The 245425-nt window shown below is 40.2% G+C and overlaps 11 protein-coding genes across 17 annotated transcripts; 9 read left to right on the top strand and 2 right to left on the bottom strand.

Annotated features, from left to right (window-relative positions):
- Positions 1 to 51274: 51274 nt before the first annotated feature.
- zgc:174904 (uncharacterized protein LOC564690 homolog) lies at positions 51275 to 64501 on the top strand. The gene is made up of 6 exons (XM_017708519.2): positions 51275 to 51469; positions 57944 to 58069; positions 58517 to 58702; positions 61371 to 61534; positions 62871 to 62986; positions 63441 to 64501. Exons 1-6 carry the CDS (start codon positions 51367 to 51369, stop codon positions 63604 to 63606), a joined length of 861 nt encoding a protein of 286 aa, XP_017564008.1. The 5' UTR covers positions 51275 to 51366; the 3' UTR covers positions 63607 to 64501.
- Positions 64502 to 69386: 4885 nt separating this feature from the next.
- On the top strand, positions 69387 to 82466 carry gnb3b (guanine nucleotide binding protein (G protein), beta polypeptide 3b). Of its 2 annotated transcripts, none has more exons than XM_017708521.2 (9): positions 69387 to 69472; positions 70933 to 71047; positions 71946 to 72091; positions 73889 to 73952; positions 75129 to 75285; positions 75474 to 75540; positions 78250 to 78451; positions 79260 to 79476; positions 81398 to 82466. In XM_017708521.2, the coding sequence occupies exons 2-9, from the start codon at positions 70991 to 70993 to the stop codon at positions 81502 to 81504; spliced, it is 1017 nt and encodes a 338-aa protein (XP_017564010.1). In that variant the 5' UTR covers positions 69387 to 69472; positions 70933 to 70990; the 3' UTR covers positions 81505 to 82466. The 2 variants fall into 2 exon arrangements, with proteins under 2 accessions (XP_017564010.1, XP_017564009.1); XM_017708520.2 differs by lacking the exon at positions 69387 to 69472 and adding an exon at positions 69479 to 69625.
- Positions 82467 to 84505: 2039 nt separating this feature from the next.
- tpi1a (triosephosphate isomerase 1a) lies at positions 84506 to 94877 on the top strand. Its single transcript, XM_017708522.2, has 7 exons — positions 84506 to 84696; positions 85969 to 86092; positions 86205 to 86289; positions 87588 to 87720; positions 89231 to 89316; positions 92187 to 92274; positions 93664 to 94877. Exons 1-7 carry the CDS (start codon positions 84585 to 84587, stop codon positions 93780 to 93782), a joined length of 747 nt encoding a protein of 248 aa, XP_017564011.1. The 5' UTR covers positions 84506 to 84584; the 3' UTR covers positions 93783 to 94877.
- Positions 94878 to 96077: 1200 nt separating this feature from the next.
- eno2 (enolase 2) lies at positions 96078 to 112404 on the bottom strand. Its single transcript, XM_017708523.2, has 12 exons — positions 112246 to 112404; positions 109593 to 109678; positions 109241 to 109336; positions 109066 to 109124; positions 106791 to 106860; positions 105312 to 105445; positions 104509 to 104731; positions 103727 to 103924; positions 102400 to 102601; positions 101387 to 101495; positions 100214 to 100272; positions 96078 to 98524 (listed from the first exon to the last, which is right to left on the bottom strand). The coding sequence occupies exons 2-12, from the start codon at positions 109675 to 109677 to the stop codon at positions 98455 to 98457; spliced, it is 1305 nt and encodes a 434-aa protein (XP_017564012.1). The 5' UTR covers position 109678; positions 112246 to 112404; the 3' UTR covers positions 96078 to 98454.
- A 13703-nt stretch (positions 112405 to 126107) lies between these two features.
- Positions 126108 to 139246, top strand: LOC108433756 (cell division control protein 42 homolog). Its single transcript, XM_017708524.2, has 6 exons — positions 126108 to 126207; positions 127739 to 127843; positions 132056 to 132128; positions 133946 to 134055; positions 134819 to 135016; positions 137618 to 139246. The coding sequence occupies exons 2-6, from the start codon at positions 127739 to 127741 to the stop codon at positions 137705 to 137707; spliced, it is 576 nt and encodes a 191-aa protein (XP_017564013.1). The 5' UTR covers positions 126108 to 126207; the 3' UTR covers positions 137708 to 139246.
- A 13148-nt stretch (positions 139247 to 152394) lies between these two features.
- Positions 152395 to 174351, top strand: chd4a (chromodomain helicase DNA binding protein 4a). Of its 4 annotated transcripts, none has more exons than XM_017708526.2 (41): positions 152395 to 152616; positions 153096 to 153247; positions 155286 to 155401; positions 155606 to 155851; positions 156027 to 156145; positions 157739 to 158007; positions 158666 to 158790; positions 159045 to 159177; positions 159551 to 159720; positions 161074 to 161310; positions 161505 to 161708; positions 162139 to 162350; positions 162707 to 162838; positions 163861 to 163960; positions 164448 to 164639; positions 165677 to 165877; positions 166068 to 166205; positions 166513 to 166634; positions 166739 to 166912; positions 167289 to 167430; positions 167558 to 167689; positions 167781 to 167898; positions 168010 to 168134; positions 168291 to 168383; positions 168702 to 168840; positions 169044 to 169213; positions 169303 to 169480; positions 169894 to 169980; positions 170083 to 170174; positions 170286 to 170419; positions 170514 to 170658; positions 170776 to 170935; positions 171269 to 171381; positions 171464 to 171695; positions 171865 to 171924; positions 172018 to 172173; positions 172255 to 172363; positions 172462 to 172594; positions 172707 to 172902; positions 173447 to 173610; positions 174058 to 174351. In XM_017708526.2, exons 2-41 carry the CDS (start codon positions 153184 to 153186, stop codon positions 174070 to 174072), a joined length of 5847 nt encoding a protein of 1948 aa, XP_017564015.1. In that variant the 5' UTR covers positions 152395 to 152616; positions 153096 to 153183; the 3' UTR covers positions 174073 to 174351. The 4 variants fall into 4 exon arrangements, with proteins under 4 accessions (XP_017564015.1, XP_017564016.1, XP_017564018.1 ...); XM_017708527.2 differs by having other exon boundaries at positions 153093 to 153247; XM_017708529.2 differs by lacking the exons at positions 152395 to 152616; positions 153096 to 153247 and adding an exon at positions 153926 to 154019 and having other exon boundaries at positions 171521 to 171695.
- Positions 174352 to 174667: 316 nt separating this feature from the next.
- On the top strand, positions 174668 to 204990 carry pbxip1a (pre-B-cell leukemia homeobox interacting protein 1a). The gene is made up of 11 exons (XM_017708531.2): positions 174668 to 175127; positions 184789 to 184875; positions 187378 to 187462; positions 187597 to 187670; positions 189810 to 190728; positions 190830 to 191057; positions 193220 to 193243; positions 193900 to 193928; positions 194101 to 194163; positions 195418 to 195580; positions 202296 to 204990. The coding sequence occupies exons 1-11, from the start codon at positions 174930 to 174932 to the stop codon at positions 203243 to 203245; spliced, it is 2820 nt and encodes a 939-aa protein (XP_017564020.2). The 5' UTR covers positions 174668 to 174929; the 3' UTR covers positions 203246 to 204990.
- A 374-nt stretch (positions 204991 to 205364) lies between these two features.
- On the top strand, positions 205365 to 207533 carry s100a11 (S100 calcium binding protein A11). The gene is made up of 3 exons (XM_017708532.2): positions 205365 to 205601; positions 206591 to 206748; positions 207258 to 207533. Exons 1-3 carry the CDS (start codon positions 205559 to 205561, stop codon positions 207390 to 207392), a joined length of 336 nt encoding a protein of 111 aa, XP_017564021.1. The 5' UTR covers positions 205365 to 205558; the 3' UTR covers positions 207393 to 207533.
- A 4392-nt stretch (positions 207534 to 211925) lies between these two features.
- On the top strand, positions 211926 to 220030 carry s100u (S100 calcium binding protein U). Of its 2 annotated transcripts, XM_037541362.1 has the most exons (4): positions 211926 to 212253; positions 217703 to 217784; positions 218025 to 218157; positions 219103 to 220030. In XM_037541362.1, exons 3-4 carry the CDS (start codon positions 218038 to 218040, stop codon positions 219439 to 219441), a joined length of 459 nt encoding a protein of 152 aa, XP_037397259.1. In that variant the 5' UTR covers positions 211926 to 212253; positions 217703 to 217784; positions 218025 to 218037; the 3' UTR covers positions 219442 to 220030. The 2 variants fall into 2 exon arrangements, with proteins under 2 accessions (XP_037397259.1, XP_017564022.1); XM_017708533.2 differs by lacking the exon at positions 217703 to 217784 and having other exon boundaries at positions 211927 to 212253.
- A 3420-nt stretch (positions 220031 to 223450) lies between these two features.
- Positions 223451 to 229645, top strand: s100s (S100 calcium binding protein S). Of its 2 annotated transcripts, XM_017708536.2 has the most exons (4): positions 223451 to 224223; positions 226257 to 226312; positions 226679 to 226832; positions 228412 to 229645. In XM_017708536.2, the coding sequence occupies exons 2-4, from the start codon at positions 226290 to 226292 to the stop codon at positions 228613 to 228615; spliced, it is 381 nt and encodes a 126-aa protein (XP_017564025.1). In that variant the 5' UTR covers positions 223451 to 224223; positions 226257 to 226289; the 3' UTR covers positions 228616 to 229645. The 2 variants fall into 2 exon arrangements, with proteins under 2 accessions (XP_017564025.1, XP_017564026.1); XM_017708537.2 differs by lacking the exon at positions 226257 to 226312.
- A 12972-nt stretch (positions 229646 to 242617) lies between these two features.
- On the bottom strand, positions 242618 to 242938 carry LOC108433708 (period clock protein-like). Its single transcript, XM_017708445.1, has one exon. It carries the CDS (start codon positions 242936 to 242938, stop codon positions 242618 to 242620), a length of 321 nt encoding a protein of 106 aa, XP_017563934.1.
- Between the last annotated feature and the right edge of the window lie 2487 nt (positions 242939 to 245425).

The following is a 245425-nucleotide window of genomic DNA, read 5'->3' as shown; positions in this document are numbered from 1 at the left end:
ACAGTGTTGTGTTTCGAATGTTTTGAGAGTAGACAAATATGTTACCTTTCAACGCTTTTTTTCCTGGTTTTTTTTTCTCTTTTTAATGAAACACCCTTAAATAGTATGTAATTCTTATTATTCTGTTAAATGTGCCTGTTAAGGTAACCCTAGTTTTTTGTTTTTTTACTCAAGGTCCACAGCGGGGTTATATACCAAAAACAGACATTGTTCATTTTTATAAGACCATTTTCCAACTTCTCTTTGTCCCTCAAAATGAAACATACCACACAGAAAGTTGTTACTCTGCCTTTAAAAATGATGTATGTAAATGGGTTCTGTCACTCAACTTCAGCTCGACTGGGCAGGGAATGTAATCTGAATATGTGTATACACCGACAGGCCACTTCATTACAACACCTTGTATCTACACTCATTGTCCATGCAAGTACAAACTTGTCCATCTGTTTCTCTGCATAATTTATTGCCCCCTTTACCCTGTTCTTCAGTGGTCAGGACACCCACAAGACCACCACAGAGCAGGTATTATTTGGGTGGTGGATCATTCTCAGCTCTGCAGTGACACTGACATGATCAACACAAACTGTGGTGCAATTGATGAGCTACTGTCTCTGACTTTACATCTACAAGGTGGACCAAAAAAGGTAGTTATGTCTAATAGAGTGCACAGTGAGTGTATACAGTGTTAAAAAACTGCTGTGTGCAGTCCACTCATACACAGCACACACTAACACACCTCTACCATGGTATTAATAATGTCAACAAATGTTTCCGCTTTCAGTGTGACATGAGTTAACAACTCACCATGAAACTCAACAGCAAAAGGACAGCACTTATACAATCGCTTATAACACTGTACCTATGTGAGCAGATACAAAAACAAAAAGAATAACTTTTTTTTTTGCTAAATTGAGAGTAGTGATTTTACTGAATCAAGAAGAAAGAAAACATCAGCCACTTAGATTCAAGAGAAAGTCTCGCATAAATGAAGCATTATACTGTGGAAGATGTGATGACATCCATCCATCCATCCATCCATTTTCTAAGCCGCTTCTCCGTCAGGGTCGCGGGGGGTGCTGGAGCCTATCCCAGCAGTCTTCAGGCGAAAGGCAGGATACACCCTGGACAGGTTGCCAGTCCATCGCAGGGCAGACAGACAGACACAGACAGTAGATGTGATGACAGTAGTAGATAATTCATTCCCATCCTTGGAAGACATAACCAACAAAAATTCTTGACTGAGTTCTCTTTGAATGCCTTTAGAGCACTTGCAAATGCCAGATTTACCCACTCATGGGGGTCAAAAAACCAACCGACATCACAATGTTCTTTCCACGTGTTGCATGCAATAAGACATTTTCACCAGGGAGGCCTCCAAATACCCAAATCTTACATGCAGCTTTAAAAAGAATGTGAAAGATAAAGTAGTCACACACAACATAAGCGAGCTTGACTTAGTTTTCCATGAAAGCACAACTTTACCTTGAACTACCAGAAAAGAAAATATGTTGATGCTGATTTTGAAGCAGCAGAGCATTGAGTAAATGGCAGCTTTTATTTTATGCTGCCATTCTGTCAAATTGAGGAAGAATGAGCTAACATTACACTTATGAAAATCACTAAAGCTCCTTATGCTACATTCTTAAAGTTAGTCCCTAATTCCTATCAGTTCCTATTAATTAGAAGTATCTGTCAGCTATTCCAAAAAGCTCTTCGGCAGCTCGTCCTGTCACAGCTGGCGAGCTAGCTTAAAGTCGTCATGTAAACATTTTAAAAGTTTCACATTTTCCCCAACCTCTCCTAGTTACTGAAGAAATTATCGTGCTTACTGTATAAAGATCTGAAGATTCACAGCTGAATAATAAACACGAAGTATAAGGGGATAATAAATGAGTGTTTTGAGGGAGTGAGGCAAAGAGAAAGGTGGAAATGAGGTGGTAAATATTATTGAACCATGATCTTGTTAAATTTGAGCAACAAATATGCTTTCAAGCCAGCTTAATGATATCACTGAGACACACATATACCTATCAATCAAGCTTTCCAAGCCAGACACATTGCATTAACACATTAATGCGGAACACTATGGCATGAACTGATATGAGAAAACATCGCTTCCTTCTTGCGAACCAACTGTAAAACCCATTCACATGCATGTTTATTGGTGTGGTGATCATTTCCTGTGTGTTATGTGGTGGGTATTTATCTGTATTGGCACAGACAGAGCTTCTGCTCATGTTTTAGAGCAGCTGAACTGTGGAAATGAGAGTGTGGTTTGGAAGGCCTCATTCTCACTTTCACATGCACTGTAGAAATCAAAAGCAACTTCTGTGCTAGTGCATATTGATTTTGATTAGTGACCAATTAACGTACATCAAAATAAAGCATCTATTCTGGACGTATCTACCGTGGAAGTGTTGTTCATACGTTTAAACACCAACTGAGAATGGAAATTAGATGAACATTAGCCAATTGGTTAAAACTGAGACAGTCTGACATGTGAAATTATGATGCTAATTACTTTTTTCATGTGGTCTTTTTGTGTACCTGCGTGCACCTCTGTGTGTCTGTGTCTGATCTTTTCACCTAGAAAATAATTTAATAAAAGCATTAACATTAAACAAGTCTTGCTGGACCTCCACCTGATTCTCTCAGTTGTAGAAACATGATTACGTGTGCTCCTAGGGAGTGGCATTTCAATCCCAGAAGGATTACACATTAACATAGCATAACAGAGCTACATTTACAGTAAAAGGTGGGGCTCACTGTCTTGAGTCATTTTAAAACAGCTGTAGTGCCATCACCTGACTCCCGTTCATTACTACACACTTGGCTTTAAAGGGGAACGCCACTGATTTTTCAAAATATCTGCATAATTAAAGTGTAAATAAAGTCATTCTGAGTGGTGTGGTGTGGTGTGAAACCCTGTGGTAGTGGCAGTGATAGAAGCTAGACGTCTAAAGTATCTAAGAAAGCTATTGAAGTGGTTCTGAATATGCTGCCTGATGCTTAAGAATTCTTTTTATATTTATTGTGGGATAGAATTTTGAAGCATATTTTAATGTAGGGTGGACGGGTACATCCAAGAAGTTGTAAAGAAAATAGTACCGGAAATAGATTTTACCATTAGAGGTTGTAGATTCACTGCTCATTTTGGATAGTAAATAAAAATGGCCATATTTGTGCTGTAGACATTGTGACCCCTGGTTCCTATCACTGTCACTGTTAAGAAATCAGAATTTACATCTTAAACATTGAGTTTAGCCATTTGAAATGTTGAAAGTTTTGAAGTTTTGACATTTTGAAAAATCCTTTAAACAATTTTCAACTATTGCTAATAATAAAACTATCTTAAGATATGTGACTTCATGATTGCTCTCCAAAGTTGTATTTAATTAATGATATGGTATTAATGATTACCATAACTCAAGCACAGATAAAAGCTAGAAAATCTCAACTATGGTGTCTTGACTGCGTATGCGTTTCAGGCCTCGAAGTGATTGACAGTTCTGTAGCCATGGTGATGTAAACAACCCAACAACAGTAGAGTTAAGCTTAAGCCTAAACCTGGCAGGAACAGGCTTTGAATCTTTCCACAATATGAGACTACAGAGGTGATGTTGGAGGAAAACTCAAGACACAAACTGCAAAATCTCCACAAAACAAGCAATACTGTTATTCCTGCAGTGCCCTACAGCTAACAGTGTATTGAACTGACACCTCCTACACAAGTTTTAGACATGGTCTCTAAGTTTGCAATGGAGCTATGAGGCTAATGTAACTAATAACTAAAGAGGTCATCCACAATCTCTTAGCCTTGTAGCTCCACAGCAAAACTAAAGAAGCTCCAGACAATAAACATGCATTGGCATTCGGGGTAATTTTTTGGGGAAACTTTTGTAAATTCAAGTTTGTGGTGAGCGTTTACTGAGGTGGGCGTTACAGAAACCTTGGCAAATGTTCAGAGCGCTGTAGTGAAACTGCACTTTTGTTTTAGTGTTGGTGTTAGCTGAGGCTTGATCATCTGGGCAAAGAGTTCTCTGACGATAGGCAAACACGATAGGCAAAGAAATACCAAGCTGCCCAGCACTTGCAGAACTTAACAGTGAAAACATAACGAGTCTGCAGGCAGCATTCTTCTCTGCCTATCACTGTTGTTCCTTTTCAGTGACTCTCTGGTGAACATCTCGAGTTTATTGTGATTGCAGAGAACGGAAAACTGACAAGTTATAGAAAAGCAAGCAAAAGCAACTAAAAGTCAGCACACCTTGAAGCTCTTAGTAAATGAATCAAAAAGATGTGAGACCTAGCCAAACATGCAGTAAAGAGTGAAACATGGTTATGTACTAATAGGTTTCATTAGTGGCTTCTTCCCAGCCTCTTCAAATCAGTTGATGAGAACACTGTGTATCCTGTTGCTCTCAGCCAAACAAAAACATGCACATTTATTCAGCCATGCAGATACTGATAACCATGTCTTGCTCATGTGTTTCATACATCTTTTGTTTGGCCCTGTTCTAGAGGGAAAAGAACAACTGTGTACGTAAATACAAATGTCAAGGCCATCATTTTGCATTATATCACTTACATGTGTATTCACACAGATTAACATTACCAACACAGGGTCATAGATAACAGCATTAACATCAGTTGCAATTTACAGCCGAGGAGATATGTGGCAAATTACTGTTAATGCTTTTCATCACAGAATTTGTCATACGCGTTGCATAGATATGGATAAAGAATATATTGTTATGGGTATTTTGTCTTTAAATTGTTTATGGTTACAGGATGACATCCAGGACTTACATTAAAGTCAAAACTACTAGCAATCCTTAACATGCTTGCTCTATTTCAGTTTATTTCTGCTTTTTTTAGTGAGCTCACCTTTTTTACCTGGAGTCTCTGAAGTATCCTGAGCTTAAATGAATGTTGTTCTGCTTAAAAAATAATTTTTCAGATGAAAATGGCAAAGACTCATTTTAACTAGATATATAAATATATGTTTTTTCAGATTCATTTAGCACATTCATTTTATTTATAGACTACTAATATCTTGGCACTGGTACACAATACCTGTGTGAATCAATGTGGACTGTTTCATTTAGAAATCAGTTGAAGGGGAACTCACTTTTCAGCAGCCCATGACACCAAGCTGGTATCTTACAAGGATTAGTGTGGACATCAGCTGGGTTGACTGGAACACATGAACATCCATCCATCCATCCATCCATCCATCCATCATCTTCCGCTTCTCCGGGGTTCGGGTTGCGGGGGCAGCATCCTGAGCAATGAAGCCCAGACCTCCCTTTCCCCAGCCACTTCACTAGCTCCCTGGGAGGGATTCCGAGGCGCTCCCAGGCCAGCTGGGCGATATAGTCACGCCAGCGTGTCCTGGGTCTTCCCCGGGGTCTCCTCCCCGGTGGACTTGCCTGTGACACCTCCCAAGGGAGGCGTCCAGGAGGCATCCTAACAAGATGCCCGAACCACCTCAGCTGGCTCCTCTCGACGTGAAGAAGCAGCGGCTCTACTCCGAGTCCCTCCCGGATGACCGAACTTCTCACCCTATCTCTAAGGGAGAGTCCAGCCACCCTGCGGAGGAAACTCATTTCAGCCGCTTGTATTCGCGATCTCGTTCTTTCGGTCATTACCCAAAGCTCATGACCATAGGTGAGGGTGGGAACGTAGATCGACCGGTAAATCGAGAGCCTTGCCTTATGGCTCAGCTCTTTCTTTACCACAACAGACCGGTAAAGAGCCCGCATCACTGCTGACCCAGCACCAATCCGCCTGTCAATCTCCCGCTCCCTTGTACCATCACTCGTGAACAAGACCCCGAGATACTTAAACTCCTCCACTTGAGGCAAGAGCTCATCCCCGACCCAGAGAGGGCTCTCCACCCTTTCCCGCGTGAGAACCATGGCCTCAGATTTGGAGGTACTGATCCTCATCCCGGCCGCTTCACACTCGGCTGCAAACCGATCCAGTGAAAGCTGAAGTTCACGGCCTGATGTCCCCAGTAGGACCACATCATCTGCAAACAGCAGCGATGTGACCCTGAGGTCACCAAACCGGACACCCTCCATCCCCTGACTGCGCCTAGAAATTCTATCCATAAAAATTATGAATAGAATCGGTGACAAAGGGCAGCCCTGACGGAGTCCAACTCTCACTGGGAAAAAGTCTGACTTACTGCCGGCCATGCGAACCAAACTCCTGCTTTGTTTGTACAGGGCCTAAATGGCTCATAGCAAAGAGCCATGTACCCCGTACTCCCGAAGCACCTCCCACAGAATACCCCGGGGAACACAGTCGAATGCCTTCTCCAAATCCACAAAGCACATGTGGACTGGTTGGGCAAACTCCCATGAACCCTCGAGAATCCTGGAGAGGGTAAAGAGTTGGTCCAGTGTTCCACGACCAGGGCGGAACTCGCACTGCTCCTCCTGAATCCGAGGTTCGACTATAAGCCGGACTCTCTTCTCCAGTACCCTTGCATAGACCTTACTAGGGAGGCTGAGGAGTGTGATTCCCCTGTAGTTGGAACACACCCTCCGGTCCCCCTTTTTAAAAAGAGGCACCACCACCCCAGTCTGCCAATCAAGTGGCACCACCCCCGATGTCCACGCAATGTTGAAAAGGCGTGTCAGCCAAGACAGCCCCACAACATCCAGAGCCTTGAGGAACTCGGGACGGATCTCATCCACCCCTGGAGCCTTGCCACCAAGGAGCTTCTTACTTACCTTAGCGACTTCGGCCTCAGTAATGGACAAGCCTATTCCCGTGTCCCCAGACTCTGCCTCCTCACTGGAGAACGTGTTGGTGGGATTGAGAAGGTCCTCAATGTATTCCTTCCACCGCCCAATGACGTCTTCAGTCGAAGTCAGCAGCACACCATCTCCACTATATACAGTGCTAGTGGCACACTGCTTTCCCCTTCTGAGTCGCCTGACGGTTTGCCAGAATCTTTTCGGAGCCGACTTAAAGTCACTTTCCAAGGCCTCACCGAACTCTTCCCACACCCGGGTTTTTGCCTTGGCAACGACTGAAGCCGCAGATCGCTTGGCCTGTCGATACCTGCCAGCTGCCTCTGGTGTCCTACATGCCAACCATGTCCGGTAGGACTCCTTCTTCAGCTTGACGGCATCTCTCACCTGGGGTGTCCACCACCGGGTTCGAGGATTACCGCCCCGACAGGCACCAACTACCTTGCGACCACAGCTACAGTCAGCCGCTTCAACAATGGAGGAGCGGAACATGGCCCATTCTGAGTCAATGTCCCCCACCTCCCCCGATATCTGGTCAAAGTTCTGACGGAGGTGTGAGTTGAAGATCAATCTGACAGGTTCTTCTGCTAGACGTTCCCAGCAAACCCTCACTATGCGTTTGGGCTTGCCTGGTCTGACCGGCATCTTCCCCCACCACCTGATCCAACTCACCACCAGGTGGTGATCAGTTGACAGCTCAGCTCCTCTCTTTACCCGAGTGTCCAGTACACATGGCCGCAAGTCCGCTGACACGACTACAAAGTCAATCATTGAACTGCGGCCTAGGGTGTCCTGGTGCCATGTGCACTTATGGACATCCTTGTGTTCAAACATGGTTTTCGTTATGGACAAACTGTGGTTTGCACAGAAGTCCAAAAACTGTACACCACTCGGGTTCAGATCAGAGAGGCCATTCCTCCCAATCACACCCCTCCAGGTCTTACTGTCGTTGCCCACGTGAGCGTTGAAGTCCCCCAGTAGGACAATCGAGTCTCCAGGAGGAGCACTTTCAAGCACCCCTTCCAAGGACTCTATGAAGGCTGGGTATTCTGAACTGCTGTTCGGTGCATAAGCACAGACAACAGTCAGGACCCGTTCCCCAACCCGAAGGCGTAGGGAAGCTACCCTCTCATCCACCGGGGAAAACCCCAACATACAGGCGCCGAGTCGAGGGGCTATGAGAAAGCCCACACCTGCCCGCCGCCTCTCACCATGGGCAACTCCAGAAAAGAAAAAAGTCCAGCCCCTCTCAAGGAGATTGGACCCAGAGCCCAAGCTGTGTGTTGAGGTGAGCCCGACTATATCTAGCCGGTATCTCTCGACCTCGCGCACCAACTCAGGCTCCTTCCCCGCCAGTGAGGTAACGTTCCAAGTTCCAAAAGCCAGTTTCAGCAACCGAGGATCAGAACGCCAAGGCCCACGCCTTCGGACACTGCCCGATCCACAATGCACCGCACCCCTACTACTGCCCCTCCCATCGGTGGTGGGTTGATGGGAGGGGGGACTCATGTAGCTCCTTCGGGCTGGGCCCGGCCGGGCACCATGAGTGAATGCCCGGCCACCAGACGCTCGCTGGCGAGCCCCTCCCCCAGGCCTGGCTCCAGGGTGGGGCCCCGGTAACCCTGATCCGGGCAGGGTACACAAGTCCTGCTTTGTTGTCCTCATAGGGGTGGTTATGGATCACACTTTGTCTGGCCTGTCACCTAGGACCAGTTTGCCATGGGAGACCCTACCAGGAGCTTTTGCTCCAGACAACATAGCTCCTAGGGTCCTTCAAGCACACAAACCTCTCCACCACGATAAGGTGGTGATCCATGGAGAGGAACACACATGAACAAAAGTTCCCAAATATAGAGTACTGTGTACTTAATTTCCATTCAAAATTAAGTACAAGTTTTTCATTTTCTGAGAATCAGGGAAACAGAAAACATATATTTAACAGAAAATTACACAGAAGCATTAACAAAAGTTTTTACAAAAGTGTTTTTTAGTGTTTTTAGTGTGTGCCTTTATTACAGCTTCCATTCTTTTTAGAAGATTTCTACTTTCAAAGAAATCTAAAAGGATATTTTTCACACCTATAAGTTCAGTCTTAGAAGTTGGTTGCGTTTTCTGCTTCTCACAATCCAAGTAATCCTAAATCAGTAATGTTTAGGACTGGACTCTGGGGAGGTCATTCCATTGTTCTGTGAACACCAGCAGGTTCTTTGTTTTATTTGCATGTTCTTTGTCTGTTTCTTTTTCTCAGTAATGATCAGATGCAAGAGTGGAGCTTGGTTTTCTCCTGTCTGTGAAAGATGAAAAGCTTCAAAAATAATGCTTATCTTGGTGGTTACTTTTTTTTCTTCTTAATTTCCTTCCCAGGCCACAGCGCTTCAGACTTCAGTGTAACATTGCCAGCACAGGCTTGAAGATGACATCATATCATTAACATCAGCTGCTATTTTAATCTGCCATTGATCTCAATGCTTTTTCTGCTTTCCTCACTGAATTTGTCATTTTATTGCTTAATGATGGGGACAAAGAATCATGTAATGATGATAGTAATCATGGTTGAAATTGGTTAGATGTGACTTTTACATTCATGCTGTTTGTTTTCTGAATATTTCACAAGCAATTTTTAATGTTTTTCTACTTCGTTATATATTGATTTCTATTTTTTTGTAGTGGGTTTTGCACTGCTTATAGAATAGGATGCTCTGGAGTAGCCACACATACAAAGCATCAACTAAAAGGTATTAAGTCCCCTGCTTTGGGCTGTGGATCAGTAGAGTTCCATCCCAGAGTAGAGACTGTTACTGCAGCAAAGAGGGGGCAAAACCCTATCATTTCAGAAGAAACATTGGATGAGCAGGTGCCTACAAATGTTTGGGCGTTCAGTGTGCCAGCAAATATTTTTCTTATATATTTTGAAATGTAGTTTTGCTTCATTTGCTACAGCTAGTAACCAGAAGTAAATACATTTATTAGAAATACCTCTAAAAGCCACAAGACGTGTAAAGTACATTACAAATAATACATTTTAATTAAGCATTTTGTATACTTGAGACCATTTTTAAGAACATTCTGGCCTTATGTACAATGAAATAGGCCTAAACGGTTACTAAGCCAAGTTAAAGAACTTCATTTATATATCTATGTAGTCTAGTAGTCCATATAGGCTCATCAGCAATCAGCACCAATTTGATTTGATAATTTAGTTAAGATGTTTTCTTAAACTATTATTATTCATCAGTCTTTAAACAATAGTTTTTTCTTTGCCTCTGACATGAACATGGCTTGTCATTCTCCACTTTGAGTGGGTTTAGACTTAGCAGAAGCTTTCACTTTACAGTTTTGTACGTCATTCAGTTTTGTGGTCAGTCCTAATGTGAGCTAAAAGCACCTTTTCCACCCAGATCTCATCCCATGAGTAATCTCATTCAAGAGTACCTGCTTTAGGCATTTCAGTAGGCCTCTTCAATTTTGTACACTTAAAGAAATACAAACTAAAACTCAAAGCAAACCATGTAGCATTCGTAAGTTGTGCTTTGAAAAGGTCATTCTCATGTCAGACTTCAATCCTCACAGGCCGCAGCACTGCAGACTTGAGCATTATGTCGCATTAAACACCCTTGTTTCAGTTTATCAGCTACTAGCAAGGGCTTCTTGAATTCAGAATGTTAGATGAGGCAAAACCCTAATCTCTTTAGAGCTATGGCTCACAAGCCGTCCAACTCATATTAAAAGTATATTTACAGTTTGGAAACCAACTTCAGAAATGCTAAACATTTCTTTGGAGGACAGCCAGTTCCCAAGTGCAAATTAGCATTCCTTTTCAGATCAGCACAGGAAACATGTAGAGAAGCCTGCACGCAGATTCAGAATGCAGCAGATAATTGTGCTGTAATGATGGAAGGTGAAAGGCTAAACTTCACCTCTTTTTTTCCACAGAGGCTTCTCAGGTTATAGTGGGACTGGGACTTTAGACCATGTTTTGTTCAGCCTTTATAATACTTACAAAATGTGTAGAAATACTTTAAATCTAAATAGTTTAAATACATCAGAGATCACCTGTTTTTGGCTTTTTGTGTAAAATATCCTGAACCCCTGCTGGGTTACAGTGAGTAAGGTTGCATAGTCCACTTAGAAAAGTGATTACCATTCAACACTGAAGTGAAGTGCAGCAGCCACTGTCCAACACTGCACCCTTATGGAGAAACTACTGCACTACTTCAAAGATTCAGTCAGACTATGCAGTTGTGGTGAACTTCAGTGGGTGCTCAACACCTAACTGCACAAAGTCATACACATTTAAAAATATGGTTCTTCTATGGTTCTATAATGAAGGCAATGACTGTATTTAGAACCATTATTTCTACATAGAATAATTTCATGCAACTTTTTTGCATAGTACATCTCCAATTCCAATGAACTTGGGACGTTGTATAAAACAAATAAAAACAGAATACGATGATTTCAAATCATTTTCAACCTATATTCAATTGAATACACTACAAAGACAAGATATTTAATGTTCAAACGGATAAACTTTGTTGTTTTTTGCAAATATTCACTCATTTTGAATTTGATGCCTGCAACACGTTCCAAAGAAGTTGGGACAGGGGCAACAAAAGACTGGGAAAGTTGAGGAATGCTCAAAAAACACCTGTTTGGAACATTCCGCAGGTGAGTGTAATGATTCGGTATACAGGAGCATCCCTGAAAGGCTCTGTCATTCACAAGCAATGATGGGGCGAGGTTCACCACTTTGTGAACAACTTCCTGAGCAAATAGTCCAACAGTTTAAGAACAACGTTTCTCAATGTGCAATTGCAAGGAATTTAGGGATTACATTTACATTTACATTTATGGCATTTGGCAGACGCTCTTACCCAGAGCGACTTACAATCTCATCATTTTACACAGGTAGGCGAAGGTGGTGTTAGGAGTCTTGCCCAAGGACTCTTATTGGTGTAGTGTAGGGTGTTTACTCAGGTGCGGATTTAACCCTAGTCTACAGCGTAGAAGGCAGAGGTGTTACACACTAACCAACCACAACCACCAACCCACAAACTAACCAAGATGATTATCATCATCTACAGACCATAATATCATCAAAAGATTCAGAGAATCTGGAGAAATCTCTGCAAGTAAGCAGCAAGGCAGAAAACCAATATTGAATGCCCGTGACCTTCAATCCCTCAGGCGGCACTGCATTAAAAACTGACATCATTCTGTAACGGATATTACCACATGGGCTCAGGAACACTTCAGAAAACCATTGTCAGTGAACAAGTTTGTCGCTCCATCTACAAGTGTGAGTTAAAACTCTGCCATGCAAAGCGAAAGTCATATATCAACAACACCCAGAAACACCGCCGGCTTCTCTGGGCCCGAGCTCATCTGAGATGGACTGGAAAAGTGGAAAAGTGTCCAGTGGTCTGACGAGTTCACATTTCAAATTGTTTTTGGAAATCATGGACATCATGTCCTCCGGGCCAAAGAGGAAAAGGACTGTCCGGATTGTTATCAGCACAAAGTTCAAAAGCCAGCATCTCTGATGGTGTGGGGGTGTGTTAGTGCCCATGGCACATCTGTGAAGGCACCATTAATGCTGAATGGTACATACAGGTTTTGGAGCAACATATGCTGCCATCCAAGCAACGTCTTTTTCAGGGACGTCCTGCTTATTTCAGCAAGACAATGCCAAGCCACATTCTGCACGTGTTACAACAGCGTGGCTTCATAGTAAAAGAGTGCGGGTACTAGAATGGCCTGCCTGCAGTCCAGATCTGTCTGCCATTGAAAACCTTTGGCGCATTATGAAGCTCAAAATACGACAATGGAGACCCCGGACTGTTGAGCAACTGAAGTTGTACATCAATCAAGAATGGGAAAGAATTCCACCTACAAAGCTTCAACAATTAGTGTCCTCAGTTCCCGAACGCTTATTGAGTGTTGCTAAAAGGAAAGGTGATGTAACACAGTGGTAAACATGCCCCTGTCCCAACTTCTTTGGAACGTGTTGCAGGCATCAAATTCAAAATGAGTGAATATTTGCAAAAAACAATAAAGTTTATCTGTTTGAACATTAAATATCTTGTCTTGTGTATTCAATTGGATATAGGTTGAAAAGGATTTGTAAATCATCGTATTCCGTTTTTATTTCTGTTTTACACAACATCCCAATTTCATTGGAATTGGGGTTGTAAAATGGTTCCTCAGATTCATGAAAGGCTGCCAGTCACCCTACAAAGCCTGAAATAATTTAATTACTATTTAATAAGTCAGACGTCAGGATTTAACATCATAGTGATAAAAATATGACACAACTTTAGTAGATAATTCACTTAAAACCTCTGGAAGACACATTTTTCACCAGGTTTTGACTGAGTTGTCTTTGAATTCTCTCTCAGCATGCTTGCAAATGTCAGATTCATTCACTTATGGGAGTGACGTTGTGTGTAATTACACATTGCCACCAAAGATGTCTCATCTCCAGATCTTACATAGTGCAGCTTCGCAATGCAACTAAACTGGAAAACCCATTCATGTAATCAGCACAAGCAGAGGTGGGCAATCTCACAAAAATATATCACAACACTTCAAGATGTTTTATCAATACACAATATGCCACAATATTTATGATTATTATTATTTTATCTTTATTTATATTTATAATGGAAGTAGTGCCACATTTTTAAGAAATGCTGTAAAAAACTGAACATAATGATTTGTATTAAACAATTTACATACTACACTGCTCTAAATCCTTTAAATAGCACTAATTGTGCTCTGTGAACTTTGAGGAATGTCTTGACTGTGAGTGAACAATCAAAAGTGATCAAATACTAAGACTGGCTTAAAGCCAGTACGTCCTAGAAGGAAACAAACTAACCCCTGTATGAAAAACAACAGCAGAGCTAAAGAGTTGTTATCCTCATGTGCAGTGTGTTTCTTAATGTATTTATTTTTTTGCACTAAAAGCAGCTGGAAAATTTGTGGTGGGAGTACAGCAGATTATGGGTACTTCCTCTGCATTTAGAACAGCAAACCACATGGGTTTTCAATCACATTACTTAATATGCATAGGCTAACATGCAGCACATAGTGTTTAAGACCAAAAGCTTACATGAAATGAAAAATGTTAGTATATTTGAATAATAATGTTAATTAAAGCTGTATTATCTGTGTCATTTTTAAAATCGCAAATCTGCCCTGTATATATACATATACTGAAGTGGATTCAGCATAGTGTTTCTTTTGTAGGCTTTTTAGTGACATCTAGTGGTGATTGCATGTAGCTGGACAGAAGAGGATGTGAGCTAATAGAGATCGTTCAGAAAAAACAGGAAGTAGTATTCAGGAGCACATTTTCCTTCATGGACTCAGAGTGAGCATCTCAGTGTGACAATCCTCTTAATCCTTTGCCTTGAAATCCACAAAAAGGCTTCATCTGTAAGTCTCTCACTGTTTGCAGTAATATTAATAGTTTTATGTTAATATTTCTTGAGTTGAGTGCAGAATTTGTTACTGGTTACTTTACTGTCAGATACATGTAGATGTATTAGTGATGAATGGTTAAAGCATTGGTAAAGCATTAAATGATAATTCTGATGTATTTTCATCTTTCATTACTTATACCAAAATACCTATCTTTAAATACTTAAGTTCAAATTGTTTTCTCAGTAATTGCGCCTTTACAAATGTACAAGAGATATTGGTACTTAAACAGGTACTTATCAGTTGTATTTTGTGTTCTTTTTGCAGTTTTACAAATTACATATTTTCCTACATTAAATCCTGCCAAACACAACAACTCGTCTGTTCCTTGGAGGATGCAGTTCTGGAGAATATATTGTTAAGCTAGCTGTATAGCTGAAAATAAGTTGCCTGCAACATCTTTTAGCGAGGGCAGCATATATACTGTATATAGTTTTTTTTTGTCAAATTGAAAGAAGTTGCATGACTGACTAAGAAGGATCAAAAGCAAGCTAAAACAGGGTGTTAATGCACTACTGTGTATTGTGAGTTGTTACCCTGTAAAGACTGAAATAATCATTTTGAGATGTTGGGTTGGATTTTCAGACCATGTCATACATCTTTACATCAATGTCACACACAGGCTCAAAAAGAAGGTCCAGCTTGATGTTTAGGTCTGTTTATACTGATGACGATATGATGGCAATGGTAGAAGTTCTTCGACATGAAGACACGTCCATCACCAAGTTTTGACTGAGTGACTCTGCATGTTGCATGCAATTAAACATTTCCACCAAAGAGGTCTCCATATCCCCAAGTATTACATAGTGCAGCTTTAAAAGAATAGAAAAATGTTGATTGCAGAAAAAACACCCAGGTGTTTGATTTTTTGGTGGATTGTCTGTTGATGTTTTCAATAAAGTAATCAAAGGCAACAACTGTGTTTTTCAGTTCAGGTGTGACTTAGATATTATGCAACACTTTTCAGTAACGGTTCCTAACACAATATTCAGCATATTTCTAAATTTTGGCAGGTACATGCATTGATTACATAGATCAGAGCAGCTTAAGCTGCCTAATAGGGGACGTCTGTAAGCCACTAATATTAAGCCACGACATTACTCACTATTGTTTTCTCACTTATGAACTTTCACACACCCAGGAAGACCCTCTAACATCAGTCAGAAAGAAGGCAGTGTGTCCCTAAACCTTTCATGGGCAGCATACATTATGCTAAAATACATGTAGTGACAGGTAGAAAGGCAGAAGTATAACATTAAATTGTATTTTCTCAGGGAGCTTGAGCTGATATTTAACTTACTTGTATGCAAAACCTCAGGTACCCATTTTGTTGAATTTCTAAGTAAAAGATAAACGCACACATTTTGCACAGTTTTGCTGAGTTTAACATAATCTTTGTGCAAGCCACATTTTATGTTTTATTCTTCTTTGATATGTTATATTCAGCAAATAAACAGTAATTGTGCACTTAAAAGAACAGCATGTGTTCTCTGTCGAGGATGTGTGAAATTATTTTCACTTAGTTGCTCAAGCTTTCTCATATGACTTGATGTCATACATTTTGCTCAGAATCACATGAATTACTAGAAATGCAGACTCATGAAGAAATAAAGAGGAAAACATGTGAATGTCTTGCAATTCTTCCCTGGCATGTGACATGTAATGTACATGGACTATTACTGCTACAAGAACAGCAGGGCTCTTAAGCTCCAGTCCTGGAGGGCCAATGTCCAGCATGGTTTGGTGATTTACCTGTTGCAGGTATATTACAGAGTGTAGCAGTATTCCAAATGATAGGCTGCATCTGCCCTGATGAAAACTCAAGAGAAATTATGGCATGTTTGAAAGACTGGTGAAACATATAGAAAGATATACAGTGAACTTCTTTTTTAGTTGTCTGTTTAACAGGATGGAACTTGAATGTCACATGTGAAATGTTCCAGCTTTCAATAAGTTGGGCAGTTTTTAGCTTGCAAGTGTCAAGGTCAACAAGTAACACATAATAATATGCTGAGGTTCCAGGGAACACAGAGAATATAAATAAACAAAAACATGGTTTGAAAAACACTGATCAGATCTATCTGAGAACTGTGTGGATGTGGCTAATAAATTGCTTGATTGACAGCTCTCTGTCCCATACTCCTAGTCTGCTTTTCCCTCATACAGAACTAAAACCATTAGCGGTAACTGGACAAATAAAGTCATAGATAAACATACATGCAGATGGATGTACTGACAAACAAATAGATGGACTGAGTAACGTGTGAACGAAGAAACGGATGTACAATCTTCAAGTATGGATAAACGAATGAACGGCCAACAGGCAGTCACAGACCACAGGTGAACACAGCCATTGGCTCTTGAGTCACTGAATGCTGTTGTGTTATTGGCTTCTTACAGAAACATCTGCATGAATTAGGATGCACTTCATATAAATGGCATGTAAATGAGTTACTGGAACCCTGGTGCTCTGAAGCTGATACATCATTTACACTTAAACCTTCAGTTTAGTTCAGTTCTGAACAGCACAACTAGCAAAGAGACACACTGTATTTCCCCATTAAACTAAACTACTCACCAAGCCAAGATGAGGGATACTCTTAGTCTATTTTCAAGGTTTTTCAACACTGGACAAGAGAAGTGACTTTATACCTTGTGTCAGGTTTTGCGGTTTATGGAACAAGGTCAAATCAAGCTTAATTTTAACTGTTTTATCTTTAGGTGAACAATGATGGAGACAGAGCTTTCTATTACCATGAGGGTGATCTTTATTGTTGGGATGCTTAAATTCTTGTGTGCCAATGTTTCTATTCAATCTGTCAACAAACCTGAATCTAGGAGAGAGAAACGTTTTAGTCTGCAGATTCTAATTATATCCTACACCAACTTTTTCAAGTCATTTAATTTCAACATTTTAATGTTGTCTATACAAAATTACTGCCAGTAAAACATAGCACAACAGCATTGCCTGGCATTCAGTTGCAACAATAGCAACGTAATGTTTCTGGTTTTGCTTTATTTTTAGCTTTATTCAGCTGTAGCAACAGACACAAATGGTCCCCAAATGTCTCAAAGACATATAATGGGAAATAAAACAACAGTTTAGCAAGGAACCCCAAAAGAATGTTTAGCCATAATCTCAAAATACAGTGGTAAAGTGAAAAAAGAGGTGGATTACAAAATGCACAGCCTTTCAAAAGGAAACAAACTTGAACAAAATTGAAGTTTTCCTTGCAAGCTTACCACCATTCATCAATATGAGGTTTAATACGGCAGAATGGGTGAAGTGATATAAAGGTCTCATAGCTTTGAGGAGAACCAAATTTTTTGTGTGGAAAGTATGGTTTAGTTTTGCAAAACCAAAACAATAGAACATTATTTAGTTTTGTTTAACCAAAATGATTTTTTTCACAAAATATTCCTTTGTAACCCCACTATGTCAATACTCAGTAGCATCCCCTTTGGCAGATATCACAACACTTTATAACACTTTTTATAGCCAGCTATGAGTCTTTCTGTTTGTTTTAGGAACTTTCACCTATGCTTCTTGGCAGAATGCCTCTAGTTCTTTGATATTCTTATCATATGTTATTATTATTGAGGTATGTTTTGGATCATTGATCATAGCAGAAGGCAGCCTCTGTTCAGCTTTGCTTTACTGATATTTGCTTCCAGAATTTGCTGATATTTAATGGAATCCACTCTTCCCATGAAATGTTTCCTGTGCCACTGGCTGCCACAGTCTCAAGCAGAGGTCAGAACAAACCACTAAGTTCCAAGTAACAAGTAAGTCTCAAGTCTCGACACTCAAGTCCCGAGTCAAGTCCCAAATCGAGATAGTTGAGTTTAGTGCAGGTGAGTCTCAAGTCGAGTCCCAAATCAGTAGGCTTTATCTCCGAGTCCTAAGCAAGTTAGAATAGAATAGAATAGAATTCAACTTTATTGTCATTGCGTATGTCACAGGTACAAAGCAACGAAATGCAGTTTGCATCCATCCAGAAGTGCTTAGCAGCAATATAAATATGTATCTTACAATGTACAGTAAGTGTAGTATATACAGGTTAAAAAAATATGAGGGGGTATGAACATGAAGGGGGTTATACAGGTTATAAACAAGAATGTACAGGTTCTAAATATGAGGGGTGTAAGTACTATGAACAGGTTATAAATATGAGGGGGTATAAAGTACTATGAACAGGTTATAAATATGAGGGGGTATAAAGTACTATGAACAGGTTATAAATATGAAGGGGGATAAGTATGTACTTATGAACAGGTAGAGTATTTACACAGTATATACAATAATGAGCAGTATATACAGCAGATGTAAGAACCTAAGTGGTGTTGAGTGGTGTGCAAGTCTGTGTGTACAGTCCGGTAAGTGGTGTTGAGTGGTGTGCAAGTCTGTGTGTACAGTCCATTGTTATTTAGATGTCAGGAGGCAGAGTTCAGGAGTGTGACAGCTGTTGGGAAGAAGCTATTCTGGTACCTGGTGGTCTTAGTCCGGAGGCTCCTGTAGCGCCTCCCAGAGGGCAGGGGGGTGAAGAGTCTGTGTGCTGGGTGACTGGGATCTTTGATGATTTTCCCAGCCCTCTTCAGACACCGCTTCCTGTAGATGTCCTCTATGGCAGGAAGTGGTGCACCGATGATGCGCTGGGCAGTTTTCACCACCCTTTGCAGCGCCTTCCGGTCTGAGGCAGAGCAGCACCCGTACCATACTGTGATGCAGTTGGTCAGGATGCTCTCAATGGTGCAGCGATAGAAGTTCACCAGGATGTCTGAGGACAGGTGGTTCATCCTCAGCCTCCTCAGAAAGAAGAGGCGCTGGTGAGCCTACTTTACCAGCTTGGAGCAGCTGGTCGTCCAGGTGAGATCCTTGGAAATGTGGACACCAAGGAACTTGAAGCTGTTCACACTCTCCACTGCCGTCCCCTTGATGTGGATGGGTGGATGTGGTTCAGCATTCCTTCTGAAGTCCACAATGAGCTCCTTAGTTTTCTCAGCGTTGAACAGAAGGTTGTTAGTGTCGCACCACTCAGCCAGACGATCCACCTCCTCCCTATAGGCTGTCTCATCGTTGTTTTTGATGAGGCCAAGCACCGTGATGTCATCTGCAAACTTAATGATGGTATTGGAACCATCGACAGGCTTGCAGTCATGGGTGAAGAGGGAGTAGAGGAAGGGACTCATCACACAGCCTTGTGGTACACCGGTGTTTATGGTGATGGTGGCTGAGCAGTGGTTGTCCCACCGGACATGTTGGGGTCGGTTGGTCAGGAAGTCCAGTAACCAGTTGCACATGAGGGAACTAATACCCAAGTCTGTGAGTTTTGTGATGAGTTTTGAGGGGATGACTGTGTTGAATGCTGAACTGAAGTCTACGAACAGCATCCTGACGGAGGTATTTTTATTGTCCAGGTGTGAGAGGACAGAGTGCAGTGCTATGGAGACTGCATCTTCTGTGCTCCTGTTCTGGCGGTATGCAAATTGGTGGGCGTCCAGGGAGGGGGGGAGACAGGATTTGAGCTGTGCTAGGACCAGCTGCTCAAAGCGGCTGTACATCATTCAGCTAATTTTGCCAACATTGTCTTTATTGATTTTAACAAAATGTCATGTTTACCACAACATTATGAACATATTAAACACCCCCCCCAAAAAAATTAATTAATTAAAAAAATAAAAAATAAAAATAAAAAAAATAAAGTAAGAGTAAATAAATAAATAAAAAAATATTAAAACGTAATTCACCTACATATGCGTGTACATACATATACATACACATACCGCATGCCCATACACATACATGCACATATACATACATACACATACACATATACATGAAATTTAAAACAATTGTAGATAAGTTGAGGGTATTGTAAGAGTATTAAAGTTATCAAATCATTGTTTACTTGTATTACTTCTGAGCATTGGATGGGGAAAAACCAATGGTGTTATATATTTTAAGTTGCAGAGGGTTACTTATATTTTATGTTCTTACAACATTTGAGTTAAATCAGTATTCTCTAGATATTTGACGAATGGACCCCAAATACTATAAAAGGACGAGTATTTACCTTTGATAGCGTAAGAAATTTTTTTTAAGGGCAGAGTTGTAGATAATTCACCTAACCATTTATCTATACCTGGCACACTTGTTCTTTTCCATGATACAGCAATAACTCTTTTAGCTAATAATATACCGATTTCTAGAAACTGTTGATGTCTTTTCCTGATTTTGTAATTCATTGGATATATACCCAATAGGAAGAGCTTTGGGTCCCATGGTATCTGTATACGCAGGATGTCCTGGATACAGTCCCTCACTGCTTCCCAGTATCGTCTTACATAGACACACTGCCACAGACAGTGAAAGAGTGTCCCTTTTTCTTTACCACACTTGATACACACATCCGGTATAGCACTATTGAATGTATTGAGCCTTTCTGGAGTTATATATGTACGTAGCAGCCAATTATATTGTATTAATTTAAGACGCGAGTTTATTGTTTGTGAGTGAGCTCTATTGCATGCTTTCTCCCAATCCTCAACGGAGATGTCCTCTTGTAGGTCCCTTCTCCATGCCTCCAATCTCTCTATCGATGATTCTGAGGATTCACCCATTAAAAGGTTATATATGTTGGAAATGACACCCCTCCCCAAACAATTCTTAACCATTAATTTTTCTATTTTGGACAAAACAGGAATAGAAAGTGACTGATTTTGTTGTGTTTTAATAAAGTTTCTCACTTGTAAATATTTGTAAAAATGGGTACGTGATATACTATATTTATCGGCTATTTCTTCAAATGACATAAGCAATTCACTGTCGGTATTATATAAATCTGCTATTGCTTCTATTCCTTTTTTAGCCCAGATTTTAAACCCCCCATCATACCTCCCTGATGGAAATGATTCATTGCCCCATATCGGACTAAACAAAGAGAGAGAATCACTTTCTCCCAAATATTTTTTTATTTGATGCCATACAACAATCATATTTCTAAGTATGGGATTCTTAGTGCTTTTTTTAAGATTTTTGCCAGAAGCCGAGTAAAGGTAAATGGGAAGGCGTAGGCCCAAATGATGGCTTTCCATCTCTCTCCACAAGGGAGCATCTTTTTCTGTAAAGTAGAACATCAATCCCCTTAGCTGTGCTGCCCAATAGTACCAGAGGATATTGGGACACCTAAGCCCCCCTCTATCATAGGGTAAGTACATCAATGACATGCGCAACCTGGAACGTCTGTTGTTCCATAGAAAACGCGTAAAAAGGGACTTTAAATACGAAAAGAAGTTATTTGGTGGTGGTAATGGCAAATTTTGAAACAAATACAACAGTTTAGGCAGTATATTCATTTTAATAACATTAATTTTCCCTATTAGTGACATTGGTATTGATATCCATCTGTCTAGTGAATTTGAAGTTTCCTGTAACAAAGGTTTGTAGTTAGTTTCTACAATATTCTCAAGATTTGGTACAATTTTAATGCCTAAATATGTAAAACAGTCCACATTATTGAATTGGAGGGTCACCTCAGGTGGATTTTTTCTTTCTGCATGATTTAATAGCATTATAGAAGTTTTAGATTTATTTATTTTATAACCCGAGATCTTCCCGAATGTGTTAATCAAATCCAACAAGGCAGGGATAGACTTCCCCAAATCCCTAAGAAAAAGAATGACATCATCTGCATATAATGCTAGGCGGTGTTCCTGATCTCCTATATTTATTCCAGAAATGTTGATATGATTCCTTACTGCAATTGCAAATGGTTCTATTGCCATGATAAACAATAGTGGAGACAGAGGATCCCCCTGTCTACACCCCCGCTTCACCTGAATAGCTTTTGAAACAATTGCATTAGTCAGTATTTCTGCATATGGTTCTGTATAGAGCAAATTTATCCATTTGCAAAAATTTTCACCCAGCCCAAAACGTTCAAGAATTTCAAATAAGTAGGGCCACTCCACGCGGTCAAAGGCTTTTTCAGCGTCCAGTGAAAGCAAAGCTGTATCTGGTGCATCCTTTTGGTAATAAAGTATGTTTAACACTCTTCTGACATTGTGGAAGCCCTGTCTGCCCCGAACAAACCCGTTCTGATCCTTTCCTATTATCACTGGTATTGTTTGCTCAATCCTTCTAGCTAAAATCTTGCATAACACCTTTGCATCTGCATTCAGAAGGCTAATTGGCCTCAAATTCTCACATTTATTATTTGGTTTACCAGGTTTTGGCAACAAGGTAATCAAAGCTCCTCTTAGAGAGGGTGGAAGAATTCCCTCAATAAATGATTCCTTAAACATTTCTAAAAGAGGAGTCTGCAATCTTTTCTTAAACTTTTTATAGATTTCAATAGGTAGACCCTCTGGTCCTGGTGTTTTTCCTACACTTATACTATCAATTGCTGAGGATATTTCCTCCAAGGTTATATCTTGCTCTAAATCCATTTTAAGTACTTCTGGTATTGAGGGTAAATGCATTTTGTCTAGAAATTCTCTTAGTTTTGGATTGTCATGAGGAGTTTCTGACCTATAGAGTTCTTCATAAAATATCCTGAATGTTTCATTTATTTCCACTGGGTCTACAATTTCCTCTCCTTGTTTATTTTGTAAAGAAGTAATACTCCTTCCATTCTGTAACTGTTTAATACGCCAAGCAAGTACCTTTCCTGCTTTTTCCCCCTGATCATAAAAAGTTTGTTTGAGTCGTAATAGGCTTGTCATTGCTTTGGATGCCGATAATTCATTATACTGTGCTCTCAACAGTAGTAAATTTTGATGCACTTCAGGGGAACCTGATTGGTAATAATACTGTTCTAACTGTTTTATTTTTGCTTCCAGTGTTTTCGCCCTCTGATATGTCTGGTTAGCTTTCGTACTTGTGATACTAATTATCTGACCCCTAATAAATGCTTTAAAGGCTTCCCATCTTATACTAGCAGATGTTTCTGTTGTGTTTGTTTCAAAATATAATTTTATTTGCTCATCCAGGTAGGAGACAAAGCCAGGTTCTTCCAGCCATTTTCGTTTGAATTGCCATCTTGAGGTATGCCGCATCAATTTAATCTCTTGATATACTAAAAAATTGGGGGCGTGATCTGAAATTAAAATTGCTTAATAAGAGCATTCTTTAATTTTGTACTTTAAATTTGTTGACACTAGAAAGAAATCAATCCGTGAATAGGACTTGTGAGTGCTAGAGTAACAGGAAAATTTTACATCTTTGGGGTTGATTTCTCTCCAAATATCTATTAGATTTAATTCTTTCATAAAATGGTGTATTACCCCCCTACTTTGTGCGTGTGATTGGTCTACACCTGAGCTCTTGTCTCTCACTGGGTCTAAGGTACAGTTAAAGTCACCTGCTATTATATAACTTCCAGAGAACGTAGATAAGGTCAGAAACAGATTCTGAAAAAAAATGGGATCATCTACATTTGGGGCATAAATATTTACCAAAACTAATTCCTCCCTAAGTAGAGTTCCATGGGCGATAATATATCGCCCCAAATTGTCTTTAATGAGCTTATTCACCTGCAGTGGGATAGATTCATGAATCAATATCATGACCCCTCTTGCCTGGGAGTTAAAAGGGGCAGAAAAAATATTTCCTTTCCATCTTCTTTTTATTTTCAACTCATCTTTGTGCATCAGATGTGTTTCTTGAAGAAAGACTATATTAGATTGCATTAATTTAATTCTGTTCATTACTTGTTTAATCTTCTTCAGTTTTTGTAACCCTCTGCAATTCCATGACGTAATTTTAATTTTTATTTAGATAGGTAGAGACCAATTTCCCATCTTTTAGATCTTTTATAATCACACGGGTGAGAAAGAAAAAGATTAGATTGATAACATGATTTTTACACCAACTTATTTCTTGTAAGGAAAGAAAAATTAAATAAAGAACAAATAACAACCCGAAACCAACAATCGCCTCCCACTCAGGCTCCATACTCTGAGTGTTCCCCTTTTAAATCTTAGGGTTCCCCAAATAGCTAACTGGTCCTCTCTAAGATGAGGATCAGTGAAACTGCTTTTCAAATAGTTCTAAATCTAACATCTGCTACCTCATGTGTACGAACCTTTTTTTTTTTTTCAAAAACCACGTCACCTGACTGTAAACTGTGTCTTTCCCCATATAAAAGTGAAGAACATATACAGGTTGTTTACCTTTTACCTAATACTTAACTTGAAATTATGCTGTATGTTCATTGTTTAAAACAAAACTGCACATGGAAATTGGGAGACTTATTTTTAGATGTCCTTTTTTGAAGAAGAAAACATGTCAATTTCGTCAATAACAACATAAGCTTAACTATGTTTGAAAACAGTCCAGAATACGCAACTATTCCAAGGATGACATCTGACCCAAATCTTTCTTGCTCTTGAAACCTATGAGCCCTCTTTGGATCAGCTCACTAATAGTCGTTAATTTCACTCACCCATGCACATTTACTTCCAAGTTCACCTCAACTTTTCATCTCTATTTGAGCTGTCTGATGAACTCTTCTGCTTCTCCAGGACTGTTGAAGATATGTGGTCGTCCCTCGTATGTCACCAGTAGTCTTGCAGGAGGAATCATTCCAAACCGTAGCCCCAGTGACCGAAGCCGTCGCCGCACCTCGTCAAATTCCTTTCGCCTCCTGTGCACTCCAGCCGCCATGTCTTGGTAGAATCGCACCAGTTGGTTCTTATAGAGGACTTGCTCTTTCATCTTGGCTGCTCTCATCACTGTTTCTTTATCTTTATAATTCAGAAACTTCATTATCATTGTTCTTGAGGAGTTAGTGGTCTCCATTCTTGGCCCGATTCTGTGAGCCCTCTCTACTGTGAATTTTGTACTTGAGGGCGTCAACCCTAAAACCTCTGGTATCCAGCTCTCTAGAAAGCCACATGCATCAGAGCCCTCTGCTCCCTCAGGTAAACCAACCAGCCTTAAGTTGGATCTTCTCGCTCTTGCTTCCAAGTCCAATACTTTTTCCTCCAGGCTTCTGTTTTTACCTTGCAGTGATTGCACTTTACTCTGCAGTGTGGTGACATTATCTTCGTTTGCTGAAATCCTCACCTCTGCCTGTGTGACCCGTTCTGTGCAGTCCGTAACATCTTTCCTCACGTTTTCGATGGCCGCTAGAATGCTATCAAACCTGATGGAAAACTCCGACTTCATCTTGTCGATAGCTGCCAGTATAGTTTCAGAAGTTGCTTGCGAGCCATCTGTAACCGCAGGCTTATCCGGCCCCGGTGCTGTGTCTTCGGCTGCCTTGCTAGCGTTAGCCGTATGCTCGGTCTCCATAGCCTCGACGCTAGCCGCAGAGTTAGGCTTATTGGTCGGCATTGCAAAGTTCGACAACTTCGGTTGCAGAGTTTGTTTGCGGCTTAGGCTTGGTTTTTTTTGTGTCGTTGGCATTACCTTCTGTTTTCTGATAGATTGTGATGAACAACCGACGCAAAAAAACAGGTTTTTAGAAAGGATTTAGTTGACGAGGTAGCAGAGCAGATTAACGCACGTCCTCTCAGCAAGCCGCCATAACCGGAACCCTCATTCAGCTAATTTAAGGCCATAACACTGAAAAAGGTACCAGTAATACAGTTGTTTAATAGCAGCATGTTAGCAGTGTGTAGCTCTGTATTAATTTTACATTTTTGTAACATTTTTCAACATCCATGGTACACAGATAACCACACTTTTAAAAAGGATGGTTCTTCAAGGGTTAGAAAATAGTTTTTAAAAACACCTAAAGTATCCTTTGCATGACTAAAGTGCTGTTTGCATCTTATGAATGTACTTTAGAAGGGTTTATACAGAACCTTTTTGAAAAGGGTTCTATATAGCACCTAAACGTTTCTTCTGTTGTTACAATGTCATGCAATAGGAGAACCCTTTTCAAAAAGGTTCTATAAATAGAATTGAGAACCATTTGTCACTGTGTTTTGCACACTGAAATTAGACCTCTGCATTTAACCCATCCATGCAGTGAAACACCCACATACATGCACACTAGCAAACACACACACTAGGGGGCAGTGAGCACACTTGGCCGGAGCAGTGGGCAGCCCTATCTACGGCACCCAGGGAGCAATTGGGGGTTAGGTGCCTTGCTCAAGGGCACTTCAGTCATGGACTGTCAGCCAAGGGTATTGTACCGGCAACCTTCCGGTCACAGGGCCAGTTCCCTAACCTCCAACCCCCAGTCTATCTACAGATCTATCTACAGAACATTCTCCATCAGTCTAAAGAACCATTTTATGATGCAATAGACTTTTTAATGTTCTAATGTTCAAAGTGTTATTGGTTTGTTTTTAGAACTATTTTCTTTACCAAAAGACCTTTAAAGAACCATTCTTTGTAAGAGCAACAAACATACTGGTGTACACAAAGAGTAGTGCACTACACATGAAAATAATTTAAAAGTACTACTTTATTTTAAAAACTTTATATTTGAAGATAATTTTTGATGACTTTTGGGAACATTGGGCGCATAGGATTAAAATATATATAGCCCAGCATCAAAACTAGCTATGCCAACAGTGTTTGAATTTAATTTAAATGACCGAGCTGAACAAAGTTGACAGAAAAGACAGCAAAACCATGGTGAAAGTACAAAGCTGCAGTTGAGTTGGCAGCAGCTTCTGAGTAGAATTTTCCATTCTACCTTAAATAGTATGCAGTTATGTTTCTGCTGCAATGACAAATTCCAATACAAAGCTGGTGAAGCAGAAGTCAACTTCAGCCATGTGGTGAATATTGCGCTTGTTTTACCTGCAGAAGCTATTAAACAGTCAAATAGAGAAAGCTGTGTTTCTTTTGCTCTTTTGTTTTGCTATCATGAGGAAAATGGTCAGTTATCCTGGTGAGTTTCTCTAGTAAAAGCGGAGTTTACATGCTGAGGGCGCATTGATGCTTTTGATGCGTTGCTTGTTTCCGGCTCACGGAGACAAAGATGAACTCTAAACGCTTCACTTGTCTTCCAAAATAAACACAGTGACAGACATCTGACAATGCTGCTGTTTATTCAGTTTACAATATAAATCTGTTCATATGAAAAGTAACTGACTGTGTAGCTGCCTGCTCTCAGACTCTCTCCACATTTCTTCCACTTTGGGTCTCAAGTCTTTCCATGTCTTAATGTTGAAGTCCGAGTCATTGATGTTCAAGTCAAGTCGCAAGTCTTTCTCAATTTACTCGAGCCAAGACTCAAGTCATCAAATTTGTGACTCCAGTCGCACTCGAGTCCACCCCTCTGGTCATGCTTAACAATTGACAAGGGGTTTTTTCATCAAATGCTGTTCCTTTGTTACTCCAAACATACCTTTGGTGATTGTGACCAAAGGTACAGTATCTCACAAAAGTGAGTACACTCCCCACATTTCTGCAAATATTTTATTATATATTTTCATGGGACAACACTATACAAATGAAACTTGGATATAACTTAAAGTAGTCAGTGTACAGCTGGAATAGCAGTATAGATTTACTGTCCTCTGAGGATAACTCAACACACAGCCATTCATATCTAAATAACTGGCAACACAAGTCAGTACACCTCACAGTGAACATGTCCAAATTGTACTCAAAGTGTCAATATTTCGTGTGACCACCATTATTATCTAGCAGTACCTAGGTTGCTACTGGAATCCTCTTCCATGAACATCACGGAGCTGGTGGATGTTAGACACCTTGCGCTCCTCCTCCTTCCGCTTGAAGATGCCCCACAAGTGCTCAATTGAGATTAGGTCTGGAGACATACTTGGCCAGTCCATCATCTTTACCTTCAGTAAGGCTGTTGTCATCTTGGAGGTGTGTTTGGGGTCATTATCGAGTTGGAAAACTGCCATGTGGCGCAGTTTCCAAAGGGAGGGGATCATGCTCTGCTTCAGAATGTCACAGTACATGTTGGAATTCATGTTTTCCTCAATGAACCATTCAAAAATTTGCGACGGTTTCCAATGGTCTACCAGATTTTGGCCAGGATGGAGCCATTAAAACTGGTCATATCTCATGTCTTATTAACTAATACTTCTACCAGAGTTATGATTAATAGTCATATTTTTGACATCTACAACTCTATCCATCTACAACTGTCTATCTGTCTGTCTATCTATCTACAACGCTCTGCCTAGCTGTCTTTCTATCTGCAACTCTCTGCCTATCTGTCTGTCTACAACTATCTGCCTATCTTTCTGTCTATCTATCTACAACTCTCTGTCTATCTACAACTGTCTGCCTATCTGATCTATCTACAACTCTCTGCCTATCTTTCTGTCTATCTACAACTCTCTGCCTAATTGTCTATCTACAACTCTCTGCCTATCTGTTATATCTACAGCTCTCTGCCTATCTTTCTGTCTATCTATCTACAACTCTCTGTCTATCTACAACTGTCTGCCTATCTGTTCTATCTACAACTCTCTGCCTATCTTTCTGACTATCTACAACTCTCTGTCTATCTACAACTCTCTGCCTATCTGTTATATCTACAGCTCTCTGCCTATCTGTCTGTCTGTCTATCTACAACTCTCTGCCTATCTATCTACAACTCTCTGCCTATCTTTCTGTCTATCTATCTACGCGTCTCTGCCTAGCTGTCTTTCTATGTGCAACTCTCTGCCTATCTGTCTATCTACAACTCTCTGTCTATTTGTCTGTCTACAACTCTCTGCCTATCTGTTCAATCTACAACTCTCTGCCTATCTTTCTGTCTATCTATCTACAACTCTCTACCTATCTGTCTGTCTACAACTCTCTGCCTATCTGTTCTATCTACAACTCTCTGCCTGTCTTTCTGTCTATCTATCTATCTATCTATCTATCTATCTATCTATCTATCTATCTATCTATCTATCTATCTATCTATCTATCTATCTATCTATCTACAACTCTCTGCCTATCTGTTATATCTACAGCTCTCTGCCTATCTTTCTGTCTATCTATCTACAACTCTCTGTCTATCTACAACTCTCTGCCTATCTGTCTGTCTGTCTATCTACAACTCTCTGCCTATCTTTTTATCTATCTACAACTCTCTGCCTATCTGTCTATCTACAACTCTCTGCCTATCTGTCTATCTACAACTCTCTGCCTGTCTTTCTGTCTATCTATCTATCTACAACTCTCTGCCTATCTGTCTATCTACAACTCTCTGCCTGTCTTTCTGTCTATCTATCTATCTACAACTCTCTGCCTATCTGTTCTATCTACAACTCTCTGCCTGTCTTTCTGTCTATCTATCTATCTATCTATCTATCTATCTATCTATCTATCTATCTATCTATCTATCTATCTATCTATCTATCTACAACTCTCTGCCTATCTGTTATATCTACAGCTCTCTGCCTATCTTTCTGTCTATCTATCTACAACTCTCTGTCTATCTACAACTCTCTGCCTATCTGTCTGTCTGTCTATCTACAACTCTCTGCCTATCTTTTTATCTATCTACAACTCTCTGCCTATCTGTCTATCTACAACTCTCTGCCTATCTGTCTATCTACAACTCTCTGCCTGTCTTTCTGTCTATCTATCTATCTACAACTCTCTACCTATCTGTTTATCTATCTACAACTATCTGCCTATCTGTCTATCTATCTACAACTCTCTGCCTATCTGTCTATCTACAACTCTCTGCCTATCTGTCTATCTACAACTCTCTGCCTATCTTTCTGTCTATCTATCTACAACTCTCTGCATAGCTGTCTGCCTATCTACAACTCTCTGCCTATCTGCCTGTTTGTCTATCTATCTATCTACAACTCCCTGCCTATCTGTCTGTCTATTTATCTACAACTCTCTGCCTCTCTGCCTGTCTGTCTATCTATGTATCTACAACTCCCCGCCTATCTATCTGTCTATTTATCTACAACTCTCTGCCTGTCTTTCTGTCTATCTATCTACAACTGCCTGCCTATCTGTCTGTCTATCTATCTACAACTCCCTGCCTATCTGTCTGTCTATCTATCTACAACTCCCTGCCTATCTGTCTGTGTGTTTATCTACAACTCCCTGCCTATCTGTCTGTCTATTTATCTACAACTCTCTGCCTATCTCCCTGTCTGGCTATCTATCTACAACTCCCTGCCTATCTGTCTGTCTATTTATCTACAACTCTCTGTCTCTCTGCCTGTCTGTCTATCTATCTACAACTCTCTGCCTATCTGCCTGTCTGTCTATCTATCTATCTACAACTGCCTGCCTATCTGTCTGTCTATGTATCTACAACTCCCTGCCTATCTGTCTGTCTATCTATCTACAACTTCCTGCCTATCTGTTTATTTACAACTCTCTGCCTATCTGCCTGTCTGGCTATCTATCTATCTACAGCTGCCTGCCTATCTGTCTGTCTATGTATCTACAACTCCCTGCCTATCTGTCTGTCTATCTATCTACAACTCCCTGCCTATCTGTCTGTCTATCTATCTACAACTCCCTGCCTATCTGTTTATTTACAACTCTCTGCCTTTCTGCCTGTCTGGCTATCTATCTACCCATGCCATGCCATGCAAGTTACCATGCCATGGGCACTAACACACCCCCACACCATCAGAGATGCTGGCTTTTGAACTTTCCGCTGAAAACAATCCGGACAGTCCTTTTCCTCTTTGGCCCAGAGGACACGACGTCCATGATTTCCAAAAACAATTTGAATTGTGGACTTGTCAGACCACAGGACACTTTTCCACTTTGCATCAGTCCATCTCAGATCTCAGCTCGGGCCCAGAGAAGCGTTTCTGGGTGTTGTTGATATATGGCTTTCGCTTTGCATGGCAGAGTTTTAACTTGCACTTGTAGATGGAGCAACGAACTGTGTTCACTGACTGTGGTTTTCTGAAGTGTTCCTGAGCCCATGTGGTAATATCCGTTACAGAATGATGTCGGTTTTTAATGCAGTGCCGCCTGAGGGATCAAAGGTCACAGGCATTCAATGCTGGTTTTCTGCCTTGCTGCTTACTTGCAGAGATTTCTCCAGATTCTCTGAATATTTTGATGATATTGTAGACTGTAGATGATGAAATCCCTAAATTCCTTGCAATTGCACATTGAGAAACATTGTTCTCAACAGTGTTGTTCACAAAGTGGTGAACCTCGCCCCATCCTTGCTTGTGAATGACTGAGCCTTTCAGAGATGCTCCCTTTATACCCAATCATGACACTCGCCTGTTTCCAATTAACCTGTTCACCTGTGGAATGTTCCAAAAAGGTGTTTTTTGAGCATTCCTCAACTTTCCCAGTCTTTTGTTTCCCTTGTCCCAACTTCTTTGGAACGTGTTGCAGGAATCAAATTCAAAATGAGTGAATATTTGCAAATAAAAAAAAGCAATAAAGTTTATCCGTTTGAACATTAAATATCTTTTCTTTGTAGTGTATTCAATTGAATATATTGAAAATGATTTGCAAATCATTGTATTCTGTTTTTATTTATGTTTTACACAACGTCCCAACTTCATTGGAATTGGGGTTGTATCTACAACTCGCTGTCTATCCGTCTATCTTTTTCTAAATCAGTAAAATAGCAAATGAAGTTTAAGAATAAAAATCATATCATAAAATAAGAACATTATATATAGTTATTATATATTATGTATAGTCTGAGCACTGACAGGCTGACCTCCCACTTCTTCAACCTCTGCAGCAATGCAGGCAGCACTTATGCGTCTACTTTTTGAAGCCAACCTGTGGCTATGACGCTGAGCATGTGGACTCAACTTCTTTGGTCAACTCTGGTGAGGTCTGTTCAGACTGGAAAATCACTGTATAACCTTGTCCACCATGCTATAGCTCAGTTTCAGGGTGTTAGCAATCTTCTTATAGCTTAGGCTCTTTGTGGAGAGCAACAATTCTATTTCTTACATCCTCAGAGAGTTCTTTGCCATGAAGTGCCATGTTGATTATCCAGTGGCCAGCATGAGCGAATTTGACCTAAATCACCAAATTTAACAGCCCTGCTCCCCATTCACACCTGGAACCTTGTAACTCTAACGAGGCACATGACACCAGGGAGGGACAACGACACAATTGGGCACAATTTGGACTTGTTCACTGTGAGGTGAACTCACTTGTGTTGCCAGCTATTTAGACATTAATGGCTGTGTGTTCAGTCATTTTCAGAGGACAGTACATCTCTATACTGCTGTACAAGCTGTACACTGACTAAGCTGCAGAAGTGTGTGTGTGTGTGTGTGTGTGTGTGTGTGTGTGTGTGTGTGTGTGTGTGTGTGTGTGTGTGTGTGTTTTGCTTGCTGTTTTGAATTGTAAAGCATCTGTGAGGTTGAGAAAGGCACTATAAATGTTCATTATATATTCTGCTACACTCATAGTGATGATTTTAGGCTAGCAAGTGCAGCTTTGATTAGCTGTACACACAGAGCTTACCATATGAGCATGACTGACAGGGATGCAATGTCACCTCCTGTTCAACTCTCTGGAGAAACCATGTAGCAACTCTGCACAGCTAAAAAAAAAGACACTAATGCGTTTACTGCTCGCTGCTGATACATACAGAAAAAACACTGCATGTTGTAGGTTACAGCAGCTGGACCAAGAATGAAATAATTAGACTAATCAAATCTGGTGATACCACACTTTATGTACTCTCCAGAATTCTGACTGCCACTAATCCACACCTGTTGCCAATCTCTGTTCATCAACTCAACTCCCCTATAAATATTCACTCTCTCTTTCCGCTCATCCCTGGGTCACTACAATCCTGAGCCTTTTCTCTATAACATTTTGACTTTGTGGGTTTTTTTTTTATATATCTTGGCTAGCCCCTTTTGCCTCTGAGTTTTGGACTTCGTCTTGGATTTTTCTGTCTTGGTTCTGTTTCGTCTTTTTGGCCTCTGACCCTCTGCTCTGCTCCGTTGCTGTTATTAGACTGTTTTTTTGTACCTTTGTCTGTCACTTTAAAGCCTGCTCATGGAGCCTACCAACCAGCCGAGTCCAGCATTTTTACACTAGTGTAGTGATAAGTAAGATTAAATTAATTCTTTGAAATGAGCTAAAAACATTCACAGAAAGAAGCTCTAATGCTTAAAAAGCTCAAAGCGTTCACTGGGTTTATTCACTACTATAAACTTAAACATTAGGTTAGGGAACCTGGGACCAGAAGGTCGCCGGTTCAATCCCCAGACCTGACAGTATATGGCTGAGGTGTCCTTGGGCAAGACCCCTACCCACAACTGCTCCCCAGGCACTGCAGATATGGCTGCCCACCCCTCCGGGCAAGTGTGCTCACTGCCCCTAGTGTGTGTGTGCTCATTAGTGTGTATGTGGTGTTTCACTTCACAGATGGATTAAATGCAGAGGTCAAATTTCCTCATTGTGGGACTAATAAGGGTCACTTAAGGGTCGCTTAGCTTACCTAGAACACAATTGCATTCGTTAAATTAATTAACAGATGCTATAGACGTGAAAGTTAATACAGAACTGTTGTTCTAAAATTTCATGTATTGCTCTTGACACATACATATATATACAGTAAAATGATTAAAACTGCTGTGAAAAACAGCCTTTTCTCATTCTGAGTTAAATAGGTTTGAAACATTATTAGAAGCAAATTAAATTAAAGCAAAATGACTGATTTAATTATATGAAAAATATCATTCCAGGGACAAAAGTTATTTTTTCACCACTGATATTATGATTATAATTAGCCCTAATAAACAGTAAAAATGCTTTTATTCACACATATCTTGTGTTAAAATAGTAACAGAAAGCACACAAACTAGATACTCCTCTGTGTGCTGTGCGCTGCTGACCTTGAACATATTTGTGAACACATCTGAACATGTAAGGCAGTAAAAGATACTTCTACACTTCCTTCAAGAACCAGGTAGATGGAGGTACTTTAGAAGTACAGAATTTTAGACAAACATTGGATTCGGACACAACTGTTGCCTTCCTGTCTTCAGATACTGCCTTTGTTGTCTGACTATTCAAGTCACTCTGTATTTCTGTTTTTTCTAGTTTATTAGGAAAATTGATCAAAAGAAATCATATTCTGGATATTTCAAGATTGAAAAAGTAGTCAAGCTCATACCTAGTAAGATCACAAATACTTTTGTTGATGTGACAGAAAATACGACTCAGTTCCTTATTCCTTTATACACTGAGGGTAAACAACAAGGCAACTATTGCTGTGTCATCAGGAATCTATTACAGGACTGGTTCCTTATTATTCCTGAAAACTAGAATTAGAGACCCGCTGTTCTGTTTGACACAAAATTCTAATTCCCTTGGTAACCTCAAACTGAATGTCTTTTTTTTTTCACTATATTAGGCCTATAGCCAAATGTTTGAGTACACTCTCTTCATAATTGGTGCTGTTTTATATTGCAGAAGATTGGTCATTACTTAAAAATGAAGGTATACAACATGTACAAAAGAAACCTAGTGTTAATGCATTCTTTAAAAGAATGTGTCTTTAGATCTTACACTGCTCAAATTAACCTCCATTTGCCTTCAAGGGAAATTCCACCAATTTTTCAAAACGTCTTCATAATGAACTGGTTTGAATAAACAAAGTCATTCATAGTGGTTTGGTGTGAAATGTGCCACTCTGGGGAAAAAAAAAACTTACCAAGTCAGGTTTGTTCGCAGTGATGGTGATAGGAAGCCAAGACAACATCCTGGTAAGCGTTTAATGAATAGAGAAGCTCCCTCACAGAAAGTTATTACACAGATGGTTATGGTTATGAGTACACTACCTGATGCCTGAGAAGCAGAAAACCAACATCTGAAAAGCAAGTATTCTGAAAAGAGTGTAAGCTGTAATAAAGGCTAAGACACAGTATAAATACTGAAAAATGATATTTGTGGTGGTGGAGAGGCGGAGCCGCCATCAAGCCCTGAGCACATGACTAGGACAGAGCAAGAGAGAGAGGCAGTGTAGGGCAAAATAGACTTTTTTTCAGGGTTTGATTCGGATACGATTACCAACCGTGTCATCAGTGAAACTTCATCAACATACTGCCTCCTCTGTACTTACAGTGGATGTCCATGTGTCCATGTGTCCATGTTTTTTGGCTCAAGCCAGTCTCTTAGACTTGACGTAACACTTTTAAGTACATCCACCATTTCATTTTCTTGACTGTATAACATCCTTAATTTCTTTGAAACATTCTTGAACATCCTTAACTTCTCATCTTTCACCTCTCTTCACCTCCTCTGTTAGTTCACCTCTTCCTTTCTTGTATTTTTGGCAAAGTAGCACTTTTGTAGCACATTTCGATGTACACTGAATTTAAGCCACAAATATACTTTTGTGGAATTTTTATATCAATATGGCTGGTTAGCGAACTACCTGGCAAGCTAACGTTACTGGGTGATGCTCCGAATCCCACTAGGCTTGACTGGGTGTAGGGAATATGTTTGTTTTAATATGAACCATTCAGTGAATTGCATTAGTTGTGGAAACATATGTAACCTCTATAAACCTGTTACCCTAAAGCCCTTTTCAAGGAGGATTAGTTTCACCAGAGGAAGTTTGATAAGTATGTGATTTGAGTGATCAATTTGTACAGGATAAAGGATCTCTGTAATTTCCCCAAATGACCCCAAAAAGCCTGGATCGAAACATCATTGCGCAAATGTTTATATCAGCATTATGGGACAGGTGCCACACTTCCGAACAATAAAAACACGGTGTGCAGCTAAATGACATATAGACTAGCGTTAGGCTAGTAAAGTGGGTTCCTTTAACCCTTGTGTGGTGTTGATGTTTTTGTTATTCAGTTGTCTGGTGGACCTACTGCATTATTGTTGTTTTTTTTTTTTTAAATGAATACAGCCATAACAATTTACGTAAAAATACCAGGTGTTTAAATTATCACAAGTGGCTAGTATAGGGTTCTCCTTTAGCAGCTGTAGTCAATCAGCAGCCTGTCCATGTTGTCCACCTTCACACACACACACACACACACACACACTAACAAGAGGCCATGTAGGCCATGGAGGAGAACAGAGTGAAGGACACAGCACCTCTAAACTTTTATTCTCTGTGGGTTCACCCCAACACCACATGTGTAATATAAATGTGCGGGGGGTGTACAGTGTGAAGTTGGTGAAAAAGTATTATTTTATATGTTCTTCACAGAAAATGAGCAAAGGCCTAGGAATCTGAAGTTGAAATAATAATCAATCCTTTTTTGTTTCGGTAAATATTGAAAAGGGGTCCCAACACCACACAAGGGTGGATTCAGACGAGAAGTTTGTATCTGCTGACGTCTCCAGCTTACTTAGCAGATGGATTGTAATCCTAAATTGGGATAAATCACAGGTCAGACTGGACAGTACAATATTAAGATGTTAATAAAATAAAAAATAAATAAAAAAATGAAAATGTCATTATTTCTAAAGCACATGATGTACTCCTTAAACTTGCTCTGTCACAGTTTGACCTCTGACCTCGCTATGATGGCCTTGATCGATCTGAAACATGTTTTTTTTATGTAAACGTGAACAGATAGAAAAATTAAGCTTGTGAAGTGATGATTGTATTTGAGTCATTAACAGGACTTGTGACCTCAGCATATGCTCCTTTAATTAGACTAATGTTTTAAATAAGGCTGAACCCTAAAAGAATTATAAAAGCTCAGGTTATTCCAGTAGAACACTGGTTCCCAATCCAGGACTTGACTACCACTGCCTGCACATTTAATATTTCGGCTGTAACACACCCACTTCAACTCACAAAGTGCTAATTATGTAGTAAATTTGCATTTCTGTTTAACACGGTTTCAAGTCAGTCTCCTGTAAACTATCTGGAAACATAACCTGGCTGCGCACCATATTCTCTGACCATGGAGACAGGTTGCATTTGTCCATTTAAAAGACTTTTTGCATCATCTGTCCACTGTGCAAATCTCTTTCCATGGCTTAAAAAATTTATATTAGTTTTCAAGAATTAAGTAAATTGCTGCCAAAAACATTTTAATTGGCTAGTATAGTGGATTAATTTAACTTACCAAATGCCACCCAAAAAGACAGAGGTGCTTTCAAGTTCATTTTCCTCGTACTGTAATTTGGCCGGGTGGCACGATGGCATGGTGGCTAGCGCTGTCGCCTCACAACAAGACAGGTCTGGGTTTGAGTCCCCGGCCGCGTGACCAGGGTCCACTCTGTGTGGAGTTTGCATGTTCTCCCCGTGTCTGCGTGGGTTTCCTCTGGGTTCTCCGGTTTCCCCCCACAGTCCAAAAACATGCAGTCAGGCCAATTGGACATGCTACATTGCCCCTAGGTGTGAGTGTGTGAGTGATTGTGTATGTCTGTCTATCTGTCTACCCTGCGATGGACTGTTGACCTGTCCAGGATGTATCCTGCCTTCCGCCTGGTGTCCGCTGGGATGGGCTCCAGCAACCCTGAGGGAGAAGCGGCTTAGAACGTGTGTGTGTGTGTGTAATTTGGCCATCACCACAAATAATTTCAGTGTGCAATCTTTAAAAGTGTTTTCTAGGGCAAAGGTCTCCATCAGCATTACACACCATGTAGAATCTGCATATCAGGCTATAGAAAACAGCTTAAATTTCATCATTTTGAATCACTGTCTACTCACAACACTAAAATTAAATGGGACATCCAGTGCAACATACAGGGGATACTAAAAAAGATCAGAAAGGAGTGGGAAAGACAGATACACAGTAATTTAATAAAATAATAAATAGGTTTCAGCATTAGCATAGCATTAGCATAAAGTAATTTCTTTTATTTCTCTGTGTACTTGAATACAGCTGAAATGACAATAAAGCCTGACTTGATAACAGTATACCATCTGGCACAGTGTGCACTGTCTAAAGTAAGTTATTAAACAAACACGTCAACTTGTCAAAAATGACACCTATATCCACAATCCAGGTGCTGTTTGCCATCATCACTGGACGTTCTGAGGTAGGATGTCCTGAAGAGACCTACACTTGACAGGAATTTTTTCTGAGTAAATATATACTATACTACAGGTTCCTAGTGGTCTATCGCTGCTTTTTTGCACACCAGACATTCGTGACTTAGCACAAGGACAATGCCCAGAGCTGATCTTTGGCTTGTCGCCATAATTCTGCCAAGATGACTGAAGTGCTTCTTCTCTGGCTTGTAAATGAATAGGCATTTTGTTTTGTGAGGAGCCACTAAATGTTACTGCTAGAGACAGAGGTGCATGAGATGACATGGCTGCTTTCTGTCTTTTTAAGCACAGACCCTTCTTTGGTTCACCAAATATCTTGTGATGTACACTGTAAAAAATTTCACTGTAAAAAAAACGTTAAAGAACTGGCAGCAGGGTTGCCAGGAACTTACTGTTAAATTAACGGTATCATACTGTAGTAAAATTGTACGGTTAAATGCTGTTTTTTATAAATAACTGTAATTTTGTACTTTTGTACAACTTTTTTTAATTTTGTACAACATTTTTTACTGCTTGTCTTACCAAAACAACAATTTGTCCTATGATAGTGAAGACAGTTAACATGGCAGTTTCAATCATGTGACTTGTGGCACATGTGGCAATGAAACAAAAACTGTATGTCTTGCAAAACACTTGTTCGTTTATTGTAAATAAAGTTTTGATTCCACTTGTGATATATTTGAATATTTTTCACACAAGAAAATATCATTTCAACAAAGAAAAACATTTAGGCATAAGAACATACAGCAAGTATTTTCAAGTTTCTCTTTGAATACAATATCAGCATAAACAATTTTTTTTTCCCCATTTTCTATAATCAGTCTGTGACAAATTATTCAGCTTATAGAACTTACAGCAAATAAAAAACATAAATAAATGAAGAAAACAAACTAAAAACTGTAGCCGCCATATTATCAAAACCAAATTCGTGTTCTCAGGTATCAAGCTGTATCACAGACATTGATTACCAAAATGCTATATTATCAAAATCAAGGAAAGAATGCCAGTATAAATAATTGTAAATTTCACCTTGCTAATACTGGTATTATCTGAGAGTCATGTGACTATATAGCTGATGATATGTGCCACATAAGCTAAATGGATATTATACTGTAAACAAAATACAGTGTACAGTATATGGTGCAGTGTACAAGTATAACACATCAAAACAGCCAGTAACGGCTGTTGACAGTAATGAATGTAAGTGAGAGAGCAATAGGGTGTCATGTGAGTGAGTGACTGTGTGAGCTCACTGATGTATATGAAATCCCACTCAAAGTCCACAAGCTTCCTCAAGAGAGTGGAGACGTTGCGATTGACTGTTGTTATTTTCTTATGGGTGACTCTGCCAGTTTTCTTCGACGGCACTTTGCCCCGTCCAGCCTTTGTGCCCCTCTCTGGGTTTATTCCCACAAAGCGTCTGAAAAATGATAGCGTAAGCTTGAGATGTTGTGCAAAAGTAACATCTTGTAACGCAAATGTGTTTTAAGCTACAAAAATGATACTCTTTAAATATGTTTTTTCAAGAATGCTTTAGTAAAACAATGTTTCTATATAGAACCATGAACACTCAAAGAACTATTTGCATGCTTAAATGGTTCTTTGCATAATGAAATTGTTCACAGATTGATGGATAATTTGTTGTGTATGGTTCTGTTTAAAACCTTTTTGACAATGATTACAGATAACATCAAAAATGGTTCTGCTATCCTTAAGATGTCAAGCTTATAACAATTGATAGATCATATGAAGGAATCAAAATGTTTATGCTAACCAGATTACACAGTTAATAACTAAAAGAGGGTGACTATTGTCGGCCCAGGAGATCTAAGATCTCAACAAATTTATTTTAACCACTAATCTAACACACCTGATCTGCTGTTAAGACTTAAGCCTTGATGTAGTGTACATGTCCTATATGGTTAAATCATGTAATATAAACCAAATTAAATTGGTTTATATTGAAAATTGTCATTTCTTTAAGTTGTTGCAACAACACTTAAAACACATAAAATAACATAGATAAATCATTAATTATAAATAATTAAATCCAAACAATTGCACGTTGCAAGAGTGGTCAAGAGGTTGCAATAAACTGTACACTTTGGGCCCTCCATTGAGTGAGAAATGGCAGGAGTAACACATGGATACAACTGAAAAAGTTAAATGGGAGAGACTTTTAGCTTGTTGTTGCTCATTCAGTGAACCAAGAACCAAGCACAGGGTCAAGCACAACCATATTACACAACATTGCAACAATGGTGACCCACTAGCATAGGCATTCTGTCTATTTGTTCTTATACAACATATTTACATATTACATATTTCATAGTACTGGACTATGTTAAACCTTACCAGTTTTATCAATCATAGTTGTGAAATAAGTGTGAAACCAATACCTTTGAATGAATTCGAGTGTACATGCGGCTTCTTCTTGATGTTGAAGATTGAAGATTGCTTCATGAGCAATCAAAGTATTTGCAGGCTGAAAATCATAACTTGACACAGATTCCCTGATAGCATCATTGTAGTCATTTAGAAAAAACTCTGTGGCCCTGTCAACTGCAAAAGTAGGTGGGAAAAGATTTCCAGCACTAAGAAATGCCTGTAAAAGTTGATGTCTCTCTGCAAGTGTTGAGCACAAGTTTTTATAATTATGCAATTTCCTTGCATTGTTTGAAATACATGTGCTTGCTCTCAAGTCTGAGAGTCCACAAACGAATAAGTGGTCCGAAATGGATAATGAGCTCTGGATAATGACTCAGATAGTGGTGCTTGGGTTTCAGTCGATGATTATGACAAACATTTTTCCGGAAATGCAAATATCCATCAATAAGAACTCGCAAATACCCTATCTGGCCTGTGGAAATGGCTGGTGCACAAACAAGTGCAACAATTTCTTGATTCTCACTTGATTCTCATCAGGAGATTCAATGTTATCACCAATTAGCACTGGTAACAATCTCAAAAACTCCAGTTTTGTACAGCATTCCCACAAAGTTTATCACTCCCTTGGTTCACCTCACAAGGTCTGTCACTTGGATCATAACCTAGATATTTAAACTGGGTTATTCTTCGGTTTAACTCAAGGTAAGTAAACTGTTTGTTAACAGTGACAAGATGCTGAATGTATAATGCAAGATCAGAGGAAACAACACCTTCAAACAAATCATGCCCCAGACATGGAGATAACCCTGGCTGACATACATGGAAGAAAGACAGCTCATTGAACAGAGAATCACATTTGATGCCTCCGCTATGAACTGAACCACCTCCAAGGTTCTCAACATGCTCTTTGTATATATATATATATATATATATATATATCAGTGTATATAGCTGTGGTCCAGCTGGGCGACCGTCTGCCATGATACCAGTAAACCGATTGCCGTGCTGTGTAACGGTGGTTCCAACTGATGACGCGGAACGTTCACGGCACGCCTTTCGATCTTGGCCACGCCTCTTTCCCCGCCCCCACACAGAGGGTAAAACCGGAGCAAAGAAAAGAGAGAAGCGCAAAAAAAAATGAGGAACGTAAAATGCGAGACGCAAAGAAAAGCAGTGTGACGCGCAAACAAAAGAAAGAAACGCAAAAGGGAGAAATTATTGCAAAAAAAAAGCAGCAACATAAAATGTGAAACGCAAACAAAAGAAAGAAACGCAAAAGAGGGAAAGTATTGCAAAAACAAAACAGGAACGTAAAATGCAAAATGCTAATCTTATATTTGCGATATATTTTTTTTCTCGTCACCATTAAAGACCCTAATTTGACTCCATACTGGAACCCCAAACTTTTTGTAGCCTGGGTTAAAAATCTGTTTATTGTTTATAATATAATATATGTAAAATATTCTCTTGTGTTTACAGTTCATTTAAAACACACACTCTTACTTTTGTTAAAATATGATCCGGTTTCTTTAAGAGCAGAGCTCCCCCCGCAAAGCTAGGTTGGAACGTACTAGCTCAACATGTGCTTTCTGCCAGCAAGTTAGAGTAACTTTTATCTCATTAGTTTAGTCCGTATAACTAGCCTATGGTGGCGCTCTGGGGGTGGGACTTAGAGAGACGGGAGAGTGAGCGTGATCGAGAGAGAGAGAGACGGGAGGGTGAGCGTGATCGAGAGCGAGAGAGACGCGGAGTAGCGACGAACGGAGAGAGACGGGAGATAGCAGTAGCAAGGAGGTTTGGAGAAAGTTCTGGGAAGTTCCAGAGAGTTCTAAAGCTTGTAGCTTTATAAATTGTTCTAGCTGAGTTCAGTGTACAACTGACAGTGGACTGATTTAGAGTATCAAAGCCACAGTGAAGGAGTTTTGCTGTGTGCGCGCTCTGTTAGCTGCTTGATTAGCTACCGCTGCTAACTCTGAGTACTGGAGGTCTGTTCACTCATGCTTCGAGGGAGGACATTAACCAGATAGCGTTCTGAACTGCCGCGTTGTTCAGAGTTCCTCTGGCTCCGAGGGAGGTCCTGCTCTGCTGCGTGCTGTTCCTGTCGTGAGTTGTGCGAGACTGCCGCTATTCCGACCACTGCTTCACTAGCTACCAGAGGTAACCTTGTTTTATTTGGCTCTACGAGCGAAGAGGCCATTTTCTGTTTTTACGGCCACAACGTACCCGAGCAACGACACAGGCCTGCAACGAAGTGTGTGTGTGTGGGCCCACATTTAGTTCTGAGTTTTGTTTATTAAGCCTTTATCTGCCCTCTAGGGTTTTACCAGATGGAGAGAATGCCGCAAGGGATTATGGGAGCTCCAGCTACCTTCCAAAGGTTGATGGAGAAGGCGGTTGGAGACATGAACTTATTACAAGTTCTCGTGTACCTAGACGATTTAATCGTCTTTGGACGGTCCCTTGAACAGCACGAAGAGAGACTGCTTAAGGTCCTTGATCGACTGCAAGAAGTTGACTGAAGATTTCCCTTGACAAATGTCAAATCTGCTTGCCAAAAGTGAAGTACTTGGGGCATATTGTGTCAGCTGATGGTGTCTCACCTGATCCATCAAAAATTGAGGCAGTCACTAGTTGGCCCCAGCCCACTAACTTGAAGACTCTGCAATCTTTCCTAGGCTTCTGTGGTTATTACAGAAGATTTGTTGCTAATTATTCTGCTATAGTCAGGCCCTTGACAGAGCTCACAAAGGGCTATGCCCCTACTCAGAAGGGCAAAAAACAAAAAGACCAGGACAAAGTGTACTGGAAAGACTCTGAACCATTTGGCGAGAGATGGGACCAGTCATGCACCGATGCTTTCCAACAGATCATTCACTGTCTAATGCATGCACCTGTTTTGGCATTTGCAGATCCCCAGAAACCATACATCCTGCATGTGGATGCTAGTTTAAAGGGACTGGGTGCTGTGCTTTACCAAGAATACCCTGAAGGTTTGAGACCAGTTGCCTATGCCAGCAGGAAGTTGAAGCCATCTGAGAGAAACTATCCAATTCACCAGTTTGAGTTTCTGGCCTTGAAGTGGGCTGTTGTTGACAAGCTACATGATTACCTTTATGGGGCAAAATTCACGGTACGCACCGACAATAACCCTCTGACCTACGTACTCACAACTGCTAAACTAAATGCTGTTGGGCACAGGTGGCTGGCTGCTTTATCGACATATGACTTCAACGTCCAGTACCGGCCAGGCAAACACAACATAGACGCTGACCTACTCTCGAGGAACATGCCTCATGAGAGCTATGGGGACTGGGAAACTATCACTGTCTGGTGTGAAATCCATTTGCCAGCGAGTGAGTATTCCTGATACTTCTGAGCTTCCCACAAGGTGTGTGGACCAGTTAACTGTGTCTCCTGACTGTGTTCCGGATATCTACGCATTCCCGACTCAGCTGGAATTGACGTCACTGAGACAGATGTCAAGAGCAGAGATTAAAGGGGCTCAAGAGAGTGATGCTGTGATAGGACCAGTTATGCGGGCCATAAAAAGTGGAAAATGGCCAGAAAACCTTGATTCCAGCTCAGAACTTGTGCGCTTGAAGCGAGAAACGGGGAAGTTGGTCTTAAAAGATGGGCTGCTCCACCGTGTAAGTCAACGATCTTCTGGGGATGAAGTTGTTCAGCTCGTACTGCCACAGGAGTTCCGAGAAGAAGTGCTGAGATCTATGCACGACCACATGGGACACCTGGGACCGGAGAGAACTATTGACTCCCTTAGGAGTAGATTCTTCTGGCCGAAAATGTCAAAAGATACAGAGGAGTACATAAAGAACTGTGGACAGTGTGTCACAAGAAAATCACCTTGTCAGAGAGCTTCTCCCTTACATCAGATTGTAAGCAAGGGACCAATGGATCTTGTTTGCATTGATTTTCTGTCTATAGAGCCAGACTCAAAAGGCATGAATAGTGTGTTGGTGATAACTGACCACTTCACCCGCTATGCACAAGCCTTTGCAACAAAAAGCCAGAAAGCTCAAGTCGTAGCCAAGACTCTTGTGGACAAGTATTTTGTGCATTATGGACTTCCAGCACGGATCCATTCGGATCAGGGAAGAGATTTTGAAAGCCGCTTGATCAAAGAACTCTTGAACTTGATGGGAATCCGTAAGTCAAGAACCACTCCGTATCATCCACAAGGTGATCCTCAACCGGAAAGGTTCAACCGGAATTTACTGTCCATGTTGGGCACCCTAAGTCAAGAGCAAAAGCGACATTGGAGTCAGCATATGGGACACCTGGTTCATGCTTATAACAGCACAAAGTGTGATGCCACTGGGTACTCCCCATATTTTCTCATGTTCGGACGGGAGGCAAGGCTTTCCAGTTGACTTGTGCTTTGGGACATCCCCAGATGGCATAGATGGGGACAGTCATTCCCGTTATGTTGCCAAGCTCAAGAAAGACTTACAACAAGCCTTCAAGCTTGCCTCTGATGCATCAGATAAGAGACATCAAAGAAACAAGAAGAATTATGACCAGCAAGTAAGATTCCACTTACTGGCGTGCAAGTGGAACCCGAACCCCTATGTTGTGGTGGGAAAAATGCCGAACCTTCCAGTTTACAAGACCAAACCTGAGAATGGTAGAGGGGGAGTGAAGACGATTCACAGAGACCATCTGCTACCTATCGGTCAGAGTGTGAGAATCCCAAGAGCTGGCCAAGACAACCATCCTGTGGTTAAACCAAGAACCAGAACTGGGACTTGCTGTAAGGAAGAGGAAGACTCATCCAGAGTGCAAGAATCAGAGTCAGAGCAGACTACAGATTCAGAGTCAGAAGCTGAATACTATCCTGCTTCAAGACGTCATAGTCTCACAAGATTGAACCCAACTGTGCCGGCAGACCTGGTACAATACGACAATGACACTGCTCCTTGTGTGGAAGCTAGTACTGTAGATGATTGCTCATCAGCTGATGACAACTCTGAGCAAGAGTTTCAAAGAATGAGTGAGCCAGAGTCTGAACATGATGTAGATGTTCATGATCCTAGTGAAGTAACAGTTTTAGAGCCTGACCCAGAATCAGAAACTGACGTAAACCTACCTGAAGAGACAGACCAAGCTGAAACTAGACCAAAAAGGGTAGTGAAACCTATTGTCAAACTCACATATGATCAGCCAGGTAGTTCTAAAGATCAGACTCTTACTATTATACATAGAGGAGTGATAATTAAGGTTATTTCATGTTCGTAAAGTAGACTACATACACCCTTATATTTAGGTTTTTATTTGTTTGTCTGATGAGGACATCCAGACGTTTGGATGGGGGAGGGTGTAGCCTGGGTTAAAAATCTGTTTATTGTTTATAATATAATATATGTAAAATATTCTCTTGTGTTTACAGTTCATTTAAAACACACACGCTTACTTTTGTTAAAATATGATCCGGTTTCTTTAAGAGCAGAGCTCCCCCCTAGCTCAACATGTGCTTTCTGCCAGCAAGTTAGAGTAACTTTTATCTCATTAGTTTAGTCCGTATAACTAGCCTATGGTGGCGCTCTGGGGGTGGGACTTAGAGAGACGGGAGAGTGAGCGTGATCGAGAGCGAGAGAGACGGGAGGGTGAGCGTGATCGAGAGCGGGAGAGACGCGGAGTAGCGACGAACGGAGAGAGACGGGAGATAGCAGTAGCAAGGAGGTTTGGAGAAAGTTCTGGGAAGTTCCAGAGAGTTCTAAAGCTTGTAGCTTTATAAATTGTTCTAGCTGAGTTCAGTGTACAACTGACAGTGGACTGATTTAGAGTATCAAAGCCACAGTGAAGGAGTTTTGCTGTGTGCGCGCTCTGTTAGCTGCTTGATTAGCTACCGCTGCTAACTCTGAGTACTGGAGGTCTGTTCACTCATGCTTCGAGGGAGGACATTAACCAGATAGCGTTCTGAACTGCCGCGTTGTTCAGAATTCCTCTGGCTCCGAGGGAGGTCCTGCTCTGCTGCGTGCTGTTCCTGTCGTGAGTTGTGCGAGACTGCCGCTATTCCGACCACTGCTCCACTAGCTACCAGAGGTAACCTTGTTTTATTTGGCTCTACGAGCGAAGAGGCCATTTTCTGTTTTTACGGCCACAACGTACCCGAGCAACGACACAGGCCTGCAACGAAGTGTGTGTGTGTGTGAGAGCGCTCGTGTGTGTGTGTGGGCCCACATTTAGTTCTGAGTTTTGTTTATTAAGTTACCGTGAAGCTAAAAGCTACTATTATTAATCTGTTAAGTTTGTATTAGAACTAAGTTGGATACTGCAATTGAAAAGTGAGTCGTTTAGTTGAATTATTGGGATATTGAGAGACTGCTTGAAATAGGAGCTCATTCCAGTTATCTAGAGTATTCTATATACATATATATTTTTGTATATTTTTTATTTGACAAAGGGATATATTGCATTATTATTACTATATATGTACCTATTTTTTATATTGAATATAATTATATCGACTCTATTATACTTGTGTCATATGCATTTACTTTCTGGGGTTTTAAGTTTTAAGTTATGCTAAAGACAAATCAGCCCATCTATCATAACTGCTAATAGCATCAGGTTTATAGGAATAATATAGCAGTTTGACATAGTCAAGAGTTTCTTAAAAGAACCCGCAGCCCCTCGTTTTAGTAACTTTCATCCAGAGACAAGGGGAAGGGAAGCGAGGGCGCTACATTTTCATTCAGCTTAAAAAGTAAATGTGACTGATTGACATTGTGTATTGACTGCATATCTTCAATGATTGTCTGAATGACAGATGATGGAAGCAATAATTTTGCTTGTAATTTAAGATAAAACAGCCAAATTTTTCAAAAACAAGTCCTTTTCAATGTTTTCTGGACTGATGTCCAGTTCTTCATAACTGTCACAAGCATCAGTCTGCATATTACACTGCAAATCACTGTCACTATTCTGAGAGGCACCAGCTCCAGATAGCACTCTTGTAGTAGTAAAAGAGTCAATTAAACTTCTTTCTGCACATTTTTTATGTCGCCTAGACATGTGAGAGGTTAATGATAATACAGTAAATGTTTTATCGCAATGCTTAAAAGGACATGCAACAGTTCGTCCCTCTTTGATATGCATTTCAAGATGACTTTTCAAAAACTGTGTCAAAGAATCACCTGTGGCACTACAAAAGTCAACATGGCAAGTTAAGTTTGCTGCAAGGCTCAATCTAGGCTCCATTACTTGTTCCTTATGATGTCGGTAAATATGCGATTTCAAAGCTGCAACTTTTCTGAAGGTCCTACTGCAATCAGCCATGCAACACTGAAATACTACATTAGGGACACTGCTGTGCAGTCTCATATGTTTTACATAAGCCACTATGTCTTTAGATTTATGCCCGCAGATCTGACAAGGTAACGTGTTGGCAAATAAAACCAAGCAACACTAAGCTAAGTCGTGAGCAAAATCGTCAATTACAGTTCTGTTTTTGAAAATTGCAGAATGACACTAGCATCGCATCCAGTAGTTGGTTTTCTATCCACCAGTTTTGGGTTTGTTTTTTTTTTGCAAATTTACTCAGTACTCAAGAAAAAACATGAATGGAAAAACATAAAAATTCAAACGTCCAAATGGCCTAGGAATTCTCTCTCTGATAAATATGATTGTATTATTACATTTCTGCTCCATAGGTGGGTAATATTGGCTTATTTTTGCTAAGGTGGAAATTCGGGAGACTACTGACTCCATAAAAGTAAACGCAGAGCGAAAGAGCTAAAAACAACTTAGCCTAACCTAGCTTGCTAATTTTCAAACACCCCCTCTCTCTGCAAACTAAGTTTAACAAGCTCTTGAGCTTGAAAATAAAATACAGCAAAGACAGGTTTTTGATATATTCACTAATAAATAGATAATAATAAAAAGGAAACTTACCTTGTTCAATGTTGCGGTGGAGAGAAAGCCAGCTTGAAGGAAAGCACCCCCAAAAACGCAGCCTCTTTATAAAAAAATAGTCGGTTTGAAATGTTTGATATGAACTTTATATAACCTGATAAACCAAATGTAAAGCCTTGTACTAATGTAAGAGATGGGGATGGATGAAAATCAAAAGCTTGAACACGAGGAATTGCTACCAGCTAGCCACACCAGCTACATATCATATTCGGAAATACATTAGTTTTACAGATAATTGCTGTTTTAAAAAATAACTGGATAATACCGTCAAAATTGGCTGTTAATATACAGCCACAATTTATTTTACGGTAAAGAGCTGTTTTTTATGTATAACAGGATAATACTGTTGAAAATCAGCTGTTAATTTACAGCAATTTTTTACTGTGTACCCTCTTATCAAGAACCTGCTATTCAAGGAACCCTTCACTTGTAGTGTGAGAACAACAATCAGGTGAAAAATATGTTCCCAATAGCTGAAAGCACATCCACACTGCAGTGCTAGGAGATTGTATTAGTGATACTCTTCTAATTCACAGCCAGTCAAGTCTTTTTGCCTCATGTCTTTTGCTATGCATGAACGAGCACTGAAAAAATGTGCCTGCAATGACTCCAAGTTCTGCAGGTCCGAGCATATGTGTGATTCACTTATGATATAGTGGTAGATAAAGCATGTCAGAATGAAGAAATAAACAGAATTATTAACTGAATCCACTGAGAACGCATAATTAACTACTCTCAATTCCCAGCACTTCACTCTTATTAATGTACTTTTCGTTCAACAGTATCCCCGATGCTATTATAATAATAATAATAGTGCAGTTGTGCTGTTAAATGTATTTAATTCCAGAGAATGCTAAAATATTTGTTGGACGCTATATATTTATACTACTACAATAATTATAATGATCATTTTTAATCTGGTTTCCATCTTGACTCTGTCTCAGCCAAATCTTGGCTGTCTTGGCTTGGAGTGTCCAGGTCTTGGTCTTGACTCAGACTCGCTTCTAGTGGTCTAGATTACAACAGTAATAGATGAGCTATCATCTCTGATTTAATGTCTATAACAAGGTATGTGTATGTAATGAAGTGGTCAGTGAGTGGACGCCTGAGTTTAAAAACTCCAGCAGCATTGCTGTGTACCAGTGCAACACACACTGACACACTACTACCACGTCAGTGTCACTGCAGTGCTGGGAATGATCCACCACCCAAATAAAACCTGCTCTGTGGTGGTCCTGTGGGAGTCCTGGCCTTTGAAAACCATGGTAAAAGTGGGCTATGCAGCCAAACAGATGGACTAGTCTGTAATTGTAGTACTACAAAGTGCACCTATGTGGTAAATGGAGTTGACAATGGACAATGTCAATGAGTGGACAATGAGTGTACAAACAAGGAGGTGTAGTTAATGAAGTGGCATGCTTGCCAGGTTTGGAGAAATAATCAAATACTGCATCACATATCACAGCTACTATGTAACATTTAAAATGTAAGATTAGGATGTGGGCCTTCTATAATGCAACTGGTTTAAATCATCATGTTCATCAAATTATGAAACAGAATAACTAAGATACACTTTGTCCCTTTGATACAGGTATGTCCAATCTTGTCCACATTAAGCCAGTGTGATTGCAATAAAGCAAAATTCTTTCCAATAAAGCATCAGTTTTTTTTCACTCTGACACCAGCTGATTTTACGAGTAGAAAACCTGCAGCCACACCATGGCACACCTTCAAAAGAGCAGGATTTCTCAGTTAGATAGATAACTTTTAGTCAAGCCTGTCCAATAGGAAAAGAGCTGAGGATTATTCCCATTATACAGTCCTCATCTTTGGGCTTAAGTTATCTGGTTAATTGAGAAATCCTGCTTCATGGAACACCACACAGCTCTTTGCAGATACTTGGAACTTGGACATCCATGATATAGAGGGGTTAAATTAGGACTGTACAGTCCTACAGTCCTAGTCCTGGCGGTCTACACTCCTGTAAAGTTTAGTTCCAACACTAACTTAAAGGAGAGTTCCACCGATTCTTTAAAATTTATGCCAAGTTCATTCGCTTAGGCTGTAAGCAAAGTAATTCAGAGTGGTTTGAAGTGCTCTATTGTATAGAAACCCAATCTCTGTACAATTAACTGTTTCACATCAAACCACCCTGAATGGCTTTTGACTTGAAAAGGAATCGGTGGAATTCTTCTTTAACACACCTGCATGCTCACCTGTTCCAGAGCTCATTGATGAGATGGATCATGTTCATTAACCTGGCTGGAACTGAACTCTGCAGGATAAGTGGATTACCGGATGGAAGGTTGCTCAACCCTGGTTCAAATGATGTATCAAAATAATGCATATGAACTGTATGTGTGCGTGACTGTAGTTTATTGTTCATAAATCACGTATAGCACGCTTTCCGCTGCCTTTACAGTAAGTACGCCCTCCCACCGTCAAAGACTTTAAGTATTACTGGAAGTTACGTTTACTCTTCGAGGCGATGTTTAATTCCCACCTGTATTCAGGAAAGACCCGCCTCCGCGCTCGGATTGGCTAGAGTGTTGCGCTTCCTGCTCTTGGATTGGACAGCAGTCTCTAGCGAGTATCTTGCGCTTTGATTGGTTGTGCGTTCATACTCCCCGGGCGCCGATCCAAGCTCAGAAGTTGGGGCTTTTAGGAATACGGGCGGGAAAACGCGCGTGACGGAGCCCGTGCAGAATTGTTCTGTAAAGTTACGACATCACAGCTGTTTTCGATCCTGCGTGAGTGCTCGCCCACTCTGTCCAAAAGACCGCCCCCCAAACACAGACCCCTTTAAATAAGCTCCTCGGTGGAAGAGCTGATGGCGCGACAGAGAAGGCTGACGGTCACTGACAGTCACTGGGTTCACAGACCTCTGTCAGTCCGGCGGCATGTCCACTGAAGCGGGCTCGTTATCGTGCGAAGGCATGTATTCCAAACTCATCGATGACAGCGGTGTCCAGGGTGAGGAAGCGTGCAATGCCCGACCCCCAGGTGAGACTTTGATCTGTTCTTTTTGAACATTTTTGAATGTGAAATTAAGAATTAAGCGATTGAAAAGTTGGGATAACTGAGTTTTGAGGGAGAGAAAGAGAGAGGGAGGGAGAAAGAGAGAGAGAAAAAGAGAGGGGGGGGAGGGGGGAGAGAGAAAAAGAGAGGGGGGGGGGGGGAGGGGGGAGAGAGAAAGAGAGGGGGAGGGAGAGAGAGACAGAGAGAGAGAAAAGACTAGCTTTCCAGATGACAACTGATAACTGACAAATGCCAGCAAGTAAGTTTGCATTGTTCTTTTGGACGCCTGTATGAGCTGCACTGGACTGAATAGTTTCAATGTAATGCCTGTCAGGTTGGCAAAATCTTTAAAGGGTCAATAAATTGAAATGCATCCAGAAATCTCCAAAGTGGCAACTTCAGAGGTGAAGGCAAACACCTTCTCAACTCTTAATGTAAGTTAATGCGATGTGATTCTATTCCAGACCATTCTGAGCATTTCCGTTGGTCCAGTTAGCAATTGAAATGTGTACGCAACATGAGTGCAGCTGCTTGTTTTATTCTGAACAGCAACCATATGCACAAAGCAAAAGAGCCGCAATAATTTAGACTGGATGGAGCCAACGAACAGGAGTGAGTATGAGCATTCGGCTCTGTACAACTGACACCAAAAAAGAGTTGAACAATGAATCTCTCTCTCTCTCACTCTCTCTCTTACTCTCTCTTACTCTCACTCTCTCTCTCTCTCTCTCGTACTCTCACTCTCTCTCTCTCTCTCTCTTACTCTCACTCTCTCTCTCTCTCGTACTCTCACTCTCTCTCTCTCGTACTCTCTCTCTCTCTCTCTCTCTCTCTCTCTCTTACTCTCTCTTACTCTCACTCTCTCTCTCTCTCTCTCGTACTCTCACTCTCTCTCTCTCTCTTACTCTCACTCTCTCTCTCTCTCGTACTCTCACTCTCTCTCTCGTACTCTCACTCTCTCTCTCTCTCTCTCTCTCTCTCTCTCTCTCTCTCTCTCTTACTCTCTCTTACTCTCTCGTACTCTCACTCTCTCTCTCTCTCTCTTACTCTCACTCTCTCTCTCTCTCTCTCTCTCTCGCTCTCAAAGGCTTTTCTCGAGTAGTTTCTTATTTAGTGGGAATTTTATTATTTTCTGGTTGCTAATTTACACACAAGAATGAGATATATGTAATCGGTATTACTGTATGCAGTAGGGGCACAAGTAATTCTGACTGGGTGGAGCTTAATTTGGTTACACCGGTAACTGTTTTTGCCATGAAGCACAAAGTAATATTTATCCACCTGGTCATATAGTTCATGTTACCAAGAAACCAAGAAATAGGAAGTTTGAAAAGTAAGGATGCCGCTATTAACTAGTGCACTCTTAAAAATGAATGTTTCTAAATAGTTCTTGGCTTGGATGTATGGTTCTAGGGAGGGAAATAACATTGGCAGCTACTGAACTTGTACATTATGTGTACATGCCTTACAACAACCTTAATACAAGTTAGAAGAGTTAGATGAGTTGTAGCTTTTGGACATGCGCAGGGCTTGACTTCTTTCAGGACAGCTCAGTCTGAAACATGCACCAGTGACGAGTACATATCCTGAACTTGTACAAACATGTAGTTTATATACTTCTAACACAATGGACTGAACAAAGCTGAACACTGGAAAGGTACAGAGTGCACTTCAGAGAAACGACGCGTTTGAATGGACAGCGTCTTATTGATTGTGCCCACATTTTACAACATGTAATATATACATGCCTTACATTATTATTATTATTATTATTATTATTATTATTATTATTATTACAGAATTGCAGAATGAGCCAGTGTCCTTCATATACCCAAAGAGAAGTCACTTAGGTGGTTGCTTAAAAAAAGATGGATTAATGTATAACCAGTGTGTAAAAGGTTTAGAATGTATTAAGGCCTTTCTTCTCTCTCATTTCTGGCAATCATTTTTGGGGTTCAGGCCATTAATAAAGCTTTTTGAAAACCTCTCAGCTGCCTCAAACCAGCTCTTCATTAAAGATGAACAGTACTTTATTAATGCATAAGCCGATATACAAGCATTTTGGTTTCCATTCTACATAAACTACGATCGCTTAATCTTCACTTCACTGACTTTAGGTTCTAGCATCTAGAACTCATAGGTGCAGTATTGCATGCTGTACTTTTGCTTGTTATTATATCTATCTTATATCTTTGAAAAGAGTTAAGAGACAATAATTTAAGATCCAGTAGTAATGGATGTCCACGCAGCACATGTTACAGCCGTCCTCCCCGTTTAATTCAGTGATTTTATACCTTCAGCTTTGTTCTCGTTGTGGAGAGTCAGGGATCACTGTGTCAGTAAAATATCTCTGCTCCAGAGTTTGCAACATAGCGTGAAAGCCCTGGTTCTCAACGACTGAGAAGACTGCAGAGACATAGCAGTGAAGTCTCGCCTGGCTAGTAGCTACGAAAAGGCACAGAGATTTAAGACGAACATTTGGAGACTTATTCGCATTTGCAAGCAGAGCAGTGGTTTCCTGGACCGTTAAATCTGCAACGGGAGACTGTCAAACACTAAAAAGTTGCGAAGATGAAGTCGAAACTCTTTCGATTTTCTCTGTTCAACCTTAAATGGTGCTGCATTTACATTAGGTGTCTTTACATTTACATTAGAAAAATTCTACTTCAGCCTCATAACAACCGAACGATGAGAGACATTTTACAATAAGCTGCTCTACTTCTGAGGAGAAGTTTTCTGGCAGAGACGGAAGGAAAGCAGCTATAGCTCAGGCTTAAAGCAGAGTAAAGTGAGTCCGCGTTTTCGTTCATATTTTCTTAGCCTACACTAGGACATCAGCACATACTGAGACATACTGGGCATTAAATGTTGTGGCTGCCAAGGAGGCTTGACTTTTGTTGAAAGGACAAAATGGCTCTTCTTAACATTTGTGTTGTGACTCCTGATCTAATCTAGCTTTAATGCAGAGGCGGTTGGATTTCTTGCTCATCCATGTGTATTTTTGTTATGTGCCTTTGTTATGTGCCTTTTGTTATGTGACTCAGTCTCCGGTGCCACCAGGCACCGCATTTACCCACTTCCAAGTTCTGCTTTTTACGTTCTGTCATATATATATATATATATGTGTGCGTGTGTGTGTGTGTGTGTGTGTATGTGTGTGTGTGTGTGTGTGTGTGTGTGTGTGTGTGTGTGTGTGTGTGTGTGTAAACTATATTTCCAAAAGTATTCACTCGTCTGCCTTCACACGCATATGAAATTGAGTGATCTCCCATTCTTAATCATTAAGGTTTAATATAATGTCGGCCCACCCTTTGCAGCTATAACAGCTTCTACTCTTCTTGGAAGGGTTTCCACAAGATTTTGGAGTGTGTTTATGGGAATTTTTTACCATTCTTCCAGAAGCACATTTGTGAATTCAGACACTGGATGAGAAGGTCTGGCTCGCAGTCTCTGCTCTAATTTATCTCAAAGGTGTTCTATTGGGTTGAGGTCAGGAATCTGTGCAGGCCAGTCAAGTTCATCCATGCCAAACTCGCTCATCCCTGTCTTTAAGGACCTGCTTTGTGCACTGGTGCGCAGTCATGTTGCAACAGGAAGGGGCCATCTCCAAACTGTTCCCACAAAGTTGGGAGCATGAAATTGTCCCAAAATCTCTTGGTGCTGAAACATTAACAGTTCCTTTCACTGGAAGCCGAGGAGCTAAGGAGCCGAGCCCAACTCCTGAAAAACAACCCCACACCATAATCCCCCCTCCGCCAAACTTTACACTTGGCACAATACAGTCAGACAAGTACCGTTCTCCTGGCAACCGCCAAACCCAGACCGGTCAATTGGATTGCCAGATGGAGAAGCGTGATTCGTCACTCCAGAAAACACGTCTCCACTGCTCTAGAGTCCAGTGGTGGTGCTTTACACCACTGCATTCCACGCTTTGCATTGCACTTGGTGATGTAAGGCTTGGATGCAGCTGCTCGGCCATGGAAACTCATTCCATGAAGCTCTCTACGCTGTTCTTGAGCTAATCTGAAGGCTACATGAAGTTTGGAAGTCTGTAGCGATTGACTGCAGAAAGTTGGCGACCTCTGTGTGTTATGTGCTTCAGCATCTGCTGACCCCACTCTGTCATTTGACATGGCCTACCACTTCGTGGCTGAGTTGCTGTCGTTCCCAATCACTTCCACTTTGTTATAATACCACTGACAGTTGACTGTCGAATATTTAGTAGTGAGGAAATTTCACGTCTGGACTTGTTGCACAGGTGGCATTCTATCACGGTACCAAGCTGCAATTCAATGAGCTCCTGAGAGCGACCCATTCTTTCACTGATGTTTGTAGAAGCAGTCTGCAGGCCTAGGGCCTTGGTTTTATAGAAAAAGTGATTGGAACACCTGAATTCAATTATTTGGATGGGTGAGTGAATACTTTTTGAAATATATTTTGAGAGTATATATACAACCCCAATTCCAATGAAGTTGGGACGTTGTGTAAAACAAATAAAAACAGAATACAACGATTTGAAAATCCTTTTCAACCTATATTCAACTGAATACACTACAAAGACAAGATATTTAATGTTGGATAAACTTAATAAACTTTATTGGTTTTTTTTTGCAAATATTCACTCATTTTGAATTTGATACCTGCAACACGTTCCAAAGAAGTTGGGACAGGGGCATGTTTACCACTGTGTTACATCACCTTTCCTTTTAACAACACTCAATAAGCGTTTGGGAACTGAGGACACTAATTGTTGAAGCTTTGTAGGTGGAATTCTTTCCCATTCTTCCTTGATGTACAACTTCAGTTGCTCAACAGTCCGGGGTCTCCGTTGTCGTATTTTGAGGTTCATAATGTGCCACACATTTTCAATGGGAGACAGGTCTGGACTGCTGGCAGGCCAGTCTAGTACCTGCACTCTTTTACTAGAAAGCCACGCTGTTCTAACACGTGCAGAATGTGGCTTGGCATTGTCTTGCTGAAATAAGCAGGACGTCTCTGAAAAAGACGTTGCTTGGATGGCAGCATATGTTGCTCCAAAACCTGTATGTACCATTCAGCATTAATGGTGCCTTCACAGATGTGCAAGTTACCCATGCCATGGGCACTAACACACCCACACACCATCAGAGGTGCTGGCTTTTGAACTTTGCGCTGAAAACAATCCGGACAGTCCTTTTCCTCTTTGGCCAGGAGGGCACGACGTCCATGATTTCCAAAAACAATTTGAATTGTGGACTCAAATCAGAACTTGAAATCAGACCACAGGACACTTTTCCACTTCGCGTCAGTCCATCTCAGATGAGCTCAGGCCCAGAGAAGCCGGCGGCATTTCTGGGTGTTGTTGATATATGGCTTTCGCTTTGCATGGCAGAGTTTTAACTTGCACTTGAAGATGGAGCGACAAACTGTGTTCACTGACAGTGGTTTTCTGAAGTGTTCCTGAGCCCATGTGGTAATATCTGTTACAGAATGATGTCGGTTTTTAATGCAGTGCCGCCTGAGGGATCGAAGGTCACGGGCATTCAATGTTGGTTTTCTGCCTGCCTTGATGATATTATGGACTGTAGATGATGAAATCCCTAAATTCCTTGCAATTGCACGTTGAAAATCGTTGTACTTAAACTGTTGGACTAGTTGCTCACACAGTTGTTCACAAAGTGGTGAACCTCGCCCCATCCTTGCTTGTGAATGACTGAGCCTTTCAGGGATGCTCCCTTTATACCCAATCATGACACTGACCTGTTTCCAGTTAACCTGTTCACCTCTGATATGTGCCAAACAGGTGTTTTTTGAGCATTCCTCAAATTTCCCAGTCTTTTGTTGCCCTTGTCCCAACTTCTTTGGAACATGTTGCAGGCATCAAATTCAAAATTAGTGAATATTTGCAAAACACAATACACAAGTTTATCCGTTTGAACATTAAATATCTTGACTTTGTAGTGTATTCAGTTGAATATAGGTTGAAAAGGATTTGCAAATCATTGTATTCTGTTTTTATTTAATTGGAACTGGGGTTGTATGCATAATGCTTTATGTTAGCACATTATCAGGAAGCAGCCATTTACACCATGCATGAAAGATTGTTTTCAGTTCTTTCACTTGACCACATAAAAAGCCAGGCATTAATACCCCCAAAATACATTGTGAATGAACATGTGAACTTTTGCATTTATTTAAATTATTGTTACTTTTATTATTAGGGTAAAATACAGTATGCTAGAATAACTAGTTGAACAATAAAACTGCTGAATTACATTTTAAGGCGGTCTTTGTGAGAAATTCAGTGACTGTAATTGTACAGGTTTTTACCATCATTGAGAGAACATACCTTTACTTAACTATAATTTAATATGTTTTGTCTGGAATTGTTGCTGTCTGACTTTTTGCCATGTTTTACTGATTTTCTTTTACTGTATAACTATTAGAAATAATAATAACTTGTTTGTCTTTTGTCTATAGTTTTTGTATCCCCATCAACAGCAGGCAAGAGACTGGCTCATCATGGACCCTACAGAGTGGCTACAGCATGTCTTTCTGCTTTCTGTCTCATCTTACTCCTGGTGTTGGTGGCAATAAGTGTTCACAGTGAGTTTTGTCATTTTTCTCTGATGTCATTTTCTGTGTCGTCTCCATTTTTGTTTGGAGAGTGTATGCTGGACAGCTGTATTTGCTGAGCTGTGTCAATACTTCCCACGGCTTTCATAGCTGCAAAAATAATGACCTTCTTGAGTCTGCGGATTCTAATTTATACATAATAATTATCTGTCATGTAGTTATGCATATATACAAGATAATGATTTGTTGTTGTCCCCACTGGATTTTTAGTAATCAGAAACAATGATTAATAATACAGATTTGTCTGAATGTCCTTTTTGGTTGTCATATGGCTAAAACCTGTTAAATTTTGATTTTGATTTTGATTTGATTAAATTAGATTTCTCAATTCTGCTAGGCATTGCAAACCTCTTCTCATTCTTCCTTTTTTCTCCATTTCTCTTCTGTTTTCACTTCTATTACACCCCTCTGTTATAGATAAGAGCAGTGCTGCTGTGGGCATGGGTCAAAACTCCCAGAATTCCTCCTCGTCACCTTCTATACAGATGCAGAAAGCTTGCCCAAACGTGACCTCCCTGATTGCAGAGCAGAACAGACTTGAGAAAAAGAATATGGAACTGGTGGAAGAAATCGACCAGCTGAAGGCCAAGATTGAAAAGCTGGGTCAGTGACATGTGTGCATGCTTAACAGATCAATTTTTTTTCCATTACAGTTGCAGTGAGATCAAGCACAAACCTAGGAGAAAATGTGAGCCTGAAAATGGAATAACAGCTTTCACGAATTAATGAATGTTAATGAAACTGAGTATTGAGTTTAAAAACAAACATCGGTTTGATAAGACTGTGAACATTTTAAATTTTATGCCTAGCTATTAGCACCTATTTGTCAAACACAAGGCCCACAGGTCAAGTCAGGAACGTGGAACAATCCTATTCTGCCCACAAAATTTTTATTTTATATTAACATTAGCTCACGAGCTGCACTACAGTCCCCAGCATGCACTGCAACATAATGTGTGCTCTGACCCCCTTCCCCCAACAACAGTACAGGTCAGTGATTACATAAAAAGAAAATTTGGATAAAGCAAATAGGCAGTTTTAAAAACCTTCCTCCTGGGGGCATTTAAGGAGGTTTATCAGTTATCTGTAGCTAATGTAGCCTATTGTTTTAGATAAAACAATTTGTTTTGGTTTCCAATAAATAGTCAGTGCCTATTTTTTCTGTTGCAGTTTTGGCATATTTTGAATTAAACAGGGCCAGCAAAATGTTAAGTAGCCCAGCCCACATATTTGTTGACAGTTTTTAATGGTTAAGTTTGGCAACCCTACATTAGCATCTTTATGCACAGGTAGAAAATATTTTTTTTCTAGTTATTTTCAGTAGTGGACAAAGTCGTAAAAAGTACCTGCACTTTACATCATTACTGTATTAAAAGGCCCATATGATGGAAAATCATATAACTTTTTTTGAAGCAAATGAATTTGAAATGTCATGTTAGGCAGGTGAACCAGATGCCTGCAGAAGTAAAATGAGTGAGCTTCATTTACAATAGGGCAAAACAGGGAGCAGTCAGTAATCCAGGCCAGTTCACAACGAGAGAGCAATAAACAGGTACATCAGGAAACCGAAATCAGTCCATAAGCAAGCAAGGGTTGAAAGCCAGAGAAGCAAACACCAAAACCTTCAAAGTCCAAAGGAAACTCTGACAGAGCAAACAAGGGCCAAATAAACAGAAAGAACACTCGGTATGCAAAAGACAGGGCAATTGGCAACACTTCGTAACGAGTGAATGAAATGACCAGAACTAATGAGAACAGGAGAGTGATTAGAAACCTGGGGAGGAGAATCTGTGTTACTGTTCATTATTGGTTAATGGCAGATTGTGACTGTGAGATCAGAACCAGATGCATGATGGGAGTTGGTGTTCACATCGTGAAAGACTTTAGGGGAACTGGGTAGTGTTACTGCCCAGTCTTGGTTTCAGAACTTACTGTTCGCTACCAGGGCTATTATAGTTTAGACATATTCATTAGTTGTTTTTTATTTAGCTTTTCATTTTTGTTTTTGATTTGAGTTTAGTTTCACTTAGTTTTAGTGGTCCATTAACAGTTTTAGTGTTGCTTTTATTTTCTGAAAGGTAATACTTTTAGCTCAGTGGTTCCGTTTTGTTTTAGTTCATTTTTGCAGTAGACATTGTTCTCTTTTTGTGTTTTTGAAAGCTGTGGTTTTTGTTTTGACTGTAGATAATGAGCACTTTTTTCACTGTTAGTTTTTGTATATATAGTTTTGAATTATAATAACCTGTTCACTACCCAATCCATACAGCCCATATATGTAAAACTACCCAGCTCTGAGCACTTTTTATTATGCATAATACAGGACAGCCAATCAGAACAGAACTCTTTATCGTACATCAGTTGTAAAGGTACAGTAACTAAAACAGCCTGTTCAACTAAGGGATAAAGAGAGATTGGAAAATGGTTGCATAAACATGAATTATGGTCATTTTTGGTGTATGAAACCAAATGGTAAATTGTAGGATGTGCATGATGTATGTTTTTCAAGTATCTGTATTTTAAGTATTTCCATTTTTTAAATTTTCACTCCACTCTATCTCACAGTAAAATGTCCTACTTTTACTCCACTACTTTCAGCTGTTAAGCAAAAACTAGATTTTCCAAAATATCCAGAAGAATATGATAGACTTTTCTAATTATTTTCAGTGGTGGACAAAGTGGTAAAAAGTACCTGCGCACCCCAACACCACATGTGTAATATAAATGTGCGGGGGGTGTACAACATCATTACTGTATTAAATGGCCCATGATTATATATCATATAACTTTTATTGAAGCAAATGAATTTGAAATAAAGAGAAGTAAATCAAACTCTTTTCACTGAATCCCTTCTCTAAATACCAAATGTCCAGTCACAGCTTAGCAACTGTAACCAACTATAACCAACATTTTGCAGGGTATTTTTAAATGTTGGATTGTTGGAATATCTCATGATACTCATGATACTTAACTACATTTAAAACCAAGTATTTTTGTAACTAGTCCATGTAAAAGTACCAGTAGAAGACTTTCACTCGAATACAGGATTTGTGTACTTTGTCTACCAATGTTCTAGGTTCTAGGTACTTTTATGCACATGAAAAGATCTTTGTAACAAAACATGACAGCTAGTAAACGGGCCTTTGAGTTAACACTGTAGTAGTGTTTTGTTTTTTCATTTTTGTATTTTTTCAGAAGTAAATTGGATTGTATACTGTCAAAGCTTATTTAAGTACCACTAGACAGTAAATAGGTCCTTTCTCTCTTTTTTCAGAGGCCACACCAACCCCACCGCCAGTGCAGTGCACTGAAGACTGGCTCTACTTCAACGGCAGCTGCTACTTCATCTCCGTGTTTGGCCGAAGTTGGAGGGACAGCCAGAAGTACTGCAAGGAAAAAGGAGGTCATCTTGCCATCATCCATACTGCTGAGGAACAGGTGAGTCGTCGTTTTAAACATCAGGGAGGGAACTGTAAGAAGAAAAGAAGTAAGGCACCCTGAAGCTTAATCTTGAAAACCATCTCCTAACATTGCCTGTGTAAATAGCAGTTCATTCAAAATAAGATGATTGGGGAAGTATGCTTCAGAGGAAAGTCCCAAATTTTCCCAAACAGCCTAACTGAGAATTTAACAAAAACGTAGCAGTCAAAAACTACTAGTACCAATACTGAGTAACATGCCGAACATCTTAGTACATCCAGCATCTATTGGCATAGGAATTAAAGTTTATTAGGCTCTATTCTTCTCTTTTTGATACACTGTTGGTTTAAAATAAGTGGTAAACCTCAAAAGTCAAGAGATGCACTCAATCACCATTCAAGTGCGGATACCCATGTACCTAAAACATAAACGTATATCTGTGTATATCTACCAATGAAATCACTCCTTCAACTTTATATTTTTTATAAAGTTATTCTTGATTTTTCCCTGCTCAAACACCTGGATTTGCTCATGATGTGCTAAATCATGCATTCAAATCAAGAAAAAACAAAAGGTCCCCACACTCTGGATCGAAAATCCCCCTATTGTCCTTAGCTAACATTTACTTCCACTTATAACATCTCCTACAAGTGAGTAATTTCAGCAGAACCAGTATTTGCAGATTTGAACAAACACATTTCACAACCTTCTGTTTTCAACTGAAAATAGTGCTAGAACAGCATGACGTAGTCGTTTGCAGAAGTTCAAGGAAGAAACCTCAGCAGAAATGTTTGAATAATATCATTTCCTAAGGTCCTGTTTTTCCTAGAATATGCTTAGCTGATGATTTTATACTGGGCGGCACGGTGGCCCGGTTGGTAGCCCTGTCGCCTCACAGGGACGAGGGCCTGGATTCTATTCCCTGGCCGGGTGACCAGGGTCCTTTCTGTGTGGAGTTTGCATGTTCTGCCCGTGTCTGCGTGCCTCCAGGTTCTCCGGTTTCTTCCCACAGTCCAAGGACATGCAGTCAGGCCAATTGGAGATGCTAAATTGCCCCTAGGTGTGTGTGAGTGACTGTCTGTGTCTGTCTGTCTGCCCTGCGATGGCCTGGCGACCTGTCCAGGGTGTATCCTGCCTTCCGCCCGATGACCACTGGGATAGGCTCCAGCACCCCATCCCCCAGCGCCACCCCCCGCCCCCCGACCCTGAGGGAGAAGTGGCTTAGAAAATGGATGGATGGATGGATGGATGGATGGATGGATGGATGGATGGATGTTTTATAGCCCTAAGTAGTTTATTAGCAATTGTGATGACTTGTATTTTTACTCCTGCAATCACCCTTATCTGATCCTAGACCTTCTTATGGAACCTGTTGCCACGAGGTCACTGGAATTCTTACTGGTTTGGAATCAGTGATGAAAAACTGGAGGGAGACTGGTACTGGGTGGATGGAACCAAGCTGGTTGGAGGGTGAGTGAGTTCAATGACTTGAACCTAGTGTCCTTGCTAAAATATGCAAATTGGCTACTTTAAGGTGCTCCTACTCCTAACACAGGGGTTCAAACTGCAAACACAGCTTGCATAATCTCTATACTAAATACCCAGTATCGGGCTGTGGAGCAAAGGGACTCTGGAGTGATGGAGCTCTATCCAATAACTTTGGAATGATGTATGTGACCCTGAACTAATCACTCATCATCAACACCTAAACTCACTAATGCTCTTGTGACTGAATGCAATCAAACCTTCACATGTTCCAACATCTAATGTAAAGCCTTCCCAGAAGATCAAATGGTGTTAATGCAGCAAATGGGGGACAAACTTTTATTGAAGGTTCAGTCTGTCTGCCTGCTGTAGTATTTGAATCTCTAAAGTAACACTTAGCCTTGAATAAATGTGGAATTTTCATGCTTTGCTGCTACAGTTTCTGGGAGGATGGAGAACCTAATAACCACATCAATGAAGACTGTGGCTACATAGTGAAGACAGAAGTGTTAAGCCGTGTGGCTACCAAGAGCTGGTACGATGCACCATGCTACATGTCCTTACCCTGGATATGTGAGAAGAAGGCCGAGTCGACTTCATCGTAACCGTTGTCAGCTTCTGAGATTTTTCGACATTCAGGGTGTGTTGTTGTTCTCAGTGTTGTTGTTTATGTTGATGTTTGCTTTTTAAAGCAAAGTACCAAAAATACTAATGTTTTATGTGCTGAATTTTATACGCCTCAAACCTTTGACACAAAAGCCAAAAAACCTGGCCCAGCCAAACTAACCATCCACTGCTCTGAGGTAACATATATAAGCATATTATAACTCTGGTATCTTTGTTGGTGCCAACAGAGTGACTTCACCCTCATTGCTCCAATGATCAGACGGCTATGTTAACTGTTATACAGGCAATAGTCATCTATATACATAATATAGACACTATTGTTTACATGTGGTCTAATACAGGTTCATTCAGACTTTATTTCGAAGTCCTTTGTTTAAGCTTTATTTGTGTTCCGTTATGTTGATTATATCATGCAAAAAAGTCTTGTAAAATGTTAACTATCTCAGGCTCTCATAAAGATTAAGTTGGTCTCTAAGAGCATTTAATTTTGAATTGTATTCAGCGAGATATTTTATACTTAGTAACGGAGAGTCGACTGCATGCCTGGATTCCCTTAAGCCTATGGTGCTAATACCAGTTTCTATCAGCAGAGGACAGTGTTGGGACTATTGATGATTTTAGCAATGTTGCGCTGATGTGCTGTGTCATGATTTTACATAAGAAACCAATGCTGTTGAATTTTCCAATATTAGTTCCTTTTTTTTGCTCACTTTATAGTTTTGATCATATTCATATTAAATGATGTGGCAACTGTTGTAGAGGCCCACGTTGCCTTAAAATGAACTGTTTAACTGTATTAGTCGGTATAAATTGAATAACAATAATGGGAATTGTCATCTCTACTACTAATAAAAGATATAGAGCGTAACCAAACTAATGTTGTACTGTATGTATGTGTTCATATTCTTACGTACTGCTGTATATGTGGTATATTGCTTGTTTTCTGGATACAAAACACCTCTCATAATCAGGCGCTGGGATACATTTCCTCTGTGAACACCTGAGTTTGATTGACTTATCAAACTCACTTGCATCCAATCGGTGACCATAAATATCTCAGCTCTCACTGGAGAGATATTCTCATTATTTAATTGGGACATGGGATATATAACAGAGGCAGATTCTCTGGTTAAACAGCTGAAGCTGAGGTTTAGACCTGCTTATGTGTAAAATCTACAAAAATCATACTCACTCATCCTGGTTCAAAGCATGTGTGATATTTATGTAGAAGTTTGAAGGGTGCGTGGTTATTTGTCAAGTGGGTCAGTTGCTGAAGGTAACAAAACTGAGTTGCAGTAAAACGAGAAAGATGTTTATTTTTTCATGAAGGAAAGTCTTTATGTGCTCATTTTTCCAATCAACAAGAGAATGCCGTCGGAGAACCTATGTTTTTTTTCCCAAAGTGGTCTTGGAAATTTCCAATGCATGCTTTGGTAAGAGGGATCTTAACATTAAGTCTATTGTGCAAGCTTCAGTAGCTGCTGTAAAGAAATCAACGAAAACACTGGTATGAGCAGGCTAGGTGCTTGTTGCATACTATGTCCTTTCCTAAGCGTGCTCCCATTTCCCATACTCCTATTCGTTGGGTTATCACAGAAGTCACCAGGAAGAGCACTAGCCTGTTTCTGTCAGAGCTAGTTAGTTTGGATTAAAGAGAGATGCACTGAGTGCCAGTTTATTAGATCCACTACACTAATAAACTGACAGCTACACTTATTGCCCCTTTGACCAACCACATACAGACATATGCAAAAGTTGGAATGTCCCCAATAAAATAACATATTCTGTTGATTTTATAAGTGAAAATTACTCGTCCTTTACAGGAAAAATAAATCAATTTTAGTGCACAGTTTTATTTATTAATGTAGTTTATTTTTTGCTGTGTGTTGAAAAAATAACATAAAATGTGGCATAAGCTGCATATTTTACTCAATCAAACTTAGCAAATAAACAGTAATTGTGCAGTAAATGTGAAGAAGTATATTCAGAAATACTTTCATTTATTTTCACTCAGATCAAATTAGCATGTCATTTAAACTGTCAGTAGCGCACAGACATTTGCATACTGTAGGTTTACACTTACTGACTGTAGATCAGTTGCTACACAATTTATCAACCACCTTCGACCTTGTCTGTCAGTGGAAAGGGACTACCACGGGACCACCACTGACCAGATACTGCTTTGGTGGTGGATCATTGCCAGCACAGACATTGCACTGACTTTGTAGTGTGAATGATGCTGGTATGAGTGTATGAGGTACACCAGTGTTACTGGAATCTTTAAACCATTGAGTGTCAGTGCTAGGTTGAGAAGGGCCCACCAGTATAACTTGTCCAGCCAACAGTGCTCCAATGGTCAAAAAAACTAACCACTGATGAAGGGTTAAAGGATGACTGACACAAATGGTGCAAAAAAACACTAACTGAAGACCTACAAGGTGTACCAGCAAGGTTTGTGTTTGTAATAAAGTGGCCAGAAAGTCCACACAGTGTGTAAAAATTCCAGCAGCACTGCTATGTGTGATACACTCCTATGCACACGAAAAAGCCACCACCACGTTAGTGTCACTGCTGTGAATAAAATAAGTACCACTGTAAGATCTGGTCTGTGGTGGTCTCAGTGGTGGTCTTTTTCCATTGATTCCATTGGCTAAAAGGGAGATGATAGATTATATAACAGGTGGGCTGACTGTAACTGTAAAGTTAATAACAGTATATCTACATCTGCAAAGTAAATCTATAAAAATCTGATTAAAACATGTAACGAGCGTAGGTGTGCACCCGATAACCTGACGACTTTAGACTGAGAGCAGAGGAATAATTCACTGAGGTGCCCCATATAGGCTGACCTCTGACTGGTTTATGATCATCCTTAAATATAATAGATAAAATAACAATGGAAGGAATGAACGTCTTCTTAGCTGCAGAACAATGGCTTTTTGTGGTCATATGCCAAACTTCATTTTACCTTAAAAAAAGTAAGGTAATAGTTCTATTAAAAACCATGAATAAACATTCTATAGAAGAATCTCGTTCTTCAGTGTGCATGTTCTAGCTGAAACCAACCCCCACCAAAAAGCACTTGCTCCACAGCAGCGCTTCTAATTCTATTTAGTAGGTGTTCCAAATGAAGGTCCTGATTTGATGATGCAGTAGACTGGCAGGAGTCTGAGCGCAGTGCCTGAGAAGATTAAGTTACTCAAGCTGGCTTGTTTACACTACAGATCAGATTCAGAGGCCATGGAGTGGATATGACAGTTCAGGGAGAGTGATGGGAGAAAAAAGGCAGGATTTGTGGGTTAGCTGTTTGTAGTCAGTGTTGCCTCAATGACAGAACTGAGCCTCTTCATAAGCCTAACATCTAACAGTCAGACATGCTAGAGAAATGCTACCAGGAAACATTAAAACTGAAATATTAAAATTCACCTCGTAGCTGCAAGCCGTCTCATTTCCTAGGCAATATATATCAGAAGTCATAATGCACTTTTCTTCCATACCTTGACATATTTACCTGTGAAACGGTATCAGGAAGGGTCTCTGAGCTAGTTGAGCATTTCACTCAGTAATAGCTGCGGTGGATAGAAAAGATAGAATTCTATCTTTTAAATGTTAATATGAATTATCGTTAATATAACCAGGGACATGGACTAACAGTCAGTCAGTTTTGATTTCAGGTTGACTTTGCTAAGTAAATTCCGCTAGCTAGTTATGTAGCTAATGGTTTTCTTTAAATCTGGCTTGGTTTGTTCACTTGGCTGTGCTGAAAAGACAATTCATTTCTTTTAACAAGTAACTTGATTTCTGTTTTCCGTGATTATCAGACAGTCTTTGTCAGCTAAGAACATTAAGTGAATGTGCCAGACCAAATTTCGAGGCAACCATAGGTTATGTCTGATCTGCCACCTACGATTCTAAGAGAGGACTAGTGGGTGGTCTGACAGTTTAATATTTCTGGCAGTAGTTTCCATACAAGTTAATAAAGCAATCTTAGACAGTATTAGAAATAATTATCTTTGGCCCAAATAGACCTGCCTGCTCATCTAGAGAAGAGTCTGTATGATGCTTTCATTCTTCTTCCATTACTCCTCTTAACATTTTAGAACAAGATTGTGGGTAGGAGCTTGATTTTACATTATCTTTATTATAATTCTATTCTGACGAAAGACGACAAATGCAAAAAAACCTAAACTCGTAAATCACTTTGTTTCACCAAGTCTGTTACAACAGACCAGACGAGCACAGCCTGATTACAAATATGTAACTAGATCATAAATGTCTATACAAATGCTGGTTTGAGGGGACATAAAATATAATATAGTTATTATATACAGTATATTGCAGGAAGATATGAACATTTATAAGAGTTTAACATTTGCACCACTGTGCAAATAATTAAGTTACAGAAGGAGTTATACTTTAATACTGTAAGGAGGTTTGTTTGTTTCGGTTTAGTATTAAAAAGCAAGGTGTCCACTCTCGTTAATGAGCTCTGCACCTCTGCTAGCATGTGTGCTTGTATCTGGTTATGCTTTGATGGCCCTGAATATTCTAGCAGAGGGGAGTAGTTGGAAGAGGGTCAGCTGTAGATGAGATGAGATGGGTCAGCTGTAATTTACCCAGTGCACTTCATTATCCTGCTGTTGTAGATGTCCAGGAAGCGTTGACAGACTACATCCAATGAAGTGAAGATATTATCAGTGAAGATATTTTGGGTTTAGACCATCTGGGGGAGAATGGGTGTGATGAATGCTGCTCAGAATTAATATAGCTGTTTGATCCCACCACCAAGGCATCTGGGTGGGTTGAAAAAAGTCATTCTGGCACCTTCAACATGTACCCTAATGCATCCTAGTACTAGCTTTTCTGTCTCTACCCTGAGATCTGTAGAATCTCCCATTTGAGCTGCAGGTCAGATTCCATCCCAAAGCAATAGCTTTGAAGCCAACAGTCAAATGGGACAGGTCCACCAAACCCTCTCTTCACATTTGTCAACAATTTTCTCTCCTTCCTCCCTCTCTTTGACTCCGTGTCACTGGTGACGCACGCTCGGATTCACCTGCTCTAATTCCTTAACGGGATTGCCGTTTCCCCGGATATCCAATTACATCCTGATTAAGTGAGATCAACCCATTAGGTCCAACAAACTAATGCAGCCCCCTCCACCTCAGTGCCAAATTACAATGCTCCTCCCACCTACCCAATAGCATACCACACTAGTGTTATGCTTGTGGTAGCAGTGGTGCTCATACTTCTTGGTTCAGCTAATGCTGTAGCAAATTTACTTCAAATGCTTGTAGTCTTGAAATCTCACATTGAACCCCATATAACCCGTACTCCAAAACACAGCACCCTGCGTCTAGACCACACCTAATTTTAGACAGGATCTTCTCAGCTGTTCCTTCTTACAGAGGAACCTTCTCATCACCATCATCTTCCTAATCATTTTTTCCTTCATCGCAAGCCTCATAAGTTGTTCTCTTTGTCCTTTGCTGTCTGCACTCACTCTTGCCATTTGACCCCATAACCTGACTTCCTATACCAATCGGTTTACCTGCTCTCTCTGCCCTGCTCTCAGCCACCCCTCCTCTACCTTCACTCTCTCTCTCTCTCTCTCTCTCTCTCTCTCTCTCTCTCTCTCTCTCCTCTCTCTCTCTCTCTCTCTCTCTCTCTCTCTCTTTCTCTCTCCTCTCTCTCTCTCTCTCGCTCCCCTTTTCTCTTGCTCTCTTCTCTCTCTCCATGTTTCCATCTTTAGGCTTATCCCTTCATCCCTGATCTCCTTCATCCCCTCCAATCCTCATCTGTTCCTCTCTGGAGGAAGCTGGAGAGAAAGAGAGTTTTTCACAGGTAAGTTGCAGCCAGTCTCTTGGTGGAACACATGAGAGCAAGAGAGAGACAGGAGGACTGTGCTTTGGATTGAAAAAAGTGGAGCTGCAAAAACGGACTGAGCCATAGAGGAATAAAAGACACAGGAAGAGGTGTTTAGTCTTTTAACAAAAGGTGAGTGACTTTTAAGGAGTTTTGGGGCATCATCATGTAGGCTTTCACAGAGCCACCTGGGTTATCGTGGATAGTGGTTATCAGCTGAAGGCCTTGTGAGATCTTTGGCATCTTCAGGCATTTTCCTCCTTGAGTCAACTTCACAAAACCACCAATGCAGAACTTGGAAAACTCAGTCTTCAGTATGTGCAGACTATGAAATGTTCTACAAAAGAGAGGTTTGTTTAATTCACCACACTTTACCATAGTGCACTGGTCACCTGTGGATTATCTTATCACTTTGCACGCTATGGATTTTCTCAGATTTTGGATTTACTTGGAGATGAATGCCTTTGCAAGCATTATGTTCTTGTTACAAAAGCAAATTTAAGATACTCATCATGATCACATTGTGACCCATCCTTCTTCCCGTCTTCCCCTTACAAATACCTTCAATCTCTGTTCAGTGGTAAAGAGCAGTTGGTAATCGGATGACAGAAGATTTGATTCGAAAGCTCCTGGTGGGGCTTAGGCCTTTCTCCTAACCCCCTGTTTCTTTCATCTGCTCTTTCATCCAGCCCTTTACTACTCAGCCTTGTTTTAGGTATTGCAGGGATTGGCCATTTGCATTTGCAGAGTCTCTTACATAGCCAAGCCAGTCCAAACTCTACAATGTATTCATGACTGTTTTTGATCATTGTTCCTTCAAAACATATTTAGTTAAGACAGTCACTCAAATATTCTCTTAAACTCAAATGCATTTCCTGTAATTTTTTTAAATGATTGAGTAAAGCTGACAGTAATTAAACTTTTAACATTTATATATGTAGAAGTGTTGGCACCTGGACAGCTTAATAGATTTTTTTTTTTTTTTTTAAAAAGCACACATTCTCTACACTGCACACTATTAGTGCACATTTACACTAATTTAACATATTGGAACAAAAAATAGACATAAAATTAAAAATAAATTATTCATATTTAAGTTCTCTGTAGAGGGCTTTATTTTCCACTTAGGAAATCAGCAAAACACGTGATTTGGCCAGGGGTGATCAAACCTTTGCCTAAGACTGTATGTTGATGTTCAGTTGAAGTAAATCATCTACGACCAGCATCCCCATTGCAAGGCCTAACCTTTAACATTAAATAATTACAGTCATTCTAGGTCCTATTAGTATGCTAAGAAGAACATGATTCGTCCTGTGCCAGTGAGCATCAGATTTTTGTTTTTCACTGGAGAACTATGCCATCCTTTTCGTTTCTGCTTCTGTTTGGTATGAATTGAAAGTTTACATTTGTTCTTGTCTGTGTTTTTCATTGTTGGCCAGGTGCTGCTTGCCTCCCTTGATTTCCATCAGTAGCTAACCACCCTCACCAACCACTACCATGGGTGAAATGGAGAAGATGAAAAAGGAGGCTGAGACCCTGAAGACACAGATTGAGGTAGGACTTCATCACAATTCTGATAAAAGAGCACAGAGCACTTTTTGCCACAAAGCCTGGTAGGGGAGACCAGAGAGGGTTACTAAGAGTTGACTGGAACACTCCCTGTTTCACCAGTCAGAAATAAGCTGCTGCTGATTCCTATCACTTTTGCAAACTCCCCATCTCCTTCCTGAGTTAACGAGAGAAGTTGGATGACTTTGTGTGAAACACTTGATGTATTTACGTAACACAAAATGGTTCTAAGCTAATAAGATAAAATGTCACCTCTGGATTATGTCTTGGTTAGCACTCATGTTAGTGGACGTTACATATTCTAAATGATGATGTAAGTCATTGGCATGAATGAGCAGGAGGGGGAGGGCTGTAACACAGAAAGTATACATTACTGACCACAAATACAATAGGTCTACTCTTTAATCTAAGGATGTATTTCACTGTATTCCTGGATTGTCTTCTATGCAGTTCAAGCAAAAAATTGACAAATATAGCTGAATAAATTATTGTGTCTATTACTGTTAGATCTATCCCACCTACAATTACAACCCACCTTGGTAGTGGGCTATACTCTTTGTATATAACACCAGCATTTTGTGTAGATTTCTACACTATGGTTATGGTTATAAACAAATAACTTACAGACACTCCCCCTGGTGTTACATATGGGTCTGAAAGGATGCTTAATGAGTGTCCATTTCTGTGTGTGGGCTCACAAGAGTTTAAGGGGCTAATATTGAGAATTCAAGACTACGAAGTAAATGAAGTCTCATAACTGGATGCTAGATAGCAAGAAAAGCAAATAGAGAATTTTCACCAGTTAACAATCTATGTGTTCCATATTTAGTTCCTGTTACAGTTCTCTATGGACATCAACTGTAATTCATGCTTCGTCCACTAGGCGGCCCGCAAGGCAGCCCATGACACAGACTTGGCAGGCGCTGCCTCTGGAGTGGCCCCTGCACCCACCATACAGCTGAAGACCAGGAGGACACTGAAGGGTCACTTGGCCAAAATCTATGCCCTGCACTGGGCCACAGATAGCAAGTGAGACTGTTGTTCATTGACTAACGTGTCGTTACTGTCTGAACAAAAGCTTGCACCTGCGTTTTTGTCTTGTTTATTTATTTATTTTTTACATAATTTGGAAATTACATGGTGTGAAAATTTCATGAGAAATTTAGACAAAAAGACATGGTCCAAAATTACTTGTAATAAGCCTTACTTTTCATTAAAAACGGGAGATTTTGTCCCAACAAGGACAATAAATGCATTGGCAGCCACAAAGTGATGGTTTAAGAGGTTTAAGGCGGTTAAGAGTATGATGCAGAAGTAACTGGTAACCTTCTGTCTCACATCTTACTGCTAATTAGCATGCACTGTACAGTACTGTGCAAAAGTCTTATGCATTTAAATTGTTTAAAACCATTTTTCTCAGCAGTAAGCAAAACAGCTCTATATGACATCAGAAGTAATGTGAATAAACATAAATACAGTAAAAAATAACATGATTTTTCAAAAAAAAAAAACTAGTTGAGATATATCTAGCTAAAAGAGCAAAAGTTACCTTCTGATCCTCTACGCCCCCAGCCATCGCTTAGATTTGTTAAATTCCATCACCAGCACAACCAATTTCATTTCTTGAAGTATTGTTAAACAAAGAAAGTATTGGATTATAACTAAAAATAATCGACTTCAACGAGAGGTTTGGAAATGAGTGAACACGGGACACATATAAAATCACTGCTCTTCATATTAAAGGGCCCATATAATGGAAAACTTAATTTTCCTCCTTTTTTGAAATGAAGAAGTTAATTGTAATATGCAAATATCGTCAAAGTTTCAAATCATACTGCTTCTTTGCCCGTCCAAACAGAGCATAAATGGAAACCAAGTTGCAAGAACAGCCTGCTTTGAATTCATTATTTTTGTGATGTCACAAAAACCATCACATTTGCATATATCTGCCATTTCATCCTACAGCAGTCTAGCTCCAACCATTATACTATTATAAAGGAGCGATTCTTTCTTTTGAATAAAGCACATTCAAGAACGGCCTATCAGAACTGAGCTTGTTTACATACGTTAGTCTTAAAGACACTGTAACGAAAACAGGTTGACTTTAAGAATAAACAGAGGTTGTAAAACATTTATGTAAAAATACATAAAATCGTATTAAAGCAGGAAAATGGATAAAGATATGGGCCATTTAATGTTGTTAGTAAACTCTGACTGACTCAGATAAATAGCGTTTTAAATATAATTTTCTCAGGTGCCTAAAACTTTTTGACTGGCTGTACTGGCTGTAAATTCTCAGAGACAATCTTATGTCACTGCTTTTATAGACACTAGGGAGTCATGTACATTCTTATGGACTGAATTAGGCCTCAGCTTTCCATAAATGCTCTGTTTATGGAAGAAGAGATGATACATGTTATATGATATCTCACTCTCATATATTGATTGTAACCCACCCACTTTAACAGTATGTCCTGCATACTGCAGACAGAATGACAGAATCTCAAAACTGGACCTCCACCCATTTGTGTGCTGGCGATGTAGCATGTTAAGTCAGCCGCACAGACATTTACAAGCTTTGTATGTGACCCCCCCATGCAGCTAAGCTATAATCTTCCCTAGTCCAGTTAGGATTTTCTTTGCTGCACTCTGCTCCATCTTGTGGTCATCTTGAATCCCCTTTAATGATTAGTTGGATCAATTATCTGGCTCAGTGTCCCAAAATAGCCACAGACTTTGTGGAATTTGTGGAGAACAAGGAGATTTTATTCTTGTTTAATCACATTGAGAATTTACTCATACTTTTCTTCCTTCTCTTGTTGTCAGGCTAATGGTCAGTGCCTCACAGGATGGCAAACTCCTTATATGGGATACCCACTCTGGAAACAAGGTGAGACTGAGGGAAATATTTCCTCAGTTGATGTTGCTTACAGTTCAGTTGTGAAAAGTTGATTGCACATAACTGTTGTGTATATCACCCCAGATGATTGACCACAGTCTTTTATGGCAGTCAGCACGCACCTGTGCTCACCTGAGTTCACCTCTTATCTGTTGTCCGATAGATTACAAGCTGTTCTGTAACCTATTGTTTAATTAGCTTTTGTGCAGATTATAGACACAGCAGGTGAAGTGACGTGCAGAAAGTGCCCAACTCCAGCAGTTTAGCTTAGTGAGTCAGAGTTGATAACTAAACACCTAAACAAGAGCTTTACTATCATCTCTTAGCTTTTTTATTCCAGTTGCAGTAGGAGGGACATTTTTTTGTGTTGCATTAGTAGTACATTTTCTTCAGGTAACTGTGCTTGTCTAAAAATGTGCTCTCAAAAAGTGCTAACATGCACTTTAACCAGCTTTTGAATTTCAATGACAGCAAAACCCTGTCAAATATCTTTTTAAGCCTGAGGCCTATGGCCACATACAGTCTCATGCCAACATTGGACACCCCTGGTCGAATTACATGTATTGTTGAATTTATAGCCATTTCTGTTTATTTGCTGAGTTTAACAGATTGGAAATACATAAAATATAAAATCTGCCACCAAATAACTTCACTTCACCAAATAAACAGTAGTTATGCATTACAGTGTTCTCTCTAGAGCAGGGAAATATTTAATGTACAGTCATATGCAAAAGCTTGGGCACACCTGGTTAAAAGACATGTTTTGTTGATTTTCTAAAGGAAAATAAGTCAACACATCCTCCAGAGCAGGGGTGTCCAATCTTATCCACAAATGACTCAAAACAAGCTGGAGCACACCTGTTTCCGCTTGTTTAAGCAGTTGGTTTCAGTCTTCAAACATTTAATCAAGCGATCTCCTGCTTTGTTGGAGTGAAAACCTGTAGCCACACTGGTCTCTGTGGATAAGATTGGACACCCCTGCTCTAGAGGATGTGTTGACTTATTTTCCTTTAGAAAATCAACAAAACATGTCTTTTAACCAGGTGTGCCCAAGCTTTTGCAGTGACTCTATGTGAAATATTTTTATAATGGATTTTCTAAACAATTTGCAAGTTTGAGTTAACCCAAACACAAGAAAAGCCACATACGCTTCCTCCTTCTTTCCAGGTTAACGCAGTTCCCCTCAAGTCCTCATGGGTGATGACCTGTGGATATGCTCCCTCTGGAAACCTCGTGGCCAGTGGTGGTCTTGACAACATTTGCACTGTCTACAACTTGAAGACACCCATTGTCAAGATTGTGAAAGAACTGGACGCGCACTCAGGTATAGTACAGGTCTTTCCCCAAGTCTTCTCCTTCTCTTCTGCCATCATAGTCAGTTGGGCTATATCTAAATGCAGCGAAGAAATGTTCTTCATGGTTTTTACTGGATAGTATTTAGCAATGCTTAAAAGGGTACAGTGAAATGCATATCACTTATCTGATATCAATGTTGTAAAATTGCTTATACAGGTTACCTGTCCTGCGCTCGCTTCCTTAGTGACGATGAAATTATCACTTCATCTGGTGATACCACCTGGTAAGCGTTATTACAAGTAACACATTCAGCACACAGCTTAATTGCATTAACTGTAAAATAATTGTTCTAACAAGCATGTAATTCCCCCCATTTTATGATAGTGAAGGTACTTTTAATGTTGTCTTTATGCAGTCCTCATCATGAATTTGATAAGTGCACCCTTGTGAAAAAAAATGCATTTAAGTACTTTTTAAAAGTGTATTTAATATGAAAGGTACATACTTTAGCATTAAACATACTTTAATACACATTAAATGTGTTATTTTGTAACAATTTATGACAGATAATGTCATAATGTGTATTTACTGTGTATGATTTGACAATGTGTATGTGTATATATTTAATGGGCATGGTATGATATCATATACATTAAATGCATTTAGGTTTGCTTTTTAATACTTTCCTTAAACAACTTAACTTGCACTTACACTATATTGCCAAAAGTATTCAGTCACCCATCCAAATCTTTGAATTCAGGTGTTCCAATCACTTCTATGGTCACAGGTGTATAAAACCAAGCCCCTAGGCCTGCAGACTGCTTCTACTAACATTAGTGAAAGAATGGGTCGCTCTCAGGAGCTCAGTGAATTCCAGCGTGGTAACGTGATCGGACGCCACCTGTTTAACAAGTCCAGGTGTGAAATTTCCTCACTACTAAATATTCCACAGTCGACTGTCAGTTGTATGAAGTGGAAGCAGTTGGGAATGACAGCAACTCAGCCACAAAGTAGTAGGCCACATAAAATGACAGAGCCGGGTCAGCGGATGCTGAGGCCATAGTGCGCAGAGGTCGGCAACTTTTGCAGAGTCAATCAGTACAGACCTCCAAACTTCATGTGACCTTCAGATTAGCTCAAGAACATTATAGAGAGCTTCATGGAATGGGTTTCCATGGCTAAGCAGCTGCATCCAAACCTTATATCACCAAGTGCAATGCAAAGCGTGGAATGCAGTGGTGTAAAGCGCTGCGACTGGACTCTAGAGCGGTGGAGACGTGTTCTCTGGAGTGACAAATTATGCTTTTCCATCTGACAATCCGATGATGGGTTTGGTGGTTGCCAGGAGAACAGTACTTGTCTGACTGCATTGTGCCAAGTGTAAAGTTTGGTGGAGGGGGGATTATGGTGTGGGGTTGTTTTTCAGGGGTTGGGCTCGGTCCCTTAGTTCCAGTGAAAGGAAGTCGAAGTGCTTCAGCACCAAGAGATTTTGGACAATTTCATGCTCCCAACTTTGTGGGTACAGTTCGGGGACGGCCCCTTCCTGTTCCAACATGACTGCGCACCAGTGCACAAAGCAGGTCCATAAAGACATGGATGAGTGAGTTTGGTGTGGAAGAACTTGACTGGTCTGCACAACCTGATAGTCCTGATAACCTGATAAAACACCTTTGGGATGAATTAGAGCGGAGACTATGAGCCAGGCCTTCTCGTCCAACATTAGTGTCTGACCTCACAAATGCGCTTCTGGAAGAATGGTCAAAAATTCCCATAAACACACTCCTAACCCTTGTGCAAAGCCTTCCCAGAAGAGTTGAAGCGGCAAAGGGTGGTCGACATCATATTAAACCCTATGGATTAAGAATAGGATGTCACTCAAGTTCATATGTGTGTGAAGACAGATGAGCGAATACTTTTGGCAATATAGTGTATATAGACTAAAATGTATAATTTGTACACATAACTGTTATCACACTGGGTATATATAATACTATTGCATGTACTGATACGTTTTAATGCTACTTATTAAAGCTATACTGTAGGTATACACATTCAAATGCATTTTAAATAAAATGTCAATATAACCAAATAAACCTATATACTTATATTACTTAACCAAATATAATATTTGCAAATAAGAGTACTTCTAATAAAGTATGCACTTCAGTTGATTGCCAGGAATAACTAATCAAAATTTAAATTTAAATATATCTTCTATGCCCACAATAGCTTTTCTAAAGTGGACGAACATAGGTCGCAATTAAGTTCACTTAAGCAATTGTTAAGACACAAATTCTACACTTGAAACATGTTTTAAATATGTACTCCTTGGTGTATCTAAACCCATATTTGACTGCTAGTTAGTTAAAGTTATGCTGCAACTACATTGCAACTAAAATGTGCTAAAGCATATTTTAAAAGTCAGTGCTTTAAAAAAAAATCTTTAGTTGATGTCAGTTAAATATGTTTTCATATGATTCAGAATGTTAAGTAGTGCATAAATTCAAGTGCATTTCTCTACAGCATAATAAAGTGTCATTTAAAATGTTATTTACAACTTACATTTTCAGACAAAATAGTAGAAACGCACCACATCTCATCTCCAGGCTTTTTATTCCACTGTTCTTTTTAAAAACATTGGGTATTGAAAAGGTACAAATCTGTACTTTACTACTGGGAAAAACATATTTAAGGTACACAGTTGGACCTTAAAACCACTGTTCTACCTTGAAGGGAACATTTACATTGTTTGTAGCTTGATGAATGAAAAATGTCCCTGCACAGAACCTTTATTTCTAACATTGTAGGGCATTGTGAGGCTTTAATATAATTTTTTTTAATACAAAAAGGTATACTTTATCTGTGTTTCCATACAATACATGACTTAAGTGGTAAACTGTTAGCTTACATGATTTCTAAATACTGTAGCTAATAAACACATTAAGGCTCTGTTACTGATCTACATCTTTTCATTCTCTCCATTCCATCCCAGTGCTCTGTGGGATATAGAGTCTGGGAAGCAGAAGACAGTCTTCCTGAACCATGTGGGTGACTGTATGTGTCTAGCTCTGTCCCCTGACATGAATACATTCATATCTGGGGCCTGTGACTCTCTGGCCAAGTTGTGGGACATCAGGGACGGCCAGTGCAAGCAGACCTTCCAAGGACATACCAGTGACGTCAATGCCATATGTGTGAGTGTGGAGACTCAAAACTGGATAAAGAAGTATTTCCAAAACAATGTTAATAATATTGCTTTGAGGATAGTACATAACTAACCCAGATAACCCTTATCTTAATTAGCTTGACCACTGGGTATCCCTATCTAGATCTATAGGCTAATAAATAATAAACAACAAAGCCAGTATTAGTGTAACTCTTACCACAGTTATCACACTAAGTCTATCTACAGTACAAAAAGGTATCTAGATAGCCAGGAAACTGCTTTACTTACTTGGCTTTTACCTTGTTCTCCTCACCTACTGTCATTCAAGTAATCCATATTCTCCAGTATTATGATGGTTTGAATACAGTTACCAAAGTTAAATGGCTGTTACATGGCTAAGATATGTGATGCTACAAGCAGTAGCTTTAGCTATCTAAAACTATCTTAGCTGTCTTACTTCAGAATTCCCCAGCTAAAAAAAATCAGAAAACAAAAATCCATCCCAAAGCAGGTGTAGTGTTGCAAAAGTACCTTTCAATTAAAGATACGTCAACAGAAAAAGGTTTTACTAGTCCTTAAACCACAAAATCTCACTCTAGTGAGTACTGGTACTGCAGCACCATTGTAAATGTAGTTATGGTTACATTTTTCACTGGCTGGAGTTCAAAACAACAATCTATAAACTGATGGCTTGTGAGTCGCAAAGACTCCAGAAAGAGAATCACCAGAAGTCCCGGCATAATCCCTACAAAAGTACTGTAACAGTGTTCCCTTTGCATGAGCTATCATGAGTCATCTTGAATGGCACAGTGACTTTTTCTTTCTTTTATCTTTAGTACTTCCCCACTGGAAACGCTTTCGTCACTGGCTCAGACGACTGCACCTGCAAGATGTTTGACATCCGCTCTGACCAGGAAGTGCTCTGCTACCAAGACGCCCAGCTCAATAGTGGTGTGACATCGCTGGCCCTGTCCATGTCTGGCCGCCTCGTCTTCGCCGGCTATGACAACTTCAACTGCAACATCTGGGATTCCCTCAAGGGAGAGAAAGTTGGTAAGTGGCGAGAGTCAATGAGGTGAGGTGGTCAGACGGCCAGTTCCTATTCGTGATTTGTGTTTTGCTTAAGTGCACACTTACATATTTCAGAATTTACATTTACGCTGAACTGTGTAATATGTACCGAGCGTATATACCCAGAGACAATGGGGAAGGAGTACAAGTGATTGAAAACATAGAGAAAGGCGAGGAAATGAAATCTAACCTTAACATTTGGGGCTGGTTCCCCAGTCTAGTTTAACCTGAACCTGGATTAACCTGGAATAAATTAATGTTGGTTGTGTGGACACACAATATGCCTGGAAAAAGAAGACTCTATGAATAGTTGTCTACAAGCGTCTACAGATACACCAGAGTGTCTGCTTTTTACTGTAAAATGGTGGGGGTAAAGCAACATCTGTTCAATTGACGGCCGTCTTAGTAAAGCCACTGGACAGTTATTTCCAGTCATACAAGACCAGCTGATGTCACAAAGTTGATGTCACTTGTTCCTCCAGCGTAGCTTTCAACAAAACTGTGCATTCTTGTCTGAACACTCTCACCTTCTTTGGTCTTCTTTCTATTTCTATCTAATAACAATTGTTAAATATTAAACAATGATGTTAACTATGACAGAGGAGCTGGTAAGCTTTAGCTTAGCTGGCATGCTAACTGCTCTGCTTACCATTGAACAGTTTTGATTCTCTATAACTGAAGTACAACAGTCTGAGGGGCTAACTTTTTCCTCCTGAGGCCCCCTTGCCAGTTTCTTGAGAATTTGGGGCCCCCCTCAACTAAAACCAACTTGTCAATATACAAACTACTGCAGTATAGGTATAATGTTTGGTATTAACTGGCTAAAAGAATAAAATAAAAAGCAGCACATTGCAATAAGCGCCTCATAAAACAGCTGACAGAGTCATTTAAATATTTATTTTTAGCTCTTCCCTTGCAATTGATTCACATCCTACAGTTTGAATACCTCCGTGTTAGACTGACAGGAGGTTTGGATATGCTATTGTAACGTGGAGCGATGAGGCGGACGCATGCGCTGAGAAAAGCGAGATTTATTCTGGGCAAATCCAGGGTCATGGTCAAAATGGTCCAGGTTCAAGTAGACAACACGAAGAGCAGGAGGGACAGACATAACGAAACAAAACAACGAATTCCAAACAGCACAAACAGTACATGCAATACAATAAGCACATCAAACAAAGGCCAACGAAAACAAGGGGCAAACACAGGGCTTAAATACATGAGGGCTAACTAGGGATAACAAGACACAGGTTGAAACACAGGTGGCAACAATCAGGGGCAGAGTCAGACAACAAGGGGGCTGGACTGAGACTCAAAACAAAGAAAGCACGTGGACTAGACCAAAACACGACACGCACACATGGACAGGACTGGGAGGGGCCATTCCTGACAGCTATGCTAATGCTAGTGTAGTTAGCAGGCTAAAGCTATCATACATCAGAGTATAGTTTTGATTTAGACTAACTGCTCTGCTGTAGAAAGTGTAGATGTGTAGAAAATAAAAGGTTACGTCTGAGAGAGCAAAATTGAGAGAAGGCGGTTGGAGTGACATAAACCTGAAATTGAACCTGTTCTATGGTGTTTGGAGGTGTAGCCTGCTAGCCTTTATGAGGCTAAACCTGCCACATACCACAGCATAGCATATCAGCTTATGTTCAAACAAGATGCATTTAGAGAATAAATTATCATATCCAAGAGTGCAGAATCCAATGTAAGCTGTTAACATTAGCTTGTTAGCCATTGCTGAGCCCCTGTCCTATTTAGTATAAAATATTTTAAATGTCTGTACCATACATACATTTTAAATATTTTACACTATATTTATATTCACTATTTTATAATATATTGTACTATTACCAGAAAACCACTCCTTACTGTCCCTCCTATCTCTGCTCTTTTCCAGGAGTGCTGTCTGGCCACGACAACAGGGTGAGCTGCACCGGAGTGCCACCAGACGGTATGTGTGTGTGCACCGGCTCATGGGACAGCTTCTTGAAGATCTGGAACTGAGCTGGTCCACCGGCAAAGACCCAGACGAGGAGAGGGAGAGAACGAGAGAAAAATGAGAGATTAAGCTAGAGTTGGAGGGCAGAGGTAAAGAAACTGGGAGAGAAGAAACTGCCAACATCCAGGTGTTAAGATAGTGGCAGGGCCATTTTTCAAACTTATTGTGTCACAAAACATTTTCTCTCTCTCTTTCTTCCTCCTGAGTTCTGGAAAAAAACGGATGGAATATAAAAGGAATTGTAAACGTCCTCTCAAACCACAAAATGCAGCATATAATATGAATGGGGAAATATATTCATTTATTACATCATGACAAACACCAAAAATAGCATATAAATAACATCACGGTAAAGAATAAATGCTACATATATTGTTTTATTGTACTTGGGATACCAATTACATGATAGATTTTTGACAAATAATACAACAAATAAGATAAGTCAAGAATGAAGAATAAAAAAACAGAATTATAATTTACAGATCACAGAAAAATATAGATTTTAAGATATTTTTGTCTCAGGGCTGAATGTCCACATTGTTAGATGAAAGTTTGTATGTAAATTTGTATATTTTAGCTCATTTGATAGGGTGCAGAGGTAATGTACAGTGACTTTTGTCCCGCACCCACAGTTTACAAGTCCAGTACAGGATGACAGCTACCATTCAGTGAAAATGCTGGCAACTCATCCATTGGGCCATCTAAGTTTGCTGTAAAATGGCCACCGTCCACCACTAATCATGTGAATCCCAGATGGGAAACTCAATAAACTGTTATTCGGTCCTTCAGACACTTTCTTTTATAGACTTACAGACCTCCGGAATGCCACATTGTGTTTATTATACAACAAAATGTTTCTGTAACCTGTTCACATATTCATGTACGGTCACTTTCTCTCCTGCAGAATTTTGTAGTACTTTTACATTACCACAGTCTCTCCCAAATAAAAACTAATAATGCATTGAAATGGCTGTTGAAAATCTTTCTAATAAACTTAGATTTCTGCATGAAACAACACTATGTGTATTTATCCATATATTTTTGAGCCACAGTTTTTGGGAATAATACCAAACCACATGCATTTTGTCCTCTTTGTTGGGAAGTCAGCAAACCTCAGCATTCAAATTTTTCAGGTATTGTAAATTATATATAGGATTATTTGTAAAATGTCTTTATTGGCTTTTCAAAGATTATAATAAAAGTATTGAGTAGGTATAATTCATGATTTGACATAATTTTAACAGAAGTTTGTCAAACTCTTAATCATCAAACCATGGAAGATACTGTGATGCACGTGATAGAATGAAATGTACCCAAATTATCGGTCAAAAATGGCTGTTTTATATTTTTTTTTCTTAAACTGTAAACACTGAAAATCAAACCCTATGTCATACGCTAAATGGCTAAATATTTGACCTACAGTACTGTGCAGAAATCAGAGAACCTCTTAAACAGAAAATTACATAACTGCTTCAACAACTATATAATATCCTTTTTTTAGTATTCAGTGTGTTCATCCTTTGCTTTTATCACAACTTTCACTCTTTCAGTTTTTTCTTCCACACCCACAAAGCTCACAGAAGTCCTGGAAGTTGGTTTTATTTTGGATCCTAATGATGCACATAATGCCTAACACATTTAGTGATGTTGAGGCCTGGGCCCTGAGATGGTCAGTCTCTTGTTCTGAGTACACCAGCAGCATCTTTGTTTGAATTGCAAATGTTCTTTTTTCCTTTTCACTGTTAAAAATGAGAGGTCAGCTCAACTTAATAATATAGTAGCTGATTGCATGGCTTTTCTTGAATTGACTCAACTTGAGAATACGCAACTCAAACTTCTTAGGTGAGTCAAAATTTTCTTGATTTTTAAGATCTGCGTCTCAGCTAGATAAATAAAACCAACTTGTTTTTATACGCAACTTCCCCACTAGCCTGGATTTTTTCCATCACACAATGCTGTTAGACATTTTTCCTCTTGGGCGCACACTTATGGATGGCTATGGCATCACTGGGGCTCAAATTCACAACCTCTGCTGCACCACTCAGGAACACATAAAACAACTCAGATTTTTCTACAATTGCTTAATACTCTGGAAAAAAATATGCGTTGTTTTAACTTTAAAGCTTGGCATCATCTCATATGGTGCAACTGTCTAATAATTCATCCCAACATCAGGAGATTGTGAGCTTGAATCACAGCAATACCATAGCTGTCCATATCCGGAAGCCCAAGAGGAAATGATGCCAGATGGGACTGAGGGTAGATGGAGTGCCAGCTACTGGGGAAAATGAGCAGTTTATCTTTTTACGGCATTTTTAAAAAAAAAAACTAACTGAGATGCAGGCCTAGAAACAGGAGATGGGAACAATTCTGACTTTTTTTTATCTATATAGATACTTCTTGACAAGGGTATCACTAAAGTTCTTTTATTATCACACTGTCAAGCTTGTAAAAATACAAGAACAATTTTTTGGTGCTATACAGAACCATTTTCAAAAAAGGCTGTATATAGAACCATATATAACACATTCTCCATCAGTCTAAAGAACCATTTCATCATGCAAAGAATCCTTTAATCCGGCAATGGGTTCTTTCTTTAAGTGTTCGTGGCTCTATGTAAAACAATGGTCTTCACTTAAGAACATTTGAACCGACTTTCATTAAAAGTCTTCATGACTCTCTAGTTTGATTTCTTATTAAGTGGGCAGCTGAATTCTGCTTAAATATAATTTAATTTCCTGCACTGCTGTTTGATGCCAAAGTACATAAGTCTGGAAATGATATTTCACGCTTTTATTACGCAAGTTGTCCACCCGGTGGACCGACAATGATAGACGTTGAGATGGCAAGAAACGGGCCTATAGCAAAGCAAAACGTGATGCGCTTCTTTTATGATTGGTTAATATTTGAATGTCCCGCCTTTACAATTAGAATGACGCTAAGCCTCGACATCATAAGCCAATCATTAAACACATTCGTCACAAGGGGGCGTTAGCCAATCCCGTGGCGTATTTTAAGCCCCGTGTGTTGCTGTGGTAACTGCAGGCCTGGGCTCTTGCTTTATTTACTCTAACGGTTTGCAGACATGTCGGCCAGGAGATTCTTCGTTGGAGGAAACTGGAAAATGAATGGCGACAAGGAGAGTCTTGGCGAACTTATAACGATGCTGAACACGGCCAGTCTCCACGATGAAACAGGTAGTTATCTTTTAGCTACATGCAGTAAGCCTCCTTGCGTATGCTGCAGCACCTGCCCTGATACGCTGAAAAACAACTGAAAAACGGATGAAGACGGTGAGGTGACTGACCGCGCTGCAGTCACTGAGCAGTCCGGCAGGGCCGTTTTGACATTGGATAGTGACTCAACATCACAGATGCTCAGTCTGAGAACGCTTGACCGCTCGCTTTATGAATTGCTATGTACGAATAAATGTCCCATCCTGGTGCTGGAGAGTTGTTGTTTTGGATTCGAATCCTCCTCATGCACTAAAACATGATGAAGAAACCCCTGTGTTAATTTTAGTCCAGCTAGATTACATAAGCAGTGAGAGATATTACAGGAATTCTGCTAAAACTGTAATGGTGTTTCATTTATCTTCATATATTATCTGTAATGGTGTTTTCCTTGTGTTTCTTAGGTATGCTGAAAAATACTTTAATGGCAAGCTAAAGTAATGGGGCTAAGCCCAAGGAGAATATGTTCAACAACACTGAATTCTGTGAAATAATAATAACCATGTTCATTTGCATTCTGGACTTACACTAGTTGGCCAGAAATATATGGACATCCAACAGTCACATCAATATGTAAAATTTGTTGAAAATCTCGTTCCAGGCTGCCTTTAGTATTAGGACTGGAGAAAAATAACAGATTCTTGCATTGCAAATCTCTCTTGAAATATTTTGAATCAATCCACAAAACATCATAATTAGATTTTTATATAACATTGGAAACTCGTTAAAATGCTAATGAAAGTTAGAAATAGAGTAGTGTTATTTAGATAAAGTCTTTCTATGAAGCAGAAATATTGACATTATGCAAAAACTGCTGTATATCCATGTATTTACAGTTATATGAGTAAAAAATAAGTATATGTTAATTTTTAAATTGATGCTGGAAACACATACTAGAAAAAACAATTCTAACAAAAAACAAAAAGGACTAGAAATGTTGTGAAATATTTAGTTTAAAAATGACATACCTCAGCCAGGAATTGCAAGGATTTTAGGAATTTCACAATCAACAATTACAGTATACACACAAATATTTGGATAGCCCTCATAATTATAGAGTTTTGGTGTTTCAGCTATTTACTATAGAGCTCCAGACCACCTCTTGAATAGTGCCAGTACACACACATGTGTTATATATAATATACACATACATACACACACTTCTGTTCAGCCACATGAATTTCTATATCTATGTGTTGTGTATTTATAAGTTTCATTTTTTATTTTTCTGCACAGAGGTGGTATGTGGAGCCCCCTCTATCTACCTGGATTATGCCAGATCCAACCTGGACCCCAAGATTGGCGTGGCTGCCCAAAACTGCTACAAGGTGGCCAAGGGTGCCTTTACTGGCGAGATCAGGCAAGTTATTTTCATTTTCTTATTTTAATTTTAATCAGTGACACACATGTCAGTCTTTCATGTTAATATAATAATGATACCAACCATTTTTCATAACACCCTGGTGGTGTAGCCCAGCAATGATCAAGGACTGTGGTGTCGACTGGGTGATTCTCGGCCACTCAGAGAGGAGGCATGTCTTTGGTGAATGCGATGAGGTAAAATGTTTCATCAGCTGCAATAAGTATTGTCTAGTTGCGTACATTTTATTTTAGTCTAATTTTTCTAAATTTTCTTTAACGCCTAAACACATCTTTAAATAACTCACCACTGAGACACTTAAGGTAAGGGTGGGAGGTATGTCAAAAATCTAGCATACCTAATACATAATATGTGTTGTTTTTCTCAGGTTAGTAAATAATCTCAGAACAGACAAAATTCACTGGGACAAACATTGGTGCTACATTTTAAAAATCCTACAAAAACAGTTTGTGGTTGATTACAAACTCCCTATGACTGGTCTAAATCTTTATTGGGCTAAATAATCGGGCTAAACACCTCTCACTCGCTGCACAGCCAGAGGTTTGTCCTCCAGTGTTCAGTTCATTTCTGGCTAATTCCAGGTTGTTTAGGTGTTCTTCTGTCACAGCTGCCGACTGAAAAGCTGCTCAGTGGTTATGACAGTTTCTGTATTTTGTTTAGTCTCATCTTCAGAGTCTGACCAATTCGGCTGTAGGTCATTAATGATCTTAAGTGTCCATTTCCTGTTTATGCGCAAAGAAGTAAAAGCGTTCAAATGGCTTGTCAGAGTCGTTGCGTATGGTGTCTCAGCTGTTATTTTGCCATAGAATGTTTTTCAATTAGCATGCGTTGCCGGAACTAACCCTAATCCTAAATAAGTATTTTCTAATCTAATATTAAAGCATATTGTGATGTAATTTTCCACAATAACACATTGTGATAATGCCCTCCCCTACAGTAACTCCAGCACTCAGTTCATACAACCCCAATTCCAGTGAAATTGGGACGTTGTGTAAAACATAAATAAAAACAGAATACAATGATTTGCAAATCCTTTTCAACCGATATTCAACTGAATACACTACAAAGTCAAGATATTTAATGTTCAAACGGATGAACTTTATTGTTTTTTGCAAATATTCACTCATTTTGAATTTGATGCCTGCAACATGTTCCAAAGAAGTTGGGACAGGGGGAACAAAAGACTGGGAAAGATGAGAAATGCTCAAAAAACACCTGTTTGGAACATTCCACAGGTGAACAGGTTCATTGGAAACGGGTGAGTGTCATGATTGGGTATAAAGGGAGCATCCCTGAAAGGCTCAGTCGTTCACAAGCAAGGATGGGGTGAGGTTCACCACTTTGTGAACAACTGCGTGTGAAAATAGTCCAACAGTTTAAGAACAACGATTTGCAAATCATCGTATTCTGTTTTTATTGTAGTTTCCATGTCAGTTTCTCTTTCTGATTTTGTTCAATATGTGATGTTGTGCAGCTGATTGGTCAGAAGGTGGCTCATGCGCTAGAGAGTGGTTTGGGAGTGATTGCATGTATTGGTGAAAAGCTGGAGGAAAGAGAGGCAGGGACCACAGAGGAAGTGGTGTTTGCCCAGACCCAAGTCATCGCAGGTAACAGAGTACAATTTACTGATATTCAGTGTTTGTTAGCCCCATTAGCCTAGCAGCATCAAAACTTTTCAACCAAACATTTCTTGGCTGATTGACTGCATTTAAGTGGAAAATCATGTGTTTTTTTGTTTTGTTTTGTGCGAACTATTTCTTTAAAGTCAACAGTCTGCAATTGCATCTATAAAATAGTGTCTGCTAAATGTAAATGTTTTTAAAGGTGAATTCCACATATATTTCAACATTTCTACATAATAAAATAATTAAAATGAGAAACATAATGATTCGTGACTTTTTTTTATTGCTTCTAAAAGCTCGCTCACTCAGACAATTAGTACATGAAACAGTTATGAATATTACCCGATGCCTGGAACATTGTTTTATGAAAGGTTTGACATATGATTGTGGCCTTTTCTTTTCAAAATATGTTCATAGTGGAGAGGTACATTTAGGGTGTTGTAAGACAGAGTAGTCTCCCTCAAAATAGCCTTTACAACAATTTTAACATTTTCATTATGTATAAAAACATAGAGTAGTAGATTCGCTGGTCATTATGGGCAAAAAATAAAGTGGCTACATTTGAGTTGTAGACATTGCGACCTCCTGTCTCCAGCACTGTAAAGTTATCTTGTCTGTAAGTTTCTCTGGAATGCACCATTTCACATCTGACCACCCTGAATGATGCTGTTTACATCCCCTTTAAGAACTAAATCTTGGACTGATTCAGAACTGTTCAAATAAGCTGTTCTTTTGTAATCCATTGTTCAGTCTGGTGTTCATTTATACCACTTCAGCACAGTAGGTGGTGATATGCCTCTAACATTGGCATCTCACCTATTAAAAGCATAAATGTAAAAACAACTGACCACTTTGCATATCCACACCAGCATAGAGAGCAGGAGCATTTGTCCACAAATAGAGTAACTTTAGAATATATACAAATACATAAATAAACAATACATTATGGTTTAGTGTATGAATGCCATGTATGAATACCAAAATATGACTTAGAAATGCTTGTTATATCTTACTCTATACATATATTTTTTTTAAGTTTATATGTTGTTTTTACTAACAAACCCAGTCTTCCTGCCAAGTGTAATAGTTTTCTTGGCTGCCTAAGGCTTTTGCTCAGTACTATACATGTGATAAATCCTTTGACTAAAAGCACACACTGTAGGTCATGAACGCTGAAATTTAGTTTCTTTTTAACTTGGAAATAAACACCATACTGCATTAGAATAAAAAAATAAATAAATAAAATCATTTCTAGGTCACTGTTCAAATGTAAGCATATTAGGGCCTTTGTGCAAAAAGGTCAGTTTTGGGATTTTCTGAATGTCTTATTCCTTCCAATGAAGCTTGTGTTCAGACGACTCTTTTTTGATCCACTCATCAGATGCTTTTGCATAAAATTGTCCATGCCACCAGTCATTCTGTTTGTATGGAGGCATGCTGGATAATACTGGTGGGAATTTCTTAATGTATGTGTTTTATTTGTGATCCTCTGCAGACAATGTGAGTGACTGGGGTAAAGTGGTGTTGGCATACGAGCCTGTCTGGGCTATTGGCACCGGCAAAACTGCCACACCAGAGCAGGTAGGTATTTATCATCCGAAACATTCCTTTGTTCATATATTCACACACTCTCCACTCTTATTTTGACTTTTAGGTTGAAGTGTGCTTTAGAAATTGAATAAGGCCATACAATGAATATCCTCAACCATTCCCGCATTTTGAAATGTTTTGAAATAGTGATTCATTGTGTTTAATTTGATGGCACTCAAGAATCCATGTATATTGGATGGTGACCAAAAAGAAGACCAGTTGACTAAAAAAGCTGAAAAACACCAGATAGACAAACATACTTGGAGAATCCAAAAGTCTGAATAAGAAACTTGGCAGTAGGATGTCTACTTGTGAAACTACTGAGACAGATCTTATTAAGATGGAGGTCAACAGGTTTGCAGGACATTTAGAGACAAGTTTGTACAGGCTGTGTGGTTTGTTGCATGGATTTTGTGTTTCTGAGAACTTCAGTGGAAGTGGCATGTTGAAATTCTTTACAAGCATGTGCTTGCCTCTTAGTAATCTGCAAAGAACATGTTTATCTTTCAGTGATATTTGAAACAGGATAGTTTGTTGAATTTATCATTATCTAATGGAACGTTAATTTTATGTTGAGGTGTATTTTGTCAATATTCCCTTGGGCCACACACAAAGTACTGTGAACATCCTCTGTTTATTCAATTTCCAGTCAAAAAAAATATTCATGTTCTGGAAACAATTGTAGTTCAAAACAATGATCCAGAGATAATGGGACCCCTAAACAACTGTGTATGGTCTGATAGGCCCCCAAAACTGTCACCATCAGTTCATCATAAACAGTTCTTACTTTTGTTTTTGACAGAGAGGAGAAAATCAAGCTCTACTCTTACTTCAGATCTGAAAAAATCCACAGGTGATTCTGTCCATCCTTTCACTGTGAGAAAGCAATTTAATGCTATGAGTCTGAAAGGATATGTAGCTGTCATGAAGCTGTCATATGAGAAAATGACACAGAAGCTGCTGGTATTCTCAGAACAGTGGACTGGCACCCAGACCTCAGCATTTACTGCAAGTGTTTGGGATTAAGTGTTTATATTAAGAGAAACAGAAAATGCAACCAACTTCTAAGACTGAACTTTGTGTAAAAATATCCCTGCAGATTTCTTTGAAAAGTAAGTCTCCTGAAAAGAGTGGAATCTGTAATGAAGTTAAAAGGTGGACACGTATTAAATACTGAAAAAATGATTATATTAGATTGTTGAGGCTTCTGTGTTATTTAAGCAATAGAACACTCCAGATCATGTGTAATCTTTTAATCAGAACACTCAAGGTTGTGTCTTATTGCGAAATAACATCACAACTGTGATTTGGTCGTAGATTGTCACAGTCGACCAAATCGTCAAAAATCACATTTAGTCTCGTTACTGTACTTGAGTACAGTTTTCCCTGTAACGGTACTTTTTACCGTGTATACAGAGTAGAATTAATTCATAGTACTTTTACTCTTACTTGTTCTCTTTAAATGAAATACTTTTACTTTACTTTTACTTTAACATTACCGAGTAAAAATAAATTATGAGTGTATCAGCTCAGAAACCAATACGAATGGCACACGGTTAAATTTAAAGAACAGCAGCTCTGGCAGGAAAAACACTACGGAGATGTCCAGTGTAGTGGAGAAGGAAAGAGGAGACCTTAACCAGCACACACGAGGGACAGACCGCACCCGAACGGTCATTTAACAATAACTAAAAAATGTTTATCATTAATTTATTATCTTTATTTAGCGGCCAAACACGAAACCTGCTGAGATCTGGTTTCACAGCTCAGCTCCAGCCTGAGGCAGCATTAGCCAAGCTAGCTGATTCAAGCTGAACAGGTACTGTGTTTACGAGTGTCATCTTTCTTTTGTAATGCTTCTGTTTATTAAAGCTAAAATCTGCTGTGCTGAAAAGGTAAAATAACAGCACGGTTAGAACCAATCAGCTTGTGTGGCTGGAACTAACTGTTGTATAATTTCCCTTAAAATGTTTTCCTTTTTTCATAGTGCTAAATAAATAACTGGAAATGACTGGAAATTAAATAAACGAGTGGTCTCCAGAAACATGAACTAACAATGTCAATTTTGTTTTCAAGTGGACTGTAAGCAGCATCACTGCTGTGAATCAGCCAGTGCTGTAGATTGTCACAGCTGTGATGAGGAATGATGTTTTTCATGATAACAGACAGTTTTGTTGTTGTTGTTGTTGTTGTTGTTGTTGTTGTTGTTGTTGTTGTTGTTTTCATACAACAGTTTGAAAAGCAAAGAATCTCTGAACATAATTTAGACTGCACAACCAAAAGTATGTGGATACTCAAACATTACATCCATATGTGCTTGTTGAACATCGCATTACGTTAATATGGAGTTTGTCCCCCCCTTTGCTGTATTACCTCCACTATTTTGGGAGGACTTTTTGATGAGATTTTGTTGTCCATTCAGTCACAACAGCATCAGTGACTTCAGGCATTGATGTTGATCAAAAAGGTCTGTCTTGCAGTCAATATCCCAATTCATCCTAAAGCTGTTTGATAGGGTGCAGGGCTCTGTACACGCCGATCAAGTTTTTCCGCCCCAAATGTGCCAAACTATTCCTTTATGGACCTTACTTTGCACAGGGCCATTTTCCTGCTAGAACAGGAAAGGGCCTTCCCCATTTTTTTACCTCACCACAAAGGTGGGAGTACACAATTTTCTATAATATCTTTGTACGGTGTAGCGTGATGATTTCCCTTTGCTGTGACTAATGGGTAAAACTGCCCCTGGCCTATATTCCATCTTGCAGTTGCCATGCATTCAGTATATTACTGAGTGTAGTACATGTGAATGTTTGTGACCGCTTGTCTGTATCTGATCACTCTCCACCCTCTTTCTGTCCCAGGCCCAGGAAGTGCATGAGAAGCTGAGAGTCTGGATAAGGGAGAATATCTCAGAGGCTGTGGCTGACTCTGTGCGCATCCTCTATGGAGGCAAGTTTGAAACCAACTAAGTGCTTTGCTGTGTTTTATCAGTCCTGCCCTAATTCAGAAAATAGACTACTGATGACAGTGCCAGCTAAGCCACTTGATTTGCTCGGACATTAGAAAACAATCATTTGTGCCTGCATAACACAGCCATTTATACAAACCCAGTCCTAATAATTTGACTTCTCATACTGTTGGGACAGAAAGCAGTGATGCACTTTGACCTGTATTTAAATGAGAACAGTGCAAAAACAAAATCTTTATGTTTCACTTTATTGACTTCATTGTTTTTGTAAATATGTGCTCACTCTGAAATGCTTACTCTGAGATGCTTGATATGTTCAAAAACATCTTAAATAGTTGATGCAGTCATGCTTGGTCTTAAAGTGATATATCAAAGAAAAGGTCTAGTTCTTTATGAGCAAAAATGGATCAAGGCTTGCCACTTTGCAAAAAATGCATCAGCAAAAAATCCAACAGTTTAAAATTAATTGGCTTCATTCACCAATTTCATCCTTTTTCTTAAATTTGTTCTTAAGAAAGGGCCTATGTCAGATTCATGATGTTTGTAAATCACAAAAATTATTTGCACCTTTGTGCTCCTGAGTGTGTGTGTCGGTTTTCTTCTGACCTAAGAATACATTCGAAATTAAAAAAACATTGCTGAATATCAGAATCTTTGGGAAAACTGTGGGTTTTAAGAAGAAATGTCTTCTTAAGAGTGGTTGGTGAATGAGGCCCAATATTCTTCAACAAGTGAATGCAATATTTTTAGGTAGCTTACCCTCTATGAAGCATAATACAATAAAAAATATTCTGGGAGAAATCTGTGCGTAAAAAGCAAGGCTGAAAATCATTGTCAATAATTGAATGCCTCGGACAGTGCTGCATTAAAAGTGGCATTTTTCTGTGATTGATACGAATGCATAGGTTCGGGAATATGACGTACTATAGTAGGAGAACACTATTAATCGCTACGTCCACAAATTCAAGTTAAGACCATTCTATGAACAGTGGAAGTTGTATGTCAACGACATTCAGAAACGCTGTCAACTTCTCTGGGTTCATGCTCATCTGTAATGGACAGATGCACAGTGGAAACGTGTATAATGGTCTGATGAGTCAAACTTTGAGATGTTTATGGAAATAATGGACATCATGTTCTCTGGGCCAAAGAAGTAAAGTACCATTGTTACCAGCATAAAATTTAAAAGTCAGCAACTATCATTGTAAGGGGTTATATTAGTGCCCATTGCATGGGTAACTTGCACATCTGTGAAAGCACCATTACTGCTGTTTGAAGGTACATGGTTACTCATGTTGATTAAGCGTCTGTGTAAAGCATTAACACTTCGTAATGAAACACATTTTTTTTTTCTCTGCTTTTTCTCTTAGGCTCCGTGACAGGGGTTAACTGCAAGGAACTTGCTGGCCAAGCCGATGTTGATGGCTTTTTAGTGGGCGGAGCCTCTCTTAAGCCCGAATTTGTTGACATCATCAACGCGCGGGCATAGAGAAGGTTTCACTGAGTCATGGAATGATCACAGGGTCCAGACGCAGCACAGCCAAGTCGAATCTCTAACCACTTATCCTAGACAAATGGAGGCAGTTGGAGTCTGTAAGTGAGAGTAATGATAATAACTCTACACTGCATACTGGTTGAGTCATAGCTTGAATGGTTTCACTCATTAACATCTCACAGTGTGTTTAAGATGATAAAGACATAAAGGCATCATTGCCCTTAAATGAAGTTCCCTTCTAGCTTCAGCACCTGAACAATCTATATTAGCTTTATGTTTACAAATTGTACTACTTGACCTGCTGAACAGCCGGTTAGGTCCACATAAGAACGTGTTAAATGGTAGTGACGGTATACTTACGCTGTGCACATTGTGCTATTCCCTTTTGAAGACAGGCCCTGCTCCAGAACTCTCCAGAAATGCGTTCTTAATCTTTTCTTTTTATTCATAGTCACTGCTCTTACTAAGGGCTGAGTGACAGCAAAACAGCTTTAACCTTTATGCTTCTTCAAAGCTGGTGCTGCCTGGTAATCCAAGTTCACAATGCACATTCACTTCGAGTGAGGTTAGAAGCAGCACTTTAAAAAATACTTTACTCTCCATCTTCCTGCCCTTTTCTGATGTGAAATGGAAGGAATGAGCTGAAATCACATGGTTTTGAGGCTCTTCCAAAGAGACGAGAGCCAGTCATTATACGTCAGACCTCTCACTCTCGGGCTCCATTTTCCTGCCTGGGTTTCTAGCTGATAATTAGAGCTGACAAGTGAGACTTGAGTGTGTGTGTGTGTGTGTGTTTTTTTTTTTTTTTTTTTTTTTTTTTTTTTTTTCCTCTCTCTCTGTCAGAAGCTTGTAATTACAGTAATTCTGCCCTGGATTGAATGCAGCATGAAATGTATTCCCCCCCCCTGACCTTTTCCATCCATTTGGCTATCAGTAGGACAGGAAGTGTGCACTTCTTTAGACAGTTGGAACTAGACCACTGTATTGTATGAAACTGGAATCGATACTTGAAGTCATATTTCCTCTGCTCTCACCCTTATTCTGTAGCTGAAATAAATTGTATTGTCCACCACAAAAAGATCTGCTTTACTTCAGTCTCTGACTCTAGTGTTTGGATAAATGTTGCTAAGATTTTGTTCTTCGGTCAAAAGCATGAATCCCCCTTCATTTGTAATTGGAATATTTGGTTGCTAAATGTAAATGGTATTTATTTCTTCAGAATTTGGGGTCTGAATGTAGCAGTGGGTGGTAAATTGATGTTCTGAATGAACAACTCTCTGGGTGTGAAAATCTTCTTTGGTGGTGTTGATAACATCTAGCGTATTCTACTGCGGTAGGAATAAAAGGAGAACATTCACAGCCACAGCAGTTGTCAGACATGGAACTGGAGCTACAGGGTTGCACTCAATTACTATACAAATCAAAGCCTCACTGCAATTCTCAAGCAAAATATGCTTTTAAATATGGCATGTGCTCATTTGCATATATGCTGTTTCCTTTATATAGTTCACTAATGCAAAACAGTTATACATACTGTTGATTGCCTGAGCTCTGCACTCCATATAATGTATAAATATTTTACACAATATCATATCAAAAACATCTCATTTTTGTGCCATATGAAAACAGCATTTACATGAATATTTCAAGATGCAAGGTTGGAAACTATAGTACTGTGTAAAAGTCAGTGATCACCCTTGAATCAGCTAAGAAAGTAAAACAGTTTTCAGGTGATTAGTTATAAGATTATGTAGAAAAGTTGAAAGGAAAATAAGAGTATGATTCTGAAAGGATGTGTAGCTGTCAAGACGTCATTACTGAGAAAACTAATAGACAAAAAACATCTGGGAAACAAATAAGCTGCTGGTGTTCTCAGAACAATGGACTGGCCACTCCAGTGTCCACACCTCAGCATTACTCACTGTGTTTGGGATTACTTGGATTGTGAGAAGCAGAAAATGCAGCCAACTTCAGAACTGACTGAATTTTGGAGGTGTGGAAAAATGTCCATTTCTTTGGAAAAACTAAAAGATAAAAAGAACTTGTTAAAAGGTAATAGATGGACACACTAAATACTGAAAATGCCCATATTAAATGTAGTTGTTGAAGTAATATTTCCTGTTAATAGTTTTTTCCCTGATGCTAAAAAAAATCAATAATTTGTACTTAATGGCCGTTTTGACTTTGGGGTCTCTGACGTTTGCACAGTATAGTATGTGGAATATAATCTTATAACACTCAAAAACACACCCCACACCTTTCTATTATCCAACAACAAACAGCACACGGTGGAAGTAAATGATCATTTTAATCCATGGCATTATTGTATGGCAAGCGTTTTGTTTTTTCCTCTCTATGTTTCTTTTCTCTTTGACCACAGTGATTCCACAGATAGAGAAATAGATGGAGGGGAAATTCAAGCATGAAAGAACAAGCCAAGTCTGCAATCATAGCAATGGCAAGAGGAAAACAGGGAGAAAGAGGGGTTACAACAAAACAACAAGAAAAGGGCAAGATTAGGGAATGCAGGGTAAGAGAGGAGGAGAAAAGGAACAAGGGAGAAAGACGAAAAGGGGGAAAAAGTGCAGTCGTGTGTGTCGGGGAGCGAAAGGGTGTGAGACTGCCACACAAGTGTGTGTGTGTGTGTGTGTGTGTGTGTGTAGTTTTGTCAGTGTAAGCGTGCCTGACGGTCCATTTCCCTGACAGGATAGTCCTGTCAGTGTGTGTCCATCTCTCTGTTGCTTTGACTTCATTTTGTGCTTCAGGATTTTTCTCTTCTTTCTTATTTCCTATGTGCACTTACGATGTCTGTCCACCTCCATCTCAGTCAGCCCTCAGTCTCTCTGCCTACATCAGCACGCTCAGTGAGATCTTAGAGGAACACTCCAGCTTTTTTAACCTAATCTCTGTCTGCTGCTTCTGAAACATCAGCTCAATTAACAGGGACAAAATTTAGAAAATTGTATTTGCAGAATGTATAAGGATATAAATCCTGTTGACTCAAAAACACTTATAATAGAAAAAGTGCTGCTGAAGCAATTGCTAAATGGCTATTATTAATGTGCTTCCATGCTTTTAATAAGTACTCAGACCCTGCCAGAAAAACCGGCATACATCAGCATGGCTGATTACCAAAAAAACCAGCGTGTATTGTATTTTGATGCTGGTAGCATAACCATGCTGGGGTGACCAGCTAAACCAGAACCAGACCAGTACTAGACCAGCATAACCCAGCTTAGACTAGCATGAAATGCTTGCTGGTCTGTGCTGTTTTGTTTTTTTTTCAGCAGGGGAAACACTTCAAACTTGCTGTGTGTGGTTATTAACCATATTGATTTAGATTTAGCTGAAAAACGCTGGTGTGTTCCCATAAGCTAGTAAACTAGTATGTATGCATCTGCACCAGTTTCACAATCCACTTCTTATTTGACCTGTTCACACCTTGCATTAAGATGCATTTTTGATGATCAGATCATGTTCATATTTAAATTGACCACAGGAAAAGCCAGGTGTAAACACACAGGATGCATTGTGAGCATTCAAAGGTGATAAGAGATGGATCTTGGCCACATTTAACACAAGTGTAAACGGAATGTTTTTTTTCTGTATCCATATACGATTATGTGAATGGAGTGTGTCTGCCATGTGCTGACTAGCAGGTGAGTAGATTAAGAATCAAACAAAAGTTGGAGGATAAGTGAGGCTGGCTTTATTCCCCAGCTAAGAGTTTTCTTGCACTGTAGGCTATGACAGTGTCCAGGACAAGCTTGACATGCTTCTTACTTTTAGCTCACCTGGTCACACTCTTGACACATTTTAGTGAGTGTGAATGGAATCCAGCCAAAGTTTATACAGATATAATCCAGGCACAAAACACATGTTGACACAAGGTGTAAACAGACTCCTAGTGAAAGTCCAGATATGGAATTACCTTCACCTTCCAAACCCTGATTAAATACACTTATTTGCGGATGAAAAGCTAGCTCCAGATCAGGATTTTGTCTCTGAGACTATTCTAAACATTGAATGCTCAGTACTATTTATACAACTTTCCATATATGTTGGCCTGCTAGGTACTTTTTTTATTCTTACTGCAGTACATGGCACTTAAAAGGTCATTCAGAATGGCTTCAAACAGAGAACTACTCCTTAAATCCAACCCATCTCATTAATTCATTCTTTTATCAGAACCAACTTGAACTAAATCGTGTTTGACTACAGAAGAACTTAAATATTTTTCTGTATAAGCTAATAATAGTCGGTTCTGTTCTATTCCAGTGCTTTCAGTATCTCAGTCATTTTGTGCATGCATGTGTGTTTCCATCCTATGCTAAGTCATCTGTCAGGTCTTGTGTGTAAACTCAGTCCATCCTGGCTCTTATTCATTTTACTTGGTCTATCTTTGCTTTTAGTCAAGTCCAGTTGTGTGCATGTTGTCTCTGTGTGTGCATGGCTATCAGTTCCGTGTGTCACTGTTATTTTGTGTTGTGGGAACCGTTGTGTCAGTTTGTGTTCAGTGCAAAAAGTCCTCTTGTCAATTTTTATAGTGCATCACGTTTTTTCAGTCTGTTGGTTCGTCAGCTGTCGCCTTTGTTTGGGACAGTGTATATTGTCTGGTGGTTGTAATGTGTCAGTTTTTGTGTGGACTGTGCAGTCGGTGGTGGTCTCACAGGGCGCTGGGGTTTCTGAAGTTGTGGCCGGCAAATCGAGCTTGATCGCCCAGCTCTTCCTCAATCCTGTAGGGTAGAGATCAAGATCAAGGGAAACAATCTTAAGTGAAGAGGGAAATGAAGTAGACACGTTAAAATGACTTCCATAATTTGGCCAAAAACGTGTACATCATTAGTACACTTTACACATTACTACATTTTCTTCTAACCCCCAATGCAGTCATTTGCTGTTTAGTGTATAAAGTCTGTTTAGTTTTGCACTTTAGCTTTGGGTCTTACATACACAGCACATAATGGAAGTTTACACTGAGATCAGTATTTTGACACTGCCTAGCACTGACTCTACAAGACCTCTGCCCTGTGATCGAGGCTGAGCCGACACTAATCGGGCATGTTGTCCCAGCGCTTCCTACAGATGCTTGATTGGATTAAGATCTGGGAAATTTGGAGGTGCCATGTTTCTCAAACCAGTGCAGTGTGTGCAGTGCGGCGTATCTCCCTGAAAGAGGCAACTGCTATCAAAGAACATCATTACCATGAAGGGGTGTACCAGGTTTGTCCCTCCTCCTCGGTCGGTACTCAACACTTATCACTGGGAGCACCCCATGCGCCTTACTGTTTAGGAGAAATGGCATCTGGACATAACGATATGGCTCTGGTCAAAATTCCCCAGGTTTTCACACCGGCCTTTTCCCCAGCATCCAAGTGTTACAAGATAATAAGCATTATTCGCTTCATCTGTGAGTGGTCATGTTTTGGCTTATCAGAAAACCTGATGTCCACTGCATGTTCTACTACCCGCTTGGACAGTGAAGGGTGAGGGAGGAGTTTTCAGTTGGTTGCAATCTGTCATCTCACCACTAGATGGCACTACATTTTACACACTGCATCTTTAATGTCCTTAGCACAGCAGATATTTAAAATGGTTAAGACTCAAAACACTCAGCTGAAGTAAAACTACTTTAGCACTAATGTCAAAAAATGTCTTGAATTGGGATTTGTTTTGTCAAGATTTCCAAACCTTTATTCACAAGGTCAAAATGTTACCCTGCTATATTTTACCAATAATTACAATATTGATTTACTAAACGGCAAAAATTGGCTGAAATCCAGTCAGTACAATCCAAATTAGCAGACATTTTCTACTTCAGTTCTTATTTTGAAATGTTATAGAAGTGTGTAGGTGAATTTGCAGTGCATTTTCAGTTAAAGTGCATCTCTTCAGTTGGTTGAACTAAAACAGAACGGATTTCAACCCTGCTAAACGACTTTGTGTTCGTTTCTGAACGGGAACGAACTGCTCCCATTTTAAAAATGAACTGAATCAAGCATTCTAGTAAGCCAGGCTGCTAAAGGTTGTCATTGCCATGATTATCCCCTTGCTCCCGCTCTCCTTAGCTCAGTTAAGAATTTGATTGCATTAGTGTGAGCGGATCACACAGACTGGCACACTCTTAGTGGCTGGCACTTGTGGTGTGACAGCAATGGTCCTGTTGTCTGTAGAGTGAGCTCAGCTTTATTCGAAAGGACTAAGCTGTATCGGCCAATGCGAGTTTTCAACAGTGACATGTCTTCTCTATCAAATCTGAGGTTGAAGCTAACTGAAACAGTCCAAAGACATGCAGGTGTGTGTGTGTGTGTGTGTGTGTGTGTAATGCACTGTGTCTGCCCAGTGATGGACTGGTGACCTGTCCAGGCTGGTTCCTGATGAATGAATGTAATCAGAATACAATTAGAATACAACTGAGCTCTCACCTCATAAGCTGGTTGTATTTGGCCAGACGCTCAGATCTACAAGGAGCTCCAGTTTTTATCTGAGAAGAAAGGAGAGATAATGAATACTAGGTGTATTCTACTGTTTGAAACAGAACACTTAGATACATGTACTACTTTGAACAGATAGAATTGCAAACTAGCCACTAAAATAGCCACTAAATAGATGTTTTTCAGGAGGATATGTCTGATGAGCTTAGGAGCTTTACTTACTTGCATAATGAAGGGGAATGTTAAAGGACAATAATCAAGTTTGCAAAACTGAAGCCCAAAAAACTATTAAAAGATACAGGGAACATGGGACTCCTAACAACCATGCAAGACAGTTTCATAGACAGGAGAGAATTCACAGGTGTTTCTGTCCACAAAACGAAGAAAAATTGTAAATCAAACTAAGAAGCTGCTGGTTTGAGTCCAAACCTCAACATCATTGAATGTGTTTGGCATTACATGAGTCATAAGCAGCAGATAATACAACCAACTTCTAAGAAAACCTGAAAGCCAGTCTTCTGAAAAGAACAGAAGCTGCAATAAAGTAAAAGAGTGACACACTAAACACTAAAAATACCATATTTAGCCATAGAGGTGTTTGTGTAGTGTTCTGTTAAATATGATTTTTTTTTTAATTTTCTCTGGTGTTGAAAAATGATTAACTTACGCTCAATGTTTGTTTTGACTGGTCTGACTTTTGCACAGTACTGTAAACTGCCAACAATCTATTTTTTTTTTATTTTTATTTATACCATTTGAAAACACTAGCTTCTCTTTAGACTGTACATCAATATTGTATGTTGAATCTCATTACATTAACATACATTAAGTTAAGAACCGAGTAACAGTGGGTGAATTTGTTATGACATATTTTGGATAATCTGCACTTTGGCCTTAATTCTTAGTGGGAGATTTTACTTCGTGACATAACTCTCAAGTTATATCCAACCATTGCCTTCAAGCTCCGTACGTTTTGGCGATTTTGGGGATTTGAGGACCTCTCGGGTGGAAATATGTCATTTCAAGCAATGTGTGGAAGTACATTTTGTAACATCCATTGCGCTTCGCCTTGTTCGACCTTGTGTGTAAATCTGAAAAACCCATGTGAAATCCAACCTGACACCTCTGACTTTTGAATTATTATTTCAGGCTGATGTATATTACCTGTCCAGTGCAGAGCCCCACTACCAGGTCTGCAATGAACGTGTCCTCTGTCTCTCCAGAACGATGGCTGACCATGACACCCCAACCATTTGCCTGAGCCAGCTTACACCTGATAGAGGCAAAGAGACAAAATGGGGAGGGGGACAGAGGGACACGGGTGAACATTGATTCATTACAGAGTCCAGAACTGAATGAGATTGGGATGACTTGGATTGATAGAAGTAGAAAACGCAACCAACTTCTAAGACTGAACTTTGAAGGTGGGGGAAAAAAGCTCATCAGATTTTGCCTAAGCTTTTGAGAATCTTTATCCACTGCACTGTACTTAGCACTACAGTAGAGGGCCTAAGCCATGATTTACAGATTAACACATCAGAAGAAAAAAGAAAGTGAAGAAAAAAAAGCAGAAAAAAACTTATTTAAAAAAACTTATTTAAAAAAACTTATTTTATTCAAAAACTTGAAAAAAGAAGAAAATGAAGAAATCAGGTATATAACTAAAAATAGGAAATGAAATTTCATACTGTGCTGAAACATTATCTTTTTCTTAAACTGAATTTGCTTTTTTTATCATACAGCTTACAGTGCAAAAGTTCAACGCCCCAGTAAAATTACAGCTTTTGTTGATTTTCTGAGTGAAAATAAGTTCACCTGCTTTACAGAGAACACACTTCTGCAATCATCATTAATGCATGGTTACTATTAATTTGCTGAATTTTACATATTTGGGGGGAGAAAACATAAAATGTGGCCTGTGCAAAAGTTATGGCACATTTTATATTTGTGTTTTTTTTTTCTGGGGTTAGAGTGGAGGATTAGTTGGTGTGGATTTGTGATCCACAACTAATCATCTAACCTTAGTACCTGACCTCACTAATGCTTTTGTGGCTAAATGCATTCAGATTCTAAAAGCAATCTTGTAGTGAACCTACTTCTAGAGTGTGTAAAAGGTCAGGTCTATATAGTGAAGCTGATCGTCTGCCTGGGATAAATGACTGGCAGCAGTCACTCACGCTTGAATGGCCTCTGTGACGGTGCCGATTTGGTTGACTTTGAGAAGCAGGCAGTTGCAAGCTCGCTCCTCTGCCGCCTTCTCTATCCTCTTTGGGTTTGTCACTGTTAGATCATCACCTACTATCTGGATTCCCATCGAACCAGTCATCTGTGTCCAAGCTGCCCAGTCATCCTGATCAAAGGGGTCTTCAATAGACACCACTGTAGAGAGAAAGGAGGGTTTGTGTTAATGCGGTGATAGAGAAATGTTTCCACCAGAAAGCGTTCATTATATCAAGAACTAAGCTGACATGGCTGAAAATGAATGGAAATGAACAGGGACCAGTTAGCACGATTTCCTCTCAATAACATTAACTGATCCTTCCTACCTTTCATTCAGTGTTAGAGAAATTGTCCATGACCAATATTTTTCTGGTTTCATGTTCCAATAATGCCGTAATAAATTTTTCCATGACCATTTTCCAACCTTTCTTTCTGTAGAACTAAACAGGAACTGTTGTTGTAATTGTGCTTTTAAGACTGATACATGTAAATGAGCTCTGTTCTGTTTGGTTGCCCTGTATTGCGCTTCACTCAAAACCTGTCCAGGCTGAAAGATTCCTCATAACTTTAGCATGAACAGGTGGAGCTACATAGAAAAAATTGTTGTTTTACACAGTAAAAACATACTTGAATGACTGTATGGACTGAAGGGTAAACACAATGCTTTTAAAATGTAATAATTTTTACATACTACATCGACTCTTTAAAATCAAAAATTAAGAACAATTTGGTTTTCCACGATATGGGCTGTTCTGAATCTTTCTTTTAATGTTTAAGCACTGGATGTTGCCATTATGGCCCATGCTGATAAAGGCATTGCTCACTATTTGCTTACTAAAGAAATGAAAGATTTCTGTCAATTCTAGACTTTAAATCAGGCTTTCTGGAGATAAAAATGTCCCTTATATTTTTACCATGTTTTTTTCAATTTCCTGACATTGATACAAACAGAAAAAAGTTAGACTTGAAGCTGTGAATACAAAATATAAATCATATGCAAATATACAGTAAATTACTGTGTAATTGTGAAATGATATTTGAATAGTAAAGTAAAAATAAGGAAATAAATCAACTAAATGTTAAAGTTGTGTTCCATCATGTCACGTTTTTTGTATTTTCTGTGTTTTTTTACTTTTTGCCTGTCTTTGGATTCTGATTTTTGATTTGCCCTGACTCTGTCCTTTCTCCGTGTTCAGCGTTACACATCCAAACTGATAAATGCTACAGTTTAGTGTGTAGAGTGGAAGTGATGTAATGTAGCTTGATGTTCTGATTATCCAGTACCTGGATAGTCATTGACAAAGCCCTGGTAGATCTCTAATAGCTCATCACCACTGATATGTCTTGCAGGATCTGGTGGCGATTTGAAGTCCAGATCATACTTTCCCTCTCGGTAGAACTCAGAAGCAGCCACATCCATCCCAATCACAACCTTATCTGTGAAGCCAGCCTTATCTATGGCAGTCTTTATCAATTCAAGGGCTGAGAGAGAAAGACAAAGGGAGAGAGAGAAGCTCACTTAAAACTAATGCAATAATGTATCGTTCATCGTATCTTTACTGAGATACAGTACTTTGCGAAAGTCAGAGGCCACCCTTAATTTTTAACTTCCAGGCAAATGGCCACTAAGCACAAGCTATTAATTTTCTCAAGAGATGAGAAATGACAGTTTACTTGAATAAGGAAGTAGAAAATCTAACAAAATATGTGGAAAAAGTAAAAAGTTTTCAGGAGTTTTCAAAAATGAAGTAGAAATTATTGAAAGATAACAACCTTGTGAAACCTGGTAGACCACCAAAACTGTAGACCACTGTCAGACAAACAGTACTTAACACTGAAGTAACCTGATACTGAAAGTGAATAACTTGTACTGAATGGCTATTTTGACAACAAATAAATGAAACTTTTAGCTGACTTTTGCACGATACTGTAGACCTCGAGCTAGACTTTTATTCTGTAAACCATATATTGTCACTTGCAAAACAAAACCTCAAATCTCCAACATGGTAACTGACCAACATCAGACTTCAAATATACTGCATTCACCAAAATACAAATGCACATACCTTCACTGTTCTCTAGGATGTTTGGGGCAAAACCTCCCTCATCACCCACGTTTATGGCATCCTGGCCATACTTCTCCTTGATCACACCCCTCAGAGTCTGATAGAGCTCCGCCCCCACACGCAAAGCATCGCGGAATGACTCCGCTCCTACAGGAAGCACCATAAACTCCTGCATGGCCAGCTTATTTCCAGCATGAGATCCGCCATTTATCACATTAAAGGCCTAGACCATAGAGGAGGGAACAGAGCGGCTGAGGCAGACAGAGGTGAGAGCAGAGCGCATCACATATAATACATTTCTATACTAATGCCTGCTAGGTTACTTCTCACTGGCAATACATTCAGAAGCTGTGGTGCTGTCCCCTTTAACTCTTTTAATTGTGCAGAGAGGATGCCTATGCTGGTCACAGAAAAAAGTATCAGCAACTTTTAGCTTTGTAAGCTCTATACATATCAAATAAATGCAGGAACAACATTGAAAAATCATTAACAAAGAAGAGATCAAATGGTAGAAATGGCCATTGTCTGTCAGCCTTAAAGGGTAAAAAGCACTTTTTTTTTTGTAAATCAGATGTAAATCAGTCCAACCATCATTTGGGAACTTTTATCTTTAAGAGATGCCTGAATATTTTTTGTATGTTTGCCCTCAAAATGAGCTAAAACACATTACTGGTGTGTGTCTTGATCAACTTTACTGTAAAGAGATCCTGAAACAACTTAAATAAATTAATTAAAATGTTTATTCACAGATCTACATTTATTTCTAGTATAGTTAAGAAAATGGATGTATTCAAATTTCTTACAGGGACTGGTAACACTAGTTCCGTGTTTCCGGCCAGGTCTGCAATGTGACGGTACAGTGGAATATCTTTTTCTGCTGCACCAGCTTTACAGATGGCCAGGGATACCCCCAGGATGGCATTGGCACCAAACTGAGCTGCAGAGGTAAGAAACTGCTGTTATTGTTCTGCCCATTACACTGAGATATAATGTAGTTCACTTAAATCAATGGGAATTCCACAGACTTTTCCAAATTTATGACTAATAAAATAATTAAAATATAAACAAAGTCAGTCAGACAGACAGTTATACCTCCACTGCTGATTTATGAATTAAAAATCAGTACAATTCCCCTTTTAATATCACTGATATCAATGTCGTAACCATAATTATATGTTTACAGATCTGTCATTAAGCATAGTATACAATAGGCAATGCATTAATAACATTATAACACGTATCAATTATAGCATACAGCCTGAAGTGTTCTTTGTGGAATGATATAGATACACCTCATACAAATCAGATACAGATACCGGTTTTATTATACTTGATAAAACAGGTAGAAGGCTTTTTTATAGTGTGAAGTATAGAAACCTGTAACACTGTTTCAAAAGTGTGTGTTTTAATATTAGCTCTTTCTTCCACAAAAAAAAATAGTTCATGTTGCAACCACGGTTATTATTTAGCACCTAATGGTGAGCAGATGAATACTGGTATGGTGAAAAAACACTGTTTTAGATATAACCGTTGTAACAATAAAAATGTATTTTATGGTAAACACATATGTGTTCAAAAGTAAGTGCACATCCAAACATTACATTCTCTAGATTGTATATTGTAAGATTTTCCTTAACTGGAACTAAGGGGCCCAGCCCAAATTATGAGACAGCCCCAGACCATTATTCCTCCTCTGCCAAACTTTACTGTTGGCACTATGCATTCAGACAGGTAGAGTAGTAAAGTTAGAGCTTGGCAATTTGACAATATTTATCTTAATTGACATAAACTACATCACAGTATGTCACAGTGTTCTTTTCTGATTTTCTTTTCTATCATGGATCTCGTCAGTATTTCCAAAAGTCTGAGCAACTGAATATTTCACAATATTTCATTTAGTGCAGTATGTGAAACACACACACACACACTATGAGCTTTTCAGTACAACTTATTCTACTGCCAGTGTTTGTCTAAGGAGATTGCATGGCTGTTTGCTTTATTTTCTACACCTTTTCGCAATGAATGTGGCTGAGATAGATGAAGATAGATGTCCACATACTTTAAGGTCATTCAGTGTAAGTGACACAAATACTATTTAGTTTCCACTTAATATGTGTATCAATATGACTATAATATTTGTCATATGAGTAAGACACACATTTCATTTCTCTGATGTCAACTCCAGCATGACCCACTTTCTTTATTATGGTTAGATTGAGATCTACTCTATTTGTTTAAATTCTATTATGCATAAGATCTTTTCATGAGCTGCATTGACTCACATTTGTTTTCCGTGCCGTCCATCTCGATCATCATGTTGTCCAGCTTCTCCTGCTCAACCACACTGATTTCCTGAACAATGGAAGAAACAATATCAGATTAAAATTAGCTGCATAGCAAGGCCAAAACATGGTGCTTTATGAACAGCATAACAAACCAGTGGCCTGTTACTAAGACACTAGGCGTAAGCAAAATAATACTGTGTATCCACACCTGTGGGCATCTGCATCTTTGTGGAGTGATTTTGCTCAGAGTGTGCAATACAGAACAAGTGAAATATGAGCAAAATGCAGAATTAAGATATTGTAGTGACAGGCTCTAGACAGAGTTTTACTAGTTTAAGGACTAGTAAAACCTCCATCTGATGATGTATTAATAATATAATATTAATAATTTGTATTTGCACACTGTGAAATTAGACCTCTGCATTTAATCCATCCGTGCAGTGAAACACCCACATACATGCACACTAGTGAACACACACACTAGGGGGCAGTGAGCACACTTGCCCAGAGCAGTGGGCAGCCCTATCCACAGTGCCCGGGGAGCAATTGGGGGTTAGGTGCCTTGCTCAAGGGCACTTCGGTCATGGACTATCAGCCAAGGGGATCGAACCAGCAACCTTAACCTTAACCTTAACCTTGATGTATCTTATAGCTGTGAGAGGAACTTTTGAAAAACTACAAGCACTTTGGGGTGGAGCTATTTGGAGGTGACCTGATTGAAATGTCTTTTTCTAGCTGGCTAATGCAGAAGGAAGGAAGATATCTAACAGTACCTGTAGAAAGCTGTACAGGAAGTTGTATGACATATTTATGTAACACATGCTGGGTATTGTAGCCTGAGAACATTGATCAGGGGAAGTGTGAAAATGACATAAAATCAAGAATTCTGTTAATGAGACACAGATATTGTGATACAGTGTATTACAAAACATGATGTATATCAAATGCTGGTTAGGGTGCAATTCCCCTTTACTGCAATATGGTGCAGAAATGTATGTACATTTTACATATTAATATAATTATTATCATTTAGGGAAGCTATGGGTACTCGAGTATTTGATTAAGCATACAAGGTGCTAGTGTTCAAATACTGAAATCAGTTATTTGTGTTATTATACAGGACGTTATTATACAGTATATATAGTAGTTATATATATAATTATAGTTATATAGTAGTTATTATACAGGACGACCGAGAAAATATACAGGCCAACAATGCAGTAAAACAACAGTTTTACGTTTTGACTGTACTGTTAAATCTGGAGCGTTTGCTTGCACAAATGTGTGTTACATACTTGTACATATGTGTTTTACACTATATTTTGCTACTCTGCTGTTTTTTTTAATATTAAGATGTTATTAAATGTATTTTTGCCTGCTGCTAATTGTTTGTGCAGCCCCAGTGCTGCCACCTAAAAAAAGTTACAACCCTACATTAATTTCAAACAAAGTTTTTTTTCCTTCTCTGCAATTAGCCTATTATCCATTCTTTGACTGATCCACCTGAATGTCATCTGAATACAAGCTTCCAAGGGAGAAATAACACTAAAAGTAAAAAAATTTTACAATTTTGTTCAAAGGCCACCACTGGGATAGGCTCCAGCACCCCTGAGGGAGAAGCAGCTTAGAAAATGTGTGTGTGTGTGTGTTCAAAGGCCTCAACAGGGCAATTTCACAGGTTTGACCCAGAAATACTGCAGTATCTTAAACATTTCTTCTTCATTTTAGCTGTCATGTCTATTCTTTGTTTGGCATGTTTTGCTTTTTTTTTGTTGTTTAGTAGGTTTAAATGAAGAAATCTCAGATTATTTTATATGACAAAAGGCCTTACAGCATCAGTGTTTAGGTTTTTTCATAATCAGGAAAACAAATTTAACATACAAAATACAGCACTTGTTTCCAGGAACAGAACAAATCTAATAAACCATTTAAACTCTTTATCTTTTTCTTTATTAGCATCAAATTTACATGTAAACCAATCTATACTATTGTGTTCTGACTATTCTTTTCATATTTATGCTGTATGTTCTGCTGCCGCAGTAAAACTAAAATGCTGTGGCAAGCCTTACTGCATCCAGTGCACTGAATAACATACTTAAACATTCTACCACAGCTCTTTAAAATCTCATGAGGCTCTCAGCTGCAACATTCATGCACGCACATACCGAGAGCTATATGCTACATGTGCCACACACTGCTCTCTATCTGCTGTCCTTGGTAATGCTTTTTCAAGGTCATCAGTGTGCCTAGTCCATAGGGGATGTGCACTTACAGATGCAATGAGAGCAGGTCCAAGAGTGTCATTGATGTGGCCAACAGCTTTTAGTACACCTAGTAAAAGATAAAATAGGACAGGAATGTATCCAAGCAGTCCTCATTTTTGCGTAGCTCTTTATGTTCATTATGTACTTGTCCAGTTATCTGCTGCAAACAACCTGATCTCTAACCTTTGCCCTTGAAGCGACTCTTGTCCCCATCTCGGAGTTCGAGGGCCTCATAAATGCCTGTGGATGCTCCGCTGGGTACAGCAGCCCTGAATAGTCCTGACAGGAGCAAGAAAAAGACAAATACAAAAAGGAAATGGTTAATATGTAATATCACAAATGTAACTGACGACCGCACTGCATTAAGAATTTTTTGGCACCTTTATAGCTGCACAGTGTCTCCCCAGACATGCCTTTTGTATACAGTTAGGTCTGTAGCTGACTATGTTGTATTCATTTCTGCACTACCTTCTTCAAAGTATGTTAAACATAGCAGTTTTTAAAGTTTTTATAAAACACACAGGCTGACAGTCACCTTTTTCAGTTCTCAGGTCCACCTCTACTGTGGGGTTTCCCCGAGAGTCCAGGATCTCCCTGGCAACGATGCTCACAATGGACATCCTATGAGAACGGGGGAAGAGAGAGAGAGAGAGAGAGAGAGAGAGAGAGAGAGAGAGAGAGAGAGAGAGAGTTTCAACTGTGTTAAGATTGTTGAGCTTTCCAAAGTTACCATTCACTTCCCAGTCCATACAGTTCATGTATGGAAAACATCCCGTTTTTTTATGTAATTTTTATGTAAGGTCACAAAAACACCTCATTTTCACATATCGCTGCTGTCAGAACAAAACCTTGTACAAAACCTTTACAGGAGAAGGAAAAAAGAAGAAAAAATGTCTTTACTTTCAATATAAGTGTTTTTTGGTCCATTTGTCATGAAATTTACACACAATGTAAAGGACAACGGGCATTTTCAAATGATGTCAAAAACTGAAAAACGACAAAAATGGCGATACAAGATTTTGTACTGACAACAGCGATATGCACCTGTTCAGCCTACAGCAGCTTTGCGCCGCCCATTCACACTGAAGTTATAAGGAGTGTTTCACATCTGAATGCTTTTTGATTGAGGCACAATACAGGACAGCCAGTCAGAACAGAGCTCAATCATATCAATCCTAAAGCCTGTTTAATTCTAATGGATAAAGAGAGTTTGGAAAATGGTCATGTGAACATGAATTAGGACCATTTTTGGTACATAAAACCACTACAGCATTATAAGTGAACCTCAAAGGAAAAAGTAAAGAACAAGAAAAATGTAGGATATGAGCTGTTTAAGTAAAATATCAGAAAACTGCATATCTGTACTGAAGCCACAGAGCTGCAGAAAAGCCACAGGCTCAGTGAAATGAAAGTCTCTGAAGGTTCAGGGTTGATCCCACACCATTCACACTAATAAACTATAATGATGAATGCACAGCAGGAGTTGGAATTCCTCCCAGCCCTGAATTCCTCCGAGCGTTGAACTAGTAAGAGAAGTCCATTCATTTATACCGCATAGTGTGGACGGACTTGTGGATTCAAAGCAAAAGTGGGTTGAGGGAATTTACTGCGAGGGCAAACAGCTTTTACTGTAGTTAGGCCAAGCTGACTGGTTTTAGCTCAGTTCGAAATGCTAATGAGCAGTTATATCCTAGACGGCCTCCTGAGGAGCCCTCGACGTGGCTCCAGGGATTTATCAAGAGTCTCTTCTGCTCATGATAATGGGCATCAGCGACTGCTATGTGGTATCTCATAGTCTCCTCATGTTTTGGACCTGCTAACACCAGAGCTTCTGATGGTATCTAGCTTTAGAACTAATTTTATTCACTGAGCCAGCACTAGAGCTTCTCCAGAGCTTTTGAAACACGGGCTGGTTTTCTCAGAAGGTGCCATAGCCACTTTCTCTGGATCACTGAAGTGAGTGAAGCTGAAAAACTGCCCGTGGGCAAGAGTGGCCTGGTCGGCAGTCAGCTCACGGCTGACTAAACCCAACACTCCTCAAATGTTACAGCTAGCCAGATGTGAGGAGGACACATGGGGGGTCATCGTGCTCACAACCAGAATGTCTGACCTTGAGACTGTGCTTCAAAGTACAGGGCGCCGCCGTTTCCACCCTGCTCCTCAAAACGAGTGAAAAGCAAAAAAACGGCTTCCTCACGAGACGGGGCGACGGTAAACTAACGGCTCTGCAAGCCGTGTTTGCTAACTTCTGCGTCCAGCTCCTGTGTGGTTGTATATCTGCGGATGTGGTCGTGAGTTACGTAATGGAGACGGTACACGTTTACCCCTGTACCTGTGGCATACTGCAGCACCGCACTGTCAGCAGAAATACAGAGCGGGAGGGGGGTGGGGGTATTGCGGGTGGGGTGGGGTGGGGCTGGGGGGAGTGCGGAGAGTGGCGAGAGCTAAAGCTAAATTATTTAGCTTCTCTTTGGATGGAGAACAGAGAGGGATTCGAGGAGAGTAAGCAAAGGAGAAGATGGTGGAGTGGGGAAAAAAGAGGAGGACGGAAGGCTTTGACACCGAGTGGGACATTTTCACAGGAAATGAGCGCAGAGTGGACACACGATGATGCAGACTCTCTCTCTCTCTCTCTCTCTCTCTCTCTCAGCACTAGAAATATCCATCCCTCCTACCAACAAACACCAGACAAGCACATCTTAAAATCATCCAAATACTGACGCCACATCAGTGCACTTCAGAAAAATTCACACAGAATTCCTCCCACTGATGCCCACTGACTCACACAGATGCCCGTTTCCTCACCCTCATTCTCTCTCTCTCTCTCTCTCTCTCTCTCTCTCTCTCTCTCTCTCTCTCTCTCTTTCACACACACACAAACACTGCATGCATTACAGCATTGTTAAAAATAGCTGTAGTGTCTTAATATAATCTGCCACATACAAAACCCATCCAAAGAAATCAATAAAAAGCCAATGCAAAAGCCAGCGCAGCTCCTCCACAAGCCAATGCCAGCACCTTAACAGTCTGCATACTGTAGCATCACTTACGCCCACGCCACTGCCTTCTTACTCACTCACCCTGCACGCGCAATAACCACTGCAGAAAAAAGGCGAGGGATGGCACGGGCCAGGGGGAGGAGGAGAGGAAAGAGAGAGGAAAGAGAGAAGAACCAGTCCAGTCTTTACCTGCTGTCTGTACGGGTGTAGCCTCGCTAAAGGCAAGCAGGAAAATGCTGAGGAAAGAGAGAGAGGGTGAGGGATATAAAGGAGAGAGAGAGAGAGAGAGAGAGAGAAGAGCGGAGGAAAACAGAGGGGGGGTAAAACGTGTGACAGAATGGGGAGGGGATGAAAGGATGAGTCAGAGGAAGATGCTGAGAAACAAGAGCAGAGAGAAAAAGAGGGAGAAAAGAGGAGGAGGAGGAGGAGCAGGTCAAGGGGACTGATTAATGAGAGGGAGTGAGGGATTCAGGAGGAAGATGAGAGGGAGAAAAAGATAGGGTACTGCATTTTGAACTGTAAAAATAGACGGAGGAAAGCGAGAGAGCTCCCATTGGGAGCACAATTCACCAGTGCATCAGTCTAATAAACAATCATACACTGCCTCTAGTGCTGTAGAGCTTTGTCTTGGAATATAGGTCATCCTACTCAAATGCATAGCCATCCAGAGCATATTATGCATTCAGGCCGCATGGTTAGTGAGGGCAATTAAAGTGTTTCATGTCTGTTATTTATATAAAATATGTATGGAAAAAAAACATTCAATTTACTCAAACTGTTTTTTTGTTGTTTATTCCATTTTTTACATTACTTACACTAATAAACTATGACTGCACAATACAGCACTGTGCAAAAGTCAGAGACCACCCTTCATTTATTTAATTTCTGGTTAAAAAGGCCATTGAGTGCAAGTTCTTTCTGAGGAGATTACATATGAGACTTCAAACTGAGCAAGAGTCGGGAGACCACCAAAACTGTCACCATCAGTACTTACATTTTTCATCTTTGACAAACTCAAGCTCCACTCTTGCTTTAGATCTGGAGAAAAAAAACAGTTATTTCTGTCCATCCTTCCACTGTGAGAAGACGACTCAATGCCATGGGTCTGAAAGGATGTGCAGCTGTCAAGAAGACATTACTGAGAAAAGTGATGTTGATGAAAAAAAGAAAATTAACAATGAGAACAATAAGAGGTGTTCTCAGAACAATTGGCTGACCACCCCAGAGTCTGGGCCTCAGCATCACTTAATGTGTTTGAGGTCTCCTAAAAAGCTGTGATAAAGACAAATGGGGACACAATAAATACCAAAAAAATTTTTTTGCTTAATTTAGTTTTCATTTTAATGTAATTTTAATAAATAACATCTGATTTTTGCACAGCACTGTATATTGTTTGTTAATTGTTATTGCGATATAGGCTTTTCAATACTGGTATATACTATGAGCTCTCTAAACAAAGTGTTTCACGTCTAGATCTGGATATACTTTGGCCAGATTATATTTACACTTTTCATTAAAATGTATCCCCACTTTCAGCAGCCAAGGTCTGACTTTCCTTCAGAAAGAGGGCGTCATTTCCATTTTACTGTTGGTAACCTACTGTAAACATGGCTTTTAACCTATTATTATTAGTGTATTAAATGCTGTTCAGTTGCTTGTTCACACAAATAGCTAATCAGCCCATCACATGGCTGTAACTCAATGCATTTAGGCATGTATAGGTGGTCAAGACAACTTGCTGAAGTGCAGACCGAGCATCAGAATCGGGAAGAAAGGTGATCTAAGGGACTATGAACGTGACATGGTTGCTGGTGCTAGACGGTCTAGTCTGAGTATGTCAGAAACTGCTGATCTTCTGGGATTTTCACGCAAAACCATCTCTAGGGTTTACAGAGAACGGTCCGAAAAAGAGGAAATATGCAGTGAGCAGCAGTTGTGTGGACGAAAATGCTTTGTTGATGTGAGAGGTCAGAGGAGAATGGGCAGACTGGTTCCAGATGATAGAAAGGCAACAGGTACCATCTCTGAACGTACAACACATCGAACCTTGAAGAAGATGGGCTACAGCAGCAGAAGACCACACTGGGTGCCACTCCTGTCAGCTAAGAACAGGAAACTGAGACTACAATTCGCACGGGCTCACCGAAATTGGACAATAGAAGATTGGAAAAATGTTGCCTGGTCTGACGAGTCTCGATGTCAGCTGCGACATTCAGATGTTAGGGTCAGAATTTGGTGTAAACAACATGAAAGCATGGATCTATCCTGTGTTGCATCACTGGTTCAGGCTGGTGGTGCTGGTGGTGTAATGGTGTGGGGCATATTTTCTTGGCACACTTTGGGCCCCTTAGAACCAATCGAGCATTGTTTAAATGCCACAGCCTACCTGAGTATTGTTGCTGACCATGTCCATCCCTTTATGACCACAGTGTACCCATCTTCTGATGGCTACTTCCAGCAGGATAATGCACAAGGTCACAAAGCTCATATCATCTCAAACTGATTTCTTGAACATGACAATGAGTTCACTGTACTCCAATGGCCTCCACAGTCACCAGATCTCAATCCAATAGAGCACCTTTGGGAACGAAAGATTCGTTTCATACATGTGCAGCCAACAAATCTGCAGCAACTGCATGATGCTATCATGTCAATATGGACCAAAATCTCTGAGGAATGTTTCCAACAACTAAGGCAATTCTGAAGGCAAAAGGGGGTCCAACCTTTTAGCAAGGTGTACCTGATAAAGTGGCCGGTGAGTGTGTAAGAAACAGATTAAAGCAGGCAACGAATCGTCTGAATTAGCAGATGAAGTGGAGAGGGTATCTAGTTTCAAGTTCCTGGGGGTGCATATGGACACAAACCTCCAATGGAGTTCCAACACCTCATTGGTTGTGAAAAGGGCACAGTAACATCTCCACTTCCTAAGGATCCTCAGGAGGCTAAATCTTAAGAAGGAACTGCTGACTGTTTTCTACTGCTGCTCCGTGGAGAGTGTGCTGACTTATTGTATCTCTGTGTGGTTCTCCAGTTGCACCATGGCACACAAAAAGGACTTACAAAGGGTCATCAACACCGGCCAAAAAATCATTGGACATCCCCTACCATCCCTTAAGGAACTCTACAGCAACCGCTGTCTCAGAAGGGCAGACAGGATTAAAAAAGACATCACACACCCAGGTTACCGAATGTTTGAACTGATGCCATCTGGCAGACGTTACAGACAAATGAAAACAAGGACAAACAGACTAAAAGACCATTTTTACAATAGGGCCATAGCTCTGTTAAACACAAACATGTGACTGATCGGGTAATGGTGCAATGTCATACTGTGCAATTAACAGTTCATTTCAATGGGCTAGTGCAATTTATCACTGGGTCTTGTGCAATCGTCTTTTTTTTTTGTTTACGTATTGCTGAGTGTAAATTTGTATAGTATTTAAGTTATTTTATTTTTCTCTTTCTAGTTTTTTGCACCGAGAACGGGGGGTTTGTACTTCAATTTCGTTGTGCAAGTGTATGAGTACAATGTGCAATGACAAAGTTCATTCATTCATGAGAGAGCTTTGTCTTGCAGTTACTGTAATTGTTTTAGATACACAGGGTACCTCTGGTTCCACACGATCCCACTATACAGTCATGATTCAAACCCAAGCTTTATCTGATGTTTGTACAGCACTTTCTACAGTAGTGTGCTATTGGATGGTGCACCATCACTGCTCACAGTAACAATCACAGTGCTATTCCTTCATACTCTATCATCCTTCACACGCTATCTAGTGTGCTAAGGGTCTTCTGCAGTGCTTTTTCTGTTAAAACAGTATTGTGGTGATACAATAGTTTTGAAAGTAAACATACTTTGAGTTATTATGGACCTTGTGTAATATTATTTTGGTGAACAGGTTCTGTTACCGAGTCCTGTATCCTGTATGCTACAGAAAATAGGCATTCCTACTCCTCAATAGAATTTGTTAATTACAACTCAAAATACTTAATGAATACTTAAGTTTATTCATAAGCAAGTACTTTTCCTCTTTTACTAACATTTCACCAAGAGTGCACCTACTTGTTGTGCTTCATCAACTTTTAAACTACTGAAAAGTAATCATGGAATCCAACAGAAGTAGACTATTTCAGTCAAAATAATGCAGACCAGTCTTTGATTACATCACAGTATTGATTCACAAATGAAATCTTATGTAATGATGCAGTTGCAACAGTAGTATTTAGTATAGCATTAGAAGCATCATGCAGCCCTGTGGGGATCCACCAGAGGAAGTGGAGCTGATGCTAAATAGGACTCTGTGTGTGTGTGTGTGTGTGTGTGTGTGTGTGTGTGTGTGTGTGTGTGTGTGTGCACTCATAAATACTACAGGGGTCACACGACTGACACATAAAGATGAATGAGAGATGATCTCTAATTAAACTGCTAGCTATAATGAGATTACCTTTTGCAGCAGCAGAGGCCTCAGTGCCCTTGACACCAGACAGCCAGATGCACGCGTATACACACACACACACACACACACACAGATGCACAGGCTCTCTCTCACAAAGACATTGCATTGTAATTAACTCATTTTCTGCTTTGTTAGATCTGGAGGTTGGCTGACCTTCCACCCCTGCGCCTTCCATCAACTGAAGCACTAACCGCCCTCCCGGCCAATCAGTGTTGAACTACATAGTAGTTCTCCTGCAAAGGCTGCTGGGAGCTGGCTATTTTGGTCACAGATGATTGACGTGCCTTCCATCATGACTGTCCACAGTGTCTATGTGATTACCTTCACAGCTTCTCGGATTTGAGATTTATGTGTGTCATTTACAACACAATCACATTTTTTGGATTAATAATGGTATAAACACAAATTTATTAGTGCTCGGGGCTCTATGGTTGCAGAAAAATGGTGTCAGAATGTTAAATAGGCTAAATCTAATGTTAAAAACATTTCATTTCAAAATTAGATTGAACACAGACATAGCATGGTCGCGTTCAGCTGATATCAAAAGTAATCCCAGTTACAAATGTAATAGTTCATGGAGTGATAATGTCTCTGTAATCTCTATGTCTCCGAACACTGAAGAAGATAATGTACCAACAAATTCACATAATTGAATGTGCTATAGCTCATTTGCATAAATACTCATGTTCCAAACGTCCCCTGTGAGATTCATGGTGGCATCAGGTGCAGGTCTTTTTTTGTTTAATCACCCGAGGTGGAAATGAAAATAGACAACAGTACAGCCAGTTGTGCACCAAAAGATTAACGCACAGGCAGCCTGATGGCTCTACAGAAGCGATCATTATCATTTGCAGGTGTCACGTCTACTTCAGAATCAAGGACATTAGTTCATGGTGGAGACCAAAGGGGAATTACACAGACTTTTCCTATAATAATGAAATGGCTGATGGAAACTAAGTCATTCAGATCAGTTGAATGTGAAATGTTCCATTCCAGAGAAACCTACCCACTTACAATTGCTCACAGTAGTGGCGATGGGATCCAAACATCTGAAGCATTTTATGCCTGTAAATGTTGCTTGGAGCCTGAGACATGATGTGTGAGATAATGTTTTTGCTTACAAATTGCCTTTTTAAATAGGATTTTTGGCTTTGTTGGAGAGATATGCAGAAGGCAAAGTAGCACTTCAAGAAAACTTCATGTTTTGGGTTTACCACTGTGTACCATTATCAATTTTACACGCAAAAAACTCAGAAGACACATGTAGTTCACTGGTTTTGATAGTAAATGAAATGGCTATAATTGTGCTGTAGACATTGCGATCCCTGGTTCCCTTTACTACCAAATCACAGTCTCCATCATTTCAGATCAAACCCCTACGGAACTAATTTACATCTGAACTGTCTAGAAATTTTGAAAAAATGGTTGGAATTCAATGATTGGAAATCAATGACAGTCTAAACCATACCACTTTAGGATCGGGATGGAGGGAGGAAAGAAAATACACAAGCAGAACAACACGCATACAGATGTCCTTGTTTCCTTATTTCTTTCACAAGAGGGGGACAAAGAACTCATTTGACAGCTTGGATGTTCTTCCTAAGCAAACATTGCCTATGAGTGCATTCTTCCTCACAGTGGTGGCCAGGAATTGCCACTGCTCCTGCTCACTGGGGTTCAGGTACTGACGGCTCACAACACATTAGATTATTATCTATAGATTAAAACACTTTGATGGTATAGCTCTGGCAGGAAGTACCTTTGGGCCAAGTCTGCCTTCCGCCCTCTGGGAACAAGTCTGTTATCCCAACATCTACGCAGGAAGATACCATATCTGTTCGGCAAACCATAGAATCAGTTTAAAGAGGAATTCCACAGATTTGTCAAAAAATTCTGTATAATTCAATGGAACAAATTCATTCAAACTGGTTTAATGTGAAATGGTTAATTGTACAGAAACCTGATATGGCCACTTCCTGTTTCTCCCATTTACGCTCAAAAAAGGACTACCAAATGCTAGAGGGTGCCCACAACCAAGTCCACAATGAATAGGGATGAATGGAGCAACTACAACCGAAACAGCTAAAGAGAAAAATTAAACACATTTCTATCCAGTTTATTATTAGAATTTAATGTAATTTAACATTTTATTTTGGAAAGTGGAAAAGAAAACATACCCGTATTTTTCTGTTTTTATACAGTAAAAAGCTAATGAGAGATGAGCTGATGAGACTGAGGCTGGCGAACTGATTAGCGGTTTGTGCTCACTGACATCATGAATGTACATGAGGCACTGTTGTAAAGCTCTATAACTGGAGTTCAAAAACACTCAAAATATAACAGCAGTGTTGAATTTTTTTATTGTTCTTCTGCGTTGAGAATGCAAGTGCATTTTTCTATAGGAAGAATTATTAAGCAATTCCAAACCACGATTTTGCACAAAAGAGCCATAGGAACCTATTAATTTTGGACTCACTCAGGAGCACCCTCTAGTGTCTAACAAGCCCTGAAGACATTATTGAGTGTCAATGACAATACTGCTCCTCATGAGAATAAAAAGATGTCAGTCATCAAGTTATGAAGCGCTTTTCACTATTGACTGTAGATTTGAGGCAACAACAGAGCAAGTTCTAGAGCAGGCCTTCAGTTATCAAAACAGGCCATAAATGTCAAAACTTCTACGCTTCTACAATACTTTACAAATCAGTTGACCATTAGAGAGTGCAGGTGAACGCCCTCTTCTAAAAAATACCAAAAGTCAAAGGCAAAAGAAAGATTTCAGAAGCAAAAGAGTGATTCCAGAAGCAAAGACTGGAAAATGAGTAATACATTTATATCAGAGAGATATAAACGAGATACGACTGCTGATAGGTTGGAGGTTAGGGAACCAGCCTTGCAACCGGAAGGTTGCTGGTTTGATTCCCTGAGTCGACACTACATGCCCTTGAGCAAGACACCTAACCCCAGCTGCTCCACAGGTGCACTGCTCCGGGCAAGTGTGCTCAAGTTTATTTGTCATTTGCACAACATGTCAAGACATTTATGCACGTATATGTAATCACTCTACAGAAAATAAGTAAGTATATTTAATATACATATAATATATATATAGTGAAATATACACAAACTATATAATAAGACAAATATAAACAAGACATAGAGACAGTACACACTTTAAAGCGACATGAGTGACTGTTGTTGTTCTTTAAAGTGGCTTAGTGTTAAGGACAAGTGCTCACTGTCCCTTAGTGTTCACTAGTGTGTATGTGGTGTTTCACTGGGTTAGATTACAGAGGTGAAATATCACCATTGTGAGAGTAATAAGTATCCCTTAACCTTATTAGTTACCAAGCTAAAGGCTACACAGCTAATAAACGGCAACAAAAGCAAAAATAAAACAATACAAATGCAGTGCAAAGTTTTTATGGCTTGCTGATTAGCTTACTGTGTTTAACCGGCTGAGGATTAACCAGTGTTCCTCACTGTCTACTCCTCAACTTGTACGTGGTACTTGTGTAGTGTAAGTGAGACGCACATTTAAAGTGGATGGGTGCATGTTAATAAAGCACTGAAACGGAACCAGGGACTTCCAGAAGGTCTAGAGTGGCATCAACATCCGCGTCTGAACAAATTCTCTTGTATTGAGAGATGATGAGTTCTTTCTGGTGCCTGAAGCTGCACCATGTGGAACATGGAATGGGAAAATTTTAAAAAGATGCTGGCGGATGCACCATTTAAGGTGGAACAGGAAAATATGAACAACAAGCTTGCCAATAAGATGCTAACTTTAGGTTCGTGTAAGAAGGTGCTAACTTTAATCTATTATGAATACCTTCACAGATAAAGGAATGCTATAACTTACCTAGCTACAAAGCATTATCCATTGCCAGGTGTGTATTTCTACGGTATCCACCATAGATATACAATATAACATGGGGGGAAAATATCTGATCGGACAGTTTTCCATTGGGCATTTCAAGATATTAACTTAATTCTAACTAAAATCTCAAAACAATGACATGAGATTAGTACTACACTACTTGCAGTTTAAATACAACAAGCATGATGATTATATTTGACCCCTTAAAATCTCATCCTTCGGCTTATTATTCAGTGACTACAGGGACTTCAGTGCAAACGGATTAAGTTGTTCTTGGGTTATAGAAGTGTGTAATAAAACTTTGGGCCCTGGCCATTTAAGGGGTTAAACTAAAAATTATAGACATGTATTTTTAGTTCTCAGAAATCAGTAAGCCTTCTCTGAAGTCCTAGGAGGGCTAGAAGGGTTGCACACTGCTGAGGCTGCATCAGAAATTATATGGAGGCACCCACTAGACATTTAATAGATAGTTTTAACTTTATTGTCATTGCTCAGTACAAGTACAAGGCAACAAAATGCAGTTAGCATCTACCAGAAGTATGGAGGTTACCCCAAGCAAAAAAGCATGAGGGGAGCTATGGAAGAGTGAAGCTTTGCATAAATCACACAATATATAACCAGTATAACTAATAGTGTGGTTTCTCTTTGGGATATTTGAATACTATTTGTGTAAACAAATGTGCATTTCAATGGCAGTAAGTCTGCTTGTTGCCTATACTTGATTAACGTAAGTGATCCTGAAATGTGAGTATAAACTGACAAGAACCTGTTGAACTAAACTATAACGTATAGCATGGTGCCTCTGTTGGTGCAGAAGGGAACTTCTTTGGAGAAGGCCTAGCTTTAAAATGGTCCTTATTCTCGCAAGCAGCTGATGGTGATCCTTAAGCTACTTACAGTGGCGTCAGTTTCCATGAGCCAGACATTGCCTGGTCTCAGTTGGAGAGCTTTTTTTTCTTTTTAAAAAGCCATCAGCACAAACATTTAAGGAGCATAGTTTGTGGCCACAGGAACGGGGAAAAGGATTCATGCAGATCCTCAGGCATGATCTACTTGAGGTCTGCAGTGTCCATGTGCTGTAAGATGTGCTGAAGGGGCAGTTGTTGGTATATGACCTTCATGCTGAAAACACCATTTTCCACTTTTCATCAACTAACCTGGAGATTGATACAGACTAGGCCATGTAGGGGACAGAGGAGAAAGGGGAGAAGCAAGAGAAAGGGGTGCAAGCAAAGAATGTGAGAGAGAAAGACAGAGAGGGCAGTGGACACAGAGCTGTTTTGACAGCTTTGGAGATCCTTGCCCACCATCCAAAGGCTACGGCTGTGCCCCCTGTCTATTTGCGTGCATCAGTATTGTGCTATGAATACTCTGAGCATCATCTGATTATCCATACAAAAACAATGAAATAATATGGCCTAAAATATGTTATCCTTATTATTTAAATTATATCAGACAGATGCTTCATTTGTCTTATTAATTATGTCATGCACACTACAAAATATATGTTACAAATTACAAGGGTTAGTGGTAGGAGTTGCAAGATCTGTCATTTATACAGTATGCAGTAATATAATCTCTTCATACTGTGAACAATGTTTGCTGGTGATTTCAGGCTGTCTCTAATTTTCCATGTCAATATCCAGATGCTAGCAGCTGTATACTGAAACCATTCATTCTTCCACGTTGTTGAGATGAATCAATCCTTCCAGAGGATATGAAATGTATCCCCAATTCAGCAGTTGGACAAGGTGTTTACTCTTTCTTTCTTTAAACTTTACTAGACATTTCACTGAATTCAGAGTATTGCTCAGTTCAAGTAACCAAGAACTACAAAGAACTGCTGACTGCAGCAAGTTTTACTGAGTAACTTAAAACTATCCCTGAAACTGCATTAGTTCAGAAATTCTCATGACATAGCAACTTATTTTCTATGTTATATATGTATGGTGTTGACTGAATTGAGTTGAATTATGCTTTGTATGGAGAAAAGTGTAATAGTATTATTCCATGTAATAGTTTCCAGTGGTGGACAGTAATGAAGTAAATGTAATTAGTTACTGTACTTAAGTAGTTTTTTTGTGTATCTGTACTTTACTGAAGTTTTTCCATTTAGGGCGACTTCTTATTTTCACTCCACTACATTTCAGAGTCTAATATCTGACTTTTTCCTCCACTACATTGTGAGAAATCTGTCGTTCCTTTCAGTTTCTGTGTGTATAAAAACGTAACATCAAAACAAAAGAAGAGCAAAGCCAGAGCACCAATCAGGGCACAGCGGTCACTTTGTTCTGAGCTTGTTTTGACCTGTTGGTCATACCGACCCAGCGCAGCACACAGTTCAATATCAGCGCAGCAGCGTAAAACTTTGGGAGCACATGCGTCACCTAAATGATGAACTAACCTAACTTTGTGTAAATAGACCACAATATAGAAATATGTCCACATATGCAGTCGTGACTGGCAGGTTTCTTTTTTTCTGAGTTCATATAAACACTTTCATTTTATAGTAAATTAGTTTGGGTTAGTTTATGTTTATGAACAGAGACCTACAGATCAACACAGTAAAGGAAAACTTATTTGTGATCCTGAGTTTAAAGCCAGTTTTTATTCAACTTGAAACTAATTTATAAAGTAATCTTAAACTGAAACTTTGCTTGTGTGTAAAAAGTGATTTCAGAGCCACTCGGTTCTCCCTGATGGAAACTGTTTACCTTCAGTTTTTTGTGCTTATGATCATTTTAATAGACGTCAGCGTCACTAATTAATGACGTTCTATTAAAAGACGGGTCTTGTTATAAAAATGATAACAGGACATCAGAGTCATAATTACTCTTTTAGTACTTTTACTTTCGATACTTAAGTACATTTGAAAGCAAATACTTTAGTACTTTTACTTTTGATACTTAAGTACATTTGAAGGCAAATACTTTTGTACTTTTACTGAAGTTGAGGTCTAGAGTAAGGACTTCTACTTTCACTGGAGTAATAATTCACCTTGTGTGTCTCTACTTTAACTCAAGGACATGATTTGTGTGCTTCGTCCACCTCTAGCTTCCCTCATTACATGGAAGCAGCGAGGTGGTTTAGTCGACTTGTTTCCCCCTTTCCTTTCACCCTGTAGCTAACCAGACTCTCCTAGTGAAACTGTTGTACTGTGGCGGAGAAAGAGCTGATAGCTAACTGCTATTTAGCTAGCGATTTTGAAACATTGAAAAAGTCAAAATCCTTACAAAGTTATTGTGTTTTTTTACTCCGTGCTGCCTAAATCGTCACTGAATTTGACGTCTGTCGAAGACGCTAAATGAGCTTAAGGTGAGCATCTTTACCGGGACCTAAAAACGCGTATGTGCGGGATTTCTGTGAGCCCAGAAATGTCCGGTATATTCGCTTTTCACAGTCACCCGTTCACTGTGTTACACCGCGCCGACTCTTCTTCTCTCCAGCTCCCGCCTTCTCTCTCCCACCGTCGTTGGTCAGTGACGGTCACGCCCTCCCCTCACTCACAGGTCAAACTGCACCTCAGTCATCCCAGCACTATAAATACCAGCGGAGACTCAGCCAACAGCCAAGCTTATGGGCGGCAGGGCGCGGCGCCTGAGCAGCCCAAACACGGCCACACGCAAATGTAAATTCTTAGATGACTGACAGAAAACATGTGTTTTCGTCTCAGAAGAGATGCGTGGGAAGCAGAATGCATGACCTGGGAGGCTGGCACGTTCGCCTTTCAGTAAAATAAAGGTGCTTATTGATCCAGAAGCACGCCTGAGCACTTCAGGAGGACTGAGAAGTGTGTAGTGCAGAGTGCACCAACATTGAGTTACCACTCTGTGACGTCTTCAGGGTTTCTCGAGCGCTAGAGGGCGCTACTGAGCGAGTCCAGAATGAATGGGTTAAGATGGAGCATTAGAGAAAAATCATAGTTCATAAATGCTTTTTTAAACATTATAAACAAAAACATTTTTAATGTAAAAGAACGCAACGATTTGCTGAACAGAAAACAACATTAAACATTTTAACACTGCTGTTATACACTATACTGGCTAAAGTATTCGCTCGTCTGCCTTCACGCACATATGAACTTGAAAAGTGACATCCCATTCTTAATCCATAGGGTGTAATATGATGTTGGCCCACCCTTTGCAGCTATAACAGCTTTTTTAATGAGGATTTTTCACCATAGAAGGTCTGGCTCACAGTCTCCACTCTAATTCATCCCAAAGGTGTTCTATCGGGTTGAGGTCAGGACTCTGCGCAAGCCAGTCAAGTTTTTCCACACCAAACTCGCTCATCCATGTCTTTATGGACCTTGCTTTGTGCACTGGTGTGCAGTCGTGCTGGAACAGGAAAGGGCAGTCCACAAACTGTTCCCACAAAGTTGGCAGCGTGAAATTGTCCAAAATCTCTTGGTGCTGAAGCATTAAGAGTTCCTTTCACTGGAACTAAGGGACTGAGCCCGACCCATGAAAAACAACCCTTCACCATAATCCCCCCTCGCCAAACTTTACACTTGGCACAATGCAGTCAGACAAGTACCGTTCTCCTGGCAACCGCCAAACCCAGACTCATCCATCGGATTGCCAGACGGAGAAGCATGAATCGTCACTCCAGAGAACACGTCTCCACCGCTCTAGAGTCCAGTGGCCAGGTTTTTTTTTTGTGATCAACTATTTAACCCCGCTTACGCCTGATGACCGCTGGGATAGGCTCCAGCACCCCCCGTGACCCTGAGGGAGAAGCGGCTTAGAAAATGTGTGTGTATGTGTATTTAACCCCTCCCTCACATACGCATTGTGGTGCCACCAATGACTTAGTCAAACATATTCCTCTTATTATATCATACACGTTATTGCCAAAGTATTCACTCACCAGACATTTTAATGCTCCCAGCTAAAATTTACATTATTTACATTAATATGAAGTGGGGCCCCAAATTTACTGTCAACACATAGAATTGCGTAATTTTCTTTTTTCTTTCTAAGAGACATTAACAAGGTGGAGAAAAATCAGGGTTTTTTCCCAAGGTGACAGCTTTTGCTCTGCCTGGCACCAATTCTACACATCACTGCAGACTGTCGTTTAAGAATTTATATTCTCCCACTCATGGTTTATTGAAAACTGACTGATGTTTTTGCAGTGGAGGTGATGGGATTAATGCCATTATATTTACTGTCCAAAACCATCACTGAAATTCCACATGTCTTTTTAATGCTGATTATGGTTAAATAGTGGTAAATCTGTGGTTTCCACTGGGGACTGTTTTGCCCTACGTGTACCGCTCCACCATGAATGGTTTTTAAAAATATATGTTTTATCCCAAATTATTACCTCCAAAATATAACCATATAATGTAGTGACATTCTGTGAGGAAGCTTTTAAAGGCCTTTAACTCCTCTGACGTCTGGTTCCTATCACCGCCACTGTGAACAGTTCTAGCTCAGCAAGTTTCTCTGGAACGAAGCTTTTCACACCAAACCACACTATATAACTTTACATATCAACCATTTAATGATGTATAGCTTTTGAACAATCCCCTCTCCTGTCGTATAGCAAATTGTAAAAATGTTTTCTCTTATTTTTATATAGCCTTTTAATGTTAATATATTTAATATGTTTAAAGTCATATCTCTACAAAAGTCATAAAATGTTTAAAGTCATATCTCCACAAAAAGCATGCAGTCTGCAGTTGTGGCTGAGGCTGTTGAGGGGGCTGGAGTTTGGGACACACACGCCCACTCGCAAAAGTTCTCGGCAGTCGCCGCACCCGGACGTTGGCTAAGCTACAGCGGCAGCAGCCACCGATACCGAAAGGTGAGTAGCTGAGATTGAATCTTTTCAGTCAGCCAGTACTACGTTGCTATTGCTTTGTTGGGATAAAAACGTAAAAATGATGTTGCTACACTGCTTTACTTAGTTTAAGGTACTTGTTCATTACATTGAGCTAGTAAGGTAGTTTAGCTCTCTTGTTTTCCTTTCCTTTCGAGCTAACATGCTAACCTAGCCAGCTACTGCTGGATCCGACTCCGACTCCGGCTCCGGCTCCGGCTCCGGCTCCGGGCGATGTCGCTACGGAGACCGTGAGAGAGCCCGGCTAGCGGGAGGGCTAGGTAGTTAGCCAGCTAGCGAAATTGAAACACTTCGAAAAGTTATAAGTGAGCCCTGGCAGTTGACCTCAATGAAAATGAGCTTTTCTGCTTAAACACCGACACCCCGCATAGGTAGTAACAATCACAGAAGTCCGTGTTTTCGTCAGCTTATTAGCTAGGAGTTTACATTTAAAATGACCGAGCCCGGTCTGTCTAACGATAGGTTAGCCCGCTGGGGCACTCAGGAAACGAGAGGTCCGCTGTATGTCCCTCTTTTCTGCCACAAAACTCTTTCGTTTTTCACCTTTGGAAAAAAAACTCTTCTGTCACTTGCTTGTATCTAACATTTGGCTTGGGATGGAAAAGTATGTATGAGTGTTGAGAATAGAGTTGGCTGGCTAACATGCGCAAGTAACTCAACACTTATTTGTTCGTTAACTAACGCTAACTAAGGTTACATTACCTGGCTAAGACACTTGTTTATATGGCCAAAGAGAAACAGAAGAGCCAAACCCAGTAAATGTAAAGGCTTGTTGTCTTTTTAACTCTTCGTGAAACTGGGGGCAGGCTATGAAAAAGCTAAGCTATGCGGAAGTGCAGAACAGGTTTGGGTGTACATTTGGAGGACCATTTTATAGAAGATCCCGGAAAATGGCCCTGTGTTGTTGAGCTACTAGCTTTTTAGATCAAATCAGTGCTGTATCTGTCATCTCCTTCAGTGTGTCGCTGATGGCGAATGCGCAGGGTTCTCTAACAGCCTGTGCAAGTTAAGGCTGCTTCCGAACTAAATGGAAGTGAAAGTTTATGTTGTGGAAGTTTTGTAGTCATGTAGAAACGTAGGACAAGGGTTAGGACAAATCACCGCTAAATCACCTAACTAGAGGTGTCGGTGTCATTTCAGTTTGCTATGAGCACCGCAGAGTTTCTCCTGTAAACAACACGATTCTCCCAGTCAGCAGTTTGGTTAGCCTTAGGCCCCATTGTGCAGTGGATTTCTTGGGTATGTGTTGGTCTAATGGCCTGACTGGTCACAGGGTTTGTAAAACACTACATGACACTGTCACTTCTGTTTAGACCGTCTTACTGACCACTGTCGTTGCTTTGGCCATTATCATGCTTAGCATTCTAACTGCTTGCTGTTGGATACCAAGGTTAAGAGTGAGAGGACCATTCGGGAGTTTGAGTTACAAACACTTATTTTTCTGTCTCTTTTCTTTCAATGTTCTTCCCCTCACTGATACTTCATGTTTCTCCAGATGCAGACCATAAAGTGTGTGGTGGTGGGAGACGGAGCAGTGGGAAAAACCTGCTTGCTGATTTCTTACACAACCAACAAATTCCCATCAGAATATGTGCCTACGGTGAGTGTGTGACATGAAGGGTTGAAAAGCAGAAAGGAATAGAGGTGATGACGTGAAAGACAGGAAAGTAGAGCTGAAAAGGGAGCTGAGCTCAGTACAGTGACTAGTAAACAGGAATTGAGCTATAAAATTAGACCTTGCTTACTGTTGTAGTTAGTGTTCCATCATTTTGCTGCAACAGGAACGCCAGCTGTGCTGTTTTTAACTATGGGCTTTAGCTGTTGTGACAATTATGACAAAAAGGTGAGCCTCCACATGTACCTGGTTCTTGGTGTGTGTGCGTGTGTGTGAGACACATCGTTCTACTTATGTATACAAGTGCAACACCTATGTTACACCTAATGGAACAGTAAGGGTTGGGATCTCCACTGTGTTGTAATCTTCTTCCTGGCTTAAGATGTAGCAATTTCTCTAAATCAAGTAGATGTAAATGTTTTGTATTTTTAGTCAAGAGGATTGTTATACCAAGGCTTGGGATTTAGATGAGCAGCTGGAAGAATTTCTTATTGCTAATTTTGGTGGAATTTCTGGACCCTAAGATAACCTGAAAACCCAAAAGTCTGTTAGAAGAAATAAAAAAAAACTTTTCTTCATTTAAGATGCTGATAAATAAGCATTTTTGATTAGTGTTTCAGAAAATGACACTGAAAACATATAAAAAGAGGGCTGAAACATGTACAAAATCTGAGTCTTTCTTTATTGTATAGCGCACTAACTGTACAGATGTTTTCAGACTATTAATAAAGTGCAGTGAAAATGGTCAGGCAGCCAGGCTAGTTAAAACAGCTCTTGTCAGCAGATGAGCTAAGAAATCAAAGCAGTGTCCGTTTAGTTTGCTTTGAACAAGTTGACTAATCTTAGGCTCTGTTTACACTTGGCATTAAATTGCGTCCCGTCTCTGAAGGTTATCCGTATCCCGAGGTAGTAGAGGATGAGCTTGGCTAAATTTACAGTCATGCTCCACCCATAGCCTTTAGTATTGTTTGTGCATTTTAATATCACTTCAGTGATTTTGGATGTTTGCATGTGTTTTCAAACAAAAAGTTGTAAAGCCATTTGCCACCTGTGGAGGACAGTATGCAGTTCTCTCCCCACTCCTGGTTGTGTTTTCAGTTGCAGCTGCCAAGAACAATTCTGTGCAACCTAAAATGCCTGGAATGTTCTACACCACATTGCAAAATGTTTTTGATCAATCAGCTTTATATACCAAATCTGGGGTGCACAACTCCAGTCCAGGAGGGTCGGTGTCCAGCACAGTTTGGAGGTTTCCTTTCTCGAACACACCCATTAAACCTGGCAGTTAGGTCAATCTAATCAGGTGTGTTTGAGCAGGTAAACCACCAAACTCTACTGAACACCCCTGCTCTAGATCTGTAGACTATTCATTTTTTATTTACATAGTACATTTCAAACTAGGGATGGAAACTGTGGCAAATTCTTTTGACCAGTAATAAACATTAGTCATTGAATAATTGTTAACTGGCAAGCCTAAATTCAAAGATGCGTCCCATCATAATGTTACTTATAAAAATGGATAGTTCTGGTTCTGAAATCAGATTAGTTTAGCCATGTTCATTGGATATACGTACACTTATGAACACTCACATCAGCTGAATTCTGTGTTAATGCACCAAGATATTAAAAAGCATTGTGGAATCTAGTGCTGCTAGATGGGGGCAGAGCTTAAGTATTTAAATGAAGTAAATGTCCTAAAACCCACTTTTGTTTAAACTGAGGGCCTGATAATTATAGTTGTTCACTATATTATATTATACAATATGAAACAATTTTAGTGATGCACTTTATTTTTAATAGAAAGTTGTAATGAACTCACCTGTTAAGATAGAAACTGTTGTTCATTAGAAATGAAGATAAATAAAGTTAAATGAATGTTGTTGTTTAGCACTGGTGCAACTGCTTTTATTGTTTAACAGTTTATCAAGTAATCATTTAGTTCCCTAGTTTAAACCATTCATTTTCAGAACCCTTGTGGAACTGCGTTGCCATGCCCGTCTTCGGTTGTAGACACACTATTAGAAAAGACCTTCGATTAGAGTGCAGAAATGATAGTTCGTAAAGCCCTACAAAGTACCTGAGAAGCAGATCTGAGGCAGATTAATTGGTGTTTGTCTGACGAACCAAGTGATTATGCAGACGTGCTCCAGGAGCACAAACCTTTTTCACATTAAACACTTTGTTAACACATACAGTAGAGTGTTGTTGTCGCTTTGTTTGTTTGATGTCAAATATTAGGTGAGTGGAAATGGGCTTATTCGTTTTCTTCATTAGATGAAACTATGTTATAATATGCAAGCTGAGATTTTCATAAGATATCTGGAAAGGTTTTTACACGTGTTAATGTTTTCTTTACATTACATGATTGCCTTTAGCGTAATGTAATGAAAGTCTCAAGGCAAGCTTCTAATGGCCTGCTCTCACTCAAAGGGGAAATCTACTGATTTTACAAAAATTATAGCATAATTAAATTGTTGGGATAAAGACTGAGGAATTGAGTTATGTTTTATGATTATCTGACCAAAAACTAAACAAACCAAATAGTTGTGTAGACATGCTCCACAAGTACGAGTCTGTGTTCAGATCAATACAGTAGACCGTTGATGTAGCCTAGTTTGTTTGATGTCAAGTATTAAATAATTTTATTCGCTGTCCACAACAGTGTAGTGAACCTGCATGATTATTCACGTAATTTAATGTGTTGTCTTTTTGTGATGTAGCTTTGAAAGGCTTTTAATACTTTCTTTCTAGAACAGTGCGTTTCACATTAAACAGTCAAAAAATTGGTGCAGTTTTCCTTTACAATGTGTTACAGGTGAAGTCACTGTTATAATTGGGGTGATAATTTACACGTTTAATACTGCAGACATATATAGTTAAATGTATTCTTCTGGTATGAAAGACAGCCCACTGTCTGTGCTGGTGCATTGACAATGATCAAGAAGTCTGAGCTAAACTGACCACATTAGATTAAATCTGTTTTTAAATCCGCTTTTCTAATGTAAAACATCTGCTTGACATGAGAGATCTCTGAACATACTGTTGTCTACAACCCACAGTTAATGTAGGTAATGACATTCGTTGTCCGTGCTTTCTAAAGATGGAGAAGAGAACTAACCCTGCTGACATAAAACACAATTGTACATTTGAGGAACCGTGACTGATGCTCTGCAGTATGGCTGTAGAGACATGGGAGGAGTTTGTCTGTCCTGCATTCAGCACATTAAGCATCTCCCTAGAAGTGAACTGCGAGCAGCTCAGCAGCAGGGTGCCATTTTACTTTAATAACAGAGGTTTAGACCATGAAGCACTTTGAGTGTAGAAATTTAATAAATGTTTTTGCAGTACAATAAACTCCCCAGAAGGCTTGCAAAACTTGTATAATTGCAGATCTTTGCTGAGTGCAGCTTCAAAAAGGTTAATGCAGTCCACATTATGACGGGGAAGTAATGAGCAGACTTTGAGAGAGGAGTGGTTATGAGGTGCCGTATAGGATGATTATCAGAATGTGTCGTTGCAGTGCAACTGAAAATACTTGAATCATTCATCTTGTCTAGTAACATTGGAAAACTGCCGTGATGCAGTGAAAAAGAGTGCAGTATTAGTTCAGTCAGTGTGTTGCCTTCATGGTTTCAGGAAGTGGTGGAGAGCCATCTGCGATACATTAACGTAGCTATCTGTCACTAAGGTGGATCTACTGTATTATAAGGCTGGTTGTACTGTATTATACAGGTCCCTTTAAGTTTGGTAGTGGTGCATATACACAGTGCTAGTGGGTGTTATGGGATCCAAATTATAATGTTCTCTGAATTATTAAAAGAGACTGTTCTGGTGATGAGGACAGCCGATTATTTTAATCTTCTACAAAGTGTAGATAATAGTTAGGACTGGCATCCATGTGGTGAGGGAAATGCCTTCATAAGTGCCAGTAAGTGGAGTCTCTTTGGCTGATTGGACTAAACATGGTATGAGGAGAAACCAGTTCTACTATGAATGGAGATGCTGAATGGATAGAAAAGAGAAGAAGAATAAGAGATGAGAGTGTAGACAGGGAGAGAGAAACCATTTATGGTTTCACCTCATTGTCATATCTTTGCATAGCCCTGACACCAAGTCTGGAGTTCTGTGTAATGTAAATGAGTGTGACTTTATTGAATGCCATTTTTCTTTTTCTCTCTTTGTTTCTCCCTGTCGCAGGTATTTGATAACTATGCTGTCACTGTGATGATTGGAGGAGAACCATACACACTTGGCCTTTTTGACACCGCAGGTACAGTCATTCAGCTTAAAGATCAATACCTAACCCACTTTTACACTGAAAAGGTTGCTGACATGCAAGTTATGCATTAAGCATTTAACTTGGCAGGCTATTACCATGTATAACAATTACCATGTCTAAAAATGTAGAACATAATGCTAAGTTGTTACACATTTTGAAAGTTCTCTAGTGAAAAATTGTCTCTATTGTAATATCTAATATCCTTGTAAACAAGTTGAGATGAAGTAAATGCCATATTGATACATTTGGATCTGTTCAGAACAGACAGATGATATCAGCTTACTAATTAACATTTGTGGTGTAATTGCCAGCAGCTATATTTAGTGCTAAAAAGGCTTTTGCTAATCTGGAATGAGACTGTTCACATTTCACAATTGGGCTTTTGGGATTATTGTAACTTTAATAAAAGCTACAGCTATCTGAAAGAGCAAAGTATGATTATTTCTGCACCCCCTCCTCTTTTTTTAGATTTGTACCGGAAATGGGCAGGCCTCACTACTTTGTTTTGCTGCTCTGTCTCTCTTTGAACATCTGGCTGTGCTTATGTAGAAAGATGAAGCCTTTCCTGTTGTTTTGATAGTGCAATCGGTCAGAGTGTGGTTGTTGAATTATGCTTTGTGGGACTTTTGAGAAGCTTACCCAGCTACTGACTACCACATTGTAAATGTTTTGTCATAGGAATGGATAGCATAGTTCCTCTGCTGATATAGAGAGGTGCTAGCCAAATGAGCGCACAGATCAAGATTTGCTGTTGCTCTTTCAAGCACATTGTTCCATAGGTCACTGGAACGCTCATCAAAATAAAAGCTCAGGCAAAACATATTTTCAGGGTGGCCACGGATCCTTAAAGTATTAATTAAAGTATTAGTTTGTCTGAAGTCACATTTTGCAAACTATAAAACTATGTGGTCTTAGAACTTAGTCCATAGAGAAGTGTTCTTTGATCTTTTTAAGGAAAATATAATGTTGCTTGTGCTATGGAAAGGCATGTTGCCTGCTGAGCTAACTTACACACAGACACTGTGATATAGGTGTGAGTTGTTTTGAAGAGTGTTTTTACATCTGGTATATTGTCTAGGCTTGTGTATTCTGACCAATTTTTATATTCAACAGTACTGAGAAGTACAGTACTGTTCAACTGAGAAATGCTAAATTATTATTAAAGTAGTGGGCATTTGACGATGAGACACGAAAACGGACTTTTTTTGGATGTGTAAACCTAAATTGCTTTTAAGCAAATAACAATGCAAAATTACAAAAGTACCATTCACTACTGTGCAAAATAAAAAGGACTGAAATGCCACCACTGTCACTTATGATGAAATAATTAGTTACTAGTTATTTTCTCAAGATATTTACTCAAGAAAAGGTCATTTTGACATAATTATTGAAAACATCAAGAAAAACAATTAATTTTGACATGAAAAGTCAGCTTATTGACATAAATGGGGAAAATATGAATGTAGTGTTGCCAGAAACAGAGATGATGAAAACAAGTTTTTTTTTTTTTTTTTTTTTTCTTTTCTTTCCTCTTATTTGGTGGAAAACTTATATGCAAAAAGGACAACAAAGAAAAACAGACATTTGTGCTGGTTGTGTTAATTATGAAATTTCTAGGTTTAGCTTGAAAGTTATTTGTAGGTTACTCGCTAAACCCGCTGGCCACCCCCAGCAGCTTAAACTGTCTGTAATTAGCTATGGTCCTACTTCAGGAGGAGAGGAAAATGTGATGTGAAAAAAAGGATTTAAAAAAAAGGTTTTACCTTGAATTGTTTTATTAACTGACTTGTCATGATTTCTCTATTTAGGTCAGGAAGATTATGACAGACTGCGGCCACTCAGCTACCCTCAGACTGACGTGTTCCTTGTGTGCTTCTCTGTTGTCTCACCTTCCTCCTTTGAGAATGTCAGAGAAAAGGTCAGTCAGTGTGTGAATGAGGTGTTTTGTGTTTTTATATTTTTATTGTACAAAATGCTCGAGTATAAACTGCTGTTTTAGAATTAGAATTATTTTATATAATCTTGATTAGGTAATTTGATATGACTTGATTGATATGATTTGATATGGTCCAGCATTTGATTTTTGGTTTTAATTTTGTCAGCAGCTGTTTTTGCACTGGGACTATTTTACAGTCTCTAGGGTATTTTTTTTTTAATACAGAGGGAGATGTTGTCCCAGCTATGTATACATGAGTTGCTATTAAACAAGTCTCTAATCTCTAGTTCAAGGTCAGCTTAAGTACTCAAATAGTAAGTAGGCCTTCTTGCATGAAGACTGTTGTTATTGAGGTGATATTATTGTGCATTACCCCAGAGGAAGGACACTGGGGTGGTAGCGACAAAAAAGATTTATACCACCTGATATTTGAAGTGTTTTGACTGACACTTCTAAAATAAATCATGCTTAAATAAGTTCAGTTGGACGACTTTCCCGTTCCCTTATTCACATCTCCCCTGTTTCTTCTTATTATTATTATGCTATTTTGGTAGCTCATTTGCTGATCAAGATCAAATCAAGATGCTGATCTTTTTCATGTTGTTGTGTGGTTAGTTTTTTACTTTTTCTCTTCCTATTATCCTTTGCCTTACTTAATTTTTGTTTTATTTAGTTATTTCCTTCCTTTTTCTTTCCACACTATCACAACCTCATGACCTTTCTCTTTTTCTCTCTTTGTCTCCAGTGGGTACCAGAGATCTCTCACCACTGTCCCAGGACTCCTTTCCTGCTGGTGGGTACTCAGGTTGACTTGAGAGATGACAGTAACACAGTGGAAAAGCTTGCCAAGAACAAACAACGTCCCCTGTCGCCCGAGAGTGGAGAAAAGCTGGCCAGAGACCTAAGAGCTGTCAAATATGTTGAATGCTCCGCCCTCACACAGGTACTGTACCACTGCCCTCTGCCTTCCAACAGGTATCAGCTGCTCTGGTTTTTGTCTATCTAAAATCTCACTTCACATTCAGTGTTCAAATGTTTATATGAGAAGCAGAGGAAAATTGTTGTTCAGGAAAAATTGGCTACATTTTGGACTAATATATGATGGAAATGTTTTGTCTAGGCCTTGGTCTTAATGGTCTTAGTGAAAATTCTTTCCACCCTTATAAACGTGGGAGAGTAGTCGTAACTAGCTATCTGGCAGCATTTAAATTCCTTAGGAAATTTAAACCCTTGATCATTTTCTAATTTTTTCAGTATTTGTGGACACACACTATGTATCTCATAATCTCGCAAATGCACTATGGGTAACATTGCAATGTGTACATGTAACAGAGAATTTCTCATCTTCTCTTGGCTTAAACTTGCATAGGCTTTATTCTCTCAAATTACAAAGCTGATGTTGCTTATCAAAACTACACATTATTGGTTGAATGGTCTCCCCCTCTTGTGTCTAAGGTATCTAGAGTTAAAACAAACTAGAAAGCGTATCCTACTGTGATTATTCCATCACCACTCATAAGCATGTATTATTATGGTGGTGGAACTTCTGTCTGATTCTTAAAAATCAGTTTTGTTCATTTCAGCCATAAAAAGAAAGCTAATTTTTAAAAAAGATATTCAACCAACTCTGGCAAATGGCATAATCATAAGCTGTGAATATATACAGTAGTTCTGTTTGAAACAGAGTTTATATGCGAGTTTAAAAGATTGAAAAGTGTGTGTGTTGTGATGAAATTTTAGTTGATGATTAATTGTTCTGTTAAAAAATGTTTACAATTACTTGGCCTTTTTGTATGCAACTTTTTAAGTATAAGCCGATAATAGGCAAATTGGCTGGTTAGCTTTCTGGCTCTCCTGTAGCTGACAGATTGTGCTTGAAATCAAACATACATTGCTCCCTTCTGGCCTCTAAAGGTGTTTTTGTAAAGGCCTGATTAAATAAATGCTTTATCTGCTTAATTTTATTTACATATATATTATATGACCAAAATGATGTGGACACCACTCCTAATTATTGATTTCAAGTGTTTTTAACAGCACCCATCGCTAACTGGTGTATGAAATCAATCACATAGCTATGCATAGCCATACATATCCATAGACAAACATTGACAGTAGAATTGTTGTTCTAAGTAGCTCAGATACTTCAAACGTGATGCTGGGTATTGTATGGCACCTTTGACACAAGTCACTGCATGAAACTTCGGCCCTGCTAGATTTGTCTCGATCAACTCTTGTAAGGGCTATTATTATGAAATGGAAGCACCTAGGCACAACAACAACTCAGAAGCCGAAGCACCAAACCTACAGAGGGGTGCCTATCCACTGTTGCATCACACATTATGGAGTTTCAAACTGCTTCCAGAAGCAATGTGAACACACTAACTGTGCGTCAGGAGTTTCATAAACTGGGTTTTAATAGCCAAGCAGCTGCACACAAGCCTAAGATCACTATGCCCAATGCTAAGTGTCAGCTAGAGTTATGTAAAGAGCACCGTCATTGGACTCTGGACCAGTGGAAACACGTCTTTTGAAATAATGAATCACACTTTACTATCTGGCAGCATGATGGATGAATCTGGGTTTGGGAGATGCCAACAGTAAAGTTTGGTGGAGGAGGGATAATGGTCCGAAGCTGTTTAAAGGGATTGTGTTCGACCCCTTAGTTGGAAGGTAACGTTAATGCTGCAGCATATAAAGATTTATTTAGACAATTATATACTTCCAACTTCGTGGTGAAAATTTGGGAAAGACATTTTCCTGTTCCAGCATGACTGCTCCTGTGCGCAATGCAAGTGGTATTGACGAGTTGTGTAGGACATCCAGTGGACTGTGCCCTGACCACAACCCCACTGAACATCTTTGGGATGAATTGGAACATTAATCGTGAGCCAGGCTTTCTCACCTTCTGCTCTTTTGACTGAATGGGCACAAATTTCCAAAATTTTGCGGAAAGCCTTCCTGGAAAAGTGGAGGCTGTTATAGCAGCAAAGGAGGATGTCAAATCCATATTAATACCCTTGGTTTTGGAAAGGGGTGTGCAACAAACTCCTATAGGTGTAATGGTCAGTTGTCCATATACTTTTAGCCATACAGTGTATGTACAGTTTTTTTTTCCAGTAAACCCCAAAAAATGCGCTCAGTTCACATTCTGTAAACATCATTGTGAATGCTAACGACTGAAAAAATAACTTGAATAACTGTGCTGGTCCTACATGAAGTATTTGTCTGAAATGTGAAGTGCATCATATAGGACAACATTCAGGACCAAACAAGCACCACCCTGACACTGTAGCAAATTATAATATGACTATTCATGGAAATCAGGTTTTACCAGTTTATGGAAAAGGCTTTTAGATAACATGCATGTTGACACTAACACTATGCTAAGAAGAAAGATCATGGTATACTCATCTGCAGTTGTTGTTTTTTTGTTATGGTAACAGTGTGGTGATCTTGTCCTTTTTTGTTTTTTTTTTTTATTTATTTTTTTAATCTTATGATGACAGCATGTCTCATACCTGTCTCTATTTTCTCCCTACAGAGAGGTTTAAAGAACGTGTTTGATGAGGCCATTCTAGCTGCGCTGGAGCCTCCTGAGACCAAACCCAAGAAACGCTGCATTCTCTTATAGAGGAGAGAATGGAGAAAAAGAGAGAACCATGGAATTTGGGAAAAGGTTGATCCGAGGGCGAGAAATCTGAGGCATTCAGTCAGTGCCTTTAGTTTTACTGAATTAATAAGAGTGGTTTGTGTGGTAATATGCTGTACATATCTCGTCCTAACTAAAGATCAGTCTTTCTACATTCAAACATTGAATGCCTTGAACAGACTTGGAGATGTCTGGTAGTTTTTATAAACTTTTTTTGGATCCATATGTTTGCCATAACTAACTCAGCCCCATCACCAGAATAGTTTGATTTCTAATTTTTTTTTCCCAGCGCAAAGCTCCAACTTTAACTCTATCTGCAGTTTAAAGAAGAAGAAAATGGTCGTGAGATCAGTCCTTCTGTTCCTCCTTTTGTGTTTGTCTACGTTGACACAACTGGAACTCCAAGTGTTTATTACCTCCTTCCTGCCCTCTGCAGGTCTTAGAATGAACTGAATTTTTATTATTCCTTTATTTTCTGTCGTTTTTTTTTTTTTTTTAAGATTTTGGCATATTAATAATGAGTATTGAACTATTTCTTTCCTTTTTATTTTTGGGAGTGGGTGTTAAGTGGTTAGGAGTTTTTTTTATTGCTATTTTTAATATTGTATGATTTATTCTAGTTTTTTATTTTTTACTTTTTTTTTTTGAGTGCCACTTCATTGCTTCAGTTGGTGTTTTTGGCTTAACAAATGTAACTGCATTCTACTGATTTATTAAAATAGCTGGTCTTTACATTGGTAATAATTACAATGATAGCAATAACAGTTACAAATGATATGAATGCAGGAGTGGAATTAATGAAAATGACTAATTAAAAAAAGATGAACAGGAAACAATATTTCATTTTACGGCACCATACAATACGATCTAAATTCTCCCTGGTCAGAACTGTTTTTATGCCACGCAAAAACATCAGTGAATAAATTTGTCTGTGATGTTACACAAGTGTCCAGTCTTATCCACAGAGGACTGGTGTGACTGCAGGGTTTCAGTCCAAACATGCTGGAGCACACCTGATTCCACTTGTTTAATCAGTTGGTCTCCATCTTCAAATAGTTGTTAACATTGTTGCTCCAGTTTTGTTAGAATGAAAACTTGCAGCCACACCGGCCCTTTGCAGATGAGGTCGGACACATATTAGAATATGATAGGTTGGACATAACCTATATAGCTTTGAATTTTGTCCTGAATTAGTTTCTTTAAAAAAAAAAGTTTCAAATGGTCTTAATTGCCCCACAGAGCCTCATTTCAGATCTGGTGCTTGTGTTACATACAACAGTACACAGTACAGCCACACAGTACACACTATTTCATAATCAGGGCTGCGTTTGGAACAAGATGAGCATATTCTAAAGTCAGACCACAAATATAGTATATGAATTTATCTTGTTTTCATGTGGAACATGAAATGCAAAAATTTTCAGCTCCAAAAACTTTTCCGTACTGTCTTTTTTTTTGCTAATTTTTTAAAGATCTTAAGCAAACTCTAAACATTGCACTTAAATAAAAAAAAATGGGAAACATCAGAATTTTTTTTTTTTTGTAATTTCATGGACTAGGTGCAAAAAGTATTGTTTAAAAAAAGTAGCCTATTCATTATTTAACATTCATTTGTTTGGATAAATGTGCAGTACTGTACAAAAGTCAAAATGTCCAAGTACAAGTTATTTATTTTTCAGAAGCAAGAAACATATTAAAGCCTCTCTCTCTGTCAGTATTTAATTAGGCCATCCTATACTTGTGTGCACCCTACTGTCGCTTTACCTCTTCCATCCTTCCAGTCTTTATGTCCTCCCATCAGAGTTCTTTGCCAGTAACAGAAGGCAGTATGCAAACCACCAAAACGACTCTTTGAGCCATGTCTGCAACCATTAGTCAGGTTTTTTGATGGCAAAGTGTACGTTTTGGGGATCTACAACACTTGTAGTTGGTGATCTGATTTTGATTGAAGGAATCAGCTCATTTTAGTACATTATGCAGTACCATCTGGAGAACGTTTGATTGGGGAGAAATTGATTCTACAGCAAGATGACCCAAACATACTGAGAAAGCTCAAGATGTACTTATTAAGCAAAAAAGCTACTGGTAGACTGGAGATCTCAACATCACTAAATGTGTTTGGGATTGTGGGGATTGTAAGAGGCAGAAAGTGCAGCAAACTTTTGAACCTTTGAGATGTAGAAAAATATCCTTTCAGGTTTTGTTTTCTTGTTTTGTTTTTTTTTTTGTGAAAAACTAAAAGCAAGCCTCCTTAAAAATTTGGAAGCTCTAATAAAGATGAAGGGTGGACCAAAAAGTAAAATCAATGTGTGTTTATGTATTATGCATATACATAAATGCATATATATATGTAGGCTCATACTATTAAACTAGTGAAGCCAATATCTAGAAATGTTGCCTCTGAATGAATTAGTGGCTATCTTTAACTTGCTTAATAAACCTAACCTGAGAAACTATGATACACTTCTGATGCCTGTCCAAAAACTGCTTCCATAAACAGTATAAAGTTCAAAATGCCCCACTGTTTTAGCTGTTTCTGCCCTGATGAAGGCCAACTAGTCTGACATGTTTTACCATTGATATGTCTGAGTAAATAGTGGTGCAGTTTTAGGTCAGGTCCATGCTGAACTTTATGCTGAAGAAAGTATTCCACCTACTGGGATTTTTTTTTTTTTTTTTTTTTTTTTTTTTTTTTTTTTTGGGTCTGACTTCTTTGGGTTCCGTACTGCTGCCATAGTCTGCATTGCAAGGTTGACCATGCATTCAATATCCTGGCTCCTGTGATGCATACAGATTTTATATACACTATATTTCCAAAAGTATTCGCTTGTCTGTCTTCACACGCATATGAAATTGAGTGAGATCCCATTCTTAATCTATGGAGTTTAATATGATGTTGGCCCACCCTTAGCAGCTATAACAGCTTCAACTCTTCTGGGAAGGCTTTAGGTTTAGGAGTGTGTTTATGGGAATTTTTGACCATTCTTCCATAAGCGCATTTGTGAGGTCAGACACTGATGTTGGACGAGAAGGCATGAAATTGTCCAAAATCTCTTGGTCTGCTGAAGCATTGAGTTCCTTTCAATGGAACTAAGGGGCCGAGCCCAACTGGAAACAACCCCACGCCATAATCCCCCCTATACCAAACTTTACACTTGGCTCAATGCAGTCAGACCAGTACCATTCTCCTGGCAATGTGCATACCCAGACTCATCCATGTGATTGCCAGATGGAGAAGCATGATTCTTGACTCCAGAGAACACATCTCCACTGCTCTAAAGTCCAGTGGTGGTGCTTTACGCCACTGCATTCAACACTTTGCATTGTGCTTGGTGATGTAAGGCTTGGATGCAGCTGCTTGGCCATGGAAACCCATTCCAAGAAGCTCTCGATGCTGGAGGTCTGTAGGGACTGCAGAAAGTTGCCGATCCACCACTGACCCCACTCTGTCATTTTACGTGGCCTATCACTTTTTTATAATACCACTGAAAGTTGACTGGAATATTTAGTAGTGAAGAAATTTCACAATTGGACTTTTTGCACAGCTGGCATCCTATCATGGTACCACGCTGGAATTCACAGAGCCCCCGAGAGTGACCCTAGGTACTTGCTTTTATACACATGTGGCCATGGAAGTGATTGGAACAGCTGAATTCAATGATTTGGGTGGGTGAGTGAAAACTTTTGGCAATATAGTGTATGTATAAAATCAGGCGTAACATTATGACCACCTGCTTGTTTTTGTGCTCATTGTCCATTTTATATATTCCACTTACTATACACAGGTGCATCTCAGTAAATTAGAATATCATCAAAGTTAATTTATTTCAGTAATTCAATTAAAAAAGTGAGACTCATGTTATATAGATTCATTGCACACAGTGATTTATTTCAAATGTATTTCTTTTAATGTTGATGATTATGCCCTACAGCCAATGAAAACCTCAGAAAATTAGCATATTATATAAGACCAATTTAAAAAATGATTTTAATACATAAATGTTGGCCAGTGTACAGTATATGCACTCAATACTTTGTCGGGCACCTTTTGCATGATTTACTGCATCAATGCTGTGTGGCATGGAGGCGATTAACCTGTGGCACTGTTGGTATTGGTGTTATGTTATGGTGGCACTGTTGCTTTGATAGCGGCCTTCAGCTCATCTGCATTGTTGGGTCTGGTGTCTCATCTTCATCTTGACAATACCTATAGATTCTCTGTGGGGTTTAGGTCAGGTGAGTGTGCTGGCCAATCAAGCACAGTGATACTGTGGTTATATAACCAGGTTTTGGTACTTTGGGCAGTGTGGGCAGGTGCCAGGTCCTGCTGGAAAATTAAATCCGCATCTCCATAAAGCTTGTCAGCAGATGGAGGCATGAAGTGCTCTAAAATGTCCTGGTAGACGGCTGCGCTGACTTTGTACTTGATATAACACAGCGGACCAACACCAGCAGTTGACATGGCTCCCCAAACCATCACTAATTGTGGAAACTCTGCACTAGACCTCAAGCAGCTCTCCACTCTACCTCCATATTCTGGGACCTTGATTTCCAAATGAAATGCAAAATTTACTTTCATCTGAAAACAGGACTTTGGACCACTGAGCAACAGTCCAGTCCTTCTTCTCCTTGGCCCAGGTAAGACGCTTCTGACGTTGTCTGTGGGTCATGAGTGGCTTGACACAAGGAATGGGACAGTTGTAGCCCATGTTCTGGATGCGTTTGTGTGTGGTGGCTCTTGAAGCACTGACTCCAGCAGCAGTCCGCTCCTTGTGAATCTCCCCCAAATTCTTGAATTGCCTTTTGTTGACAATCAGCCAACTTCTTAAGCAAGGACCTTTTGAGATTGTGAAGCCAACCGAACCAGACTGAGGGACCATTTGAAGGTTTAAGAAACCTTTGCAGGTGTTTTGTGTTGATTAGCTGATTAGAGTGTGACACCATGAGTCTACAATATTGAACTTTTTCACAATATTCAAATTTTTTGAGATACTGACTTTTGGGTTTTCATTGGCTGTAGGGCATAATCATCAACATTAAAAGAAATAAACACTTGAAATAGATCACTCTGTGTGTAATGAATCTACATAATGAGTTTCACTCACTTGAATTGAATTACTGAAATAAATGAACTTTTTGATATTCTAATTTATTGAGATTCACCTGTACATGCACTTTGTAGTTCTACAGTTACAGACTGTAGTCCATCTGTTTCTCTGATACTTTGTTAGCCCCCTTTTACTCTGTTCTTCAGTGGTCAGGACCCCATGGACCCTCACAGAGCAGGTAGTATGCATTACAGTTTGTGTTGTGTTGGTCATCCTCTAGTCCTTCATCAGTGGTCACAGGACACTATTGGCTGGATATGTTTGGTTGGTGGACTATTCTCAGTCCAGCAGTGACAGTGAGATGTTTAAAAACAGCACTGCTGTGTCTGAGATTTGTGTAATAAAAAACCAAATCTACTTAAAATTAGTGAAAGAAATGGGATGGAAGCAGTAAACTATAAAACACAAAGTTGGCACAAATGTTTTTTCTATAACCTTTGCAGGCATGCAGTTATACCTGCACCACCTACAGCAACCTTGAAATAGACCCATCAAAGCCTGGCTGATTAGTTGACAAGTACAGCAGGGATTTACTGTGCAAGAGGAGCTTAATTTTATACAGCACAACCGATCAACTATGATGGCCATGTGTGCACTGTCTTAGAAGCAAATGTATCTGTAACCTTTCAACTAAGTGCAGCAACTAAACTGCATGCATAACCTACAGACAAATCTTCTTTTAGTTTTGTAAAGATCAGATATTGTAGAGTACATTTTGTTTAATAATCTATTTTCTTTTATGGTCAGTCGGACACACAAAACCTTGGTAATGAATAGATTTTATGGTCACTTTAGATTGTTTTGCCAAAATTATGGAAAACAGTTAAGGCCACTAACTAATTTCATTATTTTTAAAATTTATATAATTACATTGTTAAGTAAAATAGTGCTCACTTTGTTTTTCATTATCAACATTACATTAATATGGATGAACTGGCTATATATGACCTTGGTTCATCTCCACTGTAAAGACACTGGAGTCAGAAGATTTCTCTACTAGTGAAACGTTTCACATCAAAACACTTTGGATAAATGTATTTACATCTCAAGGGTTGAATTATGCAGTAATTAAAAAGACGGTGAGAGTCTTCCTTTAATGTAGCCATACAAGGACACATTTTTTCATGTTCTACAGGTGTAGACATCTTATTGGCAACATAATGATCAGTGATATTATCTTTTTAATGTTGAAGCCACTGTAGGCCCTGCATTGGGCTAACTGTCCTAACTTGAATTTTTATAATGGTTGAAATTGAAACCATTCACAGATAATCTCACTTGTGAGCTGCAAAATAGGGTTCTTCTATTGTCAGAGCTAATGTTGCAATGGCATGACTGGCAGTCTGACAGACTTTCAGAACTGCCTCTGTTATTGCAGGCTGGAAGCCATTTACTCACTGCATTATGCTGAAAGAAACATTTTTTTACCCTGCATACTTTGGCCAGGTCTTCTGCAGTCTGACCAGTAGGGGGAGATATTATATTTCTGTGAGGTCTACAATTCTCTGACCCATATAATTTACTAACAAGGATTTGTTCAGCCAATGTGGATGCAAGAAGAGGCCTTAGGTCAATACAGCCAACAAAGTCCAGCTTTTAGTTGTCTTGCTTGTTAACAAAGAGACAAGGAGGCCTGCTACGCAAAAAAAGACCAAACAGCAAATAACTGAGAAACGTTTCACCTCAATTGTGAGATCTGGACTCCAGGACATAAATGGCCGTTCTAATAAGCAAGAACGAATCCATTTTTCATTTGTGTGATATTTAAGAGGGACCTGTAAGAGGTACATATGTTACTGCTCTTTCTACGTTTACAGTTAATAACTGTAGTCCATCTATTGCTTGATCTTAAACTACCAGGTGTTGTTTGAATGGTGAACCATTCTCAGCAGTAACAGCAGCATGGTAGTAACATGGTAGTATGTGTGGGGCTGGTGCAAGTGGTCCACTCAAAAACATCCAGCCAACTGTGGTCAGAAACTGACCGCTTATGAAATTCTATAGAGTGGCTAATGTAAATGAGCTATAGTCTTTAACTGAACAACTAACGGCTGGACCACAAGGTAGCTGGGTCTAATGAAGTGGATTAATTGTGCAGTGTTCAAGCAGTGCCGCTACTATGTTGGTGTCAGTCCTGTGCTGAGAATGATCCACCATCCAAATAATATCTGCTCAGCAGTGGTCCTGTGGTGGTCCCTTTGCTTTGATGGGCAGAGGGGAGCTTTCTGCCACAGTCAGTATTGAAAAATATAGGGTTAGGGTTAGTCCCCTATAGATGCTCTACAGCTACGTAATCATTAACAAACTTTCTTGGGATCTTCAGTTGACTATCAACAACATTATAAAGAGGGTTAGGGTTAGGACTAGATACAGGTTCAGTTAAATTTAATGGATATTTATTTTAATTTTATTGAAAGGCAGACCGAATGTTTACAAAGCATCTATAGTGAACCATTTAAGTTACATTCAATGTCAAGATCAGTGGAATTTAATGAGTTTTAAGTTGAATGTTACTTAAATATGTACTAAACATTTACAAAGAATCTAAAGTGGACCATCCAAATAAAGTGTTACCAAAACATTTTTGTACATCTACTTTGCCTGTATTTAAAAGAAAACTTAAATTTTTAATCTTTTTACAAATATGTGCTCATTCTGAAACTGTTGTCTGCAACATTTTTCCAAAAAAGTTACAATGGGCAGCCAAGACTAAGAATGTTGTGAAATCTTAAAATAGTGATAACTTCACACTTGGCTGTAAAAGGGGCGTCTAGGAAATGTCTGGTCCTTTGTGAGCAAGGATCAGTTGAGGTTTGCCACTTTGCCAAAAAATGTATAAGCAAATAATCCAACAGGTAAGAAGAACTTGTCTCCTGACTAATTGCAAGGATTTTAAAAGAAAACCAGCATAAAGTTTGTTGTGGTATGGGGGTGTATTAGTGCTCATTGTATGAGTAACTTGCACATCTCTACTGAGCTTTAGTCTGTGGACAGCCACTCTGGTGTGATTCTGTATTTAATCTTCATAACCTCGGAAATTCATCATTGTCTCGAGGGTGGCAGTCAGTCCAGGCCCAGAGGCAGCAATGTAGCCCCACATCACGGTTGGTGTAGTGTAGTGGGTAACACTTCTGCCTTCTATGCTGTAGACTGGGATTGGGGAAGCAACCTACACTATACCAATAAGAGTCCCTGTGCAAGACTCCTAACACCACCTTTGGCTACCTGTGTAAAATGATCAAATTGTAAGTCGCTCTGGATAAGAGCATCTGCTAGATCCCATGAACATATATGTACATCATGATGCTCCCTCTACCATAATTTACTGTTAGGTGATGTTTTCTTATTGCTATGTAGCACCCTTTTTATGCCATATGTAGTGTTTTTCCCAAAATTTCTTTCATCAGTCTTCAAAACATTTTCCCAGTAACCTTTTGTAGTGTCAGGGTTCTCTTTGGCATGTTTTTCAAGAGCAGTGGCTTCCTCTGTGGTGTCCTGCAATGGACACCATGCCTGTCTAATGTTTTTGTACCATAGACTCAGAGATGTTAACCAGTTCCAACGATTCTTTACCTGTTACTCTAGGGTTCTTTTTTTACTTCATCACTCACTCTGCATTGTGCCTTCACAGTTATCCAGGCTGAGATCTCATTTCTAGGAAGAGTAGACACAGTGCTACATTGTCTCCATTTACAGACAGATTGTCTAACTGGAGACTACTTAAACTCTTTGAGATTACTTTGTAACCCTTTTAAATCTGCAAATGTTCATATGAATCGAATCTCAGAACATTGAAAGGTTTTTATAAGCCAAACTAACACGGACCTATAAACTTCTTTTATTGATTGGATTACAGGTTTGCTAACAGTTGACTCCAATTATCTTTTGCTGAAATTATTAGCCTAGGGCAGGGGTGTACCACTCTGGTCCTAGAGGGCCAGAGTCCAACTAGGTTTCAAGTTGTGTTCCCCAACTTAAGCACACCCACACTGTATAGACAATATGAACAAGAACAATAGAATTTTTTTTCTGTGTTACTAGTTTAAACCAATTGTGTTTGTTCTTTATTGTAACTCATATGAATTCCTGACCATATTTAAGTTCATTTAAACACAACTGCAGGTCATTCCAAAAGGTTTAAAAACTTTTTCTTGCCACCATATAATGCACCTTTTGGAGCAACATGTGCTGCTTTCTTTAAGCTGTGTCCTTTTAAGGGACCTCCCTGTTTATTTCTGTATGGCAATGCCAAGAAACATTCTGCATGTACAGTATGGCTGGGTAATCAGAGAGTGCAGGTGCTAGACTGGCCTGCATACAGTCCAGAGCTGTCTTCTATTGAAAATATGCGCTGCATTATGAAGTGCAAAACACGATGATGAAGGCCGTGTACAGTTGCACAGCTGAAGACGTGGAAGATGTCAAATGTCCCCAAATGTTTATTAAATGTTGATCAAATGAAAGGTGATGTAACACTGTGGTGCTAAACATGCTACTGTTTTTTGTAACATGTTGCAGGTATCAAATTTGAGTGCAACAAATTTTATCAGGCAAAACGTCACATGTCAATTTTTTTCACTACAAATCAAACAGAATGCACTAACCATTGCTTTCTGTTCTTATTAGTATTTCACATACTGCCCCAACTTTTTGGAAATGAGGTGTATAGAATTTGTTAACATGTAAAAAGAGATTCAATATGAAATAACTGATTTGAGAATTGTTGGGGCCTAGACTGTCCTGTTCATTGTTATGCTTAGCGAGATGGTGGATTTGACCCTCTATAGCCAACATATATAATGCCATCTTACATTGGTTCCACACTTTTTTCTCCACACTTTTTCTCCACAGATATTTCTCTTCTAGATGTTTCCTTATGTCGTAGGTCTGTCACCCATGGTGCTATCAGCAAGTTGAAGCAAGGAATGAAGTTACATCTTCTGAAACAACAGTTCCCTCAGTGGCAACAAACGCCACATTGTTTTTGGAGAAGAACACTATGCCCTCAACTCTATCAGCACCAGCCCTTCATGAGTGGTCAATCTCTGACCACAGAACAGCTCTTGCCTGGATATTTTTGAGTTTTGACTTACGTTGAGAATGTCACTCATAATATCTGGTCAACAGCTCTGTGGTCAGAAACTGACCAATAATAAATAGAGTAGGGTGGCTAGAACAAATTACAACAGATGAGCTACAGTCTATAATTGTGGACTTACGTAGTAGACTTATAAGGGAGCTGGACCTCATAAAGTGTACATTGATGGTATATTATCCATAACATGCGGCCCTGGTTCATAGCGAAAAGCTTCTCTCACAGATGATGTCATAGAGTCAACTAGGAACCATGTAGCTTCAGTTGTATAAAGCAAACAGAATGGGGCTGCATTCAAGTCATTCACTATCTCTCTGCGATCTCTTTGTGAAACATGTGATGTCACATGCACTGAATTATTTGCTATACATATTAATAAGAGGACAAAGGAATGCTGCTCAATGCTGCACTAGAAGGTTGATTCTAGGCTTAATTAACCAACAATATCCATAACTAGAGCTTCTATGAAGAAAACAGTGTTGCTAGTGATTGATATGCTATGACCACAATATGAATGAACAACCATTCAGACAGTGATGGCTGGAGTGACAAAATGACAGTACAGCAGATCTAGTGTAACTGATTTATTCAGCTTAGTGATAATTACTGGATGGTCATTTGACCTCATTATAAGAATGTTGCTATTGGCAACGGGTGGGTGTGGGGGGCTGGTTATGATGACTGCTTTCTTTTAACCACTGACTCTGTTTATGATGAAAAATGATAGATCCAAATGGCTGTCAAAATAAGAGATCCCCACACTGGAAGGCTCTTCAAGATTCTTACCTAATGTGACATCGGCCTTTTTTTTTGCACCACTCAAAACCCAAAATATGCTTGCTTTCTTGTTGGTGTGCAAAAATATGCATACATATTCATATTTTCTCAAGTCACCGGCCTTACACTTTACTCGGTTGCCATGCTTACTGCAGCGGCAAGGCTGATTTTGATATTATGGGATGTTCTTTGTTTTGTCACAACGTGCCCTGGTATAGGAAGGGGAGGTGGAGGGGTGGGGGCTAGGATGTGTGTGAGAGGGAGGTGGAGGGTGTGGAGATAAATGTTAAAGTGTGTGTACCTCTTGTGCACACTGATGGCATGAAGAAGTGAGGGTTTGACGTTGAATCTTTGTGTAGATTTCCTTCACGGCCCTGAAACCGAAACAGTGCGCAAGTCAACGTTGAGAGAAATAATGTTGCCACTGTCTTCTGTACGGGGAATCCATAAGCTCTATCAAAATCAATAAACTTGATACTGAGTCCAGGTAGAAGTTTTGCTCCAAAACTAACCCCGTGCCTGTCTTGTACCTTTCAAAATGCATGGTGGAATTCATGTGAATTTATATGGTTGGGATGACTCAGAGTTCAACAGCACACTAACATTAAAAAAAAAAAAAAGCTTGTGGATGGTAAAGTCTGCTTCAGACGTCATAGCCAGCCTTTCCTGGCCTTCTATACGGCCTCAGCAGACAGAGAACACAGAGTACAGTGCAAGTGGTGAATTAGTACTCCTGCTCTTTGATTATTATGGAGTGGCAGTGAGATGGGGGGAGGGAGGGGGTGTTCTTGTCGCCCGGCATATTATGGGATGTCTGTGTTATTAGGCGGGGGGAGGGGTGAAGGCGGGGAGTGAACTGGGGGGGGAGTGAGAGAGGGAGGGGGAGGGGGAGTGGAATATTATGGTCTGGATCAGGCCTGTTTCTTTTTTCTTTCTTGCTTTTTTTTTTTTTTTTTTTTTTTTTTTTTTGAGGCTTTACCCTACACAAGAATGCTCCAGTGCAATGGCTCCCTGATCTGGCATAAAGACGGAGCGACTGTTTGGGTATGCAGATTATGAGATGTCTGTCTTCATGTGTGGCTTCTGGAGACACACATGAAGAGAGACAGAAGACACAAGAGACTTTTGAGACACATGAAGTTGACAATCTGGGATCAAACTTAGACAATAAGAAAGTATCAGGACAGTTTCTCCATAGGAAAGTTCCTTAAGTGTTCCACATAAAGAACACGACCAGAACCTGTGATATTTACTCAATTAGATGAATAATACTCTTGAGAAAGACATCTGGCCTTTGTCAAGGGCATAGCAGTTGAAAAGGACTCATGTCTAGACCAAAGCACGGCGAGGAAAGTGACAGAAGAGTGTTTCAACATCTATATAACAGGGTGACCGCATTGGTACATTCTGCCCTGTTGGGTTTTTCCCATGCTTTTTTTGTACTCAACCTCTGAGCGCCCCTCTTGCCAGTCTCTTCTGTGGCCTATTAGTCTATTTATTTGCCTGATCAGCTACCAATGGGGCCGCATCTTCAGCCGTCTCGCTCCAGCTTCCCTTGTGTCGTGCTGCTTGTCTATCAGTGAGGCTCTATGACGAAGTCCATATGTACTTCTTTTGCCTAGTGACAGGGTAACAAGGGATGTGTGTAGATGGAGGTGTGTATGCGTGTATATATGTGTGTGTGTGTGTGTGTGATGGGGGGTGCTAGCGGAAGAGTATTATGGTCTGCATTTTGGCATGCGTGGTAATCTGACCCCCACCACCCTCACCCCCCTCACGCCTGCTTATCACCATGACAACGCTCGGCACAGGAAGAATATTATGGTCTGTACTTTCTTTTGACTCAGAAATTATATTATGGGATGTTCAGTGCTACTGGAGCATGGGGGAGGGGTGCGTCTGAGCAGGTTGCCGTGACAACTACCTCCATATCCTTTTTTCTATCTATAATTATGGGATGTTAGTGCATATGCACTCCCACTGTAAAAAAACAAGAACACTGTATATGTGAGTACATGTGTCAGAACTTTCGAACACACATACCTCCTTTCAACTGCTATTTGTGGCTCTGCTCAGCCTCTCTGGGAGATAGCCAGCAAAATTAGGGAAGAACGGAGAAAGAGAAAGAGGGAACGACGGTGACAAAGAAGCGGCTGGAGGGCTGCAAAAATAGGCAAGCAACAAAGTGAAGTAGTGTCAGAGATGGAGTTTGCTGAGTCAGAGGAAATGTAGGGTGCATGGGGCGAGTGAGGCAGAGGAGAAGAGAAAGGAAGAAAGAAGAGCCAGAGAAATGAATGGGAAGTAGACACTAATGGGGGAAAATAGGTTTTCAGAGAAAGGTTTTCGAGAGAACCTATGTAGAAAGTACATTTTGCACCGTCATGGATTACATGAAATTCTTCTAGTGATAAATTGCTTGGCTGTGAGATCCCAAGGCCTTTGTACGTTTATGACTCTGGAGTCCGTTGGGCTTTCAGGAAAGATATAAATTTGGGCACTGAAGAAGTTCGGGTTCACGTTTTGAATGACGATCATGGATTTGGTAAATTAACTTAAATCTAAAACACTACAGAAAAACGGTATTGCTCCAGGATGGCCTACAGCACAGAGCTTTGCAGCATTAAATTTACAATGTGCCCTGTGGCAGTTCCTACATGATCTTACTCTGATGTTACAAACTGGGATAACCAAAGTGGACATTCAACTTGGCATGGTTCCCATTCTGTTCAAACAGTAGGCCCACGTCCATGTATGAGGCACCGTAGTTGTATTAACCTCTTATTTCCATGAAAAGAAATTTTCGTCCATCATCACAATATGCACATTTTGGAGGTTGTAGAACCAAAACAATTTGCATTAGTGAATCTCATGTTTCTCTTACGCTTTAAGAAGGAAACAGAGGCAGAACTGTTTAGTCTTGTATTATGACCCCAAACAGGACCTCCCCTGAACTTCTGCACCCTTGCATTATCTGTCTTTTAGACATTCTCCCACTCTCTGTGAAGACAGCGATAGGTCTAGTGGCCTTGTTTAACACATACATGCCAAAACTGCAACTAGATTTGGAGTTAAGGTTAGGCCTTCAGAAACTTTTTCAGGTTGTACATCTGCATTTTATGCAGGATCAGCATCTTAATGACCGGACAAGTACCTCTTCCATATTCTAAAGGCATGCGCTGTTCATGTTCATGGACTTGTATGTTTGTTTATAAGGGTCCCAAACTAGGCCCACAGCTTCACGTAGGTCTACATACATGTACAGTAGGTTTGAGCGGGACTGAAAGGATGTAGTCATGTGGCGTGGAGTTGCCATGTGACGTGTCTTTTTTTTTTTTTTTTTGCTCTCTCTCTCTCTCTCCTCTACTTGCTCTCTCTTTTTGGAGTTATGCTTATTGTGGGATGTCAGTGACTGCACTCATTATTATTATGGGATGTTAACAGAACGGGGCGGGAGGGGGTGTCTCCATGGCAACGGTTGCTAAGGGGCATGGAGGAATGGGGAAGAGCCTGAGTGAGAGTGTGTGTGTGTGTGTGTGTGTGTGTGTGTGTGTGTGGGGGGGGGGGGGGGGGGGGGGGTGATTATTATGGTCTGTATGTTGCAAGGTAACTATGCAGAGTGGGGGGAGGGGTGAGTAAGTGTGTATGTGTGTGTGGGGGGGGGTTATTATGGGATGTCTGCCCCCTGATCTCTTTGTGTGTATGCATGGGGTGTTAGTGGGAGAGGGAGAGACGGCGACGTCGCACGAACCCTCCTGCGCTGAAGAAAATTCGACTGCTTCTAGTTCATTAACAAAAAAAGGGAAACGCTGAGAGCTGCGTTTAACTGTTGGAGGAGGGAACTGAGCGTGGAAACAGCAGCACACGTCGTTTTCCCCTCCTTTATTTCAAACCAACGGGAACGTCCAAACTGTGTGAGTATACCAACCTTACATTGTTTCTCCATCCCGCGCACATCAGCTTTTGTGAGTCTATTAAACACAAACGCAAAGCGAAGTTCTCAGTTGTGAGGATCACGCGATGATTCCGCCGTGCCCCCCCCGGATTTAGCCGGCACAGCTAGCAGACACTTTACTTGCCCGTTAGCCTGCTAGTTGGTTCAGGAGGTAGCGAGGGAGCTAGTTTGTCGCTTTGCTAGCTCGTGTTGTGGAAGCCGCTCCGGCGTCTGCCGGCGCTTCGGTACAACTTTTACCCCTCCGCGCTCCCCCATGTGCTCCCGTCTTCGACTGAACTATTGAGCTGTAGTGTTTTAAGAAGGGGGAACGGGCATTGTTTTAACATGATGTGACGGACATGTATTGGCCATCAACACTAACTTCCGTTTTCTTACTCTTCTGTTTAATTTCCACCTCTTCGAAACCGGCTCCCCCTCGTCCCGCCTTGCCTCAAGAAGACAGAAGATTGGGTGAGAGGAGTGAAAGGGACCGTGTGTGTGTGTTCAGCCGAAGTGAAAACGGTGGAAAAAACACAACTAAGTTATTATGTCTGGAAGTGAAGATGACCGAGATGATTTTGGACCAACAGAAGACCGGTCCATGATGCAAGGTAGGTTACCTAGAACCTTGCTAAGTTGGCTCGCTATTAAATTTAAGTAAGTATTTCGACAGCCAGTCGCTTCTTATCGCGAACCGAAGGACCTATTCTGCTTTAATATGGTCACACAAGAAAGTTGTTACCGCGTGTTTGGTATTTTAATGCTTCTTTTTCAAAGTGAATTGGTAAAATCTTGATTTAACCGGTGAATGAAATTACAGGAGTACACGGAGAGTGAAACTTGGGGGGGACAATGGACCATCTAGTCTTTGGCTAAACGAGCAAAAACGACGTTGGTTTATGTAGCGGTAAATGCCGCCGGGTGCAGTTTAAGCGGTTCCCGAATCTACTCAGGCGTTTTGCTGGTGTTTTGCCAGCTGCTGTTAGTTAGCAAACTGTTAGCGCGCTAAGTCTTGTTAGCCTGCGAGCTATCAACACAAGCTCCCGTGAGGAGCGGACTGGCGGAGCCGCTCGCAGCCCATAGTTCAGGAAATGCAGCAGAACTCCTATGTGAAAACGTACATTTGCCGGCTTTCGCCCAGGCCTTGAGCGCTCCGTGCAGTCTGGGTTGGGTTTTGCCGGCTTCGCTCTGCTGCGGCCTACCGGTATTTTCCTGCGTGCGGGTGTGAGAACGGCAGCGCTAGCGGTTAGCCGCCGGCTAGCCGATGACGTTTGTTGAGCACGACGAATCCGCGCTGTTCGCAGATGAAGGCTTTTCATTCACGGGCACAGTCGACTGGGATCGCCGGCTCTGGTCGACCGCGGGATAAGGGGGGCGGTTTGGGTGGGTTTGTTTCCTACAGAACTTTTTTATGGTGCCGCAGAGATTTGGGGATTTGGCTGAGAGGACTTGGGGGTTTCCCCACAGAGCGCGCGCGCAGTGTTCGTGATGGGGCGTTGAGCTGCTTCGACCACCCCACTCCGGACTGGCCCACAGCGTCGAGGCCGAGGTTTTCCTCACTTCTGCTTCTTTACTGACCGTTTCTCGGTTAGCTCCGGGTTGGGTCTACGCGTTTCCTGTAGGACAGACGGTTTCGGCGTTTTTGTGAAATGTAATGCGAGGCCAATTAAACTCCCGACACGAGGCCGTGTGTGTGTGTGGCGTTCTCGGGCCATGTGCAGCACTTTTGCTTAGTTACAATTATCGGTTCACATAATTTTCAGCCCCGTGTTTCAGTGACCGTTTTTCACATTTTCAGCAAACAGATTTGACAAAATTCACCGTCCATTTAATTTACATCCACTCACATGACCGCGAAAGCCGGAAGATCTGTATTTGGGCGCTGTTGCAGTGGATGCTGTGAAGATCCCGGGATGTAAGCCTGTGCGACGAACTGACTTGTCCTCTCTCCGCTTGGTAGTGTACAGTTCAAATGAACATGGAAATACTAGCTGACCACCGACTGCACTTTCTGAGGCGACCAGTTCCGATCCTCTGTTTTACGCTGTGTCGAAACCCGAACTTGCTCTTGCAGTCGTGTTGATATTCTATGCAGTTCACTTCACTACATGCCGGTTTAGGGTGTGTGTATGTATGTATGTACTGAAATAGTGAGTATGAGAAAGCTTGACCAGAGGAATAATGAAAAACCATGTGACCCAGGCGCTTATTTGACCTACTAACGGCTTATCCCTCTGCAAACCTTCCTCCCTGTCCTTTTCTGATGTGCTACACATGGTCATTAAGAAAGACTTGCAAGTCTGTTTGCATATAGGGAATTACTTTTAAAGCATGTGCTTTAAAGTAACTTTTGCAGATGTTAAGTTTGAATGGGTTTTGAGCTTCCAGCATTTCAGACCATAAATAACAGTAACTATTCATGTAATATTTGAAGTTCATGTCTTAATGCAGAATTGTATTGTTTATTGATAACTATAAATATGTCATTTTAAAATAAGTCAGTTTGTACCTTTTTAAGGCCTCAGTGTGTCATCTGAATCTAAAGTGTTAAACTTGTCCTTGAACAGAGACTCTGAACTGGCTGGCTAAAGTGTGGTTGTGAAAATATTGCTTGTTTCGAATGAATGCATGGATCTGTCTGTTCTATAGATGATGATCTGGATGAAGACTTGTCAGAGAATGAAGCCCCTAAGGTGAAAAAGAAGAAGAAAGCTAAGAAAAGTAGTCGTGAGAGCAAAAGCAAGAGACAGCGCTCTCGTAGGGAGGTAGGCCTAATTTCAGATCCCAGATTTACAGCAGACTGTTTCTTGACTCAGAGTAATTTCATGTAATATGCAGTTTGGATTGTTTGTCACAGTACCTTCCCTCATGCCCGTGCTTGTTTGTGTCCCCTGTTCTTGGGTTCTGTATAACCTCCCGCTGCCTTGCCAAAAGTAGTTCTGTAAAACGGTGCATTCTTTTCCCTCCAGGACATCCCCATCAGTTCCCCAGAGCACGTAGAAGGAGCTGAAGTGGATGAGGTGGAGGAAGATGGTGCTGGAGGCCGCTCAGACAGTGAGGGCAGCGATTACACACCTGGCCGTAAGAAGAAGAAGAGAGCCAGCACCTCCAGAGACAAGAAGAGGAATAGCACTGCTGCTGAGAGGAACTCCAATTCATCTGCCTCTAAGAGGAAAGAACCTGAGGAAGAGGAAGATGAAGATGATGACGACATGGTGAGTATGAGAGGGTGGCGTGCTAGCTTGTTTTCAGCAAACTAAAGGTTTGTAGGCCTCAGGCTATTATCCACTTTAGATTCCAAGAAACAGAACTTGGACCCCAAACGTGCCGTGTGAAGTTGTCTGAAGACGACGTTGTTGTTCAGGAAATTTGTTTGAAATTGTTTTGCAGGAACCAAAAACCTCTTCCCAGCTGCTGGATACCTGGGGCATGGAGGACATTGACCACGTCTTTACTGAGGAGGACTACAGGTCACTCACCAACTACAAGGCCTTCAGTCAGTTCGTCAGGTATTTCTCATCTAATAATCATGGTCACCTTTTTAAAATGTGGAGCTTTTGTATGCATAGAGCAGCCAGGCTAACAGTGCTAACATATACAGAAAGCAAATGTCCACCAAAATGTTTCAACAAGTACAAGCCAAAAGCATGATATGTTGATGGGCTGCGTAAAGTTATTTAGGGGGGAAAGGGTTTGTTAAAATGGAGAGGCCTTACTAACACATTGGAGGTAGATGTGAAACTTTATCATTCGATTTCCGGTGTAGTAGCGCCTTACGGTTCTGGGAAGAGGCTGCGCAGGAGCGTGTTGTAAAACCTCACCACGCAGGTATCTAGTTTTAGCACTGTAATGCCTCAGCCTTGCTTACTGTGAGGGATGAATATCGGATAACGATAAAACTACGAAAAAGAAGTGTTGATTTTGTAAAAACAGAGTAAAGAAATCTACAGGTAGTCTGGTAGATTAGCAGCAATTTCCTATTGACGTGAACACCTGCAGGCTGGCTTTTAGCATCGAACCACAAACTAACGAGACACAGTGCACTAAACCTGAGCGTCTCAGTCAGCGCAGTATGTTAAAGATCTCCAGGAGGATTCCAGAATCTATAAGCTGCGCCGGGTATGTTTTTATGGTTGATGCCTCAAAGATGTTTGCTTTTACTCTTAGTTGCGCTCATTGTCTTACTATATGTAGTTGAAGTTGACTTCCTATTGGGCAATATTCAGATTTCCATTTTGTGCAGCTGGTAATATTATGGCACCAAACTGTGCGTGGGGGAGGAAGTAATTCTGATTATCCTAAATGGCTGCCCCGTCTTTTAGATTCTCAGAGCTTTTTTACAATTAGTATGATTTACAATAAACTATATGTTCTAAGCCACATTGACTTCCCTGCATGACCTGAATTAAAACCTGCATGACGTATGAATGAGTTGAGAGTTCTGGAAATTTTGGGAATGTTTTGGGAGCCTGCTTCCAGTGTTAGCAACATTAGCCTTGTAGTTCCAGTTCAAACCTAAAGATGTTTTGACTCCAAACATGACTGATGAACTACATTTGGGGTAACTAATAAATTACATGATTTTCCAATCAACTGTTCCTTTAAGGGAAAATAAGTTTTATTTAAATTGTTTTTTAAAGTCACAGAGTAAGCACCTTTTTAGAGACTTTGTTCATCCCCAGAATTTTAGTACGGGAAAAAATCTAGTAAATATTTCTCAGTCAGAAATGTAGGTTTTTACTCCAAACTATAACACCACTGTATGTATCAAGAAATTGAGTTTCTTCGCAGAAAAGACCTGTTTTAGGGATAATTCAAATGGTTGGCCAGTGTGGCTGTGGTTGATTTACACAACACTGTCCTAAAACTGCACTATAAACTTGTTTGCTTATTACGTTTAGTAGTCAGAAACAAAGTGTTGTGCACTTCTTGTTTCACCTTGGACTAAGCGTCTGTGCACTTCCAGAAATACTAGATTAATGTGACTGCATTTTCTGTGGGCTCTAAATGATTTGTGACCGTCTTGCTTTAATTCTTTACATGTAGAATGTCATATGGTTGTCTCAGACTCCATCTGCTCTTCTCCTTGTCTGTTTAACTAGGCCTCTTATTGCAGCCAAAAACCCCAAGATAGCAGTCTCCAAGATGATGATGGTGCTAGGTGCGAAATGGCGTGAGTTCAGCACTAACAACCCCTTGCGTGGTTCCGCCACTGCCAACGCTGCCCTTGCGGCCGCTAACGTAGCTGCGGCTGTAGAAAGCATGGTGGCGGCCGAGGGACCGGGGGCAACCCCTGCAGCGCCTCCTCCAACCGATCCTCAGCCTCCTCCAGCACCTCCTGTCCGTAAGGCCAAAACTAAAGAGGGCAAGGGTGAGCATGGCTTTTGGAGTTTTAAAGGAGATTATTTTATCTAGAAATGCGTGTGTGTGATGCACTGGATGTATGTGTTTTTTGTTTATATTCAACTTCCTGAAAAATCTGGAATAGCGTGAGGAATTCAAGTTGCAGACCTCCCCGTCTGCTCCCTTAATCCTCTCTTAGAACAGAACAATACCATTAGCTGGAGCTTACTGGTGAGGTGGTGTTTACATAAAAAAAAAAAAAAAATCCTGCCATTTATGACGGGGCACAAAATGGCTCCCCTACATAACGTATGCCACTCTTGCAGCCTGAAGGAGCAGAGGGATGAGAGCGCTGACTGTGCTCCCCAGAGAACCTGGGTGGATAAATATGTTGCTCTGTTTGTTACATATAAAAAAAAACAGCTTTCTGATCCTCTGAGGCGTAGTCAACAAAATTTCTTAAATCTACTGATCCCTGCATTAGAGAAATGCACTGTAATGTAGTTCCCATGTGTTGATGTGAACATAGTTTTAATTTTAGTATTCTTGTTTTGTGTGTGTGTGTGTGATTTTGAAGTCTCAAGGATGTTTTACTTCTTCATCCATGACCTTGGATAGCTGGACTGTCTGGCTGAGGGTTTTTTTCACACATTTTGAAACTCTGGCTTCTGCTCTTTATTTTTCAGGCCCTAATGCACGCAGGAAGTCCAAACCTGCCCCCAAGCCTCAGGAGAAGAAGGTCAAGACCAAAAAGGTTGCTCCTCTGAAGATTAAACTGGGAGGTTTCAACAGCAAGAGAAAGCGCTCTTCTGTATGTATTTTCTTTCTTACTTAGTCACTTGCATGCTTTCACCAAGCTATATCTTGTCACACCTGCCTCTCGAGCTCACACACTAGTTCATCACAGCATCTCACTTCATGCCTTTCTGTCCCTTTTCTTGAGGTTGGCAATAACACAAAGTATTAAATTAATCGCACACCCCCATCATCAAGAACGTCAGTGTCCGTGTTCCCTTGTTGCCTACATTTTACTTATTTGTTCACTTCTGTCGTTTACCTATTTAGAGTGAAGAGGACGATGTGGACGTAGACAGTGACTTTGATGACGGCAGTATGAACAGCGTCTCTGTGTCTGATGGCTCCAACAGCCGTAGCAGTCGCTCCAAGAAGAAGCCTAAGCCCAAAAAGAAGAAGAAAGGTGAGAGCTGTTTTTGTTGAACAAAAATGAGTACTTCTGAGGGCTTCAGGTTGGACTGTGGTATAAGGGTGTATTACTTATGTTTCTCAGCTGGAGTAGAGCTGTGCAGTATTGTCTTTGCCCCAGTTTAGATAAAGGTTAAGGCCCTCAAACCTGCACCAGGTGGAGTTCTGTTTGGTCTGTCATGAGTGCAGGAAATCATGTCAAACAATTTTATTGACTTCTTAGGAGAAATGTTGCTCTGAATAGGTGAGATATAGGTGAGACTTGCATTTTGTATTTTATTTAGCATTGTGGAGTATTGTAGGGTTCAACTGTGATGGTGATCTCCTGCCTTTGATTTAACCCCCCCCCCCCAATATATATCATTCAGTGGATGAAGATGCTGATGGCTATGAGACCGATCACCAGGACTATTGTGAGGTTTGCCAGCAGGGTGGAGAGATCATCCTCTGTGACACTTGCCCCAGAGCTTACCACATGGTCTGCCTAGACCCTGACATGGAGAAAGCCCCAGAGGGCACATGGAGCTGCCCACATTGTGTAAGTGACAGCTTTAAAACATCTGTTATTATCTGTCAGTAAGTTGCATTTTTGTATGTTGAGCAGTTTTAGTGAAATTCCTTCAGGGCTTTCTATCAAAATATGCAGTGAATTGATGCCAAGTAAGATTTTCTGTGGTTTGTTATTAATAACATTGTAGCTGAGGAGACCTTGTTTGCTCTTAACCTGTCTGGTCTGAACAACACTTCAAGGTTTTATGAGGCCATCAATTTCTGTTTATGAACTACAAATGTGGAGGAGGCCAGTAACTTGAAATGGATGTGACATATGCTCATTTTCAGTGTGTATGAACTAATTTTAGGGTCTACTAGAATAGATTTACATGCCTCATGCCCTTACAAAAATGCCCTTTTCTCTTAGTGTACATCTCTCTTCACCCTTTCTGAAATGCTCTGTTAGAGCTCCCGTGTCTTTAAGCCCCCTTCCTGGTGAGTCCAGTATGCTCTGATTGGTCAACTTTCAGAGCAGCTTCTTCCTACAAGGTCCACTCCTACACTGCTGTGGCTATTATTACAACGGCATCGGTTCTGTTCTATCGGTTTGAGCCAGAGTCCGTTCTTGAAAGTCAGGTAGAACGAATTGGTAGACTTGATCCACTTTCGTGAGCTACACTGGAACGTGACGTTTGAGTAGTGGATTTTTACTTCTGCAGCTCTTTTGTGTGAGGGCGAATGCCAAACTTAACAATAGATAGTAAGGATTGTGTTATGAGATTACATCATCTTATAACAAAGAAAAGGGCATTTAATGCAGCGGAGGAAAGCTGTTCATGTCGGGGAGGGTTACTCCCTCTTGCGTGTACTTGTTTTTGGGCTTTTTTACTTTGCAGACCATTTACATGCACAAACGGAATATCCTAAAGGGTCCCATTGATTTAAGGCCTGCGTCAGCCACAAGTGATGGTGGAATGACACAAAGTCTTGTATCGCATATATTTGAGCCCATAGAGGAAAAGCTGACATCATGTAACATGCGACAAACGTGTTCAGCATAAGCTAAAAAACAGTTTACAGGCTTGAAATCTGGCTTTACTTTGGCCGATTTGAATGACCTAGTTTCGGATTGATACTTTGTCCCACTTAACCCTAGTCAGTTTTGCTGCGGTTTCTCTCGATTCAAGAACTTCACTAGTTCTTTATTTCCATATTGTCTAATCTGTATAGTCTTTTATATATTTATTCATGATTCTCAGGTACCCCAGTTATCTTTTTGAAAATGAGATTTCATATTTTAATAAAGATATAAAGCTTGTGTTAGAAATTTGTGAAATGTCCCATTTTTGTTGGTAGCTTGGTTAAATGTGGAAAGTAGTCAATAATAATTCTGTTTCAGGAAAAAGAAGGTATTCAATGGGAGGCGCGTGAGGACGGCTCGGAAGGAGAGGAGGAGAACGATGCAGCTGGCGGCGAGGCAGAGGAGGATGATCACCATATGGAATTCTGTAGAGTGTGTAAAGATGGAGGAGAGCTGCTGTGTTGCGACTCTTGTCCCTCTTCCTACCATATCCACTGCCTCAACCCACCCCTGCCTGAAATACCCAATGGAGAGTGGATTTGCCCTCGTTGCACTGTGAGTAAACCAGGTAGCTCAAGAGTGGGAATGGCATTGAATTTAATACCAAAGGATTTAATATCAAAGTTTGTTACTTTTTAGAGTGTATTAGCTTCATTAAACAGATGTTCACCCTTTTACTGTGCCTAAAGAAACCATCTTAATTTATAGTGTTTCATGCGACTCTTAATTTGGTTTGACTGTTATTTCAGTGTCCTCCTTTGAAAGGGAAAGTGCAGAAGATTCTTACCTGGCGTTGGGGCGATCCACCACCACCCACCCCTGTAGCCCGACCCCCCGACCTTCCAGCCGACGCCCCTGACCCTCTTCCGTTGGCTGGACGGCCCGAGAGAGAGTTCTTTGTCAAGTGGCAGAACATGTCCTATTGGCATTGCTCTTGGGTCTCTGAAGTGCAGGTCTGTGTACATATGATTTAAAAAAAATGTTTTCTTTTAATGAAAGACAACAGAGTATTAGTTCAGTGATCATGGTCTCTGGGTTACTTCGTATAAATGTCTAGTGTGAAGGTCATGTCAGTTTATCTGTGGCTGATTTGCACACATTTAAACTGACAGAATAATATTCCGCAGTTGTTGGCTTCAGTGATATGTTTATGCACCAAAAACATGTTTATAGAGATGGTATGGCTCCTATGAAAGTTGTAACTTTTTAGTGGTCTTGGAGCATCTTTGGAAGTCAGCTGTGAAGAATTTATTTGAGGTCAAGTAATTTCTGTCATCAGACCTAATAAATATCTAAAAAGTCTAGGATGTAAGTTAGCTTATAATTAAATTTTCCACTCTTTGTCAAGCCTAAGTGAAGGTTTACTCTCTCACTCCTCCTCAGCTGGAACTGCATTGCCAGGTGATGTTCAGGAACTACCAGCGCAAGAACGACATGGACGAGCCCCCGCCCTTAGACTTTGGAGGGGAGGGTGATGAAGATAAGAGTGACAAGAGGAAGAACAAAGACCCCATCTATGCCCAGATGGAGGAAAAGTATTATCGCTTTGGCATCAAAATGGAGTGGATGATTATCCACCGCATCCTCAACCACAGGTAAGACTTGTTTCTGCAGTACCAGCTTCAGAGTTCTCTGAAGTTCTCAGAAATGTTCTAAAAGGCCGTAGTTGAGCTTTGGCTAATTATAGAGGATTTCATCATTTCAGTCAGGTCTGCTAGAGCAGAGCCTCTACTGAACTGTGAATCACTGTTATGCTCTAGGGCTTTGTTACAGAACCCTTGATGTTCATATGAGTGCTTTCATAACTTTGTATTGGTGTAAAATGTCCGCCCCACACCTGTGCATCCTTTTGTTTAGGGCAGATAATGTTTAAACCCAAAAAAATAATTAGAAGTTAAATCACAGTGAAGATTTAACCTCTAAACGTGAATATCTGTTTTTCCCTGTGTAGTGTGGATAAGAAAAATAACTGTCACTACCTCATCAAGTGGAGGGATCTACCATATGACCAGGCTACCTGGGAGTTGGAGGACATGGAGATCCCAGAATATGAGGCTTATAAACTGCAATACTGGAATCACAGGTATAAAACGCATGTGTATGCCCAAACGTGCAAGCGCACACTTTTTGGTTTTTCTCCAAAACTTGTTCACTGCTGTGCTTCATATCTGTAAACTGTCAGATTTATTCAGAACGAGCTGTGTTTATCCTAAATAATGAGTATAAGAAAAAACTTTGAAATTCATAACTGTTCAGGCCATGGGAGGGAGGAAGAAGTAATGAAGTAGAAGTACTTATGTGAAAAATTGCTTGTATCTGTACTTAAAGTATTTGTCACTTAATGCTTTTTACTTAGTACATTTCCAATGAAAAATCTGTGCTCTCTGCTCACTACATTTTGAAACTAGGCTACTTTTTTTTTTTTTTTTTTTTTTTCCCCTCTCTGGTGTATATTTAGTTGAAAAATGTTTTTGTGTCACTTTTCACAAGGTTACCAATCAAAAAAGAGGGTGGGTAAGACTGAACCAGAAATTAAGGCATTTGCTGACATTGCAGTGTTTACATAGGCTGCTTAGGAAGAGTTAAACCCAGTGGATGTTTTCTTCCCCATCTTTCTCCACCTTAATGGTGTTGAATAAGTGCAGTTTCTTTATTCATGAGGTTTTTCTCTGGAATATGCTCCACTCTCTGAAAGCAGCCGTCACAGAACCCAATGAAAGAAATCGAAGCGAGTCTGTGTGTATATAATGGAAGATGCAAATACGTCTTTAAAAAAATCCCAATCAGAAAAAAACATATTAAAACTGATATTAAAATCAGTTAGCTGATAATTTTGCAGAGGATTCCTGCAGGTTTATTATTCATGCTTTTCGTCATGGTTGTGTACATCTCATTAACGTTCATACTGTTTGAGAAATGGAAACTCTTAAGATGCTTAATTGAAATGTAAACCGTTAGTCAAAAGTTAATGTCAATTTTGCTTTTTGCCAAACTTGTACTTTTACTTAAGGGACTTGTGTGCTTCTGCCGCCTCTTTAGGCCACAAGGTGAAGTCATCCATTTAAGTGTGTGAAGGTCAGTAAGCATTGTAATTCTCTCTGATAGGGAGCTTATGATGGGAGATGACGGTAGACCGAATAAGAAAATCAGGGTCAAAGGCAAAATGAAGAGACTGGACAGACCCCCGGAGAATCCTGTTGTGGATGTAAGTCTGTCTTAACTGTGCGGAATACATGCTGCTTTCATATGAGGCTTGATGGGCTTTCCTTAAAGGAATATTTATTACCAAAATACTAATGCTATTTAAAACAGACTGAAAACTAGTGGGGCTAATACCGCATGTCAGTCATGTTAACTGCTCACCAACTTGCATGTATTGTTAGCAGTGGTAACATTTGTTGGTGCTGCTTTCTACATTATGTAATATGCTGTTGTCCTGGTGCAATCTGTAATGTTTCTCTTTCTATGTGCTTTGACTGGCTAATGTTTCTCAGAATTTCGGATTGATTTTAAAGCCACTGTAGCTATAGCCTGAGAGAGAATTGGACCTAATTCTCTTTTTACTACAGTCTTGCACAGTTTGGTGCAGAAGATGACTCTTGGTTTATCGACAATGAGCCTGTAGGTTTAACAAAAGGCTCTAAGGTACTGTAAGCTAATGGAAACACCGTTGCTGTTGCTTTTTTCTTCAGCCCACCATTAAGTTTGAACGCCAGCCAGAATATCTGGATTCAACAGGTGGTACGTTGCATCCATACCAGCTGGAAGGGTTGAACTGGCTGCGTTTCTCCTGGGCTCAGGGCACCGACACCATCCTGGCTGATGAAATGGGCCTGGGAAAGACTGTGCAGACCGCGGTGTTTCTTTACTCCCTGTACAAAGAGGTTTGTATGTGGAGAAAGTGTGCAAGTATTCCCCAGTGTGTGTGTGTGTGTATGCATGTGCTTGTATTAGTTAGTGGGGTTGCCATTTTGATTTGAGAGCATATCCTCAACTGCAATTTACAGATTTAATCAACATGGATGACCATCATTGCTTGTAGATGGCTATAGTATAATGCTTGTCTGCCACCTGCTGGCTGAGGTGCAGAATACTCTTCAACCAGAAGATGAGACTTTTGTATATTTGTTCTAGTCCATCTGAGGTCCTTGATGTTAAATGTAGATGTAGTCTTCATTTAGTGTTTCACTTTTTCAATGTTAAATGTACAAAGCATGTGTACGCATTGTCACTCAGGAATGCCTAAATCCAGCAAAAGGCTGGTGTTGATACTCATTTAGTAATTAAATATTACCACCGCTGCTGCTAGCTGGAAGATAATTTGAAGACCACTTAAATTGTTTCCTTTAAAAAGTTTAACTGAAATTCCCATGAAAGTGAAATCTTTAATTGCTAAACAGGCAGAGTCATCCTGTAGCCTTCCACGAAAGGAATATTTTTCACAGAACATTAACGTGAGTTTGACCATGGAAATGATTTGAAATGGTCAAAGCTGCTGTGGTAGTGATAATAACAGTAGCCTGTAGGTTTATTTATTACTGTAACAAGCCATTCTCATTTTTTTAAACAAGTGAATTATAAGATGCGTTATAATCTGTTGTATAATGGTTCTTTCTCTCGAAGTTAGTTGGCAGGTTTCTGACCAGAAGCACGTATTTTATTTCTGGCTCAGGCCAGATTCTATGTGACCTGACCATGTTACTTGTCTTGCAATGGTTGCAGTGAATATCAGCTGAGAAACTCCTCTTTCTCTAGGTTGGTTCCAAAAAATAGGCAAAAACATTAGGTGAACAGTGGCCATAAATAGTTTGAGCCTTAGTTGTAGGCATGTGTGATTTAAGGCAGTAAATTACTTGACTCCAGCATGCATTTAGTATGACTTTGTTTTTTTGAGTTGACATACTTTTCCTCACTGTTCTAGGGTCATTCTAAAGGCCCATTCCTGGTCAGTGCACCTCTGTCCACCATCATTAATTGGGAGCGAGAGTTTGAAATGTGGGCTCCAGACATGTATGTTGTCACATACGTGGGCGACAAGGACAGCAGAGCTGTCATCAGAGAGAACGAGTTCTCATTTGAGGACAATGCCATTCGTGGTGGCAAGAAGGCCTCTAGGATGAAGGTAAGTTCAGCTTCTGTGTCAGACTATCTACTGATAAGCACTGGAGTTTAACCTAATGCACAGAATTAAACGTTTACTTACATAAAATGTTTTGTTTTTACTGTGCTAAAAGGGCAAAAAGGTTGTCATGCAGTGTGCTGTACTTTGTCTGCATCGCATAAATCCTTTCCATCTTTCCTTGTACTTGCAGAAGGAAGCCTCTGTGAAGTTCCATGTTCTCCTAACCTCCTATGAGCTGATCACTATTGACATGGCCATCCTGGGCTCCATTGATTGGGCATGTCTGGTAGTGGATGAGGCCCACAGGCTCAAAAACAACCAGTCCAAGGTTAGTCCTTACTTTTCAAGACTAAACTAGACTAAATGTTTTGTCTGGATAATCTAGCATTACAAATGATGCTTCCAGGTTTGAAGAAAATGACGCTTCGTCACTGAATTTGACAGTATTTGAAGAAGTGCTCTAAAATGTACCAAAGGCTACAGAGCCAAAGAATCAGAAGTAATAATATCTTCAAATAATATTCAGTGTTATGTGGAGTTTGCTATTGGAATTATTTAAATGGTACCATTTCCAGAATTTCGCTTTAGAGAATCTGGCTTGTGTTGTAATGCTATTATTGTTCCTGTGTTTGCAGTTTTTCAGAGTGCTGAATGGCTATTCCCTTCAGCACAAGCTGCTGCTTACTGGAACTCCTCTCCAGAACAACTTGGAGGAGCTGTTCCACTTGCTCAACTTCCTCACGCCAGAGAGATTCAGGTATTTTGTGCGTGTGCTTTTGTGTGAATAAGTTACATGTGAGTGATGGACTAGTCCTGTGATCTGATGTACTAACTCTATGCCCTGGTCTCTGCCTCCCTTAGTAATCTTGAGGGATTCCTGGAAGAATTTGCCGATATTGCTAAAGAGGACCAGATTAAGAAGCTGCACGACATGCTGGGACCACACATGCTCAGGAGACTCAAGGCAGACGTGTTCAAGCACATGCCCTCCAAGACTGAGCTTATTGTCCGAGTGGAGCTCAGTCCCATGCAAAAGTGAGTGAGAGGATGTAATGAAAGGAATAGAGGGGTTAGATGGGATGGACGTTGCTCAGTAAAAGGGTCCAGAGTTTTGAGATGACGACTTAAAATCCTCAAGACTGTAGTTGTAGGCAGTGGTTTAAGCTATAGAGCCTGTTAGCAGGAGTAACCTGTAAGCTTGTACCTTGTACGTGAAGGAGTAGCGTTAAAAGGAGCAGCGTGATAAGTGATCAGAGCCTGGATAGACTGAAGGCCTTGTAATGCAGAATTCCTGTTGAGTATGGAAATATGCAGTAGCCTTGGCTTCTTCTGTGCCTAAACCCGACCCCAAGCATTATCATTAGTTTGCAGTCCCCAATAAAGGTCTTAAGCACTGTTCCATTATTTGTAGGAAATACTACAAGTTCATCCTGACCCGCAACTTTGAGGCCCTGAACACTCGAGGGGGTGGAAACCAAGTCTCCCTGCTCAATGTGGTGATGGACCTAAAGAAATGCTGCAACCATCCCTACCTTTTCCCTGTTGCTGCTATGGTATACTTACTCAAAGCATTTTTACAAAAATGGACTGCTGAAATGGTTCAGGGGTCACTAGAAAATTGTGCAGAATTGGTTTGGTTAGATATATAGTATAAATGTTTTGTGATTTTGCTTAAAACAGGAAGCACCTAAGATGCCCAATGGGATGTATGATGGCAGTGCCCTCACTAAGGCTTCTGGGAAACTGTTGCTTCTTCACAAGATGCTACGCAAGCTGAAAGAGGGAGGGCACAGGGTGCTCATCTTCTCTCAGGTGCAGTCTTGGGCCCAAACAAATACTTGCACAAACCAAGCCATGCTCATGCAGAAAGTAAAAAAAGCTTACAATTCTCATTTTGTTGTAGATGACCAAAATGTTGGATCTGCTGGAAGACTTTCTGGAGAATGAGGGCTACAAGTATGAACGTATTGATGGTGGTATTACTGGGGCAATGAGACAGGAAGCCATTGATCGCTTCAATGGTGAGTCTTGTCTTTACCCATCGATTATACCCAGTCTTCAAAGTGTGTGCCCCCCAACTCTCCCTGTTGAAGGAACAGTTGAAACTAAATGGTTCTTCATCTCTCCCTCAGCTCCAGGTGCAGTTCAGTTTGTTTTCCTTCTGTCTACTAGAGCTGGTGGTCTGGGTATCAACCTGGCCACAGCTGATACAGTCATCATCTATGACTCTGACTGGAACCCTCACAATGATATTCAGGTGAGCCCTCAAGCAACACTACAGTCTTTCCAGTGAAGGTGGACTTATCATTCTTTCAACAGAACAGTATTTTAGCTGTTTTGTTGCGCTTCAGTGTTACTATTCACTTGTATTTAGCTTCAATATAATTTTATTTTTAATAAATTTGTCCCCTAGGCCTTCAGCAGAGCTCACAGAATTGGTCAGAACAAGAAAGTGATGATCTATCGTTTTGTCACCAAGGCCTCTGTGGAGGAGAGAATTACTCAGGTATCACCTCTTCCCATAACAAACTCAAGATGTTCTCTTGCTTCCTAACTTATATATTTATTTATATATATATATATATATATATATATATATATATATATATATATATATATATGTATGTGTGTGTGTGTATATATATGTATATATATATATATATATATATGTATATATATGTGTGTGTGTGTGTATATATATATGTATGTGTGTGTGTGTGTGTGTGTGTGTGTGTGTGTGTGTGTGTGTGTGTGTGTGTGTGTAAACATTGTGAACCCTGTATCTTTATTTTATTTATTTGTTTATTTTTTTCCTCCTACATAGGTGGCCAAAAAGAAAATGATGCTTACCCACTTAGTGGTACGACCTGGCTTGGGCTCCAAAACGGGATCCATGTCCAAGCAAGAGCTGGATGATATTCTCAAATTTGGCACAGAGGAGCTATTTAAAGATGAGGGAGAAGGTGAGTATTTAACAGTGTGTTTCAGCGCTTAGTGCATATGTTTTAAAATTCTGCAAATGTTTTTTTAATTGGATTTATTTATTTATGTATTTTATTTATTTATTTAAAACTAGGGATGCTTCTTAATCAATCCTTAGTCACTATAGGTACATGCACACCTACAGTAAAGTAAATATTGCTGTTATTTCCCATGATTCTATTAGGGGAGAACAAAGAGGAGGACAGCAGTGTGATTCATTATGATGATAAGGCCATAGACCGGCTGTTGGACCGTAACCAGGATGCTACAGACGACACAGAACTCCAGAGTATGAATGAGTACCTCAGTTCCTTCAAGGTGGCTCAATATGTGGTCAAAGATGAGGATGATGAGGTGAGCATTGCAAATCTGCCAGGAAACTTTTGTAGAACAGTTGTTGATGTTTAAAGTTAAAATATTTCTTCTTTTTTTTCTGTCAACAGGAAGAGGAGGTACAAAGAGAAATCATTAAGCAGGAAGAGAGTGTGGACCCAGACTACTGGGAGAAGCTGCTCAGGCACCACTATGAGCAGCAGCAGGAGGACTTGGCCCGAAACCTTGGCAAGGGCAAGCGTATTCGCAAGCAGGTCAACTACAATGATGGATCTCAGGAAGACAGAGGTGTGTTTACACATACATTTTTAACTTCTCAGGATTAGACATGTTTCACAATAACGAATCGCACAGAATTTTAAAATTCCCAAATGGTTTCTTTTTAGTAATATGTTATTGTTTGAATGGCAGGTAATATACAATTTTGTTTTAGATGCGTTTGAGGTGGTGCTTTAAACAGGAAGAGTTGAGGGGGGAGGACAAAAATAACGTCATGCTTTGTTAATTTAAATCTTACATTTGAGTGCATTATGTGAAAAGTATTCCATGGGCTTGTGTAAAACACTAGAATGTTAATCTTTTTGTTTACCCACCGTTGCAATAATGAATTCAGTTGCATAGTGTGAGAGAGATGCATGTTTATCATTCGTGCATACACATGCCATTTTCAAATTCATTTTTTTTCTTCCTTTTACAAATAGACTGGCAGGATGACCAGTCTGATGGGCAGTCGGACTACTCTGTTGCCTCAGAAGAAGGAGATGAGGACTTTGACGAGCGTGCTGAAGGTAAATTGCTCCCTCAATGGCAATAAGGCAACGTAAACAGCTTTTTTTATGTGAAATGCAGCTGTTGGACTGTACTCGTAACAATCCTTTTTCCAAATTTAGCAAATTCCCGTAGACCGAACAGGAAAGGTCTCAGAAATGACAAGGACAAACCATTACCCCCCCTGCTGGCCAGAGTGGGAGGCAACATTGAGGTGAGCTTATTTAATCTTAAGATTTTAATACTCCATTAAAAGTCATGTAACTTGACTGAGTCAGTGTGGGCCTTTTTGTTCCAACCCTTTAACATGATGTTTTTGTTTTAGGTGTTGGGTTTCAATGCACGCCAGCGGAAGGCCTTCTTAAATGCTGTGATGCGTTATGGGATGCCCCCACAGGATGCATTCACCACCCAATGGCTGGTCAGGGATTTGCGAGGGAAATCTGAGAAAGAGTTCAAGTGAGCATCAGTCTTGTGCATCTTTCCAGTTTGTGTCACATGAGTCTGTTAGGTGTTATGCTGTTTTTCTTACTGTCCCCCTTCTCTGTCTTAGGGCATATGTCTCACTCTTTATGAGGCACTTGTGTGAACCTGGTGCTGATGGTGCTGAAACCTTTGCTGATGGTGTGCCACGAGAAGGTTTGTCACGGCAGCACGTCCTCACTCGGATTGGGGTGATGTCATTGATCCGTAAGAAGGTAAGCAACTTTTCTGGAATAAAATTAGCCTGACTTCATTCAGGCATGACTGATGGCTTCATTCAGTTTGCTACATGTAAATTGTGGCTCATGGTTCCCTGTGCTGTCTTTTTCCAGGTGCAGGAATTTGAGCATGTGAATGGTCAGTGGTCCATGCCCTGGATGATGGAGCTAGAAGAAAATAAAGCTGCTGCTGCTGGTGGTCATCCAGACTCCCCAGGGAAAACTCCTTCGACTGGTACTCCAGCTGACACGCAGCCCAACACACCTGCTCCAGGTTCATTTGGTTTTACAAGCTTCTTTTCTGCAGCTTATTAACTATGGCTAAAATTAGTTTGTTTTTGTTTTAACATCAGTGCTGCACAGTGAGTTGTTATATACACAAACCAAATGCTATTGATTTGATATTAATAATTGTTTTATCCCCTCTTCAAGTGGAATACAAGACAGCACATTCTTATAGTGTAATTACATGGAGATATGACAAATATGTAGACACTGTTTATGTTGACAAGAAATAAAACTAACTGAAATACAGCCTGAGTACTTTGTGCAATTTGAGATTAATGAAATTCATTGATTTGACTATTAGACTACCTTCTCTCTACAGAAGATCCCTCAAAGTCAGAAGATGGCAGCAAAGAGACTGAAAAAGAGAGAGAATTCAAGAAAGATGGAGATGGTGATCAGAGTAAGGAACCTAACAAGAAAGCAGAGTCAGAGGTGAGTAAAGAGTGAAATAAATCTTTAGCATATCACACAAGAACTTTGAAAATCTAGAGCTAAACACGTGCCTGTCTAACAGGTCATCGCCATTCCTGATGATGATGATGATGAGAAAATGCCTTCTCCCGCTGACCAGAATGAAAAAGAAGAGAAAAACAAGGCTTGCGAATCAACCACAGATACAGGGAAAACAGGAAATGGTGAAGAGAGAGACAAAGAGAAGACTGGAGATGCTGGGGAGCAAAACAAGTCTTCAGATGAGTCAAAGACTGAAGGGTCTGAAGTGAAGAGAGATGACTCCGAGAGCAAAGGTGATCACCCTGATTGGTGCGCAGGATGCAGCTTTAGATGATCTGAGATCATCTCTGTCAAGCATGCAATGCATTTTGTATAGAATGTAGACATTGAGGTGCCTGTGTATATTGGATTGAAAATGGGTTTGTTTTCAAAATTTTTATTTATTTTTAAATCTTTCATCAGATGAAAAGAGAGATGATAAAACGGAAAAGATGGATACTACGCCTTCTAATGAGAAGAAAGGTAGAACCTAGTTTTCTCAACTAATATATGCCTACTTTGGCTCTTCAGCAGTACGCTATAATTTGCTCTTTCTCCCCCTTTCCCTTGTTCTAGACCAAAAGGATGAAAAGGAGGCTGCTAAGACAGAGGAGCCTGCCAAGTTGCAGAATGGAGACAGTGCCAAAGATGGAGTGGCGGCAGGAGTGAGTGAGGAGAAGAAGAAAGCAAAGACCCGTTTCATGTTCAATATAGCAGATGGAGGATTTACTGGTAAGAAGACCGGCTGCCGTGGTTTTTCTGTCTGTGCCTTTTCTGTTATTTTTGCTTATTTTGTGAACTTCTGTCGCACAGAATTGCACTCCCTGTGGCAGAATGAGGAGCGGGCAGCCACTGTTACCAAGAAGACGAATGAAATTTGGCATCGTCGCCATGACTACTGGCTTCTTGCTGGCATCATACAGTATCCTCTGCATTGTTTCCAGATATGTGACTGAGAGGGGCTCATGATCTGTTTAAGTGCTTGTGTTGTGTTGGTGTCCTTGACTCATTTTTTTCCAGACATGGCTATGCCCGGTGGCAGGACATTCAGAATGATATTAAATTTGCGATTCTCAATGAGCCCTTCAAGGGTGAGATGAACCGGGGAAATTTCCTAGAGATCAAAAACAAGTTTCTGGCCAGGAGATTTAAGGTATAGTCCTGAACTATTGGGAGGTCTTTTGATTATGTAGACAGAAGTACTGCTACAGTTATGAATCTGAGTTAAGCTCATGTTTTTCTGATGCCCGTTGACCTTTCTCTAGCTTCTGGAGCAAGCTCTGGTGATTGAGGAGCAATTGCGAAGAGCAGCATACTTAAACATGACTGAGGACCCTTCTCACCCCTCCATGGCTCTGAACACGCGCTTCAGTGAAGTGGAGTGCTTAGCCGAGTCCCATCAGCATCTCAGCAAGGAGTCCATGTCGGGCAACAAACCTGCCAATGCCGTCCTGCATAAAGGTGAGTGATTTCAGAAGAAACTATGATGCTGTGTTTGTTTGCTATTTGTTATTTTATGAGCGTCGTTTGAATTTATTAGTAAAAAGGTGTTTTGTTTTGTTTTTTGTTTTTTTTTTTTTGTCAAATTTCAGTGTTTTCAATTGGCATTATACTATCTGAATTGCCAAAATGTTCAAATAATGATACTCATTCAGGAAAATGCATTTCCTGAATTTAGAGGTGGGCAGTGTGAGTGTTTTTGTTTTTTATTTTCATTGACTTAAAATACACATCACACAATTTGTGCATGTTGTGGATATACCAGTACTTGAACACTGACGCAACTGTTTCATCTCAAAGTGAGCATAATTAAAATTTAATTCAGTTTACTGTGCCGCCGTATGTTAATTGTTAATCATTGTACTAATAGCATGGTTTGAAATATTGATCAATCATGAAAAAAAAAAAAAGAAAAGAAATTTTCTTCTATCCTTTTCTGAATTTTACTAAGCATAACTGTTTTCACTGATTCTTTTTACCTTTTTGTGCACCATATTTATAATAGTGCTGAAACAGCTAGAGGAGTTGCTGAGTGACATGAAGGCAGATGTTACCCGTCTCCCAGCAACCATTGCCAGGATACCACCAGTTGCTGTGAGGCTACAGATGTCTGAGAGAAACATTCTGAGTCGCTTGGCCAGCAGAGGTCCGGACACACAGTCTCAGCAGGTATCAGTCATGTTACTTTGGGAAACTTTTGTTATAGATGTGTTCTGTGATTTACATGCAGTGTGGAAGTTGGTCCTTTTTATTTTTTTATTTTAAAGTCAACCTGAAATCAGAATGTACCTTGTTTACCATGTCCCTGATCATATTATGCATGACTCAAATGATCTAAAACAAAATCCTTGTTTTTCTATAATTTTCCATCAAAATTTGATATTTTTGCGGTGCTGGGGGGACAGAGGGCTAATATTAATGATGCTAATATGTTGCATTTCCTACTTCCATCCTGCCTTATCAAGTGAAAATGCTCGAGTAGCAGAGAGACCTTTCTTAATACTGTGTTATGGTAGGACAGTGTGTTCTTGTTGACTTGAGCACCATCTGTCTAATTTGAGCGGTTTTTCCTGGTTATTTATTTATTTTTCCCTTGTCTGTTTTGAATGGTTGTAGGTATCTCAGCAGTAGCCTGCATTAGGCTTGCCCTCTTAACCCTGCCCCTAAAGCACCGCCCACCACCTCTACATTCCTGACTGACACCAGATGACATCTCGCCTTAGCTTGAAACCACACCCCTTTTCCTACAAATGGACATGCCACGAGCCTGTAGGCTAAAATCTGGAGGTTGTGGAAACTGAAGCTATTTTATTTTTTTTATTTTCTTTATTAATATTATTATTGATATAATGTTATTATGATGGTTTTTGGGACCGAAATAAAAATGTAATAAAGACTTTTGTCTCTTTATACAGTTGTTTTTCTTAGTCTGATTTAAAAATAGCAGAGCAGTGGGCTGAAAGTGCTTTACCCGTGTTCAGGTCTGTTTATAGCAGTGTTTACGACTCTGACGGAGGTCACAGTTTGAGGTTTTTTTCTTTAATATCTCAGAAATGTGATCATTCTGATCCTTCACATTTGCAGGCGTGACGACAATTGAAAGAACCAGAGCTTTGCAGACAAGACAAGCCACGTGTTTGTAGAAGTTTCGACTTTAATCGTTTAAATCCAGCTGCTGATGGCGTAGATGGTGATGGTCTTGTTTTCTTAAAGGGGAATTTACCGATTTTGCAGAATTACTTCTTCAGGGGTTTAGATGTGAACAAAACCCTTCAGAGCGGCTTGGTGTGAAACGCAGCTTTCTAGAGAGGTTCAGTCAGAAGTTCACCTGTGAGTTGTAGGAACCAGACGTCCAAACCGTTACTGCCTCCGCGCGCTACATCCCAATGAGTAACTACGTGAAATGGTTAGAAATGCGTTGCTTGGTACCGGAGACCAATGATGTGATGGCTTTGCTGTAAAGTTTTCAGTATTAGCTGTTAGTCCAGATGAACTTCCGTGCTTCCTGTCGAACCCCCATTCTGGACCGAGACCCCTGTGCGCGAGCTCACTGCTCCTGCGGCGGCGGCCGTTCAGCGGGTAACCGCGGCAAGCGACACTGGAACTACGGAAAGCGGAAAGGTTCAAGAGAAGTTTGCACGGCCGCTGTATTCAGCCAGTCGGCGACGAACAGCACAGAAGTGTCGGTAAGATTAGATGCTTACTGTGTTCTGGACTGGGAGACGATGTTTATCACGGAGTCTTAATTTTGCAGTGTTAATGTGTATCGGGGGTTGTACTGCTGGGATAGGCTCCCGCTCCCCCAGAAGGATAAGCGGCTTAGAGGATATGCGTGTGTGTGTGTGTGTGTGTATTGTGAACGGGTGACACGGCGCTTTTCGTAGTTCCGTCGTTGCTTTGTGTTCCGTGAATGCGCGCGCCCGAACACCGGACGTGTGAAAGGGAACCTGAATTTGAAAGGGGCCCAAATCGGACACAACACCGGCAGCGGCATTTGCTCAGATCACGTTTACAGTTTCCTTACCCGTTTCCGGAAGATGACGAGGTGTGTGTTGGACTTCGAAAAGGTCCGTGTCCAAAACCGAGTCACAGAGTCACCGAGTCAACTCGATTTGAACCAGCGTTCACCGCTGACTCGAAGCGCCAGCAGCTTGAAGGCAGAGCTGCAGGACCGAGGAAGAGGCTGAACTCGCCGGTGTCGCGCCGAATTCGGCCTGAATACGCGCTGCTGAGTCCTGTCCTGTCCCTGTAGAGTCACACCAAAGAAGATGGCAGGGAAACGCTGTTCATAGCAGAGAACCGGCCAGAGATGCTGGTTTGTGCTAAGTTGGTGATGCATCCCTGAAATCATCCCTGACCCAAAGGGTACATTGCTAACATATTTCATAGTTCTACTCATAAGAAGGTCACAGGTGTATGTTTTACTATGTATCACTAAAAGGTTTCACAGCTGTGTCAACAGAAACAAAGTTAACCGGGGGGCCGTTTAAGGCAGTCCACCTGCCAGAAAATGCCCCCCTCTAAACTCTGGCTTCATTATTATTATAATGTCTGGGGTGCTCGTACAGGCGTCACACCCTGGTCTAAACTGAGTATCATACCTGCTGGGAAGTGCACTGCTTCTCACATCTGGCCACGCTGTGATCACACCCAGGATGCTTATACAGGTCATGCAAGTTGGTTCCAAAGATGTTCTTTTGACTCTACAGTGAAATGACAGGATTTAGCAGCGTGTATCCAAGCAGGTTACATGGCAGCAATCAGAGTGGATCCCGATTTATACTGGGTTGCATCTCCTGAGAGTTTTTACACGCCACTGCCATTAGAGTGTAAAATCTAAAGCACCTGATCCAGACTGGTGAAATTCACGTGTATATTTTGCTGATAAATAGAAATGTACAAGTTTTGCTGCATACAAGGTCAGTGCAGACTGCTCGCAGAATGAGTAGGCAGCGGTGTTTGTGGGCTACACTATACTTTTATATTAATATTTACGAGTCACTGTGCTTTAAAAGAACAGCTGGGGTGTTTCTGTTCTGTGAAACAGCGATTTACTGTGTTGCTGATCAAAATGAAAGTGATGTTTTGCAGGTTCTTCAAATCGATGTGTGTACAGTAAAAGCGGATTATCTCCGCTTTCGAGCTAAAGACTTGGCGCGCGCGCTCCTGTGAAGGGGTGCATCTCGCGACAGGGGTGCCGAATTCGGCACAACACCGGCGCCGATCGATTTATCTTCATCAGCGTGGAATATAAAACATTCTAATACACGCGCGAGTTCACTGGTGATTTGGGGTAGCAGATAAAATGGTGCTGTTTGTAGTGTAGACAGACGTCTTGTTACTAGTATTATAATGGTGAATATTTTGACTCGGTAAATTTCTCCAGAAAGGCACATTTCACACAGAACTCTGACTGACTTCGTCTACATTTAGATCATTGATAGATCATTAAGTAGTTTTGCAGATTTTTCGTCCCCCTTTAACTTTATTTGCTTGCTAACGTTTGACTGGCTGAAATTGAAATGATCTGTAGTCCCCAGTGGTGGACAGTAACTAAGTAAATGTAATTAGTTTCTGTACTTAAGTAGTTTTTTTGTGTATCTGTACTTTACTGAAGTTTTTCCATTCTGGGCGACTTTTTCCTTTCACTCCACTACATTTCAAAGTCTAATATCTGACTTTTTCCTCCACTACATTTTGAGAAATCTGTCGTTCCTTTTGGTTTCTGTGTGTATAAAAACGTAACATGTCAAAACGAAAGAAGAGCAAAGCCAGAGCACCAATCAGGGCCCAGCGGTCACTTTGTTCTGAGCTTGTTTTGACCTGTTGGTCATACCAACCCAGTGCAGCACACGGTTCAATATCAGCACAGCAGTGTAAAACTTTGGGAGCACATGCGTCACCTAAATGATGAACTAACCTAACTTTGTGTAAATAGACCACAGTATAGAAATATGTCCACATATGCAGTCGTGACTGGCAGGTTTCTTTTTTTCTGAATTCATACAAACACTTTCATTTTATAGTAAATTAGTTTGGGTTAGTTTATGTTTATGAACAGAGGCCTGCAGATCAACACAGTAAAGGAAAACTTATTTGTGATCCTGAGTTTAAAGTTTTTATTAAACTTGAAACTAATTTACAAAGTAATCTTAAACTGAAACTTTGCTTGTGTGTAAAAAGTGATTTCAGAGCCACTCGGTTCTCCCTGATGGAAACTGTTTACCTTCAGTGTTTTGAGTTAACAAGAGAGACGCTGGAGGATTTTCACCTGAAATGAGTTCATGAAGCGAGTCTTGTTACAAAAATGATAACAGGACATTAAAGCCATAATTAATCTTTTAGTACTTTTACTTTGGATACTTAAGTACATTTGAAGACAAATACTTTTGTACTTTTACTGAAGTGGAGGTCTAGAGTAAGGACTTGTACTTTTACTGGAGTAATAATTCACCTTGTGTATCTCTACTTTAACTCAAGTACATGATTTGTGTGCTTCGTCCACCGCTGGTAGTCCCTCGTTAGCATGAGCTCCTCCGGCCGCGCTCGGGCTCTGTTCAAACTCGGAGGAGCTGCGATGAGTTTCTTCTGATTTTGAACAGAAACACCAGCCTGAATGTTTATGAGTCTCAGCAGCGCAAAATTATGACGAATGTCGAGCTGCACAGTACATAGTCATGCAGATACAGGCCAGTAGCTTAAGGTAATTTTTACATCAACAATCAAAATGGGGACACAATGCGATCTCAGTGATTTTGAATGTGGCTTGATTGTTGGTGCCAGATTGGCTAGGCGGGCAGAAATGCCTTATTGGAAAGAGAGGTCAGCAGAGAATGACCAGACTGGTTTGAGCTGATGGAAAGGCTATGGTTACTCAGAGCACCACGCTGTATATTTGTGAGCAGAAAAGCATCTCAGAATGCACAACACATCAAACCTTGAGGTGGATGGGCTACAACAGCAGAGGACTACGTTGGGTTCCACTTCTGCTAGCCAAGAACAGAAAGCTAGGCTGCAGTGGGCATGGGAAAAATGGGCCTGATCTGATTAATCTCAGTTTTTCCTGTGGCTTACAGGGTCAGAATTTTGCATCAACAGCATGAATCCATGGACCCAGCCAGCCTTGTGTCAACAGTCCAGGCTGGTTTAATGGGATGGGGAATGTTTTCTTGGCACACTTTGGGCCTGTTATTAACAATCAATAATCACTTAAATGTCGCACAAATCCCTGCTTGACCATGTACATTCCTTCTTGGCCACAATGTACTCATCTTTTAATGGCTACTTATGAATCCAGTTGAACATCTTTGGATATGGTAGAACAGGACACACTCAGCATGAAAGTGCACCCATAAATGCAGGAATTGCATAATGCAGTCAGGTCAACATGAACCAGAATCTCAAATGAAGGTTTCCAACATCTTGTGGAATTCATGCCATGAAGAGTACCCAGTAGTAGTGTAGTGCTCCTAATAAATTGCTCAGAAATATCATTGCCTTTTCATTCCAATAAAGCAAGTAAAGCAGCACTTATTCCTCTACTGTCATGTTTAGATGTGGCTGTTGTAATAACTTTAGACTCTGTTTGCATATGAACTGCAGGTACGTACGTCAGTCTAGCATCTGATGTCATGGGCACTAATACCACCCCATACCAAGTTAGACTCTATCTTTTAAACTTTATGCTGGTAACAATTGGAAGGATTTTCTTTGACCTCTAGAACACCATGTGTTGTGATATTATTTCCCTAAACAACCTGAAAGTTTGGCTCATCAGACCATAATACCCGTCTACTGTGCATCAGTCCATTTCAGATTAGCTTGAGCCCAGAATAGAGTGCAGCATATCTGGATGTTCATGTCATTTTGCTGCTACTGTGAATCGTAAAGTTTTAACTTGCATTTGTGGATGCAGTGAAGAACACTGCTCGTTGATATCCAAGGTGCGAAGTACAGGGTGTCATGGGGGGGCGGGGGGGGGTCTGTCTCAGGGTGGTGCTGTAACAAACCTGTTCACCCAGCTGGTTCTTCATAGCCTAGCCACTGTAAAGGATACCTCTGAAAAACTTTATCATATGCTGCAGGATATTTGCAAATCTGAAAACTTGTCCAACTTCCAAAGGAAAAAAAATTGATGTTTGAATTGGTTTCTCTAACTCCTCATACAATGAGACAATAAACATGTTCTCTTACTGTATGTAACTTGTAAAATAATTAAATTCCTTTAAAAATGATGTTTTGTGTATTTATAAGTGGAAAGAATGTGCATTTAGCACAGTTGCTTTTATAAACTGAAAAGGGGGAAAATGTCCTTAACAAGGCTGGCTCTAACTTTTTTGGGGGCTCTAAGCAGAGTTTCCCACCTTGCGAGCTGATTTATTGTGAAATTAAAGGCTAATTAATAATAACTTTTTCAGCATTCTGGATCAAGTGGTGTGTCTCAGTATGCAGTTTTTCTTGCTTATCTCTAAACTTAGTTGATCTAATTCTGGTAGAAGAGTTGACAGCACTGATTTTTTTTATTATAAATATTTCATTCATGGCTTATTTGGATAATATCAATTCTTGGTCCCTTTTTGGAGACTTTGTTAGTTCTTTAACTACAGCAACATATAGTATTCAGAAAGAACATCACAAGGAATCTTATTTCAAACTTTATTACACTATTAGATTGCCTTTTGTCAAAATAGTATTGCTGTATTTATTTGAAGATACCATTGAACTGTGTAATGTAAATATCACTGTCAAATATGTATATTCTAATATTTTGCTAATTAATGTTGCCTAAAGCTTTTTAAATGGAATAACTTTCCCAGGAACTATGTATAATTCTGATTGCTTAATCTTGATTCTCATAGCAGCTGGCGGTTAATACGTCTGAGAGGCTGAACTGAAGACTTGACTGAGTGACTGGTTGATGGAAGTGGTTGATAAGCAGTGACTGGAGGGCCAAGAAAAGAAGGCTTGAGAGCAGTCTGTCAAAGACAGGGGGAGTCAAACAAAAAAAAGACAAAAAAAAGTCCACGTCATTTTAGCAAGGTTCTTGCATTAAATTATTAGTCATTTAGGGGCAAAGGAGCACAACATAATAACACTGTAACCAGAAGTTGTTTGGGTGCCCCTGCATGGCCAGGATGCCTTAAGTTAGCCACTTATGTTGCTTAATAGGTAGGACCGGCACTGATGCCAGTACAACGCAGCACCCATGACAGCACTCAGTATGTGTTCTACCATGTTAGGGTGCTTCACGCAGAAGACCAATCAGTCCAAATCAGTTGAACAATAGAGAGTGTGGGTGACTCTCCTCTTCTAAGCCCTCTGTGAAAATGTGCCAAAAATCAGAAACTAAAGAAAGATTTCAGAAGCAAACAACACATCAGCAAAATCAGTAAATCGAAAAAAATTAAAAGGCTGGCAAAACATCAAAATGAATGAGTAAGAATGAATAGTAATCTATTGAAAAATTAAGTTTGATTGAACTGTCATTATTACAACGTACCTTGGACATTTTGGTGACATTTTGCTTGTGGATTATATCATTTCATTTGAAACTTTGGGTGTAAAATTAACTCCATACTTGGACTTAAATGGTTGTATTGGGCATGGCTCTCTTGTAAAATGAATCTTATTCAGGGAATGCACTGGATAAATAAAGGATGAATAAACATAATTGACAATCTGATAGTTTATCTTGGTGGCCTAATATCTCAGAAAGTGTTTTTTTCCCCATACAAAGCCAATCATGCTTTCAGCACCAGCGCTTTCAAGAAAGCAGAACGTGTGTGTTGCCTGATCTGTTCTAAATAATCAGTTGTCTTGTCAGCTTTGCATTTACTTGTTAAAAACATTTTTGGGAACAGTGCTTGTGTTCCCCAGCGTGCATGGAGATAAGCCAATAGGCTTGTCATCCTTAAAACCTGAAATTCTTGAGAGGTAATGATTCTTTGGAGTTTGTGAGCTGTCAGCGGTACCTTTGAACAATGAAGGCATTTCAAGCAGAAATTTTCTAACATGTTAGCACTTTATTTGGTGCGCCTACCTTGCATCTATCTATACTCACTGAAAATGATATCTACCATGTAGATGCACTTGTAGTTGTACAATTACAGACTGTAGTCCATCTGTTTCTCTGCATAATTTCTTATCCTACCTTTACCCCATTCACCAACAAGGACCCCCACACGACCACCACAAAGCAGGTATTATGTGGATCATTGGATATATGGTGGATGATTCTCAGTGCTGCAGTGACACTGATGTAGTGGTGTGATAGTGTGTGTTGTGGATCAGACACAGCAGTGCTGCTGGAGATTTTAAACACCTCACTGTCACTGCTGGACTGAGAATAGTCCACCAACCAAAAATATCCAGCCATCAGCGTCCTGTGACCACTGATGAAGGACTAGAGGACGACCAACACAAACTGTGCAGCAGCTGATGAGCTATCATCTCTGACTTTACATCTACAAGGTGGGAGTGTCTTATGGAGTGGACAGTGAGTGCACACATTGTTTAAAAACTCCAGCAGCACTGCTGGGTCTGATCTACTCGTACCACAACACACACTGATACGCCAACACCACATCAGTCTCACTGCAGTGCTGAGAATGACCCACCACCTGAATAACACCTGCTCTGTGGGGGTCCTGACTGTTGGTGAAAGGGGTAATGGTGTGATAACAATTTTTTCAAATAAACAGATGGACTACAGTGTGTCCTAAATAAATGTAGATACAAGGTACGTGTACCTAATTAAATGCTCAGTGAATGTATTTTCATGCAGGCTGCAGTATGTGAATGACTCTGAAAGCCTGGTGAGGATGTCTGTTTCAAGTCTTTCAGAGTTACCGGTAGTTGCTGTGATCAGCAAAGTCACTGAGCCACTGTGCTGAGGCATCTCAGTCATTGAACAGTTGTTGTTATGAACACAGTGCTTGTACATACTTGTTCTAGGCTGTTTTATGAACAGACAGCATTGTTGGTGTCATGTAAAGGAAAAGCTGCTGAATTGCTCGTCTTAGCAAACGTAACACATTGACGTCCATAGATTGTCGATGCTATTTGTGTCTTGAATATGATTGCTGTTTATTTCAGTATATGACTAATGTATTGAGAAGAACACACAGACTACAAAGTGATGCCAGCAAACTGGCCTGTACATGCCTGAACCTCTCGGCTCCAGCACCATCAACTTGTCTTTCCACTGTTATGTTTCCCACTTACAGATGTGCAGTTAAAATGAAGACTCGTTTTGATCAGTTATCTCTATGCACAGACACGATTCTGTCTGTTGTATTACAAGCAGTGCTGTTTGTCTACACTGCCCTACTGTATGAAAAAGGCCAATGATGCAGCAGGACAATGTTAATGGGTAGGGAGAGTCCACTGGGGAAACCCCAACAAATTTAATCTTGGATAAGCAAACGTGTCAGTAAACTGCTGGAGAGTGTCTCCGCCTCTCACTATATATAGGCGACATGCGTGTTGGGATTTGACTGTACTTAGGTTTCTCTCAAGCCAGCGTTAAGACAAGAGCTACACAGGCTGCCGCTGTCACCTGGAGCTGTCAATCACGGTGGGCACGACACTAACGTTCTGATTGGCTCTTTGGCGCTTGAGGGCGGGACAGAGCGGGTCACGTCCCATCCCATTGGAGAGGAGAGGGGGAGCGTATCCAAGCGGAACGCAACTTGGCTTTCCTAAAGTTAAGAAGTTTAGGGGAGACGGGCGCATCACGGAATTCGGGATTTCATAAACCAGACGAAGAGGATTTGCTGATATTGTGGTTTTACACGCGCGGTATGACGGCTTTAATCAGTCTGGATCGCGGTTGTGAAGCCGGGCTCTCCACACTGTCATCAGGGAGGCTTCGTTTCATCAGCGAGGCTGAGATTGACTTCTTGTTCGAATTTCCCGTTCCACCTTAAATAGTGCGGCAGTTACAGTCTGGCCTCGGGCGCCAGGGTCCAACTGCCGCACCATTTAAGGTGGAACGGAAAATTCGAACAAGAAGCTGGGGAATAAAAAAAAAGCCGACTTCAGCTCCGTGTTCGTCTGTTGTGTCTGTGTGTGCTGGTTCGGGTTGGGGTGGTCCGTTCGCCAGCCTGCGTTTGTGGGGAAAATAGCTGTGTGTAATAGCCGTTAAAGAGCGTCGTCATATGACGTTAAGGTTAGCAGTTTTATCGCTCTGCTGCCAGACAATAGCCGTAGCCAGACTAACATTAGCGTCTCCACCAAAACACAGCCACAGTGCGTTGGTCTTCAGCAGTCCGTCAGGTTTACTGACGTTATTGGACAGGCGTGCTGAATGTTTAGCTAGCTAACGTTGCAGTCTTTCCGTTTTGGGGCATGTTTGAGATTGGCCTTACAGAGAAGCAGCCGGAGTTCACCTAACCCAGCTAACGCTAACGGATCAAGGGAGGTTCTGGGTTCGTGGGTTTAACCTGCTGTTCACCTGTCTGTGATCTTTGAACAGCCTTCAGGCTCTGTGTGTGTGTGTGTGTGTGTGTGTGTGTGTGTATGTATATGTGTGTTACGTAAGAGCCAGTTGCTCTCATGGCGACGCTCTTCTCGACGAACGACATGTAACCTAAATTCCCACACGCCCCCTTTTATTTCACTTTCCGAGTGGCTTCTGAAGGTTGTGGGCCCATATTTTTTAATAGCAGGTTAAACGCCCCTCTCAGTTTTTGACTGTAGCTAGGTTACACCCTAGTTTAGCCTTCAGCGCAGGCTCGGAAGGCTTGTACGTTTTTTCATGAGATAAACGACCCGCTCAGTGTTTTGGCTGACTGTGCCTCAGAGTGCCGTCAGGATAGCCCAGAACGAGGAATTAAGGTTTCCTTTGGTCTGCTGGATGAGTGGGAATGAGAGGTTATGCCCCTGGTTCAGTCACGATTTTGACAGGTAAAGGGGAACTCCAGCAGTTCTTCCAGATTTGATTAATTCACTCCTGCTGATGCAAACATACAAAAACCATTTACACTACCAGGCAGTGTGCAGAACGGTGTGGTTTTGGCTTGGCCAGAGTCCTGATTTAAACCCTCTTGGGAATATTTGGCCTCACATTAAGCGCACAATAGCTCAGCAATGTTGTCAGCTGTTTGAAGCCATCAGTGCTGAGTAATACTTTACCTATTTGGTGAATGATTTGTTGTTAAGACCCTTAACAGCTTAACGTTTTGCTATTTTGGGCTTGACCCATTTTTTCCATGGGAGTGTAGATGAGCACCTTCATGAACATGTGTGTTGTTTGTTCCTCAGTGCTTTCCTCTCATGGCGTTAATCGGACTCAGAGAGACTTACTTCATTAAGGTAATACAATTAACATGCCTTTATATGTTGCAGGTGCTGAGCAAGAAGACAGTGATGTCTGATAACAGCACCGGCAGTAGTGAGTCTTCCAGTAACAGCTGGACTCTCCTCTCTCCTGAGGTAATCCGTAGGGAACGACGTGGCGCACATAATCACACTGTAGGTTGTGACACATTTAAGACAGTGACTTGTAGTTGTACCTGTGTAGCTGGGTAATTGCATGGACCTGAAAGTGAAATATGCTTATTGTTTTTTGGTTGGTAGTTTTAAAGTGGTGAGTGATGGGAATGTTATTTCTTTTAAAGGAGGTTAGTACTGACATTTATCATGCTTAGTTGTAGGTTCTGATGATAAATGAGTAATATCAGAATAAAAATATTTATTTTATATAAATGCATAAAAAAGACAAGATGGTACCCAAACAGTCTATATGAAATATAAAGGAAATGCTGAGGTAATAAATCCAGTATTTAACGGTGAAGATCTCAGCTACAATTGTACCAGGTTTAATTTCAGGTTTACTGATGCTTTTATTACCCTGTTACATATTACATATAGTCATGTGAAGAAGTAAGTATAATGCGTCATTAATCAAAAGTAAATGATTTGAAATATCCTTTTCTGTTGAAAACAATAAGTACATGTCTTGCTTCAGTAACTGGTACTGCCCCTTTTAGCAGATTCCTGTAACTGTCTACCAGTTTCTGACATCTGCTAGGAGGAATTTTTGCCCACCCCTCCATGCAAAATTATTTAAACTGACAGGTACTGTGCTGTGTTTTGAGGGGCTTCTTACATGTGCAGAGTATTTCAAGTCATCCCACAGCATTTCAATGGGATTCAGATCAGATTCAGGTGGGATGGTGCGGGTGCTGGAGCCTATCCCAGCAGTCTTCGGGCGGAAGGCAGGATACACCCCGGACAGGTCGCCAGTCCAACGCAGGGCAGACAGACAGACATAGATAGTCACTCACACACTCACACCTAGGGGCAATTTAGCATCTCCAATTGGCCTGACTGCATGTCTTTGGACTGTGGGAGGAAACCAGAGAACCCGGAGGAAACTCCACACAGAGAGGACCCTGGTCGCCCAGCCGGGGAATCGAACCCAGGCCCTCCTTGCTGTGAGGCAACAGCGCTACCCACCAAGCCACCGTGCTGCCCAACTTTAGTCTTGCCCTGATTATTTTTTTAAGACTGCAAATGCTTTCTCCTTGCACACTTCCCGTGTAGGTCAAATTTGTGCAGTGTCATTCTAATGGTAGTGGCATGCTTTTTGACATCCACAGTGGCAAGAGCTACTCACAGATCCAGTGGTAAATTTTTGGGGTTCTTAAAGACCTCTTTCAGCATCTCATGGCCTGCTCTTGGACTACATTTGCTGGGGTGGCCTGGCCTGGCCTGGCCTGGCCTGGCCTGGCCTGGCCAAGTTGGTAATGGTTATAAGTAGATGATCTTCCAAACAGCAAAAGTGGTTTCACTTGTTAAATTATGTCACTTTTATCTGTGAACATTGTTTAAAAGAAGACTGGATGTCTGTATATCCAAATATGCTAAAAAGTCTAAATTTTTCATGGGGTGTACTTCTTATAACAGTAGAGCCCTTTTAGTATGACTAACTGGGGAAAAAACAACAATGTTAAAAAAAAGTCTGCATCTTAGATGAGCTTAAGGAAAAGCTTAAAAGATTATCCTGCACATTTTTCACATTTGAGATTTATGTTGCTGATCAGCAGTCCAGAGCATTAGGATTGCGTTTGGTGTTGGCTACAAGCCAACCAAATATCATAAAGTGTATTTTATTGCAACCTAAGCACAGCGGAATGTTGAATGTCACCACCTGGTTAACAAATGAAGTTTCTGTGACATTTTTAAAATGCAAATTCTACACTAAAAACACAAACTTTTATTTATCAGCCACATTGGAACTATACGTCTGTGTATAAACTGGGGTACATTATAATAAGGTATTTTATAAGGTATTCTTGACATATTGTGTAGTTAGATATCTTGATATGTCTATCAAGACATGTTGAACATCTTGACATCTTGTGCAGTTTGCTCCTTGATCAGTTGTTGTCAGTGTAAGATGAGAAAAGTGATGTTTGGTGTGTGGATTTGTACAGTTACATGCATTTTGTGATGCAGAATGGTTACATAAACAGCTTAGACACTTACAAGAGAATCACTAAGCCCTTTGTCCAGTAGCTGTTTCAGCAGCCATCAGATGCAGAGTTTCACTGGTTTTGTGATCTTACAACCAACACTTCCACCAGCAAGTCAAGGTGTCAGCCACTGGAATCAGTATCATGATATCATTATTTCTCTTTCCACCTGTCAGTAGCTTTTTCAGTTTTATTATGTGTTCCTTCTTGCATTGCTAGTGATTCTTTCGTAAAATCTGTTGTTGGCATCAAATTCAAAATGGGCGTGTTTAAAAAAAAAAAAAAAAAAAGTCAACATTTGATATATTGTCTTTGTAATATTTTGCCCTACACTATTACTTAATAAAGAACACTACTTGGATAGCAAGGTATAGTGGGAACAGGAATATGCAATAGGAAGTGTTACCATGTTGTTTCTCAGTGCTGCATGCTCACAAAGTGGGTTCATTTATTTCAGGAGGCTGCCATTGACACTGCTGGACCAGTGGATGATGGAACGGAGAGTATTGGTGATGCACCAAGCCTTTCAGAGGAAGTTGCAGGTTATCTTTTCAGTCCAAACATGTCCACTTAGATCACCTAATCAACTGGGGTTGAATTTAGTGATAGGAAAACTCCAGTAGAGCTTTGCACTTTATATGCCTATAATAGCTTTACATCTATTCCTGTTCCACAGGAAGCTCTTTGGAGGTGAAGCCAAGTGAGAGTGAAGCCCCGTTGGAGACCATTTTGTCGGAAGAGGGCCAGCAGGTTAGAGCCTTGTGTTTTATGGTCTTTGAAATTCAGACATTTTAAAAAGCTATCAAGAGCTAAGTTTTAAGGAAGGTAGTAATAACTGGTTAACATAGACTTATCGCCATTGATGTTAACCATCTAAAGTTTCACTGCTTCATTTGAAATCTCTTTTTTTAGGTTGAACGATCACATCTCTGTTTGATCTGATATGGCAATAACTTTAAAACAAGAATCTAACATGTTGATACTTGTAGACAGAAGAATGAATTGCTCAAAGCTGGTTAGCTTTTTAGATTTTGGTTAATTTTTTTGACCCTCCCCAGCTTACTAGCAGTTTTACTGTGAAATTAAAGGCTAACTAATAACAATGACTACCACAAACTATCTAAATCATGTATATTTAAAACTGGCTAATTTGTATTTTACTGACGATTGAGTGCTCGTTTGGGGTTCTAATGAGTTACAGTTGAAATGACAGATAACAGGCTTCTCAGCATTCTGCATCAAGTAGTCTGTCTGACCATGCAGTATTTCTTGCATATCCAGCTAACTTAAACTTATATTGTATGTGGCAGTTTTGACAGATGTTGCTTTTTATCATTATAAATGTTTCATTGACTACAGATTTAGGTAAAAGAATTAATTTTTTCTTCTTCTCTGGGACTCTTCATTGTGTTAAATTGTTTGTCATTTAGGGGCAGTGGGGCACATGCTCCATTACCAAGATAGGTACAGTAACCTGAGATTGTTGGAGAGCCCCCTGGCCAGTCTGGGCCCTTAATAGTCAGAGATGGCCACTTTTGTTGCTTAATAGGCACAGATGCTGACAGGAAGCCTGTATCTGGTATTAAAAATAGAAAATACACCATATTGCCAATAGTATTCACTCACCCATCTAGATCATTGAATTAAGGTGTTCCAATCAGTTCCATGGCCACAGGTGATTAAAACCAAGCCCCTAGGCCTGCAGACTGCTTCTACAGACATTAGTGAAAGAATGGGTCGCTCTCAGGAGCTCAGTGAATTCCAGCGTGGTACCGCTGTCCAGTTGTGAAATTTCCTCACTACTAAATATTCCACAGTCGACTGTCAGTGGTATTATAACAAAGTGGAAGCAATTGGGAACGACAGCAACTCAGCCACGAAGTGGTCGGCCACGTAAAATGACAGAGCGGGGTCAGCGGATGCTGAGGCGCATAGTGCACAGAGGTCACCAACTTTCTGCAGAGTCAATCACCACAGACCTCCAAACTTCATGTGGCCTTCAGATCAGCTTCAGAGATTCAGAGATTTTGGACAATTTCATGTTTCCAACTTTGTGGGAACAGTTTGGGGATGGCCTCTTCTGTTCCAACATGAATGCACACCAGTGCACAAAGCAGGTCCATAAAGAGTTTTGTGTGGAAGAACTTGTCTGACTTGCCCTGAACTTGTCCTGACCTCAACCCGACAGAACACCTTTGGGATGAATTAGAGCGAAGACTGCAAGCCAGGCCTTCTCATCCAGCATCAGTATCTGACCTCACAAATGCGCTTATGGAAAAATGGTCAAAAATTCCCATAAACTCATTCCTAAACTTTGTGGAAAGCCTTCCCAGAAGAGTTGAAGCTGTTGTAGCTGCAAAGGGTTGGCCGACATTGTGTGTTATAACCCTATTGATTAAGGACGAGATGTCACTCAAGTTTATATGCATGTGAAGGCAGATGAGCGAATGTTTCTGGAAAGATAACGTATGTGCCAGGAATTTTTCTTTTTATCTTAAGGGGACAATCCAGCCAAAATTAAAAACCAACCATCACTACATCCAGCGGTGCTCTCTAGAGTAAGATTTTTTAAATTAAAAGACTAGGAAAACCCGCTTCCAACCATGTGTCTTGAAGGTCATAGGATCTTTTGAAAAGCTACAACTGCCGTAAAGTAGATTTTTTGGGATTTAAAAAAATTTTTTTATCAGTATTGGGTGGCAACCCAAGACTTCCAAATCCTTGCAAACCAAAAAAAAAAAAAAAAAAAAAAATCAAATACAGGACACACTATTCTGCATAACACAAAGTTTTAGCACTGAATGCACTGAAGGCTTTCTAACTGCCAGTTTGTCCAAAAGATGGCAGACCTTCGTAAAACATGACTCTGAAATGTTGTCTCATTTACAGGTTTGCCTGGAAACATCCCCAGAATTCTTTGATGAGGTCACAGCTTCAAGCACTGCAGCAGATGAAGTTGACCCTGAGATTTGTGCCCCTGTCATTCATGATACCATAACTAGCTCTCCTCCTGACAATGACCTTCTTGGTGCAGTTCCCTTTAGCATTGCTACAGAGTCCTCCCTCTTTCTTTCAGAGGAACCTGCACTTGAGGAGGAGCCTTTCCCTGATGTTCAGCCCACATTTGTAATTCCTCACACAGAAAGCCCTGCTCCTGAACCTACAGTTGAAGGGACCCCTGCTCCTGAACCTATAGCAGGAGTGACCCCTACCCCTGAACCTACAGCTGAGGTGACCATTGCCCCTGAACCTACAGCTGAGGTGACCCCTGCCCCTGAACCTACAGCTGAGGTGACCCCTACCCCTGAAACTATAGCTGAGGTGACCCCTGCCCCTGAACCTACAGCTGAGGTGGCCCCTGCCCCTGAACCTACAGCTGAGGTGGCCCCTGCCCCTGAACCTACAGCTGAGGTGACCCCTGCCCGTGAACCTACAGCTGAGGTGACCCCTGCCCGTGAACCTACAGCTGAGGTAACCCAGGTCCCTGAACCAACAGGAATAAGCTTCTCCCCAAAGACTCCTGATTCTCCTCTTCCTGATGTTACTGCAGACATAAGCTCCATCTCTATTAGTCGTACCTCTGCAATCCCTGTGGTAAATATTCATGCTGAGGAAAGCCTCAACCCTGAAAGGTCATCTCCAAGTCTGCCCTCTGAAGCTCATTTTAGCTCTGTATCAGAAGGTCCTTTAGTTGTGGGCATTAACCCAGAAACTGTTGCTATGTCTACCTTGGAAGAGGAGGAGCCCACAATACAAAGAGAAGAACCTGAGCCTCCAGATGAATTGGTAGATGTGGCGAGGGAGCCAGGTAAAGTATGGAGTGAAAGCAAAGCTCAGACACATGTTTCTTGTCCTTGATCCCTCCCTCTGTTCCTTGCTTTTGCCAACTTTATACTCTCCCATGTCCAGAAACACTGTGTGCAGAAGTCTCAATGGATTTTCCAGAAGAGAGCGATGGTCTGCGGCTCCGACATGTGCAGCACACTGAGGTGAAGAGGCACAGCTCCGATGAGGAAGATGAGGAAGAAGAGGAGTTCAGGATGCCAGAAAGAAAAGAAGAGAAGTCAGGCTTCTCACTGAACCATCTCATCGTAGGAGCTCTGGCACTGTTGTGCCTTGGCTCCCTTTTCTTCACGGGTAAGTTGTGCAGTAGCGATGCCCTCCGTTTGTCACAAAGCTTTCTGTGCTTCACAATCTGCAAAATGGCTTCTACACTTAATGCACTATATGCGCAAAAATATGTGGATACCCTTTTTAATTGGTGAATTCAGCTGCTTTAAGGTGCACCCATTGGTGATGTAGGCGTTCAGTTGCACACACACAGCTTACAGTAACCTTAGGCTCATGTGCAGCTGTTCCAAAGCGTCCCGTTCTAGTATCAGTGATTTTTCTATGGAGATTATACTAAGACATGTAGTCATGGGGTAAAAAGGAAGTACACCCTCCTAATTCTGTGTTTTTATTCATCAGTGAAAAACATAGAATTGAAGGAAGGTGTACTTTCTGTTCCCTATGAATGTATGTCTTATTACAATCTCCATAGAAAAGCTTTGAAAATAGAATGGGACTCTCCAGAGCAGCCGCACATGAGCTAAGGTTACGTTGCCTGATGCCAAGCATCAACGAAAGCCCTCCAGGATTGAGCTGTGAAGCAGTGGAATTGTGTTCTTTGGAGTGATGGAGCCCATCCAATAAATTTGGTATAAGTTGGAGTGGTGTTTATGATCCAGAAGTAATCTTCCAACATCAATACTTGACCTCACCAATGCTGTTGTGGCTAAATGTAATCAAATCCTTACAGTGATGATCCATCAAAGGAGAGAGCAGTTGTCTGCAAACTTTTGCACATTTAGTGTAGATGTGGGCGATGTAGCAAAAGTATAATATTTTGATACTTCAAATTTTCACAATAAACGATATGTCACAATATTTATTTTTTCAGATCAGTTGAAACAGAGAAAAAAACCCAGTCGTGCTGTAAGAAATAATATCAAAACTGTGAATACAGTGGTTTTTATTATTTTCCATAGTTTGTTGCATTAAATTTGGCAAACAAGGCTAGACCTTTGCTCGCTTTATAATGAAACACACACACTTGGTTAGTGTTCAAGTACTGGTGATGTGCACAATATGCTCAGAATGGTATTGTGACATAATTGATCACGTTAACAATATATATTGTCTTATTGCCCAGCACTAATTTGTTGTTTTCAATGGCAAGAATAGACAATGTACTAATTCTATTCTATTCTAATCTATTTATTTATTTTGGTATTTATTTGTACCACTGTTTATCAAAAACCTTTATGAGCTAAAATTAATACTGTTAAATATGTGCTATGATAGAAACACACTGGACTGATTAAAAACACACAAATCCAAATTTTTGGGTTAGCAAGCAGACTTCAGCTTCAATTTCAATACACTGTGTTCAATTTAAGGATGTATGTTATCTTGAATATTTCAGATGGTGGACTACATCCATGAGTCTGTCTAGATTGCTCATCGGGAGGATATTTAACAAAATCAGGACTCAAGTCAGATGATTACATAAGCTAAAAGAAGACCAATCCATTTGTACTTTTCAGACAATGTACAATGGCTTGTGTGGCTAACAGAGAAATCTTACCGGTTTTGAGAATCAGCGCAATCTTAACTCAGTTATCTAGCTGACTAAATTAGTTTACGTGAGGAACAGGGCCCAGGACAGTGGGTCATTAAAAAAGTGCCTATAATGTTGGTGCACTTAATGGAGAAATTCTGAAGCAATGCATCCAGTTTCAAAAAGGAATAGACAGTAAAAGTTTCTGTTTTTGGAAAATGTCATACATTATATATTGTTTTGTCTTTGTGGCCCTTGGCTCACCATAAAGATTGCACTTTGCCCACCCACCCCTACCCCCATCCCTACAAGGCAAAAGTTTGGGCAACCCTGCTTTAGCACTGTCAGGCTGTTGAGAAACCACAATGCTATGTATTGTAGCCTTCAAGCACAAATATAAAGAAGCTAGAAGTTTTTAAACAGTTTTTAAAAATGTCCTTTTTAAAAAAAAAACATTACACTATATTGTGTTACCAAATACTGACTTGAAAGGAAAAGAAGAATTTAATCCTTTATATGTTCTCAACATTTTGACAAATTGTAAAATTCTAAAAGCTTTTCTGAAGTGGCCGGGCTGCTACGATGTGATTGGCAGTTGATATTTAGAGGAGGTTGTTTAGCAAAGGGTCAACTTCCAGACTTTTTTTCAGCTCACTTCCAGCTTCAGTTGTTGTATTAAATTGTGTTGTTTCTCCAGGTATCACGGTTGACCAGGCTGGTGGTAGGTACAGAAGTGGGGCTGCTAGAGGGCAGTATAAGCTTGTGTATTGCCTGTAGGTAGGAGTCTCCCTCAGGTGCTGATTCAGGATGATTTTCCCATTACATTTGTTGCTCTTATCTATGCTGAAGGAAAATAGCAGATTGGACCTAGAGTCCAGGCTGAGGGCTACTTCTGCCAACACGTGTGCTAACTCCACCTAGAACGCACTACTCACAGCTTTGCCCTTGCATTTAGCAGTGTGTCACTCCTTGCATTCACGTTCTTCATAACCTGTAACCTGTAAATAACTGTAATTTAATCGCAGCAGTAGCAGTCACTGAGAAACTGCATTGTGTACTTATGAATTCACGTGTAGTGCCATTTTAACCGTATACATAACTGAAGTTATTTTCTAAGAATGTTTCAGAACAGTTTTTAAACTGCATGGTTAATAGAGATTTAAATCTTAGAGAGTGTCTGTTTTTCAGGTATGTGCTACACTGTGTAAATGGAAGTAGAATTGCACTGAAATGCTGTGGCAGTTATTGTTTTTTTAAATGCACCCCTGCAGCATGTGAGGCTGCACAGTTGAATTTTGTGTTTTTGCTTCCATTGATTTCTTCTTTATTTCTCTCTCTTTCGGTCTGTCTTTCTCTTTGTTTATCCTCCCTGTGAAGATTTTGATGGCTCTGAGCTAAGTGACCAGGTTGGCTGCTTTATACATATTTTATCTTTATATATTTTCACATTAGCATTACCTTAAAACATTGTAATTTGGACATTCTGAAGTTGTTCTGTGTGATCCAGTAGAACCAGTGTAGTCAAAAAAAAAACTTAGTTTTATCTAATCATTTATCTAAATCTCTTTTCTATTCTAGGAACTTCTTGAGAAACTTGCTCAAGAAAACAAACAGATTTCCATACTGGAGGCACAAATACTGGTGAGGGTATCATTACAGTTCGGTTTTATGTTAGGCTCACTTTTTATCAGTTCTTTTTTTCCCCTTTAAATTTGGTCGAACAAAATGTTGCCCATTCCCTGCCACTTATGTCTTAGAAACTGTGTAGAAAGAGATTTGGAAAAGGATTTGGAATTTAGTAGTGAACAACTGTAGCTCAGTAAGTTTTAGCTCTGCTGAAAACATGATGATGGACAAACTCTGGCCAAACTTGCTGGAAATGGCATTATATAGATTCTGTCTTTGGAAGTCTTTTTTCAGAGTGTTTTTTAGGGCTTTCTCTCTAGTGAATACTTCATTAGGCACCTCTAGACCTAGTCTGTAAACAAAAAGAGGTACAGTAAATGTTATTAAAGGGATAGTCCATCCCTCAAATCCAATTCACCCAATTTGCCCCTCACCCCAGATGTGCTCAGTCAGCCACAACAGATTTTGCTTCAGATTTTGCTTTTTTACTTTAGAACTGCAGCTATGAGGCTAATGTTACCTGAACATCCCTAAAACTCCTCTCAATCTGCTCAAACCACATCCTGGTCTTTCTTAAGGTTGTGCATACCTGCTGATGTTTTTAGAGCACAGTATATGTTATGCGTCATATAGAGCACAATATATGTGCTCTATATGACGCATAACTAGAGAAATTAACTAAACTTCACTGCTACTGGCAGCCATTTCAGACACCACCAGGCTGGCATTGAAAAAGCAGGACTGATTTGGGTCACATTCATTTGTATTTTTGATTGTCATTGTCACAAATGCTGACCCTAGATCAGCACTGCTACTCCAGAGACCCTTTTGTCTAAAGTAGTTCACTGTAGGTCATATTGTGCCGTAAATTACATTGACAAATCTGTGCAACCCTAACGAAGACATGGATGCTTGAGCAGGTTAAAGGGAGCTTTGTTAATGCATTTTTACAGAAAGAATTTTGGTTATTTACGTAACTACTGAGTTCTAGTGTTCGATAGCCATGCTAGACTCCTTGCTCTAGTTTTGAATTAAAGAAGCAAAATTTGGATCTCTAACTTGTGTTGGCTGATAGACTACATTTGGGGTAAGTCAAAGATTGTTTACCTTTGATTTTTGACCATTGCTTTAAGCGTCACACTTTCTTTCATTTTGTTCTGTCCTCCAGGTTTTTATTGAGCTTATTTATTGTGGTACTTTTGAATGTGTCATACATGGATGTTACTGGTAGCCTACCATTAAAAGTAGACTGTGCAATCTTTTTCCCAGTCCCAAAAGGAAGAGTTGGACAGGGCACTGAAGATGGCTGCAGATAAAGGAATTACTGACAAAGAAAATGCTAAAATGAAAGAAGAACTATCTACGTTGCCGGCTCTAAAAGAAGAACTAGAGGCACTTAAAGCCAGGATCGGTGAACTCGCCCAACTCACAGGTATGAATTACTAATGTGAGCGTAAAAACGTAATGTTCTTCTGTTTTTTTCCCCTCTCTTTTCGTCTGAGCTGTTTGAAAGTAATAATAGTTTTTGACATGAGACCAGGCCAAGGGTTCTTATAGGTTTGGATACACTGGATGAAGCTGGAGGCCTATACCAGTCTTCTAAAGTAATTCAGTAGAATGTATGATAGGCCAAGAATAGCCTTGTTTGTTATTTTGGAGTCATTGCAATCAACTTTGTCTTAGCAATTCACTTTATCAGTTTTAGCTTGTTTGTTTTAACAAATTTTAGCAATTTGTGTCTTGTGCCATCTATCATGATATAAACGTATTACATAGCTGCAGTAGGTCTAGGGGATGAATATCATGTCATGCTGCATTATGGAATAGTTCTGCCATATTGGCAGGATTTGTTTTTTGTTTACATACCACAAATATTCACATACACCGTGGGAGCAAAAAGAGATTCCTGTTTTATTGGTTTTTTTTTTTGGTTTTTTTTTAAGATTTGTCAGGTTTAGAGGTAAATCAAATAGGAAGGACGTCTTAAACAAATGCCAGAGGAATGACAAAGATCACAAGATGGTTAAAATGAGTGTTATTAACTGTGTGGATCTATACAAACTCTCAAGCAAAGAGCAGAGTAATGATCTGGATATGCTACCTCCTCTTTCATTCCAAGACCTTTTTCCTAGCTGCTGTGGCCTAAGGGTGTATGCTTTTGAGAAGTTTTCAACTCACTCAAAGCCCATGTACAGTTTACAAAAGGATATCACAAACCAGCCACTGGCATATTTTACTCAGCTACTGGTACTGCTGGGCACTATGGCCAAAATTTATCACAATAAACAAAATTCATATTGTTCGATATCGATACATACAGCGTTAAGCTAGTGTTCTCCCGCTCTCCAATGCCTCACAACTTCTTCAGTTAACTTTCCTTTAAATCAGGGCTGTAACTTGCATGAAACCCCTTCATTCTTTCACTTTTGTTGATCAGGAATGCACTAATACTAAAATATGACTTTCTGAGGGCTGTAACAGCGTTGGAGTTGTGTGGAGCAGACGTGGTTTAATGCTACTAAAGCTGGTTAGGATGTTAGGAAAGAGGTGAGTTCACTGTAGGACAGTACAGTTACGCAGCTGATCTCAACACTCGCACTTGGTCACAAGAGAGCAGATCGCTGGTCGCTCCACTCAAACAGGGAATTTATAACTCCACGTTTCAGATGCCACCCCCCCCCCCTCTATTCTAGTCCTATTGTGTGTCCTCTCTTGTTGTGTTGCTTTCCTTGCAGTAGAAAATGCCACCAGGGCTGTCACTAGAACATAGAAGTATGAGAATATTGAAAATTGATCAAACCTTTATTACAGTTCTGTTGAGGAAAGTTATATCGCAATAATTATCATTATTGTTTTATTGCCCAGCCCCAACCGCTGGAAGATTTGAGTCTGTTACTGGCATATTTCACTCATTTACTTACATTTCGTAGAGCTACCAGCAATATTTCACCCTGTTACTGAAATATTTTACTCCTTTACTGATATTTTTCACACAGCCACTGGCATTTCACTCTGTTAATGGTGTATTTAATGCTGTTACTGGCATTTTTCACTCCACCAACCAAAAGATTTCATTACTCATTACTAGCCGATTTCACTCGGCCACTGGCAGATTTCACTCAATTACTAGCATATTTTACTCCGATACTAACATATTTCACTCACCGTTGTTGCTTGAAGCTTACACCAAAAAGTCACCCTGAGGTCTTTAAGATAAACAGATTCATTAAGTGTTAATTCACCTCAGCTAATGTCACTACTCTTATCATATTGGTTCACCTTATACCCTTTAGATGGAACACAGCAAGCTTGTGAAGTTAGTCATCTGAAGAAGAACATGATCGTCACAGACTGAAGTGGAATGTTTTATTCCATTACATCTATACGATTAGCGCATGAGATGAGCAGAAGTTTCATGGTGTTACTGACATTTCACACAGCCCCTGGAAGATTTCACGTGGTTACTGGCATATTTCACTCCACCACTGACATTTTTCACTTGGCTACAGGCATATTTTACTCAACCACTAGAAGATTTCACTCAGCTCCTGGAAGATTTCCCTCTGTTAGTGGCGTATTTCACCCAGTTAATCATGTTAGTTCGCTGATAAAAACATGTCACCAACTGATATTAAAGACTTTATTCTGTTAAATCTCATTATATTATGGAAAGAGCTTGAGTTTGATGTCTGCACTACTATTCTGATGCTTCTTACATGCTACGTAGCTGCATCCACAGAATTGAAAACTCCCATGCTAGTCACTTCTGCCAGTGTATTTAGTCAACCCTAAGGGCTATAGACCAGGTAAAAGCAAGGAATGCAGATAGGAAAGGAAGATTTGACTATTGATTGATCAGCCTAGATGACTGACTAACCCTGATGAAATGGAGGATCACCCATAAGACATTGTGTGATGACGTATCCCAAGCTCTAGATGTCAAATTAACATTGGTTGGAGTGTGCATGTAGGCATTTTAATGGTTCATCATCCGCATAGGCATTAACCACATAGATTTTTAAGCTGTGGTGGCAAGTAGAAGTGACTGCTGAAGACAATCCAGACTGCTGGCAAAATTCTGTTATACACCTGCCTGAACTTTCCCGTCCCCATTTTCCCCATTTCCTGTTACGAAATCGTTGAAAAAAGGTCCCTATTATTTCAGAATGCAGGTTTTGGGTAGTTTGACCATTTTCATGCATCTAGCTAGTCATGTCACCAAGGTGACCAGTTCTTCTACTTTAGTGAGGCTTCTTTGAGAAGAAGAAAGAAGTATAACAATGGAATGGGACAAGGAATGGTGTAACGTAGGGCAGCAAAACAAATTTATATCTGCACTCTTTAAAATCTAGCCTTTTTTGACAAGTCTGATTGCAATAAAATGTACTCTGACTACTGTGCCATAAAAATAGGACTGTATATGCAGAAAACGGAGTAGTCTAGATGCTTGGTTAGAAGAATCAGGAAGTCTTATAAGCCTGCCGCAACCAGATAGGTCTGTTATGAAGTCTGCTTTTCATTTTCTGACCTCCTGTTATAGATTACAAAGGGGAAAACAATCTTAGTTGAATCAGACAGTAACATGTTCAGCAGTTACAAAATGTGCTGAAACAGTTTTCCAAAGTATGAAACTTAATTATATAACAGTAACTCTTTCTACACCTAATAAGTTACTTCACAAAGTCACTTGCGTCCTTTTTAGTTTAGTATATGAATACTAAATTGACAAAGTATAAAAAAGGAGGGAAGATACAGTTGTATGCAAAAGCTTGGAAACTGAGTTAATATATGCTCAGCAGAGAACACAGTAGTACACGTTTTAATGCACTTTTACCAGTATTTACTTTTCTAATATGTTGAACTCAAGCGTATAAATCGAGTGCAGTAGTGTAATAATAAATGCTAATTTTATGCTTGTTCACTGTAGAGGATGTTAACTTATTTTCATAAAATTAACAAAACATGTTCTTTGACCAATGACTGTAGATGGAAAAACAAACATAAGTAGCAGAAATATGAGCATATAATGCTAGTGCTAATGAAGCTTTTCTTCTCTTGTGCATCAGAATTAAAGTAACGGTGCGTCTTCTATTCTTCAATTTTTTAAAAATAACAAATGTAAAATAATGTAAAAAATACAAAACAAAAAAAATGGAAATGAGTGTTTATTGGATTGTTTTACTGATGGCTTCTGAGATTACTTATTAGATACCTAGAATATAACAGTTCCCAAATTCCAGTTCAAGCAGCTGTGCATTAGATTGGGAAAATATGAACATCCACAATATTCATATCTTCCTACTTAATGCTGAAGCCAGCATTCCTGTTGCTCAATATCAGACAATTTCTAGATATTAATGGAAACGGTCATATGAGTCCCTGACCTCAAGCTTTATATGTCTGGAGTAATGTCCCTTAGGCATCTGTACGTTTTAGTTTTCCAACTTTTATGGCGCTATATCATTATAGCCTTTTCAACCATTTGGCTAATGCAGCCGAACGACTTCTAAGACTTTGATCATCAATCTAGCTTGTGACCCACTCATGTACCTTCGTTTGAGTGATGTTTGAAAGTGTTGTAATAATTTATAAGAGCTTATCTAGTTTAATGATTATATTACCCTTCTTTGTTTTAGCTGTGTCATTATTTTTGTTGGGGACAGGTGTCCTTGATGTGACTTGTTGGTTTGGCTACAAGCCAGACGTTCTCTGAAATCGTCAGATTCAAGCAGTTTGTCAAAGATGCTGTTTGAAACACATTTCAAATTGAAGGCGTTCTGCCTCGTTTGATATATTTGAAGCATGAAGTGAAGAGTTTATAATGATTGTTCTCTAGGGGTTTTAAAAGATAATGTGTGCCAGATTTTATACTGACTTTCTGTCCCTGATGTGGTAGGACACACATTTTTAATAAATAAATCGAAAGCCCTTTTTACATGAAGTAGAGAATTAGATTCTCTTGTGTTGTATTGTCAGAGTACACAAGAGTGCTTAGATTTCATTCAAATTTTCTTCAGGTGGAAGCTGGCTCCAGACCTCTTACAGTGGGGCTTATAGTGGAGGGTGGCGGTGGTAGGGGTGCTCGGTTGGTTACTGAGTTTGTCACCTTTTTCATGTCTCATGAATTTGCATGCCTGATTTTTAGAGCGGTAAGGAGTTGAATGTAATGGACTAAAAAGTTGAAGGGGGGGTTGTTGATCACTATCAGTTGGCAAAATTTTTTATATTGAAAGACAGGCCAGTGTTTTAGAGAACCAGGCCCTCGTTTATCAGTATTGCTTTGAAAAACGATTCTTCCCTAAATGCAAAATGCAGAACACTCATTTGCACATAATGTTTTGGTGACAGTTGTTCAGTCTAACAAGTTCTGCTCATACATTTCTGAACTGTTTCCAGCTACCAAACCAGACCTTTAACTGAAAAAGATTCTATCCACAGGTCTTTTTCACGTACATCAAGCTCCAGATTTGTTTGAATATAATTTTTTCATGTAGTAGATTTGTTTTTATATGAAGGATTATGCCTCTTTCTCTCAAAGCCTAGCTAACGCTCTTCCTTATTGTTCAAAATTAAAAGAGAGCTTACTAAAGGGGAACTGTTTAAAATTCCAAATGAGTCAGGGACATCTTCGTTGTGAAAACATTATGACCTTTGTTGTGGAAACATTATGACCTAGTCATTACATCAGATTAAAAGCACACTGGTAATAGTGTTTTGAGCTGTGATAGCATGACGACTAGCACACCACTTCTTCAGCAACACACTGACTGTGGATGCAGGCGTTCAGCAGCAGTGTGAGCGGGCTCAGACCGGGCTCAGGTTTCAAATTTAGCTGTACCAGTTGGGCTTAAAGTCACGGGTATGGGTCAGGTTCAGGCCTCGATTTCATGCCCTTGTAGATCTGTAATTCTTACCTTTGGTCGTGAAAGGGAAGGACTGAATTCTCTAGACAAATTTGACTACATAAGATTTGTCAGCGGTAATAAGAGTTTTATAAACCACCTGATAGGGGCATGCAGTATGAGCTCAGTTTTTATATCACAGTTTTAACAGCAATTTTTATAATCCCTTCAGTTTTTCGTCCCACTCTGGCAAGATTTCATCCCACTCCCATAAAGAGCTTGTTTGTCCTACTCCAGCGTGCACCCTACACTTTTTTCCCCCGCTTCATCCTGCAGTTGCTGGCTGTTTTCCATCTGCATTACTCACAAATCAAAGTGACTGCCACATGTCAGCCCTGCATTTAATCAGCTTTATTGTTTTGTATTCACCTTTTTAAGAGCACCTTCCTCGGCTGTGGCTGTCTGACTGTCTAAAGGCTCCACCGTTTCTGTAGCCTACGATAAAGCAATTCACATGTTGTTTAAACATCTGTTTAGAATTAATTTATTCTCTTTTGGTATTTTGCAGATTTTTTTAATATGCTGATTGTTAAGTGATCATTTTATGTAGGAGGTTCACTCACAGGTTCCTCTGCACATGTGTTGTCCCACCTCACCCACACTGGCTGCCTGCTTCTGCACCAAGCCTTGAAAATTAGCCCCGTGCCAGATATTGTGGTGTGTCTTGTGTAAATGCATTCCCCTACTACGATGTACTCTAATAGCTTCTTCAGTTCCTTTTGTGTAGAACCAATTCCCTCCTACAGCCTCTCCTCATGTTTGTTGTTACTGTCTAAAATAATATTTCACTGTTTGCTGTATCTAATAAAGGCAGCTCACAATTCCAGGCTTGCTAAATTTAGTGCATCACATTAAATGTAAATCTTCACTGGACGTTTTTTACAAGCTGATTTGTTCTTCGTTGTGCTCAATAGTTATGTCGATGGTTATGTCTGTTTGTCCAACAAATCGACACAAAAGAGTGAAAATATAAGTGAAGTATAATCTGTGTGAATGCGGCAAAAACTGAATGTCTTGGTGTTGTATCATGCACTTGGCACACCCCCAACATATTATAAAAGAATTCATATAATTCATATTATAAAACATCATACTGGAATACACTCCACCATTACCACCTGTTAAGGACTGTTCATAGAAACAAGAAGGAAATAAGCTGTTGTGCTATTTAGTTTGAATAATTAGTCTTATTATAATTACCATTGGATCTAAAAACCTAAATAATATCACTTTTTGTCTCTTTAGCTGAGGAATCCTCTGAAACATCCCAGAGCTCCATTTCTTCTTCACCTGGTGTTCCCAGAGATATTCAAGGATCTACAGGACCTGATAGATGGTGGGATAAGCAACAGGAACTAAAAAGACAAAAAACTCTATTGGAAGAGAGCAGAAAGAGACTGGAAGGGATAAAGAAACCAGGCTGGCACAAGAAGGGCTTGAGGGAGAGTTTGGTTGAGATGCAGCAGAGGCTCTCGGAACAGGTGGACTACTTGGGCAAGAGAGATGAATGGAAGAGAAAGCACAAGGAGCACAAAGAGGGGAAGAAGGAGTGGGGTGACAAGAAGAGAAACCAGTGGAAGATGGAGGAGACTGAGAAAAAGTGGAAGCTTGGCAAAGACAAGTATGATGGTGGCTCAAAACACAAAGAGCACTTCGTGAAGTACCGTGAGGAGTGGGACCATAAAAAAGATGAGAGGAAGCTGGAGCGAGAACGAAGAAAGCAAGAAAGGCCTTGGGAGACCAAGTCTCACCACCAGCAGCATAATCATCATCATAAAAAGCAGCATCAACAGCGTGAGCCAGTGGACTTCTGGAAACACCAAGAGGAGAAACTCAGGAGGAACCAGAACCCTCCTGAACGGTGCCGTGGTGTTGCAGACTGTGCTGATGCAGAGGGATTCACTCCTGTCAAGCTGTCAGACTTTCAGGCCCTCCTGGAAATCTATCTGAGCAAATTGGGTGGTGTTGCTGAGGAGAACCTGGAAGCTCTGCGTCGTCTCGTTGCCCAGTTCTTCCATGGTGGCATCTTCAGCCACAACAGCATGCTCTTTAGCGAGTTTGCTGAAGATGTGGCAGACATACTGGAGGACCTGGCAGATGCTTTGAAAGACAAGCAGCATAGCGGCGACAATGAAGCATTGGAGGAGGAAATGGAGCAGTTTGAGAAGGAGGCCTTGTGGAAATTTGCTGCATAAAGCAGCAAAGCTACAATATGAAATGAGCCATATGAAGGAAAAAATAATAACCCACCAAAACGAAACGCCTGAGAGAGGCTCTCTCCAGACATTGGCCATTTTCCCCAGGCTGTGTGGACTCTAACTGTAGTTAGTGCAAAGAGTGTCTTTCTGGAGTCTTGTCCTTTTGTGAAGTTCCATCTGTTTGTTGGGTGTCCTGTCCCGTGCTACCTCTATTCTTCGATGCCAATCCCCTTGCTTGCTGTGTAAAGGATCAGTTACTTTTTTGTTGCTTTTTAGTGTCAAGTTAAAATCAGTTCATTTTTTAAAAAAAAGAAGGGATCCTTTGGTCCCTCTATTGAATAGTTTTTAGTTTGGCCTTGGCCCATAATGTGAGAAGTAAAACCTGGAAATGTATCCGTTTGTCCCTGCTGGTTTGGACAACCTGTGCCTGTTAATACTCACCATTATATTGCTGACCAGTTGAGTGTCACTTCCTGTTCCTGCCCTGTGTAGGTATGACCACTTTATTCAGATCGTTTTTATTTTTACTTATGAGGAAAACTGACGGTACTGATTTGTGTAATGTGCTGAAATCTGCGAAAAGGTTATTAGCAGGGGAACATGGTACCAGTTTCATCAGTTTTCAAATGTCTGCATATCAAAAGATTAAACTACCTACTGCTGTGCACAGTTTTATCCAAATTCACATTCATAGAGCAGTCTTTGTGAATTGTAAGGTACTGAAGTAATTTGAACAGATTTTTTTTAATGGAAAATCTTTGTTTGATAATGTGCCTTTATTTGTCTGGATGAAATTCTGTTAGTCAAATTGTTACATTATATTTCTATTTATTGATGGGAAAATCCACCAATTTTTCAACATTTCTGCATATTTCAGTCATTGTCATCCAGAGAGGTCTGGTGTGAAATGGCACAGCTTGGCTTTCTTTTCAGAGGTGGTGATAGAAATCAGGGGTTGGAATATTAACAACATAAACATGGCCATTTTATTCACTATATAGAACCACCAGTGATCATACATAATGTTCCTATATGTAATGTTATCAATGGTAAAATGGAGTGAAGTGTTTTGGGGACTGTTTTACCTTACCTGCATGTGCCCTTACAACATAAATATATATATCAAACATGAAAAACATAAAACAATTCCATCAGGCAGTGCATTCATAATAATTTGAAGTCATAATTTTCTGTTTTACATGACTTTTAGAGGAAGATTTCTATAACCACCACTGCAAACAGTTCTGACCCTGCAACTTTCTCTAGAACGGAGCATTTCTCCTCAACTGAATGACTATTTACATCTTAACAATGAAAGAAATAAATATGATTGAATAAGATAATTTGGTAGAATTGGGGGGGGGGGGAGTTCCCCTTTAATTAATATATATATATATATATAATATTCCCTTCCTGCTTGAGGGAAACAGCCATTGTATTAAATCACTGACAGAATTTCTTGTTTTTCAGTCTCTTTTTACACTTCTATGGAACACATATGAGTTAGGCTTTTTCTAGGCCAATTTGTAAATACAAAAATAATAATAATTGAATTAAGCCAAGTTCATTTGGGTCTGATTATGGAATTTAAGACGATGTATTTAAGACTCGTATACGAGAACAAAATCCTATGTAAAGCTTTCATGTCAAAAAGGAATTTAATTCAATGGCTGGACCGGATTCAGACAATAACTGAAAATACTTTTTGAATGTCAATAAAAATTGTGATGCATCACCATTTATTACTCTGAATACACTATTATTTCTTGAGTTACTTAATATGGCAACTTGCTGAGAGTAAAATGATCTAGAGTGGTTAAGTATAGTTAATACAGTACCGTATAAAAGGAAAAGTACAGTGACCCAGTTGACATTTCCCAAGTTAAGGGGATGTTTAGTCCTGCTGTTGGAGGAGGTTTGTGCATTTAATAGATGACTAGTGTTTAAACTCTCAACACTATGACAACCCTGTCAACAACCTGGCTGAAAGTTGCAGACTAATCAAGCCTGAGGCCTTTATTCAGACACTGGATGCTGAGATAATAACGCTGCATTTACCATTAACTTCAACTACAATCAGAATACCTTATGTTTCACTTATAGTATTTGCTTATAAAACATGTTTTACTTCAGTATGTTTGCAGATTCCATGTTTATGTGTCGCATTATGTGCAGTGGAAAGATTTATAATGCAGATAAGAGCATCCTGGCAGGAGCCATGGGGAGGAGGGGGTTTGGCTTGGGAAAAATGTAGTTTTCCGCTGAGCTGTGCTTTAGGGTGAAGAGAATAAAAGAGGAGGAGGTAAAGAGATGGAACACGTCTTCATGCTTCGTATACTGCAACAGCGCTCAGGTACAGTAACTTTCACTATTTCTAAGAAGACTAATTTCTTGCTTGTTTTGTGCTTGTTTCACAGAACGAAATTTTGTTTCAAATCGCTTTGTTTCAAATTTGAACACCCCTGGTGAGAGTGCATGTTTGAGTGAGCACTTTTCTATAACTTCTAGTGCACAATTAGTACTTATTTTCTGAGGTTTAACAAATTTGGGGGGGGGGATGCTATAATTTTACGTAGGCTACATTTTATGCCCCCCCCTCACACAGTATGTAAAATTCAGCCAATAAACAGAAGTATGTTCTCTCCTGAGATTGTTTACTTAATGTACTTTTTAATGTAATGTACTTAAGTTACTTAATGAACTTTTTCAAGACCTCCAGAAAGTGGTTTCAAACATTTTTCTTTAGCATTTAGCAATTCTATTTCAGTGTTAATACATTTGAATGGCCCATATCGGACATTTTTCTATTTTTATCATTTTTGTCCACATTTGTGTGGGTTTATGTACCAAAAACATAACTGCGCCTGATTCATTTTTACTTCTTTTCAATCTCTCCCTACAGCTTAGAATGAACCAGGATGTTTTTTTTTTTGTTTGTTTTGTTTTGTTTTTTTGTTACTATGCCTTTAAGGTTAATAATGTCACTTACTTCTGATTGGCCACCTTGTTCTGCACCTCATTCTAAAAGCAGTCAGAGCTGAAAGACTCCTTATAACTTCACCTGAGTGGGCGGGGCTAAACTATTGACAGAGAAATGTTTTGGTTTTCATGGCTTCATATAAGCAGTGAATTCAAAAGACATTTTTTGCGGTATGGATTGGGGAGTGAATGGTATGTTTTTGAATGTAGTACGTAAGCACTTATGTAAAGAGGAAGGAAAACTCCATTTTACGTAATATGGGCCCCTCAATTCTATTCATTCTGCAAAGAAAACTGCCATTACATTTGTGCACTGTCGAAGTGATTAACAGTTACACTATTTTGTCTTTGCTGTCTTTCTAGTCCATTCAAAATCCGCCGGCGCTTTCACCATGGAGTCTGCAATTAATGTGCTGGTCAGCCAGTTCAAGGCTTACGCTGGCAAAGATGGTTCTTTACACACCCTCAGCAAAGACGAATTCCAGAACCTCGTGGCGACACAGCTACCAAACCTTGTCAAGGTCAGAAGCTCCTGTCCTACTTGCTAATGCTCCTTGCATTCTGTGCTCATGTTGTCTAGTACTGTCTTGTGTAGTTTTCTTTTGCTAACATGAAAACAAATACTGCAACAAAAAAGTCTGAGACGTTGCTGGTTTCAGTGCTAGTGTTTATGGAGATGTTGTTTCCTTATTGTCTACAGTTAATAGTGATGAGTATAATACGTACCAGATCTTTGGAAAGGCAAATTCCCTACAAAGCTTTCACGGATTGGTGCTTGTGCAGAGTAATTAGTGCTTTTAGAGTTGGATTCTGCATTTTCCAGCAATTCTCACAGACCAGTGGAGGAGATCAGGAAGGAAAGAGGCTTCAGTTTTTGCTCTGTGGCCTACAGGAACTCTGTGTAATAAGTCAGCAGAAAAGAATGTGTATTACCTCAAGTCGCCGCTCGATGACGCTGCTGTTGTAACTCTTTGTTGGTCAGTTTCAAACTGTACATGAATGCCTTTCTATCTTGTCTGATTGCCTGCAGAACGCCACTGATCCAGCTGTGATTGACCGTCTCATGGGCTCATTGGACGAGAACAATGACGGCGAACTGACTTTTGCTGAGTTCTGGCAGCTGATTGGCAAGCTGGCAAGCAGGCACGCCGGCTACAGCCAATAAGGTTACAGGAAAACAGTTTGAAATATGCCACTGATGCTCAAGCAGGCAGGTCAAACAGAAACCTGGGACTTTCTGGAGTTTAGTTAACTATTGGCCAAGTCAAATGACACGAAATAAAAGAGGTTATTGTTTTATTCCCAAGACTGTCTTACTCTTTTTCCTTTATGGACCTTATGGATGTTATATAGGATCATATACACATGGCATATTCAGCCGTTTTGAAGGGCCCATAACCTGTTTTTCCCCATGAGAGGATCTTATGACATTTGTGTGGTTTATGTAGCAAAAGCAGTCTTTTTTTTTTTAAATGACCATTTTCCAACCTTACTTTATTCCAGGCTGTGTTTGCTACTATGCCTTTAAAAACAAGACTTAAATGATGTTCTGAACATTCTGATTGGCTGTCCTGTATTGTGCATTCAAAAAGCAGTCAGGGCTGAAACTCTATGTAAATGGCCGGAGCTTGTATGACATCATGAAAACTGAATTCAAAGTGGGCTGTTTATTCCAGCTTAGTTTCCATACATGGGCTGAGGAGGGAAAGTACGCTTTGAAACTTTAACAGTGTTTACATACTACATCAAACTCATACTTCCAAAACGTGAGGTCAGTAAGAGATGGGCCCTCTTATCTTAGTTTGGTTTGGTATTCACCCTTAGGCTTTTGTCATTCACACTCATCTCCGAGTCAATAGAAGGTTGCTGCCATAAAATGAATTTACCATTTGACAGGGTAAATGTAAACCCAAGAAAATTGAACTATTTTTAACGCATACCTAATTTGGACAAGATACTTGGACCATGTTAAGGCGCAATCGTAAAAGTAAGGTGTACCACAATAACCCCTAAACGTTTGGTGGTAGGCTGCAGTGCTCAGACTTATCAGTGGCTTCTGCATTTGGGAATGAAACAGGTGCTAGCTTGTGTTTGTTTTAGGCAAAAAGAGAGTCCGAATATATCTTAAAACCTAAAAATCCCACTGTGAAAAAGGTTAAGAACCCATGCTCTGCAGGAAACGAGATTTAGTGCACAATTTCTATTTACTTGCTGAGTTTAACATACTGGAAAAAAATTAAATAACACAATGTTATGTTTTATTTCTCCTCAGGGAAAATAAAGAGTAATAGCACATTAAAATGAGTAGACATGAGGGTGTGTTAACTGGATAATTTTCACCTGGATTATCAAGAAATCGTCATTTGACCGAACTTTGGCACATGACTGCAATTGCTAAAGTGTAACAGGGCTGTTTCCCTTTACAGCAAAACACTACAAAACCCATTCCTCTGTCCTCAATGACTGATCCGCCTCTGAACTGACTGTCTGTCTAGAATAGTACACACTTTTTTGAAATTATACGAGCAAATGTTTAGATGCCCTGAGGCTCTGGTTAAAAACTACTCTGCTCATAACTCTGGACATTGTAGCCTAATCAAACACAATTAGAGGTGTGACAAAGGCGTGACCGCAGTTGACACACACCAACACAGACAGGTACAATCACACAGTACAAGGGCGGTGCCCCTCTGCGTTCAGAGCGCACACACATACACACAGGAGAAAACACAAAGGTCTCCACAGATAGCGTAGTAAACAGTGGAGGCATTAACAGGACAACCTCCCACATCTGAAGAGTTGCCCTCACTATACAAATAAAAGCACAGTACAAATAACACTGAACTTAATCTGCTGAATTGGAATCTAGTCCAAAATGACCTCTCATGCCTCAGTATAGAGAAAATTGGCAGCCAGTAAGAGTTTGTGCTAAAACAGAGCAGTCCATACTAAGAGTGTAATGATTTCAATATGTATCGAAAAATTAAAAAAAGAAACGGTGTACTGAAGTTCAGAACTATTGCTGGTAAGCCTCTCAGTCTCTCCCAAGAATAAAAATATGTAACTTTAATTGCAATTTTGAGTTACTTTTTATCTGATAGGATCCTGATTGTATTACAGTGCTACATTTGGTCCATTATTAAGTTTTGGATGGTAACAAAGGGGTTAAAATTCTTGAAGCAACCAGTGGCAAACTGGCCAATAAGGAATTGTTCTTCTCTGGGGTCTCTAGGTAGATATAGCTAAGCAAGCTCTCCTATTGGTTAGGGCATCAAGAGAAGGCCTAATGATTATCTGAGTGCTGATTAGCTATCTGTATAATTACAAAGTGACAGAGGGATCACCCAACCACCCTTATATTTCCAGAAGGTTTGACCAATTCCGAAGAAAAAGAAATTGCTCTAGGCCTTCTGGCAGTCCTAAATACATCACTGACTGCAAGTATGAGTGGCAGCCTAATCACTGGTTGTTAGAAATGGGTAACGGTGAAACAGCTCTTTACCAAACTTGGCTCTCTACTGAGTCACTGTGAAACAATCTGACTGTTACAGACTCCAGGTAAAAACATGAAGGGTTTAATTTAACACTAACAAACCATCAGAGACCCACAGGGGCACTAGCAAAAATTGCCATTATTTTAGATGCGTCTTTGTCCCCCCAGAGTTTGGCCTCGAACCGATGGCCTAGTCATGGGTCACCTCTGCCTTATATCATTCTTCATGGAAACCACTAGCCGGGCTTTTTATAAATGAGTTATCTGTCATTTTCAGCGTTTATTTTGTGAGCACATTTGGCAGTGAAAACAGTGCTATTGGACATTTTTGTCGTGTTCCACTAACAGTCCAATTTGCTTATTTTTCCTTCCTTTCTTTTGTTATTCTTTCTGTATTAGTAAATAATTTTAACAGCAATATCTTAAATAAAGCTGTATCCAGTATAGCACATCATCAGCAACATTTTCATCAAAATCGTTATATTAGGCCTCGTCATTAATTATTTTTCTCTTAATTGTTTGTATTAATATATGTTCCAAAATAAAAGGCTCTGTGCATTTAAACTTTGAGATTAAAACCCCATTGGACCATGTGTGCTGGAAGATGGTCTGAAGGTAGTCTGAAGGTGGACCTGCAGTGCCATACAGTCAGTTGTCAACCTTATCAAGCCAGCCTTACAGATATATCCTGGCTATCTGGGACGGTGCAAACGTTAAAATATTAATATATGAGCAAGCAGCGTTGGCACAAGTCGGCAGCACAGCACAGCACTTCTGAAGCGACGCTGAAACCAAACTACAATCTCGATGAAATGAAGGAGTGAAGTATTCTTAGTCCTCTAGATGATGTTTGTTCATATTTTCAAGTAAAGTGACTCGATGTATGTAAAAAAAAAAAAAAAAAAAAAAAAAAACTGGGTATGAACCCCTTGTACACTACATTGATGTCACATCTAGGAGTTTATTATTCTAGGAGTTTCCCATTGACTGATTACTGTCTGACTCGTGTAGATCCAGTTTCTCATTGACTGATTACTGTCTGACTCCTGTAGATCCAGTTTCCCATTGACTGATTACTGTCTGACTCGTGTAGACCCAGAGTTTCCCATTGACTGATTACTGTCTGACTCCTGTAGACCCAGTTTCCCATTGACTGATTACTGTCTGACTCCTGTAGATCCAGTTTCCCATTGACTGATTACTGTCTGACTCCTGTAGATCCAGTTTCCCATTGACTGATTACTGTCTGACTCCTGTAGACCCAGTTTCCCATTGACTGATTACTGTCTGACTCCTGTAGACCCAGTTTCCCATTGACTGATTACTGTCTGACTCCTGTAGACCCAGTTTCCCATTGACTGATTACTGTCTGACTCCTGTAGACCCAGTTTCCCATTGACTGATTACTGTCTGACTCCTGTAGATCCAGTTTCCCATTGACTGATTACTGTCTGACTCCTGTAGATCCAGTTTCCCATTGACTGATTACTGTCTGACTCCTGTAGACCCAGTTTCCCATTGACTGATTACTGTCTGACTCCTGTAGACCCAGTTTCCCATTGACTGATTACTGTCTGACTCCTGTAGACCCAGTTTCCCATTGACTGATTACTGTCTGACTCCTGTAGACCCAGTTTCCCATTGACTGATTACTGTCTGACTCCTGTAGACCCAGAGTTTCCCATTGACTGATTACTGTCTGACTCCTGTAGACCCAGTTTCCCATTGACTGATTACTGTCTGACTCCTGTAGACCCAGAGTTTCCCATTGACTGATTACTGTCTGACTCCTGTAGACCCAGTTTCCCATTGACTGATTACTGTCTGACTCCTGTAGACCCAGAGTTTCCCATTGACTGATTACTGTCTGACTCCTGTAGACCCAGTTTCCCATTGACTGATTACTCGAGCTCTTATAAACGCGTTTATCGGATTACTGACACAATCTGATTTTGTGCAGTTATCGGATTATGAAGTGTCACTCAGTGATCAGGCCGGACTCCGGGTGAGTGTATCGTTACAGGGCGTTCACAGGCCTGAAACCGCGGGAACCTCTGTCGCGCCTCAGCGCTGCAGCTGCGGCTGTCAGTAAATCGGACGGTCATCTGAAAGTGTTGAGTAAGGAGTTAATACACCGCCTTCCTCTCTTCAAGTCCCTCCTCCACTCCATGCGTCTCATTCCGCCTCAAAACCGAATTAGCAGCGACCATTTCTCCACAACCGAACCGGAGAAACGTTCCCGGTTGCCTTTCTAAACGGGTCTTTCTTTCTTTCCCTTTGAAACGCTGCAGTGTTGCGGCTGAAGCTCGGCCCCTAACCCCCCTCCGCTCGGACACGCCCTCTGACTTGTCAGGGAAGAGAAAAAAGTAAAAAGATAAAAAAACGAGCTAAATCACGGAAGAGATTCTGGGGCCGTTCGAGTTTGACAAGTTTTGGTGGTGAAGAGCGAGAAGGGGAAGAGACGGGAGAAGCGGGAAAGGGAAGAGGTGTAAAAGCTGCTCTTCGCTGGTCTTTTCGTGTCCCGGGTTTGAGGGTAAGTGCGCCGAGCCGCTTTAGCTGCACCTTCAGCTTTTCCTCTGAGCTCTTCTCCTCAGAGAGACGCCGGAGCTTCACTTTCAGCGCCACGTTTTACATTTTACACACACACAGCCAGCCACACACACACTCACTCAACCACACACACACAGCCAGCCACACACACACAACCACACACTCACACAGCCAGCCACACACACACAACCACACACTCTCAACCACACACACACACTCAACCACACACACACACACACACACAGCCAGCCACACACACACAACCACACACTCTCAACCACACACACTCACTCAACCACACACTCTCAAACACACACACTCACTCAACCACACACACACTCAACCACACACTCTCAAACACACACACTCACTCAACCACACACACACTCAACCACACACTCTCAAACACACACACTCACTCAACCACACACACACACTCAACTACACACACAGCCAGCCACACACACATATACACTCACTCACTCAACCACGCACACACTCTCAACCACACACACACTCAGCCACACACACGCCCGTCCCGCTGCACGGCTGTGCTGAAGCTCCAACGTCACCGCTAAACCGCCACTGACACAAAACCCCGTCGGTTTTCCGCTCTTTCTCCTCAGTTTGGTCACCGCTGAGGAAAAGCGCGGCCGTGTAAGGTGAAAGTTCGGGGCTGTGGTTTGGTTGTGAGCTCGGGCGGGTTGTTAGAGAAGCGCAGCGAGCTGTGAGGGTCTGAGCGCTTTCTAAGTTTTCTCAGGCCACATAGCGAAGGTCGGAGCTCAGTCACAGCTGCCGAGGGTCTTTCACTCCGCTCGCTGTCTGTGAACCGCGGCGTAACTAACGCTCCGAGTTCCCAGCGCCTGGTGCCCGGTTTCCTAAAGACAGACTCCCTCTGGCTCTGATCACCGTCTTTATTAGGGTTGTCGTTACTCTCTTTACTGTCTGTATGGTGCCTTATTACACTTCTCGTTACGGTCAGTGTGGCTTTAGTGCTCTTCCTCTGCTCCCCTCACCGCTGAGCTTGCTCTCCCTCGCTCCCTCTCTCCCTCGCTCCCTCTCTCCCTCTCTCCCTGTAGAGGAATTCGTATAAACCCTAATTTGCGTTCCTATACTCTAAATTACACAGGACTCACGCCAGCCAGTCTCGTATTAATGCTGGGTTGTCTGGTCAGTCCAGTCTGTGGTTCATGCCGAGCGCGGTGCTGGACGGACCCGCGGCTGAGAGGAAAGGCCGCTGCCGCTTTTATACGCAGCCCGACTTTGTTCCTCTGTGAATTTTTCATGGCACCCGGGCGGATCACGTTCTCCCTCAATCTGTATCGCGCACTGCAGAGAAACGGGAGCCCGCTAGGGTTCATATTTAATGATATGCCTCGGGTTTTTATGTCTTTTGTGAGTAATAATATGCGGCGGGGCTGGGAACGAGTTCCATTTCCTCAGTTTCATGTGCTTAAGTGCAGTTTCGGTTGACTTTGTTGGACACTGGATACGTGTCTGGTAAAAAGGGCGCTGTAGTAGCACACACACCTAAAAGGATGGTTCTTCAAGGGGTGTTAAGGTTCTGATTAGAGCCACGAGTTCCGTAAAGAACCGTTTCATGCCGGTGAGTCGTGTGTGGTTCTGTAGAACCTTTTTCGAAAATGGTTCCACATGGCACCAAAAAGAGTTCTGCCACTGTTACAAGCTTGACAGTGTTACAGTGGTAGAACTGCATCTGCTGCTATGTACCAACACAATCTGTACCAGTCTGAAGAACCATGTCACCATGCAAAGAACTGTTTAAGCATGCAAATGGTTCTATATAGAAATCACGGTCCTGAATAGAACCGTTCCCTTGGATGAAGATCTGAAGAGCTGTGTAAAGCTTTTGGCGTTTTAAAAACCTAAAGGTTCCCGAAAAGAGAAGGATGTTGCGTGTGAAATGTGTCCGCTGGCAGATGCTGCCTTTCTTGTGCAGTTCTGTAGGGAACTCTCATCCTGAGATATATTTTTAGACCTGCTCTTTTTATTTACTCCTTCTCAGGTTGTTTGTGGTAGCTACTTTTAACCTCCGCCTTGCGTTGAAGCAGCCTAACAATACTTTTACTTGGCAATTTAGTACGCCTTTAGGCTACTCGAGCCACCTCTGCTGGGCTCTGGCTCCAGCCGCCACCAGCCCACGGAATATCCGGGTTACTGGACAAGCCTTCAATCATTCATGTGACTTTACGACTGGAATGGCAGTTGAGAGGTCGGCCACCTTGGGGTGCAGGGATCAGCAAGCTCATTCAGCAACACCTAGTCAACAGAACTGGGCTTGTGGAGACAATGTTGTCAGGGCTTAAGCCGTAGAGTGCTTGTAGGACTTGTGATCCAGTTCATTGTCCCAGAGAGAAGGAGCTCGTGTGCAGAGATCATCATGTAGATGAGCCCTGGCGCTGACACTGCTCACCCAGGCAGCTTTACGCTCTCAGCTCATTTCACACATTCAACAGCCCACGTTTCATTCAGACTCTCTGTAATATCAGAAACCATGTAGTTCTTCCCGGTAACTTTACTGAAGGAGGAAAAAGAAACATCCTTAGTGTTCAGTGTAAACCCATGGAAAATGAGTTTAGTTCCAACAGTAATGATGATGATATATATGATCTCCATATAAAAAAATAGTCATTTTTACTATAAATGAATATAACCAGGTTTTGTTCCTGTGCCTGTCCATTTCTGCTGGTCCATTCGTCATGTGGACGCACAAAGTAATGCTCAGATGTAGATGGTTTTGTTATTACATTGACAATACAGTGCATATCAAAGTACAGAGTTACATGATGATGAATGGACCAATAGAAATGGTCCAGAATTATTTGAAGAAAAGTCTGGTTACGCTCACCGGCAGTGCTGAAAAGTGAACACACTTCTGCACATTTTAATGCACAATCAGTGTTTATTTGCTGAATTCTGCACACGGGGAACATCAAATGTGGGCTGGGCCAAAGCTATGGCACATTATATTTTATGCTTAACTTATTCCAATACATTAAACTTGGTAAATAAATAGAAACGGTGCCATTAAATCAGCAGAAAATTGCATATTTAAGTTTGTTGCTTGTAGAGGATGTTAACTTAGAAACCTTAGCAAATTTAGCATTTGACCTGTTAGTAGTTGTGAAAGTATAAAAGCCTGTGGTTTAATGTTAAAGATACAGTCAGTGGATACGCTATGATAGGCTTGTAGTCAGAAGTGGTTTGGTTTCATAGCAGAGATCTAGAACTATTTCCTGTGCTGCATGCCAGAGACTTTCGTGGCAGTGTCCTCACTCCTCTGTCAAGCAGTCTATGAAACCAAATACTTTAATAAGCAAGTAATGCTCGTCTCGCGCTCTCTGTTCTCACTAATTAGTCCTGAGAGCTGTGTTTCTTAATTGGTAACCACCAGTACATGTGCTTATTAATGTAGATCAAGGTGAGGAGGGTAGGCTGTTAGAGTGTGTGTGTGTGTGTGTGTGTATATAGTGCATGCGTCCATTCATTTATCAGTACTACAGTGAGTCACGAGCAAACACACCTGCGGAGATCTCTTTCAGGCCAAAGCCTTCATTGTTTATTGCTTTTAAGAGGTTCTTTTTCACGTAGAAAAGGGCAGAAACAAAGTCCAGTCTTTATCGACAATTTTGCAGTAGACCAGCAATAGCAAGGCTAACATTCCAGTGAAGTTTGAGTGACTCACACAGAGAGCAATGCATGGAATCTTCATACTAACAAGTCATTGGCTGTTTTCTGTTGTTTTCATCCGTGTCTGTGTCACACATTCTGCTCTGCTGTTCATGTGTCACTGGCATGCTTCATGTTTGTTACACAGATACTGGAGGGAATTTACTGCATACGGGTTATTACATCATGTTCTGCCCGTGGCTGTCGCTATTGATTATGTTGGTAATCAAGCAGCCTAACAGTCATTTTGATGGTTAATTGAGAAAACGAAAATGTAAAAAAAAAGGCCAAGCAATAAACATCGACCTACATTCGTAATAACAAAGCACGCAGAGGCTTTTTGAAAAAATCATTTAAACAAACTAACAAAAAGCTAGAATAAAAAATGCATGCAAATAGGTGTGCAGAGATATTAGTAGGAGAATTTAAAATATGCATTATCATCAATGAAACTTATCACTGCTGATTAACTGAGAAGACAAAATGTAAGATGTTTTTAATGGAGTAATTGAAGGTATTTAATGTAGTCATTGCAACAGCACTGCACCCTTAAACAAAGGGCTTCTTTATTGGTTCCTTCGTAAAGGCAGCGGTTATATATAGACCCATGACAACTCAAAGAACCACTTGGATGACCAAAATTATTCTTTGTATTTTTATTAAATGGTTCTTCTCTGTGTTAGATCCTGTTGTATATGGTTCTTTAACGAACCTTTAAAATGGTTCTATATAGCACCAGAAAAGAAGCTGTTTTTACTGCTCTCTACATCCATTTTGTAGTTCAAGAGTTCTAAGGGTTGTAAGGGGGGTTTGTGTGACCCCAGAGCCATTTTTGGTTCCCTGAAGGGCCTTTCATCGAATTATTCTTTAGGAACTGTTTTGGTAAATGAGATTTTTGAGTTTGAAGAATCTTTCTAAAGTTTAAAAATCCTCCACATCCTGTAAAAGTTCTAGGACGAATCCTTAAAATGATAAAGACCCTAAACCCGCACATCATTTACAAACATGGATCTTTAGGGAACTGAAATGGTTCTTCTGTGGCTTACATTAAAGAACCTTTGGTGTTTTTTTCAGAGTGTTATAGAAAACATCAAAACTGTGCAGGATGTTGTTGGTATCTTACCAAAAAATGGTACATTTACAGGAGAAAGCAAAACCTTTAACATTCTTTATGTGCTTAGTATAAATTAATGTGTAGAAATGTTATTCCAAGTTTTATTTATTTCCAAGTTTTTTACATTTTTTCCAATTTTGGACGGTTTCTGTTGATCATTGTGAAGAGCAGCTGCTGATTTTACTATAAGAGCGGCAGTATTCAGTATTACCTTCAGTATTACTACTCATGCAATGTCTGTAAGCTTTCACATACTCAAAACCGGCTCACGTGTGTAGCAGTGACCTGCACATGTGTTGTGGTATGAGAGACAAAAGAGCAGACAGCGAGAGATAAATGAGCGATTGAGCAAGAAGGAAAGAGACTCTATAGGTAACGGCGACGTGACCCCTGGGGTGGTGTGTGTGTGTGTGTGTGTGTGTGTGTGTGTGTGTGTGTGTGTGTGTGTGTGTGTGTGTGTGAGTACTGAGTTAGAGTAAAGAAGAAAAAACAGTTTGGGTGTTGGTAATCCCTCTGGTAACACGAAGCCACTGTGCAGTTAGGCCTTCAGGGGATCAGATGACCTATCAGAGATACGGAGAGCCATTGTGCTGACTTACTCCTCTCTCCTCTCTTCCCTTATCTCCAGTCAACTGTCAGTTCATAGCCCCAAGATTTCCACTCTCCACACATAGAACAGGTGGAGCCAGCAGGTCATTTGTGCTGCTGAGGTAAACAGTGTTTACCAAATAGCCTAAAAAACCTGGGATTGTACTGCATGTACCATACCTCTTAAATTAAGAATAATGATGTGTTTGTTTTTAATTTTCTTCCAAATATCTGGAATGCAAACAGGTTTAATCAATCAAATTAGCTATCTAGCTCTTTTATGACCTTCCCTGAATCACATACACAAATAATGAATGTTTTTCAATCTCGTACTCAAACCTTTCTCATTCTCTCATATGCAGATAAAGAGCAAACATGGAAGGGGCCATCAAGACAGTGGTGTCAGTTTTCTTAAAATCAGCAAAAGGCAAGGAGAACCTTGGGGGCAAGGACTTCCAAACCCTTGTGAAGAACCAGTTGAAGAACATAATGACGGTTAGGAACTTTGCCTGTTCTTTATTAGGTGCTGGCTAAAGCCTATTTTACTAAAGCGCTAAAGGTTGTTATAGGCTAAATGGCTGCAACATATTTATTTATCCCATTTGATAAGCAAGTTCCTGAACTGTGAAACCATTGACACAAAACATTTCTCTAGTATAACATTTTTCTGCAAATGTTAAAGCCGTCAAAGTGGAAGTGTGGATTTCACTAAGCATCAGCAACAGAAAAGAAACTGAAATTGGCTTCTATAACAGGACAGTGATCCAGAACATACCTCGAAATCCACCATGAACTGCTTCAAGAAATGCAGGCCGAAGCTTTTGGAATGGTGCTCACAGAATTTTGACTTGAACATCAATGAAAATCTGTGGGGAGATCTCAAAGATGGATCATGGAAGACTGCACAAGAACATCGCCGAAATGTTCTGCAAGGAAGAATAGGTGCAAATTCCTAAAGGAAGAATAGTAGGACTCCTAGCAAACAAAGCTGTTTTGCAAATGCTAAGTAGTTAGTAAGGTATAGAGTGTCTGTTGTTTTGTATATGCTGAAATTTCTATTATTTAAATAGTTATTAAGTTAGTAATTAAATGTAAAGTAACTGTGTATTAACATTTGCCAGAATATGTCTTTTTATAAATTTCACTTCAGAAGTCAACAAAAAATGTAATTTGGCTAAAAACATGTAACTATATATGGTTCTTTTGTTCTTTGTCATTGTCTTATCACAAGTATGCCTGTTTAGTTCTGTGGTTGTATGCTTAGACTTTTGGAATAGGGCTGTGGTCATCTCAAAGGCGAACAGCAATGGGAAAGCAGAGCTCCGAACAATTGCCTGTACTGTTTACTGATGTCCTTTGTTTTAGGTCTGATTTACAGTTGACTTAACTAACTACACATAACTACAAACCACACATAATCTTGTTTATATTTGTATTTAGGATACTGACAGTGCTGATGCCATTAAGGAGATGCGTCAGGGCCTCGACTCGAACCAAGATGGCAAAGTCAGCTTCCAGGAGTACATGACTCTGATTGGCTACCTGGCACAGGCGCTCAGTCAGCAACGTTGCAATGAGAAGGAGACACAACCGGCGAGTTCAGTCCCGGAGACACAGGCCGAGGACCCAGCTGCGGCGAATGCGGAGCCAGAAGCAAAGAGCGAGACGGAGCCTGTAAAAGAGGAGGCGGCGGCAGCCAAAGTGAAGGATGAATCCGAGGAAGTGGAGGTGGAAGGAGAGAAGGCAGAAGGGAAGGCAGAGGTGGAGGAGACCTCATAGGAGCTTGAGATAGTTTAAGCAAACTTCTCAAACCTTCACGTACCCCTATCGTCTATTTCAGTCTCATATTTTTAATAGCAGCATATTTTATTACATAGCCCATCGAATTTGGCCAGCACTACATCTTTTTTACACTACATTGTAGTATAAACCCTTATTATTCATTTTTACATGCCCTTATGTATATTGTCACTTGTATTGACCTGTACTGCATTTTTCACCATTTAAAGATTGAACACTACATTCCAACATGGATTTCTAATTGTGCCAATATGTTTACAAGTTTGCTGTTTATTGGCATGTTCAATCAATCAGCCGACTCCGGCGCTACTTGTACGCCAACAGTATGCCCACCTGACCCACTGACATGCATGCTGATCCCATCACCCCCCCCCCCAACAGCACCATCACTTTATTTTTTGTTTAGGTCTTGTTATATGCCGTCGGTTGCTGTACATGCATGTTAACACTATTTCACTATTCAAGAAGCGGTGACTAATACTGAGCCCTTGTTCACATACCACTAAAATTGAATGAAGTCTCATTTGCATGACAATAAACACATTGTGTCTTTAAGTGTGCAGTTTAATTGCATGTGTGTTCTTATGCTTTCATTTGTTCTCTTTCTTTCCTTTCACCTCTTCCAGAGTTAGGATGGTTTTATCTCTTCTATGGCCTGCTGGATGTCATTCTCCCAAAGCTTGAGCTCTTTCCCTCTCCATGGCCCACATTTCTTTTCTTTCACAGTTGGTCTCCACCTTACATGCGTTTGCATTCCTCTCTCACGTAACTAGCGTTGTCTAGCTTTGTCTCAAGAACTCGTATATCAGGTGCTCGGTGTCCTAATAATGACCAGGGCTTAATAATTAAGAACCTTTGGGATGGAATCCACACCAGGGGACCCATTTGGCCCCATGGGAGCCCAAAATAGCCCTAAAGCATTGGGCCACTGACCCAGGGAGGCCCCAGAATAGGCCGGTGTCCTCCATGCAATGTGATCTACATATGATCCACAAGTCAGAACTGGAAAAAAAGTAGAATGTCTCATTTTTAAGTGCTCACTGTAGCCTGGAGATCTCAAAATTTGACCACAGTTGAGATGCTTTTGTTCATTGGTTTAATGATGCTTGTTTTAGCTTTGTTTTAGCTCTGACCTCAGCTGACCTATCAGTACCATTGCATTGACTCATTTTATGTGTGAATAGAAGTATTACTAACAAATTATGAATGTGAATTGTTACAATTAAGTGATAAAGACCTACAGTGAAACTGGCTTTGGGGATCTAGTTCCAGTTAGGAAGTCCTGCACCTGCCAAATCGTTTTTGTTGGAGGATTTAGAACAGCAGTTATGCTATTAGCAAGTTGGATGGAACACCAGTGGAGAACCCCCAATTTAGTTTCCATCCTTAACAGCGTCCGCATTTCTGCTAGTATCTGTGGGGGAGCTGTTGAATGTGCTGCAGCATCATCATCATCATCATCATCATCTTCTTCCCTTCATCTCTATGGCCCTGTTTTGGAAATTCCTGATTGGGCCTTTTAATATGACATACTAACAATGCAGCATCTCAAAGACCACTAAAATGTTTAATGTATCATTTGTATGTATGTATGTATGTATGTATGAATCTCTAAAAGAAACTATTAACAAGTCATTATCCATCATTTATCCGCAGTAATCCATGTTTTACTTCACCATGTATTGAGTATTCACTTTATTCAGCTTACTTTTGTTACCTGAGAGCCTGAAATTGGAAAATCTTAGACTTTGCTTTGATTTTGCGTCCATTTCAAAGTGGTTTTCTTTGTTGTTTTTCTTGAGAAATGTCATTATGTATCATCTATCTAATAGCTAATTCTATTTTATATCTATTCCTATTAGTTAAATCCTGTGAAGTTCCATGTACATTCTACAAACATGGAATAAAATGATAATATGTTTTATGAAAACGTCAGTTATTCAAATGAATACAAAATTCTCCAAGTTATTTGGGCTCTCCTCCTGAGTGGCCTGCTCCAATCCACTGCTGCTCCTATAATTTTACTGCCGTTTCATGAAATAAAAATTGCTGTGTGATTTTGAGTTAACAATAGGTGTGTAACTTGCCACAGAGCACAAGTCTAATACAATAACAGAGGTAAGCTCATCACCTGTCCATCTGTCACTCAGTTCAGTCATCCCTCAGAAGATTTTATTGATGTTCAGATTGATAACTGGCTCATCGCAGTGATTTGCCAGTCTATTCAGACTTTAGAAGGAACTTTTTTTTTACTGTTTGTAAAGAAGCCACTTTTTGAGTTCTTCTTTAGAGTGAGTCTTTACATGTAGTGTACGTATTTTAAAATAGTCACTTAAGAAGCTGGGATGGTGTTTCAATGGTGTGTGTGTATATATATATATATATATATATATATAGCTGGACCCCCTACTTTCAACAAGGTGTTGGAAACGTTCCTCAGAGATTTTGGTTGGTTATTTGAGTTCCTGTTGTCTTTCTATCATCTGGAGCCAGTCTGTCCATTCTCCTCTGACCTCTCACACCAACAAGGCATTTTTCGTCCACACAACTGCCGCTCACTGGATATTTCCTCTTTTTCGGACCGTTCTCTGTAAACCCTGGAGATGGTTGTACATGAAAATCCCAGTAGGTCAGCAGTTTCTGAAATACTCAGACCAGCCCGTCTGGCACCAGCAACCACGCCACATTCAAACCACTTAAATGTGGTTGGGTCATACCTGTCTTTCTTTATTAGAGTAACAAAGTCACAATTACCTTTCTTTATTAACCATAACCCCCCCCCCCCCCCCCCCCCAAAAGGGTGTAGCCTACACCTGTGCACTATTTAGTGGCGCTCAACAAGCACATGCAAGTAGATCATGTTTATATCTCTCAGCTATGTAAAACCACCTCTGCGGCTGTGTTACTGTCTTGTTTGCTTTTGGTGTGTCTGGCTCTGTATCGTGCCCGGTGACGTGGGGCTCCATTACGTTAGCATAATCAATGCACTGTCACTCTGTAAAGCGATATGGCTTTACACCACCATGCCAGCCTCCTATAGACAGCACCACGCTAATGGCCCTGCTCATGCATTGCTCACTCTGTTTACAACCTGATATGAATATATAGCAGACAGCTTGGTGATTAGAGCTATTAGCTCATGTAAATGCCCAGTTGACCCCAGATGTCACTTTATCTAAAGGTTCCGCCTCGTAGAGCTCCATATCTTCTAATTCAGCTTTACTTTGACACTCTGAGCGAGAAAGGAAGTTCCACTGAATTTCCACTTTTGTTAATGAAATTGTTGAAATGTAAAGAGTCACTCAGAGTGGTCTGATGTGAAATGTGCTGGTCTCACTGATTGAGAATTGTTCACAGTGTTGGTGATAGCAACTAGTTGGTGCATAAAATTACATAGAGAGGTTGCCTGATGATCTGGAGGCACTGTTTTACAGCATTTTAAAAACTTTCATGGCAGAGAGGAACCTTTATACGCAAACGTTTGGGTGCCCCTAGTCAAGTATGCAGATCCTCTATGGAGAACACACTTCTGCACATCTTAATGCACTATTACTATTTATTTGCTATTCATCATACTGGGCAAAAACAAAACAAGACACATTTTATGGCACATTTTGTATTTCTTACATAAATTGTGCACTAAAGTGGGCAGAAACTGCCATATTTAAGTACATACAGATGATGTATACATTTATCTTCACCTTCAAAATCAACAGAACATGTACAAGCTGTTCAAACCTTTGTAGGCAACTACAAGCAGGGTGTAGTGAAGCAAAATCACACCCAAACTTGTTTTTTCTCATTTTTATCACAGTTTTACCATCATTAACAAAAGATCAGAAGATGTGCAGGTTCAGATTTTGGATAAAATGGCTGTATTATAATGCATGTATGCATTATGACCTCTGGTTCCTGTCGCCACCAATGTAAAGAAATCAGAGTCGGTAAGTTTCTTTAAAGTGAACCATTTCACATCAAACCACTCTGAATGACTTTACGTCTCAGTGACTGAATTATACACACATTTTGAAAAATCTGTGGAATTGCCTTTAAAACGCAAGCGATTCCCTTTATTGCTCTGTTGGAGGTGGACTTACAGATTTCCTGTGGCCTAAATAAATAGGAAGAATACTCGCGAAAATCACATCTACATACTTTACTTTTAACGTAAGTCAGTGGAACCAGACGTTTTGGGCCGTTTGTTTTGGTCCATTCATCTTGAAATTTACACATACTATAAAGGACAAAAGGTGTCTATAAAAGTGTCTTCAAATTATGTCAAAACCTGAAAAACAACAAAAATGGAGATAAGAGGTTTTAGTCTAGAAGCAGCATATTTATACATGCCCTTTTCTTTAACATTGAGTAATTTACAGGCTGGTTAAAGGAACTCTCCAACATTGTGCATCCTCATCCCTGTCTACCGCATCTGTACTGTGTGGTTGATTACTGTGGATTCATTTTGAGGTGTCCCTGTACTGAGAAAGAACAGAACCTGCTGACTCCAATAGAAGCAAGTGGGCAGTTGCTTCCTGGACTGTAGACTCTCTATGTATCGACTCTTCTTGCATTATGCGATCAAGCAGGGAGGGAGGAAGGGATGGAGAAATAGAAGCTGAGGGACATGTATGGGGAGGAGGGGGGGAGTGATATTTAAGCCCTCCAGATACTCTCTCCTCATCCATTCCTCCGCTCTCTTGCTGTCTATCCGTGTCTCTCGCTCTTCATCACAGACAAAAGAGGCTCTTCAGAAACACTCAGGTAAGATGGACAGCTTGGAAATGAGCTTGGGCAGCCTTAACCTGCTGACTGCCCATTTAGATCAGTCCAGCTTTTGGTTTTTAATTGTTCTTAGGTTGTTTTTTGGAATTATTCTTTATAGGATTGTAATCATTGGTCTATCTGATAACACTTTTTGATGTTTTACATTTTGAAAGTGCTCTGATGATGACTGTGTTGGATTCAATCATTTTTCTTTCCTCAAGGTTTCTTAGACATGCTATGATTTGACTTTTCACCTCATGTGAGTTTTTGGGACTGCATTTCCTAAAGTGTAAGATTAACATACAAATAGACCTCAAGGTTAGTGCACGAAGAAGTTATCGACCACACCGCCAATGCCGATTTCTTTAGTGTCACTAGGTCACCGTATTACGTTACTGTCCACTGTGCTGGCTGCTGTGGCCTCTCGTTGTGGTCTTGTAGATTCCTCTCATGCTAATTAAGACGTCATCACATTACCTCCTGTCTTTAATGATGTGCCATATTTCATCTTCTTGCTAGGGTTCTTTGCTTGGGTGATACAGAGTAGTCCCTCACACTTAACCATCTCACTGCTTCATCTTATGATTTGTGCCATACAACTTCCTGCCAAACACCTGCATGCTCTCTTTGGGGTCTTTCTTAACATGCTCCAGATAGCTGTGTCATACAACTCCAGTCCTTGGAGGCACAGTGCCTGCAGGTATTTGTTCCAGGCCTGCACCTTACCATCTGAGCTGCCTAATTAGACTGCCGCTTTAGTGAATTAATTAGTGAAATTAGATGGTGTAGTACTTGAAATGGGTACTGGAGACGCATGTCCCTCAGCCGAGTAACCTTGTCTTAGTCTTGACGTCAATGAAATTGCTCTACATCCGCAGCGGCATGTGGTAGAGCGGAAATCAAAAACATGTCATTACTCCAGAATTGGTTGTCGTGAATGTTAGATGACCATTTGCGGTACTCAGTTGTTTAATAACACACAAGGTCTTTAGGTCTTAAGGTCTTTTAACTGAGGCTTTTGTAGAATAAGATGCAACATATATCGCAACATCACTAGTAATTGAGGTTCCTTATGTATGGCTTTATCAATGGATTATCATTTTGTTTTAGTGTTATTGTAGTTTTTGTGTTTTGTTGCTTATTGTGTGTGTGGGGTGGGGAGTAGCATGGCTGAGGGGGAAGGGGTGTTGGTTGTGTCTTGCCATTTATTATATCCACATTCCAGCAGGTTTGGGTTTCATCTGTTGATATTCTTCCCTGTAGTATAAGGTGACCTGAGACATAAGACACATAACTCAGTTTTTCAGCATGTGAACCCCTTGAAACCAGGGTTCTGACCCGCAATCGGCTAGTGTGGCAGCAGCCAACCAAGTGGGAGCTCACCTCAAATAACAAATAAATTGTTTGTAGACTGAGGCCAACTGATTAAACAAGTGGAATCTGATGAGCTCCTACTGGATTGGAAAGTAAATCTGCAGCCACACCAGCCCTGTGGATAAGATTGGTGACTCTTCCTTCAACTTTAAGGACTCACTCTTACATATTAATTTCATAATAGTTCAATAATAATGAGTTTTAGTAAGTGTCAAATTATATGCTTTAAAATTAATTACTGAATGACAAACTATAATAAATTAAAAATGAATGAATGAATGCACTCAGTCTCACTTTACTTGGTAAGCCCCCAATAGATTATCTACAGATGTCCAATTCATTAACAAACTATCTGTTGAAAGTCAGGTCATTCTTAACAGTGTAGGGTTAGATATAGTTTTAGGTTGAAGTTATGGATGGGATAATTTAAGGTAAATTTAATAGAGAGCTTTTAGACTATAAGTTCACTGCAGGATAAGCACCTACAAAGCATTTACAGTGGGCTATCCAAATAAAGTGTTACCATTCTAATTCCATTGCATTGTCTCACCCTAAACAGCTTGTGAGCTCCATCCCAGTTTTCTTTTGCTGTTCCTCGGGCATTTGATTCTTCTTGAACTTGGTCAGTGACTGTCTTTGTGTCTATATAATCACAGTAGCTTGGCGAGCCTGGAGACAGAAGAACCAAGATGCCACGATCAAAATGTGATATGTAAGAATGTTGCGTTTGAAGTGCCCCTTTTTATGCTTGCCCAGATCCCCACTGTCTCTCTCTCTCCCTCTCTCCCTCTCTCCCTCTCCCTCTCTCCCTCTCTCCCTCTCTCTCTCAAAAAAAAGTAAAGCTATGAGGAACTCTTGGTTCATTTTAGGTGACCTTAAACTGTGGTTAGTCCTTTAAACTTTAATAATCATACCACTCTGTTTACGCCCCTCACCAACCAATCATTGTGTTTGTGCCATTTTACTAGAGCTAAAGCTCCGCCCATGCCAGTCATGTAACACATGCGGCTGGGGCTAGAGAAGGGCGCACCATATACCGGTGTATCTAACCTCTGACCTTTGTGAATGCCTCCGGCAGCATGTCCAAAGAACCAAGCACCAACCTGGAGAGCGCCATGCAGATGCTCATCAAGACCTTCCACAAGTACTCGGGGAAGGAAGGTGACAAGTACACACTCAGCCGAGGGGAGCTGAGAGAACTGCTGACGGAGGAGCTGGGCAACTATTTAGGGGTGAGAAGACCTAAAGCCCATGTGTAACCATTCAGAAGACCTTTCTTAGACATATTTTGAACTTTAATTCTTTCATCTGCTATTACGTCCTTGTGTTTCAGCACAAAACCTTTATAGAAGAAAAAACATCTAAATAATTAAATGATTAATATATGGGGAATAAAACTCATTCAGAGTGGTTTGACATGAAATACACCATTCTAGAGAAGTTCTAGAGCAGTGTTTCTCAGCCCTGGTCTTGGAGGCCCACTGCCCTGCACATTTTCATGCTTATCCTGTCACATTAACTCAATAATGGGCTGTTAGGAAGCTGATTTGTTGGATTAGGTGAGTTGGGAGCAGGGAAAACACTAAAAAGTGCAGGACCAGGGTTGAGAAAGTGCTCAACTGTGGTCCAGCAAAGCCAGTGTCCAGCAAAGTGTGGAAGCTTCTCTATTCAAACACGCCCACTAAACCTGCCTATTGACAGACAAGTGTAATCAGGTGTGTTTGAGCAGGTAAATCACCAAACTGTGCTGGGCAGCGTCCCCCCAGGACAGGACTTGTACATCTTGCTAGGAGGAATCAGAGATCTGAAGAGCTTAATGCCTCTTAAAGCTCCTTCACTTCCTATTACCACTCTGGAAAGAAATCAGAGTTTCTCTATAATGAACCACTTCACATCAAAACACTCTGAATGGATTTGTTCATGACTCAACCATCGAGTTTTTGGAAGCTTTCATTGTTGAACCCCTTTAATTATAATGTAGGTTAAAGTAGCAAGGTTTTATTTCAGGTCATTTTGGACCATTTCTATTGGTCCATTCAGTAGGACATGTTCAGTATAAAGGGCAGCAGTCATTTTCAAATGGTGTAATAATGTAAAATGGTAAAGAATGGAGCTGTGATGTGTTTATGTGACCGCACTGATATGTATTACAACAAATGAACAAAACACAAATGTGAAAACATATTGAGGGACACAGGTTAATAGATCTGCTGATATTATGGAAATATTGTCACATTGCACAAACAGTCTTTCATTTCCCTTCTTAAGCTACATCTAAAACTGCATATTACCATAATTGATAAAAGCACACCACCATTATAAATGCATTCATTAGTACACACATAAAAAAGGATTTTTCAAAGGATTCATAGTAAAGACAATGGTTCTGTTTAGAACCATGAGTTCTAACAATTCTTCAGACTGGTAGTGAATGTGATCTTTATAGTTCTATACAGAACCTTTTGACAGTGGTTCTATATTGCAAGAAAAAGGCTTCTGCCATTGTCAAGATGCCAAGCTTGTAAAAAACAGAGAACTCATGTTGGTTCTATATAGATCCACATATAACATATTCTCCATCAATCTGAAGAACGATTTCACCTTGCAATGAACCATGTAAGCATGAAAGGGTTCTATATAGAACTCATGGTTCTAACTTGAGAAACCATGTTTTTAAAGTGTGTAGTATAGTATGGTGGTATGTGGTTTTGGATGCAGCCGAAAAGTTCCCAAATACAGATTACATTTAGAACCCAACACTGATATCTGTGCATAGCTGCTCCATTAACTCTTATCTCTCATCCTTCAAAGAATGCACAAGATAAAGACGCAGTGGAGCGAGTGATGAACGACCTGGACGCCAACAACGACGGCGAGGTAGACTTCACCGAGTTTATTATCCTCATGGGGGCACTGACTGTGGCCTGCAATGACTTCTTCCTCGACAGCCCGCCCCCTAAGGTCAAGCCTGATGCCAAGGGTGGTGCCTCAACGGAGGGAGAGAAGAAAGAGTAACTTGGGTTCGAGAGGGGGATGTGGCAGGTTGTGCAGTAGAAGAGAGAACAATGAAGGGGAGCTCATTCTTTCACCTATTTCTGTAATCTGCAGTGACAGGCCTAGTTCCTTGAGGAGATCCCTCTAGTTTGGTATCAATTAGTTGACCCATAATCATGTTTATCATTAGAATACAATATAAAACCTTAAGGTTCCTAAGTGGATTGGATGTATGGTTCTGGGAAAAACCTTTACATTATATGGTTCTTTAAACTTCTTCATAGTCTTGCATGCCTTTTGCAAAAGTGGTTTCAAGAACCATCCATTGAACGTTTCTTTAAGGAAGCAAATTAGGTTCCTCTATGATTTTGCATCATAAAGAACCCTTTTGGCACCTTTATTTCTAAGACTGTATACCCTGAAGACATGAACAGGTAGACTTTCAGCAATGCCAGGAACAGGTTTGCCCTGCCCTAAAATAATCTACCCCAGATAAACAGGAAAACACTGAAGTATCGTGGTTATTGTTCAAAGTAGAGGCTCCTTAGGGTAAATGGGTAGGTTCTGTTTAAAGGTATATTCTGTGATTTTAAAACATAAGGCCACTTGATTTGCAGCAAAGTTCTCTATGAATTTGAGGTTCCTTCAAACTCATAGAGAGCCTTACATGTGGAAAAACAACAGCCAGTAATAGCAAACTACATCATTTGAAGCTGTACAGCCTTTGTGCAACATCACTGTTAATAATCAGTGAAATAGAAAAGATCATAATGGCTGTAAAATCACAGAATGTGGCTTCGAAGTCCTATCAGAGGAAACTATTATGGAAGAAAAACTATAATAAACACTCTTCATTGTTTAAAGTGGAACCACATCCAGAAGAAGATGAATGGTTACAGTGTGGATGCTGTCCATACATGCAATATTAACCATATTATCAGTGTTGAATATATGAATGTTTCACTTCTTTCTTGGCACCTATTTTGTAGCCTGTTTTGGTAAGTGTTCGTATGTATCTTTCTCATTAGAATAAATGTCTCATTGATCTTGACTGGACTCACATTGTTATGTATCAGCTGGCTTGGATGAATGGAATTTTTGACTCTGATATCCACTGTGAGCAATATTGACAAGGAAAAAAACATTCATATCCATCAAAATAAGGATTTTGTTTTTACATCAGTGTTAAGAAAGTACATTGATTACAAACTCTTAATTAAGTTTAGCCTGGTCATAGTACCTGCTCTTCCTAGACTTGTATACAATGTTTTGAAGGTATGAAATTCAGGTAACAGTTGTTTTCTCTATGGAAAACCAATATATGCTATAGAGTGAACAGATGTACAGCACGTCACGTATACAAAACACCCAAAGGCACTCCTGCAATAAAATGAAGTAAAAGAAGTAAATTATTTCATAGCCTTGAAGCAGCAAGAAAAATCTTATAGTTCTCTTTGCGGGCCACTGGAGTTCTTCCACACTGTGGTTCATCAAACCATGTCTTTATGGACCCTGCCTTGCGCACAAGAGCACAGTCATGCCAGAACAAGAAAGGGCCTCCCCAAACTGCTGCCACAAAGTTGAAAGCCTATGATTGTCTAAAATGCTAACATTACCATTACTCTTCACTGGAACCATGGGAAACCCTGAAAAACAGCCCCAGAGCATTATCCCTCCTCCACCAAACATTCTTGTTGGCAGTATGCATTCCAGGTGGCAGTTTTCTCCTGGCCAGATTCGCCAATCAGATTATCAGATAGTGAATCATTATTGATCACTCCAGGCAACACATTTCCACTACTCCAGAGTCCAATGGTGGCAAGCTTTACACTAGTTCAGCTGACGCTTATCATTGTGCGTGATGATTTTTGGCATGTGTGCAACTGCTCAGCCAAGGAAACCCAATTCATGAAGTTCCCATCGCAAAGTTCTTGTGCTGATACTGCTTCCAAATGCAGTTTTGAACTCTGTAGCTAGTGATTCAACAGGCCATTTTTATGTTACACACTTCAGTACTCAGCACTTCAGTCCCGTTTGCATGGCCTACCACTATGTGGATGAACTTGCTTCCATTTCACAATAATAGCACTTATAGTTTATCTACTGGTGCACATCTAGCATGGCAGAAATATCGCAAACTGGCTTGTGGCAAAAAAAATAATAAAAAATACGGCATCCTATGACAGTGACATGTATAAAGACATTGAGCTCTTCAGTACGACCTATTCTACCAATGTCTGTCTATTGACTTTCCTAGTCAATGTGCTTGATTTTTTACACTTGTTTGCAATGGTTGTAGTGGATACATGAATTTCCACATACTTTTAGCCATATAGCGTACATATTAAAGAAAAAAGTAAAGGTAAAAGTGTACAAATAGTAAGAAATAGGAGACAAATAAGGACCCAAGAAGCTATGCTTTTGTCAGCACACCCAAATAACATTGGATTTATTTTAATTGAGAGGGAAAGTTTCTTGCAGTGCAAAATTTGACATCTGTATGACAAACAGAGATTATTTGATTGTTTCAGTGGAAAATACAACTATGTGTCATCTGCATATCAAAGGTAAAAAAACTTCAGTAATAGTATTTGATGGATATAAGGAAAACAAATTAGGGCCCAAAATTGAACCTTGATGGATGTCATATATTCCACACTTATTCAGTAATTTAAAATCCCCAGAGTCTTTATACATCTATGCATGGGCAGTGTTATATACAAAAGGTAGTTAGTAATAGTAAATCATGATAACCGTCTACTCGCTAGTTATCTATAATTAATACTTGCAGCACAAACAGAAGTTAAGAAAAGAGGAGCGCAGAGTTTTCTAAAATACCCCAAAATAAATAATGAAATAAGACTGAGGATATTTTACAATTCATAGAGCATGTATAGTTTATAATTTCATTATAAATAATATAGTTTCATGTTGTTTATATGAACAAAGCATTTCTAAATTCCTGAAACAAAGCTCTCTTCTTACTCTGCCCATGTGTAATTGTCTAAGGTTGTAACAGCTTTCATGCTCTATGAGAATAGGACTGCAGACTGCATGGGGACTCACTGTGAGTATGTGAGTAAGTTCAATCAACTCACTAAAGCACATCCTGGATGTTACTCACATCCTGCCTGACTGGCTAGACCTGTTCTCTATACCCATATGTTAGGAAATGCATGAGAGATTGAAAAAAGCGACACTGTTCCTTGGCTGTCCAATGGCCAGACTAGGACAACATGACACAGTTATGTGTTGCGAATGCATGTACTGGTGTGTGTGTGGGTGTTGGGCCCGCATTTGTGTGTGTGTGTGAACGTGTGCGCACATGCAGTTATTCATTCTTGCCTGTCATGTCATACCTTTAACATCATTCTTAGGCTCCTGGGCAAATACCAGAAGTCTGCAATAACGTCCATTAATTACCCTCTTTCTGTCTTCAGCACTGATCTATTATGAGCTTGCTGTCTCTGAATGAAACTCGTAATATATGCATAATACACAAATTGTAGGTAAATTTCAGAACTGACCCAGAACCAACTGTTTGCTGTGCAAATATAGCCTACAAAGAAAATACTTCTGTTCTTTTTATAAGCCATTTCTGGAAGAGGCGACAACTAGTGTAGCGTTTAGTAGGGTTACCTAAGAATGGTCATTCAATGCTGTGGCCCCCAAATCTTAGAATGCATCATTATCACCTGTCTTTTAAATCTTACTTGAAGACACATGATACCTATGAAAGTTATGCATTAAATAAATTCAAAGAGTATATGGACAAAAGTGTGGAAAAACTAATCTATGTGTTTGTGGAATTACAGCAAATTAAATACAATATTTTTATCTTCTATATGTCCTTATGATAGCATTTCTAACTACTGTTTTAAAATAGATTTTTAAAATTATATTCATCTTAAATTAAAATATATTAGAATTTGTTAAATATATAGTGTGCCAAAACATTATGACCACATATGAAATAAGTAACATGGACTATCTCAGAAAACTGATGTCAAAGTCTGGGATATATTAGATGGTGAATGAATCGTAACCTGACATAGTCGATGTGTTAGATGTGGAAGAAATGGGTAGATGTCAAGACCTGATTTACTTTGACAGGGTCAGACAACAGAGTCTTCAAAACAGCAAGGCTGGTGAGGTGCTTCTGGCTTCTTGTCAGCAGTGGTGAGTATCGACCGACTGTGAAATGGGGAGGAACAAACCATGACCTGGCAACAAACTGGCTCACAGATGCACAAAAGCAACAGCTATCCCTTCTGGTCTGAACTGACAGAAGGGCTACTGTGGCACAAGTCACAAGAATGTTTTAATGATAATTATGGGAGGAATGTGCTCCAAAACACAGAGCATTGTAGCAGCCTGCTACAAATGGGGCTGTGTAGTCGCAGACCTGTCAGAGTGCCCAGGCTTACCCCTGTCCACCATTGACAGTGCCTTCAATGGGAATGCTCTGTGGGAAGAAGACCAGCCGGTGGATGCTCTGGGCAATGTTCTGCTGATCCTGGTACACAATGGCAGTGGTTTACCCCATAGCACCTCTTTCAGCAGGCCACACTCCACACATTGGTCCAAATCTCAGATAAAGTGCACTGATCTAAGAACAGGTCCCACCAGGAATTTTATTCAATGTTATATAAAAACCATAGTGCAGTCAGAAGAAAACCTCACAGCTCCAAAATGACAACTTTACAGGAGAAGAAAAAAAAACTACTTTACTTTAATGTAAGTCAATGGAACCAGATATTTTTCCAAGTCATTTTGGGCCATTCATGATAAAATTTACATACAATGTAAAAGTCAACAGGCATTTTCAAAATATGCCAAAACTGAAAAATCATAGGAGGTTTTGTTATGACAGCAGCGATATATAAAAAAACATCCATATTAGTAAACATAGTATTATTAGTCTAAGAAATTTCATAAATATGAGCCATTGTTCAGGAATGGTTTGTGGAACGTGATGAAGGGTTCAAGTTATTTGTCTTGGCCTCCAAATCTCAATCTGATCTAGCATCTGTGGGGAGTCCTGGGACAACTATCTGTGGTGGTTCCATGTCGCATCATACAGGACTTAAAGGATCTGCTGCTAACATCAGATACCACAGGGCACCTTCAAAGGTCTTGCTGAATCCATGCCTTGGTGGATCAGAGCTGGTGAAAAAAGCCCAGATGTGGTTTACAACCCATTTACATCCCTATGATTGGGCCCTAGACTAAAATGAGCTGTTTTGCTTTTTTGGTGGGCTCATGTATAATTTCATGAGCTCTGCTCCGATTTGCTGGTTTATAGGGAGGCACCACAATGGCTCACACAGAAGATTGTGTCAAAATAAAGTGGAACCTCTGTGTCATACTATCATCATACTATTTAGATAGCTAAGCTAGTTATTTGGAGGTGACTAGTAGGTAACGTTACTTTTATTAGTTACATGCTTTCGATATCAACATCAACACAATGTAAATTTGTTCACTATAAAGCTCACTGTAAAACTTTCAATATAAGATGAAAACCAAATTGTTGCTTCTGTGGCACTGTGCCAAGAACCTTTTCTGCCACCTTTATTTTTAACAGTGCAGATGGACTCCAGTCTGTAATTGTAGAGCTACAAAGTGTGTCACGATTGCCGCCCCCCCAGCCCTGTCTATGTGTTCCTGTTGTGTTTTGGTCTAGTCCACATGCTTTTTGTTTTGGTTTCCAGTCTGGCCCCTTGTTTTGTGACTCCGCCCCTGATTGTTCCCACCTATGTTTCAACCTGTGTCCTGTTTTCCCTTGTTAGCCCTGTTGTATTTCAGCCCTGTGTTTTCCCCTGTGTGGTGGCAGGCCTTTGTGTATGCCGGTCTTTGTGCTGACTGTTTAATGTTTGATTGTGTTGGATATTTGTTTGTTCTTTGAAGTATGTCTGCCCATCGATCTCTACGTGTTGGCTCTATGACCCTGGATTGTATCGACCATGACCCTGGATTTGCCCATATTAAATCTTGCTTTTCTCCACACTTGCATCCGCCTCATCGCTCCCAGGCGTTACAGAGCGTAGGTACAAAGGACCAAGTAATGTAGCCGTGATGTATTTCATCAACCCATCATATGTCACATCATTTAACACAACACAAATTATAAACACTGCAATTCTTATCTGCAGTAAGTGAATTGCAATACAAAACTGTGTTGACTTTATAAGTTAAAATAAGTTGACATGTTCTTTAGAGAGTAATGCATAATTTATTTTCTGAAAAAAAACAAAACAAAACAAAACATGGCCTGTGCTTAAGGTATGCCACATTTTAGATTTTATGTATTTTTCCATTATGTTAAATATGAACTCTGCAAAGATATAGAAACTGCTGTGCACTAAAATGATCAAATAAACACCATATTTTACTTTGTTCCCTGTAGAGGCTGAGCTAACATATTTTTACAAAACATGTCATTTGCCTGGGGGTGTTTAGACCTTTGCACATGACTGCATGCCTCTTGTGTGTTTGTGATGTGTATGTGCTGCTGTGTGGATGTGTTGTCTTGTACACCCTCCCATAAGGTCCAGGTCTTGTGCGTCAGTTGCCACTTGGCCATTGCCAGGCCTGTCGTAGCAGGTTTGACGTGGCGGTGTCGTTTGACCGCGCTACGCCAGGAACCGCACTGATCCCTGTCACCGTTATCTGGCCAGGCTGTCTGGACCAGGCCTGACAGACACCTCAGTTTACCTCACGCACAGGACTACCATCGCTGTCTGTGCCTCACTCATGACATGCAGCTCTCCTGTCAACATGACGACAGACATGAAGAGTGGCAACGAGGGAGGAGGTACAAGATAACACAGCCACATTCCAACACAGATCACAAACAAGATACGCATGCACAAAACATTCAGGCTTTCCAGAACATAAACACATGCTTTGTGCAATTACAACCACAAATGCACAACAAACATTTATCTATCCTACAATGGTAGTGATTTTTTGAGTATTTGTATCATTAAAGGCCATAAAAGCTAATAGAAATAGGCCTGGAGCGCAAACTCTTCTAAGAGCCTATTGCTTGTTAGTGAGCACAATATTCAATGAGAAACTGAAGATGCCATACAGTCCACTTTGTACCTTCTCATCAAACCAAGAATATTACTAGGAAGTTTGTCTTCTTTTGCTGCAGTAACAGCCTCTACTCTTCACACTGTGAAGATTTGATTGCATTCAGCCACAGGAGCATTAGTGAGGTCAAGTACTGATGTTGGATGACAGCCCAATGCTAGCAGGCTTTATAGCCTTCTAGCTGATGATATCATTGAGCATGGTGTCCATAGGCTCAAGTGCAGCTTATCAATAGCATCCCATTCTATTATCAATGCTTTTTAATGGAGATTATACAAGCTGTGTGTGTGATTGAACGCCTGTGTCAGCAAAGAGTGCACCTTAAAGTAGCTGAATTCACTCATAAGAAGGAGTATCTCTATTAGTTTGGACCTATAGTGTGTCCTATGTTGCAATTTTTTTGGGATCATATAGAAATTGTGTCAAATTATGAACTAACGTTTTGGTGATATCTACTTCATTATCAACACCACTAGGGTAAAGGTTTGGGTTTAGGAATGGGTATAAGTTTAGGGTTCAGTTTGAGGGTTGGGTTACATTTAGGGTTAGGATCAGATCTGTCCATTCGGCGGCTATTTTATCAACGCTGGGCAGTTCATTCTAATCATTCAAAACCAGATTACTATCTCTTTGAACGGGGAGACATTTGCACTAAAATCTGATAAAAGCATCATGAATCGTTTGTAGCACTTGGCTCAAAAACAGAATTTTTGTGTTACTTGAACCAAGTGTTACAAACTATTTTTGATGTTCTGGCTACTACTACTGCGCAGATCTCCACAACTGAGGGGGCTTTTCCCACTTGCAGCTTTACTGGCAAGTTGACTGTCTTTTTTTTTTACTGAAAAGTGGGACTTCCTTTGTAAACAGATGCCATTTTAGGAATTCAACCTCATTTTTCAACCAATGACCACAACCAGCACTCTCAAGTTTGAGTTCAGTAGCACTGAAAACATATTTAGTTGAATGTTAGTTAAGACTGATCAGACAGACAGACAGACAGACAAACATCTACAGTGGATGGATAAAGTGTTATCCTCAGCTGAGTTTCTTGGATAGTATGTTTAAATTTTGAACATTTGTAGATTACATACTGGGGGCTATCCAGATAAAGTGAAACCCAAAAATTTTAACACTGGAACACTGAAATGTAGCAATAATCGATATTTTTTAGAAGTACAAATTTTCATTAACACGGTCATTCAGGCGGAAAAGCATAGAATGAAAAGCTATACTCTTTTGAAAGTATGGCTACTGTGTCAAAAATGTACTCAATTAAAATGGGAAATATAGATAAGTAAAATATAAAATCAGTTCAAACTTCTTTTTTTTTACACTGGTCACAAGTTTCCACTTGGTCCTAACCTTTTCCTGTGTGTGATGCAGACATATTAGCACATTTGTGGACAGTTTAGTTTTACATTCTGTGAAATCAAAATCAAAATACACAGTAACCAAAAACTGGCAACAGAAAAATTTGAGAATTGTAATGAGTAGAAAAGAAGTTTTGCTGTTGGAAATGTAGCTGGGTAAAAGTGCAAGATTTCAAAGTAGAAATCTTCTAAATATAGTTAGAAGCTACAATTGCTTACATAACTGAGTTTGAAAATAATAAAGAGAAACATGATTTAATGTGTACCATACATGAATGATCATGTTTCTGTATATGTATGTAATATCACATAATCTCTCAGTTTCTGTCTTCTATGTATAATCTCACATCTGCACATGATTTTCATATTTAACAGCGTTAATGCAGCCTATATGTGTATGGCCTGGTACTATTTTGTTGCGGTCATTCCACAGCATGCTGGCAGCTTTTTTGGCAGTGTGCATTATTGGAAACATTTCATTCCAGTGGCATGCTTTTACAGGAATACTCCGGTGTTTATCAACCTAATCTCCATCTTCAACATCTGAAGCACATAGCTGATTACCAGACAATGGCTTTAATGTGTTACCCAGCGCTCAGTTAGAGAACAGAGCATTCTGTGTTTTGAGTCAACAGGCTTTCTGTACAGCAAAATGACTGTCTGTGGTAATCAACTTGATGATTACCGATGCAGCTGGAGTATTCGTCTAAGAGGAGTCATTTAGTGACTGATTGAGTTTTGAGGCCTGGTGTTTGTTATATATGAATGCATTAGCGTGGGTATAAAGGTAACAGTTATGTGAGTCAGTTACATTTACCTATAATCTGACTGACCTACAGTGGGAATCCTCAGGGCCTTCAGAGTAAGTCTAATACTATTTAAGAGCTAAAAAATACATGTTTGTAAATTTTGTTTGATTTGATGAAACTCGTATTTATCAATTAATCCTGCTGCACAAAAATGAAACCTAGTTTAAGAATAATCAGAGTTATATCCTTGATTGCTTTTACAGTAAATCTGCATGAAATTTAGTTTCAAATTACAAAATATGTTTTCAAAAATGACCATTCTCTGCCAAACAGCCAAAACTCTTTCTCGAACTAAAACTATACACATGAAGCACCTCAGAAAGGTCGTGTTTAACTCACGCTCACTCACTGAGGGTTAACAGGCAACTTTTCTCTCCACAAGGGGGCACTTTCAGCAATCGCATTAATGCACATTTGCAGTTGCAAACTGCATATAAGTGAAGCGGCTGAAGATTTTATATACCCCAGGTTAAGATGTGTATATTCTTGGTTGGCTTAAAAACCCCTGACGTTGGGCCTTTGAGCCTAATAATGGCAGACTGTATAAAGATCTGAATTCTTTTATTCTCTCTGAGAGCTGGTTTTCTCATTAAATACACCATCAGGAGCTGAACCGAAGGCCTTAAATGTTAGATGAGCTACGAATGCCATTTTGATTTATAAAGAATGTGGTCAATTTTGTGAAAAAATAAAAGTTACTCCACACCTTTTGGAAGTCACAGATAGGCAAGACATGCCAATGCAAGCAGTAGTCTAACCAGTTTCAGTTATTAGAGATGGTAAACAGTGGTGATAGTTCTATGGCAGGGCTCTTTGCTACATGGTATTTACAAGGTAAAATGTCAATGCCTGCTAAAAGTGGCAGTGTCAAGCTTTAAATGTCCCTTTTTAATGTAGAACAGTCAAATAATGTTCATTTGCATCTGTGTTAGCTTAGTGCTCACGAAATATTAGAAACCCCATAGGTTTTTTTCTTGCTTTTTGACCAGAGTTTGAACGGAAGGCCTAGCTCTAATAGCCACAATTAAACCATGCTAAGCTCTGGCTTGACAAACTTCTGAAAGGGCGTTAACAAGGACTAAATGATGACACATGCAGCTTTAGTTGTGGTGTATTGTGGGCTGTGTTCCAGTCTTTGTGTGCTATTGTTGCCTCCCCCTCTCTCTCCCATGCAGCATGTAGCTCCACACCTGAACTGGATCATGGTAACAGAGTCACAAGAGACCGCTTATCAGACTCAGCTATCACAGTGATGGAGTGAGAAAGGTAAAGGGAGAGGGATCTCGGCGGACGAAGCGAAACCGGGAGGCATGGTGTCAGTTCCCTTTTCCCCTTCACGTTAAGTGTCTCTAATGCCAGTGAAATGATCCAATGGCGACGCTTTGCCGTTTTTACCGGAGTGTTTATCCCCCGGCTATCACGTATTGCCGCAGTTCTAACCTTAGCCTCAACCTTGGGGCCCATATACTTGGTGTACATCCGATCTGCAAACAGTCATTAACCTCCTCGCCTCCTTCACCCCTTCCCCTAACCTTTAGCTGTGATCGCAACCTGGCTGTGACAGCATCGCTGGATTAACATTTAATCTGACCCTAAGACAATACAGACAGCTCCTCAGTCCCAGGGCTAAAATTAACCCTAATGAGGCTTTAAGTATGCAGAAATGGTTAATTATGACTGATGGGGCAGGCACACCAGAGTAACATCATCAGGATAATTCATAACTAATGATCAGGGGTGACAGATGTCTGGTGGCCTGATTGACAGCTGCTTTGTTGGACTTGCAACATGATCCTCTGGGTCTCTCAAATACATGTCATTTGGGAGGAGCAAATACAGATCAAAGTTTACCATGTTCTTTGGAGATTCCCTTCGTTGAGTTTCTTTTGAAACATCATTGTCTTGACAGGACTGTTGTAATTTAGGTGAAATTTTCTATCAATAAGTCTTTGAGCCATTTTTATCACTATAACAAGTATCTTAATACATGATTATGCATTTGCACGTTATATGACTTATTGGCATAACTGGGAGTTTATGGACCCCAGTGCCAAAAAGAGTGCCCCCCCCCGAATAAATAAATAAATAAATATTTTCATTCAAGAAACAAGATATAATTTGTTTATTCACTCACTATTCACTCACTGTCTCAAATAAGCTGATACTTTCAAGGTCACTCCACCCACTGGCATCTACTATTACCCTACATGTTCACGTTAGACTGCTTATTTAAGATTTTAGAGTCATAAATAATACATATATGACGTTGCAGGTTGTGAACAATCCATTTGAAAACTGGTACCATGGATGAGCTGCATTATGAATAAGAGAATGACAAACAAACCCCCAGCTGTCTGTGTAGTGAGGATGGAGTCTAACAGGTGAGGTATGTTGTTAGGAAACTGGATCTTTCTATGAGTCATATGTTTACCATTGTGCCAGTGTGTATATGAGGGGCCCACTAAAGATTTTAAAGGGCTCAGCTTTTTTTTTTAATGAGAGGTTATCACTTAAAACCTTTGTGTGATTTTGTGAAGTCCATTGCCTACAAAACATTAGAGTGAGTCTGCTGATAATCCACACACACACACATTTTCTCCCTCAGGGGGTGCTGGAGCCTATCCCAGCGTCATCAGGCAGAAGGCAGGATACACCCTGGACAGGTCGCCAGTCCATTGCAGGGTGCTGATAACAAGTATAAGAATATATTACATAAAATTGTGAAATAGTTTGTGTTTTCAGAAAAATCATTATCCCTGTTACCTGTTTTAAAAAAAGTTTATAAAAAGGCCAATTTGGAATTCCTGCATTCAAGGACTTGAAGGTGTGCCCTCTCTTTTCTTTCCAAATAGCTGTTAAAAAAGTCTGGGTGAGGAGTAGATTAATTAAGTAATGGACAATGGTACTCCAGTACCACTGATTTCATGAAATTTGTTGAATTAAACCACTCTTTAATGTTCATGGAAATGTTGATAGCAATGCTATCTAGCTCTATGCTTCAGTGTGGAGTGTAGGCCTAAAATCCACTATGTTGCGCAGTAAAGGTAAGATAGTGGACTTGAGGTCATGTCCTGTTCTTTCTTTGTCTCTCAGTGTGCAATGCAAGATATTTCAATTTCATTTCTAGTCAAAACAACCATTATTATATAATATGAAATTTTTTTTAATATATTTTTTTATATTTAGACTCATCTGTCCTTCAAATCTTACTCCACATCTCAGATGTCCAGTTATTTTTTCTTCTTCTTTCCTTTCCTTAGTAAAAGCTTTTTGACAGCTACACATCCTTTCAGACATGCAGTGTTGAGTTGTTTTCTCACAGTGGAAGGATGGACATGAACACCTGTGGATTTTTATAGATCTGAAGCCACAGTTGAGCTTGATTTTCTCTTCTCTCTCAAAGGTGTAAGCTTTAAGTGCTGTTTATCTGATAGTGACAGCTTTGGTAGACTACTAGGTCTTGCACAGTTGCTGCGAGTCCCGTTTTCTCTAAACATCTACATCTAATTTTCTATATCTTAATGATTTTTTAAGCTCCTTTTTTGGAAAGTTGGAAAATTTTTCCTTTTTGAATTTTCCCTTCCTCATGCAAGTGGACTGTTTCTTATCTAATCTCCTCAGAAATATCCCCCCAAAATAAACATGTACTTCTTGAAAGAAAATTAAATAAGGAATTGTGGTCTCTAACTTTTCCACAGTACTGTATATTGATGGAAGTGCATCAAAGATAAAATTCACAGACATGAAATGTGCCCACAGCAGTAGAATTCCTCAGGTAGTGGACATTAATGGTTAGCAAACTTACCAGCGGTTTTATGAATCCCGACTCTTGTGTTTCTGAAAGAACAATTTGTAGGCCTTTCTTCTTGCTCTGACATGAGTACCCACATTGCTTTTACATCAGAACTGGCCAAGGAAATAGTCACAATGAGGCAGTGTATGGCATATGACATCATGGCTTAGAGAGAAAGCAAATTATGTGTCATGATTGGCCCCTCCCAGTCTACTCATGTGCTTTGTTTACCTTTTAGTCCTGTCTATGTGCTTCCTTGTTTGGTTGTCAGTCCTGCTCTCTTGTTTCGTGATTCCACCCCGATTGTCTCCACCTGTGTTTCCATCTGTCCCTCGTTTACCCTCATGTATTTAAACCCTGTATTTTCTCCTGTCTGGTTGCTGGTCTTTGATTTGTTGGATATGCTTGTGTTGGATGTTTTGCTTGTTCTGTTCGAAGTGTTTTGATAAGTATTTGGATTTCTGTGTTCTTTATCCCTTCTGCTGTCCCTTCTGATCAATGTGTTGGCTCTCTGACCATGGACTGTTCTGACCCTGATTTTGGACTTGCACTTAATAAATCTCACTTGTCTCCACACATGCGTCTGCCTCAATGCTCCTAGCCGTTACAGAAAGAGCAGCCACCAAAGGACGCAGCAAGGAAGCGAGACTCCGGTATGTGGTTGTTCAATTTGGACGAAACTCTGGTTGTTTCTAAGCAGCCCAAGTTAGACATGTCCCAACGGCACCAAACTGGAGACCGCAAATCCCCTGGCGCTGAGGGTACACGAGCATCTCGTCGATCCTGTAGGAAGGTGAAGGACCAAACCCGTCTTTGGTTTGGACTATGAGAGCTCAGGTAAGCACCTTGGGTCCACCCGGCTTGAGCAACGCTGCAGGGAGGAGCGACCTGCAGTGCAAGTTGAGGTGAGCCCGAAGGAGCATACAGATAACCCTTACTATAGTAGCTCAAGTGACCCTTGGGAGCAGCCACAGAGGGTCCTGTGTCTGTGTGTTCCTCCAGGTTGGAGTAGCTGTCCCCAGCCCAAGTTCCTGATTCTGTGGCCGCACCCCGCAGCATTCCTGATCCTGTGGCTGCACCCTGTAGCACCCTGCTTCTGTGCCCGTTCCTGCTTCTGTGCCCGTTCCTGCTTCTGTGCCCGTTCCTGCTTCTGTGCCCGTTCCTGCTTCTGTGCCCGTTCCTGCTCCTGTTCCCATTTTTGCTTCGGTTTCTGCTTCTGTGCCCATTCCTGCTCCCGTTCCGGTTCGTGTTACTGCTCCTGTTCCCATTTTTGCTTCGGTTTCTGCTTCTGTGCCTTTGGTCTCGGCTCCCGTTTCTATTGCTGTGCTTTCCTATCTCTATTCCTGTGTCTGCCCTATTTCCTGTGCCTGTTCCGTCTTCTGTTCCTCATGTTCTGTGTTCTGTCCTTGTTTAATTCTGTCAATTTTTGGGTCCTTGGGGTCTGTTTAGTGTTTTTTGTTTTGGCGTGCTTGGTGGGGGGATCTGTCACAATTGGCCCCTCTCAGTCTCCTCATGTGTTTTTGTTTACCTTTTATTCCTGTCCATGTGCAGCCGTTACATTATATCGATATGATCATTCAAATGAGACCCAGAAAGCTTATGAACACAAGGGTACAAGGGCTAAGAAGAGGAATAGTGGATTATTTGTTGGATAAATTATTATAACAAAGTCTAAAATAAGATGCACATAAAAAGAGAAGGCTTCATAAAGAACTGTTATCTTATGGTTGAAGCAGAGCAGAATGCAGTCATACACTGGAAATTCTCTTTCCAGTCATACATTGGAAACAACACTACTTCCTTTCCAGTACCGATACTGAAACTGATTATTGGCTGATACCAATAATACAAAGTGAGTGTCCAGTATTTGATACAGCATTTCTTTGATATCAGTCCAATAATAACACCCATCAATACTGAATACGTCCTCTCTATTCTGTAATATTTCTCTCCTTTGAGCTGTCTTTGTCTCAGTATCCATCTACAGTTGTAATGTGTTGCAAGAAACAAGCACAAATAATAAGAGCAGAAGATAAACAGGGAACAGGATATGAAGACTAACTTCCAAAAAGAAAAAGCAGACAGAAAACAAGGTGTTACACAACATGTATTTCACTCTTGTCGAAAGAAAACCTTGTATCTCCAAAATGGTAATTTTACAAGAGATGGAAAAAATGCACTTTTTATATAAGTCAATGGAACCAGACTTTTTGTCTACATAATTTTGGAACATTTCTTTTAGTCTATTCATCATGAAATTTCCATACAATGTAAAAGGCATTTTCAAATTATGCCAAAAACTGAAAAATGTAAATGGAGATACAAGGTTTCCAACAGCGATATACTGTAGTAAAATGCAAAAGGCCTAAAACTTGTACAAACATGAGGAGTGTCATGTGTCATTGATCTGTAAAACAAAACCCTATTTCCTGAAGAAAACCCAAAGTGATTGCACAGCTTAAGCAACTCCCTGGTATTGTTAGGGTGTTAGATGGTTGCGGTGGTATTTCAAGTGGTTAAGTGGTTGCTGGGTTATTGCTATGGTATTGCTTGGTCGTTGCTCTGGTATTCCAGGTGATTGCTAGGGAATTGCTAAGTGCTTGCCTAAGTTTCCAAGGTGGTTGTTGGGTGTTTACTAGGCAGGGGTGTAGTGTTTCGGGTTGTTGCTAGGATGTTGCTAGGCAGTTGCTATGCTATTCCTGTTGTTTGCTAAAGTGTGACTAAGCTGTTGTTTTGGTATCTTAGGTGGTTGCTTAGGTGTTTGAGATTGTTAGGATGCTGTTAGGTGGTGGTTATGGCATTTCTTGGTGTTGCTAGTGGCTGGTTTGCAAACTTTTGCATCATAACTTTTTTAGCATTCCAAAATTCGTTCCTATGGGAAAAATGCATTTGAAAGGTTGCTATGCTGTATACAAGTGTACCTCTCACAATGAGACCATACATTCTGGAATTTGCTATTGATATCTAGAAAACTGCTGGGTGGTTAGTGGACAAAAATTCAGCAGACAAATAAGAAAAGGGTAAAAACAAAACAATATAATTCAATAAACATGGTCTTTGATGAGGTGGGATAATAAAAGCAATCTGAGACCATTTCTCCATGTGGAGTATGTCTATATCCTTCATACTTTGCAGTTCTCGAAATATCTCTGCAAAGTATGAATTGAGTTTCTGGCAGCTAGAGATTTCTGGGAATCCTGGGATACATTTTTAAAAGAACTGTGACACATGAATGTCAGCTCCTAGAATTTATAGCAGAATATCATCCTGTAATTTAGAAAACAATGTTATCGTAAGTACTGTAAAATTACAGCAATTGCTTGGTCTCCAAAATTACAGCAATTGCTTGGTCACCACACAGTTTCTCAGTGGGTTTTAGGTCAGGGAACTGGAAAGGCCTGCCAATGCCTGATTTTCTGGTTAATTTTTATGTGTATGCAGACTTGAGGAAGACTTTCATCACTGTCCAGCTGGATGATGCAGAAGTAATTTCATTCTGTGTTCAAAGAATGTCCTTAGGTCTGGTGCCACTTTGTAATAAGACTTCATCCACTCATGGTGGTCCAAAGCACAACCGACTTTACAAAATGTTCTTCCGCATGTTGTGTGCAATTACACATCTCCATCAAAGAGGTCTCCACATACTCAAAGCTTAGCTAGTGCAGATTTAACATGCAAACAAAGTTATCCAGTGTGCTTTGATGTGAAATGTACCACTGACAATTGTTCAGTCTCACTCAGTCAAGGTTGGCGAT

This window comes from Pygocentrus nattereri, chromosome 1, assembly GCF_015220715.1.
Source record: "Pygocentrus nattereri isolate fPygNat1 chromosome 1, fPygNat1.pri, whole genome shotgun sequence".
NCBI classification, from domain to species: Eukaryota; Metazoa; Chordata; class Actinopteri; order Characiformes; family Serrasalmidae; genus Pygocentrus; species Pygocentrus nattereri.
Note: the sequence above shows the minus strand (reverse complement) of the source record. Positions and strands in the feature narration are given on the sequence as shown.

Coding starts and splice junctions, on each gene's coding strand:
- zgc:174904 (XM_017708519.2), top strand. CDS start 51,367: ATGTCCACTGAAGCGGGCTCGTTATCGTGCGAAGGCATGTATTCCAAA. Junction 61,535..62,870: donor TCCATACTGCTGAGGAACAG/GTGAGTCGTCGT, acceptor ATCTGATCCTAG/ACCTTCTTATGGAACCTGTT. Junction 62,987..63,440: donor GGAACCAAGCTGGTTGGAGG/GTGAGTGAGTTC, acceptor TTGCTGCTACAG/TTTCTGGGAGGATGGAGAAC.
- gnb3b (XM_017708521.2), top strand. CDS start 70,991: ATGGGTGAAATGGAGAAGATGAAAAAGGAGGCTGAGACCCTGAAGACA. Junction 71,048..71,945: donor CCCTGAAGACACAGATTGAG/GTAGGACTTCAT, acceptor TTCGTCCACTAG/GCGGCCCGCAAGGCAGCCCA. Junction 72,092..73,888: donor CACTGGGCCACAGATAGCAA/GTGAGACTGTTG, acceptor TCTTGTTGTCAG/GCTAATGGTCAGTGCCTCAC.
- tpi1a (XM_017708522.2), top strand. CDS start 84,585: ATGTCGGCCAGGAGATTCTTCGTTGGAGGAAACTGGAAAATGAATGGC. Junction 87,721..89,230: donor CCAGACCCAAGTCATCGCAG/GTAACAGAGTAC, acceptor GATCCTCTGCAG/ACAATGTGAGTGACTGGGGT. Junction 92,275..93,663: donor TGTGCGCATCCTCTATGGAG/GCAAGTTTGAAA, acceptor TTTTTCTCTTAG/GCTCCGTGACAGGGGTTAAC.
- eno2 (XM_017708523.2), bottom strand. CDS start 109,677: ATGTCCATTGTGAGCATCGTTGCCAGGGAGATCCTGGACTCTCGGGGA. Junction 103,925..104,508: donor CATCCTAGAGAACAGTGAAG/GTATGTGCATTT, acceptor TTTCTCTCTCAG/CCCTTGAATTGATAAAGACT. Junction 98,525..100,213: donor AAATACAACCAGCTTATGAG/GTGAGAGCTCAG, acceptor TCTACCCTACAG/GATTGAGGAAGAGCTGGGCG.
- LOC108433756 (XM_017708524.2), top strand. CDS start 127,739: ATGCAGACCATAAAGTGTGTGGTGGTGGGAGACGGAGCAGTGGGAAAA. Junction 132,129..133,945: donor TGGCCTTTTTGACACCGCAG/GTACAGTCATTC, acceptor TTCTCTATTTAG/GTCAGGAAGATTATGACAGA. Junction 135,017..137,617: donor AATGCTCCGCCCTCACACAG/GTACTGTACCAC, acceptor TTCTCCCTACAG/AGAGGTTTAAAGAACGTGTT.
- chd4a (XM_017708525.2), top strand. CDS start 153,941: ATGAAGGCTTTTCATTCACGGGCACAGTCGACTGGGATCGCCGGCTCT. Junction 169,981..170,082: donor CTTTGACGAGCGTGCTGAAG/GTAAATTGCTCC, acceptor TTCCAAATTTAG/CAAATTCCCGTAGACCGAAC. Junction 172,364..172,461: donor CTTCTTGCTGGCATCATACA/GTATCCTCTGCA, acceptor ATTTTTTTCCAG/ACATGGCTATGCCCGGTGGC.
- pbxip1a (XM_017708531.2), top strand. CDS start 174,930: ATGAACTTCCGTGCTTCCTGTCGAACCCCCATTCTGGACCGAGACCCC. Junction 187,463..187,596: donor CCTTTCAGAGGAAGTTGCAG/GTTATCTTTTCA, acceptor CCTGTTCCACAG/GAAGCTCTTTGGAGGTGAAG. Junction 195,581..202,295: donor TGAACTCGCCCAACTCACAG/GTATGAATTACT, acceptor TTGTCTCTTTAG/CTGAGGAATCCTCTGAAACA.
- s100a11 (XM_017708532.2), top strand. CDS start 205,559: ATGGAACACGTCTTCATGCTTCGTATACTGCAACAGCGCTCAG. Junction 205,602..206,590: donor TATACTGCAACAGCGCTCAG/GTACAGTAACTT, acceptor CTGTCTTTCTAG/TCCATTCAAAATCCGCCGGC. Junction 206,749..207,257: donor AGCTACCAAACCTTGTCAAG/GTCAGAAGCTCC, acceptor GATTGCCTGCAG/AACGCCACTGATCCAGCTGT.
- s100u (XM_037541362.1), top strand. CDS start 218,038: ATGGAAGGGGCCATCAAGACAGTGGTGTCAGTTTTCTTAAAATCAGCA. Junction 218,158..219,102: donor AGTTGAAGAACATAATGACG/GTTAGGAACTTT, acceptor ATTTGTATTTAG/GATACTGACAGTGCTGATGC.
- s100s (XM_017708536.2), top strand. CDS start 226,290: ATGCCACGATCAAAATGTGATAT. Junction 226,313..226,678: donor CCACGATCAAAATGTGATAT/GTAAGAATGTTG, acceptor TGCCTCCGGCAG/CATGTCCAAAGAACCAAGCA. Junction 226,833..228,411: donor AGCTGGGCAACTATTTAGGG/GTGAGAAGACCT, acceptor CATCCTTCAAAG/AATGCACAAGATAAAGACGC.
- LOC108433708 (XM_017708445.1), bottom strand. CDS start 242,938: ATGGGAACAGGAGCAGTAACACGAACCGGAACGGGAGCAGGAATGGGC.